Source organism: Antechinus flavipes, chromosome 1, assembly GCF_016432865.1.
Source record: "Antechinus flavipes isolate AdamAnt ecotype Samford, QLD, Australia chromosome 1, AdamAnt_v2, whole genome shotgun sequence".
Lineage (NCBI taxonomy): Eukaryota > Metazoa > Chordata > Mammalia > Dasyuromorphia > Dasyuridae > Antechinus > Antechinus flavipes.
Window position 1 is genome coordinate 39325608 of NC_067398.1, and position 288358 is coordinate 39613965.

Sequence of the window (288358 nt, forward strand, 5' to 3'; positions counted from 1 at the left end):
TTAATGTCAGTTTTTCCACATCTTCTCCAACATTTGTCATTTTCCTTTTTTGTCACATTGGACAATATAAGAAGTATAGTGCAATAATTAAAAATTGTCTTGATGTGTATTTCTCTAACCAATAGTGATTTAGAACATTTTATATGACTATTGATAGCTTTAATTACTTTATCTGAAAACTGCCTATTCATAGCATAGCCTTTGACCATTTATCATCTAAGAAATTACACTTATTTCTAACAATTTGAAAAAGTTCTTATACTTGAGGAATGAGATATTTTTCAGCGAAACTTTCTATATTTTTTTTAAATTGTAATTCCTATGTATTTCCCTCCATCCTATTTTCTACCTGTTTATTCTATTCTCTTCTTTCACCCTCTCCATTCTCAAAATTTTGCTTCTTACTTTTTATTCTCCACCTCCCAATCAGCCATTCTTTGTATCAGCGAGCCCTTCCTCCCTTGGCATTTATGCCCTTCCCTGCCTAATTTTCTGTATAATAAGATAAATTTCTATACCCAATTGAACATGCATGTAAATTCCTTTTTGAGCCAATTCCTCAAGTAAGGTTCACATATCTCCACTATGTCCATCTTCCTTCAATTGTAATTAGCTAACTAGAAATGTGAGATGTACAAAATTGAAGAAACCATCCCAGATGTTTATAGGGACTATTTGTGTTCAACCAATGACAGAACAGTTCAAACTTGTACCGGTCTGATCACACTGTAATTCATCTTTAATATAGTGATGGTTCTCTATGAGAATGAAGGACAACAACCGTATCTTTAGTATTAATCTTGCTTCATTCTCTATGTTACCTTTTAGTTAAATATATTTTCCCTTCTTAGTTCTTTTAATTGGGTCTATTCTGGCTTTTGCTTCCTTTGAGATTATAGCTGATACCCTATCCTCATTTTTAACATCTCAGTTGAAGAATAGAAGATTGTGCTCCAGTTCCATATGGTGTGTATGTGTTGTGTTTCAAGAATGTATGTTGTGAACAATATATTATTGAATTCTGTTAGTGCTCTTTTCTGCCTTGAAAATAAGACAAGAATCTTTTCATCAGGAATGCTTAAAAGGTTTCTATTTCAGTGAATGTCCATTGTCCTCCTTCCTGTCCCAACATTCAATGTTGCTGAACTGTGATCTGAGGTTATTATTCTAATTTCTTTGTCCTCTGGAATGTTTTATTTCAAGCTCTCCACTCCTTTATGATAGAAATTTTTAAAAATTATATTATTCTGACCATAGTTTCATGATATTTGAATTATTTCTTTTTGACTATTTGCAATATTTTCTCCATGACTTGGGAGATCTAGAATTTGGTTGTAATATTTCATTTTCATTTTGGGATATGCATGTGGAAATTATACTTGTAGTATTTAAATACTTTATCATTATTAGGCAGTTAAAAGGAAAATAGGCATAAATAGAGGGCATGGGTCTGAGTTAAATATGATGTAATGATTATCTTTAAAAAAAGATTAAGAAAGTGCAATGCACTGTGAGAAAGGGAAAGGGAGTTGAAATTGGTTAAATTATCTGACATAAAAGAGATGTGATCATATATTAAAACATAAATTTAGTCAAAATCAGAAATGTAGAAACATTAAATGCATAAATTTCAGACAATAATGCAATAAAAATTATATTCAATAAAAGGCTGTAAAATACAGGTTAAAAATTACTTGGAAACTACATAAGGTAATCTTAAAGAACAAATCATGGAAGCAATCTATGATTTCATTAAAGAGAATGACAATAATGATATAATATATCAAAATTTGCACTTAGGGAAAGATTTATATCTCTAAATGTTGATGTCAATTTAATAGAGGAAGAACATATCAATGACTGTGGGGACCAAATTAACACCCTGGATATTTTAGAATCAGCCAGAGTCAGGATAAGCAAAAATCCTTGGTCTTTATTCTTGATTAAAATGAGAGGAATGGATAGAGGAATCTCATTTTCTTCTCCTGGATGAGTCATCCTGGCTTGTTTTACTCCACCCTCTAATCCCTCCTCCAAATCTCTCTATATACCAACAGATTGAGCCAGCAGAGAAGAGTGGAGTGGGCCATTTTCCAAGCATATGCTAATAGACTATTGTCCAATAAGTAATTAGTCTTAAGTGCATGAACACAAGAGTTTCAGTCCTTTACAAATGACTTGGGCATGTAATAAAAAAAAAAAAAAAAACTATAAAAGTCAAATTTTAAATTCCCAATGAAAAACTAAATTAGAAATCCCCAAAATCAAAGGAGAAATCAATAAAAATGAAATTTTTAAAAAGAACAAATAAAAAAAAAAGGATTTAGTTTTGTGTGTGTGTGTGTGTGCATGTACATGCACACAAATGTTTGTGTAATTCTTGTGACTTTATTTCTGTGGCAAATGAAGTAGGCAAAGTGCTTCTCAATATCACTACTATCAAAATTGACTCTATGAAATCTCTGAAGTGAGGCAATGAAAATGAAAATATTTAGAATCTCATTCCTTTAGGAATTGCAGTGTTATTGACTTTTGTTGAAATAAACAAAAATATTTCTTCCAAGCATTTAAATAAATTCATTAAATTGTTCTGTGGAATTAAAAAAAAAAATGTTGTGACTTTCCTGTGACTTCTGTTTTCACTTCATCTTAATGCTTACCACTGTTTATATCCTTTTAACATAAACATCAATGTTAAAAGTAAATAAATTTTAGACTGAAGTAAAAGAAAAATGATGGTTGCCAGCCCTGGTGAAAGTTGAAGAAATTAACATTAGAATCAACTTTGTGGAATGATAATCCTGTACTTGTCTCAGAATGCATCAGAAATGAAGGAAAATACTTTTTTCTCCATTCTCATTTCTTAAGGAGTCTTATCATAATCATCCTTCCAATATGAGACAGTGTAATGATGGAGAAATTGAGGCAAGATAGAGATTAGAGAGTTTTTAATAATTTATTTCAAAGGAGAGATTGTGCTGGGAACATGCTGCTCCCAGGACTGATGTCCAAAGCATACAGCAACCAATATGAGTTCTCAATGACATATATATGCAGATGGCTCAGCAACAGGGGTAGACTGAAGCAAGGGTGGAGTCAGAGTGCTGAGAGTGGGAATCAAGCGGACTATCAATCCAGTTCTGACAGGATGGGGGGAGGCACAGGGCATTTTGACAAATTGGGATTACAAAATAGGGAGAGGCACCCAACATTCTTATGATATCTAAGATCAAACATCTTTCTCCTTAATTGGATCATCATGATTAGGAGGCAGGGATATGTTGCAGGATTAAGTAGAACAATTAAGAAGGGAAGCAAAACAATGTAGGGAAACTGAGTCAGGACAATAAAAGGGAACTATGGTACAACAACAGTACTCCCAGATTCCTTCCTTTCTTCTTTCTTTCCTTCCTTTATTCTGTCAAAATTCCCTTTTTAATGTCGTGACCCAGTTTCTCCAATTGTCCTATTTAGTTATTCTGCCTCAGGTTATAGCCTTTCCCTCTTAATGTTTGATGAGATAAAGGTTTTATATCTTTAGGTTATAGACATTCCTTCTTAATGTTTGACAAGATAAAGGTTTATCCATTTTAGATGCCATTAGAATATCAGTAACCTCCCCCACCATTAGATTATCCCCATCTAGGTGCCCCCCCCCACTATGTCATTGTTCTTGTTATCCTATAAAAAAGCTTGCTGTCCCAATACTAGGGGCTAAACTCTTTGAGATGATAGTCTCCTCTAGCCCTGGGATCAACCATGAATCCATTGGTCCCAGTATTTCTCTCCATTTAATAAATTATTGAATTGGTCTGTAATCTCATCTTGCTCAGTTTCTTCGGCATTACACCTTCCTTCCTTCCTTCTTTCTTTCCTCCCTTTTTTCCTTTCTTCTTTCTAAACTTTTTCTTCCTTTCTTCCTTCTTTCTAAACTTCTTTTCTTTCTTTTTTTCCTTTCCTTCTTCTTTCCCTTCTTTTTTCTTCCTTCCTTCCTATCTTCCCTTCCTTCTTTCCTTACCTATGGGTGCCCTGCCCAAAGGAATGTAAAATTTTGATCGCTGATAAGATATCTTGGGGTTTGCAGCCCAGATTCCTTTCTTAAGGACCACACTTTAAACACAAATCACTCAGGCTGTCATTAACTGACCAACAATAGTACCAGCCTAAGACTCATTGGATCATTGTTTGGGCCCAGGTGGCTCAGAATGAGTGCAAATATCAATGGTTTTTGTTTTGACCAGAAACCCTGAAGGTCTTCCCCTCTCAGACTGATTATTATTATTATTTTTTTTGACAAGGTAAAAAAGGCCATTCTTTGTCTCTTTACTTATGTACCTTTAATCACTGAATGGGCATTACCTCAATCAAACTGAGACCTGGCAAAGACTACTTTAAAAATGTCAAAGTCTCCCACTTCAATCAGGGTCATTGTGATGTATGTGTTGCCACTCAACCCTAATGGTTCCAGAGGAGAAAAAGGGAAGCTGGTGACTTTGCACAGCCCTCCCTCACTTAAATCCAATTCACTTTAAATTATGGCATTCCCTTCTGATGTCATGTCTTTTTTGAGAATGAAGGACAAATAACAGCAGAACCAGTGAGTGGCAGAGATAGAATTTTAAAAGTAGGAAAAATTTTTAAATATCATGACCTCTGAGCATAGAATCGAGCTAATTATGAATTTAAGAACAGACTTGGCCAGGCAATTGATAGTTAATTTACAGAACAATCTCTGGCTTCCCAAAGGAACCACATTTCTGGAAGATAAGTTGTATCTAACAAGAATAGTATTTTTAAAAGCCCAAGGGAAAAAAAGCTCTAATATTCTAGACACATGAATTGCTTTGACGGTGAATGGGATAAACTGAGTGATGACCTCTCGTAAGAATGTGGCCTTGACCTATACCCTAATTATAACTTGACCCACATTATGCTATAGCAGAAGTTACAGGTGTTTCCTTATCTTAGATAAGCATACATTTGCCTCCTGTTCCCCCTATCCTTTTTGTCATAATAGCATGAAGTTCCTGATATAGTAAAGATCATGTCATTTGGCTATTATTCTTTGTCTCTGGGTAGATTTTTAATTAGTCTCTGTAAACCTGGACTTCCAGTCAATGGGAGAAAATGTCAGAAAGGAATGGAGGGTTTCCTGTGTTTTATATACATACACACACACACACAATTGTGCTTTGCATTCCTATATCACTGTCATTAGGAGCTGCCTTTCTCATAATATTGTAATAAATGTTTTTTGCATTTTACCTTGGGAAAAAAAAAAAAAAAAAAAAAAACAACTTTCTTCCTCACTGTCAGTTTGCTGTTAGTGCCCATTCTTCTGATTGATATTGGGTATAGCTTTGAGATAGAATGTCACAGGTTTATGAAGAGAATATTTAACCATTAAAAGGTAAGTGTACTTATATGGACTCACAAGGTAAAGTATCGGTACTGTATATTCACTGATCGTATTTTTAAAATGAGGTAGTGGTCAATCCTCTGGGGAATGTCAGTGTGAGACTGAGTGGCAGGCTCCCATAGATTACATTAATATAATTTATTGAGAAATACATATGCAAGTGTTTCTATACATAAGTATGTAGATTTACACTTGTATCATATATTAGGTATATATATTCTTGAATTAATATAAATGTGTTCATACATGCAAGTGCATGCTCTTATCGATATATAGTTTGTTTTTTTTCTTATGGAGAATACATTCTGGTGATATTAAAATAAATAATAAAAAATAAGAGTCATTTTCTGGGATATGGAAGAAGCATAGTTGATTGGAACTCTCTTGGTCTCACTTGATTTCAAGATGTTCTAAACTCATTCTTAACTTTTTTGATAAAATCACAAACAAAAATAGTATCCAAATCCATAAATCTCAAGGAAAGAGAGCATTGAATAAACCTGATGAGGTCCTGAATGATATGTTGGGCAGAGAGAAACTAAAAAAAAAAAAAAAAAAAAAGATCCCTGAGGTAAACAGGGAGAAGGCACTGATAGAGATCAGTTTAATTCCATGGTCCCAACCTCTTGGGAATCCAGTCTGAAATCCAAGTTATGTTAAATCCTTGAAACCCACTTCTGTAGGGATCTTGAGCAGTTTCATTTTGCCATGTCCTATCAAAAATCCCAGTCATGTCCCTAAATTTTCTCTATAAAATATACTTGCTTCCTTTCTTTGAGTCAGTCCACTATGGTACTCCACCTCCTGCTGTCTTTTCCCAAATCACATGGTATCTTCTCTAACTCCACTACATTTCCAAAATGCACTTTTCCTCCTTATACCTAACTTTTTTTTACAGTACTAAGTCCCTTTCAGGATTTAGCCTGCCAGCTAAGGGCATGTCCCAGCCTCATGGGGTACTCCCTTTCTATTGGGTATTTGTGTACCACTGAGGAACATGCTCTCCTAGCTCTATTTCATATTTACCATTTCTATATCCTCCCAGCTCTATTTCATATTCACCATTTCTAGTGTCTATTGTATCTTTTCATTTTATCTGTCCTATTCCCCTAAATAAATCTACCTTTTGCAAAGAAAATGGCCATTCTGAATTCTTCACATGATCAAACCCCAACTTTTGATGTCTATCATCATCTGGTATCTACATCATCCACATCATTTTGGTGTTGAACCCACATTATTTTGGTTCCGAAACCCACATATATCATACATACTCTACTTTTCTAATAACTGTGTTTGTCTTCAGACTATGTCAGTCAGTTATAAATGAGTCAACTATATAAAGAAATACACTAACAGACTATCCAGGATGAAATCAATGGAATGCACACCTAGAGATTGGTTTTGTTTTGGGTGGTTTCCTTTAAATATCATGTTGGATGAAAATTGGGCAGTTAGTGAGGGTAGTATAAGGCCAGAATCCTGGAAATCTCTAAATGGGAAGAGAAAATAGATATACACACATACTTATGGTATAATAAACACATCTGTTATAAATCAGAAAGAATCTATTGAAACAATGATAGAAGCTACCTTTTGATCTAATGTTTCTAGCTTATGTTTCTAGCTGAATGATTTATTTTAATGGTAAAATATAGATATTTTATTCATTTCTAAAGACCTCCATGAAATGTATAAATTTTATATATCTTATATGCATTATACTTTGCTGAAAGGTTAACATTAAAATCACTCTGATAAAAGCCTCAACTTCCGCTGTTAGGAAAATCGTGTTGGCAAGTCACTTTGGCAAGTCTGTTCATTCTATCTTTCAATAAAGTACTAAGCTGTTAAAAACCTTTTTCCTCTTATTTATATTACACACCAGAAAGTGCCAATTCTTTTACTGTCAAGAGACTTAAGGAATATTTAAGATCATATAAATTAGTAAATAACTTGGGCTTTTGCAATTTTTTTTTTTTTTACTGAGGAGGTAGGGATGAGTGAGGAAAATCATTGGAACACCTACTTCCCTAGCAGTTTTTAGTCAACAGTGGCTGACAAAATAAATAAATAACCCACCAGAATATACCTTCAGCAGGCATAGGTGGTAAATTGGCACCAGTTACATTATATGGAAAAGACTCTGCCTTTGAGGAGCTTATAATTACACACATAAGACTAGAGTCATTAACATTTTGAAAACTAAACTTACTGAAGATCCTTTAAATGCCATATCTCTCCCCACACAGTGCAACAAATAATTAAGACAATTACTTGGATAATAAAAGAAAACAAAAGGGGAAAAGTGAAAATGTTTCATTTCAATTATTTATTTCAGAAACAAAAAAATACTATCAAATTCTCTCAGAAACAAACTAACAAACTCCAAAAGTTAACCAGATATTCTTTTAATGTCTCTACTTTAAATTGTGAGAATGTGGCCTTAGATTACAAATGAACAATTTCTTTGATAAAGAAAACTGTCTCACTTCCTAGGAAGAATTTTACACTCTTCTATCAGAATATAAGCTTGAACTGCTTGCCAACATACATTTAAAGAACAAAGGCAATGTGTAGTTTCTAGATGTTTGAAAGCAGCTGTTGGATTCTGCTGAAATTCTTCACGCATGGCAAGGAGTTGTTTTCCAAACTCCATCAGCCTATTCCTTAATTCCTTTCCAAGGATGTCAGTATAAAACAATACATAACAACTGCAGTTTGTCATATGACCACCTCTTATTTCCATATAAAGTTCAGAGAGCCTCTTAAAGATTATCACATCCAATCTCTTCTTTTTATACATAGGAGAACTGAGACAGAGAGAAGTTAAGTCATGTGTCCAATCACACAACTTGTAAATATGTGACTTAGGATGTGAAACCAGGGTTACCTGACACAAGATTCACTCTCCTCTCTACTACATCACATAGTTTCTCAGATTTATATTTAGAAGACATGGAGATCTCTCCCCTTAAGCAAATTGGTACCCATAAAAAAGAAAAAGACTTAATTTGGACACCTTTCTATTGAGCCTTTCTGGGCTTATTGAGGTTGATTCTTGGGAAAGAGTTATATGACTAGGATCATACAATCCAGTTTGTTTGAACGAGTTAGAGCTTTTGCTTTGACTGATAAGGCCTAGAAACTTTTCACAGTAATGAAGTATAGGGAAGACTGCCTTGGACATAATGTATTCAAATCAATTCAATATGAAGTGTCAATTGTGTTCAAAGTCTCTCTCGGGAGAGAGAGCTTTCTATAAGAAGTTTCTTGTGCCACAGAAATAGCATTTAGCTCTATCTCAGTCTCGTTTCCATATCAAAGAAGAAGTTACAGAGAGAAAGGGAATGAGATGGGGGGAGACAGACAGACAGAGACAGAGAAAGAGGAAGAGAGGGGGGTTGGTAGCTAGATGGCACAGTGTATGGAAAGCATCAACTGGAGTCCTGAGGATCTGAGTTCAAATTTAGCCTCAGATACTTGACTTGCTAGCTGTATAACTTTGGCAAGTCATTTAATCCTGATTGCCTCAGAAGAAAAAGGGGGAGGGCGGAGGAGGAGAAGGGAGGATAGAGAAAAAGGAAGACAAAAATAACAAAGACCCTTTCTTCCTTGAAAACCAATATTCTAAGAGAGAATAAAATAAATAAACAGGAAAATGGAAAGTCTGTATAATATATTTATAAATGGAGTTCATATGGGAAAAAGAACTAACCAACTATGGAATCAGGAAAGGATAATAATAGGAAATGACATCTAAATTGTGCTTTAAAGAATCTAGGGGTTCTAAGGATGTGAACATTCCAGGTCTAGTTAGCTTGCAAAAAAACAAAAAAACAAACAAACAAACAAACAAAAAATGACCAATCAACCAAATGAGCAAAAAAAACTCTGAAGAGACATGAGGTTGGATAGGGAATATTTACAGGTCCATTTTCCAAGAGCTCTCTCAGACTTCTTGGCTACCCTAAATGGGGGGATGGGGGATTGAGGATTGAGTTGTTTCTTCTCTAACATTATTAGCTTAAGACCCTAGAAGTTGTCTCATCCCCAACATTAGAAACATGGGTCAAGGTGGAAGGCTTAGTGCTTTTGATTTTAGCAGATCTTCAGGAACCATTTACACTATTACTTATGAGGTAGAGGGTGGAAGGGTTGGGGTTTACCTGTCAATTCCCTATTCTCTCCATGTAGCCTTTATGCCAAATGTGAGTGTCCCAAATCTGGATGTATTTTAGAAACCTAATTATGACTGCTTCCTGAAGGATGAATTAAACTGGAGAAGTCGTTGCAGCAATTTAGATGAGTTGTGATCAAGGTTTCCATTAAAGGATAAGCTGAAGGGAGAAGAAGTAGGAGGATACAAGAAGACAGAGATAAAAGAGAAAGAAGGATAACTATGAGGGACTCTGCAATTTCAAAACATAATGGCTGCAAAAATTATTCTATTATCTATCATGAATCCATCTTCCCTCTGTTCTTTTATATTACTATAATGCCAGAGAAACTGAGGCAAGATAAAGATTAGAAAGTTTTTAATATTTTATTTGAGAGGGAGAGATTGTCCTGGGAGCATGTTGCCCTCAGGGCTGATATCTCAAAGCATCCAGCAAGGAATGTGAGTTTCCCATGAAATATATAGTAGACTGAGGCAGGGGTGGAATCTGAGCACTGAGAGTGGAAACAGACCATCAATCTGCTTCTGACAGGGTGGGGGGTAAGACCATAAATTCTGATAAATTGGAATTAAGAAGAACAATGACAGATTAGGAGGAGGCATCAGACATTCTGATAAATTAGGAAGGTCTAGAGTCATGATGTTTTAGATAGAAGATCTTTCTCCTTATCTGGATTAAATTTTTATAATTTATAATCTTGGAGTAGCCAGCACTAAATTACATCAATCCTAAAGATTTGGAGGGAGGGATGGTGCTGCAACCAAGGGCAGAACAATTTAAGGAACTGAGGCAGAACAATTAACAGAAACTAAGGCAGAACAATTAAGGAAACTGAGACAGGACAATAAAAGGGAACTGTGGCACAACATTATTTGTACAAAAACATGACATCACATGTAATTTGCTTTCCAAATTCTGTGTGAAAATTGGCTGCTCTTTGCAACAAAGTTAAAGAATCTTATAAACTTCACTATCATTAAATGTTCAATTGACAAATTTGAAAAGGAAATTTGTAATAAAGAGGACACAGCATAAGCATGGTCAGTTTGCTTTCATATGAGGAAACTTGTTTATGCTATTGATAAATTGAAGCAGATTCCAAACATTTTCTATCTTTTATCGTTTATGTTGTTTTCTTTTATGAGGCAAAGCTCCAGAGAAATCTTTTGAAATATTTCTGGAAATCCTTTATTCAAACTCTGACTTAGTTAGCTAAAAATTTTGAAAACTATTATGTTCTTTGAAATGTTCATAAACCATGGGATCATGGAAGTGAAATTAGAAGGGACTTCTTTTCATCCTTGTATTTTACAGGAGGGAAACTGAAGCCTTAGAAAGTTATTGAACTGCCTAAAACCATCAACATTCTTTTAATAAAGTACCTTTGATTAAAAAGAGTGTTGAAGATATTATTTATGATATATATTTAATGTAATTACAAATATTGTGCTATTTGACAAGTGAAGTAGATAGCAGATAAGCCTTGGAGTCCAGAAAAAAAATTTCTTTCAAACCCTGCTGCAGCCACAGACTGATTGTATGACTCTGAGCAAATGATGAACATCTCAATGCCCCAGGCAACTCTCTTAAGATTCTGTGTTAGAAAAACTTGTTGACCTATTATATAGTTATATTTGGTGAGTGTGTATGTGTGTGTGTGTGTGTGTGTGAGAGAGAGAGAGACACATATAACTCAACTTATTTATCTATGTACCATTATTCTCAGAGAATATATAACCTCTTTTAAAATCAGGAATTTTCTTTTGAATAGTCTTTGTATTATCAACAAACAACACATAATAGGCCTTGAATAAATGCATGTTTGTTGAATTGAATTGATCTGTATTTTTAGAGGAGTTTCCACATTATGATTTCCCCACATACCACTGTAATTGAAGCTCTACATATATATTTTTAAAGATATTCTATTGTAGTATGACACATGGATGCTTCTTATATAATCAAATGAAGATGAACTGCCCATGTGCTAAATGGCAAGATGATTCAATGTACTTACAAGTCATCACATATTAGCTTTGGATGAAGGAAAAAATGTCATCCAATGAATCTGACATGTAGGATCTTTCACTGTGTAACTGTTTGACAGAGAACAAGAGCTGTGAAATTGCTGATCATATCCAGGAGATTCCTATGCTTGGGGTTGTATGCAAGAAATGCATTCTTATTACAACATTTCAGTATTGAAGAAAGCAAAAGCCAGTTTTTTAATATTACTCTGAACTTTAATGGCCTTAATGAATATTACTGCTAAAGCAACCATGTAAATTAACATTAACCTACATTTCTTTAGCCCTAAAAGGAGCGGTTCTAAATGAATTAAGGCTGCAGGCCCAAGAGACAAGAAAATCAGCTCCATTCTTTTACCTTTTAGTTGAAATTTTGGGAGGATTTATGTCCATATATAGGGTATCCTTAATAAAAATAGGAGGGACACAACAGGCTTTTACAAATGGTAGTCTGCTGCTAAGTATCTTCATAATAAAATAATGCAGAAAATGCAAAATCCTAAGTATGCTTATTTATTTTTTATTTTAGTTATTATTTTGTAAAAAGCCCTACAATCATTGAAGAGTTTTCTAAGCAATCCAAGAAGGGGGAAAGAAATAGAAAAATAATTTATATTTCCCAAGACTATATTATGCATGGTGTATATGGACAAACAGTAGTTGGAAGAAGTTAAGAGATAATACCTGTTCTAGGAGAGTGATGAATTGTCAGTGTAAGGCCTTCTTTTCAAAATGATATTACTATAGATCAAAGGCTTAAAAACCAACAAATTATAGACATAACAAGTTGGAGTAAAAGGAAATATTTGTTAAATATATATTTTTTTAATCTACAAAATTGCTATGGTCTTTCCAAGGGAAATCTTGTCTGAATCCCTTTTTCATTCCTAGATATGTGAGAAAAGATGAATCATTAGCTATTATTAATTTATATTTTTATAACTTTCAGCAAATTTTCAGACATTGTCATTTATATATAAGAATTAGTGGCGCTAACACATATCATCAATTTGTTACGATGTTGAAGGTAAGTGTTTTGTTGTACATTGGTTATAGGTCTATGATGAGAGACAAAATGATAGAGATAAATGACCAATTTTCTAAATGGAGAGTTAATCATATAGAGAACTTTCAGAGTTCAGAGCTGAGATTAGTCTTGTTTCAAATTTTTAATGCATTGTATGAGAAATGTATGAGAAATTAATATTTTCTTTTTATATTAATAACTAATTTTTGATTTGTGATCCAATTTGTGATTCCTCTTATTTTTATTAATTCCCTACATCTGATAAGGTAAATCTGTAATGGAAATGATAAACATGATAAGGACTAGTGGCCAAGGCACATGCTGTTTTACTAGTTTATTAAAACTCCACCCAATTGAAAAAAGTGGTTTCTCTTTACATTATAAACAGAATCCAATATGGATAGCCCTTTCCCTGGGGGAAGGAGCTTCTGGTTCCTCTCCTTTAAAGTTTAGAGTAATGCTAAACTCTTGATGGAGAAAACTTGTAGCAAGAGGTCTGATTTCCCTGTCCGAATACCTCTAGGATGTTGAATCTCACAATAAAGCCACTTTCTCAGTAAGAGAACTGAAGACTTTTAACCCATTTCTTCATTAAATGTCTCTCAATCAGGGTAGAATTTCACTTGTCTAGAGACTTCCCTCTCAGAAGGAACACACCTGAGATAAGGTTTTTCAGTCTCCCTTAATACTTGGTTACCAAGAGAAACCATTGATCATCACTTTATCAATTATTGTATTGTTAATTGATAAATTGATTATTAGTACTTGGAAACCTTGCCTCTCAGATTTTTATTCAATACAATGCAAATGGAAAGTAAAATTGAGGATGGCATTGAACACTTTGAAATAGTGACACAATCATATGGCTAACTTTGCAGGACGGTCTCACAAGGCTAATATTCAAGTGAAATTAAAGAAAATAAACGATTATAAAATATATTAAAAGATTTTCATCTATGTGCATGCTATTGTTTGTTTCTTTTTGGTCTGTGGGAGAGAAGATGTGGGGAGTATGTGACCATTATAGTGAAGTATTATTATAATGTGAAAGCAGGATTTGATTCCAATGGACTAGTAAGTTAACATTTAACTGGAGCCAAATCCAGCTCATTAGAAGGAAAACAAAATTTTCTAATAAAACTTTCTAATATTTAAAAATATTCATAAATGGAATGTACTCCCTTTGAGAGATTCTATATTATTAGATGCCATCAAATGAAAACTAGGTGCACATGGATAGGGGATGTTATAGAGCAAATTCATGGATCAGGTATGCTTTAGACTTGATAACCTCTGAGGACATTTAAAACTCAATTATTCTATGATTCTATTAGAATACATCAAAACAAGTTTCTTCAAACTTGGAAAAAGGGATTTGATGAGGATAAAGAGATATGACTGTTAACTTTTTTTGTCCAAATTCCAGAGTGCTAGAAGCAACCTATAAACTTGGATAAAGGTCTTTTGTGACAAATCAACCCTGCTTTATCCTATGCTTAGTGCATTAGAAGAGAAATAGAAAATGCAAATGATCAGATATCATCAAAATTGATAGATTTGTTCAGAGATGTGTTGGAGCTAACTCCAACCAGCTCACAAGAGCCAGTTGTGGAATTACAAGTTTGAGCATCCCCACCTTGGAAATCAGCAAAGGCTACAAATCACAGCTAGGTTTGTTGTTTTTATTGATAGTCTATACTTAAGAAAGTAATGAAGAAAACATTCACAGTGCAGATTAAAATTTAAAGTATGTTTTGCATACCCTGCTTTTTCTGAGAGTTGATTATTAAACATTTAGCAGCACACCCCTGCCTTGATGAATTATGACAGAAAGCTAACATAATCTGTAAACTTTTGGACTTAATAAAACAAAAATTGATTAATCCCTCTATCAGAGAGAGAACAGTGATGGAAATGTTACTGAAATTCCAGCTAATCCAAGGGGTTTTGGCATGATCTTGTATATGTAGAGCAATAAATGAGTCCTGTTTGGCAAACAATAGCCTGAGAATGAGGCATATATTGGAGTAAGGGATTTACTGAGTTGGCAATACAACTTCTTCTGAGGAAAATGTTTGATTCTGAATAATCTCTTCTGGAGAGATATATGTGGAGATGGAAGCTGCAGGCACATAATCTCAGAATCAGGAAGGCCTTTATTCAAGTTCTAACTCTGACATAAATAGATTGTGAGACTTTGGGCAAGTCAAGTAACCTCTAATAATATAAGCAACTCTCTACAGATTATATATTTCACAACACATGTCCATTTGTGCCAGTGGAAAGGGGGTTCTTAATTGGAATTTCCTAATCAATGAATCAATCATTAACATTTTTTAAAGTACCTAATGGCTTCCAGGAACAGTTCTCAGTACTGGAGATACCAAAAGAGGCAAAAGATAGCACCTGACTTCAAGGAGAGAAAGGAAGGAGGGAGGGAAGTGTGTGGTTCAGAAATGGTGAGGGGTCACCATTTAATAAAAAAAAGCTGGAGAGATCTCTAGAAGCAAAGCAAAGTTTATTATACATTCTTGCAAGAAGGACGTCCCACTCTTGGAGCAGACAATTGAAGGGAGGAAGCACAGTTGGGGACAGGGTCAACACTTTTAATCCCTAATGCAAATACCCCTTCCCACCACTGACCCTCTTCCTTATTGGCTGAGGATCTTACATTCTAAATGGGGGAACTACCCAAGAAATTGAACTTGAATTCATAGTTCATAGTTGCCCAAATTTGACTGAAATAGGGAGAGGCTGATGTCACGGGAGGATAGCAGGAAGGGGATTTAGGTATGCCCTTGACTCAATCTTCAAAGTCCTTCAGGCCTACTCAAACCCTGAAGCAGATGAAGCCTTACTTGATTTTCACAACTATCTTGAAAGATCTCACCTCATTTTGTTCAGAAGGAGGGAGGAAAAGAGAGGAATATTAAAGCTTTTATATGAATAAAATCAATGTTTAAAATAAAAGAAAGTAGCCAACTGGAGGGGGGAAAAAACTTTGCCTCATGTATTCCTGACATAAAAATGTACCTAAGGAAAGCAAGAAAAACATTTTCAAAACTTCAACTGCACATTATCAAGAAAAGGTTGGAAAAATTTTCCATATTAAAAAGGAAAGGATTACTTATTGAAGCATTTTTCCTCATAGTTCTCACAATGATAAAGAAGATAAAAGGTAGAAATTGTAAAAAAAGAAGTTTCAAGAAGTCAATCACACTGCCATCTTAGTGATAGGGTTATGTATGATTTAGCTCAATCATTTTGGGAAAAATTGATCAAGAAATGTCAATAAACTTTATTCTAACACAGGGCTTCTGTAGAGAAGGCTTAAGGAGAAATGGTTATGAAGAAATGGTTATGAGCCTCCCCACTCCACCCCCCCCCAAAAAAAAAAAAGCTGGGTCTTTTAAAAATAAGTATGGAAAGATTCCATAGTAAAATGTCTGCCATGGTGAGCTCAATTACATTTAAAGCATCAGATTCAATCAGTTAACAATTAAATAACCTGTTCATAGGAAGGAGTTGAAGGGAGTCTCCAGGAAAATTTCATAGTAATATCTATGAGGTTCAGAGAGATAAAGAAACTTGCATATGGCCAGTGATCTATTAAATACAAAGCATTGGAACTGAAGTCTTCTTCACATGGACACTTTATGCTAGTTTGGATAACTAAGAAACATCAAACCTGTCAGTGAGTTAAGGAAGTATCTTGCCCAAGCATGTGAAGATGTCCCCCAGAATGGGAAGAAAACAATTTGTTCCAGACCTAGAAAGTAACAGAAGCATTTAGAGCTTCCTATGACACTGAAGATGCTAAGTTCCTCCACTGCATCCTGGGCCATCAGCAGTCATCCTGACTTTGGTCTTGCTTCTCTACTTGCCTGACTGAAGAGAAAGAAAAGCTGACGACTTTGTGCAATTCTGCCTCACTTAAGTCCAATTCACACACAAGTCAAGACATCACCTCATAATGTCATTGATCCTCTCACCAAAGACTAGCAGTGGCACTTTCACTACTGAACTATGCTGACTCTCAGTTACAAAATGTAGTGTTTATCTTTTTTATATGACCAGAAATAAGAGCTAATTACTATTCTAGAGACAGAGTTTTGCAATTCGAGTTGTCTTGCATTCTAAATCTCAAATCAGAGAAGTGGGATGGTGTCGCAGAAAGAATGAAATCTCAGAGAAGTGGGATGGTGTCGCAGAAAGAATGAAATCTCAAGAATGGAAAAATTCACATTTAAACTCTGTGACTTTCTATTTGTAGTCTCTTTGCTGAGTCAGTTAATCCCTAAGCCTCAGTTTTCCTATCTCTAAAATGAAAAGATTGAACTACATGACCTCCAAGATATCATCCAAATTAGAATCTATGATTCTCTCTATGACATGAGTTATTTTAGCTTTCAAATGGTCCATTAATCTTCTAGTTCTTAATTGTAGAATATTTCAGAAGCAAAATCAATCTGTCTTATATAGATTTGTATTTCTTCCATTAAAAAAAAAAAATCAAGATCTAGACTTAGGTGCACTGCATGATTTTTTTTTTTAAGAAAATCTAAACAAGCACATGCAGTGCTAGTATATAAGAGCATTAAATTTTAGTACCATTAAAAATGACCAGAAAAATAATTTATTTTTGAAGTTCAAAAACTGAGTCTTATACAAAAATCAAAACTGCTTCACTGCTTTTCTTTTCAATATTCACTCCATGTTTTACTCTGAAGTTTGACTGGGCCATACTCTAAAATGTACTCTAGTTTTATCTTTAGTATTTCTATATCCAGAGGAACAAAGACTGTTTCTTATCAGTCCCTTCCTCCTGGACTTTCTAATACATTTGATTCCCAGCTATTAACCCAGGAGACCTATGTTCACAATCACTTTGTGGTTCTTAAGACCCCACAGGTTTAGATGTGTGTAGACATCCTTATAAAGATTATTACTTTATTTTGTGCTGAACAATGTTTGCCAATATCCCCCTTGGCTTGTGACTAAAAGATGACTGGGAGATCAACCAACCAAACCACTGGGGAGTACAACTATTCTTCAACATTACTATTGGCTGGGGATTTAGAGAAAGACAGGGGGGAGGAAAACCATTCAGAAATGTGAAATTTTACAAGCATTTTGTAGCATTTTGCTTGAGGATTGGGGAGATATTAAGGACTACAGTATTATCAATTGCCAAGCCCCTATGTGTTTCAATGAGTGTTTTAGAGGTTCTTAGAAAATGATAAATGCAGAATAGTAATAGAAATAATTGCAATGTTAATATAAATTTTAAATACCTCCGAGTCATTCAGAGCAACTTGTAAGTTCATGATGCTAGAAATATTTATTGAGAGGGGATAATATAAGATGCTAATTGCTGAGGAGATAAGAGAGAATGAAATCAGTTTACCACTGGCACAATGGTGGATTTAGGTTAGATGATCTCTAAGACCAGCTTTAAAATTCTATGATTACATAATATTCTAAAAAAAGAGAATATGACTATTGCCTTTTTAAGAATGTAAGGTACACTAATGCAAGAAACAGATTTATTATTTATTATCTAATTGTGAATTTCATTGGATCATGGCTGTAGAAGTGGAATAGACCAGACATGATCATATCCAATACATTCATTTTATATATGGGAAACTAAGGACTAAATCGAGTAAGAGACTGCTGAAAATCACAAAGATGGAAGTCATTGTCAGAATTGTCATCAGAATTGCCAGATTTGAATACAGACAAGGGTATTCTTAGATGACTCCATAAAAACTCATTTTTAAATTGTCAGCATGAGCATTTGTATCTCAGAAATGAACAAATGCTATAAATCAAACTTTGATTTATCGCCTTGTTTTTTGACTATATTTAAGATATCAATAGAGAAATTATTAAATACTTAGATTAAATTTAAAAGTATGTTGCAAGAAACAGGACCAAGATGGAGAAGAAGAAAGATAAAATGGAGATGAGTCCATTGACCAAACAGATTTATTAAATGCATATTCCAAATCCATATAGAAAAACCCAGAAAATTTTCATGAGTTATTTTCTCCAGGCCAGATATAAGGAGCAAAGAGCTAGTCAGATAGTGGGGACAGGATATGGGTAGGAGTACACATGCCCACAGAACACAACAGAGCACTGGGAAAGGCTAATGTTCCAAACCCATATCATAGTACTCCAATTAAAATGGAGATCAACTATGAACTTTGCTGCCAAATGTCCAATTCTAGATTGCAGATTTAGAGTATATTGGAAAGGTTACTTGTCATGAGACAGCAAGTCAGTGGTGTTATCTGTCCCTAGAAAGAAAATCAGGGGTAGGTATAGGGAAAAAAAAAAGAAAAAGTGCAAAGGACTGCAGCAACAGTGATGTGCATCCCATCACAATCCCAGAACAGGATCTCACTTCAAACATCTCAGAATATAGAAGAATAATTGCTGTGGGCCAGATGAACTTGAAACAAGGATGCTTACAAGGTTCTAACTAAGTGAAATTGATGATACAGTAGTTATCTAGTTTATCATCATTCAGTATGATTGATTTAATCTTATAACAAATATGGTTTCCTAGTGATATAATGATTGGTTTATACTCAGTATGCAGCATATAAACAGGGACCGAGAGCCATAGAGGACAAGCGCACTAGAAGTTCTCAGAGCCAAGGAGACAGAAATTCATTTCACCTTCAGTCAGGCTCCTGGTGGCTGGCCTAGCCTCCTGCACTTCCACCACTGAGATCAAGGCCAGTCTGAAAGGCTCTCCAGAAAGCTGCCCAGCCCTGGGAAAGAGATAATAAAAGATTTGGACTTTAACACCTGGGTGTTCTCTTGGTGATTACTGAACAGAAATGAAGGCTGCTCCCAGGGACCACAAGCATATGAACATGGGACCAAGAACTTTCATCTGTGACCCAGAAATTAGAGTGAGTACAAGAAGGAAACTTTGTAAAGGATTAAACTAATGCTTCGGCTAAAATGGAACAGCTATTTGGAAAGAAGCCTTCTTTTCCAATTCAAGGAAAATGTGTAGAGAGCATTGTCAGACTTATGAAAAACCAAGGTTTTATTGTAACTTGGGAGCAGATCATTGAACTTTTAGAAACATTACAATACACATCTCCTTGGTTCTCTAAGGAAAAAGAATTAGAGCCAGATGAGTGGAAATTAGTAGGAGAGCAACTATGTGAATACTACAATGACAATGGACCTGCCGCAAATTCTAAAGAAGCACTTTATGCATATAACTTAATACAATTGGCTTTAAGAAAGTATATAAGTTATAGAATAAGGAAAAAGAAGAAAGTGCAGAAGGTGGGGGATACTAACAAAGTGAAAATAATGAAGAATTAGACAAGAATAGAATTAAGTAAAAAGCTGATGAAATTAATGAGTGTGGTGCTTCACAGCAGGAGTTATTAGGGCATTCCCCATCCCCTAACCTATCTCCTTCAATTAACTCTTCATGGGTGGAGGGAGAAGGAGGAGGGGGAGAGGCAGTGACCCAATCAGCACCATCTATGAAGCAGCCTATGACAAGATTACAAAAGGCACTGGTTAAGGCTAAAAAAGGACATGATATATCTAATTTAAAAATAAATGAATATCCTGTTATTGAAGAGCTTGATTCTTGAGGTCAACAAAGGAGAAAATACACTCCTTTTGATTTGGGAAAAATTAAGAATTTGAAAAAGGATTGTACTCTTTATGGGGCTACATCATCTTATGTAAAGATGTTACTAGAGAATTTGGTTTATGAAATCTTAACCCCTAGTGATTGGAAATCCATAGCAAGGACATATTTAGAACCTGGACAAAACTTGTGGCTTTTAGAGTATAGTGAATTATGCAGGATACAAGCCCAATGCAATAAGCAAACTGGAATTAATATACAAATCACTTTTGACCAACTATAAGATAAAGGTCAGTATGCAGACACTTCAGCACAGATTAATTACCCTTTGACAGCATATGAACAAATTGCTGCTGCTGCAATCAAAGCATGGGACTTTCTCCCAGGAAAAGATGGAGGGGAAGCCTTCACAAAAATAGAGCAAGGTCCCAATGAACTCTTTGTGGATTTTGTAAGACATCGGCAGACAGCTGTCACATGAACAATTGGAGAAAATGCAGTTACAAGAATTATGATAAGACAACTGGCTCAGGAAAATCTTAGTGAGATTTGTAGAAGAATTATATGGGGACTACACAGAGATGCTCCCTTAGAGGAGATCATAAGACACTGTACCACAGTGGGCACAAGTGCTTATTATACCCAGACCATGAAAAACATGGGAAGACAGGGTCCCTCTTGGAAAGGGACTTCCAGAGAAACTCATTAATGTTTTCAATCGATGGATTGAATGTGGAATCCATTTCACAATGTGGAAAAATAGGGCATCTGAAAGTTCATTGTAGGTGTAGAGATAGAGTAGACAGGGTGAGAGAAAACCTAAAACCCTGGGTGTAAAATGCCACAAGGGTTTCCACTGAGCTTCAGAATGTAGATTGATCCAGGTAAATGAGAGGAAGGGCCCAGCTCCAAAACCTTAAACAAACAAACAAACAAACAAAAAACAGGTGGGGTATGATGGCAGCCAACTTTATACCCAAAGAGTCTTTAGAAATTCAGGACTTTTATATGATCAATCAGCCTAAAAGCAATCAGATGGCATAAAGGGATTACAATTGGGGACAATATAGGCTTTTTAACCCAGCAGAAGGACAGTGTCCAGTGCAAACAGCTCCAATATAATGAGCAGCTCCAATGTAATTGCCAGATGATGAGGAGAGAGCTAAAAATAGAAGGGACTAGATAGGTCAACTGCTTGGGAGAAAGGGTTTGCTTGTATTTCTACAGATGGAGTAGGAATCAGATGTGTGCCAAGGAGCACCTGGAAAGAGACAGAAAAAAAGAGAAAAACCTTGAAACAAAGGAGAAGACCTAAGAAACATCTGACACTGAAAGAACATGGCTGATAATAAGACTGTTTATAGTACTTCAAAACCCTCAGGAATCATTGTATTTCCTGAGATTAAAAAAAAAAAATTGTTGATAAAACTGTTGCAGAACTTCAAAACCAGCAGGAATCATTGTATTTCCTGACATGAAAAATTGTTGATAAGACTGATGCAGGACTTCAAAATCTGCAGGAATCATTGGATTCCCTAACACATGAAGAGATGGACAATAGATTTCTTTTGGACTATTTCTAGGACTTAGGGACATGTATAATTCCTCACATAGATTCATATTTGTTACATCATTACTAGCCTGTGTTGCTATGTGCTTATGTAATTATGTGTAATATCTCCCTTGGTGATGGATTTTTATATGCCTGTTTCAAGTGAGACCCTTCAGAAACCCACTAATCTGATTTGATTCCCCATTTCCTTTGGTGTTTTCAACTCCCTTCCTGAGATGTCAAGAAGGGCATGATCACCTTCTTCTATGGTGTTTTCACTCCTTTTTGAGGAGTCATGGAAGGTGTGATCACCTCCTTTTTGGGGGTTCTCACTTCCTTGAGAAGTCACGGTGGGGTGTGACCACCTTATGTTCTAAAACAAAAGAAAGTGGGAGATGTTGTGGGCCAGAACTCTGAATTTGAAACAAGGATGCTTGCAAGGTACTAACTAAATGGAATTGATGAGACAATGGTTATCTAGTTTAGCATCATTCAATATGATTGATTTAATGTAACAAATAATGCTTTCCTAATGATATAATAATTGGTTTATACTCAGTATGCAGCTTATAAGCAGGGACTGAGAGCCACAGAGGACAAGCACACTAGAAGTTCTTGGAGCCAAGGAGACAGAAATTCATTTCACCTTCAGTCAAGCTCCTGGTGGCTAACTTGGCCTCCTGCACTTCTCCCACTGAGACCAAGGCCAGTCTAAAAGGCTCTCCAGAAAGCTGCCCAGCCCCAGGAAGGAGAGAAAGGATTTGGACTTTAACACCTGGCTGTTCTCATGGTGATTACTTTGACTAAAATGAAGGCTGCTCCCAGGGACCCCAGAAAACTGACCAGAGAACATTACAAATAACAAAGACATACTAAAAGGAAACCTATAATTCTGCAACTTTGAACCAAGAGAGCTTCCCAGCTGTCTGATCATGAATATCTAATAGAACACTATTTTGACATACATCCAAACATAAATAAACAAACATAGGAAATGAACGTTTTGAGGCAACTATTTGGGGAAAATGACAGTTAAGTAAGAAAGAATTCAATAGGAAATTAACATCTAGATACAAAAGACCAAAAGCTTATCCAGTAAATACTATTGAAAATTTGAATGGGGAAATAGAAGCCAATGAATTCATGAAGAAAAAGAAATATTAAAAGTAAGGTGAAACACTTTAAAAAAAAGGAAGAAATTATAAAATAACCAATAATAATAATGACTGCCCTGGAAAAGAAATCAAACACAAACAAAAATCATATAGTCATGAACTATATGACCATTATGACCAAAAATAGAACCTAGACTTAACATTTCAAAAAATCTTAAAAGAAAACTGCCAAACACTTTAGAAACCAAAGGGAAAATAGAAAAAAAATCCACTGATCACTTCATAAAAGAAACCCCATAATAAAAAGTCCCAAGGATGTTTTAGTTAAAACTCGACATTTCCATGTCAAAGTACAATTACTTCCAGCAGTTAGAAGATGAGAGAGGATGAGTTTAAGTATACAGGAGTCACAATCAGTATCAAATAATATTCAACAGCCACTATTATAAAGGAATGAAAATGTGGGATTTTTTTTTTTCTGAAAGGTCAAGGACAAGGGCTTAAAGCTAAAAATAATTCAGCAAAATTGAGAGTGATTCTTATAGGTGAAAGGTGGCTCTTTCATGAAATCAAGGACTTCTTAGTATTTCAGATTTTTTAAAAAATAGTTGTAAGGGAACTTTGAAATTCAAGCATAAAAGTGTATAAAACACTAATAAAGGTAAACAAATAATCAGTGACAAATAAGGATAAATTGCCTACATGCAAATGTAAAGAAATGGTATATATCTATCTTCTTTGAACTCTACATTATTATCAAGATTCATAAAGGGAATCCTAGACATGGTTTGGAAATGATTTTATAATGTGTTGATGGTATTTAGAATGAAAGGATAAAAGAGATATACAGAATGGGAAGATAAAGGAAGTTAAAGAAAAACATATCATATAATCAGGGTGATAAATAGATGTGTAACAAGGAGGAAATGATTGGAAAAGCAGCTAAATTTTGAACCTCACTCTTATATGAATGGCCAAAATACTAAGAACACCCACAAAGTTGAGTATAAAAATTAATTTCACTCAACAGGAAGATAGGAGAGAAAGGGGAGGAGAGAGGAAAGAGAATTATCAGGTGGGTTAATTGAGGGATCCTAAGCAATGTTTAAATATTATTCCTAGGAAAAACCTTAAAAATTTATTTCTCTCTATTATATTAGTATAAATAATATGTATATTTATTTACACAATATGTATATTGAGATGTTTATTCATCTATTCCAGGGAAGGAAGGCAGGGAGGGAAGAAGTAAGGAAAGAAGGAAAGGAGAGAGGAAAGAAGGAAGGAAGGAAAGGAAGAAGAAAGAAAGATAGGAAGGGAGGAAGGGAGGGAGGAATGGGAAATGGAAAGGAGGGAAGTAGGAGGAAGGGAAGAGGAAGTAAAAAAGGAGAAAAAAAGAAGGAAGGAAGGAAAAAGTAAAAGAGACTATCAGCGGGAGAAAATATGGGAAAGCATATATTATCATTTAAGGAAATTATAGATCATTTTCTATCTTAAATATGTGACATTAATTTATCTATATTGAATTCAAGATGTAATTAATCAATCTACTTATTCTCTTTACAAGAAAACATCAAGAATTAAATGCTAATGTCCACTGAAATCTAATCTGTTTACTACTAAGAAAGGCTTTGTCCAGATAATAGAATGAATATGCCTCTATCAGCTGGAGATGAGTATTAGGAATTCACACTTTCAGAATTTGTGTTTGGAACTTATTTTTTATAATACATGTGTTTTGGGTTGGATATCATTTAGCACAATTATGAAGATATAAAAAAGTGTCTTTTTAAATGAAGATGTTGAATAGGAGCTGAAATTTGATTTATATATGTCTTTATATCAATATAATCTATGCATACTTGTGGTGTCCATCACCATGGTAACTAAGTGTTCAGGTAAAAAAGGCATCAAAATCATCAATGTGGGTGGGAAGTAGTGGTCCACTTTTCTAGATTTAGACTGCCTCTCCATGTTGCCAAACATCCTGTAAGAGAAAAATGCAAATTAGATTCCATATTTAGTGTTGTGTAGAAAATATATCTGAAAATGGGACTACATTTTTCTGTATTACTTTAAATTATTTTCTCTAGAGATTTAGTAAATGTCCACACAATAAAAGTGAAGAATGAGGCAAACACTCCCAGAAGACTTGGGCCAAGAGGTATGTCTTTTCTTTCTTTCTTTTTTTTTTTTTTTTTGCTTTGTCTTTTGTTGTGCAAGGTAATTGAGGTTAAGTGACTTGCCCGGGGTCACACAGCTAATAAGTATTAAGTGTCTGAGACCAGATTTGAAATCAGGCCCTCCTGACTTCAGGCCTGGTGCTCTATCCACTGCAGCACCTAGCAGCCCCCTACAGCTTTCTCAGTAAGGGAAACATTATTTTAGCTAGTTTCCCGAAATTAGCTTTCTGTTACTATTACACCAAAGTAAAAGGTAGTCACTCAATAATTTCCCCTACCATCCACTTAAACTATATAGAATATTATTTGAGATTATAATTTCCCTGTGATCTATCTATCTATCTACCTTTCTATCTATTGATCTGCCTATCCTTGTATATTTTCAGCCCTAGCAAAGTATTTGGCATAGAGAAGGCATTTAATAAATATATGTAGACTGATTGAGAAGCAACATATTTTAGTGGATAGATGGCTGACATTGGAGTTGAAAAGGTCCAATTTCAAGTCAGACTTCTGATATAATTCAATAGAAAGTCTACAGACAAACTAATTAATCTCTCAATCCCCTCCACACCAAGAAACAACTAAGATTGTATATAGTAACAGAGTTCTGGATTTATATCAGTGGAGTTTTTTTTCCATCAGTGAAATCACAGATATGGTCTTTAATATTTATGCTTTATTTCTACCTTAGTTTTGTAGCTATTGAGAAATGACATCCATTTACAAATTAAGAGTAAATATGAAAAACATATGTTGTGAAACAATAGAATAATGAGATGGTAGAAACTTTAGAAAACATTTAGCCTAATTTCTTTGTTTTACAGATATAAGTATTAGGACCTAAATAGAAGTACTTACTAATGATTACATACCTAACATATCTTAGAGTTGTATTAAGGCAAGGTTCTTCTGACTCTTATTAGTTTTCTTTAAAGTTAGCACATTTGAAAGCAAAGGAGAAATAGAAAAATCTAATCTTATTCTGTCTCAAGACAACTAATTTATACTTGACCAAACTGCAAATAATTTAATATTTCCCTTCCTCAATACCATTTTTGCACATCTGGAGAGCAAAAAGTATTGGTTGATTAATTGATTGGCAACTTCAGAATGAGTGGAGAAGACCAATGTATCCAACCATATTTACTATGTTTACAAACTCTTACACTAGGCAGGTACTAAATTAGATCTGTGGGACTTTGCGTTACCATAAAGTTGGTTGCATTTCTGGAGATTTGAAAAAATATTCCAATAGTAAAACAAAGAATATATAATACAACCTTGTTGACAGAAATCATAGAGGATTATTGTTAATTCAAAATGAAATAACATTAAACAAAAACATTTTTCCTTTTTTTTCCCATCAGACTTTCCATTATTTTTTAAAGATAAAGTTGTTTTTCTTTGTCAATAAATTAGTTCCTAAATATATCATATTCATGAATTTTGAGTAGAAATTGTTTGAAAATGTCATCCTGTATAACTGAGTACATGTTTCCTTGAAATTTTTGCAGTAAAAGAGAAAAAAAAAAACTTTGACCAATATTAACAATTCACAAAACTCTAACAATCTCCTTTAATTTTGTAATGCCAGAGAAACTGAGGCAGGAGAGAGATTAGAGAGTTTTTAATATTTTATTAATGGAAGAGTAAGATTGACTGGACAGGACTCTCGTCTCAAATTGTCCAGTCAGACAGAGATAAAGATATACTGGGACCAAGGAATTCATGTTGGTCCCAGGTCTGGAGGAGACTATCATCTCAAAGAATCCAGCGTCCAGCATCCACCGCCAGCCGCCATTCTCCAGCAATGAATGGAGAATCTCTAACCTTTATATACCTTTTGTGAGACAAAGAAGAGGGAAAGAATAGGAAAGAGCGGGAAGCCCAGTGGGAAAAGGCTATGAATCAAAAAGGAACCCAGAGACAGGATGTCTGAATACCCAGAGATAAAGATGTTAGTGAAATATCTTGGAATATTTTAGAGGGTTGTTGTAAATTCTCAAGGACAGAAGATAATCAGGAGGTCTACTCTCTTGTTTATCTTGCTTGGGCTAACAATTTATAACCTTAGACTAATTGGTCCTCAGCCTTCATGGACCAGAGGGAGATTTACAGCTTAGGGGAGTAATTAGGGAGACTGGGACAAGGGAAACTTGTACAAGGAAACTGAGTCAGGACAGTTAAAGAGAACTGTGGCATAACAATTTTTAGTTTAGTTTAATTTCTAGAATAAGCATTATAGAATCACATTTCTCTAGAATGATTTAGGAAATGAAATGCTGCATTTGATGTCATAGGAACTGAAATCCTATGCTACATATTCAATTTTCTGTGTGACCCAAGATACTCTGATGCTATAATAATAAGCACAGTGCTATCTTCATATCTTCAAAGAATTTCCATGAATCAAATACTGACTTGTGTTGGAACGTTTCCCTCCTAATTCCCCCCCCCATTTTTAAATTAATTTTTAAGTACTTAACAGGTAAATAGTTTGTTATTTACAGGTATTCTTTGTTTCTGGGATAGATTTCCAGTTTAGGATGTAAGCCTGGATTCCCCTATATAATGGGAGAAAAGGTGAAGGGGTGAGGGCTTCTGCAGTTTGTGCTTTGCACTCCTTTAACAATACTTTGTTGGGAATTGCCCTTTCTCACAAGATCCTAACAAAAGCTTTTTTCTGCTTTTTACCTTGTGGCTCTGATTTTAATTTGGGTAAGGGTCACTGTCCCACACATTACCCTTCCCAGTGTGAAGAAAAACAAGGAAATTTCATTCCTTTCCTTCTTTTTCTACATCTTTTGGGAAGCAATCATAATCATTTGTGTACACTTGCCCACTTTTCAGAAGTAAATTCATGGATAGGAGGGACAATTAGGAAAAAATAAAGGTAGTATTCCTAATCTAACCATAAGTACAGATTCAAGAAGGACACCTTTTGTCAGAGTTATGAGAGGAAAGAGAATCCAAATGACAATGCATTACTATGAGCAAAAAATGGAATAAAGAACAGAAACTTCTAAGGAGCAAGCAGAGATGATTTCAATAGCTTCTGAGAGATTTTGTTAAGATGTAAAACTTTAGGTTTAAGAGCTCAAAAGAAAGCTTAATAAGAATAGTGAATAGTCTGTTCAGCAAGTTTGTTTTTGAACTATAAAGATCCCTTATCCCATCCCCAGGGTATTCTTCCCCAGTAATCCAGCTAAAGAGAGCTAGTCTCCAGGGAAAGGAACAAATGCCACCAACTATAGACCTATAACAATACCAAATGCTGGGTTCTGAATTGAGCTGCTGAGGACAGCAAATAGGAACAGCAAGAGGGAGTAGTGACTTACTGAGAACAGCAAGAGGCAAGATTTGTTTAAAATTAGCACATTGCATTTATAGAAAGAAGGATCTTTGGAAAGAAGCAGAGGAAAATGCTAATGTGTAGAGCAGATCCTGATTGCTCCTTGCTGGAGACCTCTATAGGTCAGTGTTATGAGCTACTGGGACTTTAGGGGGAGGTTCTGTCCTGGTGGGCAAGATTGCCCGTTTTTATTGGTTCAGATGTTAACTATTTTTTAAAGTCTTCTGAGATTTATGAGTCTGTGTAAAAATATAGAGATAAAATATTTATGGAAGCTTGATCATAGAAACATGATTTAATGTTTATCACTAGACTTCATTGAAAGAAGGAAGGAAGGGAGAGAAAGGAAGAAGGAAAGAAAAAAGGAAGAAGGGAAAGAAAGAAGGAAGGAAGGAAGGGAGGGAGGTAGAAAATAAAATTAATTATGTATATTATATTGATCCAATTTGCAATTGATTTTGTTTTGTAACTACCTAAGACATAATTCTTTGTCAAATCTGAACTTAGTGAAAAAATTTGGCTGGTCTGTATTGAGTGAAGTTTAGAGATCCAGTTCTCTTGCTAATTACTATTTTGTTCTAGCATCAAGGATTTATGCTGTTGTAAGGACATACAGGTGAACACTAGGGAGTCTGGTCCAGTTTCTTGACACCAGCAAGCTGTCTATCAAGGATATTTGGTTTGCTATCAAAAGAAGTCTGACCCACTAGAAGTCTGAACCTTGTGAGTCGACTCTTAACAATGTACATTTTTTTTGTCACAGAAGGGAAGGAAAGAAGGAGAGGGGAAAGTTGTTAACAACTACAATTCCCAACTTCTAATGAATCATATCCTTTCCCTTTCCTCAGCTATGTGATCAATCATGTTGTCCTCAACTCCATGATGTTTCCTATCCTGCTCTGTTATTTGTTCTAATCCATAAAAAATGAGTTACGTCTTCAGCTTTGGATATTTGGCTTGGAATCCAAGGCAAAAACTCATTTTGTTGGTCAGTTTGCATTCTAAAAATAAAATGTTATCTTGCTCAAAGGAACTTGCCTTTGTTTAATTTTACTTTTGACAAGGGGAAGGAAGAGAGGGAGGGAAAGAGGAAGGGAGCAAGGGAATGAGAAATGGAGCAAGGGAAGAAGAAAGAAAGAAAGGAAAAATAGAGAAAGGAAGGAAGGAAGGAAAAAAGAAAGAGAAGGAAGGAAGGAAAAAAGAAAGAGAAGGAAAGAAAGAAAGAAAGAGAAAGAAAGAAAGAGAGAGAGAGAAAGAAAAAGAAAGGAGAGAAAAAGTAAAGGAGGATGGGAGAAAAGAAGGATGGTAAGGAGAGGGGAAGCAAGGAAAAGAAAAAAATGAAAAGGAGAAAGTGAGGAGGGGAAAAGGAATGAAGGAAATGCAGAGTTAAAGACAACATTAAGAAGGCATTGAGAAAGGGAAAAGGGAAGAATAGAGGAAGAAAGGGAAAAAAAGGAAAGAAAAAAAGTTGGAAGAAAGGAGGGAGGCAATTAAGGAAAAGAAGGAAAGGTAAAATAACTTTTGCTAATAAAAATATTCAAAATATTAAAATATTTTATTTAATATAAGTCAAAGCAGCATGTATTTTTCTCTGTTGTAGATAAGTTTTTGATCATTTTAATTGAAAAAAAGGAGAAAAAAATGACTCCTAGAATTTGACAAGATGAAGAAAGCTGGCTTGCTGCCATCAACCAGCCACTTTTTGACATTCATGCAGGAGCCTCCCATGGTCCTTGTACTAAATCATTCTGTTTGAGTGCTAGATGTTCACGTGCATACCTTCTGTGTTTTCCTTCTCTGTGTGTTGTCATGTAGAAATAAAGTTAGCATAAATATGAAAACATGGGGAACATCTGGGAACAAGTGCACTTTCATAAAGCAATACCTATATTCTCTTACTTGAAGTGGTGGAGAAAGCAATTTTCCTCCCTCAAAATGAACACTGTGCAATTATATGATTTTATAAAATAAAAGGCATTTTCTAAACTATAGCAACACTATAGGTAGTCTGTAATTATAATGTTCTTCTTTACTGTAATTACCCTATATCAAAAAGAGTAATTCTAGGTTTATTGCATCGTGCTATGCACACTGCCACTAAATATAGAATTGCATATTGGTCTACAATGAATGTACAACTGTTGAAACTTGGAAAATGGAGAGCAATTCACTGGCCAGGTTTCAGCAAAGAATTCTTGCTGTTCTGTTTTATTGGGGCTCTTTTCTTCCATTGGATTATAGCACACCTGCATTATTCAGCAGGGATGCATAGAAACAGTAAACTCTAGTGAGGGTAATACTGGACTGAAATCCAGAGACCAGCTGCAGCATGGACTTAACATGGCCAACTTTTCTGTATTTTCAGTCTCTCATCCGCACAATGAGGGGAACATGGGTGTGTGATATATGATGTGTGATGTGTGTGTGTGTGTGTAAATTCTAGTTACACACCTGAGTTCACATAGGAATAAATTTGTTTCCTCTAACATTGTGCATTCTGTTCATATCTAGCATGAATCTTTTATGCATGAATACTTATAGTAAAGTACACATAGGTCAGATGCAGGCAACGTGACTGACCTTGCTTTCTATTCAACAGACATATATTATGCATTGTCAACTGGACCAGAACCAGTTTCTAACCTAAGGGTGACAAACAAAACCGACTAGAAACAAGAGAATCAGGAATTAAACAGAAGTTTAAATTCTAAGGGAGGAAAACAGGGTTGCAAAGATCTTCCTGAGGAGGAGTTAAACAGCTTATGGCAGGATTAGGGTTTTAAACCATAAAAACTACAACCCAACTGTGTTGGGACCCAACACAGTCATTTTTAGGGCTTTACCAGTGGCAGGTTTATGCAGACCTTTTAGAAACAATACATGCCTTCTTGGGGGAATAGTTCCTTAGTTGATTGTCTCACATCTTAAGGATCATTGAGCCTTGTAATCCTTCAGTGGAGTACAGTACCAGAGTTACTGTGGCAGGAACAGGAGTGTAGAACTTTGTTCATTTCACTCAATAGTTACCAGCAAGCATAGCGAATAATTGTGCAGACTGTTAGGAGATGTGATTGATTGTTTTCTGCTGAAGTGAATCAGCTGAAGCTCCAGCTCTCAAATCAGAATCGCCTGAGAAATAAGGGAGCTACAATAAATCTAAATAGTTATTGATTAATATGAAATCATAAGTTCCTCAGTGAACACCTGATGCTGGCCAAAACAATCTATTTTGCCAGAGTGAGATCATCCAGGGGGTGAGCACAAAGGTATTCCAAACCTAGATCAGCTTCCTTGCTAGGGCTTAGCTTTGGAAAACAGGGTGCCCCCTATACTTTGACAGCACCTACTATGTATAAGGTATTCTACTAGGTACTTGAATCCTTTAACATTTCACATGAAATCTCACCTTATTTAGATCAAATCAAACTAGCAAAATTATTTTGACTTGTAAGTTTTGTGAAGTACACAAGAGAGTCATTTTCATATTCATTTTAAATACCAAAACAATAATAATTTTATATAATTATAATTATATAATATTTATATCTTATTTATAATAATTACTATTTGTACTATTTATAATAATAAAATATTAATAATAACAAACACTATTTATGAAGTGCTTTGAGGTTTAAAAAATGCTATCCATATATTATCTCATCTGCAACCACAAAAGGTTGTAATAAGTGTTCTGGACTCTAAAGTCAGAGATTGGTTCTAATGCAAACATCTTGTAACTTTGTACAAATGATTTCAGCTCTTGTGGTCCATTTGTGGGTTACCCTGTTTTGAATGTCTTCAAACAAAGCCCTCAAACAGCAGTTTATTCAACTATCCCTGACAACTTGACAATTCAATCAACTCTGGGAATTAAGTAATATTATTATTCACATTTATGGATAGGGTACAAGGGCCCTAGTGATGGTTCTAGGGCAATGCACTCCTGCATGTGATTACTCACAAGCTTGTTCTCTAATCAAAAAGGAAAAAGAAAAAGAAAAATACCTGACAGGAATGACATTCTCTCTTTGAGAAAAGGGTAGGAGTGGGGAATGAGACTAGAGATTTCTAATCTACCTTGTTTTCAGCCAATTATACACAATTACAACCCCTTCTCATATGTGGTACCTTTTTCCATTTGTGGAGCTTTATCTTTACATATGTATACTCATCTATAGAAACACAATTTTTGATTGCTTATATTTTGTAAAATATTTTGGAGTTTTCTGGTTAGCATTTTTTTATGAGCTGGAATGATTTATTTTCTGTGCCATACAGTTTTCACTTATTATTTCCTGAAATATAGCTCTGGGGGGCAAAAACAAAACAAAACAAAACAAAACAAACAACAACAACAAAAAACATGCTTTAAAAGATAATGGTTTTAAAGACATCCACTAATTCTCTGAACCACCTTATTGTGTTTCCTTAAAAACAACATCAACAACAATATTTTATTTATTTATACTCTCCCATTGCCTTCAGAACAAAACTTTTGTTTTACATTTTTTTAATTTTTGAGTTTTACGTTCTCTCCCTTATCTCTGCCCATAATTAAGAAAATAGAGATCTCCCATCCTAATGAAAATAAAAACCGTCAAAAATTAAGTTAAAAGAGAGAGAGAGAGAGAGAGAGAGAGAGAGAGAGAGAGAGAGAGAAAGAGAGAGAGAGAGAATGAAAGAATGCTTCCATCTGTATTCAGACACAATTAGTTCCTTCTCTTGGTATGGATAGGATTTTTCATTCTAAATACTTCAGAGCAGTCATGCATAATTGTACTATTGAGAATAGCAAAGTCATTTGCAGCTGGTCATCTTAGAACATAGCTATTGCTTTGTATAAAGTACATTTCACTATCTTGAGTTCATGAAGGATTGTTCAAGTTGTTGTTTTTCTGAGAATATTCTGCTCATCATTTCTCATAGAACAATAATATTCCATCACAAATAAATGGTACAGTTTATTGAACCATTCCCCAATTGATAAGTATTGCCTCAATTTCCATTTTTTACCCTGAAAATAGAGTTTCTGTGAATATATTTTATCATATAAGTCATTTTCCTTTTTTTTTTACTTTTTGTATATCTCTTTTGGTATTTATGCCTAGTAGTGGTATTATTAGGTCAAAGCATATACATGATTTTATAGTCCCCTGGGCACAGATCATATCTTTTAATTATTTATCACTGGGAGATGGCATATATATATAAATTTGACTAAGTTCATTCTATATTTGAGAAATGAGGCCTTATCAGAGAAACTAGCTTAGAAATTCTTTTTACAGTTACTATTGCTAACTATATCCTCCCAATAATTTCCTCTGCCCTATCACCCTGTCCCTCCTCAAAAGTGTTTTGATACTGATCACTCCTTTCCCCAATATGTCCTCTCTTTTATCATCCTCCCCTCTTCCCATATCACATTTACTTCCTCCTTTTTAGCAATTTAAGATAGATTTTATACCTATATTGACATATATATACTTTCTCTTTGAGCCAATTCTGAGACCAGTAAGATTCAATCATTCTCTCCTCCCCTCTTCCCTTCCATTGTAAAAGGTCTTTCTTGCCTCTTTTCATAACAATTTACACCATTTCACTTTTTCCTTTCCCTTTCTTCCAGTACATTCCTTTCTCATCCCTTAATTTCATTTTTAAAAAGATATTATATCTTTAGTTTCAACAAAAGCAAAAACAAAAATAATTTGTCCATGTTTAAACAGTTTGTCCATCAGAAGCAGCTACATCCAAAGAAAGAACACTGGAAAATGAATGTGAACTATTTGCATTTTTGTTTTTCTTCCCGGGTTATTTTTACCTTCTGAATCCAATTCTCCCTGTGCAACAAGAGAACTGTTTGGTTCTGCAAACATATATTATATCTAGGATATACTGCAACATATCTAACATATATAGGACTGCTTGCCATCTAGAGGAGGGGGTGGAGGGAGAGAGGGGGAAAATCAAAACAGAAGCGAGTGCAAGGGATAATGTTATAAAAAAATTACCCTGACATGGATTCTGTCAATATAATGTTATTATAAAATAAAATAAAATATATATTAAAAAAAAAGAGTTTGTCCATGTTGAGTTCCTTAAAATTGTTCTTTGATATTGGCTCTTATATGTTAAATTTTCTGTTAATTTTGGGGTGGTTGTTAAAAAGTCCTGAAAATGTACAATTCTATTAAATGTCCATTTTTTTTTCTCATTGATAATTATGGATAATTTTGCTGATATGATTTTTTTGGCCACAGACCTAGTTCTTTTGCTTGTCTATAGATATGATTCCAATATCTGTGGTCTTTTATGGTAGCTGTTAATAAATATTGTACAATTCTAATTGTACCTCCAGTGTATTTGAATTTTTTTTCCTTTTTAACGCAAAATTTTCTCTTTGATCTGGAGCCTCATAATTTGGCAATGATATTCCTATGTGTTTTACACAAAGGATCTCTTTGAAGTGGTGATCAATTTTACTTTTCCCTCATTTTCTATCACTCCAGAATAATTTTCTGGGATTATTTCCTGCATTATTGCATCAAGATTCTCTTTTTAGTTACAACATTCCGACAGCCCAATTATTCTTATATTTTCTCTTCTTGAACCGTTTTCCAGATCTGTTGCTTTTCTTATGAGTTGTTTCGCATTCTGTTCTATTTTCTCAGTCCTCATAATCTATTTTGTTATTTCTTAGTCTCTCATAGCTTCACTGGTTTCCCCTTGCCCAATTATAATTTTTAAAGAGATTTTCATCATTGAGATTCTGTACTTCCTTTTCTAATTGGTCAATTTTTTCCCATAATTTCTAGTTTTTCTTGGATGTTTTTAATTTTTTCTTTATTTTTTTCTCAATGTCTCTGATTTGATTTTTGAAATCTTTTTTGAGTTCTTCTATACATTCTCTCTGGGCAGGAAACCATTTTATGTTAATTTTTAGACTTGTAGAAGCTTGTTTTACTAAAATTCCCTCCTCTGAAGATGAATCCCAGTCTTCCCTGATCCCATAATATGTTTCAGTGGTGTGACTCTTTCTTCTTTGCTGGTTCATTTTTTTTTTTTTTTTTTAATGAGAGGTATTAGTGTAAGCACCTCTAATTATGGTGTGGGGAGGGGGGAGGGAGAAATAATGCCTCAAGCTTCTCTTCAGCTCTCCATTCTGACCAGAAATCACAAACTAAGAGTTCCACCATCCTGCCAGTGACCACAGCCACCAGCCTCTCCTGCCCCATTGCTTCTGCACTCACTAGGTGCTAGTTTCTTCTCGCCCAGATCTGTGTCACAGCAAAACAGCTTGGTCTGGTACTCCCAATCAGCTAAGAGTCCCTCTGTCCTCTCTGACTCAAAACCGCTCTGGAAAAAACAGTCCAGGAGGTAAAAGTGTCTATAGTTCCTCCTGAGGCTTCAGCCACACTCAACTAGCCTGAGGGGTCCCCACTTGATATTTCTGCAAAGCTGGCCCTAAGGTGTTTGCACTTCAGACAGGTTAATTCTGGTCTATGGTCTTTCTTCAGATCTTTGCAAGTTTTATCAGGAAGATTTCTGTTCTGTCCCAAGTCTTCTTGTTTTATTGTTGTTGTTGTTTTTTACTTCTCTATTTTTGCCCTGAAGTGAAAATTTGTTTTATTTTTGGGGGAAATTGGGAGAGCTTGAAATTTACTAACTTATTCCTCCATCTTCCAAGAATCCTCCCTTCTTGCTTGATTTTCAAAATCCCTTTTGAACTCTTCAGTTACCTGAGACCAAAATTGTTTTTCATGGAGGTTTTTGATGTAGGAGTTTTAACTTTGTTATTTTCTTCTGAGTATGTGTTTTGATCTTCTTTGTCACCATAATAACTGTATATGGTCAAAACCTTTTTCTGCTGACCTTCCAAGTCCTCGTGGGCTGAGATTTTTATAAACTATCATTGCTGCTGCTGATTCAGAGGTCTTGCTTTGCTGGTGCTGGGGCCAGTGCTGAGGTAGGGCCTGTGTGGACACAGCCTGTATTGAGATTATGTGCTGGGCTCCCACCCTGATTTCATAAACATTTTCTGCTGATTTTCCAAGTTTTATTTGGTGTTTCTGGGCTGAGAGGGCTGGAAGCCACCAGTACTGTGCTGATTCAGAGGTCGTTAGACCTGTTCCTGTCTGCTGGCATGGAGCCATGGCTGGGGCTGTGCCCCAGCCTGAGCTGGCACATCTGTGTAGAGAGCCACAGATAGTGGGGGAACTCTGGGTGAGGTATAAAACCCTTCAGCCCAAGAGAACGTGACTACAATGTCTGATTCTTCTCTCATCTCCTTTTAGGGTGTTCTCACCTTTCCTAAGAAGTCAAGGGAGTTCTACTTGAAGAAGGGATACTTACAGTAAAGAGGCATTTACATATCAATAGCAGGGTCCTTATAATTAGCACCTGTGCAGTGTGCTATGGTGATATAATTGTACTAAGGTATTTAGGGGCTAAGAGGACTTGAAATAAACTTCTTCTCTAGGCCTCAGTTACTTATTTGTAAAATTAAGGGATTAGATTCCTTTAAACTTTAAATTCTTATCCTTTGAGTGGCAGAGTCATACTCTAAACTTAGGTCACTGAATTCCAAATTCAACACAATTTCCATTTTTCCTTATTATCTTCTCATGGCTACTAAGAGACCAAAGGGCAGACCAGAAACAAAAAAACCATGATATCGATTTTCCAGCCTGGAGAACGTCTATACCAGAAAATGTTCACTCTATCCTTTCTCCTTTCTCATTTTTTGACCTTTCTCTCTGCATTGCACTTTCCTCCTTTGTTTCTGAGCTGAACCTCAAATGCAGAATATGCCTTCATACACTTTGTTTCTGGCAATGGAGATGCTTCAGTAGCAGCATTCAGAATAGCACCAATTTTATGGAAGCAGCCATTGTTTTTTACCCATCTTTTAATAGCATAGACAACTTTGATAAAGATGGTTATAGCCTATAGAGTCATATAAGTGTATATGTATACATACTCCATATATGAGAAGGAGAAAAGGTCAATGGATTTGGCAATTAAAAGATCATTTGAAAGTTCAAAGAGTTTTAGCTCAATGATAAGACTATAAGCCATATCAAAAAAAAAAATAATAATTAAAAGAGAATGATAAGAACAGAAGTTAAAACTCCAAGCACAGATACCTTTTTCAAGAAGTTTAACTAAGAAAGAAATGAGAGGTATAAGATATTATGAAGATGTGTGGAGCCATTCAGGAGTTTTAAGAATGTGGGTGAGTGGGTTGAGTATGTTTTGCTTTAGTTTGCTTTTCATTGGGAGTTAACAAGCATTACATAGAGAGAAAGTAATAACATTTAACATGATCAGAGTGTCCATGGGGATAATTTGCTGACGAACAGGAAAGCATGATGTCTAGGAAGAGAGAAGAAATTTTGATGAAGTGCTATCATGTGAAACAACTTGATGTAAAAGAGGAGATAATGGATTGTGATGTCAAAGAGTAATGGGTTGAAGGATGTGGTGAGACAAACAGGAGGGGAAAAGACGCAGATAATTGTAAATGGCCTCCCATCTGCTATGTATCTAAGATCATGAAAAAATATTCATGAAGATTTGGAACAATGCCCAAAAGGCTATCTAACAGTGCATACCTTTTGATCCAGCAGTGTTTCTACTGGGCTTATATTGTAAAGAGATCTTAAAGAAGGGAAAGGGACCCATATGTGCAAAATTTTTGTAGCAGCCCTTTTTGTAGTGGCAGAAAACTGGAAACTGAGTGGATGCCCATTAATTGGAGAATGGTTGAATAAGTTATGGGATATGAATATTATGGAATACTGTTGTTCTATAAGAAACAATCAGCAGGATGATTTCAGAGAGGCCTGGACGGACTTATGAACTGAAGCTAAGTGAAATGAGCAAACCAGGAGATCATTGTACACAGAAACAGCAATATTATATGACAACCAATTCTGATGAACATTACTCTTTCCAATCATAAGACGATTGATGCCAGTTCCAATGATCTTGTGATGAAGAGACATCTACACCCAGAGAGAGGATTCTGGGAACTGAATGTGGATCACAACATAACATTCTCACTCTTTTTGATGTTGTTCACTTGCATTTTGTTTTCTTACTCATTTTCTTTCCTTTTTCATCTAATTTTTCTTGTACAACATTGTATGTCTACACATATTGGATTTAACATATATTTTAACATATATAACTTATATTTGATTGCTTGCCATCTAGGGGAGGGGGAAAGGGAAAGGAGGGGAAAATCTGAAACACAAGGCTATGCAAGGGTCAATATTGAAAAATTATCCATGCATAAGTTTTGAAAATAAAAAATTTAAAAAATATTCATGAAGTTTGGTGTTTGACTCATGTGATTCAATATATACTACAAATAATAATATAATTATCTTTCAATTCAATACAACTCAACAATTATTTTGTATTTATGACTATAAAAATTAGAGTAGCACTTAGCACCCAGTGTTATTGTGAGAATTGTGAGTCAAATAGCAGTGTAAACCTCAAAATAGCCATTAGCTATTAATATTGTTCCTTCTTATAAAGCAGCAAAGTGCTGTGGCAGGTATAAAGGAAAACAAAACAAAAGAGAAATTAAATTAAAGCCTGTCCATGGTTAAAAGAGCTTTCTATTGGACAATAGAAGGAAGCAATTAATATAGTTTATACATAGGGAAGTCAATGCAATAGGTAGATAATAGAAAGATAGATAGATAGATAGATAGATAGATAGATAGATAGATAGATATAGATAGATAGACAGACAGATAGGTAGATAGGCAGATAAAATAATTTAAAGGAAAAATTATCAGTGTAGTAACAATAGGGAGTTCAGCCTGATCTTCATGTAAGAGCTTTAAGCTGGACTTTGGATGAATGCATGAGATTCTAAGAAGTAGAGGCCAGGAGAGATTTCATTCTTTTTTTTTTTTTTTTTTTAATAACTTTTTATTGATAGAACCCATGCCAGGGTAATTTTTTACAGCATTATCCCTTGCATTCACTTCTGTTCCTATTTTTCCCCTCCCTCCCTCCACCCCCTCCCCCAGATGGCAAGCAGTCCTTTACATGTTGAATAGGTCACAGTATATCCTAGATACAATATATGTGTGCAGAACCGAACAGTTTTCTTGTTGCACAGGGAGAATTGAATTCAGAAGGTAGAAATAACCCGGGAAGAAAAACAAAAATGCAAGCAGATTATATTCATTTCCCAGTGTTCTTTCTTTGGGTGTAGCTGCTTCTGTCCATCTTTGATCAATTAAAGCTCTCTTTATCGAAGAGATCCACTTCCATCAGAATACATCCTCAAACAGTATCGTTGTTGAGGTATATAATGATCTCCTGGTTCTGCTCATTTCACTTAGCATCAGTTCATGTAAGTCTCACCAGTCTTCTCTGTATTCATCCTGCTGGTCATTCCTTACAGAACAATAATATTCCATAACATTCATATACCACAATTTACTCAACCATTCTCCAATTGATGGGCATCCTTTCATTTTCCAGCTTCTAGCCACTACAAACAGGGCTGCCACAAACATTTTGGCACATACAGGTTCCTTTCCTTTCTTTAGTATCTCTTTGGGGTATAAGCCCAGTAGAAACACTGCTGGATCAAAGGGTATGCACAGTTTGATAACTTTTTGAGCATAGTTCCAAATTGCTCTCCAGAATGGCTGGATGTGTTCACAATTCCACCAACAATGTATCAGTGTCCCTATTTTCCCACATCCCCTCCAACATTCCACATTATCTTTCTCTGTCACTCTAGCCAATCTGACAGGTGTGTAGTGGTATCTCAGAGTTGTCTTAATTTGCATTTCTCTGATTAATAATGATTTGGAGCATATTTTCATATGTCTATAAATAGTTTCAATTTCTTCATCTGAGAATTGTCTGTTCATATCCTTTGACCATTTATCAATTGGAGAATGGTTTGATTTCTTATAGATTAGAGTCAATTCTCTATATATTTTGGAAATGAGGCCTTTATCAGAACCTTTGATTGTAAAAATGTTTTCCCAGTTTATTGTTCCCCTTCTGATCTTGTCTGCATTTGTTTTATTTGTACAAAAACTTTTCAATTTGATATAATCAAAATTTTCTATTTTGTGGTCAATAGTGATCTCTAATTCTTCTTTGGTCATAAATGCCTCCCTCTTCCACAGGTCTGCAAGGTAAACTATCCTATGCTCTTCCAATTTATTTATAATCTCATTCTTTATGCCTAGGTCATGAACCCATTTTGACTTTATCTTGGTGTACAGTGTTAAGTGTGGGTCAATGCCTAGTTTCTGCCATACTGATTTCCAATTTTCCCAACAATTTTTGTCAAATAATGCATTTTTATCCCAGAAACTGGTGTCTTTGGGTTTGTCAAACACTATATTATTAAAGTTATTGGCTGTTTTGTCCTTTGAACCTAATCTATTCCATTGATCAACTAGTCTATTTCTTAGCCAATACCAGATGGTTTTAGTAACTGCTGCTTTATAATATAATTTTAGATCTGGTACAGCTAGGCCACCTTTATTTGATTTTTTTCCTTAATTCCCTTGAAATTCTTGACCTTTTGTTTTTCCATATGAACTTTGTTGTTATTTTTTCTAGTTCATCAAAGTAGTTTTTTGGGAGTCTGATTGGTATAGTGCTAAATAAATAGATTAATTTCGGTAGTATTGTCATCTTTATTATATTTGCTCTCCCAATCCAAGAGCATTTAATATTTTTCCAGTTGGTTAAATCAGACTTTTGTAGTTTTGCTCATACAGTTTCTGATTTTCCCTTGGCAGATAGATTCCTAAAAATTTTATACAATCAGTAGTTACTTTAAATGGAATTTGTTTTTGTAACTCTAACTATTGGGTTTTGTTAGTGATATATAAGAATGCTGATGAGAGAGATTTCATTCTTGACAATGAGAACTACATTTGCCACATGAAAGAGATGGGAAACAGAAGGCAAATTTAGAGAAAAGCTAGTAGGCTAATTTGACCTTAATGGAGTATTTTAAATGGGGAATAATACAAGATTAGAAAAGCAGGTAAAAGACAATTTGTGGAGAACTTGTAATGGTAATTGTATGCAGTATGTTTTATATTTTTCCTAGGGGCAATGGAAAGCCACTGAAGATTTTAGAGTAGAGGAATATTATGATCAAATGAAGATTTAAACAATATTAATTTGACATCTATGTGGAGAATGGGTAATAGATGAGACAGGAAACATAAAAGATTAATGAGGAAACAATGGCAATGGTCTGGGGGAAAGATGATATTCTGAACTAGGGCATGAGATTATGGATATAGGTGAATGAGAGAAAGAAAACTTTCTGGTGTCATCTTTCACTATTTTGTCTTTTAATTCATACACTGATGAAGAGATTTGCTACCCTTCTCATTATCTAGGTCATCCCCTCTACAAATACCTTGATTCTATCCCTCCATGTTATCTTTAGCTTATTGTTCTTCAGTTTTCTCATTTTTTCAGGCTTCCTCATCTTGGGTGCACTTCCTTGCTGCCTACAAACTGCCTTGATGACCCTACCCATCCAGCCTCATGTACAGTTTGGGTAACTAGAAGGATAGTCCAATATAAATCAATAATGAAACAAATACTTACCCTGCAAGCAGTTATTATGTTTAGTATATTCCAGGCATTTTGGTACATGAGGGAATTTGGAGATGAATGATTTTAGATATGCTGAGTGTGAGATCCCCATGGAATATATAAGTTAAAATGTTCAGAAGCACATTGGTAATGCAGACTGTCCTTCAAAGCTTTTAGTGTGTGTGTGATTTATTTATTGATGCACTTCTATTTTCCTCTGATGAAATTCAAGCTTCTTGAGGACAAAAACTGTACTGATTTTGTCTTTGTGTCTCTGATCCCTAGCAGAAAAATAGGTAGATCATGAACATTTAATTCATGTTTTTATTTGTTATAGGCTTAGTATTCACCTGCTGAGGTGATAATTGAACCCAGAAGAGAGTCAAAGATAGACATTCTAGTATTCATGCAGGTCTTTTCTATTTCCCTTTACATCCTGGTTTGCCTTTGGCTTTATGTCAGAATTTCACCAGCGCCCATTATATCCAGTGTTCATTTCTCCATATCTTGAGGAAAAATACATTCTCTCTTGAATGTAGAGCTTATTGCTACTAAATTTAGTAATCCCAGATAAGTTTGAGAGTTCATTACAGCAGGTCCACCTTGCATTGAGTTGGGTTAACTTAATTGTGGATAGCTCTCCTCATGTTAACGGCAATACTGAAAATAATTTAATACAGTCTGGGGCACTTTACCCATTCTGTGAACTCTAGATAAGTCCCAGATGAGCTACAGAAAGGAAGCAATATATGATCAGGCAGGAGGTCTCAACTTATTAGCACTATGCACTGGGGCTGCTACTACATACAAAACCAAAGCTTCCTAAATATACTTCTCTATATATTTAGGTCTTCCTGTGTCTCATCCCTGTCTTTCTTCCTATGTCTCTGTCTCTGTTTCTCCTTTCAAGTACTCATTTATAATGTGTGTTTATTGGGTCTATGAAGCTTTTTAACTTTGAATTATTCCTGATTGAGGCTGATGACCTTTAGACTTTTAATCTCACTCTAATGGACAGAGATACAAATTGAGATCTGATAGCTAATAAGCCGACATGCATTTATTAAGTGCTTACTATGTGACAAGTATAGAAATCCTTTCTCAGTGCTTTTTTCTCCTAAATCTATAATGTTTCTTCTGAGAGTCACAACACTACAGTAAGGAAGATTTTCCCAGTATTACTATTTTCATTTTTGTGGAAGAAGATTTTTTTAAGGGGGATAAAATGTTAGTCAATGACTTTTTGGGGTTTATTTTAGTTATGTCTGACTTTGAGATTCCATTTGAAGTTTTCTTGGCAAAGACACTGAAGTCGTTTGCCATTGCATTCTCCAACTCATTTTACAGAAGAGGAACCTAAGACAGTGAGTGTTAAATGACTTGAATAGGGTCACACAACTAGGAAGCATCTGAAGCTAGATTAGATTTTCCTACCTCTAGTTTTAGTACTTTATTTCCTGTGGCACCTAGCTCTTTTGGAAGATTCAAAACCAGGTTTTGCTGACTCCATGATCTTATTTCCTGTGGCACCTAGCTCTTTTGGAAGATTCAAAACCAGGTTTTGCTGACTCCATGATCTATTTGTTGTGACATTTTTAATTGTTTTTTTTTTTTTCTGCTTATGTATGTGTCTTAGCTTTTTGAATACACATTTCTTTATGAATCATGTTGGAAAAGAAAAATCAGAACAAAAGGAAAAAGTAGAGAGAGAGAAAAACCAGGAAAAAGAAGTTAACATAGCATGTATTGATTTGCATTCAATTTCCATAATTATTTTTCAGGATGCAGATGGCATTTTCTACACAAAATTTATTGTTATTGCCTTGGATCACTGAAGTACTAAGTCTTCCACAGTTGATCATCATACAATTTTGCTATTACTATGAACAATGTATTCCTCGTTCTGCTTATTCCACTCAGCATCAGTTCATATAAATCTTTCAAGTTCTTTCTAAAATCAGCTTATTCATCATTTTATAAAACAATAAGATTCCATTACCTTCATATACTACAACTTGTTCATTCCCCAATTGATGGGCACCCACTCCTTTTCCAATGCTTTGCTACCACAAACACATTTTGCACACGTGGGTCCTTTCCCCTCCTTTATAATTTCCTTGGGATACAGACCCAGAAATAGTAATGCAGGATCAAACGGTACACACAGTTTTATAGCCCTTTGGGTGTAATTCCAAATTTTCTCCAGAATGGATTTTGCTATGACATTAACACTGGATGAATCACTCACCATTTGAATATTCATTTTCCTCATAAAATAAAATAGTTTAAAAATAATATGTGAAAAATTCTTTTCAGTTCTAAATAGGAATGAAGTATAGTAAAGTGATACAGATCAAAAGACTTAAGGTAGAATCCTGATACTACCATTTATTAGCTGTGTGAATATGGTCATTGCAATCTTCTTTCATTCATCATCTGTTAGAATCCTTACAAAGTGATGTCAGTTGCCTAATTTAGCATGGTACTTAGCAAATCCTCTAGCTCACTAATGTATTTAGTTGGAGTTCACACTTTTGGGAGATTGAGAGTCAGAAGCCCTCTCTCGAAGGCAAGACAGATTCATTCCAACTTTCATTTTGGTGCTGTCTGGAGATATTTGGAAGAAGGGAAGCTGAAGCTGACAGAGCACTCTGGGACTTCCTTAAAGAAGAGAATACCACAATCATCTGTAAAATGGGGATAATACATCTCTTCTGAATACTTAAGAGATTCTTGCAGAAATCTCATGCATCCCAATGATCTTGTATTCTGATCATAATTTTTACATTGATTTATGCAGACTACCATCTACAGTTCTGTGGGGATTGTGTTTATGCATTCCCATACTTTTGCCACAGGGTATCCTTAACTTAAGTTCTTTTGAGGCCAATAAGCTACTAGTAGGATGAGTATAATATTGCTGTACTTAACTTATGAATCTTATTATGTGATCATTCTGAATTTTTCAATTATGTGAAAAAGCTTTCTATGTTAAGTATAAAGTAAATGTCATTTATTATTTTGATTTGGAAACTTGGTCTTTAATAATACATTTATAGCAAAGTATTGAGTAAGTACTTTTGACTAATAGAGGGCTTTTAATTCACTTAATGTAATTATAGAATGCAAGGAAAAGTTAACAGAGACAATAAGATATAAGGGCTAATCCTTTTAAACCTTCCCAAACTGGATCATATGTATCTCATAAATTGTGCCTCTTTTAAAATTTCATTGTCACATTGCATATTTAAAACAAACAAACAAATAAGCAAACAAACAAAAAAACTAGTTCACTTTGTTGAGGAGCACCAGAGGATCATCAGGCACAATGAACTTATCCCTTTTGTGGGATAATCTTTTTAGGAGTATAAAATTTAAAAAGCAGGGGATTTAGATCTGTGAAATAAGTTGAGAAGAAAGACCACTACTATAAAGAAACTAGCTTTAGAGGACATTTTTAACTTTTTAACTCTTGGAGGAAGATTCCTTTTCTTTTTCCCCACTCCTCTAAATAGTGGCAATGGAATTTTGACATGGAAGCTTTTGTCAGAATCGATATTACCAAATGGACTTTAGAGCAATATGTGGAATGGAGATCCTTCTCAGGAAGTGAGGATTCAAAAGCAAGCCTTCCACTGGTCCTAGAATATGATATATAGCCCTTAAAGTTCTTAGCAGAATTCTAGGCTAGTCTGATAATTGGAGTCGGAGCTGATGGCAGTAATGGTATATCAAAACATTTAAGGAACATTCATTGAAGTAACAATTCAGGAAAGAGTTATCCAGTAAGGTCCAATAAAGTCTAGTTGAGATTGAGGGACCAAAATTTGTGGGAACTCTGCAGATAAAGCATTTGGTTATGTAGAACTGAAGAATCAAAGTGGAAACTCTACCTAATTATGAGGAATAGGCACATATGTACCTCTGTACTCATAAAATATATGTATATCCACTCTTTCCATGGATGTCAAGTATGTTCCTGGGAGAATGATCTCCAGGTTATGTTATTACAATTCTATTTCAGTAAAACCCTTGGCCTTAAGAAAAGTATATTCTTTGGACTCAAAAGAAACATATTGATAGGAACATGGGGCCTATAATTTTTGGATTATGGACCCATACAATATTTAACATTCCCTTTGGTAGTTCCCTTGGGGACATGTGATGACCATGCTAGCACCCAGGACACCCCAGAATCAGCTGGAGTCAGGATAAGCAAAAGTCCTTAGGCCTTATTCTTGATCTTTAGACATAGGATTGAACAAGAAGGAAGCAGAATCTCCCCAACCACCTTCTCCTTTGTCTACTGCCGAAGTGTGATTCTGGCCAGTCTTACTGTAGTCCCTCCTACAATCCTCTGTATACACCAATCATTGAACCAGCACAGGATAGTGGAAAGGACCATTTTCCAAGCATATGCCCATAGAGTATTGTCCAATCAGTAGTTAGCCTCAAGTGTTCGGCAGTCCTGACTTCAGTGCATTGACTCAATAGTGTCAGCCCTCTATAGAAACACATTCTTCAAACTGAAGTTGGGGAAGTGGTAACCTACAGGGGAAAAAAAAAATCTTCTGAAAGAATATCTTTTCCCCCACCTCCTCAGTTGTTTCTATTCTAGCTAAACCTCAGTTAACACCTCCTTTCCTGAGCTTTTTTTCTCAAAACAATCAATGCTCTGAAACTTTTAAAATTGGAACATCATTTGGCTTTTAAATGTCTTACAGATAAACTTGTTTGTGCACAGTAGCCTTCTCCCCTGTGATTCATTTCCAGTCCTATTGAATATGGCTCCCTTAAGGAGAAAGTTAAATCCTAAATTAGTTGCAAATATCACATCTGTAGCCCATTTAAAGAGCCAGATTATCTTTACCTAAATAATGAAACTAAGTCATTAGATATATTAGTTTCCATACACTGAGAGAAGTAGAGAAAGTGAGGAAGAAGGAAAAAAGAATGAGAAGTGACAGAAAGAAGAAATATAAATATAAAGAGATAAATATGCATATATATGTGTGTATAGACATCCATTTATATATATATATATATATGTAAAGATAGATACATATGTTGCTTATGTTTGTAGAAATCTCATGTATACACTGCTTGCATATAATAAAAGCAAAAGAAGAGATGTGTGAGAGGAGAGATACAGAGAGTAATAGAGAGACAGAGAGAGAAAAGGGGTGGGAAACGAGGAATAAAAAGCTACTGAAAAAGAAAGCTCCTTCGTACAAAGCTTGTGCATAGGAATGGCAAATGTGCACTTTTGATTTGATTAGTTTCTGAAACATAAGCCTTAAAAGAAGTGTGAATCACTGCAAATTTTGCAGCTGTTTCTAGTATTGTGGGCTCCAAATCACCCTGAAGATTAGGGCTCTTTACACCATCAAAGCACTCAAGCATGCACAATTCCCCAAACTTACAACTGTTTGCCTCTTGAGCAGACAAACACTCTGTCAGCGCCATGAAGGTACTTCTTGCCCATGAGATACAGGGAAAGAAATCCCCAAATCTCTCAACTGATTTAGGACAGATTTCAAACTGCTCAAAATTCAAAGGCTAATCCAGCTAATAAAACAGAAACTTGTTGATTTAATAGGGCAGTTGAAACCAGATTTCATTTTTTGGAGATTCACAGTTGTTTCAGGTGTTTAATTTCTTTTCTGTCTAATAAACTTTATGAGTCTACTCTCTGTTATCCTCAGAGAGGCCTAAGGCTGCTGACAGAAGTGTCATCGTTTTCTTCCTCCTTATAGTAGAATAAGAGGTTAGAAAACTTTTTTCCCCTTCAGTGTTTTAAGCTGTGAGAAATCACCTAAAGAAAATTAAATAGCTACTAAAAGAACAAAAGAAGGGTATCAAATTTCAAGGAATGAAGTCCCAGTACTCTGAGAAACCCAGAATGCATCAATAGTTCTTACCATAGGAGCAGAAGAAAAAAAAAATAGATGTATTCATATAAATATAGATATATAAATTTCTCACTGCATATATAGATAAATATCTGTGTCTTGTACATATACATGCATGTATGCATGTTTATAGTTTTTTCTCAATGTACATATATATTATATATGTATGTATAATATTAATAAATATGTAATAAGAGAGAAAAAAGAGAGGGGATAGGAAGAGGATGCATGCATAATATGTAATGGACATGTATATGCGTGCACATATAAAACATATATATACAAATAAAACATATATCTATAATCCTCCTAAGTTTGTATTTTATAAATTCAACTTTCTGTAAAGAATCCTGAAAGGAATTTGCATTTTTAATAAATCACCTATATTATCTTTCCTGTATTCTAAACTGTGCTGTCTCTGCTCTTGATCTCCTTAGCCTCCCCCAGCAAACATTAAAAACAAATAAAACTTAAAAAAAAATAAATACAAAATTGAAAAAAATATCTTCCAAGTGAAAGCAGAAGACTGGACAGATGGAGAGACCTCTACCTCCATAGGCAGAGTAAAAACTTAGCTTGAGACCATTTTGGTCAAGCCAGGAGACCTTCACCTATTATGTCCAACAGTCTGTTGTTTGCCTCCACATTGTCTGTCCCCTCCCCATTGTGTTCTTTCTCTAAGTTCAGATGAGGATTCCACTTGGTTGGCCCTAACTTTCTCCATGTGTTCCTACTTCTGCTCTCATTTCTCTTTCCCAATCCCCATGTGTCCTTGAACTATATGCAGACCTTGAGTATATTGTCTTCTTCCTGCCTCCCTCCTTGCATCCATATCCATGTACAAGTTAACATTAAATAAAAGCTACTTTATGTAGAAGTCTCTGGAGAGGTCCATTTATATATAGGAAGCAGTATATATATGTATATATGTAATTCATACATATATATAATGAAAGTACAGGCTTACTAAAAGGGTAAAGACATAGGCCTGAATTAAAGCTACGGCCAATTCTAGGATTGTGAGAAGGAAGAGGATGATGAGTGTGATGGAGGATAGTAGGATGTTAATGTATATGAGAAAAATATTAATATATATAATAAATATATTATATAATTCTATGCAATGAGATCGATATTTATATCTGTAGATAGAAGAGAGATAATAGACAAATAGATACATAGATAGATAAACACTAGCAACATTCCATTAAAAAATTATGTTTAAAGTTAAATAAGTAAATAGCATCATAGAATGAGCCTTTCTGAACTACCTCCAAAGGAGGAGCTAAATTCTACAGTACAGTGAAAACTAAATTTTGTTACCAAAAAAAAAAAAATAAGGCAAATTTGTTGAGAAGAAATGTGCCAGTCATACACCAAAAGAGATTCTCAGGACATTATCCGAAAAGGTCTCCCTACAAATCACAAACTTAAACTGGAAAGCAATCTAAGTTCAGTATACAAGGCTGTGACTTAAGCTTTAAAAGTGAGGGAGCCTAAGAGGTTTTCAGTAGAATCTTTTCCCCCGTTCAGCACTTAACTATTAGTTATAAAAACCTTATGATTAAGTCACCCTCCAAAGATTTTTAGAACCTTTGATTCCTTTATATAATGACAATACTCCCCTTTCAACATAGTATAATGACTTTTCACCAATGTGAATCCAAAAAACCAATATAATTAGTGACTTTTCTTCTTCATGGTCTGAATATATAATATGGTGGATGATGGGGGAAAGGTTAAACAAAATAATAATAATTTTAAAAAAAAAAAAAAACCTCACAAAGGAAAAGCATGATGGGCTTTCTTTTTGCATGAGGGCAAGATCAAGACAAATTAGCATCTCAGTTATGTTAAAGTAATACAACATGAATTTTAGAAAGTATTTGTCAATCTTTGACTTTGACATTAACAACAACATCTTGAATATGGACAAGAATTATATTGAGACTTTTTTGTTTTGTTTCACCTAGAGGTTCAAAATTTTTATCGGACTTCTCAGGATTACTTTGTTTGTTTAAAGCACCATCCAAAAGTTTTACAAGACCAGCACCACATTAAGTTATTCAGGGAGAAAATATAATTTTCTTATCAATAGGTTACATTGGTCAGTCATCTTGCAAGAACATACCACAGCACCTGCCCACAGAGATGAATGACCCAAGAATGTGTAACTACAACTAAGGGGGAAAATACAAGCATACATACATACAGATATGTGTGTGTGTGTGTGTGTGTATTTATATGTATATATACACACACACACATACCACACACACACAAATCTGACCAACTATGAATCAGAAGTATCAACTTATTGTACAATGGATAGAATATGACATAACAATATTCTTGCGTGACAAAACACTAAGTTGAATGAAATAAATGTATTTTCTTCACTGAAAATATTTGTTCATGATTAAGCTCAAAAGACTACTTCCTTTATCAGTATACCTTCTTGTTTCTTGCTACTAAAGAAATCTTTGTGTATACATTCATGCATTTATCATCTATCATTTACTCACAAAGAACACAATCTGCAAACAGCCTATTCATTGGGCTTGTAGAAAAACATTCTTTGAAATGAGAAGCATATAGCCATTGATTTGGGGGTAGGAAATAAACACATTGCATATACCTGTAGAGTAAATTGATGTTTTTCTTAATAATACCTTTCCCCCCCTTTCTTAGTTGAACTTGTCTTTAATTCAATGGTGCTAACCAAGACCTCTAAGGAAATAACAAATGCAGAAAGTATTTGTAGGTGGTATAAGTAGAATCATAGTATTTATAGCAAAAAGGGGTTATAGAGATCAGTTAAACTCTGTTACTTTACAGATGCAGATACTGAGTCTAGGGAAGTGAAGTAATTTGCCCAGTTATATATATCCAGGTGATAAATGGCAATAGAAGCAAGGTCAAAGGTCAGAGATTTGGAAATGGAGAGGAATTAGAGGCAATCTAATTTAATCACCTCATTTTATAAATGAAGCAAGTGACCACCAGGATTTTCCCCAAATCACAGGCAGTAGATGGCAGAGTAAGAACTGGAATTCTGGTCCTCTGACTGAATCGTGTGATATTTCCCCTGAGCCATGCTTCCTGCTGATGATTTTGTTTTATAATAAGAAAGCAGCAATTCTGCCTTCAACCTCTAATCATGTCACAGTGGAATATATCAATGATGCATTTGAGAAAGTAAAATATTTCCATAATGCATATTGTCTGGGAGATACACACATCCATATCACTCAAAGCAATTAAATTCTTGGGAAACTGACTGAAAATATTTTATTATCATTTGAAGATGAAATGATTTCATTTGATGATGAAAATAAAGATGATGATATCTCCATCATATTGATGAAGATAGATAGATAGTCACATAGATTAAAGAGAGGAAGTAACAAAAATACATTTTTTTTTTATTCTAGCAAAATCAATGATTTATGATCTAGGAGAAAACCAGCTTTACCTGGAAACACATTTGGTATTGAATAATGTGTTGAAATAACATTTCAGAGTTTCCTGGATTTAATGAATTTCAACTGTTAGCAAAGTATAGACCATTATTCTAAAACTCAATGAATAGTGGTAGTTTAGAGAAAGAAAATTGTGACTCGCTCCCCTCAACTTCTCATTTGTGACCTCTTCTCTACTCTCGGTGTTTTAAAGGATATGAAGTCTTGCTTTGAAAAGGGAGAGAAAAGATTTTGACATTTTATTTAGGGATAAAAGAGAATAAAACTGAAAGAGAATTTCACCAACATACAAGAACTTACTTTTGGTAATTTTTTGAGTTTTGGAAATTATTTTATAGGCAATATATCATTTGATCTTTGAAACAACCACCCTGAGAGATAGAAATGAAAATATAGAGTGTCATCATCTTCATCTTCATCATCATAGAAAAGGCACTGAACCTGCAATTTCATAGATATCAGGAACATCTAAATGAGGAAACCTCTATCTTGGAGGTAGACAAATTCTCTTAAGTCTTTGAATCCTGGAGCACTGAGAAGTTAAAGAACTCAGGTTCACATAGCTAGTCTGTATCAGAAATAGGATCTGAACTCATCTCTTCCTGCCTTCAAGGCTAGCTTTCTATCAGATATGGTATATTGCCTCTTCACTATGATTATCATTATTCAAAATTTTACTGAAGAACAAACTAAAAATCAGATAGATTTAATGATTTATCTTTGGTCTCAAAGATAGTATCATAGTGCTTATTTGAACCCAAGGAACTCCTGATTTTTACTATCTATCTATCTATCTATCATGTTTTTCTATCTATATACCACCCTTCTGTTCCCTGATGGTGTTTTTATATATAAATCTTATCAGTGAGCAATGCTAGCCCTAGGAAAAATGAATTAAGCAATATTTGTCTTCATTGGCTTCACTCATCATCCCCATTTCACTATTATTTACCTTTTCCCTTCTTTTTTACTATTCCTTTCCCCTTCCAACAGCTATTAGCATCATCATGCTTTTTCACTATCCTATAAGTCAAAACAACTTCTAAAGAAACAAACTGAAATTCACTTTCAGTAAAATGTATATGATTAATATGTCAGTATTTTAAGAGCCTATGATTTTGTTGGCATGGGGACTCCCTTTCTACTTAAAAAATCACAACTACTCTATGAAATCATAGATAGTCTTTGAGAGTTTCTGTAGCTAAAAATTTTAACATATATCAATGCATTTAGTGATTTAGTTTAGTAAATTTAGCTAAATTGCTGTTGGGTCAACAAACTTATTGATTGTCATTAGGCCCATGCACAAAGGTGTTCTAGTTTAGTAGCATCCATTAGGGTATCTACAGTAATGTTTTTAAGAATTCAGTGTTACCTGCAGACCAGAGTAGGGCAACTGTGGAGAGATCCAGTGGACTTCAGTGGCCAAAAAATGTTTATATTTTTACTCTTTTCCTAAAGACATTTGCATTGAAAGGATTACACTCTCCTTCTCCTTCCCCAACAACCTTAAATCTTTTTTTTTTTTTTTAATTACAGGATACCATATACAACAGAAATCACCTCTATAACACTCCCAAGAAATTTTAAATGGAACTGTTTAGCACTGGGAATTCTCATGAATAAATAATGGTCTCTTCTAATCTGGGTAAATGTCTTAGCCTCTAACCCTGTACATTTCTATAATTCCCACTGCATTCTGGTTTTCTTCTCAAGATGGAGATACCTCTACTTCTCTGGCCTCTGGCTCTATTAGTTGAGTTCCTTGGTTAAATGTGATCTATATTAGTAATGCTTGCTTCTAACTGCTTCTCAGATCTTGACTTTACACTTTTAGAACTCCCTGCTACCCCTTTCTTCCTAGCCAGTTATCTCAACAGTGGAGAGATAAAGAGACTGACATTAACTCTTTAGTGAGTCATTTCAGTGGCATAATGAAGTGGGAAGCCAAACTGTAGACTGTTAAAAAGAGATTGAGAGAGGAGGGAAAATGTGGAAACATCTCTTGTAGATGACCATCTCAAAGAATTTAGTCATATAGGGTAAGGGAGATATCAAATGATAGCAGGGATGGACAAATCAAACAAGATTTTTTTTAAGGATAAGATGATATAGGTAGAGCAGCAGCCAGGAGACAGAAAGAGATTGAAGATAAGTGAAAGCACTGAGATTGATAAAGGGGGTAATCTGCAGGATATATAATGGATAGAATGGGAGTAATCTGAGGTAAAAGGGTTTGCCTTAGTCTGGAAAGGGTCCTGTATTCATGAGAGACAGGAATGATGAAAGTGATATTAGCAGAAGGTATATGAGAGATAGAAAATGAGAAGGGGAGAAGAAGCAACTCTCAGATTATGATTTCATTTTTTTTTTTCAGTTAAAAAGTGGTTACATTTATCAGTTAAGGGCTGGGGAAGGTGAGCTAAGGATTTGATAAAGACAGATCAAAAAGTTTATATGATTTACTGCATTGAATTGGACAAAAGGCTAATTAAGCCTTGTGTTCTCCACCATTTTGTGTTCAGGAAGGAGATCTCCACATTTCCTAGAGGGACTTCTCTGCCTTTCTCTCATCTGCCCACTATCCCAGACATATTCAGGGACTATATAAAATATAATATATACTATATATATAGTACACTAAATCAGCTTGATCTGCTGATGTATATAATAACTGTGCCATTGATACAAGTTAGCTATGTCTGTTCAAGATAATTTGATCATAAGAAATTTACAGTGTTAGTTTGTTCACATAGCAAGAAAAGATAGAAGGAGATAGCATTCATCACTGGGGCCCATTTAGATACTCAGTTACAGCCAGGGAAATAGTATATTGCTGGGTTTTATTCACCTCATAATTATTAGGCCAAATAATATACCTAGAAAGTGTAAGACTCTTGGATACTTTTAATTTGTGGGAAATATAATTAGAGTCAAGTTTTCTTCCCACAAATGAAGCAACAGCTCCTGAAATAATAGTAATTATTGGATTTTTATTTATATTATACTCTCTATCTATAGTGTGCTGACTATTTTTGTTTTTATTAATAGTTCTATTTATGACATTTATCCTGTCTTTGATATTTTTAAACACTGGAAAAATTAGTCATTTCACCCCTTCTTTACCCCAAGACCAAATTCTAAAGAATGACTCATCTTGACCCTTTTTCCAAATTAAAGATTGTTTAAAGTGAGGGTGGGAGAGAGTTCATTAAGATGTAAAAGGCTTTTTATAAATTTGTAATGGACTCAGTCAGCATGATTTTATGATTTGCTTCAGTTTGGTTTGAAAGCATATGGGTTTGAGGGATGGAGATTTCCAGTGGGATTCTATCTTTTCCATTCTTATACTCATTAAAAAAAATAATAAATGACTTTACATAGAAAATCAAACTATTTCACACATTAAATCAGAAAAATGGGATCCAGAAAGAACTCAGAATCTTAGAATAATAGGCAAAACTTACTAAGATACATTTAAGGCTGGAATTAAAGGGAGAGGGAAAAAAAAACACAATTTGTTGCAGGTACAAGCAGATAGGTAGAAAACTTTTCGAATAAAAAAGACAATTTTGAGACTGAAAACTCAATGTGAGCCAACAGTGCAATATGGTGATCAAAGAATTTAATAGTATCTTAGACTGCCTTTAGAGAGGCATAGCATTAGCCAATTAATATGCCTCGTCTGACTTTCTATTCTCTATTTAAAATTCAAAGCATTTTATAACACAGCCCCATCCTACTTTTCTAATCTTCTTACACCTTGTTTCTTGCCACATACTTGAAAGAGCCACTGGACTTCTTGCTATTCCATAAGTAAGACACTCATTTTTTAGTTCCAGAAATTTTCTCAGGCTGTCCCACATTCCTGGAATTCTCTTATTTATCATCTCCACCTGGTGTCTCTGGCTTCCTTTAGGTACCAATTAAAATCCTACATTCTACAGAAAGTAATCCCAATCCCTTTTAATTCTGATGTCTGTACTCTTCAGCTGTTTCCTTTTATCATATCACACAGCTGTTAGGAACACACTTATTTCCTTGTTGTCTACCCGATAAAATAGTTACCTTCTTGAAGGCAATGACTGTCTTCAGCCTCTGTATTGTCAACACTTAGCACACTATCTGGTACAAAATAGGTATTTAATAAATGTTTATTGACTGGCAACTTTCTGTGAATAGAAAAAATAGGAGAGGAAATCAATTAGTAGACCAAATGAATGTTTTCTCTAAGCATTCAGCATCCACATGGATTTTCCCATAAACCTGCTCATGTCATATCTTTTAAGACAGTTTTGATAGAAGTTAAATCCATCATCCAGTGAACCAGTCTTCAAACCCTTGAATAAAAATAACACATTCTGTTTTTTAAATTGTGGCTGTACTAGTGTAAGTCAGACATTAGAAATAACTTTCTATAAGAGTTCCAGACATTATTATCAAAGGAAACTGTGGGATATGATAAAAAAAAAATCTTCATCTTTGACCTTTATCTCAAATATGATCATTGAATCACAGAATTTCAAAGTTGGAAAGAACTTTAATAGTCAACCTGAACCCCTAAAGGATACCTTAGTGCATCATATCAAAAAAAAACTTTTTTAGATTCTGAATGCTAACCAGTAAGGAAGAACATCTTTCCAAGGGAACCCATTTTACTTATAGAGAGCCCTAATTTTTTTAAAGAAGTGTTTTTGCTTTTATTATTCCCCCAGACCTCTTGAAGCCTAAGTATTCCTCTTTGTAGCTTTTATTCATTATTCCACATTATACTCGTTACTCTCAAAAGAATGAGTTTAATCCAACTATTTCAATTACTTGAATAAATCTGTCATATTCCACAGAACTGTCTCATTTCAAATCGAAAAGGCTTCAACTCTTTGAGCTGTTCTTCATATGGCATGAACTGAAGGACCATCACCATTCTGGTTGCCTTTCTTTAATTATTACCCAGTTTAGTGATGTCCTTTCTAAATGTGATTCCTCCAATGAAAAGTACAATAAAACAATAATTCAATGAAGCTTTTGTTTCATTCAACATACCAATTTATTTTCCTATATGAAAAACACTGTGGTAGGCACTAGAGAAGGGAAAAAAAAATGAGGGAGAAAGGAAAAGGTAAGGAAAATGAGAAGGTAGAGTGAAAGGAGGGAGAAAAAAGGAGGGAAGAAAAGGGAAAAGGGAGTAGAGGGGAAGGGAAAGGAAAAGAATCAGTCTTTGAACTCAAGAAAATTGTAACCCAATACTGACTTCCTGCCACATTATATCACTGATGCATAAATTAAAAAATATATCCTTTTATAGCAAGCAACAATACATTAAAAAAAAAAACTGGGGGTTGGGAAATCTGCCTAGTCAGTCAATAAAAATTTTATTATGTGTCTGCAGTATGTTAGGAACTGTGTGAAGTGTTAGGGATACAAAAAAAGGAGTCCTCAAGGAGCTAAAGATTTAATAAAAGGAAAACAGCAAAAAAAACAGAAAAAAAAAGGTGGTGTTGGAGGGTAAGATCAGAGAAAATGAAACTGGGTGGAAAACAAAGAAATGGCTTCCCTGGGTTCTCTTCTTAAGTGGAAAAGCTGGGCAGAATGCTCCACTGCCTACTCCACATTCTCCAGTTAGAGGGACGGAGAGGCCCAGGGACAGCATGTATTGAAGGGGTGTGAGTTTTGGGGTTGATGTGATTTTGCAGAGTGATGAGATTTCTTTTTTTTTTTTTTTAATTCTATACACACACACACACACACACACACACACACACACACACACATATATAATAACTTTTTATTGACAGAACCCATGCCAGGGTAATTTTTTACAGCATTATCCCTTGCACTCACTTCTGTTCTGATTTTTCCCCTCCCTCCTTCCACCCCCTCCCCCAGATGCCAGATGGCAAGCAGTCCTTTACATGTTGAATAGGTTACAGTATATCCTAGATACAATATATGTGTGCAGAACCAAACAGTTTTCTTGTTGCATAGGGAGAATTGGATTCAGAAGGTATAAATAACCCGGGAAGAAAAACAAAAATGCAAGCAGTTTATATTCATTTCCCAATATTGTTTCTTTGGGTGTAGCTGCTTCTGTCCATCCTTGATCAATTGAAACTGAATTAGCTCTCTTTATCGAAGAGATCCACTTCCATCAGAATACATGCTCAAACCATTTCGTTGTTGAGGTATATGATGATCTCCTGGTTCTGCTCATTTCACTTAGCATCAGTTCATGTAAGTCTCACCAGTCCTCTCTATATTCATCCTGCTGGTCATTCCTTACAGAACAATAATATTCCATAACGTTCATATACCACAATTTACTCAACCATTCTCCAATTGATGGGCATCCATTCATTTTCCAGCTTCTAGCCACTACAAACAGGGCTGCCACAAACATTTTGGCACATACAGGTCCCTTTCCCTTCTTTAGTATCTCTTTGGGATATAAGCCCAGTTGTAGGACTGTTGAATCAAAGGTTTTGCACAGTTTGATAACTTTTTGAGCACAGTTCCAAATTGCTCTCCAGAATGGCTGGATGTGTTCACAATTCCACCAACAATGTATCAGTGTCCCTGTTTTCCCACATCCCCTCCAACATTCCGCATTATCTTTCCCTGTCATTCTAGCCAATCTGACAGGTGTATAGTGGTATCTCAGAGTTGTCTTAATTTGCATTTCTCTGATTAATAATGATTTGGAGCATATTTTCACATGGCTATAAATAGTTTCAATTTCTTCATCTGAGAATTGTCTGTTCATATCCATTGAAGAGTGATGAGATTTCAAAGTGCATGATGAAATCCAGAGGAGTTAAGAGTATGAGTATACTCACTTTCTCAGTGGTTAGGACCCTCATTATCTTTCCATTTAAGATCTAAAAATATTGTCAATTTCAGGAAAATTTATTAGATAATATAAATGTGTCACTGTTTGAAAAACTCCCGCCCAATTAATTTTTTAAATGTTTAAAAGAAATTTTCATTTTTATTCTCATGTCAAATTTTTAAGTATAGCTTTAGTTAACTTTGTGTGACTAATCCCACATGTATAACATCAGTTGCCTTGACTTTACTAAGGTCTTAGGTTCTAACAAAATAAGACTAAAGATAAAATGCCTTCTAGGAGGAAAAAATGACATGATTTTTAAACATGATCTTGATAAGTAATCTTCTTGCTATTTAGTGGATCGAGGTGAGGGAAGATATTGAAATTCTGCCAGATTATTCTGCATATTTCTAATTCATTTGGTTAGTTTTTCAGAAATGCTAGCAGATATTGACTAGACTTTCATAATATGTCAATGTCTCCAAATGAGGGAAATGAAGGGAAATGGGACTCACCATGTTTCTTACCAAGGGATGGCTCAAGGATATTTATTGACCGGATATTCCATTAATGATTCTTTATTTCAAGTGAATAAGTACTCTTTATAGTTTTTGATATAAAAGATAATTTTTCTAAAGAAAAATCTTAGAGGCAAAATATTCAAAGGGGCCCTATTGAAATGCTCCACAATTGAAGTGGTTTTCATATAAAAAGTCAAGTCTATTGTTCTTCAGATTTCCAAGAAAAGGTAGAGATATATGGCTTAATAACATACTGTAGTTCCAGGATCTTGAGTATGTGACAACAATGTGTTTGCAGCACTTGGGCAGAAATTTTTCTCTAATCACATACCTATTTTTAGATGAACAATGGAAAACATGGTGATGGTGTGAAGATTGTAAAAATCACTAAATTTCAACAAAGGAGTTATGAAGGTGAGAGACACATACCCTACTTTCTTTACACTTTACACTTTATACTTCATTTTGTCTCAACCAGTACATAGTAAACATACCTGTTACCTTTTGCTCCTTTTGCTATGGCAAATGGAATAGTTTGGTCGCGCAATAGAGAGTAATAGATTTACATTCAGGAAGACCTGAGCTCAGGCACTTAGTAAATGTGTGAGTGTGGGCAAATCACTTAACCTCAATTTGCTTCAATTTCCTCATCTGTAAAATGGGAATAAAAGTGGTACCTATCTTCCAGGGTTGTTGATAGAATCAACTGGTATGATTTTAAAGCACTTAATGGCTGGCACAGAGTAAACATTATATAAATTTTAGTTATCATTATTGTTATCATCTTTGTTGTTATTCCCAACTCCTCAAATGAGATGTGTTAAGGGAGATTAATCTATGTATGGAGAAGATCTATAAAAACACCCTAACGATAGGGATTGTTTCTAAATAAAGGTGTTATATTAGAAAACCTCTCACACCACTATAATTCTATGATTTTCTTATTCAAATCCATCTTTGCATGTCCCATAAAGCTCAGTGCTGAATGTTGCCTATGATTAATTCATTGTTTTGCATCTCAATCTGATTATTGAACAGATTGATTAATTAGTATTTCTTCAAAAGGATGTTTCAGATGTTATGTTCTGCCAGAATTAAGCAAACTATTCATAGCTATTTTTCTTGTGTTTGACTACTACTGGCTATGATAAACAAGTTGTTGTTCAGAGATTTCAGTCACATCCAACTCTGTGACCCTATTTGGGATTTTATTGGCAAAGGTACTAGAGTAGTTTGGCATTGTTTTCTCCAGCTCCATTGGAGCTCCAGCTCAAGAAACTGAGTTAAACAGGGTTTAAGTGATTTGTCTAGGGTCATAGAGCTAAAAAGTATCTGATGTAGGATTTTAACCCTGATCTTTCTGACTCCAAACTAGAGGCTCTATCCATTTCTCCACTTAGCTGCCCCTGTGATAAACAAAAGTGACAAACAAAATCACTGAACTAGGTCCCTTTTGCTAAAAAGGTATCTTCAAATAGGATATAAGATGCCAGAGGCAATCATTCAATAGCATTTATGAAGAAGAATGATTCCTGACACAAATCTGGGTAGAAAATTGGTAATACTATGCTTTTGTGATTCCTGCACAGATCTGGCTGCAGAATTGGCAATGCCATACCACCTGTGAAAGTTAAACATTTGTCTTATTTATAAATTCCTCTAACTGCCCTTCATCTAAATAAAAGGCAGTCTTTTAACCACATACATAGTTGTAAAATATTATTCTATGTCATACTAACTCATTCACATACTTAACTTCATGAACATTAAACTTTCAATAATTAAACTAATCTAATAATTAACCCTGTAGAAGAATGTAAGTTACTGGAAAACAAGTTGGCTTTTCTTTTCATCTTCATTGGTTAGAATAAAGCTTCTTAAACCGAGAGTCATAATCCCATATGAGGCCACATTATTGAATGTGGGGGTTGTGAGATTATAATTTACTTTCAATAAATGTTTTATTTGTTTTCCTATTTTATATATCTATGTAACCAAGGTCACATAAAAATTTCTTGGACTAAAGGGGTTGCTAGTGAAAAAAAGATTTAAGCCCTGGTTTAATGCCTTATATGTAGAAAGATTTAGTTAAAACCTGTAGAATGGGATGGGATGGGATGGAATGGAATCAAATAGAATAAATCAAAAGAAAATTACAAAAAAAACATAAAACAAAATGTGTTCAATATGCTTAGTAACACTTACATAGACATGTCCAAAGTGAAAAGTACATATTTTTACTGCATTCCCTCCCTCTCCCCCTTTTTCTGGAAAGGAGGGAAAGCCTGTGTATGCAAGGAAACCTAATTTAAGTTCTTCTCCTTTTTGAATAAGCTCCTTTGAAATTTTCAGTTATATGTGTTATGCTGGGACATTTCAACTACAGCATTATTTGGACTTTGGATTGTTGACTTTTCCCTCTTCAACCTAGCAACAAACAGTTTTGAGTTCAGAATTTCACTCAGATGGTTCATAAGAGAATTATTCTGTCTGCTTATATTCTATAACAAAAATGGGTCACTCCATAGGAACTGGGAGTTGGGTCCTTTTAGAAAGCTTTTCATATGAGCAATTGACTATTCTTTGCTCCTAGATAACTGTGATCATTATATTCTCATATTACAAATTGGTTCATTTGTATTTCACACACAGGCCCCCACACATAAAGGTTAGCAATTAGCTTGCTGAATGGAGGTTGGATAAGATAGAATACCTTAGGAACTTTTAAAGGGTGTCTCAGGCTTTGACTAAAGTCAGAGGACTTTCTGAACTGGATGTCACTATAGGATATTTGAACCCTTTCGGTGGCATTTTTTTTTTTTAATCATCGTTCAAAAGAAGTGGGGATTCAAGCAGGTTGGTTGTATTAACAGTCTTGTCTGGATTTCCAATGAGTGTCCTGCTTTCATTTCTTTTCAAGGCTAAATTGATACATTTTTGTACAGTTTTTGGTGGTGAGTACTGGTTAAGGCCTTTGAAGCACAATAGCTCACCACTGAACTGAGGCCAGCAAAAGTATCCAGAGCTCCTTGATTCTTCTCAACTTTGAAAGGCTGGTTATTCCCAAGAAAGATCAGTTGAGAGAGACTTTTATCCCTACAGGAACAGCTGACTTCATGGCTCAAATGCAGAATTGTTCAGAATGTGAAATGATGAGGTTGATTTGTGTCCCTTACCCCTTTTCAAACTACTGGTACCTACTAAAGATGAAAAGGAGAATCAATCAAATTATAGACAAATAAAACATCCCCTTGAGACCTAGGTATGTTTCCTACCTAGCTGTGTGTTTCAAAATGACTTCTAGTTAGGTGTAGAATAAAATTTTACTTTGTCCAGCTTTTGCTACATTTCAGGTTTGCAAACTAAAAGCACAGTCAGAATGTAAACTGATTATTTTTGTTAGAAGACAGTTTCAGTCTCTTTTTAACCTTGCTTCAACCTCCTTCTATGGAAAGTATAATGGAAAATCCTAAATTTTGAGGCACAGGACCTAGAATTAATTCCCAATTATGAAAAAAAAAAGATTTTCTTTATGATTTTGAAGGTACTTCAACTTCATGTGACTCATTCAAAAAAAAAAAATGAGAAGTTTAGACCAAATGCTTTTAAAATTCCTTTCAACTTAAATCTTTAATTCTGTGATCTAAATGAATTTGTATGGAAGAGTTAGGCAAAATCTCTCCAGAAGGACTGAAAATGATGAAGGACAAAAGGACTTTAATTATGCCTTTTAACAAAGACTTCCTTATAAAACACGTATGTGAAGGTTATAACCCAGGCAAAGATTTATGTTTACTCTGGCTTAATCTGACACTCAAATCCAGTAAAATAATGTCTCCCAGGGCAGCTAGTCGGTGCAGTGGATCGAGCACTAGCCATGGAGTCAAGAGAACCTGGTTTCACACAATGAACACAGGCAAGTCACTTAACCCCATTTACCACACACACACACACACACACACACACACACACACACAGATAATGTCTTTCTTTGATAAGGCTGAGTATCAATAAATCTCTGCTACTTACATGTGAAAAAACCTATTTACAGGTTACTAGATGTTTATCTGACATAATGGTCTGTTTTACAGCCATTCAGAACAGTTCTATTTATTTTTTCTTACCCTGGTGGCTACAGGATACAAACCATATATCATAAATTCACTATCACTACCAAGTACTATAATTAGCAGATGCCAAAAAAATGATTAGCAAATGACCAATGAGCTCATAGGCAATAATGATGTCACAATGATGGGAAACAGGAAGAGCTATGAGTTCCCTCTACTCCTTGTAGCATAGTCCCACTCATGATAAACTTGTCTGTTCCAACTATACTCAATTATATTGTACTTTATAGATTATGAAATTCTTACAGCAATAAAATTATCACATTGCTCCTTTGGTTCAAATTGGAATTTGTTTAAATTTAGCAGATCAAAAATTGAATTCTACAGATTATAAATATATCTCAGATCAGGAATCATAGGAAATTGAGCTTAAGTATATTAGATTGTTTCTATCAAAAACAGAAAATTGCAAATGGTTTGACAACACAAGCAAGAAAGATACAGCTCTTATTCCCAGGTACCAATCTTATTATTTTGAAAAGTAGATTTTCATGTGTTTTCTAATCATGTAAAATTCAAGAGCTTAAGAGACAAAAAGTTCTTAAGAGGAAAAGAAGGATTTATAGAAAGTATGATTCATGGAATTCAATCTGTGATATCAGCAATATAGAGAACTTTCAATTCAGTTAGGCTTTTTACTTTTGACTTAATTGAATTAAAGTGACACCTAGAGATAGCTAGATACCTAGATGCTGAGAAGTTATATGATTGTCTCAAACAGGTAGTATGTGTGAGACATAGAATTTGAACCTGAACCCTCCAAGTGTTGAACCCCGATCTCTATCCATTACTCCACTTTTAAAGTCATTCTTAGATAAAAGCATGATGTAAACCAGTCTTCTTGGAAAAAAAAAAAAAAAAGTAAATATCATGTAAATGTTTTCCCACAGGTAATAATATGTATAAAATGATTGCATTAAATAAATGTAATTTATTGTAAAAGTCTCTTTCATCATCTGAAAGTAGTGCTGCTACTATTTTATTTTGACAATCTTCCCATTCCCCACAATATTCCCTTTTTGTACTTGCTTGAAGGAATTTAAAATTAGCAATCCAGATTCCTGTAGTATCATCAAGATGGGAATTAATTGCATATAAAACATAAAATTAGCCACTTTTTCAGCAACAACAAATTGTTTATGTTCTATGTTGAAAATATTCCTCCAAGATCATCATATACCTCAACAATGATACTGTATGAGGATGTATTCTGATGGAAGTGGATTTCTTCGACAAAGAGATCTAACTCCGTTTCAATTGATCAAGGATGGACAAAAGCAGCTACACCCAAAGAAAGGGCACTGGGAAATGAATATAAACTATTTGCATTTTTGTTTTTCTTTCCGGGTTATTTTTACCTTCTGAATCCAATTCTCCCTGTGCAACAAGAGAACTGTTCGGTTCTGCACATATATATTGTACCTAGGATATACCGTAACCTATTTAACATGTATAGGACCACTTGCCATCTGGGGGAGGGGGTGGGAGGGGAAAAATCAGAACAAAAGAGAGTGCAAGGGATAATGTTGTAAAAAATTACCCTGGCATGGGTTCTGTCAATAAAAAGTTATTTAAAAAAAGAAAGAAAGAAAGAAAATATTCCTCCAAGAAAGTTCTGTTCTTCTGGTTTATTGTGGCATGGAGGTGACCTTGTTTCTCAGTGGTAATGTTTACTGGTGAAGTATGAATACTAGTTCATGCTAGAGAGGTTTGGAAGACAGGTCAAGAGGCATACTATGTCTGCCATCAAAAAACCAAGATAATTAAGTGTGGTGTTTTCTTCTTTTGTATAATATATGATGGTTCTCTCTGTGAGAGCAGGTTTCTTGGGGAGGTTTTCTGGAGGCAGCCTTAGTTTCAGTTCAGATCAATAATCACCTCAAATGCAGTCAGCTGATAAAATCCAAACATTTATTTTCTCCTTCCTTGATTCCAAGAGCTCTTGCAGTTTGTCCTTTGCTTCTGCCTCTAGCTCAACTCCAACTCCTGGCAATCTTCTGAATTGACTGACTGACTGATTGACTGAAGCTCTTTTTATGCTCTTTTAGAGGTGTAAACTCAAAGATTGACTTCTCCTCTGAGAGTGGGATTATGGGAGGTGTGAATTTGGATATCTTATACTGAACCCTGAAATCTCACAAATGTGTGAACTAATGTGTGAGCTAATGTGTGAACTTTCAAAGGTGTTAGCTTAAGCATTGTTCCTATCAATACTAGTGACTTAATGCCTTGTAAGGATTTGCTCTAATGTGTGAACCAATAAGCATTGTATCAATTCCATAGAGTTAACACTAGGATTCTAACAACTAAGTATAGAGCAGCTCATGGCCGAAAGTTTTACTGCCAAGTAATGATTTTTTTTTTTTTTTGGCTATGATCTTCATATGGAGAAAACATACAAAGCAGCCTTAAATTGTTTAGTCCTCTTTCTGACTTCTCTGTGATGGCAGAGAGAAAGTCAAAAAAAAAAAAAATTTTCAGAGATATAATAAAAAGCACAAAACTCGTAGCTCATCTACAAATTCTAGTTAAATTATGTGCGTTCTTAATGAACAATCTTGGTCAATCACACAATCCATGTATATTTTTTATATACTTCCAATGTACCCAGATTTATGTTAGTCTCTAGAAACATTGACAAAATAATGAAATAGTCCATATATTCAAGTAGTTTATAGTCTATCAAGAGAGATAACATGAACATATATAAGCCTGTCTAAATTATATGCAAAATAAATACATTATAATTGTATATACATATATATTACATATATCCATATATACACATCTATCAATGTATAATGTGTATATATGTGTGTGTGTGTGTGTGTGTGTGTGTGTATATTCATCTATATCTATATATCTATCTACACATGGATATGCACATAAACATATATATATATATATATTTAGAGACAGTGGGAGGGAGGGAATAGCAGTTCAACTTTTGAAGAAATTTGTACATATTTCATATCTACATTGATACTCTCAGTATAAATATACTATTAATAATAATTATTTTTTAAAAATGCAGCAATGTGAGCAAGCATCTTGGGGAGTGACTCCTCCCAACAAATAAATATGTGGAGGAATTGATTTTTCCATATTTCCAAACCACCAGCAACAGCAACAACAAAGTATGATTATGTTAGTTACCTTGTCTTGCAGTACTCACAAGAGTAAGCAAACAAACTATAATGAAGATAATTGTAGCTTCTGGGACAACATCTGTTGCAGAGGTTGCAGCAATGAAATCCCTTGAAGAACTTGACAAGGCCTGACAAAATAATTCAACATGTGGTTTAATTCACAGTGTTTTTAATACAATGATGGGCTCAAGGGAAAAAAACAAAACATTGAACAGCATGTTTGGGGATCAAGAAATGAAAGAAACCAAAGTCTCATGGATAGCTCAGAAATCTCCTTCCCCTTATATCATGAATGTTGTTCAATCACATCTAACTTTTCATGACCCCATTTGTTATTTTGTGTCCTCTCTCCTCCCCCCCACCTTTTTTTTTCTGGCAAAGATATTGACCTGGTTTGCCATTTTATTTTCCAGCTCATTTTACAGATGAGGGAACTGAGGCAAACAAGATTAAGTGATTTGGCTAGAATCACATAGCTAATGGGTCTCTGAGGCTGGATTTGAATTCAGTAAGATTATTCTTTATTCTTTCAAGCCTAATTCTCTGTGCACTATGGCGCTACCTAGCTGCTCACAACATGAATATTTTCTTTAAGAAATGCCTTGGTAAACACTGAAACAGGTAGGAACTAAAGAATCTTATTTTAAACACTGAAACAGGACAGAAAATGACTATCTCAATTGGGAGTCATGGTCATTTCTGAAATAATCATTTTTATTCAGTAAAATACTCAGTGAATAAAAGCAGACAAAAATCAATGTCAAATTGTGGAGGAAGGATAAAGTTAAGAAAATGTGGGATGCAAATACATTATCTTCAAACTAATATCTTTTTTGGGTTTTTGGATTTGGTTTTATTGAGGCTATTGAGATAAGTGATTTGCCCAACAAGTTGGGCAAATCACATACACTTATATGTGTCAAAGAGGGAAGGCCAGATTTGAACTCAGGTTCCCCTGACTCCAGGATCACAATCTGACATGTTAAAAACAGTTTATTGATACCTCCAAAAGGGAAGTAGACAAAAATAAAGACACTGAAGTAATATACCCCCTGGCAGTTGTGCTTAGATAGAAGCTTTCCAGTTTGAAAATCAACTAGGGATTTGCAGATTCATAGGAAAACAAAACTGGAAGGCTAAGAACTGGCTAACATCCCTAAGAAAGGTACTTAAGTTTAACAGTCCTTAAAAATAATAACAACTTCCTAAATCTTAAATTTAATTGAATTGGCTCCATACTGTTCTCTTCAACATCTCAGTTTTTTGTTCTTATATTCAGAACTATATTATTGTTCTTTCTCTGATTTCCCAATAATAAAATCCTATGATCCACATGTTTAAGTGCTATTTTGGTAAACTGATGGAAAGACTTGTGGCTGAAAGGTCTTAGGAGAGATAGACTTTTTAATTGTAAAAACATACTGGTAAATCTTAAAACCTTTAAAGATAAAGTTTAAAAGTACTTTTAATTATTTATAGTGTTTATACTAAAATATTCATTTTTTTGTTATTGTTTACACTAAAATATTCATGTTTTGATATGGTGGGTAGAACTTGAATATTTTTTTATTACATATATTAATATTTCACTAATCTTTTTTGATCCTGAGAGTGATCTTTCTAAAACAATTAACCTGAATTTTCAAAAAAAAGGGGGGAAATCATTCTATGTACATAAGCTTTTTCATCCTCATTCATTGAAGTCACTATTTTAATCCTTCAATAACAGTGATCTGTTGGGCTGTGTCAATGGCTGGGTTGAATGACTCATTCCAAATGGGTGAACTAGTATACTTGTGTTTGCAGCATTTGAGATTTTATTTACCTAAGTTAACAGATGTAGAGGGAATAATAGCCTTCCTATCCTGTGCCCTGCAATAGAACCATGCCATCCCACAGAAAAAGGATGGGGTGTGAAAAACAGAAGATAATATATTGTGATTTTAAGTGTCAAGTCCAAATTTGTATTCAGTTTTCCTCTTGCAGATCTTTCCCAGTAATATTCATCTTTCCCTGTGGGATCATAGAGAACAATGTTTTGACATTTTAGTCCTTTCCATAACAATAGACTAGAGAAAAGGAAGCATAAAAAGAGTAGTCAAAAAGAAATAATACAAGAAAATTTTGGGGTCTTTAAAAAAAAGTTATTTTTACACAAAAAAATGAAAATGAAGTGTTCTTGTATGAGTTTGATAGTTTTACTACTATTATTACTACTCCTATAGTAAAGGGCTGAGAAATGGAAATTCTGAATATAATCTTATGTTCATAATTTTATTATTAGGCATTAAATTGTGAATGAGGCTGGCTATGCAATCTCTAATTATATTATTCTAGGCCACTCATAGTATAGTCAAAATGGAGGAGTAAGAAGAAAAAGTCTAGTCATCCTCTTCGCCAAAGCTCCTCGACAAAAATCTAGAAAATATACTAGCCTGAATTCTTAGTGTGATGACTTAGAAAAGTAAGTCATTTATTTTCCATCCTGAGGGAACTCAGACAGACAAGCAAAGGTGTTACTATATATACTGGAAACAGAATCTGACCAGAAACAGCTATACACTAGGACTGAAAAAGAACAAAGATTAAGCACTATTCCAGATTAAGCATCTGGTCAGGAGGGATCCCTGAACTAACATAGGGTGTAGGAATGGCTGCCACTTAACATCGAGGTCTCCTACCATCCAATTCCTAGTAGAACTGGGATGAATGAGAATCAGCAGAGAGGGTAGGAGATAAAAGACATGGTTGATGGGATCTACTTGAATACTGATTATGAGTAATTGAGTACAAACAACAGATTTGGAAGTCAACAATAGTTGTGAGGCTCTGTTCCCAGCAGCAGAACAGAGATTTCCTTCTAGCATCCAGCCTAGGGTAGATTCCCAAAGTGGAATGACCAAGGCAAGAGTTCCAGATCAAAAAGAAGTCTGTAGTTCATCCTTTCTGAATTTAGAGTCTTGTAGCAGGCTTATAGTGGTTGAATCTAAAAGCATTCTTGAAACTCTTAATTAGGGACAGGAAGAAAAATTGAAACCTGTGTCAGAAACATGTAGCACTCATTATTACAGACAGCAGCAAACAGGCTTTGCCTCGATCACATTATTTTGGGAGTAGTGAAAGTTTATAGACCTCTCCCAAGCTAAGCTGTGAAAAAAAAAAAAAAAAAAAAAAAAGAAGAAGATAAAAGCGTAGGTTGGACATTTCCCTCTAAAGTGTCTCAGTTCTTAGTTAGTCCTTAGTCATTGAATGGACATGGTCTCAGACAAACTGAGACCTGAGACATTAATTTAAAAAGGCCAAGTTTACCCACTGGATCCAATCACCTTGATTTTTATATTGCCACCGGACCCCAGTGACCATAGAGAAGAGAGGGCAAGACTGATGACTTTGCACAACTCTCTCTCACTCAAATACAACTCACCTGCAAGTCAAGACATCATACTCATGATGTCATTGATACACTGTGAGAAGGAAGAATGAACAACAACTTCCCTAAAATGCATAGAGATCAATAATGACGATAGGTCCACAGACAAGAAGAAAGCTGGAAGAATAAACAAATAAAATAATCCATATAATTAAAAAGCTGTTACATGACAGAAATGCTGAAGACACCCCCCCCCAAAAAATAAAGAAAGAAAAATTCAAAAACATCTACCAGCAAATCCTAAAAATGTAGATATATAAATTGAACTCTTGTTTTTTTTTGTTGTTGTTGTTGTTTGTTTGTTTTGTTATTGTTCCAAAGTGGATCCACTCTAGTCATTTAGGTATATTGTTTATTTTAAATACATAAATACATGTCTATTAATGTCCAAAGCTGAAACCTGTTCTGCCTTTGTGATTGAGGCACAGATTTTTGCAATTTTTCTAACTTTAACTAGTCAATACTCCATTAATCCAGGCAATCTCTACATCTATCTTTATCATTTTTGTCTGTCTGTGTTTCTCTTCCTTTCAGTCTTTATTTGTCTCCCTCTCTCTTCCTTTGTCTGTCTCTCTGTGTCTCTGTTTCTCTCTGAGTATGCTTGTATAATAAGATTCAAGTACAGGTTGTTATAAACCTCAAATGAGATAATGTATATAAGATTAAACTTTAAAATATTATATAATTTATCATCATTATAATCATTCTCATGATTATCATCATCTTGATTAGCTCCCAATTTTTATCACTTCTTTCGTGAATATACCTAATTACAAATTAAGTTAAGGGAAATGATCAGTAGAATCCTTTCTGGTCAGTTTGATGAGCATACTTCTCCCCTTGTAATGGAATGTCCATTTGCATTTCATTAAAAGGCAAATGACAAATCCTGATTGGCTTCTCATGACTGGTGCTGCTCTTAACATAATTGGTTGACTTGGCTGCTTCATGGGGAGGGTGGAGAGATTCCTTTTATAGGAGCTATCCACTCAGCTACATTGAAAATTCATCTGTAAGTAAAGACATGTAGCACTTTTCTTTTCCTCTAAAGCAGCCATTTCTGGAGGAAGAGGATGGATAAAGATATAATGTCTTTACCCATCATGATTTTACTCTCATAAATTCTTATTTGTTCTTTAAATGAGGGGAAATAGAGGTAGCTTCATCAACAAAAAATATATATTTCTAAGTTCCAATCAACAAGTTGTCCCGAGGTCACTAACAAAATCAAGCCAGGTCCCAGTACCAGAATCTAAAAGGATTTGTCTTTATTTATTTATTTTTTTTTTGACAGAGAGTCAATAATTACATTCACATTCCATAGTAATTGAGCTTTTTTTTTTTTTTTTTTTTATTTTTAAGGGGAGAGACACGCCTGTCCTTTTGATGCTAAATATCACATGCTTCACTTATCTAAAGAGCATTATTATATCAAAGAATACACATTTATGAGCAGCTACATGGCACAATAGAGATAGTGCTTATCCTGGAATTAAGAAACTCTTAAATTCAAATCTGGCCTAGTCACTGTGTGATCCTGTATGACTCTAGGCAAATCACTTAACCCATTTGTCTCAGTTTTCTCATCTGTAAAATGAGTTAGAGAAAGAAATGTCAAATCATCACATTACCTTTGCCAAGAAAACCTCAAATGGTATCATAAAGATTTTTCTTTTAAATTATTAGCTTTTGTTTGCTGCATCCCTTACAGTTCTAGGAGATTTTGAGCTTAGAGTGATATAGTTGGAAAATTTTAAATGTCTACATACCGCTATCTCCAATATCACAACCCTGTGTTTCCAAGCTAGGATTCAAAGAGGTGGAATGTTGATAAAAAGGCTCTCAACATGATGAATAGCATGACTGGAATGTGATTTAGACAATTCCACCCCATTCCTATTTGCTGAAATTTCATATCTAACCAGATTTACAACAAAGAGATTGCCTGATTCAAGATTATACACAGGAAAACTTGACCCAGGGACTTAGCATTGAAAAAAAAATAGACTATCAAATATAACTTTAGATTATTATTATTATTATTTTGCCTTGTATATGGTGGTTTGTTCTATTGTACTTCTAGAGATATAGTACAATTTACGCATCCTCAAAGTCTTATTATGTGTAGCAAATAATGCTGATTGAACTATTTATCAAAAAATCATGGTTTATAGCATCTTAGAATCCTGGCAACTTGTTTTGAATGCAGAATGAAATGTTTTAAATCATAGATAACACATTCTGCAATAGAATATGCAAGGTCTAATTCTGTTGGTGAGGATCTAGGCCTGTTTGCTTGTTTGATTTTTCTGAAGCTATAATCTTTGTTTTGTAGCTGATCAGGCTCTTTCATGAGCAACCCAACACCAGATGCATAATAATGATTTATTTTAGTCCTTTCTAATTCTCTACTACTTATCTGAGAAGTCCTGTAAATCTTGGATTTCCTTGTTTAGAAATATTAAGTGAGCCTCAGATTTCAGCTGTGGAAAAATAGGAACCACCTCATCTATTATTAAAATCCATAAAGTGTTATGAATGAGATTAAGGGAGATAATACTAGTAAACTGGTTTACTATTATTTTGAGTTTTGGATGAATTTTAATTTCAAAAAAGGTTTAAAAAGTTATATAAATGTTGATATTGGAGAAAATTATTCTATTCCTCTGTGCACCAAATATATTTTGTTTATGTTCTTGTAGTGAGAAGTGAAATGTCATTAATGAATTGCCCATATGTTTTAACAATATCTATACCACATCAAGAGACCAAGTAGATCCCTATATCCCTGGATAGATTTCCTAGTGGAAATCCTAGAGTGGATTAACAGGAGCATATAGATGAGAGTTCTACAAGCTAGCTAAGCATGGCTAGGAGATGTTGGTATTAATGGAGGGAATATACACATAATTGATATATATATATATATATATAGCCCCTTTGATGGGAGGGAATTCTAAGTCCTTTTTAGGCTGCTCATCCATATCTGGTGCCCATCTTACCTGTGACTCCAAGAAACTGTAGCATGCACAAGCTACACCTTGGTAATTGGTCTTAGCAGATGAGCTAAATCAGATTGAGGGAAATCCATAGACCTCAAATATGTTGGTGATTTAAGGGGTTATCTATTTCAAGCATGTAAAAACTTCTCCCAGCATTATTGGTGGATGGCAAACATTTGTTCCAATGGACATGAAGGTGGCTATAGCAACTGCTGTGGAGTGCATAGAGTTTGATCAGAAAGCAAAGACATCAAGGTTATCCTTTGCTTCCTGAGATCACCAGTCATTCTGACTTATGTCTTGCCACTGAATTTGAATGACTGTAAGAAAGAGTGAAGCTGACAATTTTGTGCAACCTTGACTCAAATCCAATTCATGCACAAGGCAAGACATCACCCCATGATGTTATCAATCCTCTTAAAAAAAACAAAGGATAAACAAGAACAATGTTCACCATTAAAATCACACACCCATGAAAATACTGAAATATGTCTAATTATTTAAAACTTAAAGGGATGCATATTATTTGTATATACCCTCTAGTAATAATGTTTAAAGAAATAATGAATAACCAATTTCATATGCATCCCATGATTTTATAATCATGGTAATGCTAAATGCTCTTTAAGTAGATAATACAAGAATTATCCCTGTAACACACCATTTCTTATTCTTCCAGCTACCAGTATGTCCTCCATTCAATAGTCTTGTTTACTTGGTATATATTTCATATTTGCTCTTATGTCTATATATTGTTTCTTGAAATGGACTTTCAGTTACTGAGAGTAGGAACTATAATATTTCTATTTGTATACTCTAGAAGAAGGTCTGGCTCTTAAACGGGAGTAAATAATACATTTGAATTGCTTGAATGTTGAGCATTCATTCATGATCTGTGGTGGGAGAATTTACACACAGTTTTACAGATTCAAATGTCAAGCTCTCTTGCCTTATAAATCATGCCAATAAAAATCCAGATATAATTTTTATATCATTTAAATATGTTTTATAGATAATCAAAATTATTCTATTATTACTCTGTGCTACAACATAGTGATAATTGACTTAAATTATTTTATTTTGGTGTATTTTAATGTAAAAATCTGTACATATAAATGTTGACAGTGGTGTAAGTAAATGTTTTCTCTTCATCAATCAATAAGCAATTATTGAGTACCTAGGATGTTCCAGAACGTGCATTCTCAACAATGGCTTTCCATACATTAATCAAGTACTATCTGGTTTGTCAGACATCTTTGGTGACAATAAGCAGTCAGTAAGTCAATAAGCAATTATTAAATATCTATAGCTCAGGAGCCTTAGCAGTCATTTTCAAGAATTGATATATATATATATAGATATCTCTCCCCCAAAAAATATCTATCACCTTGTGACCTATCTTCTGATGATCCTTGCCAAATGGAAATGTGCTGTTCCTCAGTTGGCCAACATATGCCTATATGCCACTTCAGGCATTTGTAGTTTAGCTAATTTAGGAAAGATCTATTGGATTTCTGCCATACCAACATCTTTTCTGAAAAAAAAAATAAAATGTCATTTTTTTAAAAAATTGTATTTATTTTATTATTTGGAAAAAAATAAACCTGGGAAATGGAGAATATATTATTATATTCCCTTTACAGATGAGCAAAGTTTACATATTAAATGTATGTGGCCAAGTTTGAACCATGGGTTGTGCATTCATTTTGGGGACTTCCATTGACTTCAAGAGGTAGCATCCAAATAGGACTTTATGGATGATTGTTTTATTATATTGCATTGTGTATCATTTTTAAAATTTCATATTCAGTAGTGTTCTCTAGTTCATATCTACTCTTGAATCTTTTAATTTGTTGATATAAGCAAATCAAGTGAAATTTATGGTGCCCTCATGAAAATGGATGATTTTTGAAGATAGACTTTTACTTTTTCTTTTTGTGTTTGTGTTTATACAACCAGCATTTATTATAATTTATATTTGTGGTCCTTGGACACAGATGTTTAATGGATGCTTATTGAATTTAATTAAACATAATTTTCAAAATACTTTGTGTATCTTAATTAATATTAATAACAGAATAATTTACATGTTCATGTAATAATTTCCATTGTTCTTTAAGGGTTGTAAAATGTTCCTTACTCTTCCTCTCCAAGATAGGTAAATGTTTGAAGAAAATGTATTTGTAGTTAAGGTAAGTTATATATACATTATCTCCTTCAAATTGGAAGACTCACATAAAAATCACAAGAAAGGAGACAATTGGAAATGAAGACTGATCAATGATACCTCATCTAATAATTTCATCTAGTTAACAAAGGCAATATTCCTAGATTGTAAAATCCACTTTGAAACATTAATTCTCTTATACTAGAATGACTTATTAACAGATTGAAACATTCCTTTGCTCTTTTTGGAGGTATGATGAAGTTATTCTATTTTATCAAGTCAGATGGGATTATAGACCAGTTAGCCATTAGGTGGCTGAAGAACCAACTAAATCCATAATGTTCTTTCAAAAATTTAATTCAGAGAGTTAAATATGTTAGGAGAAAAGATAATTAGCTTTGAAGGAAGAATTTAACTCTTGAGAGAAATCACTGTCTTTCTACTTGTATCTATTCTAGGAAACAAGAGTGTCTCTAGGATTTTTGTATGTTGGAACTGGGTCTGGTGGTGATGATTTCTCCCTTCCCTTTTCCATTAATAATTAATCTCTTGTAATAGACAATTTCACTGAGAAGACGCAAGTGAAATGGAGAGTACCCAGGAAATCTTGCTCCAATTTCTTTTTTTTTCTCAACATTATTTTATTTTTTCTAAATATATATATATATAAATGTTTTTCAACCTGGATTTTTGTAAGATTTAATATTTCAAATTTTTCTCCCTCTGTCCTTTACCTTTCCCCTCTCCAAGACAGCAATCTGTTTAACATTAAGGTTAAACATGGTTTTGCTCCAATTTCACAGTGAATTTCAGAGAAGGCAAAAGCAGGCTCAGAGAGCTCAGCAGTGACACCATATTCAGAAGGAGCAATTTGAATATACAGATGAAGAGAAATGATTTTAGAGTGTATTCCTATCTATTTATTAACTCTAAGTATTCATGTCAACTAACATTGTGTCAGGCCCCCAGAGAAAATGTTTTTCTTTCGTTTTGTTTTTTAATCTCTTGCCACTATGTGCTCCCAGCAAATGCTTTTGCTTTGAGCTAGTTGTGCCCTCTGGTTGACCAATGAAGATGAACACATCAGTGGGAGTTAATATACTCTGGTTTTAAGAATGCAAAATATTGATTATCTTGTTCCATGCAGTGATAGTTTGTGAATGTGGATTGTGTGATGGGTGACCAAGAGAATGAGCTACTAATGAATGATATGAGTCTATTAAGCTTTCCTCAAGGTTTCCTTCTATTGGACCTGATTTTAGCCATAATGGTAATACACTTTAAGGTTTGGAATATGAATTCTTCTTGTTATTGCTTATTAGGGAACAAATTCACATAGGATTATTTCCATTTCACAGACGTAGAAATCATGTCAGCAAAGTAACTTTCTCAGGATCACACAAATAATTAAGTTATAAGATAAGGACTCAATTCAAGTTTAGGTTCTGTCATAAAGCCTTTATCCTTGCAGCCATCCTGTTTTTTTTTTTTTTTTTTTTTTTTTTCATTTGTTTTAGCTACAGATATTTAATTCAATGCTTATTTTCAAGGCTGATCTCAAAAATCAAATTTAAGTCAAATAAGATGTGGTAAGAATAAATGGAGAGGCTTTCATTTTCCTGCTTGCCCTAGGTAAGTTTACAAAGTTATTTCCTTTCCAAGTTTTATTAGAGCCGATTCTTCAATATGTGGGTCAAGTGAATTAGACTCATTTTCAATAGTATGTCTGAAAAGGGGGCTCGGGTTCTTGCTTTACTTGAGTGAAAGGCTTGTCTCCTTGCCCTGTGGGAAGTAATGAGGTTCTCTGTCTCCAATTATCAGAATTCACCATATGTGAAACAGTCCTTTACCTCCTTTGCCTGGGGCCTACATTTTTGGTAGGATATCCAACAGTGACAAACAGCAAGGCATAATTCTATTACTCCTGAAACTATTCTTACATATATAGCCCTGCTGATATTTGTGATTTAGAGGAGATAGGATGAATACAGATAAGAATGTGAGATGCCTAAAACAGATAAAGAAAATTAAAATTAAAATTTACAACAAGTCCTAAATTCAACACAGATATACCAAGACAAAGTTTCTTACCACATCCAACATCTGCTGACATGGCAGGTCAAATCAAATTGAATGAGAATGTAATGAGCAATGGCCACTTGTTTTAAAACAAAAAGAAATGAGAGAGATGGTGATTATTCCAAACAACAATTATCATAATATTCTATCATTCTTTAAAAAACCATTAGCTTATACATTGATCAAATTAACATTATATACTATTTTTACTTTTTATGTTTTGGATAATGTCCAACATTGTCTAATTTACAAATTTCTAGTGATGAATTCAGGATGAGGAGGCTGGCTTCCATTCCTCATTCTGTCAAAAGCTTTTTATAAATCTGGTGCATCTCTTTTCTTCTTTGTAAAATAAGAGATATGGCCTAGATAATCTCTAAATCCAATTCACTCCCACAATCCAGTGTTTTATAATTCTAATGAAAGATTTCTGTTTAGCCTGTTCATAAGCCTAAATAATTATTTTTTTGTTGATCAAATATGATGATAGACTTCTTTCCTATTAGCAAACTGAAAATTAAAAAAAAACCCTCAAATCCTAGTTTAGCAATAGACATAAATATGATTTCCATTTGCATCAATAAATTTTTGTTCTCTACTAAAAAAGTGACTCTGGTTCTTCTTTGTAAAATATGGATGATTCTGGATTTTTGAAGGCTAAAGTGGGGAAAGATTGATGTTGAGGCCCTTCTAAATTTAAAAAGCTTTAGTTTTAGGTTCAACAATAAATTTTATATCAGTGATCTGAGAACCAAGCTAAATTTCACAAGAGAATCTTCCAAATGATGGCCAAAAGTCATGAAATTTTTAACCATAGTAATTTTTTAAGACTCCCTCCCAATTCAAGTAAAGTTAACAGTCTGTAGCTCTCTCTCTTTTTCTCTTTTTTGGTGGGTGGGAGCTATTTCTCAAAAATAGTTCATCTATGTCTATCAGCTCTGTATAAATTTGGTACTATAAGTCTCCTTTACCGGGATACATCTTGAATATTAAGAACTTTCCTTAATTTTTCTTAATATTAAAGTTGAGCTTTTGAGTCATCCCTTCCTCTTGATATTTGACCAGACCACTGATTTTTTTGAGTGTGTGAGTACAAATATGTATGCTTATTTGCTTGTGAATGCACACGCATATGTAATGAAAACATCCTTGACACCATTTGGCTTGTATAAATTCTTGGTGATAGTTTATAAAGAAATGCATATACAGACTATGTGTGTCTCAACTTTGTAAAGGAGATAATTCTCATCTCCATTTCTTCAGAGGCTATGATATTCACTTTGACAGAGTGTAGGCTCCTTGGGAGCAAGATCTATTTCATTTTTGTTTTGTATCTTCATTAGGGCAGCCAGGTGGCACAGGGGATAGAGTACTGAGACTGGAGTGAAGAAAACTTGTCTTCCTGAATTTAAATCTGCTCTCAGACTGTCTATGTGACCCTGAACAAGTGATTTCACTGTGTTTATCTCAGTTCTTCATCTGTAAAATGATCTGGGGAAGAAAATGATCAAAAAATCCAATATCTTTGCCCAAAATAACCACAATAAGGTCACAGAGTCAGACATGAGTGAAAAAAACAAATAAATTTCTATCATCACTATAGTACCTAAAAACTAACTAATTAATTGAAAATTAATAAATGATTTTTGCTTGACTGATTCCATGATGTATTGTCATAAAATATTGATGAAAGAACACATGTTCAAAAAAATGAAAGAAAAGTTACCTTCCTTTCATGGAGAAATTTGTAATTTTTAAAAGGGATATGACTATTTCTCAAAAAACAATCTAGTTTATTCTCTTTCTCTTGATATGATCTAAGCTCAGGTCATTTGCAGTGACTTTCCAACATTCACATATGCTTGTTCTTCCTATATTCTACACATCAGCTTCCCTAACAGACTCTCTGTTCTCCCATTTCTGCCCTATTATTTCCTGTCATTTTGGTGTAAGTACTTTGGAAAAGACAAAGAGAAATAATGATGAATGAATTATAGTTATTTATTGAGATATTTTCAAGGGAGTTACTCAACTTGAGAATGACTTTTGTTCATTCCATTCCCATGCAGAAAATTATCTCCATTTTTCCTCATCTCTACATGCTGCCCCATCTTCATCGATGAAATTATTTTCTTTTCATGAAAATAAACTCAGTCCTCATCTTCTCTGAATCTAGATACAGCATTCTCATCTTTTACTAGTTTACTTTTTTTTTCCCTGAAGCTACTTAGGTCTTTTCTTTGCCCTCTCCTTTGTGTGAACTGAAAAGTAATTCACATAATAATACAAACACTGAGAAAAACTTTAAAAAACTTAAGAATTCTGCTGAACACAAGGGCAATCCATGATTCTGAAGGACTAATGAAACCAAATTCTGAGCAGAGAAGTAATGAATTCAAAATGCTGAATTAGAATTTATTTTGCTTGACTAGGTATACTTGTTACAAGGTTGTTTTTGTTGTTGTTGTTTTATCTTTTTTTTTTCATTTATTTTGATTTCATAGTGGAAATTGATGGAAGAGAAGGTGGAATATGGAGAAAATATTAGTTTTTTAATTTGGTGGGCAGCTAAATGGCACACTGAATAGAATGCTGGGCCTGTTGAATATATGTATCCTCATGAATTCAAATCTGGCCTCAGGTACTTACAAGTATTGTACAAGTGTACAAGTCACTTAATTGTGGTTATCTCAATTCCTCATCTGCAAAATGATCTGAAGATGGAAATGGCAAACTACTCTAGTACATTTACCAATAAAAATACAAATGGGCCATAAAAAGTCAGACATGAATAGCTGATCAATAACAATAAAAAGTGACACAAATAAAATTTCATTTGAAAAAAAAAAAACATGGTATGCTATATATTTTACTCCACCATTATATTCATTAAATTATAAATTTAATAAGAAGAATGTTTCAAAATGGTTAATGATTTTCAAGTATAAAGAGGATGTAAGTTGAAATCAAAGAATCTACACTTGAGTCATGGGCAAGTTTCTTTGCCATTCTAGGAATTCATTTCTCTCATCAAGGGTGTTAGACTCTGTGACCTTTAAGGTCTTCACAGCTATCAGTTTATTATCTTAACTTTTATTATTTTGTTTTAAATTTCGCAGTACTTAGGCAACAACTTCAATACTGTAAACTCTTAATAAATATTTCTCAAATTTAATTGAATTGTGTTTTAAAGATCCAGAGACATAAAGCCAGTTTTCTAAAGGTACCTAGCTTGTGAGTGGTGAAACACAGATCTCCTGGCTCTTATTCTCATATCCATTCATTCAGATTATCTATCTTTTCTCCTCTGTTTTCCCTATTTTTCCACTTTTTCAAGCATCATAACCAGTTTACACTGTGTCCCACTGGCCAGATATCAGAATTTATGAGCTTATCTTTAAACAATTATAATGGACAAATTGTCTCTATTTACAATGGTATTCTCAAAAGGTACTATCTATTTAAGTTTGTAATTACAGGTATTCTTCTGCTTGAAGCTTCTTATGATACTTCATGTTTTCTTGGAGCATTCTTCAAAGGTTTTCCTTCCTATCACCATTTTATTAGAACTTCAGTCGTCAAGGAACAGCCATATTTTCAATTGTCTACTCACTAGTAGTTCCCTTAGTGTTAATAGCACATCAGAAGCTCAATTTAATCTTGTTATTTTTAATCCTGTTAAAGGGATGTACTATTTTTTAAGACAGCAAATTTCCCTTTCTGTTGTGTCCCTGTTGTGGTTATTACCTTAGATCAACTGACAGCATATTCCACATTCTAGTACCATATCTACCTTCTTAGACTTACTTTGAAAACAGTTTCTTTCACTTTTGATAATGGCAATGACAATAACTTGTTGCTTTTTAAAATTAAATCTCGGACATTTATATTTTTCATGAAATATGTAACTACTAAAATTCAACAAATATTTATTAAGCATATTTTAACACATTTTCAATGTAAACAATATTTAAATTGAAATCAAAGGTCTTGTGTTTGAATCACATCATACTATTATCAGATATTTATGTGTATTGCCATCAAGTATCTTACATTATGAGGGAATAAGAACCTAGTAATTAAAAATGAAATTTGAATGTTATCATCATCTTAGTACAACAAGGAGTGTAGGCATTCATAGGACTTATATTTGAAAGATATCTATATCCTCTCTGAATGAAGACTGTTCTTATATTGCTAAAAGAGGCAAGTATAAGTGCATATCAGTGGCTACCATGGCCCTATTCCATTCTGAACAAGAGTTTATTAGATTTTAGGACCCATTTTTCTCTCTTTAAAATGAAGAAGGCAGACCCAATAACCTCTATGTTTCATGTTATCTCTAACTCTAAGATCACCTTATTATTTAATATTTTCCCCATCACTAACTTTAAGAATTATTTTGTTTTCTGTCCTCCATATTAAATTTTTTCTTTCCTCCCTCCCTTTCTCCCTCCCTCCCCCCCTTTCTCTTTCTCTCTCTCTCTCTCTCTCTCTCACACACACACACACACACACATACACACACACACAATAATTGCCTATCTATCTGTCTCCTTGCTCTGAGTGAGATAGGGCCATGGTAACCTCTGATGTGTACTTATACTTGCCTCTTTAAAATTTATGTGTGTGTGTGTGTGTGTGTGTGTGTGTGTGTGTGTGATTTATTTATTTATTTTTAGGATGTATTTAGAAATGTTAAATTATTGAGCAAGGCCATATAATTTGTCAGTTAAAACTCTATTTCAGGTCTCTTTACTGTCAAATTCATTGTTTCTTTTTCATTGCTTTCTTTCATTTCCTCTACAATAGGAAAACATACAAAATAAGACTTAAAATGAAAAAAACATTTTGAGACATTTTCTAACAAATCCAGATGCACAAAACCTGCCTCTGATGGCCATCATGTAATGGAAAAGAACTTTGCTTTTCAAGGACGAAGTTCGCAGAACATAATCTCAAACCAATTCTACTAGTCAAAAAAAGTGTAAGAAGTAGTCTAATGATGATCTCTGCCTTCATAATACAATACACTAAATTCTTATTAAATTGTTAAATGCAAGGCACTGTGCTGAGAACTTGGAATAGAAATACCCCCAAAAAATAAATAAATAAACAGCTTTTGGGCCTGAGGAGGTTCCAGTATAATGGCAGAAGATGATCATAAAAGGAAGCATGAAAAGAAGAGGGAGGGAGAACTAGGGTCATCACAATGGAGGTGTCAAATCAAACAAAGCAGCTGGTGGCAAATGAAGAGAAGGTCTGGGGATTTGATCCTTCTATAAAGTGAATTTTGGGGAGATTGTTGTTTGTTTATTTGTTTATTTTTGCTTTTGCTTTTTTTGTGTTGTTGTTGTTTCTTGTTTGTTTTACATTTCCTTCTAATCCTCTAATCAGAAGGGCAGAAGCACATTATCCATAGGATAATGTTTTAGGATTTAGCCTAATCTAATTTGTTGAGACCTATAAGTTGATGACTTTTTGGGCCACAGAAACTCTAAAATGGTCTATTAAGTTTTAAAGGGAGCACCTAGACTAATGAAATTTGCATTATTGGAGCAGTAACACACAGAACCTACTATAAAGAGTGAATTCACCTCATTTTGATCATTTCCAAATATTTATCTAGGGCTATGAAAACTGATGGCATGTGTAGAAAAGGCAGAAAGCTCCTCACCATCACCAGGGCAACAACAACAAGAATGTATAAGAGGAAAAAGTAAAATAACTGGTAACTTTCTGGATATAAGAAATGACATAGAGGAATGAGTCAGATTAATCAAAGGTTTTCAATATAGGTAAGTGGGAGAAAATTTTGAATCCTTGATAAAAGCAGAAAAATTAGGAAAAGGAGCTGGCTTGGAAGAAATAAAGTGGCCTTAAAAGCCATTAGCTGTTCTCTCAAGTTAGTAGAACTAAATTCTTTTTTCCATATTCCCTTATTTTATATTAGGTATATTTACATATAAGAAACATCTGAATCCAACTGAGATTAAATAAATAACAGAAATCAAATAAAACTGATTTTTCGGTCTTTATTGCAAGACACCAGTGATGTTGACATATTCAACAGTTCAATTCAGTTCAACAAATATTTCTAAGCATCTTATTAGGTGCTAGAGACACAAAAACAAAATAAAAATCCCTCTGTTCAAAGACCATATTTTACCTGGGTATTACAACAGAGGCACAGATAAGAATGTGGAATTTATGCATAAAATTTGAGAGTGGAAAGAAGTTTTGTCAGACTGAATTAACAAGGCATGGAATTTGCAACTCATATATGGAAAATTATTTTCAATCTTTTACTAATGGATTCCATTATAAAATACTAAATGGAGAGCCTTTTGAACAATTTTAAAAATAAAATGCCCTTAAGTGTGGTAAACAACAAATGTCCTTGGGCTGATTTTTATTTAACTACCATTGTCATAAAAATGGCATATGCAGTTATGTAAAAATTACATAAATTCTTAATACCCAAAATGTTAAAAAATCTAAAAAGCCTTTCAGACATGAGAGAGATAGACAATCAGAGAGCCAGAGAGAGCCAGAGACATAGAGAGACAGAGTGAGACTGAGAGACACAATGATAGAGAGACAGACAAAAAGAAAGAGAGGGAGAGAATAAGTAATCAGAAAGATAAATTGTTTTATATAATTCACCTATGATCTATATTCAGTGATATGCTGAAAACATTTTGCCCTGGCTTAAGAGAGCTGACTATTGAATTCTCTGGCTTAGCATTTATTCCTTGAATATTGGCAAATGAGGATTTGATTTATGGTTTTGTTGATTGTTGAGACTTAAGAAAATGGTGGACAATATTAATAAACTGATTCAAACTTGAATAATATATCCTGTGTACATTACCAGTACATCACTGTTTATATTTATACAGGGATCATACCACAGAAAAATGATCAATATTAGTTATTCTGGTTCATCTCCTTAATCTATAAGCACCATGAAATGCCAGTTTCAATACTGCTCCAAAATCTATTACAACTGAAATGTTTACTCATTCCAATATTTATTACATTATTCTTTGACACTACTGAAGAGGGATAAGATCTTAATAATTTTTATAGGATAAACTGAGGTAGATTATTTCAAATATCACAATCTATATCACTTTCCATGTACATCATAGTCTTTATGAAAATTGTATGAAGCTGAAAGAGTAAATAACTGCAAATAGATTCCCTTTTCCTCTTTACATAAAATATAGGAGGTAATGAATTTCACAAAAGTGTGTCAAAAATTATAATCAAAGGGGTGAAAAAACTACTCTCTGATAATTTAGCACTGATAGCATGTATTCAATCACTGGAACAAAAGTTATCAGCTTCTTATTCTGTGTAAATCCCCATGTCCATAGTGATTAGGATGACATTGCTTTGTCATTTTTTTTTTCAAATAAATCCTCAATAAAAAATGAACAGTTATTGAATGTTTTAAGTTTTACAAAGATTTTCTTTAAAAGGTCTCACAGGAACTCTATGAGGTAAGTACTAGTGTAATTCTAGATTGAGAGTCAGAATTGTTAAGTAACTACGTGGGATTCACATTGTTTAAGTGTCAATAACAGGGTGTAAATCTTTTCAACTTCAGATTTAACATTTATCTACTATGTCACATTATCTCTATATTTTAATTGGGTTGTCTGACTTATTTTCTTATAGGTAATGGATATCTCTTTTTAAATTTATTTTTTTATCATTAAAGCTTTTTATTTACAAAATATATGCATGAGTAATTTTTGAACATTGACCCTTGCAAAACTTTTTGTTCCAAATTTTCCCCTCCTTCCTCTTCCCCACTCCCTCCCCTAGCTGTCAGGTAGTCCAATACATTAAATATGTTAAAAAATATATGTTAAATCCAATCTATGTATACATATTTATACAGTTATCATGCTGCACAAGAAAAATTGTATCAAGAAGGAAAAAAAAAACTGAGAAAGAAAGCAAAATACAAGCAAACAACAACAGAAAGAGTGAGAATGCTATGTTGTGTCCACATACAGTTCCCACAATTCTCTCTCTTATTTAGATGACTCTCTTCATCACTGAATAAGTGGCACTGGTATGAATCATCTCATTGTTGAAGAGAGCCACTTCCATCCGAATTGAGCATTGTATAGTCTTGTTGCTGAATGGCTATCTCTTGATCCCAGTATTCTAATACTGAAATTATATCTCAATAAGTTTAGGTTATTAACAGACTCATTTGTCCAAAAATGCTGACAGTAGAATTATTTTCGACCACAACAACAAGACCCAAACAAAATAGACACTTAACCAAGTTAATCAACCAATGACCATTTTTAAGTGCTCTCATTTTTCTAATTATAGCTGTGTGCTGAGGATATAAGTCATGAAAATAGTCCTTGACTTCTTGGTAGTTTTATTCTATCACAAAAACAAATCATGTACAGATAAGTAACTTGAAAATAAATGCAATAAATAGCTATGGAGATAGAGATATATTCACATATATATTTATGTATATATGTATACACATACACATACAGGTTATGTACGTATAGATAGTTCTAGCAATCTATCAATATCTATTAGTGCATAAGAACTGGCTGAAATATTTTTCTTATGAATCAATAAAAATCTCTTAAGCAGCTACTGTACTAAATGCTGAGGGTACAAAAAAGAGTTAAAAGTCTATCTCTTTCCTCAAGAAGTTCACTTATAATTTGAAGGAATTGCATTGATGAAATCTCTTAAATCTTTGCTTTTATAGTAATGCTTAATTTACTATAGAAAAAGAATCAACCTCAAACAGAATCCGAATATAGTCTAAGATCGTTGCCCTCATGGATATGATAGTTTTTTTTCTGAGAATAAAAGATATGAAACATCAATAAAAGACAATATAAGAGTGGATACTTAACATACTCTTAACTAATTCTTATTGACTTTTTTGAGTGAGTAACTGAGTTTACCTCATAGCATTAGCTATTCAAAGATATCCATATGGTCAATTAACTCATATAGAATATGGTGTTAATGAGATAAGTCTGAATTTCTTTTTTAAAATTACAACTCTTATTACAATGAAAGACCTGGGAGAGAATGTTGATGACAAAATCAATTCATCATTTTTTTGTGAGAGGATGAGGAAATAACACATTTATCCTATTGGTCAAAGCTTCTTCGAATGTGGGTTGCAACCTTATGGGATTATGTAACTGAAGGAAGGGGAGGCAAAAAATTTGCCAGAAGTAGAGTTGTCAAATATTCCCCTAAGATTTATTCTTTACATAAAAATAAAGAAGCACATCCATCTCATAATTATGCAAATGTGCTTAAATCTTTAATAAATATTTTTATATGTATACCAAAGAATTGTTTTAAAATATATTTATGATTTATTATCAGTAAATGTTTGATTTGTACACCTACTTTGTATACCTTTATATTCAGGACCATCTAATATTTCTCAGACAAAGAAACATCAGGAGTGGAAAATCTTTAAGAAATCCTGCTATAGAACAACAATATCAAATTCAAATTTCATGTTTGTGTATTTTCATCATTATCATCTAAATTCATCTTTCTTCACAAAGACTTTTTATAAAGGATATTATACCTGACACTGTGCAACATTAAAGTATTGAAGGAAAAATTGCATAAAAATGTTGGGCACCTTTATACTACATATACATCCATATACATACACACATTCTCACAAATTATAAACATATTTATGTATATGTGTGCATATATGCATATATATGAATATATGTATACATTTGCATATGTATGTATATATTATGTACATGCATGCATTTAGAAAATTCTATTTACTATATGTATATACATATATGTGAAATGTGTACATGTATGTATGCATATTATATATAATGTGTGACATGTATAATATATAATATAATATATGTTATATATATATATAATATCAGTATTTATATAGAGGCACATGCACACATGTGTGTATATGGATAATTTCTTCCCCCCCCCCAAGATAATTGTTAACTGACTTACACAGAGTCACACAGCTAGGAAGTGTTAAGGGTCTGAGAACCAGATTTGAACTCAGGACCTCCTGACTTTAGGGCTGATGCTCTATCCACTGCGCCATCTAGCTGTTCCTATATGGATAATGATTCAGGGCTTACATGTATGTATACATGTATGCATATAGACATATATGTTGATATATATGTGTGTATAAGTATACACCAAGGATAATGAATAGAAAAACCAGGAAACCATTTGACAAATACTACTTTCAGAGTCCAGGGGAGAATTGATTTGATTATGTAATTAAAATTAGAATTAGAATTAGAAAGCATAAAGTGAAAGGAGTGGATAAGAGGTACATCTTTCTGAGGTGCCCCAAAGGAAAAGAATACCTAGGCTGAAGTTGCATGACTAAGGAGAACTCTATTCTTGACATAGTTTGCAGGGTAAAACTGTATCAGTGAGAGAGGAAAATGACTAGAGTGGTAAAGGTGCTTTTGCTACACTGTACATAGTGTTAGGTTTTGCAAAGAAACCTATTCAAGTAGGCATTTTAAGTACTATTGTCTTTATTTCACTGATGAAGAAATTGAGACTCATAAAGCTTACATATTTTTCTCAACGACTTATTAAAATGTTACAATTGTGCTGCAGTCTCATGTCTCTCTTCACAGTGATTGTGGTAACCAAGGGGACAAATATCTATATACTACACCTTGGGTCAAGTACTGGAGTGAGAGACAAGAAGTCCTCCAGAGTGAGATTTTTATGCACAATGAGTCAGTGATGGTTGTCTTTGAAGAATAACTTCCTAAATAGCAACAGGAAGGTCAACCAGACATGAGGTAATCATCTTTGTTGTCTGATAATCTTTCTCCATAGGAAATTAATTATTGCTATAAAGTTTGTATTAAATTTTAAAGTCTAAAGAGGAGAACTATTATAACTATTATAACTATATTAGAGCTATTATAAATCTTTTCATTCATCTTGTGGTGGTATTTTTAAGGATTTTTCATGTGTTTTGTTTTTAAAGGGAAAAAGTCTATATAGCAAAGTCAATCTTAATATCTGAAATTCTACTCAGATTGAGTGTTCTCTTGTCCTGTTGGAATCAAACACAGCTAGGGTAGTACACATGCCTAGAACATTTAGGACTTGATTACAGATATCTACTCTACACTCTATATGCTGATTGGCTGACAATATTATTATTGCTGCATTTCATAAATAAGTAAAATTCTTATTTTGAGCAAACTAAAGCCTGTTATGGGCCAGAACTCTGAACTTGAAACAAGGATTCTTACAAGGTGTTAAGTCAGTGGAATTGATAAATACAATGGTTATCTAGTTTAGCATGGTACTTAATAGTTCTCTAGTTCAGTACATGTACTTAGTACTTAATATAGTTCTACAAGATTCACACCTATAAGAGAGCATATAAACTCAGACAAATTCTGTTGGAATCCTTACAAAGTGTTAACTCATTAGAGTAGATGGAGATGATAATTATCTAATTTAGCATGGTTTGGTATGATTGATCTGATCTTATGAGGAGATGTTATGGGCCAGAACTTGAAACCAGGTATTAAGTGGAATTGAGGAGACAATGGTTAAATCTAGTTTAGCATTGATTTAATCATACAACAAATAATGGTTTCCCAGTGATATAATGATTGGTGTGTACTCAGTGAACAGCATATAAGCAAGAAGCTCTCAGGGCCAAAGAGCACTCTGGGAGATACAGAAGCCCACAATCCCACTCTCAGAGGCGAAGTCAGATTCATTCCATTTTCCACCTTTGTGCTGGCTGGAGACTGAAGGACAAATCTTTGGATTTGAAGACATTCAGAAGGACAAGCTGCAAGAATTCTTGGATCAAGGAAGGAGAAAATAAACATTTGGATTGTATCAGCTGGCTGCATTTGGAGTGATTATTACTCTGAACCGAAACTAAGGCTGCCTCCAGAAAACCTACCCAATAAACTGCTCCCAGAGAGAACCATTATATTTTAAAGAAGAGAATACCACAAAATTCAGTCAGATTCAGAGGCAGAGAAGACAAGAGAACTGGAGGCAGGAGATTCTCAGAACCAAGGAGAGAGATTCATTTGATCTTAAGTCAAGCTCCTGGTGGCAGGCTCTTCTCCTGCACTTCTCCCCTGAAACGAAGACTCCAGAAGGTCTCTAAGAAAGCTAGCTGAAGCCCCAGGCAAGGAGACCAGACTTTGAAGGAGATAATAAAGAATTTGGACTTTAACCCCTGGCTACTCTGTGTGACTATTACTGAACTAAAACCAAGGCTGCTTCCCAGAGACCCCAGGAAAATTGAAGAGAGAACATTACAAAAGCCAAAGTTTCAGGAAATATTTTAGTTTACTGTTTTTAATCAATATAATTTTCATCATCACTCTTAATAGTGCATCCAGGATTTTAAAAGAAAAAAAAAACCCTTCCATTATAGTTTACAGTCATTATAGAAATAATAAATTTCAAGTCAATTATCCATATTCACTATTTTATGTAATAATAATATTTGTATAAAATTGTAATGTTTGCAAAATTATTTACAATAATTATTTCATTATATTCTAATCATAATATTAAAAAGAAAAATGTTATTATTATTTCTATGGAAACTGAGACAGACAGTGGTTAAGTGATTTGCGCAGGATCACAAACCTTGAAAATGTCTTAGGTTACATTTATACTTTGGTTGTCTTGACTCCAGGCCTGACACGCTGTCTACTGTACCACCTAGAAGACTGGACTTGTGGTCAAGAATGTCTGAACTCAAACTTTTCATTATTTATTACAATGTGATCCTGGCTAGACTCTTAAGCTCTTTCTGTCTTGGTTTTCTCATAATAACATCTATATCAGCATTTGTGATTATCAAAAAAATATATATTTAAATGCTTTTAAACATAAATTTTATTTATTATAAATTTAGTATAAATTGAAAGATGAGGATGAAATCTATAACAACAATCTCAATATGCTTTAATATTATTCCTAAGATTTCTCTACTAATTCACAGATTATTATAAATTGCCTCAGTGGATGGAATTTTCACCCAATGAGTTCCTCTTGCTGAAGTAATCCTTAACACCTCACCTATTTGAAAAAAAAAAAGGTAACAAAAACAAGAACAAAAAGAAACAAAAAGCAAAACACAACAATTCAAAGTTGGAAAGATTGCTCAGCAAAGATATATCCAACCATATTTGCTTTCACATTCCCATTTCTCTTCAGAGTTAAAGTTAAGTGATAAAGGAAACAATTTATGTTTTCCTAATGACTTGGAAAAAGTGATAAACCCCTTGACATATCAAAAAGAAAAGAGTTAATGTTCAAGGAAAAAAAAATCCATTCAGAATAAAGACTCAAATAGGGAATCTATTCCTCCCCACCAATAATTGACTCCATGATAAAAAGTTGATATGAATAAAGACCTTAATACTTTCAAATTGATGACAATAGCGATACATAGCTTGTTTTGTTGAGCAATGACACAAAAGCAAACCAAAAAAAAAAAAAAATTAATCAACTTTACTCATAAAACTTCTCAATTATATTGTTAGTGTTAGACTTTGATCAATTAAGATCAATTCAATTTAAAAAATGTTATTGAACAAACAGTATGATTCCTTTGAATTTTAAGGTTATTTGACTGACTTCAAATTTATAGTGCTACTAATGACTTTTTGTGTCTGTCCAAACTTAATAAATAAGATTGATGGGCTTCTCCTTCCTTCCTCCTTTCCTCTTTTGCTCCCTCTCTCTTTCCCTCTCTTCCTTCTTCTCTTCCCTCCCTCCCTCCCTCTTTTCCATCCTCCTTTCCCTTCCTCCCTCCCTCCCTTTCTTCCATCCTCCCTTCCCACCCTCCCTCCTCTTTCATCCTTCTTTCCCTCCCTCCCTCTTTTCGTTCTTCCTTCCTTCCTTTGTTTCTTTCTTTCCTTTCTTTCTTTCTTTTCTTCTTTCTTCTTTCTTTCTTTCTTTCTTTTCTTTCTTTCTTTCTTTTCTTCCTTTCTTTCTTTCTTTCTTTCTTTCTTTTTCCTTCTTTGCTTGCTTCCTCCCTCCCTCCCTCTCTCTCTTTCTTTTTGTCTTCTTTCTTTCTTTCTTTTCTTCACCAATGTAACCTTGATCTTAAGCTTCTAGAACCAATCTAACTTGGATGTCAGTGTCAGAGAAGAAAAAAGGGCGTATAGAACAACATTACAAAAATTAAAGCAACACAATAACACCACAAAAAGTAGTACAATGACACCACTGGACATTAATTAATTAATGATTACTTAAAATTATTTAATTGATAAAATAATTAACTAGTAATCCTTTATTATGTATCTACTGTATGTCAGTCTACTAATCATTGGCTATACAGAAAGAGGCAAAAGATAGTTCCTGCCCTCAAGAAGCTTATATTTCTGCCAATTTGGAGGTATGGCAGGGATGAAGTCTAGCCCAATGGAATTTTGAAATATGAACTTTTCACATCTGTGTTGGTGCTGCACAGCTTCTTGGTATTTACATGTTCTCTATATTTATGCCTGGTGATATAATAATTTGAAGATACCTGATGGCACATTGAATGTGCACTTTCATTTTCACTTTATTTGCTATATTTTTTGACAAGATATTTGTGTTTATTTGACCCAATGTATTCTTTGGCTCGATAAAAATTATAAACTTACCAACAGAATTCTGTGAGATATAACTTTCAGTAAGTGTTGATCCTCCATAGACCTCTTTGTAGTTTTTTAAAAATAATTTATGACATATTTTAATATGCATTTAAAATATTATACCTATTAAAATATTAAATAAAATATTATCTCCCCTACTCAGTAATGTTTCCTTTATAGCAATCAAGTTAATGACTCTTATAATATATATTTAAAAGAAAAATCTTTCCCTGAACTAAGCAACATATTGTCAGTATCTTATATACCAAGCTACATTCCACATCCACAGTCTTGTTTTGTTTTGTTTTTGTTTTTCTCACTGAAAAAGAAAGGTGAATTTTTTGTCTATTCTCTGGAGTCAAGTTGGTTGTGTGTAATTAAATATAATTCAGCTTTTGTTTATTTTCTCCATGTACATTATAGCAGTCACTGAGACTAGCTTTCCTAATTCTATTTATTCTACACTGAATCTATTCATATGTCTTTCTATGAGTGCATGAATCCTTAATATGTATCATGCATCATGGTTCAACTCAATTGCATGAGGCTAGGATTACACAACTTTCATTGTCATTTTGCCTAGATCATTGAGCAAGTATCTGGGAAGACTTATGAAAACTGCCTGAAATACAGATGACAACTCATGTTGGGGCTTTTCTTGCTAATTTGCTGCTGTTACTGATATTTTTGGTACTGATGGAGGGGTATATTTTCTCTTTTGTATAAAATTAATAGGTGGGGAAATAACTGCCTTTGTTGTTAAAGGATTCTTTCCTCAGCCTACAACTGAGGCTTCAGACTTGGAGGAGGGCAAAGCTAGTCCTCAATCCAGCTATAGCCCCCATAAGGGCAGGAGTGGGGATTACCACTCCAGGAAATGGAAAAGGAGGACCAGAAAGTCTTGGATATAATGACCACAAGAAGGGAATATGAGGTAAACAAATGGTAAAGAGCTGAGGGGGAGACTCACTGGATCCCAGGGGAATAGCTGGCTGTTTGCCAGCAAAACTAAAGTCCATCCCCTAGGGACTCAGGCCCCCACATTACTGGTATGAACCTACCAAAGCATTCCTAAATCATAGATCTAGCCCAACCAATCTGCTCTCCACTTAAGACTCCCAAATAGGTATCCAGTATTCTTAGGAAATAGAAAACTTTTGATCTAGAACTATTTTGGCTCTCAAGATGCCAAGAGGATAAAGACTACCAAATGGTACTAATCTATGGCCCTTTTGCAGATGCCATCAAAGTAGATTGTGTCTAGCTAGAGGAAGAAGCTATTGTAAACAAGAGAATGATCACCTCCAAACTGGGAGCATGCAGGAAGAGGGAAACCCCCACTGAGTCAGTTTGGAATAGCTGACTGATTGTGCCAGCACACCAAATGAAACAGGTATTCAGGTTCACAGCCCAGGTGACAGGTTCTGCCCATTCCTTCTGGTCATCAAGGATATCAAGAGGATCAATCCATTCAATATGATTAGCATTAGATTTAGATTGCTCTTTGCAACTAGAGGAGTGGGCTCCTCCTAGGCCTCCCAAAAGTGCTATTGCTTGTGGTATATGGGGGTATTCAGGGAGCACCAGTACCTCAAGTGTGAGAGCTTGCTGAATCTTTTTCAGGGCTGCTTATCAATTTTTGATATCTGTCCTGCAATTATTACCTTTGGCTCTAAGAAACTATAGTATACAGTGATTATACCCTGGTAACATGTCTTGGAAGATAGATTAAACTAGGTTGAGGGTAACTAGGCCTGTTGCGAGTTAGGGGGATGTTTACTCCAATAGACCAGGAATGAAGCATGCACTGGGAGTGCTTAGAGCTCCATCTAAGGTACCAAAGTCAGTCATCTACTGCCTCCTGAGCCATCATTGGTCATTTTGACTTTTGTTTTACAACTGGAATTTGATGATTTTGGAAAAGAGAGTAAGGCTAAGGACATCATGCAGTTCTGCCTCTTTTATATCCATGTACAAGTCTGGACAGAGATGAATGGGCAGCTAAGTGGCTCAGAGATAGAATGTCTGGCCTGGAATCAAGAAACACCTGAGTTCAAATCTGGTCTCAAATACTTACAAGCTGTGTGATCCTGGGCAAGTCAGTTTGCCCTATTTTTTCTTTTTAGTTTCTTCTAAATGTGTAGTTTCTAAAATGAGGTAGAGAAGGAAATGGCAAATTACTCCAAGAAAAGCCCTAATGAGGTCATGGAGAGTTGGATGTGACTGAAACAGTTAAAGATAAAGAACCTGAGCAGTAGATTAGTATTCTAAAAAGCTTCATTAATTTTCAGCATTTCCGTGTTTGTGAATTCATGTAACAGAATGAATCCCTTAACCTCTCTGTTCAGGCTTTCCTTGTGTGCAGACTAATGGCAATGTTTGATATGTACATCAGTGGCATGCTATAAAATTTAATGAAGAAAGACCAATCCAAACTCAAGAGCTTAGAACCGGAAAATCATCGAATCAGTGAGGCATAAATACAGTTTCAAGTTAGTGGAATTGAGAGATTTCTTCTTTTGCATATAAGAATCATTTTAAAACTGTTTGTGATATTTGCACTGTGCTTTATAAAATAGCCACAGGCATTCTTCTCATCCCTGCGAGTTTATAATCTTGGTTGGATATTAAACATCTCCTTTATGGATCTTATTGTTTATTTCCTATTTTCTAACCTTGTTTCTCACATACATGCAGTACAATCTAATTTTAGATTGTACACAAAACAGAGGAAATTGTTTTTTTTTTTGTCTCAACCCTCCTCATCTTTTAAGTCATTAGCATTAATTACTGTTTATCCTATTGTCAGTTAATATTATGCCTCTGTACTTTATTGTTTCAATTGTGTGACCATACCTTAGCCTTATGGCATTTTACATAGGGCTATGAGGGAGAGGGAGAAAAAAAAATCTCTACAGGATTTTTTGTGAATATAGATAGAAAAAGATGAATGAGTGTTACTGGACCATCTTATTCAGTATATTACCAAATGTTGAACATTCTTTGCAAGTCATAAAATAATTTTACCATAAAACAAAAATATATAAAACACTTCAGGTTGAGATTTTATAGGCTCTTTTGTTATATTAACTATGAAAGCACTTTGACCTCTTTCTAAGGTGATGTAATATGGTGGGGTGAAGGGGTGAGGAAAGCAATATGGTCAAAAGTATAGTATGTACTAAATTTGTTTCAGAAATAGAAAAACAAAGCCCCAGCACATACTGAAAACTCAGTTGTTATTGTATTTCTGCCAATCCTATGGCAAGTAGCCTGGATTATGGCAGCCATATATCTTCCTCACATTCCCTCTGCATTTCAGAATCATAAAATCAGAAAAGATATTTGCAACCTTCCATTCAAACCTGTACCTCTAACAGAATCTCCTTTCCCTTTCACTCAAGAAGTTGCCATCCATTTATTTGCTTAAATAGAATGGGGGTTCAGGCTTAGAAGGCTTTCAGCACAATTAATAGATTGTAAGTAGAGAAATCTGAATACTGTAAGTAGAGAAGAAGGACATGAAAAAGAGTTGCACAGATTGTATATGCATCATTTTTCAACATTTTGATCAACTGATCCCTATACCATATTGTAGCATTAGTAGAAATGCTCCAACTGCAATCAAAAGGAGAAATAAATATTACAAATAATGTAAGGACACAGTAAAGCAGACAGTTCTATTCCTATTGTAATAGTTACTTTGTGTCTGCAGAATGGAATTTGAGGTTCTGTCTAAAATGACTTCTTTAATTGCAAAAAAATAATTGGTTATTTCCTTTTACCTCCTGCTGTTAACATGGGTGTATTCTTATTCTGGTAAAAAATCCTGCCAGTAGAATTCCAAATACTTCCTTTTATTCCCTAGATTTATCTTCCTCTTTATCCTCCTCTCTTCAGTGAAATGTTGATGCAAATTTCTGCTAATTGGCTGTATATTCTAATCATACCCAATAGGTTGTAAAAAAAACAAATCTGTACCCTAGTAACATGAAACTGGAATTGAGAGAACTGTGTTCCTTAGCATGCTGATATATTACTTTTAGTATGACCTGCTATCTTTGACCTACAGATATCAGATCCCCATTGACAGATGTACCTCTCCCAAGAGAGCTAATTTTTCTCAGTTGAGAGAATTCCCAGAAATTTGCAAATCTGCATCATTGTAGGAAATAGCCACATTGATGAATTACTCATTCATCAAAATATTGAGAGGAAAATATCACTAGCATCTGTGTTCCCTCATGTAATAGTCACAGAAATACCTGATTAAAGAATATGAGAGTTGGAAGAAAAAGAATCCCACAAGCATATCACCCATTCATATCAAAAGGAAAACCAGGCTACTACAGAATAGTTTAGTCCATGTGATTAATTTAGCTACAAACATATAGAATTTTGAACTAATCTAAATCAATAACAATTAGAGAAATGCCAATGAAAAGAATTTCAAAGTACCCATCCATATCTATGAAATTGGTTAATGTGGGGAAGGAAAATGATGAATTCTAAAGGGTATGTGAGGAAAAATGGGACATTAACGCCCTGCTAGTGAACTGACAAAACCATTCTGGGGAACTGTTTGGAACAATATCCAAAGGAATATGAAACTGCATATTCTTTGAACCAACAATAGCACTACTAAGGTTTGTATCTCAAAGAGTTTGAAGAAAAGGGAATAGAACCTATATGTACAAAAATATGTAGCAGATTATTTTGTAGTGCAACAACTGGAAATTAAGGAGATGACCGTTAATTGAGGAATGATTGGACAAGTTGTGGCATATACTTGTGATGCAATATTATTATGCTGTAATAAATGATGAAGACGATGCTTTCAGAAAAATCTGAGAAGATTTATTTGAACTGATACAAAATGAAATGAATAAAACCAGAAAATGTACAGAATAACAGCAATATTGTAACAATGATCATTATGGATGCATTAGCTATTTCATCAACACAGTTATCCAAGATAATTTCAAACCACTCATAATGACAAATTTTATTTACTCCAGAGAGCAAACTGAGGAATCTAAGTACAGATTGAAGCACTTTTCCCCCTCACTTTATCTTTTGAACTTTTTTTTTTCCAACATGACTAGTAGTGAAAATATTTTATAGGGTTTCACATATTTACATGTATAATATTAATTGTCTTCTTAATAAGCAGGGGAGGTTGTTGATGGAGATAATTTAGAAATTAAAATTTAAAAAAGAGTATTTAAAAATATTTTGACCTAGAAATAGTTTTAGAGATTATCCATAGTAAGCCATTTACAAAACAAATGTGGAGACTATGGTCTAGAGAGATTAAGTGATTTGTTGAAGTGCTACAGCAATAAAAGGCAGGGTTGATGAGCTCATGGCCTCTAATTCTAGATTCAGTCTTTATATTATAGGAGTATTGCTCATGACATCATTTATTTTGTTATCTTGAGCTAGTGGTTCAAGAATAATTTCTACAAGAGGTACATGCAGTATTTACATGCAGTGTCCCCCTAAGGAAAAAAAAAAGTCACCAAGGATATCAAATTGCATTTCTGGATAATATCTCCTAATGTCAAATATAAATTTGCTTCTTTGAAACTTCCAATAATTGTTCCTAGTTCTGCCTCCTGGAGTCAAGCAGAATAAACTTCTCTCAACTTAGAACTCTTAAAATTATTGAAGTCAGTGATCTTCTCCCTTCCTCCCAATTCTTTTCTTCTCCATTTTAAATCAATAAAATTCTACTAATTGTACTATATAGCCTAAGTCATCCTAGTTGCTGTCCTGACAATAATTTTAATATGAAAATATCATTCCTAAAATGAGTCTCCTATAACTGAATACAGAACTCTAGGTGCGTCAGAGTAGTTCAGAGTGAAAGAGAACTATAACTTCCATAGATCTGAGTACTATGTTTCTCATACAGCAACTCAAAATCACATTAAATTCTTTAGATGTCATATACTACTGAATTAAATTTAGCTGGCAGATATATTGTCATGATAAATCACACACTGATTAATATAAAAATTGATTTTTGAATCAAAGGATGTTTTTACATGTATTGCTATTAAATTTGATTTTATTACAGTGAATTAAATGTTATAAGCTGTTAAGATCTTTCTGAATCCTTATTTGTTATCCAGTGTCTTAATATCTCTCCCAGGTTTTGTCATTATTTCTCAGCCTAAGGAAGTCCATTGGAGGTAGGAGCCAGGAGAATCATAAAAACATAGAGTTCATCTATTAATAAACACAAATAATCATAGATGTGATATTTATTTTATGAGAAGAAAAATAATTTGTTTCCTTTCAGCAAAATTTTAACGACCCCAAAAATGACTCTTCAGTTCTGAATTGTAGAAATTATCCTATTTCTTACAATATGGCATTGTTCTAGAAATGTTGGGAAGAATTTCTGTTATCACCTTAGAAACATAAACATTGACACATTGGTCTTGAAATCTAGTCCTTTATATTCCCTTCAAATCATTCTTATACTATTATGAAATAAGAGATTTATAAGATTAATCTCAGTCTCAGTTGGATTATAGTCATAGGATTATAAAATCACAGATTCGGAGCTAGAGAAGATCTGCTTCAGAGGACATCTATAATATTATTAAATAGAAACAATCACATCATTTTAACAGTAAAGAAAGTGAGATTCAGAGAAGTGAAATTTAAGCAGAAGTAATCTAGTAAATTTTTTTGGGGTGGCTAACATATATATTTTAATTATGCTATATATCATCACTTTTTTTTGCCTTGATCCTGTGTTTAAATGATAGTGTCATCCTGAACACAATTTTTTCCACAGAAATTATACATATGTATGTATGTGTATATACATACATATATATGTATAGAAAGCTATTAAGTGGTTTTCCCAAAGTTACAATTACTAAGGGATAGAGCTATAATATGAACTCTGGTAATCTGACTCCATATTCATTTTTCTTTTCTCTATATCATGCTATCTCTCCCAGTTAACATATTTAGAAAAGACAATATTAAATCTAGATGTCATGTGCTCAATCCTGTTCTTCCCATTAAGCTATTATTAAAAATAATCACCACAGTGCTAAATTTACAAAGTCAGTCAATTCAAGTGGGGATTAGCTTTTTAATGTCTGCTCCAATAATCTGACTTAAATATTTTAGTAACCATTGAGATCATCTAACATCTACAAACATTTATATTTTTATTTAAGAGCCTATACCTTTGGTTAATTTGGCTTTTGCTATCTTGACCATAGTAGTTGTGGTACACTCTTACTGGGTTATATTCTGGGAATACATCCAAAAGCTGTGTCAATTCAGGCGACTACCACACAATTTAGAAAATTACTCCCTTTAAACATGAAATAGTTCCCTGGTGAACTGAAAGAGTTCTGAAAGTCTCTCATGTACTTTCAGCCAGTAGAACATGTACTTACAAGAACTTGTTCAATATCTGCTTGTGGAACAATGATTAGAGTGCTGGATCTGGAGTTAGAAAGATCTGATTTCAAATCTAGTCAATAAAATTTATTAGTTGTGTAACTCTGGATAATTTATTTGACCTCTGTTCACCTCAGGGCTCTCCATTGTAAAATAGGGACCATAATCATAGCTGAATCCTGGGGGAGAGGGGGTTGGGCTGTGTTAAGTACTTTATAATTTATTTTATAATTTTTATATCATTTGGGGGTTGATAAAATTTTGCTGAAAAAAACCAAACTATTTTTTCTCATAAAATATAAATTTTATAATTATTATAATTACGAGCTCATTGAAATATCTGTGAAGCTCTTAGCATATATAAGGCACTTAATAAATGCTTGTTTCCTCCCTTTGTTCTTCATTCTATTTAGTTGATCAGGTGAAAAGAAGTTACCTTTGAAAAAGAAAAAATTATGGACTCCAGGCATACAATAGGTATCATGTGTTTGTTGCTGTCCTTCCTTCATTCTTGAAGAAGACTAATGATATCTTTAAGGTGATGTTTTGATGTATGGAAGTGAGTTGAATTCAAGAGAGACAGGGTGTGCAAAGTCAAGAGAGAATAAAGTACATCTTTCCTTGGTCACAATATTCATGTTGACCAGTTACAGATCAATATCTAAATTCCCCAAATTTTCAAGCTAACTTGCCATGTAGTAATATTTACTCTGTTTGTGTGTGTGTGTGTGTGTGTGTGTGTGTGTGTGTGTCTGTATGTGTGTGTGTGTCTGTGTGTGTATGTGTGTATTTGTTAAGGCATTAGGTATCTTTTTAGTGACAGAGAATGCACACCCAAAGAAAGATCACTGTCATTATTGGATGATTGAGTTTTTTAACCATCTATTGATTGAGTGCAAAGCAAAAGTTCTTTGGGAGGCAGTGTTAATGCAGAGTTGATGGTTTAGTTATTTGTTAGCTACCTATACTTGTGGAGTAAGTGACAAGATAAGCACACAGCGCTAATAAGTAGTCCCCAGGGAGGGTTGTCAAGATGATAAGGCCATAGCAATGTCAAATAAATTCTGGCTCATTCTAATCTAAAAGACAGGAGGGGAAAATGTGATTCAGATTCTCTGTCTGTCTGTCTGACTCTTTTAATTTTAATTAAGAAGCAATAGCAATGATCTGTTACTGATTTTTTGGTCAAATATATTCTAGTAAATTCCTAAGTGGGGGTGCTGAGGAACAGATCTTTTTCTTTATGATTGCTGAATGCATCTCTCTAAACCGTATCATTAATCAGGGAAAAATTTCCAAACTCCCAAACACTTAAACATGCTTCAAACAATCATTCTTTCCTCCTCATGAATTGAGAATTCAGAGGAATCATGATAAAGATGAAAGGAATTTTAGACATAATATAGTCCAAATATTTTCCTTTATAGCTGAGTAAAAAGGCTGGCACATTGACTTGTCCTATATACAATGAACTTGATACATAAAAATAAAGAATACATATATGTGTGTATACATATGTATATCTATATCTATATCTATATGTGTGTGTGTTCATATATTTATACTGTGTGACTGTATGTAATCCCTTGTAGCAATGGGCCCAGGTCCATTTTGGAGATCCACTATTTTTCTTGGCTTCTATGTTCTTCAGGTAAACTTATAAAATTCAGATTAAAAGGAATGTGTAGTTATATAGCACTTAATATATGCCGAGCTGTGTTAACACTTTTAAAGTGTAGTTGTTATAGTCATCCTAATATTATAGTTAAGGAAATTGAGACAAACAGAAATAAAAGGATCCTTATGATAAAGAAAATCGAGATGAAGCAAAAGTGTTCTCCAGCCTCTCAAGAAGCAAAAATACATCTGGATGCTGGAAGAATTTGGTAGAAGCTTTTCACCAGGAAAGCTAGTGTGAGTCTTGATAAATAAAAGAGAGAGAGAGAGAGAGAGAGAGAGAGAGAGGGAGGGAGGGAGAGAAAGGGAAAGGGGAGGGAGGGAGAGAAGGGGGAAGGGGAGGGAGAGAGAGGGAAAGAGGGAGGGAAGGAAAAGGAGAAAGGGAGAGGGAGAGGGAGAAGGAAAGAGGGAGAGGAAGAGGGAGAGGGGAAGAGATAACATCAGAAAAACCACTTCTAACTCAGGAAAGCTATTTAGGAGCTGCAACAGCAAGAGAAATGAAGTATACTTCCTTTCTATAATAAGTCTTATAAATGAATATGAAGTCAAATAACAAAATAATCTGAATCAGAGGATCTTTCCAATTGTTAATTAGACAATCCAAACACCTCTTGTCAGCAATAAAATTCCTTATCTTTTCCTAAAAACTTTTTATCTTCCAAATTTTCCTGTTGAGGTCAATATCATATATCATATTTCCAGTCATTTGGTGGCTCAAAAATAAGATTTCATTTCAACTCTTCAACCTCTTTCACATCCCCATGATAACTAATCTGTTGACAAATTTTGTAGATTTTATCTTCTCAGTATCTCTCAGGTACACTTCTTTTACCATCTGATGTTGCAAACTGGTAAAGGTACTAATCAATTCTTGCCTTAACTCTTACAATAACCTTCTGACAGGTTACCCTGATTTATACCCTTCTTAAATCATTCAATTTCCAATCAAATATCTGACTGACTCTTTTTAAATATCAAATAATGACCAAACTACCTTACCCCTTATTCAATAAATTCCTATACCTCCCCTTCACTTCTATTAACAAAAAAAAATGAATTTTTTTCATCATTCAAAGCCCTTCATAACTTGGTCTTTATGTCTTTTTACCTTTCCATTATATTTTTTGGTCTTATTACATTTCAGTCACCCTCATATACATTGTCATTCAGTGACACTAACTTTATTGCTTTCCTTATGGAAATCACTTATATATACCTTCCTGGATGTGCTCTCTGAACTTTGTATTATGTCCCTGAGTGCATATGTTTTCCTCCTCCACTCCACCCCGGTTTCATTTTCAGCTTTTTAATTATTTTAATGCATTATCTTCTCTGAGTAAAGTTAAGCTCTTTCAGGGATAGAAGTATCTCGTGTTTCTATTTTTGTTTCTACCACTTAGCACAGTATTTGAAATTAAGTTCTTAATAAATGTTTGTTGTCTTTTGCCTATATCACCATATAAGTAAATAAATAGGTAGGTATATAAATGGAGGCGGGAGAAACATAGACATGGAAGAATAGTTATCATCATTTGGTATTCACCACTTTTATTTTCAAATATATCATTCCATCTCAACAAATTTATGCAAGATATCAACTGAATCTAATATTAAATATAATATTTTATTTCCCTCTGAATTCTTTTCTATTCTGTTCCTCAGGGACACATTTGACCAGAATAATTGCATAGTAGTTAAATTTCATTTTATTTTTCTTCCTATTCGCATTGTAATTGTTGTGTATATTATTTTCCTAACTCTGCTTGAATCATTTTCCTCCATTCAGATAAATTTTGAATATTTCTCTTAATTGTTTGTTATTTCCATTACATTCATACACCACAATTGGTTTAGTTGTTTTACTATCTGCAATCATCTCTGTAGCTATAGTAACTTTGCTCTGAGCTCATTTACTCATCTCTAAACCAATAAAAATAGTTTATTATACTTACCACATAGTGTTGTCATGCTGATCAGAATAAGTCACACATGGGGAGTAGTATAGAAATGTCAAATATTGAGGTACAGACCCACCAAAAGCAGATGATAAAGGGTTAGAATGACTTTCTCCTGAATGAATTATTTTTATTAACTTTTTGATATAAACCTATGTCAATTACCTGGATTACCATATCATAAGATCATATCAGATCTTAAGAGACACAAGCAATCAGGACCCTACCTTTTTCCTATGTCAACTGAAAGGGAAGGGAGAGAAAAAAGAAAAATGCAGTTCTGCCAACAAAACACCATAATCTTTCCTGTGTAGCAGATTTCTAATTCTTTCATCTCTTTTTCCTTTTTGAGAGGTATCTTAGACATGATCTAAACACTTCATGTTCTTAGTTCCCATTTTTCCATTTATGAGGCCCATTTTTTGACTTTGAGTTAAGATTAGCAATTACCTATAATACTACTTGGTGGGCACTTATAAATCCTGATATAAACAATGATTCAGTTCCCTGGAATGAAGCATGCATATTAATACTTCTTATTCAAAGAATCATACAGTCTTTCCCATTAATTTCTGTGCTCATATAGAAATAAAGACTGATGAGGAAAGACAAAATGACTATGATGTACTGAAGTAGATGTCACAGCCAGATTGAGGCATAGAATGATAGAAAGAGCCATCACCAGTTATGTAGAAGAAAAGATGGAACAATAAAGATGAGAATCATGATGAAGAGAATCAACTAAGCCAAATTAATTCACTGATGTTTGTGAGTCATATGGACTGTGTAGGTTTCAAAGAAGATGAAACATACCATATATTTATACATATTTTTTCTCAGAAATGGCAGAAAATATTTGGAATGTCATTATAATTCTAATAGACTATATAAAGCCCTGGGAAGACAAAAGACCCAATGAAAAAGGAAAAGTATTTTATAACTATTCTGAGGTTCACTCATGAGCACTTTTTAATTTTCTGTCAGATAAAAAAAAGATATCCTAAATTCATTTTTATTTCCCAATCTTTATGGAATATAGGATATAGTAGACAGAAAACAAATTTTTCTATTCTCAGCAGTAGATATTTAAGTCTGTAGAGAATATTTAAAAGAATTGCCCAAAATTAAACCTGGTCTATGTGAGTTAAATATGTGTTTTTGTGGCAATTTGGGGCAGGAGTTAAATATATGTTTCATGATGCTCTCCTTTTAAAAGCTGTAACTACACATTCTTTAGCATGATTGGGCCACTTAATTGATATTTTAAAGTCAAATGTTGATTACCTTCTGACTTTTCTGGTTAATGTGTTATCTGGACATTTTGTTTCTCCCTTTTCCCTTCCTACTCTGTCTTTCTGGTAAAAATCTCTCCTATTTTGAGTTGATGAGCAAAATAAAGGGAGAAGTAACCCAAGTAACTTAGCCCACTGTTCTACTTGTCAGCAATACTTGTTTAAAAAAAAAAAAAGCTTTGGCTAATGAGGAAAGCAGATATTAATGCTACTGTCTTAGATTAGTGTCAGGGCTTGTCTATGAATTTTAGTTTTAAATGATGCCATGTTCCTTTACCACAAATAATCAGAGTGTTTTCACTCATTTACCTAGTTATATTTGAAAGTTAAGCCTTAATGTCATTTCTTTTTGGACCATATTTGAAACAAACTATGTTAATGAAATCCTCTAATCAGCCACCCCTCACTTATTCCTTAAAAAATGGCATCAAGGAGAAATGTCAAACCCTTTCCAGAATACTTCCAAACATCAAAGAAGAACTTTGCTGTAAGTTCAATTCTAAAAAAAAATAGTTTTTTTTTAGGTCCACAAAGAAGTAAAAATGAAGTTGCAATATCAAAGGAAAATATAGCATCCTATTACAGCTCAAAAGTGAAGAATCTTTGCAGAGTGACTGAAGAGTAGTCAACTTATTGTCTTAAAACATAGTCTCATTTTGAGATCACAGCAGCTTATAAAAGACCAGTGCAGAAGCTACAATCAAGCAAAATAGCACATATTTTAAAGTGACAGCATAATCTTCCTTTGACCTCTCTTATTTCAGCAGCATTCTCCCAACTGCTTTAAAGGATGATCTATTTCAAAGGCTCCAATAATCCTAATATTGAATCTTTCTATCTTTTCTTCATTCATTTGAGATTCATACTTATATTTCCATTAATATTAAGAGTACTGGCTATATACTTAATAGATTTTAATAAATAGCAATTGGATGGAATTTCCATAAAACTAACAGAAAAAAAAACCTATATTGATTTAGTAACAGTTGGAAAGGAGGAAGAGATGGATTAACCTGCCAGATGACTCAAATTGGGAGGTGTTACAAATTCTCACAAGGACAAGAAGTAATCTATGGAACCAGGTAGCTTAGAGTTGCTTCAGAGAAATAAATTGAGATTCAGGTTAAGAGAGTAAATGGTGAGGAGTTTGGAGAAAAAGTATTTTGAGAAGCAGCTATTTGTGGAAGGGAGATCCCTGAAAAGAGTTCATTTAAAAACAAAACAAAACCTTTCAGAGAAAACAGATATGATAGAATCTATCGCTTCTACTGCTTCCATTCATTTTAGGAAATGTGCTTTTTACTTGACTCCAATTTTCCATTATTTCCAAAGTCTGCCAATTTCTTTCTTCTTAATGAAGCCATAGATTTATAGTTAGAATGTTCCTTAAGATATTATGCATTATATTAAATCATTTTATTATATCACATTATATATCACATATCATGACACATCATATCCTCTTCTTTACCCTATATTACTATGTCATGTTTTTTCATTTCATATCATATTTTTCTTTTTATTTCACAAGACAGCATTTCATTGAAATTGGGAACTCTAAGAAGGAAACTCCCTTTATGAATATAGATCAGTGCCTGATATGAAATTTAGAACACTAGAGAGTTTTCTCAGGACACTGAGAAATTAATCAACTATTCCAGTCACAATCAACATATGTCAGGGTCAATATTTAAACTCAGATCTTTTTAGCTTTGAAATAGGCTCTTGAGTCACTATGGAAAACTCTTTTATTATTTTGATCTTCTCATTTTTATTTTGTTAATATGATTCAAAAATATATGTTTCTAAGATAAGCCACTAAAACTCTCTTTATATAATGTGCTGTGATCCACTATATGGGGGGAAATCACTTCTTTGTATAACTGAATAAACATAGACATATTTATGCACTTATACTAATGGTTTACTGATAGGCAAAACTTTATTACCACACAGGACCCCAGGGATTAGATGTACCTTAAACTATTCCTACATGATTTTGGACTCCTCTTTTAAGTCTCTATATTTTAGAAGTTTTTTATTTCATGCTGCTTGAAGATTATGATTTTTGGCATAGTGTCATACATTAAAATGACTATTCTTAAATAATTATGGATCACAGGTATCAGGAGACAACTGTGGAAAATAGTTTAGTCTATTATCATGGGCATGTTTCAATATCGTTTTCTGGGGGTGGCTTTTTCAAGATATGTTGGGGTACAATTTTGTTATATGGGGATGTGTGATCTGTCAGTGCACAACATATAGCAAGATTCTGATAGATAATTCTAACCTCCAAGTCATGCTTTATTAAGTACTCAGTAGATGCTTTTTTGTAGCCTACAGCTCATAGTTTTTAAATTACATGATCTACATGACTCAACCATTTGTTCTATGCATTCTGTATCAATGTGTTGGGAAATTTCAGATCACTTAAAATGAAGGCACACAAGTTAAAAATAATAATTTAGAATTGACTAGTTATGGCATGCATTTGGATGATTAGTCCATCAAACTGTTCCTTCAATGTTAGGAATGTCACTGTAGTATAATAATGGCTTGAGGTCAGGATTAAATGAAAGTAAGTGAGTAGAGTGGATTACTTTGGGGAAATTATATAATGTTTTCAATGATCCCATTTTGTTCCTGTCTTCAAAGCTTGAGTTTTCAAAATCAATATTGGCTTGACTCTGTCATAAAACACCATATTTTCCAAAGAATCAATATTTCAGGTGATGCAACAGACAATTAAAAAACAGATAGACAGCAAGCTTCAATATATTACTAACTTGGAGGAACACAAAGCATCACCCAAATGATATCAATAATATGTATGATCTGAAAAGAAAAAGTTAGATTGGCTATGCTACAGCATAGAGATATGACAAATATAGAATCTGGGAACTACATTAGAAACAACAAAATACTTTATAATCCAAAAGAATGACTGTAGGATATAGGGTAGTAGATCTTCTGCCGGATATGTATCACAGGAATGAATGGGTCTCAATTTTTCTCATGAATGGAATACTCACAGTAATAGGAAAACAAATAGATTCACATAGTGATAAATTTTTAAATGGGGTGCTTTGAGAATTTTAAATGGATATCACCAAGCGTTAGCATGACTTCCTCAGAAACAGGTCATATCATACTTCTTTAGTTCCTTTATTGTGTTATGATTTGTAATTATTAAACTGATAGGTCTGGAAAACTCTTTAGATATAATTTACTCAAACCTTAGAAAATCATTTGATAAAACTTTTCATAATATTCAAAAGGAATGTTGGGGATAAATGAACTAGATGGCAGAACAATTATATCATTTGCATGAGCGAATGCAAAAAATGGTCTTTAATAGCTGCAGGTCAGTTAGGAAGGATACCCTTACTGAAATATGCCTGAGACATGTTTTTGGTCATTTTATGTCTAACAATTTTATCTATGGTTTGAGCTAAATAAACGAAAACTATGCTTATTAAAATTGCTGATAGATCTATTACAAAATGGCATATGTGTTTACAAAATGGCACGTGTGTGTGTGTGTGTGTGTGTGTGTGTGTGTGTGTAAAAGACTTTATCTGGACAAAGACCTGACATTGACTTGTGGAAATGGATGTCAAAAGGGTTACAATTTTTAAGTAATTGTGAAGTGGTATAATTTGCTGAATCCTACCTGTTTCTCCTTTTAGAATTGATGCATAAGCCAATTCAAAATTTCCACTGTTGCTTAAAAAACAAAAACAACAAAAACAAAAAACATTGCTAATATAAAGCTAGAGGCAACTAGATTACACATTGGATAAAGTGCTAAGACAAGTCATGAGGGCTTAGTTCAAAACTGTACTCATACTTATTAACTGTGTGAGCCTGAACAAGTCATCTTATCTTGTTTGCCTCAGATTCCTGATTTGTAAAATGAGCTGGAGGGAAAAAAAGCAAATCATTTCAGTATCTTTGTCAAGAAAACTCCAAATAAAATAATGAAGAGTTATCTTAACCAAACAGCAGCACCAGCAGCCCTGAAGTCAGGAGGACCTAAGTTCAAATCTGGCCTCAGACACTTAACACTTCCTGGCTGTATGACCCTAAGCAAGTCACTTAACCCCAAATGCCTTAGGAAAAGAACCAACAACAACAACCAAACAACAAAATATGAATCACATTGGAACAAATTGAAATTTCCAAATCAAGTATTATTGCAAAATTTATTATACCATGTATTCAACATGGATAACTAACACATTGGATGATAGAGTCAACACCAAAAAAGGCTACAACAATGGGAGGAATCTAATAAGTTGAAAATTAATAGAAATATGCAAAATCTCTTATGGTTAGATTAAAACACAAAAACAAATATGGCATAAACATACCTAGATTTATTGTACCACTTACAACCTTGATGAACTTGATCAAGTCATTTCAACTTTGTGGGATTAATTTTCCTCTTCTGAAAATAAATATTTGGCCTAGTTGACTTCAGAGATCCTTCCATTTAGAAAGCTAGATCTGGTGACAATTGTTCAAATAAAAGAAATGCGGAATTTTAAAATGATAGTAGTACTTCATTTTTCAAAATACATGCAAAGATAGTTTTAAGCATTTATCCTTGCAAAACGTTGTGTTTCAAGTTTTTCCCACCCTTTCTCCTTCCTGAACAGCAAGCAATCCAATATGTAAAACATTTTAAATTCTTCTAAATATATTTCCACATTTATCATGCTATGGAAGAAAAATCAGATTAAAAGGAAAAAAAATGAGAAAGAAAAAATAAGCAAACAACAATAAAAAGAAGAAACTACTATCTTATGATCCATATTCAGTCTTCAAATTCTTCTCTCTAGATAGAGATGGCTCAAGAAATGTGGAATTTTTAAGAACTTTCAAGGTCCACATGATCTGATGTGGAATACAGAAATACAATAATCAGATTAATCAATGATAGCTTACATTCAGTTCTTGGTGATACCTATTAGAGAAGATCATATTATGGTGGCAAGAGCATTGGTTTTGAAGTCAGAAACTTGGATTTTAATTTTAGTTCTGTCACTTTTAAGTGACAAAATCTATGTGATCTTGGATAACTTAATCCCTTGAATTTCTTCTTTAAAATCGAGTTGCATCAAACTAAAACTCTCTTATAAGTCTCAAAGATTTTTTTGACACAGACATTGTTAAAAAATTAGGTGATTCCCATAAAAAGATAATAGGATTGTGAGAGACTTGTAAGTAAAAACATTCTTTATAAAATTAAAAAAAAATTAAAAAGCAACGGAAGGAAATTGAGATATTTAGTTTGGGGAAGAAAATGCTTATAGGAGATATGACATCTCTCTTCAAGTTTTCAAATGGCTTTAAAGTGGAAAGGGGATTTGGCTGTGTTGCACATTCCAGGGGGGCAGAACAATAACTAAAAAAAAATAAAGGCAACAAACATATTTTTAGTGATTCAATGTAAAAAAAAAAAAACCCTCAACAATTAGAGCTGCTAAAATGAATATATGCGGCCTTGGGAGTTAGTGAGTTTACAATCATTAGAAGTCTATTTAAAAAAGCTAGATGATAACTTCACTTGGTCTAACAGTTTGGGTTCTTTAGGATCAAACTCTCCTGATTGATGATGAAGTTGCCCATTAATATATAGCCAAGTATAGAATGCAGACCATGCTTCACAACCTATCAAGCTCTTTGCCTTCACTATGTTCTAGTATCTTTACCCCTTCTAACAAGTAATACCCTATCTCAAACTTTCCACCTTTTATTCACAGAAGTTTAATCAAATCAATACTAGTATCTCTTTTGGAAAGGCTGTATAACTTGTCACCCTTATCGCTACACTCTGCATGCTTGACTCATTCCACACAAAAAGAAAAACTGAATTTATTTTGACAACATTCTATCTTACATGAATATATCAACCACCATGTGAATGGGAAGACATAAACCTTCAGAAAGATTTATGCTATGTGCAAGAAACTATGAAGTACTTCATAAATGTGTTTTCATTTAATCGTCATGAAAATTCTGAGAAATAGATATTATTATCTCAATTTTACAGCTGGGGAAACTGAGGTAGAGTTAAATTATATGTCCAGGATCACAAAGCTAGGAAGTATTTAAACTGAATTTGGACACAAGTCTTTCTGACTTCAAGCTCAGAACTATGTTATATAGACACCTATTAGAATATAAATCTCTTGAAGATAGGATATATCTCACTCTTTATTTTTATATCCAGTTTATAGCACACTTCCTGTTATAGAGTATGTGCTTAGTTCATTCATTAACTTTTTCATTCACTCACTTCTCAAAGATATTGGAGGAGGGGATTCCTGTTCACCACATTAAGTACTTGTTGGACTAGATATTATCTATCATGATTATATTATCATTCTGTGATTTGGGAGTCTCTATTTGTTCCAAGTTATCTTTATTGTCTTTCTTAAATTATTGTAAAATAACTTTTGTCTGTCTATTCTCTGTTGCTAATTTGGATTTAGGTAATATATTTTGAATTGTTTTCTTTGAGACCCTAAAGCCCCTATCCCAGGAGATATCTCCCTGACCTGATCATAGTCTCTGTTAGCAGTATAAATAGATGTATGTTTTCACACTCACATGCACACACATATACAGATATACATATGTGCAGATGTGTACATACACATATATGAATATATGTTTTCTATATTATATGTCTATACACATCCATTTATATGCACACATGTTAATATGTATATATGTGTATAGCTGTATTTATGTTTAATATTAAATAAAAAACACTTCCATTTTCCAGAGAGTGACGAAAATTTTTTCATAAGATGTAATAGGTCTCAGTGGGGGAAAAAATGTCTATAAGATCAGAAGAGCCTGATTCAGATCCCAGGGCTGTTACATCCTAAGTGCATAACCTTAAGAAAATCATTTAATCTGTCCAGTCTTCAAATTCTTCACTGGCCAAATGAGAAATCTGAACATGGCAATTTCTAATGTACTTTCCAGCTTTACATCTGTGATCTTCAGACAGTTGCATTGTTACTACTAATTATTGAACAGTATGTTACTTGTTACTAGCCAATCTATCCAATCAAAGGCAGACATTGTTAAGGGAAATCACCTCTGGCAGAAAGGCTCTATGTCTTTATTACTGGAGAGAATTTGTCTGACCCATCAAAGAGATCCGCCAGCCTCCCACTGAAGTCTCGGCATGGGAAGACTCGGGGAAATGTTCACTGCTCGGAAATGAAATTGTAGAGATGATGAACATCTTCAGGTTGATTAAATGAAATGGAAATCCATTTTCTCTTTCATACTGCAAGAGACTTAACATTAAAAAACTAATCTTTTCTAAGATAAAGTTCATTAACACAATGATTATTCATTTGGCTCCTATAACGATATTGCTGCTTAATCACCAGAACATTGCTTCCTGTGCTCGCTGGGAGCCAGCAGGAAACATTTGAAGAGTGAGTCCTGGCGCTAATGTGACGGGAGAGGGAATGGAATTCTCACCGCTCCTCATTTCCGATGTGCAGCACATTCTTGCTCAGGAGTCGAACACTACCCATCAAACAGCAGGAGCTTTAAACCCCACATTAAACGCAGAATAAAGTTATACAACCCTGAAGGGGAAATCTCTGCCTCAGGTTTCCTGCCTCTCCCTGACTTTGGGATAATGTTTCTCGAGGGGGCATTTCCATTAGAAACTCAGATTTGGGTGGATTTAATCTTGACAATTGTAGATAATATTGGACCAGATTTGAGATCTACTTTGGCAACCTGGGTGTTTAGTTTAATGTAGAAGGACGTGGATTAAACAATTAGATCCAATTGCCAATATAAAAACCCACATCCTTAACAATTCAGTGTTCAGAAAAAATTTTCTGTGTTGGGTTGTATATTATGAAGTATCTTTAGCTTTTGGAGAAACGTACAGGCATAATTACAATCTATTTATTAAATGTTGATAATGAAATGAACTTAGATGACTGAGTCATAAGGTCAGATTTAAAGGGATATGAAACATATGATCATAAAAACATAAATCTGTGATAATAGAAAAAAATCAATTTGATCAGCAGGTTGGTCACAAAAATTCACATATACCTACACAAATACATGTATGGATACATATATAAAATGGGTAGTTGGCCATAGAATGTTATGAATCTATACATAAATATGGCAAAATTATAAACCACATAACAGAGGAAATATGTCAAAGACTATTGTCTTTGCAAACAGAAAATTACAGAAATGCCTTGGTTCAGTAGAAAAACAAAAACAAAAAAGTACCAATTTAGGAGCAGTAAAGCTCGTGTTCAAAACTTGTTTCTCATGCTTGCTAATTCTGGGACATTCGAAACTACATTAATCTTCCCTGTATCCTAGATTCTTCATCCATAAAATGAGATCTTAAACTAGCTTGATTTCATGGTTATTTCTGTCTTTCCTAAAGAAAGATATGTCTTTAAAAATAAAATAATTTATTTATTTAGCTTAATAATAAAACCAGGATTCATGAACACAACCATTTTGATGGAGGGTGGCTGAGGGAATTCTGTATTCCTACGATTAGGTAACATGGGAGTCTATATTTTTTCTTCACAGAATTGAACAAAACTGAGTTTTTCACTTATTGTACTTTGAACAGAAAATGAAATCCTAACTGGCAAGTATTAGCCTGTAGCTAATATGTTCAAACAAAATCAAGTTGACATTATTTTCCTAATTCTGCATCCTGATCTCAGCACTTCACTTTATGAACACTGGCTTGTTTAATATGTCACTCTTGTCCTAGCCCCACTGTTTACCTCTCAAATCATGACTTAAATTTTTATTGGTCCTCAAAATAAGGTGACTTGAACTGTTCACCCCTCTTATTAGGATTGTGGCTTTATGTGCTGTAATTTTGCTCATTTTCTTTCATTATTCTCATATAGAAATCCCTTCCTTTCCAAAAAAGGTATCATAATCCAAGAGAAAGGGTACTGAATTTGGAGTAACTACATCTGTGTCCAAATCCTAGATATGCCACATACTACCTTTGTGACTTTAAACAAGTAATTTAACCTGTCTATGCTTCAGATTTCTCATCTATAAAATTAAACTAGAGTTAAACTAGGTGACCCCTAAAAATCTTTCCTAGCTCTAAATCTATGATCCAGGGATCTTATGAATAACTGTTCTGTTAAAGGAGTATTTCCCAACCACTGGAAATGGAGCAGCTAATCATTATCAGTAGATTTGAGAAATACACATAAAAATGGATAATCCACCTGCAAATAAGTGAGAGTTAACCATATCAGCATAGCCTTTCTTGAACTGACCAGCGGGGTTAAAGAGTGTGTCATGCAATCATTTGGCTCTATTCATTCAATAACAGCCATCGACACAGTTAACATTTTCTAAATAAAAAAAATGAGTAGCATTAAAAGAGTTTTTGTACTGGGAGCGTAAGGTTAGCCATAAAGAAGTAATGTTCCCTAGATTGAAGGAAAATCACAGTGACTAGAAAAGCTTAAAGACATAAAGCTATTATATAAGCACCATCACCCACAAGTGGAAAAGAAAGAGAAGAAAGAATCCAATGTGGAAACATGAGCTATTGGCCTGAGGCCAGATTCAGTGGCCAGCTACTGTGAAAAGGACCACAGCTCTGACTACTTATTTCACTGCCATATGGATAGCAGATGTTCAATAAACAGGAAAGATGATGATGATGCTAAACAATAATTTACCAGTCATAATTAGATATCCAAAGAATGAGACAATAGTATCATCTTCAAATTTAAAGGGTAGAAGTGGAACCAAGATGATGGAGTAAAGATAGGAACTCACCCAGCCTTTCTCCCAATCTGTTCCAAATTCCTTTAAATAATGACTCTAAACAAATTTTAGAGCATTAGAATACCCCAAAACATAGAGTAGAATATTTTCTGGCTGAAGACAACTTAGAAGGTCAGCAGGAAGAATCTGTGAAACCAAAGAGTGAGTCCAGTATGCAATCCCAGTGCAGGTCTTGCCAGCACAACCCTGACCCGGTCCCAACCTAATTGATTTAGGGACCTTTGAATCAATGGCAATATTGATAGCTTCCAGACCTTTCAGCCCAAAAACACCAAAGAGGACTTGGAATATCAACAGAAAAGGTCTGTGGAACAAGGGTGGGAGTCTAGCATCCCGGAGAAAGCCGCAGCACAGTCCAAGCTTAATCCCAGCAACAGCAAGATAGGATTATGGAATTCATAGTGGTTCTGGTAATTTCTGGATTTCTTGGCCAGGGAACACATGGGTAAACTTTGGAAGGTCAGTGGAGAGTGGGACTCCAGCATGTGGTCCTAGCACAGACCACACTAGCACAACCTGGGCTCCAGCCCCAGTCCTGGTATCAGCAGCAGCACAGGCCGTTTCTAGATCTCACAGCCCAGAAGCAGCAACAATGACTTTGAAGACTGGGAGAAAAGATTTGTCAGTAGAATGAGAGGCTTTTGGGAAACCAGCAAACTAAAAGTTGGAGTGAGGCAATGATGGAAGTAACAACTTCCTCAGGGCTGCAGTTCAAAAGGAGGTCTCTTTATTAGCACTGAGAAGGACTCTATTGCTTTAGCACGTTAGATATTACAGCTACAGTGATGGGAGAGACATTCCTAACAATTCAAGGGCAGAAAAGAAAAATCTCTGAAAATAGCTGCACAAAACTATCAAAGCTTGGCACAGTGCACACTCCATCCTGGAAACAAACTTTTAAAAAGAGTTAAAAACCAAGTAATAGGCTGGGAAAATGAGCAGATAACAGAAAAAGTTTCTGACCATTGAACCATCAAAACACACTATCAAAAATGATAATAAAATCAAAGTTCCTCCATCCACTATCTCCAAGAAAAATACGCATTGGTTTCAGGAGATGGAAGAGCTCAAAAGGGATTTTGAAAATCAAGTAAGAGAGGAAAAATGAGGAAGAGAATTGAGAGTAGTGCTAAAGGAAATACAAAAAGTTAATGAGGGCAAGAATGCCTTAAGCAAAATTGATCAAATAGAAAAGGAAGTACAAAAGCTCAATAAGGGAAATGATTCCTTGAACATAGAATTTTTATAGAGCACCAACCCTGAAGTCAGGAGAACCTGAGTTTTAGGTTCTGGTCTCAGACAATTAACAATTGTATCCCTGAACAAATCATTTAATTCTAATTGCCTCAGAGAAAGAGAAAGAAAGAAAGAAAGAAAAAAGAAAGAAAGAAAGAAAGAAAGAAAGAAAGAAAGAAAGAAAGAAAAAAGAAAGAAAGAAAAAAGAAAGAAAGAAAAAAGAAAAAAAGGATGGAAAGAAAAAAGGAAGGAGGAAAAAGAGAAAGGAAGGAAGGTAGGAAGGAGAAAAAAGAGAAAGAAGGAAGGTAGGAAGGAGAAAAAAGAGAAAGAAAGGAAGGAAGGAAGGAGGAAAAAGAAAGAAAGAAAGGAAGGAAGGAGGAAAAAGAGAAAGAAAGAAGGACAGAAAGAAAAAAGAAAAAAGGAAGGAGGAAAAAGAGAAAGAAAGGAAGGAAGGAAGGAGGAAAAAGAGAAAGAAAGGAAGGAAGGAAGGAAAGAAGGAAGGAAGGAAGAAAGGAAGAAAGAAGAAAAGAAAATTAGAATTTTGAGCAAATAGAGGTGAATGACAATGAGAAATTAAGAAACAATAAAGCAAAACCAAAAGACATGAAAAATAGGGGAAAACATGAAATTTATCTTTGGAAAAACAACTGACCTTGAAAATAGATCCAGGAGAGACAATTTAAAAAAAAAATATTGCTTTACTGCAAATTGTGATAAAAAGGAACCTGAAAATCATTTTCAAGAAATTATCAAGGAAAACTCTCCTAATATTTTAACCAGAGGGTAAAATAAAATTTGAAAGGATCTACCAATTATTTCCTAAAAGAAATCTCTAAATGAAAATATCCAGGTGTATTACAGCCAAATTCTGGAAATCCCAGATCAAAGAGAAAATAGTGCAAGCACCTAGAAAAAAAAAACAAAAAAACAATTAAAGTAGAGTGGAACCATAGTCAGGATAACACAAAATTTAGCACCTTCGAATTTAAAAGACTGGATGTTTTGAAATAGGATATTCTGGAGAGCAATGGATCTAGGATTACAACCAAGAATCACCTATCCAGCAAAACTGATTATAATCCTTCAGGAGAAAAAGTGGAAATTCAATGAAATAGAGGAATTTCAGGCCTTTGTGATGAAAAGACCAGAGCTAAATACAAAATCTGATTTTCTAAAACTCAGAAAAGTATAAGAAGGTAAGTGATATCATTAGGTTAATGTTTACATTCTTACATGGGAGAATGCTACTTGTAAATTATTATAATTTTCTCATCATAATGGCAGTTGGAAGGAGTATATAGGGCACAGGTATAAGTTGAATATGAAAGAATAAAAACTTTAAAAATTATATTCCGGGGTTAGAAAGAAATGCACTTGGAGAAAGGAAAAGGGAAAAGAGGAATGGCACAAATTATTTGTCATATAAAGAGGCATGGGAAAGCTTTTACAGTGGAGAGGAACTGAGAGAAGAGAGGGTGAGTGAGTGCATCTTACTGTCATCAAAATTGGTTCAAAGAGGAGAAAATATCTTATCCTGTAGGAAAATATGAGGAAAATGAGAAATGGGAATGAGGGAGGGTGAAAAAAGAGAGGGCATATTGGATGAGGGAATGGTCAGTAGCAAAACACTTTTGAGGATGGACAAATTAGGAAGAGAGAGAGAATAGAACAAATGAGGGTAAATATAATTAGTGTTAGTAATTGTAAAAATAAGTTTAAATTAAGTTTATCTGATAAGTGCTCATTTCTCAAACATAAAGGAAATTGAGTCAAATTTATAAAAAATAAGAGTCATATCCCAATTGATAAAGGATCAAAAGATATAATTTATTCCCAAAGGTCATGCATATCCTTTGATATAAAAATACCACTACTAGACATGAATACCAAAAGAAGTTTAAAAGAAAGGAAAATGACCTATATGTACAAAACTTTTTATAGCAGCTCTCTTCTCAGAGCAATAATATGGAAATTGAAGGGATGCCCATCAATTAGGGAATAGCTGAATGAATTAGGATGTGTGATTATGACGTGATATTATTGTGGTATGGGAAATGATAAGCAGGATGGTCTCAGCAAAAATTACTCCACGAACTCAAGTAAAGTAGAATGTACTATGTACAAAATAAAAGCAATGTTCTGAGATGATCAGCCGTAAATGACTTTGCTAGTACAATGATCCAGGACTGCTCTGAAGGACTTATGATAAAAGATTTTATCCATTCTCAGAGAAAACATTTATTGTGTCTGAATACAGATGAAAGTGTCTCTGTCTCTGTCTCTCTCTTTCTCTCACTTATACATTCAGTTCTTAAATTCATTTTTCTTTATGTTTTTTTAAGCATGGGGGATCTCTTTTCATTCACAACATGACTTTTATAGAAATGTTTTATATAACTTCATATGTGGTTTCTTAATGAGGACTGAGAGTGGTGATAAGGGAAAGAATCTTAAACTCAAAAGTTTAAAACAATATAAAAAATGTTCTAAATATAACTGGGGGGAATATTCTCTCTCTCTCTCTCTCTCTCTCTCTCTCTCTCTCTCTCTCTCTCTCTCTCTCTCTCTCTCTTGCTCTCTGTATATATATATATATATATATATATATAATATATATATATATATATACATACATACATATATTTAAGAGACAAGTAAAACTTGTTCATGGAATAAGAGAATAATAAGAGAGAATAAGAGAATGTTCATGGAATATATTTTCCTTAGTTTATTATTGTAGAGAAATATATTTCTTTTTGTTGTTATTTGTGGTTTATTTCATTTTTTGGCTAGAACTATGGCTTTATGAGTATAGGAAGATGTTGACAAAAAGAAGTTATGTGGAATCAACAGAGGACTATCCTTGGTACCATGGTAATTTGAGTTTAAATTCTTCTCCTGACATATATTGACCTTAATCAAATCATTTAATATCTCTGCACCCTTCTTTTCCTGGCTATAACTAGTGATAGAATAGTTGCTGATTCATTTAGAGGTTTGCTAATAATGACCTATAAAAAATTCAGACTGGCCTGGTTTTAATTTTAATTAAATTTAATTTTAAAATTGTTGACTCTAGGGATCATCTTCAATCCTAGTGTCTTAGAGATGGAAAGGAACTTAGAAATTATCTAAATTAATCCTCTTATTTTAAAACTCAGGAAATTGAGAATGAGATAGCTTTCATTCTTTGGATTCTTACATTTTGAGCTGGATGCTACCTAGGCAATATAGTAGATTGAGTGCTTAACATACTATCAGGAAGATTTGAGTTTAAATCCAGCCTTAGACATTTAATAATTGCATTAATATGATCAAGCAACCTATTGTCTGCTTATACCTATAAATATGGGTTAAAATAATTCTCAAGATTATTTTTAGTATAAAATGTGAAAATGTTTGTAAAGAATGTCGCAAATCTTAAACACTGTACAAATCCTAATTATTATTATTATTAAAATTAATCTTGTCCAGTTGTAGATCAGTGAAAATAAATTATTTTTCCATGGCCAATCCAAACCAAAATATGACTCACAGTCACCAAAGATAATAACATTTCCATTATATGACCTCTCCCACTTTTGCCCCCAAGCTTATAAAGCTATTTATATATCAGAATGGAATTAGATTTTAGAGAAAGGATTTTTCCACTCAACTGCTCTAAATCTGTCATAGGCTAATGTGAATGCTTCACTTTTTACTTGCATTATTGCAGGAAATAGGTTAGGTATAAAGAAGAAATTCACCATTTTTAGTTATTGAATATAATATAAAAAAAAGATCAGGCTCCCAATATGTCAAATAATCATTATCACTAATAACATATTAGAACAAAATTCAGAAACAACTCTCGAGTCAAAGTGGCTATAGGAATAAATGAACTCTTGTGCCCCAGGGAGTGGTTATGCTATTCATTATTCTCTATGCATAGTTTGGTTTAACTTCTGGACACTGAACAGTTTATCTTCTTTAATTTCTACATTTGGCTAATATCCCACCAATACCATTATGAGATGGTAGAAATTTTTGGTTTTCCTTTTGAATTATACATGTGGAGTAATTCAATGAAAGATATTGACATTGTAGCAAGGTTGATCTCAAATGCAGACCAAGGTATGTATTTGATTAATTGGTTGCTCAGTGGAATTTTTTTTTTTTAAATGCCAGTCTGATCAGAAAGAAAGCTTGAATCTGTCCTGTCACCTATGTTGATTTCACTATGTATCAGCATTAAGAGCTTGATCAGACATTCTAAGAGAATTAAAACTAGGCAGAGCACTGAATTTGGAGTTAGTGTAAAAGAGTTCAAATCACAGCTCTGTTGCCTATTGCCTGAAGAATCTTGGACATCAGACCTCATGATGGTCATCTATATGAATTCTAAGGGAAATTTTACTTCCCTGAATTTGTCTAACAGATCCTACCTCAATCCTCTGCTCCTATTTTAGGTGAGGTTGAAACAAAAAAGAAATAATATTGGAGAGAGTCTAAGAAGTGTTGACCCTAAAACAATAATATCCTAAGGTAGTACTTATCTGTCTGTAACAAAGAGAACAGGAACAAAGGAGTAATGACTATGTTTTGAGAGATTTATCAGTGTTGGAACTTGGGTCCATAAAGGAGTAAGTCAAGCAGTAAGCTTCAACTAATGACCATGTGGACAAAAAAAACAAAAAACAAACAAACAAACCAACCCCCCCCCAAAAAAAAAACACCCCAATCATTTTCAATCCAGCAGGTCTTGAATGACTACGAAGTGCCTTGATTCTCATAAAGATGTGGCTAATAACTGGAAAAATCCTAAGTGTTTTCCTTCTTTTTTTTCAATTTATATAGGAATAAAAGTTCTTCCTCTTCTCTAATTTTCATGAACCTCACATTTACAGGGAAAGGAGTTATTGTTATCCCCACCCCTCCTCCATCCACAAAGATCATAGAGGCAAGGAAAAGAAAAGGGAAAAAAAATAGGTACAGATACTTATCTCCATTAAAGGATAGATAAGTTCATTTGTTTTTCCATTGAAGTTATTCAGTGGTGAGTGTGTGAAGAGAGACAGAAACAGAGAGAAGAATGGAGATAAGAGAAGAGGGAGGAGAAAGAAAGGAAAATGGAAAGAGAAACTTATGAGATTTTTTTTTTTTTAATTGGCCATCTAGAGACTTATTTTTAAGCACACAATCAGAAAGTATGTGGCTGGTATTTACAATAAGAAAAAAAAGTTTATTAAAGGAGTAGAATTGATGTGCCTTGAATAAAATCTTCCATTGTTACAGGTGAAGTAAAATACTTTGTGTGACAAAATTAAAGTGAGTAAATAAAAGTCAAGTGGGAGAGGGTGAAGGACAAAAGGAATAAGTACTGTATCCTTATCAATTGCTTTGGTGAATAGCATGGAGATAACATCTGTAAGAGAAGAGAAGGTACAGAAGAATGGGATTTATGTAGGAGGGAGGGATTTAAAATAGACAATCTACCTGGTAGGCCATTTAAGTCATTACCTTATTAATTCTCTATAATTTCTGCCATCAATATAATTCTTTTAGATAGGTAGTGAAAGATTTAGGAATTCCCCTCTGAGAGTTTTCATCATAACAGTTAAACTCACTTTTCTCTAAAGATCTCTTTAGACTCTCTCAAATTTGACAGCAAACTCATTGAGTCCCTCGTAGACATTTTCTTCATGACAGTTAATTCTCCAAGTCTTCTCTGAGAAGAAGTTCTCTTAATTCTCTCTCAGGGTTTCACCCAGACTTCTATCACATTTGACAGTTAATTGTCAGTTCTAAAGATGTTTTTCTCCTTCTTAATTGTATAATAACAATATCCAAAGCTCCTATGAAAAAAAGTATTTTAAATTAGATGATCCACATATTGTTTTTAAATTAATGAGGTGCATGAAAAGAATAATTGAGACTACCTCCAAAGAATAAAAGCCAGTGTTCAATAAATTGGAAGAATCACAATTTTAAATATTGTTAAGATTCTTAAATAGTGCTATTTGAAAAAAAAAAAAAAAGATGAAAGTGCCTTTGAATTCATGATGGCTGCTTACAGAAAGGGAAAGATTAATGCCACAAAGAACCATTTTGGCAAGGAAAATAGGTCACCTTTTACCTGGTTTTGATCAGCCTGCTAAAAAATTGGAATATTTCACAAGTACAGCAATTTTGGACCAACTGGTTCAAGTAGACTGCCATCTGGTGTTTATAATAAATACTTCACTCTGAGTTAATTCAAGCCCCTTTAGCCTTGGTAGCACAGAAAGAAACCCAATTCAAACACTGTTGCCTCATGGAATGTTTTGTATAAAGTGTGTAGGCTGACTACGTGACTTCTACAATTCCTTCCTAGGATATCCACCAGTAACAGATCTCATACTTTATTACAAAGCAGTCATTTAAAAAATGCTACTGAATAAGAAATGGAGTAGTTGATCAATGGAATATATTAACTATATAATACAGAGAGGCAAATCAGTACAGTAACAATATTTGATTAATTCAAAGATCTCAACTTTGATTCAGAGATCCCCACTTTACCTCTATGACTTGGATAAGTTATAGCTTTCTATCTTATTGTCTTTTACTCATCTATAAAATGGGTTAGAAAAAAATCTATTTTTTTTTAAATAAAACTTTGTTAATATTTGATAAAAACTGTTCAGGAAGCTGGAAAGTAGTCTAGCAATCTCTTGGCACATAGCATCTTATCCCACAAACTAACATGAATTCAAAATGGGTATATAAATGGGTGATTCACAAACAAACTGCGGAAACATGAAAAAAAAATATTCCCAGATCTGTGGCTCAGATAAAAGTTCATGACCAATTAAGAGATAAAAAGTCTCAAAAAAAGGAAAAATACATAATTTTGATTACATAAATTTGAAAAGTTTTTGCACAAATTTAAAATTTCCAAGATTAGAAGAAAATCAAGAAAGCGGGGAATCTTTTTGTAGTAAGTTTTTCTATTTTTCTGCCCATCAATCACTCTATCTAGTCATTTTATAGGAGAGCCAATAATCGAGGCATTAAAGGACTCATGGCGGTAAATGATTTGAGTTTAAATGAAAGAATTTGGAGTAAAGAAACGGAGGATTCCAAGTATTATTTATATGGCAATGCAAGTTTGAGAGACATTTTGCATTTTTCTTTATTGTATCACCAAGAATCAATCACCAAAGAACTAGTCTACTATTGATGGATTAAGAAATGATTATTGAGTTAAAGGCAATTTCTTACATTACACCCTATTTTTGCTTTCTTCTCAATAAAAATTCAGAATGGTCCATATCAAATAATAATAACATAATAACACAAAATAAAAATATTAATGATAATATGAATAAAAGATAAAATGAATAAAAGGATAAGATTAATGTATAATACAGCAAATAATTTTAAAATGTCCTATGTAGGATTTAGGATGTGGGGTATGTATATAAGAGTACACTGAAACTTCTCAAAGAAATTTGCTGAAGCAAAAATCATGACTTGAGACAAATGAATAATAGTGTGTACAGAATATGTCAGGAAAAATGAGAATTTTTTTATTCTACACATCAACAGATGAAAAAAACTATGTTCAGTGAGGTCTATCACAACTAGGATGAGGCAATATCTTTGACAGAAGTTATTTAGAAACAGAAATGTGTGCATGAACAGAACAGAAGATTGATGCTTGTATTTTTGTCTCCCAGAAAGATCATGGTGATTATGCATGTGATAATATTTTATTTCAAACAGAACTGGGATATTAGTTAATTATGCAATTACCATGTTTTCACCACTTAAATCTCCAAAGAACTGACAGCTTACAGCTTGAATTGTGCATGTCCTCAAACTAAAACAAAATATGGTTTGAAAAAATTACATCTTTTTCCGACGTCCTAAATATGAGTGCTTTTGATGAGCTGATCCATTCCTTGCAGAGTTTTAAACGTGCTTATATATCTTGTTGATTCACATACCTAAACAATTTAAATGTTCTCATGACTAAAATATTTTTGGGTTTTGAAATATCAATTCTTATTAGGTCTTAGAGAGAGAAAAACAAATAAGGATCACATTTTAGTAACTAATAAGAAAAGGTGTATTATCAATGTCTTGTTAAAATTCTACATGCCTGATTTTAAAACTTATCATTATCTTGTGTAATTGTTAGAAAGAAGCTAATGCCAGGAGATTATAAGGATGGAACTGAAACAGCCAAATGTGAAAACAACTGATCTCATACTGTGCCATGCAAAACTACTAAGTAAATAACTGGGACTTTATAGAGGACACTAATTTATATAAGATGGTTTTGTATCTTATAGTGAAAAGTTAGAAATGCATGAGTCCACCTTTTAAATTAGTAGTAAGTCTCTCATCAAAGAGCTGAGAAAGAGTAGCTCAGATCAGTAAATAACACAATAAATATTTATTTAAAATTTACCTATATTAATTTTGAAAACAGGCTACAGATCTATCACCTTTCCACATCTTTCCTATCATTCTGCCTCACTCTTGTTGTTGTCTTGTTGCCATTTTATGAGTCAAATAATTAATTAATATTTATTAAACTATCCTTCTATGTATCAGCTACTGTTCTAGGCCATGGTGATAGAAATAAAATGATTTCTTCCCTTGGACTTTAAAATCTGAGTATATACACCCACACATGCATACATATTTACATGTGTATGCTTGCATGTATTGAATAAAGGCAAGGTCATTTAGGGAAAAAAAAAAAAACATTCATAGTTGAGGGGATTTGGTAAGATTTTTGTAAGAGAGTGCTCAGATTGTATTTTGAAGGAAGGCATTCTATGCAGTAGATATGAGAAAACATAGCAGACAATCATTGTAAAGGGAAGAAGATGAGATCATGGATAACATCATGGATATCAAATTGCATGAAGATCAGTTTGGCTTGTTTGCACAGGGTAGGATTAGAGTAATGTACAATACAGCTAGAAACAGATTATGAAAGCCTATAAAGTAAACAAAAGATTTTTTTACTTGGTTCTGGAGTCAATAGTCTGGAGCTATTATAACTTATTATGACATATTGTATGATGTATAGATTTATACAGTATATATTAGAATTTATTATAATTAGGGGAGTGATGGTTATTTAAATAATATTTCATCTCTTTATACCTAGGATGCTTTATTTCCTCAACTGCAAATATTCATTGAAGCTCAGATCATTTACCACCATGAGTCATTTCCTTAATGTCTTAAATTATTAGCTCTCCAAATTATTAGACAGATAGACAGATGGATAAATAAATAGATAGATAGACAAATAGAGAGGATATATAAACTAGATAATGTAGATAAATAAAATTTTTGGGATTTGTGTATGTTTCCTCCTACTAAAATATATGTTTCTTGATGAAAAAGGCATATGTGGTTATGCTGTGATAGGTTTGTAATCCTACTGTCTAGCAAAATGCCTGGAAATAAATTAATTTCTCTTTGAATTGAATTATATTGTGGAATTGAGGGAGGACCATGGTAGACATGCAAAGAGAGAAATATTGAAAAGGAAAGAGCCAAACTAATTTCTTTGGAGGGAGGGAGGACATGACAAAAAAATCGCACAACAACAACAACAAAAATAACAATAGCAACAAGACAACTTCTATGTGAACCTGTCCATTCTTAACTTGAGTAATTTTAACTTTTAGAAAGTTGTTTTCCCCTGAGATCAAACCCAAACTTAGACCTTTGCAACTTCTACTCAAGGATTCTGTTTCTGCCATCTGTAATCATGGATTACTAATCTATTGTTTCATCCAAATGGCAACCCTTTAAATATATGAAAATATCAATTAACTCCATCATCTCAATTTCCCTTGGCAATTTTATTGAAGTCATTTTGCCATAATAATAGAAGACTTCAATACAAACATATGCTAAGAAATAGAATTAATAGTATCTGGCTATTTATTATAAGCAATTTCAATCAACAATGTTTGAAAGTCAATATTACTCCTCAAAGATGGTACCCTTGGAGTTCATTCAAACCTATTTGCAAAACTATCTTTTCTTAATAATATTTTCATAACTAAGTAGTTATGTTTGTTAGAGATCCATGATTTAGGAACTGTAGATTAAATTCTGTGTATAGGTTTGTGTTTGTGACTCATTTAGGGTCATAGATCAATCATCATCTCAAATAATAGTGACATAATACATAAACACATATATACTTATTTATATGTATATTTATAAAGTTATAATATATAAATCAAGATGATATTGATATAGGTTATATGTGATATAGGTTATAGTTATTAGAAACAGAGATTTCAGGGAACTGAATATCCCCATGAGTATAAGGATGATATTCTACATAGGATATCTTTATATAGACTTCAGAGCCTGTTACAATATTGATTTTGATCTATTTATCATAAGATAATAATATGCCTTTTCATTGATTGTTGATGTAGGACTGAAAATGGATTAGATTCCAAAAAGTGCTAATCAGTCAAAACATTTTATCATTCCTTCAAGATTATATCAGTGACGAGGCAAAGAGCTATAAAAGTCTTTGGGTGGAGGAAGATCCTCAGGCTCTTTTCCATTTGTAGTCAGTATAAAGTTCTGAGATCATTCAGTGAGAATTACTATCAGGGTAGCAGTGTGGTCCTGATTCCAGCTTAATTGTCTTCTGCCCCCCTTTATAGTCATTATTTTGAGCCATGATTATAATTGTGATCACATGGCTTTGATGATATTTCTTACTCTATTGCATACATCTAATATGTTCTGCTCTTAAAGGAAGCAATATTAAACTAGATTGTGATCTTGTGAGATTCAATAGAGAAGAAAAATTTCCTGAGTGAACTGCTTGCCCACCAAGCATAGAAAGCAGTCAAGAGAAATTTACAGAAATTTTGAATGTAAAATGTATAAAGAAAGGTAGAGCCAGGGTAGACAATTAAAATGTTTCTGAAGTCTCACCCAAACTCTTTTAAAATAATTCCTTAAACAATTTTCTGGAGTGGTAGAAACAACCAAAAAATCTAAGTAAAATAATTTTCCAAGTCAGCTAAGAGTTTGGCAGAAAGTTCTTTCTTCCGAGAGTGGTTGTGGGCCCTGGAAGTACAGCATAGGTTGTGTAGATAAGGGATTAGGGGCAGCTGCAATCACTTGGGGCAGGAATTTTGGTAACTCTCAAAACATAGATGGTAGAGGCGCAAAACAATTGTTCAGAAGGAGAATACAAAGAGTATTTTGCTGGAACTAGCTTCAGAACCTATTGCATCATCCATATATAATTCTCAGTTATGGTCCCAGGGTGAGAATGAGTAGCCACAGGATTCAAATATGAGAAATGAAACAGAATGCTTTCTTCAGAGTCATCAAAAAGATCTTTGTAATCTCCTTACCATTTGTCTGGCTCTCTTATCATCTGTGGGCTGAGAACTCCAGAAACAGATGCACCAGTGTTGATTCACTCACTCCCAAAGCTTGTTCATGGTTTTCCAGGGTCTTGTTTGGAAAAGAGTATGGGAGAGAATTTGGAACTCAAAATATATTTTTTAAAAATGTTATATTGTTTAATATAATGAGCAGATAAACATAAATCTTCAAAATGTGAGTGGGCCAAAGAAAAATACATAGAAAAGTAATTTCACTAAAGGCAATAATGAAATTTGAGGATGAAGTTAAAATAATACAAAGGGGTAAATTTTTATTTTTCGATGCTTGCATCAATAAAATAAAGAAAAGCATAACAAACTAAGCATGGAAACAAATGTTTTAAAAAACTAGAAAAATAACGTATTAAAAATCAACAATTAAATACAAGTTGGAATATTGAAAATAAAAGGAAAGGTTAATAAAATTGAAAGTAAACAAAAATCATTGAACTAATAATACTTTTACAAAAAAAAAAAAACCCACAAAACAACAAAATAGATGTCATTGGTTAATTTATTATTTTAAATATGAAAATCAAATTACCTGTATCAAAAAATGAAAAACAAAAAGGTGGAATCTGCACCAATAAATATTAAATAAAAGCAATCTTCAGGGGTTATTTTGCCCAATTAAATGTCAATAAATCTAACTACTAAGTAAAATGGATGAAAACTTAGAAACTTATTAATTTCCCAGTGTAATGTTTGGGCTAGCTTTCTGGAGGTCCTCTGGAAGGGCCTTGGACTCAGCCGGATAAACACCATGAGAATGGTCAAGTATAGTCTAGATTCTTTATTCTGGCCCAGTCTTGATCTTAGTGCAGGAGGCATGAGAGCCACCACTAGGCTGGTCAAAGATACAATATCTATCTTCCAGTCCTTCTTAGCCCTTATAATACCTTATTGTAATTACATCATTGCAGTATACTGATTATGTGTGAACTTAGAGAACTATTACATCACCATACTAAATACTAAGTATATATGTGAACCAGAGAACCATTATCTCATTAATTCCACTGAGTTAACACTTTGTTTCAAGTATACTTCTCCAGAGTTCCAGCCCTCGGCATCCCAGAATAAGAGAAGAGGGAAAAAAAAAATAATGTCATAGAAAAATAAGTTGAAAAATCAATAAATGAAGTCTTTAAAAACAATAGACCAGATGGGTTCACAAATGAATTTTATCACACATTTAAAAAACAATACATTCCATACTCTCTGAACTTTTGGAAATAATAGGTCAAGAAATAGACCTACCAAGTTCCTCAAGTTCCTTCTATAACACAGATATGGCTTTAATACCTAAATCTGGAGTAGAAAATACAGAAATGAAATTATCAACCAATTTATCTAAAGAATATTGATGCACTAATTTTAAATAAAATACTCATAAGAAAATTACTTCAATATATCATAAAAATCAGACACTACAACCATGTAGAATTTATGACAAGAATAGAGGCTCATTCAATAATAGGAAATCAATATATTATACATATATATATCTGTATATGTTATAATATATACACTATGTGTTTATAATATCAGTATAATTAACCATATCAACAATAAAAATAATATTATTATATAAATAGAATCAGAAAAAGGTTTTGATAAAATATAACATTAGTTCCTATTAAACATTTTGAAAAGCAGTGGAATAAATGGAATTTTCCTTGAAATAATAGGTAAAATCTAATTAAAACCATCAGCAAGCATTATGTGTAACAGGGATAAACTAGAATTTATCTCAATAACATCTGGGGTATATAGGATACCCATTATCATCACTATTATTCAGTGTTGTATTAGAAACTAGAAGAGAAGAAAAATTAGCTAAAGGTATTAGAAGAAACAATGAAGAAACAAAACTATCACTATGCTGATATCATAGCATACTTAGAGATTCAATTCTAGTATTCTAGCTTAACCCCATTACATATAAGTAACTAGTTGAAATACTAAACAACTTCAGCAAAAGTATAACAAATAAATGAATCTTACATAAATAAGCAGCATTTCTATACATTACTAACAAAGTTCAGCAAAAAAGAGAGAAAAAGAAATTTCACATAAAATAATTGCTGACATTATAAAATGCTTTGAACTCTACCTGTCAAGACAAACTCAGGAACGATATGAACAAAATTACAAAGGGTTTTTCATACAATTAAAGTCAAATCTAAACAATTGGAGGAATTTGAATTACTAATGGTAAGTCAGGCAATAAAATTAAATGGCAATATTATCTCAATTAATTTGTTCAATGCTATACCATTCAAACTACCAAAAAATACATATAATTAAAAAAATTATAAAATTTAAGTGGAAGAACAGACCAAGAATATAAAGGAAATTAGTGGGGGGGAAATGTGAAGGAAAGTAGTCTAATAGTACTATTTTCCAAACTGTATTTCAACATGGTAATTGTAACAATCTGAGACTGGCTGAGAAATTGAATGGTGCATCAGTGGAATAGATTAGGTACAGAATACACAGTAGTAAATGACCAAGGTAATCTCCTGTTTGATAAATGCAAAGGTCCAAACTTTTAGAAAAAGCATTCACCATGGACAAAAATTGCTGGGAAAACTGGAATACCATTTGAGAGAAATTAGGTGTGGGCCAATATTTCACCCTGTGAACCAGGTAAGTTCAAAATGGTTTCAAGATTTAAAAAATAAAGCATAATATCATAAGGACATTAAGAGAGCATCAGATACTTTGTCTGATCTATGGACAAGGCAAATATGCATGACCAAACAAAAGACAGAATATGATAGGAAATAAAATAAATATGTTATTATGTTAAATTTAAAAGATTTAACACAAAGCCAATGCATTCTAGATTAAAGGCAATACATGAAACTTGGAATGTTTGTGCAGAATTATAGCACTTTTTTTTTCTGAAAAAAGACTTTATTTCACAAATAAATAGAGGATTGAGAAATTTACAAAAATAAAAGTTGATAAATGGTTAAAGGATATTAACTGACAGTTTTTAGAAGAAATGAAAATCATTTATAATCATATGAAAGAATGTTCTAAATAACTATTGATTAGAGAACTTCACATTAAAACAATTGTTTGAAGAGTGATATAGAACAATAATATTCCATTACCCTTATGTACCATAACTTATTCAGCCATTCCCCAGTTGATGGGCATTTACTCCTTTTCCAATTCTTTGCTAGCAGAAAAAGAGCTGCTACAAAATTTTTTTGCAGATATGGGTCCTTTTCTCTTCTTTATGTATTCCTTCGGAAACAGACCTCATAATGTTCTCTTTTTCTTCTTTGGTCATAAATTCCTCCCTTCTTCAAAGGACTAATAGGTAATTCATCCCTTGTTCTCTTAAGTTGTTAATGGTACCATTCTTTATACCTAAGTCATGTATCCATTTTGACCTTATTTTGATATGTGGTGTGAGATGTAGTTTTATGATTTGTGTCTGACATTCTGACATATTATTTTCCATTTTCCCAGCAATTTTTGTCAAATAATTTGAGTTTGTATTCCAGAAGCTAGAGTTTCAGGTTTATAAAATACCAGATTGCTATAGACCTTGATTATTCTGTTCTGTATATCTCATCCATTCCATTGCTCTACCACTCTATTTTTTAGCCAGTAATATATGGTTCTGATTACTGCTGCTTTATAATATAGTTTTAGGTCTGGTACTGCTGAACCACCATCTTTTCTATTTATTTTTCATTAATTCCCTTGATATTTTGACGTTTCTTCTTCCAGATGAACTTTTTCTAGTTCTATAAAATAATGTTTTGGTGGCTTGATTAGTATGATACTGAACAAGTAGACCAATTTGGGCAGAATTTTCATTTTTCTTATGTTAGTTTGGCCTACTTATGAATAATTGAAAATTTTCCAGTTGTTTAGATCTGATTTTATTTGTGTGAGAAAATATTTGTAATTGTGTTTATGTAATTCTTGGGTTTGTATACTATAATTTCAAAAGGAATTTCTCTTTTTATATGTCTTTCTGATGGGCTTTGTCAATAATATATAAAAATCCTGATGATTTGAATAAGTTTATTGTGTATTCTGAAACATTACTAAAGCTGTGAATTTTTTCCAATAATTTTTGGGGGGATTTTATAGTTCTTTCTTTATAGGATATCATAGTATTTTCTTTAATAGGATTTTCTAAGTATATCATCATACCATCTGCAAAGAGTGATAGTTTTATTTCCTCACCGCCTATTCTAATTACTTTAATTTTTTTTTCTTTTTTTATTGTTAACGCTACTACAATGTACAATGTAAAGTAATAGTGGTGATAATGGACATCCCTGTTTCACTCCTGATTTTATTGGGAATGCATCCAGCTTTTCTCCATTACAAATAATCCTTGGTGTAGGTTTTAGATAGACACTGCTTATTATTTTAAGGGAAAACCCCCTTTATCCCTATGCTTTCTAGTGTTTCTAAAAGGAATGGGTATTGTATTTCATCAAAAGCTTTTTCTGCATCTAGTGAGATTATCATATGATTTATGTTAGTTTTGTTATTGATATCATCAATGATCATAATAATTTTCCTAATATACAACCAGCCCTGCATTCCTGGCATAAATCTTACTTGGTCATAGTAAATTATCCTGCTGATAAATTGCTACTACCTCTTTGCCAATATTTTATTCAACATTTTTGCATCAATATTCATTATTTTTTGGTCTGTAATTTTCTTTCTCTGTTTTTGCCCTTCCTAGTTTAGGTATCAGTGTCATAGTTTGTGTTATAGAAAGGATTTGACAGTATTTTTTATTTACCTATTTTTCCAAATAGTTTACATGGTATTAGAATTAATTTTCTTTAAATGTTTGGTAGAATTCAGTTGTGAATTCATCTAGCCCTGGAGATTTTTTCTTAGGGAGTTAATTAATGACATCATTTTTTTCCTAAAATGGGACTATTTAACTATTTCACTTTCTATTCTGTTAAACTGTGCAATTTACGTTTTTCTAAACATCCATCCCTTTCAATTAGATTGTCAGATTGGTTCGCATAGAGTTCAGAAAAAACAGCTCCTAATTATTGCTTTTCTTTTTCATTGGTGATTAGTCCACCCTATTCATGTTTTATGTTGGTGATTTTTTTTTCTTTTCTTTCCTTTTTCTGATCAAATTAACCAAAAGTTTATCTATTTTTGTTATTTTTTTTCATAAAACCAACTCTTAGTTTTGTTTATTTACTCAATAGTTTTCTGAGTCTCTATTTTATGAATCTCTCCTTTGAGTGTTAAAATTTATTTGTTACTTAATTGCAAGGGGGTTAATTTGTTCTTTTCCTAATTTTTTTAGTTGTATGCCTAATTCATTGATCTTCTCTTTTTTCCATTTTATTTATGTCACTATTTATCAATATAAAATTTCCCCGAAGAAATGCTTTGTCTGCATCCCATAGATTTTGGTATGTTTTCTCATTATTTCATTTTCTTAGATGAAATTATGGATTGTTTCTCTGATTTGTTGGTTGACCTACTCATCCTTTTAGAATTCCATTATTCTATTTTCAGTTTTTAGTCTATCTTTCCCTGTCACTTTATTGAATATACTTTTTATTGCACTGTGATTTGAAAAGAAACCATTTACTATTTTTGTTTTCCTGCATTTTATTGTGAAAATTTTATGCCCTAATACATGATCTATTTCTGTTAGAAAAAAAAGGTATATTACTTTTTGCCCCTATTCAATTTCCTCCAGAGATCTATAATATCTAAGTTTTCTAGGATCCTATTAGCCTCCCTATTTTCTTTCTTGTTTATTTTGTGGTTAGATTTGTTTGATTCTGAAGGGATAAGGTTGACATCCCCCACATAACCTCTTCTTCTTTTTTTTTTTTCTACTTCAGCTGAATAATAACCAATTCTGTTCCAACCTTTTACCTTTTCTCTGTATGTGTCTCTCTTCGTCAAATGTGTTTAAAGTAAACAATACGTTGTAGGATTCTATTTTTAATTCACTCTGCTAGTTGCTTCCATTTTATGGGAGAGTTCATGCCATTCACTTTCATAGTCATGATTATGTGTTCTGTATTTCCCTCTATACTAATTTCTCCCTTGTATATACCTTTGTTCTCTATTTCCACCATCTTTAGTCCTTTTTTTTTTTTTTACCCATCTCACCTGCTACTTTATTTCCTATCACCCTTTCCCCTTTCTTAGTCTTGTTTTTTTTTTTTTAATAATTTTTATTGACAGATAATTTTTTACAACATACCAGGGTAATTTTTTACAACATTTTCCCTTGCACTCATTTCTGTTCCAATTTTTCCCCTTCCTCCCTCCACCCCTTCCCCAAATGGCAAGCAGTCCTATACATGTTAAATAAGTTACAGTATATCCTAGATACAATATATGTGTGCAGAACCAAATAGTTCTCTTGTTGCACAGGGAGAATTGGATTCAGAAGCTATAAATAACCCGGGAAAAAAAAAAAACAAAAATGCAAGCAGTTTACATTCATTTCCCAGTGTTCTTTCTTTGGGTGTAGCTGCTTCTGTCCATCATTGATCAATTGAAACTGAGGTAAATCTCTTTGTCGAAAAAATCTACTTCCATCAGAATACATCCTCATATAGTATCATTGTTGAGGTATATAATGATCTCCTGGTTCTGCTCATTTCACTTAGCATCAGTTCATGTAAGTCTCGCCAATCCTCTGTATTCATCGGGCTGGTCATTTATTACAGAACAATAATATTCCATAACATTCATATACCACAATTTACTCAAACATTCTCCAACTGATGGGCATCCATTCATTTTCCAGCTTCTAGCCACTACAAACAGGACTGCCACAAACATTTTGGCACATACAGGTCCCTTTCTCTTCTTTAGTATCTCTTTGGGGTATAAGCCCAGGAGAAACACTGCTGGATCAAAGGGTATGCATAGTTTGATGACTTTTTGAGCATAGTTCCAAATTGCTCTCCAGAACGACTCGATGTGTTCACAATTCCACGAACAATGTATCAGTGTCCCTGTTTTCCCACATTCCCTCCAACATTCCATATTATCTTTCCCTGTCATTCTAGCCAATCTGACAGGTATGTAGTGGTATCTCAGAGTTGTCTTAAATTGCATTTCTCTGATTAATAATGATTTAGAGCATATTTTCATATGGCTAGAAATAGTTTTAATTTCTTCGTCTAAGAATTGTCTGTTCATATCCTTTGACCATTTATCAATTGGGAAATGGCTTGATTTCTTATAAATTAGAGTCAGTTCTCTATGTATTTTGGAAATGAGGTCTTTATCAGAACCTTTGACTGTAAAAATGTTATCCCAGTTTATTGTTTCCCTTCTAATCTTGTCTGCATTAGTTTTGTTTGTACAAAACCTTTTCAATTTGATATAATCAAAATTTTCTATTTTGTAGTTAATAGTGATCTCTAATTCTTCTTTGGTCATAAATTCCTTCCTCTTCCACAGGTCTGAGAGGTAAACTATCCTATGCTCTTCCAATTTATTTATAATCTCATTCTTTATGCCTAGGTCATGAACCCATTTTGACCTTATCTTGGTGTACAGTGTTAAGTGTGGGTCAATGTCTAGTTTCTGCCATACTAATTTCCAATTTTCCCAGCATTTTTTGTCAAATAATCCATTCTTATCCCCAAAACTAATGTCTTTGAGTTTGTCAAATATTAGATTATTAAAGTTATTGGCTGTTTTGTCCTTCGAACCTAATCTATTCCATTGATCAATTAGTCTATTTCTTAGCCAATACCAGATGGCTTTAGTAACTGCTACTTTATAATATAATTTTAGATCTTGTACAGCTAGGCCACCTTCATTTGACTTTTTTTTTCTTTTCATTAATTCCCTTGAAATTCTGGACCTTTTGTTTTTCCATATGGACTATGTTGTTATTTTTTCTAGGTCATCAAAATAGTTTTTTGGGAGTCTGGTTGGTATAGCGCTAAAAAATGGATTAGTTTAGGTAGTATTGTCATCTTTATTATATTTGCTCACCCAGTCCAAGAGCATTTAATATTTTTCCAGTTGGTTAGATCAGATTTAATTTGTGTGGAAAGTGTTTTGTAGTTTTGCTCATAAAGTTTCTGATTTTCCCTTGGCAGATAGATTCCTAAATATTTTATACAATCAGTAGTTACTTTAAATGGAATTTCTCTTTGTAGTTCTAATTGTTGGGTTTTGTTAGTGATATATAAGAATGCTGATGACTTACTTGGGTTTATTTTGTATCCTGCAACTTTGCTAAAGGTGTGGATTGTTTCTAATAACTTTTTAGTAGAATCTCTGGGGTTTTCTAAGTAAAACATCATATCAGGACAAAGAGTGATAATTTGGTTTCCTCATTGCCTATTCTTATTCCTTTAATCTTTTTCTCAACTCTTATTGCCAGAGCTAGCAATTCTAATACAATACTAAATAGTAACGATGATAGTGGGCAACCTTGTTTCACTCCTGATCTTAATGGGAATGGTTGCTGTTTGTCCCTACTACATATGATGCTTACTGTTGATTTTAAATAGAAGTTACTGATTATTTTAAGGAAAAGTCCATTTATTCCTATACTCTCAAGTGTTTTTAATAGAAATGGATGTTGGATTTTATCAAATGTTTTTTCTGCATCTATTGAGATGATGGTTTTTGTTAATTTGGTAATTAATATGGCCAATTATCCTGATAGTTTTCCTAGTATTGAACGAGACCCGCAATCCTGGTATAAATCCTACTTGATCATGGTGTATTATCCTGGGGATGATTTTCTGTAGTCTTTTTGCTAATATCTTATTTAAGATTTTAGCATCAATATTCATTAGGAAGATTGGTCTATAATTTTCTTTCTCTGTTTTCAACCTACCTGGTTTAGGTATCAGTACCATGTCTGTGTCATAAAAGGAATTTGGTAGGACTCCTTCATTCCCTATTTTTTCAAATAGTTTATAAGGCATTGGGGCTAATTGTTCTTTGAATGTTTGGTAGAATTCACATGTAAATCCATCTGGTCCTGGGGATTTTTTTTTTTAGGGAGTTGATTAATAGCTTGTTCTATTTCTTTTTCTGAAATGGGACTATTTAAGCAATTTACTTCCTCCTTTGATAATCTGGGATATTTTTGGAGGTAGTCATCCATTTCACTTAGGTTATCAAATTTATTGGCATAAAGTTGGGCAAAGTAACCCCTTATTATTTCTTTAATTTCCTCATCATTGGTGGAAAGTTCTCCCTTTTCATTTTTAAGACTACTAATTTGATTTTCCAGCTCCTTTTTCTAATCAGATTTAGCAAAGGTTTATCATTTTATTGTTTTTTTCATAAAACCAACTCTTAGTTTTATTTATTAGTTCAATAGTTTTTTTTTACTTTCTTTATTATTAATTTCTCCTTTTAATTTTAGAATTTCAAGTTTAGTAATTGATTGGAGGTTTTTAATTTGGTCTTTTTTTTAGCTTTTTAAGTTGCAAGCTCAATTCATTGATCTTCTCTTTCTCTCTTTTATTTAAGTAAGCCTCTAAGGATATAAAATTTCCCCTTATTACTTCTTTGGCTGGATCCCACAAATTTTAGTATGATGTCTCACCGTTGTCATTATCTTGTATGAAATTATTAATTGTGTCTATAATTTGCTGCTTCACCCCATCATTCTTTAAGATGAGATTATTTAGTTTCCAATTGCTTTTTGGTCTATTTACACCTAACTTTTTGTTGAATGTAGTTTTTATTGCATTATGATCTGAAAAGAAAGCATTTACTATTTCTGCCTTCCTGCATTTAATTCTGAGATCTTTATGTTCTAATATATGGTCAGTTTTTGTGTAGGTTCCATGAACTGTTGAGAACAAAGTATACTCCTTTCTGTCACCATTCACTTTTCTCCAGAGATCTATCATACCTAATTTTTCTAATATTCTATTTACCCCTTTAACTTCTTTCTTATTTGTTTTGTGGTTAGATCTATCTAAATCTGAGAGTGCAAGATTGAGATCTCCCGCTATTATAGTTTTGCTGTCTATTTCTTCTTGCAAATCTCTTAACTTCTCCTTTAGGAAGTTAGATGCTATACCACTTGGTGCATATATGTTTAATACTGATACTGTTTCATTGTCTATGTTACCCTTTAACAAGCTATAGTGCCCTTCCTTATCTCTTTTAATTAGATCAATTTTTGTTTTTGCTTGATCTGAGATAAGGATGGCTACCCCTGCTTTTTTGACTTCACCTGAAGCATAATAGATTCTGCTCCAGCTTTTTACCTTTACTCTGTATATAGCTCCCTGTTTAAATGTGTTTCCTGTAAACAACATATTGTAGGGTTCTGGCTTTTGATCCAGTCTGCTATCTGCGTCCTCTTTATGGGAGAGTTCATTCCATTCACATTTACAGTTAAAATTACTAATTCTGTATTTCCTGCCATCCTAATATCCGCAGATTATGCTTTTCTTTTTCTTGCCCTCCTTCCCCCCTTCCTTAATATTAAACTTATTGGTCCCACTTGCGTCGCGCAGCTCTCCTTCTTTAGTATCTCTCCCTCCTCCCTTTGAATCCCTTCCCTTTTCTTCTACTCTTCCCTTATTACTCTTTCTCCTTTTCCTTTTTCCTCTCCCACTTTTTAATGAGGTGAGAGAAAATTCTCTGTAAAACAAATATGTCAATTATTTCCTCTTTGAGTCAACTCTGATGAGAGTAGGATTCACACAATGTTCCTCCCCCTCTCTAAGTTCCCTCAGATATGATAGGTTTTCTTTGCCTCATCGTCACATGTAGTTTCCCTCTTTTTATTGCCCCTTTTCCCTTTTTCTGACACTATCCCCTTTCCATTTCTACTTCACTTTTTTGTTTTATCAGTAAAATCAAATTATGCATGTGGTTTTTATGTATATCCACTACAGAAATACAGTTCTCAAGAGTTCTTTTTACCTTTTTCTACTTCTCTTGAGTCCTGTTGTTGGAGATCACGTTTTTTGTTTAAGTCTGGTTTTTTCCTTAGAAACAAATGGAATTCCTCTGTTTCATTAAATGTCCATCTTCTTCCATGGAAAAAAATACTCAGTTTAGCTGGGTAGTTTATTCTTGGCTGCATTCCAAGTTCTTTTGCCTTTTGGAATATCTGACTCCAGGCCTTTCAATCCTTTAGTGTTGAGGCAGCCAGATCTTATATGACCCTTATTGTGGCATCTCGATATTTGAACTGTTTTTTCCTGACTACTTTTAAAATTTTTTCTTTAGTCTGAAAATTTTGAAGTTTGGCCACAATATTCCTCGGAGTCTTTATTTTAGGGTCTTTTTCAGAAGGTGTTTGATGAATTCTTTCAACACCTATTTTACCTTCTGGTTCTATTACTTCTGGACAGTTCTCTTTGATGATTTCCTGTAAAATAGTATCTAGGCTCTTTTTTTCATCATAATTTTTGGGTAGTCCAATGATCCTCAGGTTATCTCTCCTAGATCTATTTTCCAGGTCTGTTGTTTTTCCAAGTAAATATTTGACATTTTTCCCAATCTTTCATTTTTTTGGTTTTGCTTGACTGATTCTTGATGTCTCAATGAATCAGTCATTTCTATTTGTTCAGTTCTGAATTTTAGTGAGTTATTTTCTTCATTAGCTTTTTTAACTTCTTTTTGTATATGTCCAATTGAGGTGTTTTGCTCTATGGAATTTTTTTCCATTTCACTTTTTTTTTTTTTTTTTTTTTTTTTTTTAGTGAGTTATTTTCTTTTTCCAGTTCATAAATTCTGTTTCCCTGTACTTCTTGGGAGTTTTTTTTACCTTTTCCAATTCACATTTCAGGAAGTTGTTTTCTTTTTCCACTTTATCAAATTTTTCTTTTAGTGAGTTATGTGCCTTTTCTGTACTCTCTTGCATAGCTTCTCTTTCCTTTCCCCATTTCTCTTCTAATTCTCTTTTAAGGTTTTTAATAGTCTCCTCTAGGAGAGCCTTTTGTATTGGGGACCAATAATTGTCTGGAGACTGTGTGCTATTAGTTTCTTCAGGGTTGAAAAGTTGTTCTCTTTCTGTATAGAAACTATCAATCGTTCTTTTGATTTTTTTACTCATTTTGTTAAAGCCTGTAGGATCTGCCTTCAGAGTCAGGAGGTTATCAGCTTCCTCTGCAGAGCAGTGAAAGGCATATGGTAGCTGTCCTGCCAGCCAGCTACAAAAAGCAGCGAGGTACTGGAGTGCTCTGGGAAAGAGTTCCCCACCCGGGAGTAACTCAGGCCTGCAGGGCACAGCTGGGAAAGTGCCCTGCAAAAAACCCCCTTGTGTGAGATAAGGACTGCCTGGGGCTAGATGCTGAGCAGTGAGAGTTTCACTTCCCAAGCCAAATCCCGCCCTGGGGCTGTGGGTATTAGCAGTTGAGCAGTGAATGGATTTGCAGGGACAGGAAGTGTCTGCCCAGGAAGCACAGTCTGCTAGGGAAGTTCTATTGCCCCAGGCCGAGCTCCATACCGTGCAGATTAGAGGCTGCCCAGGCTGTGCCCCACTGCTGTGCAGATTTGTAACTGCCCTCATAAAAGCCTCCAATTGCAGGATGTGGCTGCAGGGCTGTGTTACAGTCTGCCTGAGTCACTTCCAGCCAGATCTGGTTAGATCCTGGCGTTTTTTAGAGTACCCTCTGTTTTAGGCTTTAATTTCTCTGCCAGTTTATTGCTTTGTAGTGAAGGCAGAGCAGTTAGCCCATAGCAGAGTCATCTCTATAACTTCTCTAGCCACAGACTTCACCCCCGCCCCTGGTCTGCTCAGGACACTAATCTCTTGCTTCCTGTGCTAGTCTGTTCCTGGCCCCTCAGGACAAACCTTTCATGGAGATCTTCCAGATTGACTTCAGCTGGTAAGTTGTAGTGCTTCTAATCTTCATGAATTTAAGCAGTCAAGAGTTATTTTTGAAGCTGAATTGAATAGTTGGTTATGAGGGGAATGAGAGGAGCTTAGAAAGTCAAGCGTGCCTTCTCTGCCATTTTGGTTCCCTAGTCTTTCTTTTTTTTAAGGCACCCATTCACTGCCTTATTTTTTTTATCACCCCTTCTAGCATTCTCTTACCTTTCTCCCTAGTGTTTCTCTCCTCATTTCTATCCTGTCCCTCCCTTTTCTTTTCCTCTTTCTCCTATTTCTTAATAGGGTTAGATAAATTTCTATACCCACCTGAATAATTAAATTATTTCCTTTTAGAGCCAAAACTGATGTGATGAAGCTTCAGATAATGCTCATCCTTTATACTTTCCCCCTCAATTGTAATAAATTTTTTGAGCCTCTTGGCATGAACTAATTATTCAGTTGTACTTTCCCTTTTCTCTTTTTCTTGTATAGACCTTTTTTTTAAATGTCTTTTCTTCAATGTCATGAATTCAGAATCTAGTCACAACCACACCTTCAGTCCAGGTGATGTCTGCTTTGTCTGTGGGCCTCATCTGACAGATATAGTTCTAAAGAGTTACGGATATTGTTTTCCCATCTAGGAATGTCAATAGTTTAACCTTTAAATATATATTTTCCCCTCTTTATCTTTCTATGGTTCTCTTGAGTACTCTTCACTTAGCATCAGTTCATGTAAGTCTCTCCAGGCTTTTCTAAAATCATTCCCCTGATCGTTTCTTATGAAATAATAATATTCCATAACATCCATACACCATGACTTATTCAGCCAATCTCCAATTGATGGGCATTCATTTAGTTTCCAGTTTCTTGATACTAAGAAAAGGGCTGCCACAAACATTTTTGCACATGTGGGGCCCTTTCCTTCCTTTAAAATTTATTTGGGATATAGGCCCAATGGAAACACTGCAGAGTCAAAGGGTATGCATAGTTTTATAACTTTTTTTTAGTTTGATAACTTTTTTTAAACACAGTTCCAAGTTGCTCTCCAGAATACCTGGATCCACCAACAATGTATTAGTGTCCCAGTTTTCCCACATCCCCTCCAAATTTGTCCTTGTCTTTTCCTGTCATCACAGCCAAATTGAGAGTGGTATCTCAGAATTGCCTTAATTTGCATTTCCCTGATCAATGGTGATTTAGAGCACCTTCTCACATAATTAAAAATAGTTTTAATATATTTGTCTGACTATTGTCTGTTGATATCCTTTGACCATTTATCATTTGGATAATAGCTTGAATTCTTATAAATTTGAATTAATTGTCTACATATTTTATAAATGAGGCCTTAGAACTCTTAAATGTAAAAATGATTTCCTAATTTATTGCTTCCCTTATGATCATTTTTTCATTGGTTTTGTTTGTACAAAAACTTTTTAACTTAATATCAAAATTGTCTATCTGGTATTCAATTGTGAGTTCAAGTTCTTCTTTAAAAAAAAAATTTCTTCCTTCTCCACAGAGCTGAAAGGTAAACTATCCTATGCTCCTCTAATTTGCTTATAATATCACTCTTTATGTCTAAATCATGAATCCATTTAGATCTTATCTTGGTATGTGGTGTTAGATGTGGGTTGAGCCCTAATTTCTTTCATACTAGTTTAGTTTTTGTCAAAAAGTGAGTTCTTATCCCAAAATCTGGAGTCTTTGGGTTTGTCAAAGACTAGATTACTATAGTTATTTCCTAGTTTGTCCTGTGATCTTAATCTATTCCACTGATCAACTACTCTATTTTTTAGTCAGTCCCAAATGGTTTTGATGACCACTACCTTATAATATAGTTTTAAATCTGGCACAGCTAGGCCACTTTCATTAGCAGTTATTTTCATTAATTCCCTTAAAATTCTTGACCTTTTGTTCTTCCAGATGAACTTTGTTACTATTTTTTTCTAGCTCTGTAAAATAATTTCTTGGGAGTATGGGTGGTATGGCACTAAATAAGTAGATTAATTTAGGTAGTATTGTCATTTTTATTATATTTGCTTGGCCTATTCATGAGGACTTGATATTTTTTCAACTGATTAGGTCTGACTTTATTTGTGCCAAAAGTATTTTGTAGTTGTGTTTGTATAGCTCCTGATTTTCCCTTGGCAGATAGATTCCCAAATATTTTATATGATTGACAGTTATTTTGTATGGAATTTCTTTTTGTATCTTTTGCTGCTCGATTTTGTTGATAATATATAAAAATGCTGATGATTTGTGTAGATTTATTTTGTATGCTGCAATTTTGCTGAAGTTGTGAATTGTTTCTAGTAGTTTGTTAGCTAGTTCTCTAAGTATAGCATCATATCTTTAAAAAGTGATATTTTGGTTTCCTCATAACCTACTCTAATTCTTAATCTCTTTTCTTCTCTTATTTCCAAAATTAACATTTCTGATACAATATTTAATAGTAATGATGAGCAGCCTTGTTTTACTCCTTATCTTATTGGAATGGTTCATTTGTCCCCATTACATATGATGCTTACTGATGATTTTAAATAGATGTTACTGATTATTTTAAGAAGTCCATTTATTCCTATACTCTCTAGTGTTTTTACTAGAAAGGGTGTTGGATTTTATCAAATAGGTTTTCTGCATCTTTTGAAATAATTATATGACTTTTGTTAATTTGGTTATTGATATAGTTGGTTATACTGGTAGCTTTTCTAATATGGAAGCAACTCTGCATTCTTATTATAAATCCTAGTTGATGACTTCTGTAATCTTGTTGCTAATATTTTATTTAAGATTTTCACATCAACATTCATTAGGGAAATTTGTCTATAATTTTGTTTCTTTGTTTTTACCCTGCCTGGTTTAGCTATCAACACCTTATCTGTGTCTTAAAAGGAATTTTGTAGGAATCCTTTCCCTACTTTTAAAAATAGTTCATATAGTATTGAAATTAATTGTTCTTTGAATGCTTGATAGAATTCACATGTGAATCCATCTGCCTTGGGAGATTTTTTTTTTTTTTTAAGGAACCTGATTAATAGCTTGTTTTATTGTTTTTTGCCAGAGACCACTCTTGAGATATGCCAAGAGACCATGTCCTTGAACATTGCCATGTCCTTGGACGCAGGAGACAAAGAGCTAAGATTAGCATACACCCTAAATTCCTGAAGATAATGTGTGTCCCAAGAAATCGGTCATCTCCGCCCAAAATCTAGATAACAGTATACTCTAGGATTTCCGCCACACCTATGGTCCGACATTCTTCTCATTGTAACCCCCCACTCTGAAATCCTATTTAATTAAACTCTCTTCATTCATTAAACAGAGACATTCACCATCTTAAAGCTTGAGTTGCCTCTCTGTCTCTCCGATTCCGTTCCCAAGCCGTAGGCTTTACAGACCACTGTCTTACAGAGCTTTTGCTCCTCCTCGGCCCTGGTTCCCTTCGATGACCCACTGTTGATGTCCTGCCGGACAGGACAATTGGCGCCCAACGTGGGCCTCTAAGTGGACCTCGGCCCGACATCGCTCCCGAGCATTCCGCGAGAGAATTCACGGTCTCTACGGAACCCCGTAAGGGTAGAGGTAAGTTTTCGCGATTGTCGGTACTATGGAATCGTATTTATCCAAAGAACAAATATTCCTTAAAGATCTTAAAGGAAATCTTAAGGAAAGAGGCATAAAAGTAAAAAAGGACCTTATAAAATTCTTTATATACATAGATAAGGTCCGTCCTTGGTTTATTGTAAATGGCCCTGAAATACACCCCGGGAAATGGCAGAAGGTTGGCCGAGACCTAAAACGAGAAGGGCCAAACGTTGTAAATGTTTTCCCCCTCTGGGCAGTAATTAATGAAGTCATTGAAGGAGCCTCTAACAACGGCAAGGTTCGGCAATTACCCCCGGGTCCTCAGATAACTTGGGAAGACGCTGAGGGAAATACGGGCACTGTCCGCCCTTACATAGTTCCTAATCTACCTATTAACCTATGGGGAAGAGATATTCTCTCACAAATGGGTATTATTATGTACAGCCCCAATTCTGTAGTCACAAGACAAATGCTAAGCCAGGGTTTTCTCCCTCAACAAGGATTAGGGAAAAATAACCAAGGTATCAATCAGCCTTTACAAGTACAGCCGTACCCTGGCCGTGCTGGCCTTGGTTTTCAGAACCATTTTTTATAAGGGCCACTGGTCCGCCCAGCCTGCAGGCGGATAAGATCAAAAAACTCCAGTCTGGTTTGACCAGTGGCCCCTTTCCAAAGAAAATATGTTGCGCCGTCCATAGATCCTTTTCGCTTGAAATACCCCAAACCTGCCACTAGACCTTAACCCTAATTTCATTTAGGTACCCCAAAGCTAGACCTCAACAAACACCGGAAGCTAGATAATTTGGCGATCAAACTGGACCCTGACCTTTTCGGGGCACACTCAGAACCAATCTGGGTTTTGAGCTGTTCAAGCAGTATTCTTCCGGGAAGAATCTGCGTTCTTTCTTTGGTCTCACTCTATCTCTAAAGGTAGTGGGGAGAATATCTGTGTTTCGTCTCACTCTACTTCCATTTCAGGTGAAAAGGCTTCTTTGATCTAGACACTCCCCTGCCTCTAAAGTCTTTTCCTGGAGCAGATGCTTTGCTTGAAGAAACTCCCACTGACCAAATCCTTTAGAGAGAGAAAGGCCCTTCCTTTGCATCTCAATGCATTTCTAATCTTTTTTTCCTGTCACCAGATAGTCCTGCTCTCCAGCAGGAACTGTTGAGACACGAGAGGAAGTGTCTCTTTAACACCACCCCAGACCAAAGAGTGGTCATGTGTTCGTTCTGGGGACCCCACCCTTCTCGGGGGTCCCAGGCCAGCGCTCTCTTTGCTCTGTTCTGGGGAGATGGCCGGAGAAACGTAAGAGGAGCTGTGTTTGAGCCCTTCTCCCACTCCACTGTTAAATGCAATGGAGTCTCTAATGGTCAGGCTGTAGCCACGAGGAGAAAGGTCACTAAATTGGGGTGAGTTTAGAGAATGTCTCTGCCCATGGCAGCTACTCCCTGGACAGGGGTAAGCAGTCTTCCCTTCAGGTTTTGCTCTCCCAGTAAGATTTGGGGACTTAGATGAGCTGCCCCGCCTTCAAGTTCCAGCGTGGAATCGCCAGAGGAGCCCTCGCCATTCAAGACGCACTGCGCTGGGTAAGATGGCATCTCTTCCTCCCCCACCCTCGTTCTGACCTTTTCTCCCCCTTCTTACATGGAGTGGGGAGTGTAGAACTCGAGGCCTGGTTCGGACCTCTCCCATGTGGCTTGGCAACCTGCCGTTTAAATGCTCCTATCCTGTCCCCTTCTTGGGGTTACTGTACAGTGGGGAGATTGGGGACTCAATCTTAATCTTCTCAAATCTCCGGAAAGGTTGTCACCAACTTTTAAAATAGAAATTTGCTAGCAATTTGGACAAGTGAGCCGTGCCCCTTCCAGACCTTTACCTGGCTCTTAAAGCCGCAGCTTCCAGCCCTCAGGAAGTGTCCTCGTCCCATATATTTTAAACGGGACTCAGTTTCCCTGATTTGGTCATCCTGCGTCTGTAGAAGCCTCAGAATTACGCTTTTGCATGCTCACAAGGCTGTCTACAAAGATGGGATTTTAAACTGCTCTCGGTTTTTTTCTTAGCTTCAGGGCACTACTTAAAACTTTCTTAGCTGCTTATGGAGAGATAATCTAGGTAAGCCAGGCTAGGTCTGTCTGTCTCACACTTTCCTACCTAACCCTACAGGTGGGAACTCTTTTTTGCTCCTAATTTTCTTAGTCCTAAAACCTTTTGCTCTTAGCACACTTGGTTTCTATTCTTTTCTGGATTGGCGTTCTATGTCCCTGCCAACAAAGGATTTTTTCCTGGGCTCCAACCCTGGCCAGGTTGCAGCTTCAAGAAAGACCTTTGGAATGATGGCTGGGGAATAAAATTTTAGGTCAAGGCAAATTAAATTCTTTAGAAGATAGCTTTTTATTTCCTTTCTCTCCTCATTCCTTGACTGCAGCAAGAAATGAGTAAATGAGAGAAACTGAAGCCATTTAAGAATTCGGTGAATACCCTTAGAAAGAAGTCTGCCTTTCCTGTGTGCTTTTCTATGTTCTCTAGACTTGTTCCCTGTTTTCCCTCCTCCATTCTTTGAGACGCTGAGGGACTAAGATGGGATAGTTTACCTTCCTACTTAGATGGTGTGTTTTCTAGAGGTATTGGGTAATTTGTAACTGAGTTATGCCTTAAAATTTGTCATCTCTGTTGGGCAATAAGTTATATGAAGTTTGGTTCAGTTACTTGTGAACTTTAAGATCTGTGTAATGTTAAATTTAAAACTGTCTACTTAGATAAGAAAGATAGCTGTATAAACTGTAAACCCTTTACTGTGATTCTTGAACTAGATTTTATCTGAAGTCCTAGATTAATGATAACTGATGTAGAAGATAAAATCCTTTGGGACTGCAGCTAATATTTGCTGGGAGTTTTGAGTTCAGGTGTGATTGCATAGACCAGAAGTAGAACTGCCTTAAATAACTATTTTAATTTGTGGCCACACTATGATTGTTGCTAAGCTTTTTTCCTGGGGCTAGAGTTTCTTTATCTAAAGGTTTACTTCGCCCAAGTACTTGGGGCCGCTCCCACCTTGCCTTTTGAGAAAGATGACCGGCCTTTTACAATGTATGTTGATGGAAGGCAGGGCTAGGCCCCTGACTTGCGGCTCAAATGCCGGGCTAATTTGACCTCGCTGGGAAATCCTTGCAGTCTTGGGGGGATTTGTCGCTCATAGGACTCTGTGAGGCCTGAGTCTTAAACTCTAGGTCTCTGGACAGGTAGGCTTGGCTAGGCCTTCTAGGTGACTGGAGTCAATTGGCGACAATTGGCGTGTTTGGGTGTTTTTAGAATTTAGATTCCGTCCAAATTCAATGGGTGTGGCCCAGTCCCAGCCAGCCCTCGCGAAGAGAAATGAGAAAAATGATCAGAGAATACCGGTAGATAGTCCCTTGGGAAACAAATTAAGTAATTGGAACAAACTGCCAAAATATAAAGGAAAAAGCAAGAAAAAGATGATAAGGTATTGCTGCTTTGTCTGGGGTGACAAGACATTGGTGGAGGCACTATTTGGCCTAAATTTGGCTCCTTGAAGATTGGGTGTGCCAAATACTGAATTTGTGGGTTAATAACAAAGAACCTGTTAATCCAGAGGAGGTTCTATATGCAGGACTATGGCTTTCCGGGGCTTCTATAATGTTGAGTAAGAGTCCAAGTGTAAAGGACACGAAGGAGGAAACTTTAAAGACCCAGCAATGGGACCCATTGTTATCTCTCAGTCCTCCATACTTATCCCCACCCCCAGAAGAAGCCATGGTTTTAGGAAAGGGAAGGTGAGGACTTAATCCCATCAGCTCCTCCGGGGCCCCTCAGGGCATGGGAGGATTTAATTCGATTGACCCCACCTGGACTCCAAAAAAAGAGTCATTCTCCTCTTTAAGGAAGGAATTAGATCAAATTCAAAGAGATATCCGAAATTATCCTTTGCCGGGAACTAAAACCCCAAGTCCTAAATTATATCCCTTAAGAGAGGTTCCTTCGGCCCAAGGAGGTATAGGATTTGTGAATGCTCCTCTGAGCACCACAGAAGTCAGGGCCTTTAAGAAGGAAATGAGGTCCTTGATAGAAGACCCCACTGGGCTAACAGAACAGTTTGATCAATTCATTGGAATTTGTCTCCTAGGACCTAACATGCTTCCTCCCAAACAGCTTGAAGGCGTTTGCAACCACACCATACCTGTCAACCTGACGTGGCAATAAGTGGCCGCTCCTGACGGCTCTTATTTTGCCTGCTCTGCTGGCCTTACTACATTTCTGGATGCCCGATCTTTTATCAAAAAACGCGATTACTGCGTTTCTGTCTTTCTCTTCCCTCATATTAATATATACCAGGCCGATGATTTCCTTGATATCTGGGAAAGAAAAAGTACTGGCAATTTCAGGACCAGGAGGGAACCCCTTACTGCATTAACCCTGACCGTCCTCCTTGGCCTAGGAGTGGTAGGAACGGGGACGGGTATAGCCTCCCTCATACAAAATGACAAACAATATTCCCAATTGAGCGCTGCTATAGATAAGGATTTACAGGAATTGCAAGCAGGACTTAAACACCTTAAAGACTCAGTAGCATCCTTAGCTGAAGTCGTCCTGCAAAACAGAAGAGGCTTAGACCTTCTCTTCTTACAACAAGGAGGTCTTTGTGCAGCCCTCAAGGAGGAATGCTGCTTTTATTCAGATAAACTTGGCCTTGTTGAAAACAGCCTACAAAAAGTTAGGGACAGTCTGGAAAAAAGAAAACAGGAAAGAGAAAAAAATGAATCCTGGCATAAGAACTGGTTCTCCACTTCCCCCTTGCTATCCACTTTTCTCCCTAGTATTCTCGGCCCTCTTGTGGGACTCCTTCTCCTCCTTTTGGCCCTTGGGCCTTTAATAAACTAACCACTTTCGTTAAATATCAAGTAGATTCTGCGATCACAAAAAGACACATCTTTTATCATCAGTTACGAGACCAAGACACCTTGGAACCTGAAGAGAAGATCGAACCACTCAAATTCACTGAACAGCTCCTGAAACAGACAGGGTGTCAACGATTGAGAAAATTGTTGTTCTCATGTTTAAAAAAAAAAAAAAAAAAAAAAAAAAAATCTTGAATGTCATGGAATCTGTATAACTGTAGTCTGTCATATATGTTCCATGTTCTGTGTGGTTTGTCTGTTATGTTGTTGTTTGGAAAACAACGTTGCAACTGTACATAGTAAATTGGAGCTCCATGTTTGTTTGTGTGTGTTTGTGTTAAAAGTTAAAATCTTGTAAGAGATAAGGATTCAGCCTCTGTGTTGCAGACTTAGAAAATATCAAGAAGTTTGAAAAATCTTTCTCTCTCTCTGTCTCTGGCTGACTGCAGCAGCCTGTGAGAAAAAGGGAGAGAAAAGAAAAAAAAAATATATATATATATAGATTGAAAGGGATTTGAAAGTTTGGAAAGTTAATATACAGCAGTATGCTAACATTTAAAGGAAAGACGTTTGAATAGAATATCTAGGCATTCTCTGTGAAGGCAGAGTAAAACACTAAATGGGCTTCCTTGGAAATTCACCGAAGCCGCTTTGGATTTTGGAATGGGAAAAGGGAATTCAAGGTGAAACATTTCTCTCTGAGGGTGGGGAGTCCTGGAAAAAGCCCCTAATCTGTTTTTGCTGATTTAAAAGCTTTGTTAAGTTTTAAGAACAATGATTAAGGATAATTTGCATGTCTTTAAGGAAAAGCCTGCTAGAGTAAAGAACTATAAAATTCAAGCTTAGCCTGGCCTAGGCAATAAATAGCTCTAGAGATAAGATGCTAATCGCTGTTAAAGAAAGGTGGTAGAAGAAACTTTTAAAAAAAAACAGCTGTATTGCTTTGATTCAGTTTGTTACCTTCTGAAGTTTGTTAACACGAGTTAATACTTTAAATCCAGCTCTGCTGGACATGTGTGGATTTTTGGAGGTTTATTATTCACTATAGGGTTGAATCTTACAGGTTTTTGATGGGAAAAGGAAAGAGGAATGCAGGTGAGTTAGGAAGGACTGATTTGCAAGGGAAATTAAAGGTTCGATTGGTATCAGAAGGGTGAAAGAAAGACTTTTGGGAGTAGGTGAAGAGGTGGGGGAAGGAGTCACCCACCCCCACTGCCTTCTGCTACTTCACCAAAGGAGTATCTGGGAAGGAAAGTTCTTTAAGGAGATTGTTTAAGTAAGTAGTCAGAGGGAAAGAGAAAGTTGGAAATGGGTGGATTTGGGAAGAAACCTGATATTGGGAAACTGATGGGCTAAATCTTGAAAAGGATCCCCATGTAGAAAATTGAGTGGGGAACCTGAGGGAAGTTTTTTCTAGGGGATCAGGAGTGGGGGAAGGATGGCCATATGGAATCCTCTCCTCCCCTCACCCCTCTAAAGTGTGTTCCTGCCACTTTTTTTCTTATCTGATTGCGGCAGTGCAGCAAAGTGTGATTTTTAAGGACATACTTTTAGGTTAAATTGATTGAATACTTGTTTTTTTTTGATAGATAAAGGTTTTCTTGGTTAAGAGATATGGTCATAAATGTGATCCATACTTTGGTCTGAGTATTTCTAAAAGTTTAATTGCTATGTTAAAAAAACCTTCTTGAATTCTTTTATGTGGAATTGGGTGTTTTGTATAAGTTTAAATTGATTGTATTGGGTCATCCTGAGGTTATTTAAAGTGCCTCTGAACATAATAGTTTTTTCTTTGTCCTTTTGAAAATGTTTGTTATGGACAATATGCAATTTGGGATGTTTTTCTATGTATTGGGTATGACTTATAAGGATATGATAAATAATTGTTTTAAGATTTATCCGAAATTTGATGACATCTGTTGTTGGAGTCTTTGGGCTTAGAGTTAATTCGCTAATGCTATTTGGGAGTTTTAAAGCTCCACCCTGTGACAGTTAATGGGACAATTGATTGATAAGCTGTTAAAACTCAATTGCTTATGTTATGTTATAGTTATGTTCTTGAATTTTTCCTTCTGTAACTGATCTCTCTGATCAGAGCAATGGTCAATAGAATTGTTAATGCAATTCAATTATGTCATGCTTTGCTATTTTCAGTCTGGTTATATGTAATCATTGTATCCTAAATGCTTGGGCAACTATTTCGCCTAGTCAACTGTCTGTTACTGGATATTTGTGTTTTGTTCCTTTAAGGTTTCTACATGATAAATGGACAATTAACAAGGGTCTGTAAGACTGCAGCCGTTTGCTTGGCCTGTAAAGCAAACTCGTCTCGTCACATAGGAAACTGCTGGCCAATCCATTTTGGCCTCCTCATGTTTTGCAACAGTCTGGTGAACTGAGTCTTTCTATCTGAGACTGATCCAATCTTTATGTGTTAGATTTGTGTTTTTGTTTTAGATTTTGGTCAAATTACAGATATTGACTTGCTTCTGGAACCTGGATCAGCTTTGATTGCCAGCATGACACACCCACTCTACAAGGAATGAGAGCCTCCTATCACTTCACAGCCTGAAGCAGCAGTTTTAAAATGAGACCATGGACTTGACCCTGCATCGACTGTACTTTGGACTGATATGAGGGACTTTGGGAATGGTTGACTGACTGTTAAACCTTGCCTGGATCATCTATTACTGTGTGTTTTAAGATTTGATATGGATTTGTTAAAACTATGTAATTATTGCTGTTATGTTTGAGGGCTTTTTAGGAAATGCTACTGTATTAGTCTGTTATGTATAGGGATTTTGATTTGCTCTTGGGATTTATATGGGGAATGGTCATTTGAAAAGGGGAGGTAGAGATAGAACATTGGGGAAACTGGTATATTTTTTCAATATACCTGAAAGAATGGGAACTCTTAGCTCCTATTCACTTTGCCTTAAGCACTTTTGCCCCACCTCCTCCTCATATCCATACAAGGTCTGGTCTCAGGTATTGCCCCCTCGCATTCGGTAGTTAAGCTGTGGGTGAGCCAATGACGGGATTATTGTGGCCCCATATTTCAGGGTCATCATACCCTCTGGCTGCAGGAACACCCAATGACGGGATTATTGTGGGCCCGTTTTCCAGAAGCACACCCTGGAAGTTTGATGCTGGGGTGCTGGGACGGATGCCGCCCACATAGCCTAAGACAGGGGTCCTGCCCTTTTCTGGCCTTTTAAGGTCGGATTACTTGGGTACTGAATATGGATGCCAGCCACATAGCCTAAGACAGGCCTCCCCCTATATATTAATAAAGAAAGGGGGATATGCCAGAGACCATGCTCTTGAAGATATGCCAGAGACCACTCTTGAGATATGCCAAGAGACCATGTCCTTGAACATTGCCATGTCCTTGGACGCAGGAGACAAAGAGCTAAGATTAGCATACACCCTAAATTCCTGAAGATAATGTGTGTCCCAAGAAATCGGTCATCTCCGCCCAAAATCTAGATAACAGTATACTCTAGGATTTCCGCCACACCTATGGTCTGACATTCTTCTCATTGTAACCCCCCACTCTGAAATCCTATTTAATTAAACTCTCTTCATTCATTAAACAGAGACATTCACCATCTTAAAGCTTGAGTTGCCTCTCTGTCTCTCCGATTCCGTTCCCAAGCCGTAGGCTTTACAGACCACTGTCTTACAGAGCTTTTGCTCCTCCTCGGCCCTGGTTCCCTTCGATGACCCACTGTTGATGTCCTGCCGGACAGGACAGTTTTTTTTCTAAAATGGTGTTATTTAAATAATTTATTTCCTCTCCTATTAACTTGGACAATCTATAATTTTGTAGATACTCCTCCATTTCAATTAGATTATCAAATTTATTGGTATAGAGTTGGACAAAACAATTCTTAATTATTGTTCTAATTCCTCTTCATTGGTGGAAAGTTCTCCCATTTGATTTTTTAGACTAACAATTTGATTTTCTTCTTTTTCTTTTTCTCATCAAATTAATTAAAGGTTTATCTATTTTGTTAGTTTTTTCATAAAACCAAATCTTAATTTTATTTATTTATTTGATAGTTTTATTATTTTCAATTTTATTAATCTCCCCTTTTATTTTCAGAATTTAAAATTTGGCATTTAATTGAGGCTTTTTAATTTGTTCTTTTTCTAGTTTGTTTTTTTTTAGTTATAAGCCCAATTTGTTGATCTTCTCTTTTTCTATTTTATGCAAGTAAGCATCTAGAGATATTAAATTTCCCCTTATAAGCACTTTCACTGTATACCACAAATTTTGGGATATTGTCTCATTATTGTCATTCTCTTGGATGAAATTATTGATTGTGTCTATGATTTGTTGTTTCATCCATTCATTCTTTGGGATTAGATTATGTAATTTCCAATGAACTTTTGGTCTATTTTCTCCTGGCTTTAGATTGCATGCGATTTTTATTGCATCAAGATCTGAAAAAAAAAATGCATTAACTATTTTTGCTTTTCTGCATTTGATTTTGAGGTTTTTTGTATAAGTTCCATTACCTGCTGAGAAAAAAGTGCACTCCTTTTTTGTCTCAATTCAATTTTCTCCAAAGATTTATCACACCTAACTTTTTTTTAAACATTTTTTTACCCCCTTAATTTATTCTTTTTTAATTTTGTGATTCAATTTTTCTAGTTCTGAGTGAGCAAGGTTGAAATCTTCCACTAGTATAGTTTTGTTGTCTATTTCTTCTTGCAGTTCTCTTAACTTCTCCTCTAGGAATTTCGATGCTATATCATTTGGTGCATATATGTTTAGTTTTGATATTGCTTCATTATCTATGGTGCTCTTTAATAAAAAAAAAAAAAAGTTTCCTTCCGTATCTCTTTAAATTAGATCTATTTATATTAGATCTGAGATCAGGAATGCTACCCCTGATTTTTTTTTTTTTTTTACTTCACCTGAAGCATAATAGTTTCTGCTCTAGCCCTTTACCTTCACTCTGCTTTAAATATGTTTCTTGTAAACAACATAATGTAGGATTCTGGCTTTTAATCCTGTCTGCTATCTGCTTCTGTTTTATGGGAGCGTTCATCCTATTCACGTTCACAGTTAAAACAATAAATTCTGTGTTTCCTATCATCTTATTTACTCTAAGTTATGCTTTTCTCTTTCCTTTCCCTCTCCCTCCTGCCCAATATTTTGATTTTGATGACCACCTCCCTCAAACAGTCCTCTCCTTTTAGAGACCCTCCCCCTCTTTTACACTTTTCCCCTAGTACTTCTGTTTTCCCTTTTATTAGTCTTTCCCTTTTTTTTTCTCCGTTTCCCTCCCACTTCCCTATAAGGCGAGAAAAGTTTCTCTTGAAACCAAATGTGTGTGATATTCTCTCTTAGAGCCAAATTCATGCATGTTTATTCCTCCCCCTTCTTAGGTTTTCTTTGTCTCTTTGTGAGATGTAATTTCCCTTATTTTACTTCCTTATTCCTCTTTTTCCCGTATGATCCTTTTTCCATCTCTAGTTTCTTTTTCATATTATCATAATAAAATCAAACTATGCCCTCATTCTCTAAGTATACCCATAACAAAAATAGAGTTCTCAAGAGTTCTTCCTTTTTACCTTTCTATGCTTTTCTTGAATTCTGTGTTTGGAGATCAATTTTTTTGTTGTTCAGTTCTTATCTTTTCATTAGAAACAGGTGAAATTCATCTACATCATTGAATGTCCATCTCCTTCCCTGAAAGATAGTGCTCATTTTAGCTGGATAGATTATATTTCATTGTAATCCAAGTTCCTTTGCCTTTCAGAATATCACATTCCAGGTCCTTTGATACTCCTTGTGAATTTAATTTTGGGGTCTCTTTCAGGAGGTGATCGGTAAATTCTTTCAATGGCTATTTTACCTTCTGATTCTTAAATATCAGGGCAGTTTTCTTTTATGATTTCCTGTAAGATAATTTCTAGGTTCTTTTTTTTTTTTTTTTTTTTTTATCATAGCTTTCAGTAAGTCCCACAATCCTTCAATTGTCTCTTTATAGCTATTTTCCAGGTCAGTTGTTTTTCCTAGGAGATATTTCATATTATCTTTTATTTTTTTCTTTCTTTCTTTCTTTTTTTTTTTTTTTTTTTTGACTGATTCTTCAAGGCTTATTGAGTCATTCACTTGCATCCATTCTATTATAATTTTTAGTGTATTATTTCCTTCAGTTACCTTTTTTAGCTCCTTTTGTAATGAGCCAATTGAATTTTTTTGTTCAGTGCATTCTTTTTCCATTTCACAAATGTTGTTTTTCAGTGAATTGGTGTCTTTTTCATATCTCCTTTGCAGGGCATTATACACTTTTTCTATTCCTTCTTGCAATGATCTTATTTCATTTTCCCATTTTTCTTCTAACTCCCTTTTTAAAGATCCTTTATGCAATCTTGCAAGAAAGTGTCTTGTGAAGTGTCTCCCTTTGGGGCTTCATCTGCAGTTGCTTTGCTTTTAGGAAACTCAGGATTTGAGGTCTGTTCTTCTCTCTCTCCATAAAACCTGTCTATGGTGAGTTCATTTGGGTATTTTATTCATTTTTTTTTTTTTTTAAGGTTTGAAATCTATTCATTGTAAAGGAGTGACAGCTACTTTAATTTGCCCTGTGGCTGTTCTGCTGATTGATTTCTATTGCTGGATAATGGCAGTGGCCTTCTTCTAGGGCTCAATGGTTTATAATTTGCCAAATTTGGCAAATCTGGCAAACCATTTGTTTGCAACTGAGACAGAGTGGCTTAAAAGCTTACAGAAGATTTCCAGGTATGTGGAAGCTTCAATGCTCTGATCCCCACCCACGCTCCTTGCCCCAGTCTCCCTGTGCTAAGGTCTGGGCTTGGCAGACTGTCTCCCTGCCTGTTTGAGACAGACCTGTTCTGACATTTTTCCAAAGTATCTTCTTCTGGGAATGTGTTGTTCTCCTAATATTTGTGCATTCTTTGACTCCAAGACCAGTTTAGAGCCTTAATCTGCTGTTGGTTTGAGAGAAAGTCAGAAGTCACAGAAAGTTGTGTGTGCTCTCTGCCATCTTGAATCCTCCCCTATTCTATTGTTTAAATAATTGTTTTCTGCAATTTTTTCTGCAATTGTTTTTTCCTTCCTTTTCCAAACTGTTGACTTTCTAATGCATACCTGTCATTTCTTTTTTTTTTTTTTTTTCACTTTCTCTTCTACCTCTCTTATTTGCCTTTTGAAGTCTTTTATGAAGAAGCCTCTTTGGATTTGAAACCAATCTATCTCACTTTTTTGATATTTATTTTGTAACATTCTGTACTTGTCTGAGTTTGTGGTTTGGTCTGCTCTGTCACCATAGTTGCTTTCCATGGTCAAGGTTATTATCTATTTCTCACTCATTTGTTTTGGTGTTTCCTCTTTTTCTTATTTTTTAAGGTGGAGCTCTGCTCCTGGGGTAAAAGGGGCACTGTCCCAACCTTCCATATTACTTTGAGCCTTGGATTTGAATGCAGGGCCCCTTGTATTTGCAGGTGGTAGCTTTGCCTGATTGGTTCAGGAAACAGCCTGAACAGAGTTTTGCCTTCTGATCTGGGACTGGCAGCTGCCCCATTGATCTGCTCTTCTACTGAGCCAGGATTAAAGGTCTTAGTTCCCGGTTTGCAATGATTAAGAAGCTCTCACCCTCTTTCCCAGATTCTATCTGAGCTGGGCTTTCCTTTTTATCCAAGTGAGATTAACCTTTCTTTAAGCTTTTTTCACTTTATCTTGAGATTGAGAGTGGTTTCATTCCATTAGACTCTGTCTCAATATGTCTGAATGAAGGTCAAATCATACTTTTTATTTTCTTTTTGTTTTGTGTTTCCTCCCTTCCTCCCTTTCTCTCTTTTTTCCTTTCTTTCTCTCTTTCTTTCTTTCTTTCTTTCTTTCTTTCTTTCTTTCTTTCTTTCTTTCTTTCTTTCTTTCTTTCTTTCTTTCTTTCTTTCTTTCTTTCTTTCTTCTTTCTTTCTTTCTTTCTTTCTTTCTTTCTTTCTTTCTTTCTTTCTTTTTTTCTTTCTTTCTTTTTCTTTCTTTCTTTCTTTCTTTCTTTCTTTCTTTCTTTCTTTCTTTCTTTCTTTCTTTCTTTCTCTATTCCTTTCTCTTTCTTTCTCTCTTGACTTCTTTTTCTTCCTTCCTTCCTTCCTTCCTTTCTTTCTCTATTCCTTTATTTCTTTCTCTATTCCTTTCTCTTTCTTTCTCTTTTCAATTCTCTCTCTTTCTCTTCATTTTTTCTTTCTTTCTATTTTTTGTTCTCTGTTTCATTTTGCAATATGGCTAATATTGAAATATATTTTGAATGGCTGAGCAAGAGCTTAATTCCAATATTTTTTTCAAACACTCATTTTGTGATCATAGCTATTATTTTCCCCTAATGCTATGAATATGTCTAAGGCAGCCATTGTGGAGTGTTTGGAGCTTGGTCAGACATTCAAGATGTCAAGGTCATCTAATAAATTCCAAATAAATCATATTGACCTTTGTCCTGTGATTTGGCTTCGATAACTCAAGAAGAGAGAGAGAGTGAGGCTGATGACTTCACACAACTCTACCTCTCTTTGATCCAATTCAACAAATGAAGACATTGACATGATGTTATTGGTCTTCTTCAAAACTGAAGGAAAAAAAATACCAGCAACATTATCATGACAAATAATTGAAACCAATCCAATTCAGTTTAATTCAATTCCATGAACAATAATTAAGCATCAGGTATAAGTATTGTGCCACTCTAGGATTTGGAGAACAAAGATAAAACAATAAGCCACCCTTGCTTTCTAAGAGCAAATACAATTGTTGACTGAAATACAATTATCGGACACACAAACGAATACGAATACTTAAATCACTTATGAAACCAGGAAAAGTCATCCACAGTTGATGTGTATAGCTGAGATTATAAAATAATCTAAGAATTCTAAGATAGAAATACTTTATACGTATGGGGGCAATCTTGGGAAAAAGCAAAAAAAAAAAAAAAAGGTGAAATTCCAATGATGGAAAAAGTAAAGTACATATGTTTGGAAGAAATAGTCACAGTATCAAGGGAAGAAATGTAAAATATATGCTAAGGAAGGATGGAGCCATTCAGCAAAGGAATTTAAGTGGCAAGTTAAGTTTGGATTTTATACTAAAGGAAATAGGAAGCTTTTGAAGATTCCTAATTTGAGGTCACAATGCCACCATCATCTTAGGCAAGAATCTTTAGCTCTACTTTTATACAGATGAGGAGTTTATAGTGAGTATATGTTGTTTTGTTATTGCTGCAATTTTGCTTCAGTTGTGAAGTTTGGTTTTCAGGGAGTTATGGCCCCTTTCTGCCAATGATCATGCACCTCCAATAATTAAAGCCACGTAGAAAACACTATCTTGATCAATCAAATTAGTATTTTTAATCTAATTTGACTTCTTTTCCAGTTCAAAGTTGATCCTATCATGTAGCCTCAGCCTGGAACATTTGGAGGAAAAATGAATTTCATCAAATAGAAAATATCTGTTGGAATCCTTACTAACTGCTAAGTAATTAGAGTTGATCTAATCTTACAAGAAGATGTTTTGGGCAGAACCTGAAACAAGGTACTAAGTAGAACTACCCATAATCCCTCTCTCTGGAAGGAGCATAAATAGGCCAATGGGCCAGTCGGAGAGTTCTGGAGAGGAAGACGCTACAAGTTGAGATTTTCACCGGAATGGCATGAAGACTGGAGCTGGCTGGAGGCTGAAGAAAGTAGATGCAGAGGCTGAAGGACCAGACCTTTGGATTTAAAGACATTTGGAGAGAGCTCTTGGAACCAAGCAGAGAGATAGGCCTCTAAGCTAACCGGGCTATATTGGAAATAATAAAAGATCTGAACTTTTATCACCTGGCTGCATTTTGAGAAGAAAAAGCTCACCACATTTTGGCGCCCGAACAGGGACCGATTCAGATCCATCTGAACTAGATCACAACAAATATCAATATTAATATAAATACAAACAAAACATGCAATCTTATTGCTACTTTTTTGTGATTGGTTTTACTTAAAATCCTGTACTGGATATATTTTTTAAATGTGAATGTTTACTTTGCAGCCTCTGATATGCCATACCAGATAAGGGAAAAACCAGGCATGTCTTGAGTGGGGGGCTTTTAGTGCCTTCTCCAGTTGCTAGGCGCAAGCAAGAATTCTGTGGACGTTATTCTTCAAAGATTTTTCAAACTGGAATTATCTTAACTTTCTGAAATGAAAGGGGCCTTTTCCCCCTCTCTAGTGAAGGAGAAGACCTAAACCAATCTTCTCACATCTAGATTGTAGCCTATGGCATTTGTCATTCTTAATGGCTTCTCTCACCTAGTGGGAAAGCTAGAATAACAGTAAAAAACACACAAATACTCATAAATGATACCATTAACTTGAACTTTATAGTAACTGCCAAAGAAAAGTGTGTTCAAATGGTGCCCTATGATAAGAAAGGCAACTCATTCACCTCCTTTCTTAATCTCAGAAATAAGAAAAAAAAAAAAGAAATTGCCACATAGACCTCAGTTCCATAAACATTTTTGTCACCAAAGACATAATTAATAATTTTGTGGTTCAAGGAACAAGAATTATTCATCGAACCAATCTACATGTAGAGAAAGTCCACTGTGGAGAATCCCATGTTTCTAGTTTACAAAAAAAAAAAAAAAAAAAAAAAAAAAGATGGTATTGATAAAGAGAAGGATTCACACATTCATTTTCTAATAGAAAAAAAATTCCTCAATTTGAAGCTCCCAGCACCCTCAAAACTTCACATACTGGAGCAAAGTTTTAATGTCCTACACACTTATGGTTCTATTTATTAAACAACTAAAAGATATAACAAGATATAATTGTCTCTGTTTCTACCCACCCCAACCAGCAGCACATTTGTTAAAGATTTACTTACTATTTTTTTACATGTACAACAAATACGTGGACATATGGGAAAAGAAGTGAATCGGTGACTTTTAATTCTTCAAAATTTAATACTTTAAAATCTTGATAATGTAAGAATTGTTAGCACATAATAAACAAACCACTAGTACAACAACAACAATACTTATCATAGAAAATATTTTTATTGGGGCAACTACATTGCATCTTGGTAGAGCACTGAACTTGGAATAAGGAAGACTAATCCTCATGAGTTCAAATCTGACATCAGACACTAGCTTTGTGACCCTGGGCAAATCACTTTACTCTGTCTCGATTTTCTCATTTGTGAAATGAGCTGGAGAGGGAAATGGCAAACTATTCTAATATTCTAAGAAAATCCCAAGTGGGGTCACAAAGAACAAGACATAACCAAAAAAAAAAAAAAAAAAACTCCACATTTTTATAGCATTTAGTGTGTCCCAAGCACTATACTTTATAATTACTATCTTATTTGATTCTCATGACAATCTTGGGAAGCAGGGCCTAATATTCCCATTCTACAGATAACTGAGGCAAATAGATGTTAAATGACTTTGCCAGAGTTAAAGAGCTAGCAAATGTCTGAAATGAATTTAAATTTAATCCACTTTATCCCCTAGTTTCCCTTTAGTGTGTATAAAGTGTTATCTATCTGTTAATTCATTTGACCAACCAATAAATAAACACAATAGTTATGAAGTGCTTAGTGCAGTGTTAAATTCTAGAGTTAAAAAACAAAGCAGAAAATCCTTTGCCTAAAGAAGTTTACATCTTAATAAGTGTGACAACATACAAATATATGCATATATAAAAATGTGCGTGTATCACACATTCACATGTGTGTGTGAATACATATAGAATATATACAGAAAAAATGGAAACTTCAAAAAAAAATACCAAAGCAAGATATGTACAACTAATATTGTTAGCCCTCATTTTTATCCATGAGAGGTAATAGTGAATTAGTAAATCAAGAGCTGGCCTCAGAGTCTGAGGAAAGAAGGTTCATATTCTACTTCTGATATACTGTACGTGTGACTCTGGACGAATCATTTAATATCTTACCACTCCAGACAGCTGTATAAATCTATAAGTTGCAGAGCAGAGCCAATGTTTATTTGTAGAGAATTTCCTCCAAAAGCATGAAATCACAAATTTATTTTTTTTTAAATAAAGAAAAGAAAAGACATTAGGCTTATCAAGCTGAAGTGGCTTGCCTCTGGTCACATAACTTGTAGGTGACACAGATGGGCTCAATGCCAATGTATTCCTTATTTCAGGTTCAGTATTCTAGGCACCATCCTCTGTTTTGAGAGGATGTGTCCTTCTCAAACCACTGTTCTTTCTAGACACCTTCCTGACTCATTAACACTCTGAGCTAAGGCAATAAATAATTGAAGATCCCTATTTGAAGGGGTGAGCTGAATTCCTACAAGGTGATGTGATCAGCATCCTTGCTCTCAGATTCAGAGCCTGTTCTATCCAGAGGCTGTTGAGGCTGCCACTACTACAGATGCTACTTCCCTTCCTACAGGTTTTTAGCTCATAGAATCTATGACTGATGTGCAAAATGCTGCTTCAAACCAACCAACTTGAAAGCTATTTGAAAATTCTCTGAAGACAAATCCCTCCCATTCATTAAACATTAAAAAGCTATGGCATTTCTGACACAAGGGAGACTGGAAGAGGGGCCAAGTAGGTCCTATTTCATTTTTTTAAGAAAAGCTCAATAGCTTTGGGTTGCCCACCCACAAATGCTTCAGGCTAAAAAAATTTTTTTTGTTGTTTTTTTTTGCTTTTTTTGTTTTGTTTTGTTTTGGTTTTTTTGCTAAGAAATTTTAAGGAGCAAAAAAAAAAATGAGATTGTGAGCTGTATTGAAGATAACTACAGCAGGGTTTTTTCCCCTTTCTTTTTATTTAATCTTTTTTTAATAGTCTCAGAAAACCTGGGTACAAGTCTAATTTATTATTTTCTACAGCTATGAGATCCTGAGCAAATCACGTATCTTGTATTTGCCTCAGTTTACTTATCTGTAAACTTTATGCAATAATAACACTTACTTTTCAGTGTTTTAATGAAGGTTAAATAAGAGAGACAATGACTGTACAAAATAAACAAATAAACATTGAACACAGTATTTGCCATATAGTAACCTCTATATAAATGCTAGTTTGTTGTTGTTGTTGTTGTTATCAGAAGGTGAAGGAAAAGAAAGGTGGCTGAAATTCCACTTCTTTTTTAGTTATCTATAAAATATTCATTATGTATCACTATTTTTCAGCAGCAATAAAATTCTATTATTATTACTATATGGAATATAAGTAGGACTAAAATCACTATGAAATGACACTGACATGAAAACATTGATCAATCAACAACCATTCATTTAACACTTACTATGTGCCAGGCTAAGTGAAGATACAATAACACATGACAAAAGTGAAACAACGAAATAATGATAGTGTTATAGCATAATAAAATGGTATGGCAGGGGCAGCTAGATGAAACAGTGGATAGAGTACAGGTCCTGGAATCAAGAGGACATGAGTTCAAATCTGGCCTGAGACACTTAATACTTACTAGTTATGTGAGTCTGAACAAGTCACTTACCCCCAAGTTTTTCTAAAATCTGGCTGCTTATCATTTCTTGGGATGCAATAGTATTCCATTACATTCAATACCACAACTTGTTCAGTCATTCTCCAATTGATAGAAATTTCCTCAATTTTAGATTCTTTGCCACCACAAAAAAAAAAAAAAAAAAAAAAAGCTTTTGGGAACATTTTTGTACATGTAGGTTCCCTTTCTTTTTTAAAATCATCTCTTTGGGATACAGACCTAGTAGTGATATAGCTGTATCAAAGGGTACATACAATTTGATTGCCTTTTGGGCATAGTTTCAAATTCTTTTCCAAAATGGTTGGATGACTTCACAACATTTTCCTTTTATTAATTAAATTCTTCCAAAAGTATGTATTTGACCATGTCATTTCCCAACTCAAATTCTAATGAGTATTTTTTAACTTTCAGATCAAATTAAATTCCCCTCTTTATATGCCTATAGTATTTGACTCCTAGATATCTGTGCATACTCATTATATATCATTCTCCTTCATACACAGACTTCATATGAAACTAATATATTTGCTAATTCTCACATACAGTATTGTCTATCTCTTTTTTCTGTGTTAAGAGGAATTATTTTCAAATACCAGGAAGAGGATTCCCCCTCATATCTGACTCTTGGTATTAGTTTTCTTTGAAGTGTAGGACATGATATTTCACATCTGTTCCCTTTCACAGAATTATAGTATTGGAAATTGAGAAAGATCTTATTAACCATTTTATTTAACTCATTGACAAAAAGAATCCCCACTGTAAAATATTCAAAAAGTGATCATCGTGACTTTATTTGATGTTCTGAAAGGAGAGGAAACCTACTTATTCTCTAAAGAGACCATTGCACTTTGGGAAAATTCTCATTGTTAAGAAGTGACATTGTTAAATGGATTCAGACCTGATTGAATGTCTAACAGTAGTTGTTAGGAAATTCAGTCTCATTGGGGTAGAAGGTCTGCAAGGAAGAACCTCTATGTTACTATATTTGGATCTCTGTCCAAGATTTTTGTCAATGATTTGGATAATAGTCCCTAATATCAAGCCAAAATTAATTTTTTTTGTGACTTCTATCCTCTTGGTATAAACAGAAGTATAATTTTTCATGCCAATGGTAGTGTTCCAAATGCATGAAATCAACCATCATACCATTTCTGAATTTTCTCTTCAATGAATCCTCATAAAACATGAATTCAAGACTATGTGTCATCTTGGTTGCATTCATCTAACTTATCACCATTGTTGTGCAACCACAGCATGTATATTGTACATTAGTTTGATGAAATAAGAGTATACTATCCTATTATCTTCTGTTTTAAGGAAGTTATTCTTTTCAAACAATTTAAAATGTTGTCTTTTCTGTCTCATACTGCTGACTCAAGTTTATCATTCTGTATAGGAAAAAATCACATATCTTTTTAAAAAAATTTCTGCTGTCTAACAAAGTCTCTCCCATTCCATACTTGTGAAATTGATTTTTTAATCTCAAAGTGAAAGAATACATTTGTCATCACTTAATTTTATCTCATTTCAACCCACAGTTCCAGGTCATCAGGATCCTCTTGGGTACTAAATTTGTCAAACACTGTGTTAACTTTTCTTTCCAACTCTGAATTATCTGCATATTTGAGGAGTAGATCACATATACTATTATCCAAATCATTGACAAAAATCTTGGACAGAGATTCAAATATAGAAACATAGAGGTTCTTCCTTGCAGACCTTCTACTCCAATGAGACTGAATTTCCTACCAACTACTGTTAGACATTCAATCAGGTCTGAATCCATTTAACAATGTCACTTAATTCAGTGGTGTCAAATTCAAAAAGAAACAGATATAAATAAATTGTATGTTGACTTTGAAAACTACAAATTAACACTATGTGTATTGAATTGCATTTTTAATTACATTGTGAAACATTTCGCAATTATATTTAATCTGATTCAGGTTACATTCAGAGTTTCTGGCATCTAAACTACAAGTCTGATACCACTGAATTTCAATTAATCTTTCCCAAAAAAACTAGTAGAATTAGCATAAAAATTGTATTAAAACATAAATTTGCATCTACATCATAATCCTCTTCCATTAATTTTAGAAATTTGCAAAAATATCTTTACCTGATTCTTTTTGCTATCAATGCTTTACTGTCCCCAGTTAACTCATATGTATTATATATATATATATATTCTCTGTTATAGTGGATAAGATGCTGAGAGACATTGGGTCCAAGTCACATCTCTAAGATAATTGTTTGGAAGAAAGATGCCAAACTGTATTGAAAGAGAAAATTGCCTCTTTTAGAATATCTATGCATCATTAAAATCACAGGTTCAGTCCTTCTCTCCAAATTCTGTATTTAATTAATTATATACATGTTGTTTTTCCTGAGAGAATTTAAGCTTTTTAAGGGCAAAGTTTGTTGCTTTTTTTTTTTTTTTTTTTTTTTTTTTTTACTTTTAATTCTTATTGCCTGACATAGTAACTGATATATAATGTAACCAATATTGGTCAAAATTTTCTTGGAAATGGAAAAAAAAACGGACTAATGTCTCATTATTTATCTAATTAACCATTTATGAAAGTCGCTGGTATCCTAAGGTTAGAGATGTTGTAATTTCAATCGGTGTCTTCTCAATTTTATTAAATTCATTCGGCATTGACTTGGCCATTATTGTTTCAAAGTGAGGTCTTGACATAGAAATGTCAAAGGTAATTACAGACACAGGAAACATAAGTGAACTCTAATTAAGGAGTTATCAGTTTCATTCATTCTCTTGCCATTTGCCTTGAAGATGGGAGTGGTGAATGGTTAGGACTTCAATGCTTTCTTTAGAGCAGTTGAATTGTAGCCATGGTGGCAAAAGTGTTTCACGATTCAGTCTGTTTTTTTTTTTTTTTTAAATCATTTTATTATTCAAGTCACTTCACAGACACTAATTAATAATTTTTAAAAAGCCTCAGTTTGGTATTCTTTTATAAGCAGGGATTGTTTTTTGTTTTTAAAAGTAAGAAACAAGTGGTTATCATTTAAAGTAAACCAGACGGCACCCAGGTTGAATTGTCTCTGGAGAGATGAGAAACAAAATTCTTCAAGAAAATGAAAATATTTCATGTCTCCCTTTCATGTTCTGAAAGGTTACTTTTAAAAGTTAACTCCTGAAGAGAAACAGATGTGGCCTGAAATTAAGCATTCAAAGCAACTCTATGAGAAAGCATCTGTACATTCAATAGAAAATGAAGAGGTCTCTGTACTAAGGGAACCATGCTCTGAGAAATCTATTTGATTTTGCTATGTTTAATATGTCAGGTCAGAGTGACCTTGTCAGGCTGGGGTATGTTAGGCAAAATATTAACTTTCTCTTATTAATATTCTCATCAGCATCCATCCTAATACATTTTTTAAAATGTGACTTATTTCTCATTTTGCCAAATATATTAGGTCTATTGCATATGTCTTATTTTTCTCAACAATCATTCTTCCTTTATAGATCCTCCTGAATCTCCCTGAAAATATATATATATTTTTCACTTTAAACATTGAATTGCTTTTAAATGAGTAGTCTTAAAATCTATGTTAAATATATATGTGAATCAAAAGATTATACGTGTGAGCCAAAAGAAATACAACACATGAGAATCAAGAATATTTACATTTATTTTTCTCAATATAATTAATGTATATGAAAGAAAACAACTTTTAATCATGCATGATCTGCAATATAAAAGAACACTGATTTAAATTGTATCCTTTAAACAGATTAAATTGTTCATATATTGCACAAAAGATACTTTCACATCTTTCCCAATATTTAATTTTTATTTGCAGTAGTAATAGGTAATTGAAAAGTGAGATTTTCAAAGAAAATAATATGTGCCTAACCAACATTCTAATTATCCTTTGAAAATTTTGAAGATTCCATTCACCAATGACTCTTCCATCTTCCTCCTACTTAAGAGTCAACTTTGTAAAATATACTCCACTCTGAATCATGACATTTGATTATTTAGAAAGTAGAAGACCTTTGTCACAAAGAATATAATGAACACTGATTATTTATTAAGCACTTCTATCTGTAATATAAAAACAAAAGTGAGTTTCAGCCCTTAAAAAGTTGCCTTCAACTGTAAATAAGGGGAAAACACATCTACAGATACATCTAATATGTCAATGTGATTTAGAGCAAAAGAATGTTAGTAATTGAGGAAATGAGGAAAAGTTTCAGATAACTCAATCTGAGTATGAAAGAAAATTGGAGATTCTATGGAGGTAGAAGAAAAGTGGGACAGAATACATTTCAGTAATGAAATGCTGAGTTCAGTGGTTAGGATTCAAAGACAGGCTATGAGAAACATGATTAGAGAGTACATGAAGAGGGGTTATATAAGGCTGAAAACCAAAGTTTGGAGTCAGTTTGTGAAGTGACCTAATATAGTTGATCCTAGTGTCAATGCAATGTACCTGGAGTTTATTGAGTAAAGAAGTGATAGGGACATATCTGCATTTTAGAAAATACATTTCAATGACTTTATGAGAGAGGATTGTTGTTAGGAGAAACTTGAGACAGTAATGTCAGTTAGGATGCTACTACAATTATACAAGGTGATAAGAAACTTCCTTTCCTTTTTTAAAAAAATAGGGTCTATAAAACAGATTACAGCATACATTGTGGTTATAATACTTGCTTTACCTGTTTTAACTAATATATAGTGTGTGTGTGTATGTGTATGTATATGTGTGTGTATATACATATATATGTATGTATATATGTTCATCGTGTGGATTTCACACTTGGATCAGTTATATCAAGAAATTACTAATATAAAAACAGAAGATATGAGCAAAACTGTTACTTCAATTGAAGATTTGCCTAATGAAGTTGTCTAAGGCTTGTCCTGAAAAGAGAAAAATAGCACAAAAAACATGGGTTACAGATGCTCTTCTTCCCTCTAATTTGTTTAGTTTTTAGATTGGTGTTTTAAATTTATCCTCCCCAGTGGCAAGGTGAGGTAAAGATATGCACAACAAGACATATTAAGGTCGTTACCAGTGGTTCTGAAGTTTGAAAATAGAAGCTTTTGGAGCCCTATAATTAATAAGTGCTGAGTTAATTAGGGCAATTCAATCTTAGTGGCTTTTCTCTGATATGGGAATATGTGAGGTTGTGAAAACAGGGGAATTCTTCATGGTTTTATTTTCTGTTGTTAATTTCACATAGGTGAGATCTTTGTTCACTATTGAATAACTCACTTCATCATTCCAATCTTTCTCCTTTTATTTAAAAAAAAGGAAACCTTCCCTTTCCCCTATTTATTTAAAAATGAATCTATGAAAATTGGGTCACAGAAATACTCTAGATAATTTCTGTGAAACCCAAATTTAAAGCAAATGTGTTTTTTGGTAATTGTTTAATTTTTTATCTTCAATGAAATCCATGCCATTAAAAGACACAGTAAAAAAAAAAAAATTTAATGGCCTTGGAGTCAGGGGACCTTTTTGGATGAATAGCCTGTATCTATTATTTGGCTTGTATAATATCCAGTTCTCATTTTTTGAGGGACATTATTTAAATTTTATTAAATCTAATTCTATATACGATAATCTTGAGATCACAAGGTCTAATATTCATGGGGGCATTTTTTTCTGCTTTGTCGATACATTCTGAATTTACTTCACCAACATTTGTGTTTGAGAAAGTAGGGCTTTTACACAATTGAACCTCCTGGTAACAGAGCAAAGCAATTAAGTAAAAACAGCTCAGAGAGTGACCAAATCTGATAATGAAAGCAACATTCTGCTCAACTGTGAACAAGAAAGCATATTTCATTATCTGTTTTCTCATATTCTAATTGTTTTTTCAATGACTAAACTTTAGCTTCCTTTTACTGATCTTTTCATTTACATTGCTATGATTATGCTGGATATTGTTTAGGTGCTCCTACCTCATTTTGCACAATCACTCTATCCATCTATGTATCAATCTAACTGTCAGTTTGTCTATCTATATTTATGCATGTACACACACACACATACATCTTTACACATAGACATATATATATAAACACCATTTCTCCAAATTTCTCATATTCATCATTTCTTATGGAACACTGGTATTACATAGTTTTTCCATTCAGTCATCTCCTTCCTAGTATATTTTGGTCATTTTCTGAAATGTTCTGCAACTCAGCATGCATTCATCATTTCTTTTTGTCTTCTCCCATTGTAACTGAGGGTTAACCCTGTTTCTTTTAGAAATTTTATTTCTTCCTTTGATATTCAGCTTACCTGTTCAGATATAAAATGACTTTTAAAGTTCTATAATTTTTTAAAAAGCGTATTCAAGAAGCAGCAGAATCTTGCAATGACCTTCAGTGATTTGGATGTTTTTATGTCTTGTCAGATAATATTCCCAGTAACATCAATAGAAGCCATGTCACCATCAACCAGAGTTGTGAAACCGAGGCAGCTGGCTTAAAATCACTCTCCAAAATTCAATTCATATTCTGTTCAGGGTCCAACAAAGCAATTGCTTTTAGATCAAATAAGATAACATTTGTAAAGCACTTGGCATGGTACTTGACACATAATAGGCACTGTATAAATGCTTGATTCTTTTCCCTCAAAGAGAAATATCTGTATCCTTTCCAATACAAAAACCATGACCAATTTCACTTAGAGTCTAAGTATGATAGTACTTCTTTATTATGGCTATTTTTTGTCTTTCTTAGAACTATGTTCTTTCTAAGCCCCTGAAGGACTTTATGTGTATGTCATTACTGTCTGAAGTTAAGAGCCCTAAATGCAGCATCAGTTTTACAAGTCAAGTTATAGCTTTTGCTAACTAATAGCTGTTACATTATTTTACAAAGAAAAAAAAATGGAAATCAATAGGCACAGAAAACTTAAAAAAAAAACATACAATAGTCATTTTTACTAAAATATCCATCCCCAAATAAGTAAGCATGAAAGGATCATTTTAATAAATATACATATATGCATATATTTTCATATTAAAATAATATATTTGTACAATGCATATATATGTTTATCAGATTGTATATTTTGTAATGAGAAAACATTGGAAGCTTTCTCAATAAATGCAGGAGTAAAACAAGGATATTCCTTTTCACCACTATATTTAGTAGTAGTAACACAACAAGAAATAAATTACATGCTAATAAATCAGCCAAGAGAGAATAGCATTATTCATATTTGCTGATGACATGAAGATTTACTTTAAAAATATCTTAAAATTGGCAAACAAAATAATTGAAACTCTTAATAGCATTAAAGTAGTAATAGTAAAGTAAAAAAATAGTAAAAATAAAGTAAAAATATTAAACACACACACACACACAAAAAAAAAAAAAACATACATAATCAGAAACTATTCTAAATGGCAATTATAAAATCCAGTAGGGAAGAAAAATAGAAAAGGAACATGTTTAAATCAATATATCAAAGCCTACTCAAGACTTAATGAAGACTATTAGAAAACATTTTTAAAGACATAATTTCAAGTCCAGAATTTCTCACTGCAATTTGAATACCTTGAAATGAATTACCAAAAGGGAACACAAACTCAACATATTTCTAAACTCATTATATTTTCCCTAAATCCTCTCTCTGAAACTTCGTTTTTTTTTTTTTTTGAGACAGCACCACAATTTTTCTAATCATCCAAGTTCATAACCTCAGCACTATTGTCAACTCTTGACTCATATTTATCTTATGTATTCACTCTGTTGCCACATCTCTGCTTATGATTTCACAACATCTCTTTTAACCATGTCCTCTTCTCCAGCAGTATAGGTTTAGATTCTTCTGCTGATGTTTAAATTATCACAATAATCTTGTAATAGATCTCAAGACTTCAGTCTTTCTCCCACTTCAATTCATTCTATACTAATGAGGCAAAGTGATACATACAATTAGGAAGTATTGAGTATCTGAGGCCAGATTTGAACTCAGCCCTTTTAGGGTTGGTGCTCTATCCACTGTGCAACCTAACTGACCCAGGATTACAGGATTACTTTATGATAACATTCTATATTATCAATTTTTTCAAATCTTTCCTCTGGCATTGCCATTTCCCTACTTCAGGCTTTTATCACCTCAGATCTATACTTTTGTAATAACTTTTTTTTCTGGTTTTTCTGCTTCAAAGTTGCTCCCCACTCCAATCATTTTTCACTCAGCTGTCAAATTGTTTTGTTGAAGCATACATGAAAACATTTAATCTCTCTATTCAAAAAAAATTTATAGGATTCTATTACTTCCAAGATAAATTATCAAATACTTTGCCTATTTTTATTTTTTTAATAACATTTTGTTTTTGCCAATCACATAAACAAATTAGCATTTACTTTTTTTTTATTTTAAGTTATACATTCTCTCTATCCCTCCATCTCCTCACCATTCCCTGAGATGGCAAACAATTCAATATAGATTATACATTTGTAATCATACCAAACTATTGCCATAGGAGTCATGTTGTGGAAAAAAAAATCTATCCCATGCAAAATTAAATGGAAAAAAAATTATCTGAATTCAGAGTCCATTAGTTCTGTCCCTTGAGGTGGGTAACATTTTGTATCTTGGTCCTTTGGAATCAATCTAGAAGATTGCATTGTTGAGAGTATGTAAGTTATTTAGTTGCTTACTGTACAATATCAGAGTTACTATATACAATATCTTTCTGTGTCTGTTTACTTCATTGTGAATTAGTTAATGGATATTTTCCTAGATTTTTTTTCTCAAACTGTTCAATGTAATTTCATATTGGTATAATTTCATTATATTAGTATAGCAACCTTTATTTAATGTTATCCAATGTATTAGTAATTACTTTTTTTTTTGTTCTTTGTTGTCAGAAAAAAAAAAGTGCTTCTACAAAAACATTTAGTGCGTATGGTGATACCCTTATTGTCAATGAGTTTTTGGGCAAATACTGGACCATCCTATAGAACTATAAGATGTAAGTCAGATGTTGATCCATATTGGTAAAAGAAAGTTTGTGTTGAAATTTCTCTTGTATAAATGAAGTCATTGATCAGTTTTAAACATCCATGCACACATATGTGCATGTATCCATGTCCATATTTACATATATACATATATACAAATACATACATATTTATGAGGATGAGATCTCTTTGAGAGTTTGTTTTATTAATTGCTATTTCTGGATGAATTGGTATCTATATAATTTAAGTATTTTTTTCTAGATTGTATTTTCTGGATGTCTGGCTCTGCAGAACATGACAAGTGACAAAACTGTACCATTTGTGGTCCTATCCTATATGCATTCCATTTTAAACAAGCAGAGAATTCTTTTTTATCATTTGCAACTTGTCATAATACTTCTAAGAACTAACATATCCCTAAACATATTTTGAAAAAAAGAAGTCTTCAAACATGTTATTTTTTAAATATTTGCATATACACACAGATCATGTATTTCTTTTCAGTAAGCTCATATCATATGCATTTCTTTTTCAAGACATGTGTGTACATGTGCCTTTGTATGTAATAGCTTGTTTGTGTGTATGTGCATGCAAGTCTGCATGTCTGTATATATATTTATATTATTTAATTTTAAAGCCATTTTATAAGCCACTGTGCCAGAAGCATCATATATATCCTAAATATAATTCTATTTCCAGGAGAGGAAATGTACAACAGCTTATGCTATTTCATTCCAGAAACAATATTTAGTTAGTTTAATATAGAATTATGTGACCAAACACCAGAATAGCACATTTTGGTGGCAATTAACACTGATAACACTATGCATGATTTATTTATGTGTCTTGATGACTTATATAGATCTCAAGGCCTTTTTCTTGTTTATATTGATGCCTTGTCAATTCAGAATCTGACACCTGATAGAATTGCAGATATGCCATGTAACTCTGGAAGACAAATTTAAATGATTTTTTTTTTTTTTGCTTATCCTTACTCTTTTGTTTTATATGTGTTGATCTATTTATTCAATAACAATTGCTTTTTTTTTTATCATCTTAATGTTTTATGATGCTAGTAATCTGGAATTTATTTTTTTAATTTAACTTTAGGATTACTAGGTTAGGAACTGGGCTTTGTGTTTTCATGAGTATGTGGAACTTTGCAATGGAGCCCTTTTTAGTAAACTAATTCAGGTCAGACCCTTTTCTGAAACTTAAAAAGTATCAGAGAGCTTCCTAGAGAATTTAGATACTAGGTGTCTTACCCAGGGTCACAGAGAACATTGGGTGTCTGAGGTGGGATTTGAGACTAATTGTAAGGAATGAATTTGATGAGCAGACCAAATATGATAATCAGGGAGTTTTAGGAGAGGTATTATTTAATTGAGTATACACTTGCTAACACTATAGTAGATATTACCACCCAGTCCTGACTTTTCCCCTTGCTTTCTATAATTAATTAAGAAGTAGGAGATAAATTATGGTCCCTTGGTAGTATAATCTTCAAATCAGCAAATCTCTAGCTATTTCAGAAGATATTCAGTGGGCATGCACTGTTTTTACCCAAAGACTGTATTATTATCTTTAATCACAAAAGAACATCTGCCTATCAAGGACTTCTTAAATGCCTACTATGTGTCAGCCAATGTGTCGGGTCTCATAGCACATGCAAAACAAAATCAAATACCCTCAAACTCAAAGGTATTTGATTCTAAGGAATGAGAAAAGGAAATGTTTTATTTAAACATATGCAGGATTAATATAAAAAGACTAAATAAGAATAAAGTAGTTTATAAAAATGGAATTGTTTGAGAGAGAGGACATTAGAAGTTACAACAATCAGAAAACTTATTTGCCAACTATTAGATTACTCTGCCTCTGGTCATGAAACACTAACATGCTACTGATAAGCCTGATGATAAAATATGACATTCTGGATAGTAATAATAACGACAACATCAACTTAGATTTATAGAACCTTACATTTTGAAAAGAGTTACATAAGTATTATCACTCATCCTTAATACCACTTGGCTGTTTCTCTTTTTTAACTGAAAAGGAAATAGAGAAAAACAGATATTTAATTACTTGTCCAGGGTCTCACAACTGAGAAGTGAATCATAATTCTAACTTAAGTCTTCCTGACTCCACGTGGAACATTCTGTCTACTGTACCACCTACCTTTTTTCTTACATAATTAAGATTAGGTAATACATATGCTTAATTTAATCATATATCTTGACCAAGAGATCCTATTGTGACAAATATCCTCCAGAGAAGTAGTTTTTTTTTTTTTAAGATTGCAACTTATACAATATTTATCAATGCAGCTTTTGTTATAATAAGAATTAAAAATAGAGCAGACATTCATTCATTCATTCATTGATAAATAAAATGGAGAAGCAACTAGGTGACTAAGTGAATAGATCCCTAACCCTAGAGGCTGGAGGACTAGAGGACCTCAGTTCAAATTTGACCTCAGACATTTAACACTTTGTAATTGTGTAACACAAGACAAATCAGTTCATTCTGATTACCTTGCAAAACAATAACAATAACAACAATAATAAAATGGATGAACATAATGAAATAATATATTAATAGAGTGACAAAGAATAAATTGTAATCCACACAAACAAGTATGAAATGATTTATATAAATTGATAAAATGAAGGCAACAAAAAAGAACAAAGAAATTCACGATAATTACAGAGAATAACAATAATAAGAGCAACAATAGTTAAAATTGAATGCTTTAAAATTATAATGAACAAGTTTGTCTCTAAAGAATAATAAGAATATATCTCATTGAAAAAATACAACTTTGTATGTGGAATATTGTGTATAATGACAGACATTGAGTATTTGTTGATTTTTTTTTAGTACTCTTTGTGTCCTATTAATTTTTTTGTTATTTTTTAAATAAGGGATTTTTTTTCCTATATGGAGAAAGCAGGGGAATGAATTGAGAAATGTTAGTAAAAATGTAATGAGGAAATTAGGGGATTGAACTTGATCAACTAATTCCCTTCAGCTAATGATTTTATGTCTTTGGCATATAACAGAAACAATAAGATCTCAATATGTTAAACTAAACATGTGTCCCTCTTTGAAAACTATGATAGTGTAATTTTTAAATAAGATAGAGATAGATAGAAGTGGATAATAATTATAGATGATAGGTAGTTTCCCAATGGAACTACTTTATTGAAAATATATCAGTATATTTTAGCACAAATCAAGTTCAAATTTTATCAAATTACTAATTAACATGTTAAAACTTAATGTTATCACTATCAAATATCCTTTCACAGATTCTATGCCATACTTTATTATTTTTGAAGAAACATAAATTATGCCAATATCTTAAGCAAAGTTAATGTGAAGGAAATAAGTGCCAACTTTGTTAGCATCATCACCAACTGTCTTATTAATTAATGAATGATACTGTGAGCAATAAAAGGGTGATGTTGTTAAACTGGTAGCAAAGCAGTGGGTGGTGGTAGTAGCAGCAGCAGCTCATCTGGCCTCCCAGAATTTCTGGCAAAGAGCTGTTTGGAAAAGGTCACCACTCTTCACTGACTTGGCAGTGGTACAAAGTAAGTGGGGAAATCAAAGGGAGAGAATCTACCTTGACTGGCTTCTTTGGAGGCACAGTGCTTCTCCGTGGAATGATAATAACTTGTATGCAATGGAAGGCTCTGTCTATCAGTTACAAATACCTAGGCAGAGGAAGCACTAGACCTTTAGTTTTTATTGTCAAGCACATTTCAAGTTTCTGGAATAAATGTAATGCATTGGACAGGTAACACAACAAAGAGCCTCCTGTTTGCCATAGTGGGTGATGTGCAACACACAATGCAAGATAAAACAATGAGACTGAATATTTAGGCTGAAGAGAGTGAATAATATACCAGCAGAGTCATCCTGTTTTTTTTTTTTTTTTAATTTAATATTGTTTTTTAGGGGAAAACAAAATAAAACTATCCCCATTTCTACTGAGAGGAACAGAGTTTGGGAAGATAATCATACTTCCAAATGATCGATGCTATTTCTTGGGAATTGTCACATTTCTGCAGGTCTGATTTGGAGTTCTCTGTTTTTACTGCCATTGACTACAGCAGTCTTGCTGCCTGGAACCAAGTGAAATGAGCAGTGCATGGATCACAGGATCCATCAGTAGCTTGATGGAGTCCTGTACTCAGGCCTCTTTCCCTCCCCAACAATCAATCTCAATTGGCCTGACAAGAAAGCAGTGCTGACTACAGTCTCCTCTATATCTAAGCTGTACCACAGTGCTTAGGAAAGCAATTTACTTGATGGAAGTTTTTAGGAGGAGATAGAAGGCAACATGAAAAGAATGTTCTATTTGGAGCTGGAAGATGTGGGTTTGAATTCTGACAATGCCCCCCGGACATGTTTTGAAAACTTATTGGATATTCCTGAATCTCAATTTCTTGATTGATAAAATGAGGTGATTAGATTATATAGCTTTGCATTAGTGAGTTTGTTAAATTCTCTGTGGTTATGCAAAGGAGAGGTAAAGGAAAGCTTGCATTAATCAAGGGAGATCATGTATTAGGCAGTCCTTTAGAGGAAGGATGTATATGCATGTGTGATAAGTCTAGCACTATCTGATTTGCAAAACATGACTATATTATCTCATTTAATCCTTTCATCAATCTTTTAAGGAAAATAATTCAGATACCTTTATTTTAAAGATAAGCATACTGAAGTTCCAAGAAATGAGGTATATGATCTAGGCTCATAGAGCTAGTAATAGAAATGCATTTATTGACATCATGGTCTAAAACTACTTAAGTTCACAGAATCTAGATGCACAACTGGAAAAACACCTTAGAATCCATCAAGTTATTTTGTAATTGGGGAAAAAAAAAATAGAATGATCCTACCTAGCATCACACAGGTAAAAAGTATCTGAGCCATAATTTGAATTCAAATCTTCCTGATTCCAAGTCCAGCAGTCCTCTACAAACTACACTGTTGTAGGATTCAGTTTCTTCATAGTAGGTAGTTAACAAATGCTTGTTGCTTAATGGAAATTAATTAAAGAAATTAATACATTCACTGTTTTCTTCCTGGAGTTATTGTGTGTAATGAACTTTCTAAATCACAACGCAGTGGGATGAAGTGGAAAGAGCGCTTGTTATGTTGTTACAGGAACTGACTTTGAAACCTGGTTTGCCTATTTAGGAACTTCAGATAAATCTCTCAACTTGAGAAAGTGAATCTTTCCTATTCTACAAAATGAATAATTTGAACTATACAACATATGACACATCTTACAACTCTAAATTTAGGTTTCTATGTGAGTTTTCCCAGTGTTCTCTTTAAACATGCATTTGAATTTCTGTGGGATTTTTAACTGGAATAGGTATTCAACTTATTTGTCATAGAATCCTATCTGTAATTTCAGTGAGACAGTTTGTTGTTCAACAGCTGGGCAGAAGAGTTGAGCTAATGCTGTAAGTAAGCCACTTAAATTAAAATTTCAAATATCTCCTCAACTTATAATTAAATGCACCATATGGTTCTACTTTACTGAAAGTTGGGGCCCAATTTCATGTTGTTTTCCTTTTTCAGCAACAAATTTTATTGGCTTGTGCTCAATCATTTTTATGACAAGAAAACAATTACAACTGAGGCAATCTTCTAAAATTATTAGTCTAAAATGATCACTTCCCTGGAACTGAGAGCATGTATGCATGGAGGGGGCACAGGGAGAACAACAGCAGGGGAATACATTGGGGCATATCTTTATACTCTGAGACACAGATATAGATGGTATAAAGTGGTCTAGGTGTCAGAAGCTGGTCAATTCATCCAAATTCTAAGAATTCAGGTTATAGAGTCAGTATTGATCTGCATGGTAAGAGAGGTGTCTTCACAATGAACCTCTTTACAACAATGAAATCTTGGGTCCAACCAAAATATGTTTATCTTTACCTGGATTTGTCAGTGAAAACAGCCAATAGTTTATTAAAATCAACAACTGGCATGACATTTCTAAGAACTTTGGCACTTTCTTCCAGTTTGATCTCCCTATAGTTTGCTTAATTTGTATGCCAATAACTACCTCTATTATTGACAAGTATTTCTCCCCTCTGAGCCTCAGTTTCTTCAGGCATGAAATGAGGGTTTGGGATCAATGCTTTCCAAGGCCCCTTTCAGCTTTAAAATTCTATGATTTTATACCTTCTGATACATGAGACTGAAGTTATTTACATATTTTTAAATACTAATACATAGCACCTCTGTTATCTGGAAAAGTTCACTGTGAGTTTATAGAGACCTTTTGAATCATCTGAAGAGAGACCATCTTCTCATTACCTTGCCTAGATTATAGAAGATTTAAAAATTGTTGCCATTTCTAATATATAGCCAACACTTCCAGATATTGCTTTAAAGTCTATCTATGTGAAAGGCATCAATATTCTCTGGGTCTGGGGAGCTATGTATTCATTATAAGCCTATCAATCATCAAAGTCTCTCTGTAATCATGTTTGCCTCTTTGTACTTCCTTCCACTAGCATGACAAACTGTCCAAGTACACTGTAAAGTTTCCCACTGGCTTAAATGTGTGGGGAAATATGAAAAAAAAAAACTTCATCTCTTTTTAAATTATTGAGAACATTAAAAAAAATTTCTGATGCTGCATAGAATCATCAACTCATTTATCAGTTAAGACTAATGTAAAGTAATAAGAACAGTGTTCAAATCACAATTTGGCCTTATTCTCTGTGTGACTTTGTATAAATCATCCATGGGGGGGGGGGGGAGGGACGGGGAGGATGTGTCAGATGATAGTGTATTTAGAGTCCTTTCTAAATCTTGTGAGTCTGTAGTTCTATATGAAGGGCACTGTGATAGGGCCTAAAACATAACAGAATAACAGAGAATCAGTAAGGGCAATCACCATTCTTCTGAATTTTACCTTTTAGATCTGGAATAAATGACAATGATTCAGGAAAAGAACAGTAAATTGGAACTTGCAAGTGTATTAGAGAGCATCTATTTCTATTCACCCATTTTGTAGATGAGTAAACTGAATGCCAGAATAGTGGTCAGTCCCCAGGTAATACTCATTTCATATAGCACCAAATTATGTAACTCTGCAAGATTTTAGTCATGAGTCAAAGGGACAAGGAGTAAAAAAAAAAAAAAATGGAGCACATGAGTTTGATCCTTATTCATGTATAGGAATTGATAGAGGAGATAAGAAAGAAACCTGCTAGGCAAAGTGACAACATAAAAGAAGGGGGGGCATTGAAAATAATTGTAATAATGTAAAATTATAATGAACTCAATGTATAGAGATTAAAAGACATGCTCTTTGCCTTTTCTTTCCTCAAAATTTGTGGTTCCATGGGTTAGAAAACTGCATATAAAAACAAAGTATTTGTATATATTGAATAGTTTTCTTAAAAAAAAAAAAAGACTTTTTTTTTTCTTTCTATGTCTTTATCCTCTACAAAGGGTAGCTCTTGGGAAGGATATATAGATACAAATATGATGCAGTTGATATAAAAAAGAAAAGAAAAAATTGATATTTTCTAGTAAGCATAATAGGACAGAAAAACAATCCTGTTACCAAGCTTCAGAAAGAGGAGGGACTTTCTGAGTTGAGATCAATTAGGATGCAACTTTCAGGAATGAAAGTCATATGCTATTTCTATTCTGAGTCTCCATAATGTCAGAAAAGCTATGTGAAAAGTGATCATTTCAGCCATTCATCTAAGTAATCTGTGTTTAATATGGTACATTTTAAAAGATCCTAATTTCATGATTATAGGGGGAGAAAAAAGGCAGAGATAGGGAAAGAAGTAAAAGGAGATAAATAGGAAGAAGGATAAAGAGAGGGAGGGAAGATATCTGGGGATTTACTCACCATTTCCCATTTTGCCACCTTAGGGCATTATTCTAAAGGTAGAACAAATCAAATGTTAATTAATTGAATTAATTAAGTTAATAAAGTGCATTGAAATAATTAAGGGCAGAAAGTATTTCCATTTTCTCTTTATATCCTCAAAAGCAATCATGGTGGCTAGTACATTTTTGTTTTGGTTTAAATATATGGTTTCATCATTAAAAGGTACTCAATATGGAAACTCCCTTCCCTGACAGACATCAGTAATTGTCTTTTATGTCATACATAGGAATCAAAAACAATTATTTATTGACTTGAATTATGAATTAGTACTATTGCTCAACTGATTAATGTATCATTTTCCCCATCATATTATGAACATGTTAATGGGAAGTTGACATAGCCCAATTTATCAGAGAGAGGAATTTTGCATAAGGCAACTTTCTCTTGGCCATCATCCCAAAATGAATTATTTTCAAAAATATTAAATAGTCTTCATGTTGAGGGATCATATCACTTATATTCCCCAGAATTGACTCTGAGTAAGGTGTTATAAGTCATAGCTATTCATAGAATGTAGACATAAGTTTGCAGGTCATCTGGTCCATGTATATAGATGTGTATAATTAAAATGGGATTTCAGTGATTGCTGTGTAAGTGTATGTTTATTCATTCTCATCAATGTGTATTCTTTGTAAAAATCTTGTCCTTATCTATCTAATGACTAGGAAGAACTCCTTAAGTTTTAGATAGGCTCAGGACCAAGGACCGGTCAAGTTATTAATGGATGATTAGATTGCTTGTCACTCAGAGAAAGGAACACTTTAGAACGATGAACCTGAGAAAATCTAAGTTGCTATTAACTTAGCACAGTCAGAAAAACTGCCAGTCTCACAAGTGAGAAGAAGTAGCTGGGAGATACCCAAAGCAAGGCAGAAAAAAGTAAAGAGACAGTGAAAACCCAGAAAAACAACAACAAATAATATGGCATCAAATATTTATATAAAGCTTTAAGGTTTGAAAGTGTTTAACATAACTCATTTAATTCTATCCTCTTAATAATTCTGTGAAGTACATGATATTATATCCATTTTACAGATTAGAAAATTGAAGTTGTGTGATTTTGACTGATCCAAGCTTACATTTATTATATATGTGAGACAGGATCTGAATTATATTATTACTGAACCCATCCAGCAAATGTTTTTGTTCTTATTTATCCTTCATTTTTTAAGTCAATACATCACTTGTATTGACTTGTGCAGGAATTAGATTTAAATGAGGCCAAATTGTACAGTCCTCAGCATCATTCTCTTTCAAACCTTTGCTGTCCCCTGACAAAACAAATGTCAAGGTGACTAGTAATAGTCCTGGATACAGTGGATGATCTTAATGTCCTCAGGACTTCCACCCTTAATTATTTACAAGTTTGAGGCCTCTCCATTACTCACAACCTTTCTGAGCCCATATGTCAACATTTGGCCACTGTGCTTTTATAGTTTCTTAAAGTCATGGGTGAGAGGTATGTGATAGGTGGACTCCAAAGGTGGATGAGCAGTCCTGAAAAAAGTTCAACAAGCCTTTACATCCAAAGTCTTAGTCTTTCTGAACACTCTAAACAAAGACACACCTATAAATTACAGAAAGAGTTTTATAATATATTTTATATATCAATGTTAAGACCTAACATTTATTTATATAATTCTTTAACTATCAACAAAACATTCTTTACTTATTTCCTCAATCCTTATAAAACTCCTGTGAACTAAGTGCTACACATATTATTTTCATTTTTCTTTATTTGTTCATTCATTCATTTATTTATTCATCCATTTGTTATGTGTCTGTTTGTTTTTATCAATAAGTAGAATAAAAAAGAAGCAAAGTAACTGCTCATTCCATACTCTAAGAATGCATTTTTTTCCTAATTTCAACTTATGAAGTTATTCCTTCCCCGAAGATGCAACTTAGATGTCTTGTAAATTATACTTTTCCAGATCCATCCAGATAACTGATACAGTTGATATAAGGATGGACTTAAAGTCTGAAAGATTCTATTTTTCTATGGCTCTCTGTGTGATCATGAACACATAACAATGTCTATTTGCCTTAGTCATCTGAATTATAAAATGGGCATAAGAATAGCACCATCCTTCAGGATTGTAATGAGGATCAAATGAGATATTTATACAGTACTTAAGACAATATCTGGAACATATTTAGCTTTATATAAATGCTTATCCCTTCATTCTCAAACTACTTTGTATCCAATTCAAATATATTTGTACTTATTAATTTTATTTTGATTCTAAATATACTTATTCCCTCCCCTGTTGATATGTAAGTTCTTTAAGAATAGGGATAGTAGCATTCCTTGTTTCCATGACTCCTAATAGAAAGTCTGGCATATGTTCTTGTTTAGTCACTTCAGTTTCTTCATGACCCCATTGAGGTTTACCTAGTGAAGATACTGGAGTGGTTTGCTATTTCCTTCTCCAGCTCATTTTACAGATGAAGCAAATAAGGTTATATGATTTGCCCAGCCCCAAAAATCCACAGCATTATGGGGGAAACAACCAGTTTGTAACTATGTCCAAACTACCTATGTATTTTGATCTTGGAAGTTAATTTCCCAGAGATGATTCTAATGGTTATAGGGATCGGAATAAAAACTTTTTAATTTTTTTGCAGAAGATGAGAATTTAGCTGACACTTGAAAGAAAACAGGAGGTCACCAAACATGAAGACAGAATGCATGGCACTCTGTCCACTACACCATCTAGTTGCTTGACTGGTACATTGTAGACATTTAGACATTTAATATGTGTTGATAGATTGATTGTCCCAGGCCAGAAAGAGTTCTAGGTAGGACCTAATCTTCATTTTTGTGATTCCAAATTCAACAATCTATCCACCCAACTTCTTCAAATCCAATACAAAAACAAAGTGCTAGAGAATTGGGTCAGGGTCAATGGCTCAGATCTGCCAGATAAATGGCAGTTTGCTGTGGACAACTATCCCTCCAGACCAGTTTAAGAGTGAATGACCTTTAATAAAGAGATTTATGCATTCATGCTCAGAACTAGGTGAATATGTCCCATTCTTCCCCATCTTAGCTAAAAGCTTCTAAAATGTATTTTGAATTTGTCATCTCTGTGCACAGCAGAATATTGTTTTAAAAGTTAAAGAATCATGTCTTTTTTCCCATACAGCTTTATTAAAGTAACTTTAAAATGAAAGTTACCTAAAGTATACATAGTACTATGGGTACTATGTGTCAATGACATGATTTAAATCCAACTCTTTTTTATTTTAATTTCTGTATGATTCAAATATAAAATAGTAACTTTCCTATGACATGGTCCTTCCAAATATTGTCTATTCAGCTGGCAAGCTAAGCACTTATGGATTATTTATTTATAAAAATAAGCATGAAATTGAATATAATAATAACACTATTCTTTTCTTCTTCAATTTGAGCTAATTTGTGGCACTTTGACATCTGGAACACTAACTTATCCATCCCAAACTGTTGCCTTCCTGTATTTTTAAAAGTTTTTTCATTACAAATGACTGACAAGGACAAGCACTTTTCTCATTAGTCCCTGTTCCTCATGTTCTAAGCATTTGCTCTCTTTTTGCATGCTTAACATCATCTCCTACTGTCACAACTTCTTCTCCTTTTTCTTTGTTTCTTTTGACCAAGCTTTCCTTTGTAGAACTTAACAAGTTAAGGAAAAACCCTCACACTTTAGTTTTGTCTAGACAGAACTGGACCAGTATCTGAGAGATCTTCCAAATCTCTTGCTTTTTGCATGTTGTCATCAGAACAGAAATTGTTTGAATACTGATCATTTCCTTTTGCCTCAAATGACATGTCTTCCCAGGTCTACTCTTTACCATTTCTTAGGTCAAGTTAACTAGTATTTTGAAAGAGTAGGAGCACTGTGCTAACTTATAAAAGAAGGAAAATCCAATCCCTTTCCTCAAGTAATCTACCTACAGCCTTATGGAGGAAACAACCAGTTAATAGCTATGTCCAAACAAGCTATATATTTTGATAGTGAGAGGTAATTTCCTAGAGAAGGTTCTAATGGTTATATGGATCAGGAAAAAAAAAACAACTTTTTTTAAGAAGGTATGAATTTAGCTGACACTTAAAGGAAACAGGAGGCCAAGATAAAGAGGAGGGCCATTCCAAAAATCAGAGACTTAATTAGAAATGCTTTGACTCAGGTGATGGGATGTCTTCATCAAATATCAGCCAAGAAGGCAGTGTCAATGTATCAGAGTGGACAAACAGAGTAAGGGAAAAGAAAACTAAAAAGATGACTTAGGGTATTTATATGGAACCTACTATGTGGCAGTCATTTTATAAATAACATCTAATTTGAAGTTGCAAGAATTATCAGGGGGTTTGCTAGGAATAGCCCAAATAAGGCAGCAGAGAATATAGCCAGACTAATGTATTATAGTTAACATATCTACTCAAAAGGTGACATAGCATCAGGAGGGGATACAGACAAACATGCACACTTTTCCAACAAATATCATATATAGTAATCCTTTCTGTATTATACAGGTTTTGAACATGGTGTCCCCATAATGTATAAAATCCATGTAAAAATGTGTTGGCCCTCCCTTTGTACCAGAAAAGAGCTGGCTTTTGAACTCTTTTCACAAATTTTTTTTCTTTTTACTTTTTTTAAAATAATATTTTTATTTTTAAAATACATGCAAATGAACTCTTTTCACAAATTTTTTTCTTTTTACTTTTTTTAAAATAATATTTTTATTTTTAAAATACATGCAAAGATAGTTTTCAACATTCACCCTTGCAAACTATTGTGTTCAAAAATTTTCTCCCTCCTTTTCCACCCACCCTCTCCCTTAGACAGCAAGTAATCAATATAGTTTAAACATATGCAGTTCTTCTAAATATATTCTCCAAATTTATCATGCTGCACAAGAAAAATTAAATCAAAAAGGAAAAAAAAATAATAAAAGTAAGCCAGCAACAGCAGAAAGAAGAAAATACTATGTTGTGATCCACACTTATTCCCCACAACCCTCTCTCTAGATGTAGATGGCTCACTCAATTATGTCTATTAGAATTGGTCTGAATCACCTCATTGTTGAAAAGAGTCAAGTCCATCATATTTGATCATCATATAATCTTGTTGTTGCTATGTATACTGTTCTCTTGGTTCCACTTACTTCACTTAGCATCAGTTCATGTAAGTCTCTTCAGGCCTCTTTAAAATCATCCTGCTGATCATTGCTTATAGAGAAATAATATTTCATAACATTCATATACCATAGACTTATTCAGCTATTCCCCAACTGATGGCCATCCACTCTGTTTCCAAGTTTTTTACCCCTATAAAAGGGCTAGCACAAACATTTTTGCACATGTGGGCCCTTTTCCCTTTTTTTGTAATCTCTTTGGGATATAGACCTAGTAGAGAGACTGCTGGATGAAAGGGTATGAACAGTTTGATAGGTCTTTGGGCATATTTATAAATTGCTGTCCAGAATGGTTAAATCAATTGACAACTCCATCAAACATATATTAGTGTTCCAGTTTTCTCACATCCCCTCAACATTCATCATTATCTTTTCCTGTAATCTTAACGAATCTGAGAGGTATTTAGTGGTACCTCAGAGTTGTCTTAATTTACATTACTCTGATCAATAATGATTTAGGGCAATTTTTCTTATAACTAGAAATGACTTTAATTTATTCATCTTAAAACTGTCTGTTCATATCCTTTGACCATTTATCAATTGAAGAATGGCTTGAATTTTTTATAAATTTTAGTTAATTCTCTATATATCTTAGAACTTAGATTTTACCAAATTAATATATTTGTAATTTTATATTATCAATTTATCAAATTTATCAATTTAGCCATTGAATGTAATTTTTCCCATTTCTTTTTACTTTTTACTTATTCTTCAAAATTAAGTTATAACTTTGAAAAAGAAATTACATGTATTTATGGTATTAAAAAATAAATTATGATGATATCATAGAATGATATGTTTATATTTTATATATTTCTGAATTTCTATATTTTTCTGTATTGTCTGTTGGCCTTTACCTGCAGTTTCTGAAAAAAAGAATACTTGTTTAAGTTCTTATGCTGACTGTGATATATCAGGACTGTGAGGGGAAAGTTACAATGTGGAAGGTATGACTACATAGTCTCTCCTTCAGCATTACCTAGCCAAGATAGAGTGGAAATATTTCATGATAAGATCAGCTTGGGCCATGAGGCAAAAATAGGTATAGAAAAGCTGATTTTTTTTTTCAAAATTGAATTCTTAAGATGTTAAAGGGCTCTATTTGTATTGAGCTAAAGAAAATAGTATCTTCTCAATCTGTTAATTAATTTATTGTAGTATTTTATTTGTTTCTGAACCAGGATCCATGCTTCCCAGGCTGTTGATGGGCTTTTGCCCTGCTTATAATAGGATTAGGTCTGACAAATTGGTCAGAGTGCAATTTCTTCCTGAAGACCAACTGCTATGGCAGAAGGAGGTGGTGGTAGACTATACTAGTCCACAGCCTGGAACTCCTACTGCCCTGGAAGATATACAATAAATATGGTACTTTTCTGTGACCAAGATCTGCTTGTGAAAGCGTTTCAGCTTCGGAGATATTGTGCTTTGGAACAATCCTCTCCATTCTTGTCATTTTGGACAAAATTCTGAAGAAGTCAATTTGACATTCTTATGTTTATCATATTCCCTAATATCAATTATGTACTGTTAGAACAAATTGGCATTTTTGAAATGAGCCTTATATTAGAAATGATTAGACTTGTGAAGCATTGTGAGAGCTTATATCATTATTTTAACATCATTTTTGTGAGTAGAAAATACATGTATCTTTAGTAGAGCACATATATGCCTGTAGTTTTTCTAAACATGGTATGTAACAAAGTTAACATTTTCTTGCATAATTTTTTTAAAATATTGAAACATGTGTTCATTTGACAAAGTCCCAATAAAGAAACTTCAATTGAAAAAATTAATTCCAACCTTTTGATAGTTTATCTTTGTGTTGAAAATACTTCACCTCTACTTTCTGGAAGTGTTTTTTTTTTTTTTTAAATTTTATTTTATTTAATAATAACTTCGCATTGACAGAATCCATGCCAGGATAATTTCTACACGACATTATCCCTTGCAATCACTTATGTTTCATTTTTTCCCTCCCTCCCTCCTCCCCCCCCCCCCCAGGATGGCAAGCAGTCCTATATATGCTAAACATGTTGCAGTATATCCTAGATACAATACATATTTGCAGAACCAAACAGTTCTCTTGTTGCACAGGGAGAATTGGATTCAGAAGGTAAAAATAACTCGGGAAGAAAATCAAAAATGCAAATAGTTCACATTCATTTCCCAGTATTCCTTCTTTGGGTGTAGCTGTTTCTGCCCATCATTTCTCCAATGAAACTCAGTTAAGTCTCTTTGTCAGAGAAATCCACTTCCATCAGAATACATCCTCATACAATATCGTTGTCAAAGTGTATAATGATCTCCTGGTTCTGCTCATCTCACTTAGCATCAGTCCATGTAGGTCTCTCCAAGCCTCTCTGTATTCATCCTGCTGGTCATTCCTTACAGAGCAATAATATTCCATAACATTCATATACCACAATTTACCCAGCCATTCTCCAATTGATGGGCATCCATTCACTTTCCAGTTTCTAGCCACTACAAACAGGGCTGCTACAAACATTTTGGCACATACAGGTCCCCTTCCCTTTTTTAGTATCTCTTTGGGGTATAAGCCCAATAGAAACACTGCTGGATCAAAGGGTATGCACAGTTTGATAACTTTTTGGGCATAATTCCAGATCGCTCTCCAGAATGGCTGGATTCGTTCACAACTCTACCAACAATGCATCAGTGTCCCCGTTTTCCCGCATCCCCTCCAACATTCATCATTATTTTTTCCTGTCATCTTAGCCAATCTGACAGGTGTGTAGTGATATCTCAGAGTTGTCTTAATTTGCATTTCTCTGATCAATAGTGATTTGGAACACTCTTTCATGTGAGTGGTAATAGTTTCAATTTCTTCATCTGAAAATTGTCTGTTCATATCCTTTGACCATTTATCAATTGGAGAATGGCTTGATTTTTTATAAATTTGAGTCAGTTCTCTATATATTTTGGAAATGAGGCCTTTATCAGAACCTTTAATTGTAAAGATGTTTTCCCAGTTTGTTACTTCCCTACTAATCTTGTTTGCATTCGTTCTGTTTGTACAAAGGCTTTTTAATTTGATATAATCAAAATTTTCTATTTTGTGATTGGTAATGGTCTCTAGTTCATCTTTGGTCACAAATTTCTTTCTCCTCCACAAGTCTGAGAGATAAACTATCCTATGTTCCTCTAATTTATTTATAATCTCGTTCTTTATGCCTAGGTCATGGACCCATTTTGATCTTATCTTGGTATGTGGTGTTAAGTGTGGGTCCTTGCCTAATTTCTGCCATACTAATTTCCAGTTATCCCAGCAGTTTTTATCAAATAATGAAATCTTATCCCAAAATTTAGAATCTTTGGGTTTGTCAAACACTAGATTGCTATAGTTGACTATTCTGTCTTGTGAACCTAACCTTTTCCACTGATCAACTAATCTATTTCTAAGCCAATACCAGATGGTTTTGGTGACTGCTGCTTTATAATATAATTTTAGATCAGGTACAGCTAGACCACCTTCATTTGATTTTTTTTTTCATTAATTCCCTTGAGATTCTCGACTTTTTATTGTTCCATATGAATTTTGTTGTTATTTTTTCTAAATCATTAAAATATTTTCTTGGAAGTCTGATTGGTATAGCACTAAATAAATAGATTAGTTTAGGGAGTATTGTCATCTTTATTATATTTGCTCGGCCTATCCAAGAGCACTTAATATTTTTCCAATTATTTAAGTCTGACTTTATTTGTGTGAAAACTTTTTTGTAATTTTGCTCATATAATTCCTGACTTTCCTTTGGTAGGTAGATTCCCAAATATTTTATGCTATCAACAGTTATTTTGAATGGAATTTCTCTTTGTATCTCTTGCTCTTGGATTTTGTTGGTGGTGTATAAGAATGCTGAGGATTTATGGGGATTTATTTTGTATCCTGCTACTTTGCTAAAATTATGAATTATTTCTAATAGCTTTTTAGTAGAATCTTTGGGGTTTTCTAGGTATACCATCATATCATCTGCAAAGAGTGATAGTTTGGTTTCCTCATTGCCTACTCTAATTCCTTTAATCTCTTTCTCGACTCTTATTGCAGAGGCCAGTGTTTCTAATACAATATTGAATAATAATGGTGATAGTGGGCAACCTTGCTTCACTCCAGATCTTACCGGGAAAGGTTCCAGTTTTTCCCCATTGCATATGATGCTTACTGAAGGTTTAAAATATATGCTCCTAACTATTTTAAGGAAAAGTCCTTTTATTCCTATGCTCTCAAGTGTTTTTATTAGGAATGGCTGTTGGATTTTATCAAATGCTTCTTCTGCATCTATTGAGATGATCATATGGTTTTTGTTTGGTTGCTTGTTGATATAGTCAATTATGTTAATAGTTTTCCTAATATTGAACCAGCCCTGCATTCCTGGTATAAATCCTACTTGGTCATAGTGTATTATCCTGGGGATGATTTTCTGTAATCTTTTTGCTAATATTTTATTTAAGATTTTAGCATCAATATTCATTAGGGAGATTGGTCTATAATTTTCTTTCTCTGTTTTCAGCCTACCTGGTTTAGGTATCAGTACCATATCTGTGTCATAAAAGGAGTTTGGTAGGACTCCTTCAATCCCTACTTCTTCAAATAGTTTATTTAGCATTGGAGTTAATTGATCTTTAAATGTTTGATAGAATTCAGATGTAAATCCATCTGGTCCTGGGGTTTTTTTCTTAGGGAGTTGATTGATAGTTTGTTCTATTTCTTTTTCTGAGATAGGAGTGTTTAGGATATTTACTTCTTCCTCTGTTAGTTTAGGTAAGCTATATTTTTGGAGGTATTCTTCTATTTCATTTAAGTTGTCGAATTTATTGGCGTAAAGTTGGGCAAAGTAACTCCTAATTATTGCTCTAATTTCCTCTTCGTTAGTGGTGAGTTCTCCCTTTTCATTTTTAAGACTAACAATTTGATTTTCCTCTTTCCTTTTTTTAATCAGATTTACTAAGGGTTTGTCTATTTTGTTGGTTTTTTCATAGAACCAACTCTTAGTTTTATTAATCAATTCAATAGTTTTTTTACTTTCAATTTTATTGATCTCTCCTTTTATTTTTTGAATTTCAAGTTTAGTGTTTGATTGGGGGTTTTTAATTTGTTCCTTTTCTAGCATTTTTAGTTGCAAGCCCAATTCATTGACCTTCTCTTTCTCTATTTTATTCAAATAGGCCTCTAGAGATATGAGATTTCCCCTTATTACCGCTTTGGCTGCATCCCATACATTTTGGTATGATGTCTCATTATTATCGTTTTCTTGGATGAAGTTATTAATTATGTCTATAATTTGCTGTTTCACCCAATCATTCTTTAGTATGAGATTATTTAGTTTCCAATTATTTTTTGGTCTACTTTCCTGTGGCTTTTTATTGAATGTAATTTTCAATGCATCATGGTCTGAAAAGGATGCATTCACTAATTCTGCCTTACTGCATTTGAGTTTGAGGTTTTTATGTCCTAATATATGATCAATTTTTGTATAAGTTCCATGAACTGCTGAAAAGAAGGTGTACTCCTTTCTGTCCCCATTACATTTTCTCCAGAGATCTATCATATCTAATTTTTCTAGTATTCTATTTATCTCTTTGACTTCTTTCTTATTTATTTTGTGGTTTGATTTATCTAATTCTGAGAGTGCAAGGTTGAGATCTCCCACTATTATAGTTTTACTGTCTAATTCTTCTTGCAGCTCTCTTAATTTCTCTTTTAAGAATTTAGATGCTACACTACTTGGTGCATATATATTTAATATAGATACTTCTTCATTATTCATTCTCCCTTTAGCAAGATATAGTGCCCTTCCTTATCTCTTTTGATTAGATCAATTTTTGCTTTAGCTTGATCTGAGATCAGGATGGCTACCCCTGCTTTTTTGGCTTCACCTGAAGCATAGTAGGTTTTGCTCCAACCTTTTACCTTTAACCTGCATGTATCTCCCCGCTTCAGGTGTGTTTCCTGTATACAACATATTGTAGGATTCTGGCTTTTAATCCATTCTGCTAACCGCTTCCTCTTTATAGAGGAGTTTACCCTGTTCACATTTATGGTTAAAATGACCAATTCTGTATTACTTGCCATCTTGTTAACCCCGGTTTATGCTTTTCTCCCTTCTTACTCCCTTACCCCCCTTCCCAGTATTAAGCTTGTGAGCACCACTTGCTTCTCACAACCCTCCCTTTTTAGTATCCCTCCCTCCCCTTAGAGTTCCCCCCCCAACTTGCCCCTTTCCCTCCCAGTTACCGTATTCCCTTCCACTTAGCTTATTCCTTCCTTTTTCACTTTTCCCTTCTCACTTTTCAATGAGGTGGGAGAAGTTTCACCATAGATTGAATATGTCTAAAATTCTTCTCTTAATGCCAATTCTGAAAGCAGTAAAATACTCACTATTTTCATCCCTCTCCATTCTTTCTCTCAGATATACTAGGTTTTCTTTGCCTCTTCATGAAATGTAGTACCCCCACTTTCCCTTTTTTCTAGTACAATGTCCTTTCCACATCTAGTTTCTAGAACAAGGTATACATGTATTCTTTATACATCTTTACAGCCGAAATATAGTTTCCAAGATTAATCTTTACCTTTTTAGATTTCTCTTGAGTTCTGTGCTTGTAGATCAAATTTTTTGTTAAGTTCTGGCTTTTTCATCAGAAATAGATGAAATTCGCTTATTTCGTTGAATGTCCATCTTCTTCCCTGGAAAATGATGCTCAATCTCGCTGGGTAAGTTATTTTTGGTTGCATACCAAGTTCCTTAGCCTTTCGGAATATCATATTCCAGGCCCTTCGATCCTTTAATGTGGATGCTGCCAGATCCTGGGTGATCCTTATTGTGGCTCCTTGATACTTGAATTGGGTTTTTCTAGCCGCTTGCAGTATTTTTTCCTTCATCTGAGGGTTCTGGCATTTGGCCACTATATTCCTTGGTGTTTTGATTTTAGGATCCCTTTCAGTAGGGGATCGATGAATTCTTTCAATGTCTATTTTACCTTCTGTTTCTATGACTTCTGGGCAGTTCTCTTTGATAATTTCCTGGAAGATAGTGTCCAGGCTCTTTTTTTCATCATGTTTTTCTGGGAGTCCAATGATTCTCAGATTGTCTCTCCTGGATCTGTTTTCCAGGTCTGTTGTCTTCCCCAGAAGGTATTTCACATCCTTTTCCATTGTTTGATTTTTTTGGATTTGCTTGACTGATTCTTCTTGTCTCCTCGAGTCATTCAATTCCAATTGTTCGACCCTGATTTTCAGTGAGGTATTTTCTTCACTCACTTTTTTAAGATCTTTTTCTAATTGTCCAATTGAGTTTTTTTGTTCTGTGGAATTTTTTTCCATTCCGCCAATTTTGTTTTCCAGTTCACCAATCCTATTTTTCAAGGATTTGGTTTCTTTATCCACTCTCTCTTTAACTGACTTCTCCAGGCTCTTTTGCCAAGCCTCCCTCTCCTTTTGCAGAGCCTCCCTCTCCTTTTCCCATTTTTCTTCTAGCTCCCTTGTGAGAGCCTTTTTAATTTCCTCCATGAGATTCATCTGTGCTGAGGGACATAAGGTCTCCTCCTTCGGGGATTCACCTGGGGACTGTTTGTTTTTAGTCTCCTCAGGGTTTGGAGTCTGCTCTTTATCTGTATAAAAGCTGTCCAGGGTTAAATTCTTTTTCAGTTTCTTGCTCATTCTGTCTATTTATCAAAGACAAACTATCAAAGAAACAGAAGGAAAAAAACCCCTTGAATGGAGGCTGCTTTCTTTGGGGGAGGGGCAGGGTATTGGTGAGGCAATCCTACTGTGCTGGTGCCTGCGCTCTGAGATCCGAGAGAGTACTGAGGCACTGTGGGGGAGGGGTGGCCAGGTTCCGAGAGACTCCAGCTGTTTGGGGTTGTATTCTTCACCCCCGGTGTTTTTAGCTTCTCTGCTGGGCTGCTGACTTGCTGCTGTAGCAAAGCTCTCCCCGCAGAGACGGCTGCGATCGCGCCCCACCCCCTCTCCGCTCTACCCGGTTCTGAGCTGCTATCTGTGCTCTGGTTGCAGCTGCTGCCCGCAGACTGCTTCCAAATACCGTCCCCGCCCTCGCGCAAAAACAGACCTTTCTTGACGAGTCTCAAGGATGGTTTCTCTTGGTAAGTAATTGTATGGTTTTTTTTCAGTCGAGCATTAATTCAGAGGCATGAAATGAAATGAATAGTGAGAGAAAAACACGGAGGTTACACAGAAGTGTATTTCCTCTCCGCCATCTTGGCCGGAACTACTTTCTGGAAGTGTTGAACTAAATTTTAAAAAATGAAGTGATTTTAAGTTGTACGGTATATACTTATTAGCATTTAGAATCGATTGTAAATTTAAACTTTGATGTTATAATAAGTTTAATTTACAAAATCTTTCTTAGATGCTTACTTTGCATTTCTGGGCAACCGTAGTATAAGTAGAGATATTCCCTAAAATTAAACTTTTAGTTTAAAAAAATAGCAAGAGGATGGGGTGCATTTGAGTATGAACATTTTTATTCCCCTCAACTTGAGATTAGTTCATTGGTTTGGGTTATTTGAGTCCTCATTAATCATTATATTATAATTTGGCTTTTTAATGCTGTGGTTTATATTCACAGTATGAGGCAGGGTGGCATAATATAGAGATGGTCTTGAACCTAGGAGAATTTAAACCAAACTTGCAATTTCACAGGAATTGTTAAATCTCGTGTGCTAATGCAGTCTCAAGTCTTTGCCTTTCCCTGTTATTGGAAATGTTGTTTACATCATTATCAAACTAAAAAAATGACTATTGGACATAGTAATAATGTATCTTACCAAATGAACAGCTTTGAATGTGCTAAATTTAATATTAATATCAATACATTTAATATTAAAATGTTAATATCCCACGGGAAAACTGGGACACTGATGCATTGTTGATGGAGTTGTGAACAAATTCAACCATTCTGGAAAGCAATCTGGAATTATGCCCAAAAAGTTATCAAAATGTGCATACCCTTTGATCCAGCAGTGTTACTACTGGGCTTATACGCCAAAGAGATACTAAAGAAGGGAAAGGGACCCGTATGTGCCAAAATGTTTGTAGCAGCCCTGTTTGTAGTGGCTAGAAACTGGAAAATGAATGGATGCCCATCAATTGGAGAATGGCTGGGTAAATTGTGGTATATGAATGTTATGGAATATTATTGTTCTGTAAGAAATGACCAGCAGGATGCATACAGAGAGGCTTGGAGAGACTTACATGAACTGATACTAAGTGAAATGAACCAGGAGATCATTCTATACTTCAACAGTGATACTGTATGAGGATATATTCAGATGGAAGTGGATTTCTTCGACAAAGAGAAGATTTAACTCAGTTCCAATTGATCAATGATGGACAGAAGCAGCTACACCCAAAGAAGGAACATTGGGAAATGAATGTAAACTGTTTGCATTTTTGTTTTTCTTCCCGGGTTATTTTTACATTCTGAATCCAATTCTCCCTATGTAACAAGAGAACTGTTCAGTTCTGCACACATATATTGTATCTAGGATATACTGCAACATATTTAACATATATTGGACTGCTTGCCATCTGGGGAAGACGGGGAGGGAGGGAGGGGAAAAATCGGAACAGAAGTGAGTGCAAGGGATAATGTAAACAATTACCCTGGCATGGATTCTGTCAATAAAAAGTTACTATTTTTTTTAAATGTTAATATCCCTTAAAGAATCAAAATTTTAGAAGTTAGAAAAGATTTCTGAGGCTTTTACAAAGGCCTCTAAAAAGTCAAAGATGTGCTTAACAAGGACTTGTGCATTACTAGGCACAGAACAGATCCTTTCACCTTTGCCTGAAGACTTCCATTTGAAGGAAGGAAGTGATTTATTAGATTAAGAGTAAACCCAATCTAGTTTTAGATTGGCTTTCACTTTTTAGGAAGTTTTTCCTTATGCCAAGCCCAAATTTGTTTCTTAGCAATTTCTACCTTGCTTTGTCCTTTGGGGCCAAGCAAAACAAATCTATTCTTTCTCTTTTATGGCATCCTTCAGATATTTTTAAGACAGCTATTTACTCCCTGTGATAGATATATAACTGGAAAGTGATTTTTAAAAAGAATGTAATTTATGTTTTTTAAAACTTTTATTTATTTTGATAGGAAGGTGCCATTATCAAAGCAGGGCTTTGGGTGACTTGAGTGAATAAAATTAAATTTTTTAGAGCACATTTAATACAGCACATTAAGTGAGGGAATATGCAAAGTATACACATTTGTAGTCCCTATTTAACTTATTTTCACATGTCTCCAAAGAAGCTGTTTTATATCTCCCCTCAATTCTATTAGAGACCATGTACATGTTATTGAGAACACAAAAGTCATTTGACCTGGAACTTCCTTTTTTCTCTTACTCTGCTTCTTAAAGTATTTTAATGTCTTATCTATCCCATCTCTACTTTTTTACTAAGACCCAGTGTCTGAGCAAGAGCCCCTAATGTCTCCATTTGTGTCCTTGATCCTATTCCTTCCAGTGCAATCGGGCAAATTGTTCCCATAATCATGCATGTTTAACCTCTTCCCTTAATCTCTTCTCTTCTCCCCAAATATTTTAAGTGTCCCCCATTTTTTAACCTCCTCCAAGCACTCTTTTCACTCTCATAGACTCTTAGAGAAAAAACCTGGTGCAACATTTGTCTTATATTTCTTTACAAACTTCTCAACCATTTGCAGTCTGATTTCTGATATTGTACTTCAATTTAAAATACTCTTCAGAAAATTACCAATGACCTTTTGTTGGAATCCTTACTAACTGCTAACTAACTAGAGTTGATCTAATCTTACAAGAAGATGTTTTGGGCAGAACCTGAAACAAGGTACTAAGTAGAACTAATTAATACAAGGCTTGTGTTCACACCTTTACTCATTGGAGTTCAATGAGTTCACACCTCCCATAGTGCTCTCTGGCCCAAAGAGCTTTAAGGTGTGGACTCTCTTGAAGTTAGAAAGTGTACTTTGTGAAGCTAGCATACTTGTGGACTCCAATGAGTAAAGGTGGGAACACAAGCCTTGTCTTGATTAGTTCTACTTAGTACCTTGTTTCAGGTTCTGGCCAAAACAACTTCTTGTAAGATTAGATCAACTCTAATTACTTAGCAGTTCACATATAAGGCGAGACAGCCATTCCAGAATACATTTTTTCCTCTTGGCTGGCTGATCGCGCTAGACTCGAGAGGAATGACTCTGCTGCAGAGAACACTTTTGACGGATTTCAGTGGAGCTACGCCAGAAGCCCTCTCTCCGCGACAAGTTGGTGGCTGGGCTCCCCAGAAGGAGATAAGAGAGACCTTCCATCTCTGTCTTGGTTGGAGGCAGAAGGAAGCAGAGTCAGAGGCTGAAGGACAGAACCTTTGGATTTGGAGACATCCGAAGGGCTCCAAGCCTCTAAACCGGCTGTGCTTTGAGAAGAACAAACTCCAACATTTGAACTCTAACAACCTTTTAATAGTTAAAATGAATGAACTCTTTTCTAAGTCCTCCTTTATTATACTCATCCCTAAATAATAATAGTATCTATACAGCATTTTGTGGAACACTTCATATATGGTATATCATCTGATCCTTACAACAATTCTGTTTTACAGATGATGAGATTGAGGTTAAAGGGAATTTTGACTAGTTCAAGGTCACCCAGCTAGAGTCTTGAGGAAGAAATTTGCATATACAAGGTATCCGATGCTTGCCTCATTAAGTAAGTTAAAGAGAATAGGACAAGTTCTTGAAAGTATTCAATCTTACTAGTTTTCCTTCCTAATTGAGGAAAGAGAGATATTGCTGGAAATATTCAGTATTTGTCAAAAAGGCATCTGGCAGAAAAACAAAAAAATATTATAACAAACAGAATCAAGTAAGTTATGTTTTCTCCAAAATCTGTTTTCAACAATCTTCACCGCAATTCTATAAGGTATATGTTATAATTATCTTTATTTCACCATTGAGGAAACAGAGGCAAATAGTGTTTTAAATGACTTTTCGGGGATCATACAGCTAGTCAGTGTCTAATGCCAAATTTGAACTCAGATCTGTCTTACCTCATGTCAAAGATTCTATTCAGTGAATAAGTAAACAATTCCTTCTAACAGGAGAGAGTTACACCAAATGCTACCCTCCCCCACACCCCAAAATATAATAATTGAACTCTTTCTTAAAGCCCTGAAGGAAATATAAGGTCTTTGGGAAAGATACTGAGGGAAGTTAAAAGAATTTTGAAAAGTGTGTGGAGCAGTAGCAACCATGAAAACAACCAGAAATGCTCAGAGTAAGAAAAAGAAAAAAAGTCAATCTTGATACCATCTGACAAAATATTTGCCAGTAAAAGGAATGCAAAGCATAAACTGCAAAACACAAGATTAAATAGAACAGTAGCCCCTCCCCACTTTGACATTTTTTCCATTGTTTGAGGAAGTCCAGGCTTATACTTTACACACAAAAATCTATTCCAGAAACAAAAGAATAAGTTGCCTTTAAATAAATAAACTTAAATGCTAAGAGTTGGTGGGAAACCAGATGGGGATATTTATTCAAGATAATCAAGTACCTGCAGCTTTTTAGCTATAGCTCAACTTGTTATTGCAAAAGTCTCAAATCATAATTAGGGAACAGTTTAAGACCATATTCCCATGAGAAGGTCTTCATTCAGTTCATCCCCACAAAAGTGATGCAGTTTGAATGATCTCAATTCCTGGTGACCAAGAGGTTAGTGGCAATAAGAGAACAGTTAAGATATCCCCTTTAGATTGGTCAGAGGTTTAGGAGTGAAAGAATTCACTCATTCCCAAATTATTAGTTGCAAAATGAAAGTTTATTGTTGGATAGAAATCAGTTTGTCCAGAGACTGACTTCTATAGTGGCAAAAACCTATTTGGAAATGGAGTTTTGGCACTGAGAATGCTTCCTCAGGGGACAGAAGGGTCCTGGAAGCTGAGCAAGCTACCTGGGGCCCTTTGCCAAGTCCTTAGTTGAGGGAACTTGTTATATGGGTATCTTGGTGGTGGTTGGGACAGCCGAGTTGATCAGACCAGGATTTCTCATTTGAATGAGAATTTAGAATTTCTATTGTAGTTGATTTGCCCTTGAATATTATCACTTCTCTTATCCTGGAAGGATGGGTCTTTTCTAGACTCTGATCTCTGAGATCAGAAAAGGGGACACAATCTCAGAGTGATAATCTTAAAGGGAACAATTCCCCTCCCCTTTGAAAAGGACATATCATATGCTTTTAAAATGTCAACTGAACACAATAACATTCAAAGTTGTACCTGTAATCAATCCTGTTTCATTTCTACTTTGTTCATGGAATTCTTTTCCTGTTTTGGAGTGGTCAATAAATTCAGAATAAATTTAAAAACAAAGAATCTTTACCTACCTTTAAGATAGTTTAAAAGGCAGAAGCTATTCTGATCCCCACATAGAAAGTATCTTCTTCTGTAAGACTTATTATGTTCAGTTTATTTCTTGTAAGTAGTTTGGTGAGCCAATGAAGAGAAAGTTGGGTTTGGAGTCCAGAAGGGTTGAATTCAAATGCTTACACACAAACTCATCTCTCCATTTGGGGCACCAAATTATTGCATGTGTGTGTGCTGACCACAGAAATGAAAATTTTGCTTATTATATTTCATAAAATATTTGGATGTTTGGGGGAATTGATTTTTTATTTAAATTTAGAAAAATTATTATTATTATTATGTGCTTTTTAAATAGCTAAGACAAATAATTCTTTGTCCTAGAGAGTTTTTATTTATGACTTTCTGACATGCAGCTCTGAAAAAAAAAACAGGCTTTAAAAAAGCTCATTGTATTTGAAGTGGAGCTACTTGATGTCCCTTTATATCCAAATAACTGGGGATTTCTTTAAATGGCTAATAATAGCACCCAACTCACACTTTTGTTGTTCATTGTTGTTTTGATGGCTTAGAATGAATATAAATAATAATTGTTTTCTGTTCTGGCCAGAAACTTTGAAGTTATTCCCCTTTCAGATGATATTTTTGTGAGAGTAAATTAAATCAATTTTGCTTCCATTTTCACCTCCTCCTTGGTCATTGAATGACCCATTGCCTATAACAAACTAAGACAGGGAAAGCCCTTAATTCAGAAAGAACAAGCTCACCCATTGCATCCTGGGCCATCACTTTGACTTTTGTCTTGCCATGGAATTTCAGTGACTCTGGAGAAGTGAGTGATAGTGAAGACTTTGTACAGCTCTGACTCTCTTAAATCCAGTTGACCTCCCCAAGATGCTATTGGTCCTCTTCAATAATGAAGGATGAATAGCAATATGAAATGGTCATTAAACACATGTCATATTGCATGCAAAAGTTGATGCTTTGAACCTTTAAAAGTCATTCAACTTAGATTAATAAACATTCCTTAAATGTCTATTCAATGTAAGTTGTTGGGAGGAAGTGAAATGTTAAAATAAGTAGTTTAAAATAGTGTAGTTGTCACCTTAAAAAAGCTCCCAGAAAGAAGGAAAAGACACACAAGTGATGAGAATTACAGGTAGAATTTAATTATGAAAGTACAAAAAGTTCAATAGAAGTTTAAAGAATAGGGAATTTCTTATACTTGAGCATACTAAAATATGTGTGAATCTTAAACATTGAAGGAAAAAAGGATTTCAATAATTAGAAATGAGAGAGTAAGGAAGAAGAGAGTTTGAGGCACATCACATAATTACTTTAAAAGGAAACTTAGAAGCTATATGGCCCATTCCTTTTAATTTTACCAATGATGACAGTAATTTTTTGAGAGAAAAATTATACAAGAAGTAGTAACTGGCAGAGGTGGAATTTGAACTTTAGTCCCGTGACACCAAATATGTGGTTCTTACAAAGGATAGTATAAATGTACAGTGTTAGGCAAAAGAAAGATGACAATGGAAGATGGTTATGAATCAAATTTGACTAGATTGCAGCGTATATTGAATTAAAGTAGGAAAGTAATGGAGAACAAACAAGGGAAAGTCCTTGAATAACAGAATAAACCATTTTAACAACTGTTTGTATTCATTAAAACATAAAAATAGCTTTGTAATTTGCTTAGAAGAAAAAAGGAAAAAATTTCGGTAGTGATTTTATCTTTGGAAACATTATAAAGAGCATTCATTAAATATAGTTAATTAATATTTTCTCAAAATTGGCATGTGCTTTATGGAAGGGAAATATTAAAATTTTAAACCATTTTTAATTTTCTTAGACATTATGCTATTCCTCATTGCACACTCCATTTCAGGTACTCTGTCTCAATGAAACACAAAACTGTCCTTTCTCAAAAATGTCTTGACAGACATACTGCTAAAAGCTCTAAGCTTTCTCTGTCTCTCTGTCTCTCTCTCTCTCTCTCTCTCTCTCTCTCTCTCTCTCTCTCCCCTTCTTTCTCTCTCTCTTTCTCCCCCATCATATGTGAGGGCAGGGTGACAGGAGGATTCCAAAACAAACATGGGTGAAAAACTCTGAAAAGAGTTTCTTATCTTTCTCTATGTCTCTGTCTCTGTGTGTTTCTCTGTCACTGACTGTCTCTCTGTCTACCTGTTCTGTCTTTCCTAAATTTATATTAATAGCACCAGAAAGATGATCTGTTGCAAGATATACATAACCTGATGAAGAAAAAGGGAACATGCTGCTCTGTGATGGATTTTATTACTATGTAAAATGCAAGTATAGACTTTGATATGCACAATTGTATAGTTCTATGATTAAAATACCTCAGGAGTCACCTTGGCCTTATAATATTTTTAAATGTCTCTGATCTTTTATTCAAATGTCTATCATGGTCTTTTCTATTTATTTAGCTTCCCCCTTGCAGGTTGCTTTTCTAGTCATTTAACCAAATCCCAGGCACAAACAGCTTCTATATTGCAGACTACACTGAATCCACATGAAATGTTTCTCTCCTTATAAATTTCCTTCTAACTAATACTTTTCCCTAAAATCATCTCCACTGTAATTTCTCAAATGGCCTCAATTCTCTGCTGTCTTACTAAAGCAAAAGCTTTGTAGTGTGTGAAAAATAACAAGCGAACAGAATGATTAAAAGGGCCTTGGAATCTCACAGAGTACACCAAGAATAAACGCCTGAGAAGGGAAAACTCTTTAGTATTATAATGCAAACTATCAAACCATTAATGACTTGGGGAAAAGTGACCGTCAATCTCCCCAAGAATTTCTTCTTAGACCTTTAAAGAATATTAATAGGACATTCCATTTTATGTTTTTAATTTTCTTTTGTTAAAAACCAGGCCAGTGTTCCAATGAGTGTTTATTTAACCTGTGGGGAAATGTCACATCAATCAAAAAAATACTCTGTTTTTGTCTTCAACAGAAAAGTCATATTTTAAGTTAACTTAGGACTCTCAGTCTTTCTTGGGATACAAGATAACATGACTACTAATGAAGAAACTCTAGAAAGTACAGATCTTTATTTTTTTCCTGATTTGATAAGTTTCTTTAGAGCACCAATAAATGTATAGTGCATATCAGTAAAGGCAGATTTGAGCTGGTAAAAGAAAATTCTTTCTGAATAGGATAAAACTATGTCAGCCTACCTTGAAAGACTTATAGATTAGAGACAAGTGTTCAGCTAAAAGGGGTGTCATAGAAATTTTGCAAAAGTATTGATGAAATTCCCCAAAGCTCATTTGTGTTTGGGTCTTGTAGACTTAAGCAACTTAACTGTCTTTTCTTTGTTTCGTGTGTATTTCATAGGATTTGATCAGTTAGGAGTACAAGTTCATAAAGCAACAATTTTAAAGCAAGAAACAAACAGAAGTCATTGACTTTAGCCATCTCACTTTAAAGATGTGGAAATCAGAACTGTCAGAGAAGGAAAGTGTCTTTCTCAGAATCACATAGTCTCAGCCCTAGGGTCAGACTTGTGTTGAATCTGGCCTTAGACACTAGACATATACTTACTATGTGAGCCTGGGGAAAATCACTTAATCCCAATTGCCTTCCCCCAAAAAAGAAAACAAAAGTAATTTTTGGAGGGTAAAACATTTGACTCTTATTCAATTGAATTTGAATTGAATTTCAAAAGGTGCTAATAAGAATCTAAGGTTACAAAAATAAAAGTCAGATAAATTCTTTTTTCAAAGAGTTTCTTTGAAACTCTAAACATATAAGAGTTTATCATTACACTTTGCTTAAGTTTCACAATTGTTCTTGAAAACAATTGTGACATAATGGAAAGATCTTGAAAATGTGGAAGCAGAGGCCCTGGGTTCAACTCCTATTTAGTATAATTTCTCTGTGACTATTAGCAAATAAGTTATTCTTCCTCAGCCTCAGTTTTCTCAGAGGTAAAGTGAAAGAGATGGCTTAGATGGCTTATGAGGAACTTTCTAGTTTATGATCTACCTTTAGTAATAAAAAAGTTAAGTAACAAAAATTATTTTTATAAATGTCAAAGTAATGTGATAAAAATGGCAGCCATGATTTGCAGGGACACTGGGGAAACTGATGGATGATCAGCATATTTTTGAATAGTGCATTTTGAAGAACAGGAATCAAGAGGCTGCATACTCAATTATTCTAGTTAGAACTAAACTGAAATGTAAATTTCCCTTCCTTTATATTGTAAGCTGAACAATTTGAGGAGTCCCCTGCTAGTTCTATGGATGATTAGCTGACTACTCTAAAATCAAGATTAAAAAAGGAGAAAGATAGAAAATATGGAAAGAAGATTATCCATGCAATCTTTTAGACTTGGCACAATTTCAGCTGTAGACTAAAAGTACTACATAAAGTTGATGGTCATTAGTTTGCAGTTAAAAACATCTGCTGTCCCAAAAGTCTGGGTATATTTCTTGTTTCACATTGCCAGGGAAAAACCCTGAGCTCGGGACATTAAAATTGGTTACTGGGGTACAGTTGCTCAGATGAACCAGAATTCTTGAATAGCAGTACAGATTTTTTTTTCCTTAGGCCTTAGTGTTTGTAGTCAGATCAACAAAAAAAGCATTCATTAAGTGTTTGCTAAGAGCCAGGCACTTGATGAGGTAGACATTTTTGAAGGGATGTGGAAATATTTCATTGTCGAAGGTCAAGAAACATCATTCTTCAGAGAAGCTCCTTGTCAATAATTTAGTGCCAGAAGAAATCATCATTCATTATTACTTGAAATAGTTTATGCTTTTCTCCCATATTTTCCATGTAACAATTGGTTCATCTGAGAGGATGGATGTTACAGTGAAAAGAACACTGGATTTTACACCCAGAGGAACTGATTCATTTTTTATTCCTTGTGTGACCTTGGAGAGCATAGTTTACTTCTTTGGAAATGCATTTCTCATGTATAAAATGATGATATTAGACTACTGATCTCTTAGCAGCTCTAAGACTGTGTTCCTTTGTTTCTTTTCAGGGTTGCTCATTTACATTTGGTATCTACATGACACCTGTTGTTCCAAGAAGCTGTAGCATAAGCAGTAGCCATAATCCAGAAAATCTATCGGGACAGACAAGCTAAACAAGGTTAAGGGTAACTTAAAACTTGTTGGTAAGTTAGTTGCGCGTCCATCTCAAGCAAGTGAAGACTCCCCATGACAGAAAGGACAGGTGAGGACAATTTCTTCCAATGACCATAAAGAGGCTAAGTAGGATACTTGTAATGCTCAGAGTTGAGTCAGATATCAAAGAGTCTAAAATCATCCACTACAGCCTGGACTATGACCACTTGAATTTGCTTTGAAACTGAACTTTTATGACGTTGGAAGAGAGATTAAGCCTGATGATTTTTTGCAATTCTGCCTTGTGTAAAATCATTTCATTCAGGGGTCAATACTTCACCCCATGATGTCATTAGTCCTCTTCAAAATGAAGGATAAGTAACTTTAATTCTATTTTGTGACCTTATATATGTAATATATGTTCTAATAGCTTCAGTTTACTTTTTCATATTTTTGAATCACAAAGTAAATTGGAAATAATGAACTTTAGCAGTCAAAAGATCACAGGCATTGAGCTCAAAGAAACTTTACAACATTCTCATTTTCCATGTAAATAGGATGAAACATGTATTATATATGGGCCTTTCTCATGATCACACTATAAGTGAATAGAATGGTGACTTGACTCCTATCTATATGAACTTAAATCCACCACTTTTCCCATGCCAAAATATATCCTCCCTAGTGCAAATGCTACTTAGATAAGATCATTGTATCATATATTCAAGCTGATAGGGACCAGAGATGCCCCTTAGTCCCTTTAATTTTGTAAATTAATAAATGGAGTTCCAGAGACTTTAAATGATTTTCCAAAAACTTTCCCAAATCCTAAGAAGCTTAGATAGGATTAGAACTCAGATATTTTGACTTAAACATCAGTGGAAAAATTTAGTAATCTTTTGACTATTCCAGATTTCTCTGTCAAGTGGTCAGTGTGATTCCACTTGGAGACACTGTTGGAATTCTTACTAACTGCTAAGTAATTAGAGTTGATCTAATCTTACAAGAAGATGTTTTAGGCAGAACCTGAAACAAGGTACTAAGTAGAACTACCCATAATCCCTCTCTCTGGAAGGAGCATAAATAGGCCAATGGGCCAGTTGGAGAGTTCTTCAGAGGAAGACGCTACAAGTCGAGATTTCACCGGAATGACATGAAGACTGGAGCTGGCTGGAGGCTGAAGAAAGCAGAGGCAGAGGCTGAAGGACCAGACCTTTGGATTTAAAGACATTTGGAGAGAGATCTTGGAACCAAGCAGAGAGATAGGCCTCTAAGCTAACCGGGCTATATTGGAGATAATAAAAGATCTGAACTTTTATCACCTGGCTGCGTTTTGAGAAGAAAAAGCTCACCAACATTTTGGCGCCCAACGTGGGGCTAACAGACCCCCCCCTCAGTGGATTTCAGTGGAAAAGCTCCGATCCTGATCCAGTGGAAAAGCCTCTGATCCTGATCCAGTGGAAAAGACTCTTCAACCCAGAAATTAGAGTGAGTACAACAAAGAAATTTTGTTAAAAGAGTTAAAGTAGAATTTCAGCTAAGATGGGACAGATATTTAGAAAACAGCCTGTTTCTGTTCAAGGAAAATGTTTAGAGAGCATTGTCAAAGTTATGGAAAGCCAAGGTTTAATTATAAGTTTACAGCAAATCACTGAACTTTTACAAACTGTAAAGGACATATGTCCTTGTTTCTCTCTTGATAAGGAATTAGATCTAAATGAATGGAAATTGGTTGGAGAGGATCTTTGTCAATTCTATGATAAAAATGGGCCTAACTCAATAATTAATACATATAATGTAATACAATTGGCTATAAGAAGTTATTTAAGTGATAGAATGATGAAAAGGAAAGTACAGGAGGAAGAATTGCCAACTTTACTAGGTGAAAAGGAGGACGAATCAGATGAGAATGGAGTTAATTACAATTCTGAGTATGATACTTCACAGCAGGAGGAATTAGGTGATTCCACATCTCATGACCCTCCCCCCGCAATTAACCCTTCATGGGTGGAACAAGGGGGAGGGAGAGAGACAGAAACACAGTCAGCTTCTCCTATAAAGCAGAATTTAACAAGATTAGAAAAAGCATTAATTAAGGCAAAAAATGAAGGAGAAGATATATCTGATTTTATAAATGCATATCCTGTGATTGAAGAGCTCAACTCCTCAGGTCAGAAAGGGAGAAGATACACTCCTTTTAATTTGGTAAAAATTAAAGATTTGAAAAAGGGTTGTACTCTTTATGGGGCTACATCATCTTATGTGAAGATGTTACTGGATAATTTATCTTATGAAATCCTAACCCCGAATGACTGGAAATCCATAACAAAAACTTGTCTAGAACCGGGACAAAATTTATTGTGGCTTTCGGAGTTTCATGAATTATGTAGGATTCAAGCCCAACGCAATAGGCAAACAGGAGCTATTGTACAAGTTGCTTTTGACCAACTAGCTGGTGAAGGTCAGTATGCAGAGAGTTCAGAACAGATTTATTATCCCATAACAGTGTATGAGCAAATTTCTAAGGCTGCAATAAAAGCTTGGAATTCTCTTCCTGGACAGAAAGATGGAAATAATGTTTTCACAAAAATAGAGCAAGGTCCCAATGAACCTTTTGCAGATTTTGTGGGACGTTTACAAACAGCTGTAATAAGAACCATTGGAAATAATACAGCCACAGAAATAATGACTAGACATTTGGCTAAGGAAAATGCCAATGAGGTTTGCAAGAGAATTATATGGGGGCTAGACAAAAATGCTTCTTTAGAGGAGATCATTAGACGCTGTGCCACAGTGGGCACAAATGCTTATTATACCCAGACTATGATGAACATGGAAAGACAAGGTCCTTCTTGGCAAAGGAATTATAGAGAAACTCGTCGATGTTTCCAGTGCGGAAAAATTGGACATCTAAGAGCCCAATGTAGAAATGGAGATAAAGTGAGAAGACAGGGTGAGAGAAAACCCAAAACCCCATGTCCAAAATGTAACCAAGGCTTTCACTGGGCCTCTAAATGTATATTGACCCAGAGGAATGAGAGGCAGGGCCCAGCTCTAAAGTATCAATCAAAGGACAGGTGGGGCATGATAGCAGCTGAGGTTACACCCAGAGAGACTTTAGAAATTCAGAACTCTGATGTCATCAACCAACAGAAAAGCAATCAGGATTACAGTTGGGAAGAATACAGGCCTTTTAAGACAACAAGACAATATCCAATGCAAACAGCTCCAATGTAATTACCAGATGATGAGGAGAAATCCCAAAAGTGGTAAATAGAAGAGAATTAGATAGGTTAACTGCTTGGGGAAGAGGATCTGCTTATATTTCCACAGGTGGAAAAGGAATCAGATGGCTAACAATGAGACTGTCAAAAGAACTTTAAAATCTTCAGCTTTCAGTTCCTGAAAAACCAGCAAGAATCACTGGATTCCCTGAGATAAAAAATTGTTGATGAGACTTTTTGCAGTACTTCAGAGCTTACAGGAATTATTAGATTCCTGGCGCATGAACTAATGGACAATGGAATCCTATTGGACTGTTTCTAGGACTTATGGACATGTGTAAATTTTCAGATTGATTCTTGTTATTTGTTACATTACTACTAGCCTGTGTTATATTGCTATGTGCTCATGTAAATTATGTATAATGCCTCCCATATTGATGGATTTATGTGTACCCCCTCAGAAACCCCCTATGTTTTAAAACAAAAGAAAGGGGGAGATGTTGGAATCCTTACTAACTGCTAAGTAATTAGAGTTGATCTAATCTTACAAGAAGATGTTTTAGGCAGAACCTGAAACAAGGTACTAAGTAGAACTACCCATAATCCCTCTCTCTGGAAGGAGCATAAATAGGCCAATGGGCCAGTTGGAGAGTTCTTCAGAGGAAGACGCTACAAGTCGAGATTTCACCGGAATGACATGAAGACTGGAGCTGGCTGGAGGCTGAAGAAAGCAGAGGCAGAGGCTGAAGGACCAGACCTTTGGATTTAAAGACATTTGGAGAGAGCTCTTGGAACCAAGCAGAGAGATAGGCCTCTAAGCTAACCGGGCTATATTGGAGATAATAAAAGATCTGAACTTTTATCACCTGGCTACGTTTTGAGAAGAAAAAGCTCACCAACAAGACACCACATTTAATTTAAGTACATGGAGCCTCATTTTCTTTTCTAAAATTGTCCTGGTCAAACTGAGAAGATGCCCATCAATTGGAGAATGGCTGAATAAATTGTGGTATATGAATATTATGGAATATTATTGTTCAGTAAGAAATGACCAACAGGAGGAATTCAGAAAGGCCTGGAGAGACTTACACTAACTGATGCTGAGTGAAACGAGCAGGGCCAGGAGATCATTATATACTTCAAAAACAATACTATATGATGACCAATTTTGATGGACCTGGCCATACTCAGCCATGAGATGAACCAAATCAGTTCCAATGGAGCAGTAACGAACTGAACCAGCTATGCCCAGTGAAAGAACTCTGGGAGATGACTAAGAACCATCACATTGAATTCCCAATCCCTATATTTTTGCACACTTGCATTTGTGAGTTCCTTCACAGGCTAATTGTACACTATTTCAGAGTCCAATGCTTTTTCTACTGCAAAATAACGGTTTGGTCATGTATACTTATTGTGTATCTAATTTATATTTTAATATATTTAACATCTACTGGTCATCCTGCCATTTGGAGGAGGGGGTGGGGGGAAGGAGGGGAAAATTTGGAACAAGAGGTTTGGCAATTGTCAATGCTGTAAAGTTACCAATACATATAACCTGTAAATAAAAGACTATTAAAATAAAATAATAAATATATATATATATGTTTATGATTTTTAGCCACTATATTATTTTGCCCATGTGAACATCAACTAAGGATCAATTTTATTACTCCCTCCTCCCAAATTTTAACAACTTGATTAGGTCATCATGAAGTATGCTGTTTTCCAGTGAGCATTAGATCAATTTCTTCAGCCTTTCCTCTATGTCCTAAATCTCAGAAATATTAGTTTGCCTCTCTGTTCTAAGTGGTATCTACAGAAAAATCTATTTTTTTTTCCTCAGGGTCTTACTTGATGACCAATCTGATGCTGCCTCTAGGTGAGGTCAGATTAAGAACAATGCTGGACCATTTGAATTATAGTCTATTCCTCTAGCAATACACTCAAGCAGACAACTTGCCTTTAGACTTCATAGTTTGAAGGTTTCCTTAGTAGTTACCTTTTTATTTGTCATTTGGTCTACTTAAAGTTGACTGCTTTGTTTTAAATCAGTCTTGTTTACACTTGGATTCCACATTTGTTTGTTTCTTATAATATCAGAAGTCAACAAACATGAGTTCTTATTTAGCATAGAGCATTTTACCCTTTTTAAGAACATTTAAAATGGAGAAAATAATGTAGTCCAGTTGAAAGTTTTCTAAAATCAGAAATAATGATAGGATTCTTAGACCCCATTTTATTCCCATATTTAAGTAAAACATTTCTTTCAGTCAATTAAGATATATTTTGTAGTGGAATTTTTCAAGGACCTAAGAGGTTCATCACTCACCAATTTGTGTACTTGAGGTAGGATCAAATAATAACAGGAAGACATCAATTAAGAACAAAGCAAATTGATTTTTCTTCCTGTTAGTGGAGAAATATTGCAAAATGGATATCAATCTACCTGAGCAAGATGAGACATCTCTGTCTCTGTCTCTGTCTCTGTCTCTCTTTGTCTCTCTGTCTCTTTCTCTATACAGAAAAACACACACACACACACACACACACACACACACACATACACGCACATATATAAGTATAGATGTGTATATATGTTGGAATCCTTACTAACTGCTAACTAATTAGAGTTGATCTAATCTTACAAGAAGATTTTGGCCAGAACCTGAAACAAGGTACTAAGTAGAACTAATCAATACAAGGCTTGTGTTCACACCTTTACTCATTGGAGTCCACAAGTATGCTAGCTTCACAAAGTACACTTTCTAACTTCAAGGGAGTCCACATCTCCCTTAAAGCTCGTTGGGCCAGAGAGCACTATGGGAGAAAATCCATAATCCCATTCTCTCAGAAGAGTCAGATAAAAGGCCAGCGATGAGGGATCTATGGCAGAATACATCTTGTCCTCTTGGCTGGCTGGTCGCAGAAGAGAGCTCAGCTGGACTCGAGAGGAGCGACTCTGGTGGCAGACGAAGGGTTTTCAGAAGATACAGCTACGAGTGGAGAGTTCAGTGGACAACCAGATTCATCTTCATCTCATACCACTGTAGTTGGTGGCTGGACTCCCCAGAAGGAGTCAAGAGAGACATTCCATCTCTGCGTTGGTTGGAGGCAGAAGAAAGCAGAGGCAGAGGCTGAAGGACAGAACCTTTGGATTTGGAGACATCCGAAGGGCTCTAAGCCTCTAAATCGGCTGTGCTTTGAGAAGAACAAGAACTCCAACATTTGAACTCTAACATATATAGGTTTCCAGAGCAGCATCCATAAGCTAAATAAACATCATTCAAAGTAGCAGTGTGGAAAACAAAGATAAAAAGATAGCTATTCATAAAACACAGGTGGTTACACAAAAACAACAGAAAGCTTGTTAGGAAAAAAGGTATTGTTAGCTATACGAAATAGATAAGTGACAATAATCTGACTATAGAAGGTCTCACCTAAATCAAAGATATCTGCTCATTAGAGCAGCAGACAGGGAGGAGGAGAACTTTCTCAGAATTTTTGAGCCCTCCCCCCTTCAATAGCTAAGTATTTCAGTTTTGAGAAGAGGTAAGAATAAGATCTCAGCAGCTATCCCTTAAGTTTACTTACAACAACAACAACAAACAAACAAACAAACAAAAACTGAAGACCCACTTAGGGGAGGAGGGATTTATCTACTTTTCCCACAGTATACATAATTTCTAACACTTTCTGAATCAGTCACATTAGAGGAAAAAAATCAAACACATGGATAATGTTGTAATGCTATTTTTATTTTCAGCTTTTGTTTTTAGTAGCATTTAGACATAGTCTTTGTCCCTCTATCCTGTCAAAGTTTTTAACAAAACTGTTAATGTAATTTTTAAATCCTATATTGAACTTTTTAGAATAAAATCCACTCCTTACATTTATTAAATTCTTGAAATGAAATTAAAATCCTTTTAAAACTTGCTTAATAAGTAGCTGTTTTCTTAGTATTTTTCCTTAGCGTCATAAACATAAAAATGTAAATATATTATAAAATTGTCTCAAATCAGTAATATGTTGCTTGAAAAACAGATTCTCACTCCATATAACTAGACTGTCAATCAAAGTCTTACCATTAATTACACTGTGCTCATCAATTTTTCTAAGCTGTATCTTTTGTAGACCTGTTTTTTAAGCTGACTTAGCAAATTCATTTAAGGAATTTCTTCATAACAATGTTTTCCCCCCACCTTCTCTGTGATTTTTACACTCTTAGAAAATTGCCTAGGGTACTAAGAGTTTAAATCATTTGCTGCAAAGAGTCACATGGCATGCATATATATATATATATATATGTATATATATATATATATATATATGTATATATATGTGTGTGTGTGTGTGTGTATGTGTGTGTGTGTGTATCAGAGAATTGATTTGAACCTAGATTTTTCCTTCTCCAAGTCCAGCTATCTAGGGATTCTACATTACTTCCTCTCTTTTATATTAGTTCTTTGGTTGGTTGTTATCCTTCATTCTTGAAGAATATCAAAATTACATCACTTTTTAATATGCTAAAATGTGTGTCAAATCCAATATTTGCATTGGATTTAACAAACATTTTAAGATATTTAACATGTATTGGACTACCTGCCATCTAGGGGAGGGGTTGAAGAAAGGAGTGAAAAAATTGGAACAGAAAGTTTTGCAAGGGTCAGTGTTGAAAAGTGCATATGTTTTGCAAATAAAAAGCTTTAATGAAAAAATAAATCCAATATATGCATACATATTTATATAATTATCTTATTGTACAAGAAAAATCGAATCAAAGAGAAAAAAAATGAATAAGAAAACAAAATGCAAGCAAACAACTATAAAAAGTGAAATGCTTTGTTGTGATCGACCCTCAGTTCCCATAGTCATCTCTCTGGGTGGAGATGGCTCTCTTCATCAAAAGATCATTAGAATTGGCCTCAATTATCCCATTGTTGAAAAAACACATGCATCAAAATTGATTGTCATATAATATTGCTATTGCCTTGTATAATGATCTCTTGGTTCTGCTCATTTCACTTGGCATCAGTTCATGTAAGTCACTCAAGACCTCTCTAAAATCATTTTCCTGATCATTTCTTATAGAAAAATAATATTCCACAAAATTCACATATCACAATTTATTTAGTCATTCTCAAACTGAAGGCGATCCACTCTGTTTCCAGTTTCTAGACACTTCAAAAAGGCTGCCACAAACATGTTTGCATATGTGGGTCCCTTTCCCTCCTTTAGCATCTTTTTTAGGATATAGACCCAGTAGAAACACTCCTGGATCAAAGGGTATGCAAGGTTTGATAAATTTTTGAGGATAGTTCCAAATTACTCTCCAGAATGGTTGAATACATCCTCAATTCCACCAAGAATGCATTAGTTTCCGAGTTTTTCTACAACCACTCCAACATTCCTCATTATCTTTTCCTGTTATCTCATCCAATCTGAGAGATGTGTAATGGTATCTTAGAGTTGTCTTAATTTGAAATTCTCTGTTCAATAGTGAATTAGGGTACCTTTTTATATAACTAGAAATGGTTTTATTTTCTTCATCTGAAAATTGTCTATTCATATCCTTTGATCATTTATCGATTGGAGAATGGATTAAATTCTCATAAATCTGAGTAAGTTCTCTATATATTTTAGAAATGAGGCCTTTATCGCAACTGCTAAATTTAAAAATATTTTCCCAGTTTATTGGTTCTCTTCTAATCTTGTTTGCATTAGTTTTGTTTGTAAAAAACCTTTTTAACTTAATATAATCAAAATTATCTATTTGGTGTTCTTTGGACACAAATTCCTTTCTTCTCCACAGATCTAAGACTATCCTAGGTTTTTTTTTTTTTTAATTTGCTTATAATATTATTCTTTATGTCTAAATAATGAACCCATTTTGATCTGATCTTGGTATATGGTGTTAAGTATGGATCAATGCTTAGTTTCTGCCATACTAGGTTCCAATTTTCCCAGCAATTTTTGTAAAATAGTGGGTTCTTATCCCAAAATCTGGAATCTTTTGGTTTGTCAAACACTAGATTAGTATAGTTTTTTACTATTTTGACTGTGAACCTAACCTATTCTACTGATCAACTATTCTATTTTTTAGCCAGTATCAAATGGTTTTGATGACAGCTGTTTTACAATATAATTTTAAATTTGACATCTTCATTGTCATTTTTTTCGTCAATTCCCTTGAAATTCTTGACATTTTGTTCTTCCAGATGAACTTTGCTATTATTTTTTTCTAGATTTGTAAAATAATTTCTTGGGAGTTTATTTGATATGGCAATAAATAAGTAGAATAATTAAGGTAGTATTATCATTTTTATTATATTCATTTGGCCTAACCATGAGCACTTGATACTCTGATCACTTTTCCAACTGATTATATCTGACTTTTATTTGTGTGGAAAGTGTTTTGTAGTTGTATTCACATAGTTCCTGACTTTATCTTGGCAGATAGATTCCCAAATATTTTATACTATCAACCATTATTTTGAATGGAATTTCTCTTTGTATCTTTTGCTGCTGGACTTTGTGGGTAATGTATAAAAATTCTGATGATTTTTTTGTATCCTGTAACTTTGCTAAAATTGTGAATTATGTCTAGTAGTTTTTTAGTTGATTCTCTAGGATTCCTGAAGAATAATATTCTATCGTATCATCTTCCAAGAGTGACAATTTGGTTTTCTCATTACTTACTCTAATTCCTTCCATCTCTTTTTCTTCTCTTTTTGCCAAAGTTAATATTTCTAATACAATATTTAATAGTAATGGTGATAGTAGGCAACTTTGTTTCACACCTGACCTTATTGGGACTAGTTTTAGTTTGGCCCTATTACATTTGATGATTACTGATGACATCACTGTTTTAGAATCAAGTTACAGTGCACCCAACTATGGTTGATCAAACCAAAGGAAACAACATGCTCCACCACAATCCAAGAACAATTAGGCGATGTGAATAGTTGTGATGGATTCTCTAAATTTCCACATCTCACATTTTTTTTCACCTATCTCAATTCTCCTTTGCTAATATAATACAGCCTTCTATGCTGGACATCTTGCGCTAGTGTCCCCATGCAACATAATAAATTTCAAAGTTCTTAAGAGATCTGGAGAGTGTCCTTGTATTGATTTTACTGAGCACCATGTGTGCAATTGCACTGTGTGAGTTCTCCATGAAATAGTCTTTTAGGCAAACATATGCCTGGCATTTGAACAACATGGCCAGTCCATTGGTGTTGTACTCTCTGCAATAGATTTTGAATTCTTGGAAATTTACTTTAAGAAAAATCTCAGTGTCCATTACTTTCTTCTACCAGGTGCTTTTCACAATCTTCCTAAGACAATTCAAATGGAAGCAATTCAGTTTCCTGGCAAGGCTCTCAAATGCTGTCCAAGTCTCATGCATACAACAATAATGTCAAAACATCTCTGTAGAACTTAAGCTTTTTAGCTAGACCAATTCCCTCTTCTCTCCCACACTTTCCTTCAGAACTTCAGGAAATACTGAGCTAGGTCTGTCAAATGTGTGTATCCACTTTATCATCAATGTATAAATCCCGGGAAAGTAATACTGCCAAGCTCTTATACTTTCCAGTCATCAGTGGAGTGAAAGAAAGCTGTGTGTTTGCTCCCATGTTTTGTAACATGATGTGAAATACAATAGTTTTGTCAGATATCTCCAAAAAGGATAAACATGGAATCAATCAGCTCCCATATTGATGGTACATTATTAATTATTTAAGTTTAAAAGGCTATAAGCCAAGATTAAAATGGAAGTAGAATTAGTGCATATATTTTTTTTTTTTGCAGATGAGTGTCCACTCAATGCAGCCTCTGAAACTGAGATGTAACAAATAATGTATTAATTCACCAGTATTTGTGCTAATTTTGGCCTATTGATTAACACCAACAAAACACAGGGTTTACTTGTGTTTTGTTTCACCTGCCAGCATAACACCATCCATATGTGGAATCACCAGTTACATAAAATAGAGAAGTTTTTAATACTGTGTATAAGTTCAGTTACCATTATATAAATATAGACAACAGAAAATACATCAATTCAGAAATGAAAGCTTATTCCACTTTAATTGTGATATGATAAAAGCATAGGTACAATCAGCATGTGAAATTATTTAGAAAAAACAAGTGCTTGATTTCACTAAAATAACATAAATTATCTTGTTTAACATCCATTTGAATTTTGTCCACAAAAGTATTTATCAAATAAAATTGTCTGATTAAGCCTTAAATTTTTTTTTTCTTCTCAGAGTAGATTTTGTATTCAGATATATACCGGAAAAAAACACAGGCAACTTTCCCTCCAACCCTGAACAATCTTGGGATTTTTATTCCCCCCAATAACCTTTCCCTCTCTCCACCATCACCACCCTTCCCCTTTATGCTTAACATCTTTGCTAAATATAAAACCTACATCACACCTCCTGCTGTATGATATGGAATGGAGTTTGCTGATTTTAATGAAGAGTGTGTCATCAGAGACAGCTTCTTATTATGAGATGCAGTGTGAATATGTTTACTTCATAAGAAGAGAGAGAAAGACTGATTTGAGAGAGAGAAAGAAAAAGAGATAGATAGATGCAGATACAGAGAAACACATACACAGAAAGAGAGACAGACAGACAGACAGACAGAGATACAGAGACAGAGACAGAGAGAGACAGAAACAGAAGACAAGGACAAAAAAGACAGACAGAGAAATAGAGACAGAGAAAGAAGGATATAAAAGAGAGAGAGAGAGAGAGAGAAGAGAGAGAGAGAGAGAGAGAGAGAGAGAGAAAATTTGGATCATCAAACAGGAAGACTAGCTGGAATGGCACACTGACCAAAATAATGAGAAATTTTCTTAGATTTATTTATCAGACATATTTCATATTTAAAAATAATATTCAGGTCGTTATTATTCAAAACAGAATAAAAACCATGAATCAAAGGTAAGAGTCTCCATAGGCAGAGAGCCAAAGATCCAATGAGTGTTAAAATAATTGGAGGGAGAAGGGTAAGAATGAAATCCAATAAATGGATTAAAGAAAAATTAATTCTCCTTTGTAGAATGCTTTAATATGCCACGTAATTTTTTAGAATTGTAAATCTGGTACATTCCATTTTTCAATTAAAAGCATGACATAAAAAAGTTATTCCATAGAATATACATGCTGAGAAAATGGAGTGAAAGGAGGCATAGGGAAAGGGGAAATCAGGCAAGTTTTATGATTTTGGCAATATCTTCAGAGGATTAAGTCTTGCCAACAACAGAAGATGAAAATGTTTAATTTTAGACAGTAAAAGTGAGGAGATGCAGGTAAGGCAGAGAGGCAGTAACTAAAATGAGAACTAGGCAGAAATAAAGACATTGTCACCAATGGTGCTCAAAATGAATAGAGGTTGGAAAGAATATATAAACCACATGCATCATTAAGAGGTTACCTAAGGAGGAAAGGTGTTACCCATCCAACCAACTACCCCCACCTCTTTTTACATAACAGAAGCATCTGCTGTTTTTTTAGGAAAAAAACATTGAAATAGAAAATAACTGCAGTCTTCTAGGAATAATATGGTTAAACATGCAGCTTCAAAATGAAAACTAAAAAAAGGAGTTGGTTATATGGTCAACAGACAATAGTTACACAATTGGATAAGGAAGGGAATTTGGGTTTGGATAGATGAGATATAGGCTGTCAATTGTGGGGTCTTAAATAAAGGGAAGACTAGCATGGATACAGGGAAAAACAAGGTGTTGATTATGTGAATGCTGTAGAAGGCATTATACTATGAAGATTACTTGAAATAAAAAAAAAAAGGAACTTGAAATGAGAAAAGCGTAATGGAACAAAGCATTTTTTGAATATGATTATCTCTAAATAATCAAAAGTTATCACAAACTGGACTCATGAAAAATAGTTTCTCTGACACTCTCTGAAGAGGGTTAAGATGACCTCCATTGCTTCAGTTTAATTCCATTCATCTAAAGCTTTTATTTTAAAAAAATGAACATTTCTCTTATATTGCGATAATTTCTAGGTAAATGTAATCCCCTTACACTATCAATCTCAGTGAACAGACTTGTAATAGGAGAAATTAAGCAAAACTACTCAAAAAAATTCTGAATGGGTATGTTGCACTCCAAACCCATAGTTACCCACCTCTCTGAGTGAAGGTAATAGTACATTTCCTTTTCTCACTATCCAGAGACCCAAACTAGTCGTTATAATTAGGTATTGTTGAGATTAATTTCACTGTTCTTTACATTTACTTTGTATTTATGTAAGTTGGACTCATCTAATTCATTCTGAATGTATTCATAAATCTTTCCAGTTTTTCTTTTTTTTGAAAATAATAATTCAAGACACAATATTATAATATATTCCAAAACAGTGATTCATTTAGTCATTGGCTAGTAGGCATTCATTATTTTTTCCTCATTTCTTTGATACAAGAAAAAGTAATATAAATATTTTTATTTTTACGGGACCTTCCTTTTTGTCACAGGATTATAGATAGAGTAAGAGCAAAACTCAAATAATAATTGTGAACAATTATATCCACCTTTATGGTTTGAAAAGAAATTTACAAATGTCTAATTTTATCCTCACAATAACTAGGATTTAAATGCCAACATTACCTCCGTTTTATAGATGAAGAAGCTGAGGCAAACTGAGGCTAAATTATTTACCCAGGATCACTCATCTGGTAAATATATGATATAAAGTTTAAATTCAGATCTTCTTCTCCAAAGATATAGCACCCCATTCAGTGTGTCTGCTAACTTAAAAAGCATTTACTCCAGTTCTCTCTTTTTAGAGATGAGAAAACTAAATCCCCCAAAGATTATTGCTTCCTGGGAGTCATACTAGTAATCAAGATCTGAATTGGTGTTTTCTGATGACAAAGGCAGCACTCTTTTCCATGTGTTGTGCTATTTTTTGACTTTGAATCCTATGGGATATATGAATATTGACCAAGTGCTGATTTCTGAATGGCATCCTGGGTTTCTGGACAGAAAAAATAATCAGAAGCACTATTTTTCAATAAGGACCTGCCAGATCTTTAATAACAATAATAACAGAAAATTCAATAGTGTGGCAACCAATGTTGTTATTATTTACTTGAATTATTCCATTTGAGCCACAGAACTTTGTGAAGTAAGTTATTTTGGGAAGGAGATAGGGCAAGGTTTAGATCTAGATTTTTGGCATCTTTGTTCTAAAGATTCTAGGCAAGGAAGCTTCCCTTACAAGGTAGATTTCATGGGTGCTTCAATTTAGAGTCTTTAAAGAACATCCCAGAGCTCTGAAAGTTTAACTGCCTACTCACCATCACCTCTGTAGTTGCGACATATTGTTGTATGCATTTTGCTTAAAGAATGTCCTCATCTTTAAAGTGTAGAAAATATTGTAGACAAATTATCTCACAATGTTTCTGTATGGATCAATTTTTTTTGTTTGTTTTTGTTCATTCATTAAATCATTTCAATTCTTTGTGATTCCATGGACTATAAGACACCAAACCCTTTTATCTTTTACTAACTCCTGTAGTCTCCAAGATCAGGTTTGTTTTCATCTCATTCTTTACTCGCCCCTTCTCTTTTTGCCTTCAATCTTTTCATAAAAGAAGGATCTTTTCTAATGAGTCTTATCTTCTCATTATGTGATCAAATTATTTAAGTTTCACCTTTAGTAATTGCTCTTCCAGTGAATAGTCTGAATTAATTTTCTTAAGTTTGGGTGATGATCTCCTTGCTATCCAAGGAACTCTAAAAAAGCTTATATCATACCAAACTTTGAAAGTGTCAATTCTGTAGTGCTCAGCTTCCCACAGTTAAACATTACTGGTGAAAATACCATATTAACTATATGGATTTTTTTCTGTTTGTAAAAATCAAATAAAATAGTATATGCAATTAAATAATTATACAAATTTTATAAGTATTATTACCAAAACATAAATTTACTTTTCCTGGGGCAAAGCTCTTACTAGTCTATCTTAGTTATGGTTCTACTCAGATTCTATTGTCTTAAATGTTCCTTCTGGGGATATTTAGTAAATGAGTCATTTATTCCAATGGCAGAAAATGAGTATGTATGTATTAGGACAGTGAGGGAGATAGACTTTTAGCTCTAAAACTTTGTAGCAGAAATTACATCTTCTAAAAGGAGAAAATCCCCTCTTCTATCACAGCAGATAGAAATTCCCTATTCAGAGCAGCCTTGTTGCTGGCACCACACAGAGTTGCTAGTGGAATATGTAGCAAAAAATAATGTTTATTGCTGCTGGCTAACTTCTCTTTGTCTCTATCTATGAATCTTGTCTACAGCATCTCTCTCTCTAAAGTAGTTATTCAGCCTCTCTATTGGAAGTCTTCTGTGACTGTCAGCTTTCTTCCACATCTCATTCCCCTTCTCATAGATAGGTCATTCTCTCAAAGGCTAAATGAGCGCTTTGGGGCATATATGTTCCCCATCTAAGACTAAAACTATCAACCAGAAGATTAAGAAATCACATTGATCCAATTCAGGTGTCTAACAATTTTCATCTTGCAAGATTCTAAGAGGATCAAATAAAGGTTCCCAAATACCATTCAATAGAGGAAGGACAAAGGTGAATGAGTTAAAGGAGCTTTTCATAAGCTTATACAGATTGTACAATGATCTAGAATTTGAAGAGGCCTCAGAAACAACCTAATATAGCCCCTCATTTAAAAAAAAAAAAAAAAAAAAACAGAAGCTGGGTAACCCTGGGGTCACCTCAGAGTCTAACCTGAAGGAGGAGGAGGAGAAGCTGCTGTAACTGAGATGATGTCTGGAGCCTTGGATGGAGCAGCCTGGAGCTGCTGCCCAAGGGATGGTGACTTAGGCACGGCTGTGGATTCTGAGAGCCAGCAATGAATTTGAAGACTGAGAATCAAATCCCCCAACTACAAGTCCACATGAACAGCCTGCTGAAGCACAAAACATGGCAAAACCTCATCATAATGTGTTTTTGGTCTATTTAACTCATAAATAGATAAAGCTCATCAAATGTACTCCTATTGGGGCTGTTGATTTATTTTTTTTTTTATTAAAGCTTGTTACATTTCAAAACATATCCACAGATAATTCTGCAACATTAGCCCTTGCAAAACCTTGTATTCTGGTCGCCCCTTTTTTTCCCATCTCACTCCACTAGATGGCAAATAGTCAGATATAACATATAGTCAATATTAACATGATAGAAATATATATTAAATTTATATGTGTATATATATATTTATATGTTAAATCCAACATATGCATATATATTTATATAATGATCTTGCTGAATAAGAAAAATCAAATCAAACCAGAAGAGTAAATGATAAAGAAAACAAAATGCCACCAAATAATAACAAAAAGAGTGAAAATGCTATGTTGTGAACCACATTCAGTTCCCACAGTCCTCTCTTTGGGTGAAAATGGTTCTTTTGTTCACAAGACCATTGAAACTGGTCTGAATCATCTCATTGTTGAAGAGAGCTACATACATCAGACTTGATCATCATATAATATTGTTGTTGCCATGTAAAATAATCTCCTGGTTCTGCTCATTTCACTTAGCATTAGTTCATATAAGTCACTCCAGGCCTCTCTAAAATCATGTTCCTGATCATTTCTTATAGAACAACAATATTCCATAACTTATTCAACCATTCTCCAACTGGTGGTCATCCATTCAGTTTCTAGTTTCTTGCCAGTAGAAAAAGGCCTGACATAAACATTTTTGCACATGTGGGTCCCTTTCCCTCCTTTAAGATTTCTTTGGGATATAAGCATATTAAAAACATTGCTGGGTAAAAAGGTATGCACAGTTTGATAACTCTTTGGGCATAATTCCAAATTGCTCTCCAAAATGGTTGGATCCATTCACAATTCTACCAACAATGTATTAGTATCCCAGTTTTCCCACATCTCCTCCAACATTCTTCATTATATTTTCCTGTCATCTTAGTCAATCTGAGAGATATGTAGTGGTTTCTCAAAATTGTCTTGCATTTCTCAGGTCAATAATGATTTAGAGAATCTTTCCATTTGACTAGAGATGGTTTCAGTTTCTTCATCTGAAAATTGTCTGTTCATATCCTTTGACTGTTTATCAATTGGATAATGGCTTGAATTCTTAGAAATTTGAATCAGTCCTCTACATATTTTATAAATGAGGCCTTTATCAGACCCTTGAATGTAAAAAATGTTTTCCCAGTTTATTGCTTCCCTTCTAATCTTATCTCCATTAGTTTTGTTTATACATAAACTTTTCAATTTAATATAATAACTATAACATAATATAATTTTGTGATCAATGATGATCTCCAGTTCTTCTTCAGTCTCAAATTTCTTCTTCCTCCACAGATCTGAGAGGCAGACTATCCTATGTTCTTCCAATTTCTTTATATCATTCTTTATGTCTAGATCATGAACCCATTTCAATCTTTTCTTAGTATTCTTTGTTAAATGTGGTATATTGTCTACTTTCTGCCATACTAATTTCCAATTTTCTCAGCAGTTTTTGTCAAAAAGTGGATTTTTATCTAAGAATCTGGTATCTTTGGGTTTGTCAAACACTAGATTATTATAGTCATTGACTATTTTGTCTTGTGAACCTAACCTATTCCACTGAGCGATTACTCTTTTTCTTAGCCAGTACCAAATGTTTTTAATAATCGCTGCTTTATAATATAATCTGTTACAGCTAAGCCATCTTCATTTGTATTTTTCATTAATTCCTTTAAAATTCTTGAGCTTATGTTTGTCCACATGAATTTTGTTATTATTTTTTCTAAGTCTGTAAAATAGTTTCTTGGGAGTTTGATTGGTATAGCATTAAATAAATTGATTAATTTTAGCAGTATTGTAATTTTTATTGTATTTTCTTGACGTATCCAAGAGCATTTGATCTTTTCCCAATTGTTTAGATCTGACTTTATTTGTGTGGAAAGTGTTTTGTAGTTGTGTTTATATAGTTCCTAACTTTTCCTTGGGAGATAGATTCCCAAATATTTTATGCTATCAACAGTTATTTTAAATGGGATTTCTCTGTGTATCTCTTGCTGTTGGACTTTCTTGGCGATGTATAAAAATGCTGATGATTCATGTGGACTTATTTTGTATCCTGCAACTTTACTAAAGTTGTGGACTGTTTCTAGTAATTTTTTAGATGACTCCCTAGGGTTCTCTATGTATACCTTCATATCATCTGCAAAAAGTGATAATTTGGTTTCTTCATTAACTACTCTAATTCTTAAAATCTCTTTTTCTTTTCTTATTGCCAAAGCTAACCTTTCTAATACAATATTGAATAGTAATGGTGATAGTGGGCAACCTTGTTTCATCTCTAATCTTATTGGGAATGGCTCTAATTTATTCCCATTACATATGATGCTTGCTGATGTTTTTAATTAGATGCTACTGATTATTTTAAGGGAAAGCCCCTTTATTCCTATACTCTCTAGTGTTTTTAATAGGATTGGGTGTTGGATTTTATTAAATGCTTTTTCTGCATCTATTGAGATAATCATATGGTTTTTGTTAGTTTGATTATTGATATAGTCAATTAAGCTAAGAGATTTCCTAATATTGAACCAGCCCTGCATTCCTGATATAAACGCTACTTAATCATGGTATACTTAATCATGGTAACTTTCTGCAATCTTTTTGCTAATATTTTATTTAAGATTGTTGCATTTTTATTCGTTAGGGAAATTGGTCTATAATTTTCTTTTTTTGTTGTTGTTTTTATTCTACCTAGTTTAGCTATCAGTAAGTACTATATCTGTATCATAAAAGGGATGTGATGGGACTCTTTCTTTCCCTATTTTTTTCAAATAGTCTGTATAGTATTGATGAGGGGAGCCCTGAAATTCTCTCTCCCTCTCAATCTTGGACTCTCTTGGAGGAAAGCCAGGGAAATTCACTCAGAGAAACTCTCCCCTGAGAGATCCACCCCAGGGAATCAAGATAAAGTGGATTCATTCTGTTATCTGGGTGAGACTAGTTGAGTCCAGGACCATTCCTACTTATCCTGTGCTGGAGATTGAGATTTCTGTCCAACTCTATTGAGTTGGAGATTAATTCAGGAATACTCATTAAATTAGAAGATTCTCTATTCTGATTCCAACTCAAACTGCTCCCAGCTCCCACCAAGAGCTACACATATAACAAACTTCCTTCAGCTCATTTCCTTGAAAAGGGTCAAAGGCAGGAATCATGCCAAGGGACCTCTCTCTCTCTTTGGCATAGCTGCAATCCTCTGCTCACTGAAAAGACATTTCCTTTTCAGCGTTACTTCCTCTTTATCTCTCACACCTATTTCCCCAACAGGAGTCTACCCCTATTTAACTCTCTTTCAGGATTTCTCTGATAGATTTTTACATCTCTGTCAGTACCTTGATACCAAGAAAGTCGGCTTGCAAAAGCTGACTTCTGAGTTCTAATAATAAGCTTCTTTTGACAGTTTAACTTTTCAGGTTCATAAATTCATTTACAAAGGACCTGCACTGACCAAAAGGGGGTTCCCACAACTCCCTGCCCTGCACCAAACCTCATCATTTTTGGCTCTCTGACCAAGAATCAAGGGGATTTGAACCTCATTAGTATTGGAGTTATTTGTTCTTTAAACTTTTGGTAGAATTCACATGTAAATCTATCTGGCCCTTGTGATTTTTTCTTAGGAAATTGATTAATAGCTTCTATTTCTTTTTCTTAAATGGGAGTATTTAAGTAATTTATTTCCTCTTCTGTTTATCTGGGCAATCTATATTTTTGTAGGTATTCCTAAATTTCACTCAGGTTATCAAATTTATTGGCATAAAGTTTGGTAAAATGACTCCTAATTATGGTTCTAATTTCCTCTTCATTGGTGGAAAGTTCTCCCTTTTCATTTTTGAGACTAACAATTTGATTTTCCTCTTTCCTTTTTCTAATCAAATTAAATAAAAGTTTATGTTTATGTAAAGACTCCTTGCCTCAAGGAGCTCTAGGGGTTCTTGATTTAAATGAAGTTGAAACAATATTGGATGTATGGAAATGAAGAGTATATTCCTTTGAATTAGATGGACACAATCTCAATCAAAAAAATTCTAAGAACTACTTTAGGTGGATTGGATTTGATCTTTGGGTATTGAATCAAAAGTATCCTAGCAAAAGAAGATAAGGGATAAACTTAATGATTTGACAGCAATGGAACAATTTTTAGATAAGATAATTAAGCTTAACAGCTGTTTGACAAAGAAAATGAAAACTTAGCATATGTGACTTATCAAGATATCTGTAGTATTCAAGATTTTCATAAGCAGATTGTTATTGCAGTTAAAGCTCCAAAAGAAATCAAGTTCAAAGTAGCAATTCCTAAAGAAGACTGTATAATGTATATATAAAGAAATCAAAGGGAACTATTGATGTTTATTTGTGTGAAGTAGAACAAGATAACATAAGTAACAAGACATATGAGGAAATGAGCAATACTTTACCTGAAAATAAATCTACAATTCACATTGATCAAAAAGGAAATCTATAGCTGAGTGAACAAAAAGTAATCATTAAAAAAAAAAAACCTGCATTGTCTTAAAATTTTGTAATAAGTGCTTTTTGCCAAGTTGTCTTAATTTCCTATGTGGTGAGATTTGCTTTTTCAGTTTGGATTTTGAAAAAGTCAGTTTTGAAGATTCCTTTGCCCAGTTTGATTTTAACATTTAGGTTCACAATTTTTAATAGTTCTCTTGCATACAGTTATGTCAATTTATGGTTTTAAAAAATCACTCATTTTATAAACAATTTTATGAAATGTAATTTCACATTTACCTAAGGAAAACAAGAATTTTTGTATACAAAAAAAATCATGAAAATATTCTTTTAGACTTTAAGTTTATTATTGCTAAAACATTTGGACTACTCTAAAATTGAAGAACACATTATATCATCAACTTATTTTAGTAAATGCAGAATATCCGATGTAATGGGCTGAGGCTTGAGTTGATGCACTGCGGTCCCAAGCACATGAGGCTAAATAGTAATTGGACCATACTCTATTAATATATAAGCTTGGAGAAAGAATCACCCCCGCCCACTCTTTGTGCAAGTCCTGATGTGTTGTATAGGAAATGACGATTTTGGTGGGTAGAGGCAGGGGAGTAGAAAAGGAAGGGGAAGGAGAGACTGACGCCCATTACAATCCACCAAGTAAAATTATGCTTTATACCATGTGAGTGCTATTTCCATTATGTACAGTCAATAATTTAAATAGTAAAGATCTAGACAATAAAATTAAATGTGAATTCCTGAATATATTTACATAATATTTAGATAAATACGAAAAATGTGAGGCAGAAGTAAAATTTTCACATTGTACAGCAAAAAATAAAAAAGTGAATATCAAAAATTTTAAAAAGAAGAAAAACTGACTATATCTTTGCCCGCAGAAGATGCTAGCACCAATACAAGTGAGGAAGGAGGCCTTCTCTTCAGTGCAAGCCAGCAGCTAGATACTGAGATTCAGTAGCAAGTCTCAGGATAAGAAGTTTGGAATATCAAGTGCAATGACTATTCCTTAAATAAAACCACAAAGCCAAAAATGGGCAGATAAATGAGCAAAAGATAAACAAAGAATTGGCCATCAAAAGTTAATATTATCTCAGAAGAAATTTAAAAGAGGGGAAATTTATCAAGATATATATAAGCAAAGCTCCAAAGAGAAAGCTAAATTGCTCTCAGGTCCCCCCAAAAAACACTTAGAAGACTTCAAAAAAGATTTTAAGAATTAAATAAGTTGAAAAAATGGGAAAGAGTGATGCAAGAGCATCATGGAATAAAAAGAGTCAAATAAATAGTTTGGTAAAAGAAAATAAAAGAAATGCAAAAATGCAAAATTAACCAAAGGAAACATTTCCTTAAAAAAGTAAAACTGGACAAATGCAAAAGGAGGTACAACAGTTCACTAATGAAAATAATTCCTTAAAAATTAGAATTGGACAAATGAAAGTTAATGAGCCTATAAAATATCAAGAATCAATCAAATAAAAACAATATATTGGAAAATAGATGGAAATGTAAAATACATCATTGAAAAACAACTGATATGGAAACTAGAACCATCAGAGATAATTAAAAATTTATTGAACTATGTGAAAGCCATGGCTAAAAAAGGAGCTTGCACATCATGCTTCAAAAAAAATCAAAGAAAACTTCTGCAATAGTCTAGAATGAGAGGGCAAAATAGAAATAAAAAAAAATCCACTAATTCCATAGTTGTAGTAAAAATCTGTTGCAAAATGCAATACCTATTCCTATTTATAAACACAAGAGAGCACAGGATTAAATGGAACTTTTCTTAAAGTGATGCACATTATCTACCTAAAACTATCAGTAAGCATTATCTTCAATGGCATTATCATCACTATTTTTCAGTATTATATTAGAAATGCTAATGATAGCAATGAGAAAGAAACTAAATTAACAGAAATTGAATAGAGAAGGAGAAGACCAAATTATTAATTACTCTTTGCAGATGACATGATGATTCACTTAGAGAACCAACTAAAAATTATTTGAAATGATTAAAATCATTGTATGAAATGATTAAAAACTGTAATAAAGTTAGAGGATATAAAATTACACTCCATAAATAATCAGAACTTTTGAATATTACTTAAAAAGTCCAAAAGCAAAAAAAAAAAAAATAGAAAAATAAATTGAAGAGGAGGGTATAGTTTACCAGTCAGATCTTTGAATAAGGGGAAAGTTTATGACCAAACAAACGCTAGCAAGCATAAGGAGAAAGAAAATGGATATTTTGAATTACATTAAATTAAGAAGGTTTTACAGAAACAAATTCAGTGGAGCCCAGCTTAGAAGAAAAGAGGGATTTTTTTAAATAGCAAGTTTCTTTGATAAAGGCTCTATTCCCCAACTATAAAGAATTGATTCCAATTTATAAGAATACCAGTCATTTCCTAATTGATTAATGGGCAGATGATATGAGCAGGAAGCTTTCAAACAAAGAAAACATTTGCCATTCATCAAATTCGATAATATTTTCATGGGCCCAAACTCTATACTTGAAACAAGGATTCTTACAAGATGTTCAATCAGTGAAATTGATAAGACAATGGTTATCTAGTTTAGCATGGTGATTAATGGTTCTCTAGTTTAGTACATAAACTTAGTACTTAATATAGTTCTGCAAGATTCACATCTACGATGATGCAATTATAATAGAGTATATAAGCTGGGACAAACTCATCCAGATTCATGCATTCCATCTCACACCACTGTGGTGGCAGACCTGTCCTCCTTCATTTCTCCACTGAGACCAAGGCCCATTTGAGCCTGTCTTCAAGCACTTCTGAGTCTGAACTATTCTCAGCCACCAGGAGCCTGACCAAAGATGGAATGTCTGTCTGTCTGTCTCTCTCTCTCTTTCTCTGTCCTTGTTGGCTTCTTATATACTCTATTATACCCAGGAAACATTATTCCACAGTAATACTAATATATGATGGACATCTGTGAATGACTTAGCTCTTCTGAGCAGCACAATTATACAAAACAATTCCAAAGGACTCATAATGAAAAATGCTATTAATCTCCAGAGAAAGAACAGATGTCATCTGCATAAAGCCTGAACTTCTTCCCTTCCTTCTTCCCTTCCTTCCTTCCTTCTCTTAGTGTTGGAAAACATGCTTTTCCTTTTTACCCCTGTGATATTTGACTCTTCATTCAAGTTGCTACCAACTATACAATCATCTATTAACAAGGTAACATATCCACTTATTTCTTGATATTTCCAAAACTAGAAATTTCAAATAATGACATTTAGTTCTCAAACATATCTGAAAATATGCAATAATATTAGAGATCTTTATGCACCAATTTGTAAATCCCAAAGTTAATCAAAATTTATAAATAAATCCAGATCCCACACTCCAACAAGTCATTTAATATATAGGATGAAATGTGGGCAAACATTTATAGGAACCTCATAGCGCAGCATGTGTAGGAAATCTCATGTGATTAGAATAACTCACAAACTTCACTATTATTGTTTTATTTAGAAATATCCACTGCACAAAACTGCTGTCAGTTCACTAGTTGAATGTTTACCTTTTCTATTGTTAAGCTAGAGAAATCATTTTCACTTTCATTCCTGAACATGGCATATACAAGATCTTTCAATTAATTACTACTCTTCCAAGAATGTTAGAAAATGTTAATCTTTAATGTGAATGGAAGATCTTTTTAAACTAGAGAATCAAAATATGAATGAAATTGACATGCATATATATGGGTGTATATGTGTTTGTATATGTATACACATATGTGTAGTTTATGTATATATATAAACCATAACATACTATATTATTATTATAATTATAAATTAGGAATTTTTTCATGTATGCACCTTTGAGAAGCTTATGAAATTATAAAATTATGTAATTCTGAATTCTATTCCTATTCTATTCACTTTCTGAAACAGTGTTTCTCAAGCTAATTTAACCATAAATTACATCAAGATTCTAACTGCAGCTTACTTTCTTATAAAGTAAAAGTAGAAGAAATTATCCCTCTATCTAACCAAAATAATAGAATGTAATAAGTAATTCTAAAACAAATATTTGTATGTATAGGGTTTTAATTCATGAAATTTCACTTGAATCTTTTAATGGGAGCCCTATTTCCATCATATGAAAAAGGTTTTAGAAACAAAATTGGGAAATTATTGTGAAACTATTTTGATTATAAATATAATGAGATTTATAAATGGAAGGAATTTTAGGTCATTTAGTCCAACTTCTTTCATTTACAAATGAGAAAACTGAGGCCCAGATATTAAATGCCTGACTGAAAATCAAACAGTTAAAAAAAGAGCATTCTTTCCATTGTAATGTTACCTTCAATCTTCTCTCTCTTTCTCTCTCTCTCCATTTTCCTCCCACTATCTCCACATATTTATACATACATCTATATATATTTAGATATGTAGAATATTTTAAAATCTCCAAATATACCAATATGCATACATATATTCAAATATGCAGAGATATAGACATGTAGATAGTTATAGCAATATATGTTTTTATATTTACACATATATTCATGTGTGTTACATATAGTATAGATATGTAAATGCATATGGATATGTACACACATACATACATATATATGTACCCACATATGAGAGTATTTCTTATACTTTTTGCACATAGTAAAAGTTCCATAAATTTTGTTGTTTCTTACTTTGATCCAAGGTCTAAGATATTATGCTGCCAGGTCAAGTTCTAAAATAGTTTGCACTGACTATTTGGAAATCCTACACAATCTTTTAGAAATTGTTATATTGCTAAATGGACTAATTCTTATAATTAATCCTTATCTACTATTGCTGCAAAGATATTAATTTGGTGAGATGTAAGATGAGTTTTGCTATATAGAAAAGTAAGTTGTAAGTAATCAGATTATCCATATTTGCCTTCTGCAGATAATTAAACTTTGCACGCAAAAATAGGATAAAAATCCCATTGTCATGTGCAGTGATTTTGCTCATGTCCAAAACTCATACTTTGTTGAGAGCTGCAATAAAAAGTAAACTATGCATAAATTATTTCATTTGTGTGTTTTTTTTCCATGTCTTTAATTAATTCATTCATCCAACATTTTGCATGGGGTAACCAGAAGTACAGTAATCCTTGGGAAGGGATTTATAGGTTCTTTTTCTGACTCTGGCAAAGCAGCTACATGACTTAGATCAAGTCTTTTCTTTACTCATTATAGGGTTCATCTTCTGCAAAATGAGAAGATTTTCTTTTTTATAATAGTATTTTTTGAATTACATTTAAAGATAATTGGTAAAATTGATTTTTAAAATTTTGAGGTCCAAATTATTTCCATCCCCCATCATCTAAGACAATAAGAAAGTGATAGGAGTCATATATATATATATATATATATATATATATATATATATATATATATATTATGTATATGTCTGTGTGTATGTGTGTAAAAATATTTCCATATTAGTCATATTGTGAAAAAAGAAATGATCAAAAGAAAAATAGCTACAAAAATGAAGTGAAAACTGTATGTTTCAATCTGCATTCCAATTTCATCAGTTTTGTTCTCTAGCTATGCATAGACTTTTTTATTATGAATATTTTGGAGCTATTTTGTATAATTTTATTGCTAAGCATTGTTGAGGATCACACAATATTGCTTATATTGTTTACATTATTTTCCTAATTATTTCACTTTGTATCAGTTCATGTAAGCTTTTGCAGGTTTTTACTGAAATTTGCCTGATTTTCATTTATTATACTGCAATATCATTCCATTACAATACTATGTAATAATTTGCTAAATTATTCCCAAATTGATTAGCAAAATAAAGATACTTTTCTTTTTCAACATTCACATTTTTTATATATGTTAAAATACATGGTAGATCCAATTTGTGTAAACACATACTTAGACAAAATATCTCCTAATTTTAGCTCTAACTTCCTTTTCATTGGTGGAAAATTCTCCCTTTTCATTTCATTTCAAATTTTCAAATTTAACAATTTGAATTTCTTCTTTCTTGTAAGATTCTGGCTTTCAATCCAGTCTGCTATATGTTTCTGTTTTATGGGAGAGTTTATCCCATTCACATTCACAGTTAAAATGAGTAATTCTCTATTTCCCGCCATTTTATTTACTCAATATTTGTTAATGAGTTATACTTTTATCTTTCCTTTTCCCCTTAATATTTTGCTTCTAATCACCATCTCCTTCAACCAGCCTCCCCCTTTTCTAATATCTTTCTCCTCCTATTTCTGTTTTCTATTAAATGTTTTTTGTAATTTTGATTGACATGTTACTGAACAAATAATTGGAAAATAATTCTCATTTTTATTATATTAGATTCCATGTATAGTCAATTTTTTTTTTCAAATTCTGTTGATCTGTTTTATTTCTGTGAAAATTGTTTTGTAATTGTGATCATAAAGCTCCTGTTTTGGTCTTGATAGATATATTCCTACTTATTTTCTATAGTCTTAAAATCTGTTAAATAGCATCTCCCTTTCTACATCTTCCTGTTGAACTTTGTTAGTTAAATGAAAAAGGTTAATAATTTATATGATTTATTTTATATCCTGTAACTTTGTTAACTATTGTTAAAATTTCTTCAAGTAGTTTTTTAGTTGAACTTCTGTGATTCTCTAAATATGCCATCATATCTACTATAATGAATGATTTTTTGCAAATATGATTCTTCTATTTTGTTATTCTTTTATTTTTTCATTCTTTGATTTTGTGGATTTTTTATAATAGCTTTTTATTTTTCCAAATATATAAAAATATAATTTTTAACATTCACCCTTGTAAAGCCTTGTGTTCCAATTTTTTTTTTTATCTCTCTCTCCCTTCTCTCCCCCACTCCTAGAGAGCAAGCAATACAATATACATCAAATATGTGCAATTCTTCTAAACTTGTTTCTATACTCATCATTCTGTGGAAGAAAAATCAGATCAAAATAAAAAAAAAAAACACAAGAAAAAGATGGGGTATCAAACAAACAACAAGTGAAGGTGAAAATACTATGTTCTGATCCACATTCAATCTTCATAGTTCTTTATCTGGATGAGAGTGATTCTTTCTCTCACAAATTCTTTGGAATTGCCTGGAATCATCACATTGTTGAAAAGAGTCAAGTCCATCATAGTTAAGCATCACAAAGTCTAGTTGTTTCTGGGTACAATGTTCTCTTGGTTTACTTAGCATCAGTTCATATAAGCTTTTCCATGCTTTTCTGAAGTCAGCCTGCTCATCATTTTTATAGAACAATAATATCCCATGATATTCATATACTATCTTGTATTCAGTAATTCCCTAATTGATGAATATCCACTCAATTTCCTGTTTCTTTCCATTACAAAAAGGGCTGCTACAATTTTTTTTCCACATGTTTTTTCCTTTTGTATGATCTCTTTGGAATATTCTCCCAGTAGAGACACTGCTGAATCAAAGGGTATGCACAATTTTATAGTCCTTTGGGCATAGTTCCAAATTGTTCTCCAGAAGGGTCAGATCAGTTCACATCTGCACCAACAATGTATTACTGTCCCATTTTTCTCATATTCCTCCCAACATTTATCCTTATCTTTTCTTGTCATCTTAATCAATTTGAGAGATATAAAGTGGTATCTCTGAGTTTTCTTAATTTTAATTACTGTTATCAATAGTGATTTAGAGCACTTTCTTTTCACTTTACTAGAAATGGCTTGACTGTCAATTTGGAAATAGGTTGTATTTTTATAAATTTTAGTCAGATATATTTTAGAAATGAGAAACACTTTATCAGAAACACTGGATGCAATTCTCCCTTCCTTCAAGCTGTCTGCTTCCCTTCTAATCTTTACTATACTGGTTTTGTTTGTACAAAAATATTTTAAATTTAATATAATAATAATTATACATTTTGCATTTCCTAATATTCTCCAGTTCTTTGGCTATAAATTCAGCCATTTTCCACAGATCTGAGAGAGAGACTACTTTGTTCTCCTAATTTTCTCATAGTATCATCCTTTATGTCTCAATCATGAATTCAATTTTACTTTATCTTGATATAGGATTTTTGACATTCATCAATGCCTAATTTCCACCACACTATTTCCCAGTTAAATTTGGTACAGCTAGAACTACTTTTTTCAATTTTTCACCAGTTCCCTTGAAATTCTTGAACTTCCGTTGCTCTAGATGTGTTTTATTATTTTTTCTAGCTTTATAAAGTAATTTCTTCACAGTTTGACATGCCACTGAATAAGTAGATTAATTAACAAAGAATTATCATTTAAAAAAAAATTATATTAGCTCAGGCTAACCATGGGCATTTGATATTTTTCCAAATTTATTTGTGTGAAAAGTGTTTTCTAATTGTGTTCATATAGTTCCTGGCTTTGTCTTGGCAGGTAGATTCCCAAATAGTTTATATTACTTACAATTATTTTAAGTGGAATTTCTCTTTTTATATCTTGCTGCAGAATTTTGTAACATAGAAATGCCAATGATTCATGTGGATTTATTTTATATCCTGCAACTTTGCTAAAGTAGTTAATTGTTTCTTGTAGTTTTTACTTTATTCTCTAGGATTCTCTAAGTATACCATCACAATATCTGGAAAGAGTGATAATTTTGTTTCCTTGTTACTTTAATTCTTTCAATTTATTTTTCTTCTCTCATTGCTTAATTTAACATTTTAATACAATATTAAATAGCAATTATAATCATGGACAACCTTGTTTCATTCCTAATCTTATTAAAAATGCTTCTAGTTTCTCCCCATTACATATTATTCTTGCTGATTTTTTACATGTTTTTAATATTTTATGTTTTACGTAGATGCTACTTATTATTTTAAGGATTTTTTTTTTTTTACTATGCTCCTAGTGTTTTTAATAGGAATTGTTGTTGTATTCTGTCAAATGCTTTTTTCGGTATCTATGGATATAATCGTAGGGTTTCTATTTGGTTACTGATTTGGTTAATTAGGTCAAGAGTCTTCAAGATATTGAATCAGCCCTGCATCTCTGGTACAAATCCAACATGATTATAGTGTATTATCCTGATGATAAGTTGCTATAATCCCTTTTCTAAAATTTAATTTAAAATGTTTGCATCAATATTCATTAGGAGAATTGGGCTACAATTTTCTTTCTCAATTTTGACTCTTTCTGATTTAGGAATCAGTACCATATCTATATCATTAAAGGAATTTTTAGTACTCATTTCCCTCATATTTTTCTAAATGGTTTATATAATATGGTAATTAATTAATTGAAAATAACATTATGGTCCAGGGGTGGATCTAAAATGGTGGAGAGGACACACATTTCTTTCTGGCCTTCTCTCATAGCCCTCAAACAAATTCACAAATCCAGCTTCTGAATTAGTTCTGGCTGGCAGAATCCATGAATATTGGAAGTACAACAAATTATCAGCAGAAGATAAAGTTGTTGTACCACAGTATTCTCTAAAAGTCCTGCCTCAGTGTCCCTAAATTGTTCTGTCTCGGTTTACCTGAATTATTCTGCCTTAATCCCCATGGGTTGCGGCCCTATTCCTGATCATTGGGACTACTATAAGTTAGGGCTAGTCACTTTAAGATTATAAATTATAAATGTATAAACTCAAGATAAGGGGGAGTTCAAACTTCCTGGCTCCTAACTCCTCCTAAGTCATCAAGAATTTATGGCCCTACCCCACCCAGCCTGTCAGAACCAGTTTGCTGGTCTCTGCCTGGAGATTTCTGCTCGCTAGAGTTTGGACTCCACCCCTCCCTTTGCCTTTGTTTAGCTACCTGAGTAAGATTACAGAGGAAGCCACCTCTTGCAGATGAAGCTTAGAAAACCTCCCCTGCACTAAAAGAAGACCTTAACTTTTCTTTTTCTTTTCTTTATTCAAATGAGTAAAAAAGCAAGGAGAACTCTGATCATGGACAGTTTTTATGGTGAAAGAGAAGAACAGATTTCAAACCCTGAGAAGACTAAAAGCATATCATCTCCAGATGAAGCTCCAAAGGATGATATAAATAGGTCCCCACACAAGGTTCTCCTAGAAGAAATTTAAAAGGATCTTAAAAGGGAGCTGGAAGAAAAATGGGGAAAGGAAATGAAACTTTTGAAAGAGGGTTTGGAAAAGGCATACAACTCATTAAAAGATAGATTTGATAAAAAGGAAAAAGAAAACAACTCCCAGAAAAACAGAATTGGTGAAATGGAAAAAGAAAATAATGCCTTAAAAAAACAGAATTTTTGAAATGGAAAAAAAAAATTCCATAGAATAAAACAGCTCATCTAAAAATTCAATCAGATAAATACAAAAAGTTAAAAAAGGGTAAATGAAGAAAATAATTCACTAAAATTCACAACTGAACAAATGAAAATGAATGACTCAGTGAGAGAACAAGAATCAGTCAAGCAAAGCCCCCAAAAAAAAAAAAAAAAAAAGAAAAAATATATAATACCTAATTGGGAAAACAACTAACCTGGAAAATAGATCTAGAAAAGATGATCTAAAAATTATTATTAGATTCCCTGAAATCTATGATGAAAAAAAAAAAGAGCCTAGACACTATTTTTTAGGAAATCATCAAAGAAAACTGCCCAAAAGTCATCGAATCAGTAGTTAAAATGACCATTGAAAGAATTTGCCAAACACCTCCTGAAAGAGACCCCAAAATTAAAATTCCAAGGAATAACATGTCTAAATTTCAGAACTATCAGACCAAAGAAAAAATACTACAAATAGCCAGAAAGAAACAATTCAAATACCAAGGAGCCACAATAAGGATTAATCAGGACCAAACAGTTTCCACTTTTAAAGACTGAAAGGCCTGGAATCTAATATTTAGAAAAGAGAAGGATCTTGGAATACAGCCAAGAATAAATTATCCTGCTAAACTGAGCATTTTATTTCACAGAAGAAGATGGATATTCAATGAAACAATAAATTCGATTTATTTTTGATGTCAGAGCTAAACAAAAAATTTGACCTCCAAATATAGAACTCAAGAGAAGCATAAAATGTAAAAATAATTTAAAAAAATGCTCTTGAGATCTATATTTCTGTTATGGGTATACATAGAGGGTACATATATAATCTGATTTTACTGTAATAATATAAACTAAGAAACTAGAGATGAAAAGGGAATTGTAACCAAAAAAGGGGGGAAAGTGGAGGTAATATGAGGGAAATTTCATCTCAGGAAGAGGATATATAGGGAGTAGAATGTGGAACAGGGCACAGGGATGATATGTGAGAGCTGAGAGGTGCAGGTGCAGATAATGCTATGTGGAGGTAGGGCTAGCCCAAAGAGGCAGCACTCATCATTGCAAGTACCACACCTCTCTCCTTCCTACTCAGGAAGCCTTGCATGCCTTCCTCCTTCTCCATGGACCAATCCTTAGATGGTCCAACCCCTTTGGCTCCTAGAAGCTCTCCCTACTAACAGGGGATATAAGTGAGTCTGTGCTAAAAATAAACTCTATGACTTTACTTCTACCTCCTGGCTGGCCTATCTCTGTGTGATCTGGATAGGAGCCCAAAGACAGGTAAGTGGGCTTAGTCACAACCACTGTTGGGTGGGTATATAGATCAGGCTGTGGGCTAGGACAGAGGCAAATAAAACCTATTATAATTGAGGAAAAAAGAGAGAGTGATGAATATTGTGTGAATCTTATTCTCATCAGATTTGGCTCAAAGAAAGAATATTAGATATATTTGGTTTCACAGAGAAACTTCTCTCACCTTATCAAAAAGTGGGAAGGGAAAGTGGGAAAAGTAAAGGGTAGGCTAAATAGAAGGGAAAAGAGAAATAGTAGGGGAAAGGTAGAAGAAAGGGGGAGGTTCTCTAAAGGATGAGGACTGCGTGAGGCAAGTGGTGCTCATAAGTAAAATACTGGGGAAGAGGGAAAGGGAGAAAGGAAAGACAAAAGTATAATTTGAAGTCAATAAGATGGCAGGAAATGCAGAATTAGTAGTTTTAACTGTAAATGTGAATGAGTTGAACTTTCCCATAAAGTGTAAGCAGATAGCAGACTGGATTAAAAGCCAGAATCCACAATATGTTGTTTACAAGAAACATATTTAAAGCAGAGTGATACATACAGAGTAAAGGTAAAAAGCTGAAGCAGAATCTACTATGCTTCAAGTGAAGTTAAAAAAAAAAAAAGTAGGGATAGCCATCCTGATCTCAGATCAAGCAAAAGCCAAAATCGATCTAATTAAAAAGATAAGCAAGGAAACAATATCTTGCTAAAAGGTACATAAATAATGAAGCAATATCAATATTAAACATATATGCACCAAGTGATGTAGCATCTAAATTCCTAAAGGAGAAGTTAAGAGAGTTGCAGGATGAAATAAACAGCAAAACTATAATAGTGGAGGAATCTCACATTTGCTCTCTCAGAACTAGATAAATTGAATCACAAAATAAATAAGAAATAAGTTAAAGAGGTAAATCGAATATTAGAAAAGTTAGGTATGATAGATCTTTGGAAAAATTGAATGGAAATAGAAAGAAGTATACTTTCTTTTCAGCAGTTCATGGAACCTATACAAAAATTGTCCATATATTAGGACATAAAGACCTCAAAATCAAATGCAGAAAGACAGAAATATTAAATGCATTTTTTTCAGATCATGATGCGATAAAATTACATTCAATAAAAAGCCAGGGGAAAATAGACCAAAAAGTAACTGGAAAATAAGTAATCTCATCCTAAAGACATAATTAATAATTTCATCCAAGAGAATGAAAATAATGAGACACCATACCAAAAGTTGTAGAATATAATCAAAGCTGTAATAAGAGGAAATTTTATATCTTTAGATGATTACTTGCATAAAATAAAGAAAAAGAAATTCAATGAATTGGGCTTGCAGCTAAAAAAACTAGAAAAAGAATAAATTAAAAATCCCCAATAAAATACCAAACTTGAAATTTTAGAAATAAAAGGAGAGATCAATAAAATTGAAAATAAAAAAAAAAAACTATTGAATTAAAAAATAAAACAAAGAGTTGGTTTTATGAAAACACCAACAAAATAGATAAACCTTTAGTAAACTTGATTAGAAAAAGGAAAGAGGAAAATCAAATTGTCAGTCTCAAAAAATGAAAAGGGAGAACTCTCCACCTATAAAGAGGAAATTAAAGCAATAATTAGGAATTATTTTGCCCAAGTTTATGCCAACAAATTTGACAATCTAAATGCAATGGAGGAATACCTACAAAAATAGATTGCCCAGATTAACAGGAGAGGAAATAAATTATAAATAGTCCCATTAAAAAAAAAAAAAAAAAAAAGAAAAACAGGAAGCTATTAACCAACTCCCTAAGAAAACATCCCCAGGACCAGATGGATTTACATATGAGTTCTACCAAAGATTTAAAGAATAATTAACTCCAATACTATATAAATATTTGAAAAAACAGGGAATGAAGGACAGCTACCAAATTCCTTTTATGATACAGACATAGTACTTATAGCTAAATCAGGTAGGATGAAAACAAAGAAAGAATATTATAAATCAATCTCCCCAATGAATATAGATACAACAATCTTAAATAAAATATTAGCAAAAAAGATTACAGAAAGTCAACCCAGGTTAATACCAAGTAGGATTTTTACCAGGCATGCAAGGCTGATTCAATATTAAGAAAACTATTAGCATAATTGACTATATCAATAACCAAATTAACAACAACAACAACAACAAAAAAAAAAAACATGTGATTACATCAATAGATGCAGAAAAAGCATTTAATAAAATCCAACATCCATTCTATTAAAAACAATAGAGAGTATAGGAATAAATGGACTTTTCCTTAAAATAGTCAGTAGCATCTATTTAAAAGATCAGCAAGCATCATATGTAATGGGGATAAACTGTAACCATTCCCAATAAGATCAGCAGTGAAACAAGTTGTAGAGGGCTGAAATTCTTGAGTCCATGCACTGAGGTCAGTTTGAGCACTTAAGGCTAATTACTGATTGGACAGTACTCTATAAGCATATGCTTGGAAAATGGCCCTTCCCACTATCCTGTGCTGGCTCGAATTGATGTATACAGAGAATTGTAGGAGGGACTGGGGGGTGGAGTAAAACTAGTCAAGGTCACTTCTGGGCAGGAGATGAAGAAGGAAGATCATGGAGATTCTGCTTCCATCCAATTCAATCCTACCTCTAAAGACCAAGAATAAAGACTAAGGACTTTTGCTTATCCTGACTCTGGCTGATTCTTTTTTTTTTTTTAATAGCTTTTTTTAAAACAAATATATGCATAGGTAATTTTTTAGCATTGACAGTTGCAAATCCTTTTGTTCCAATTTTTTCCCTCCTCCCCTCCACCCCTTCCCCCAGATGGCAGGTTAATCAATATATGTTGAATATGTTAAAGTGTAAGTTAAATATAATATATGTATACATGTCCAAACAGTTATTATACTGTATAAAAAGAGTCGGACTTTGAAATAGTGTACAATTAGCCTGTGAAGGAAATCAAAAATGCAGGTGGACAAAAATAGAGGGACTGGAATTCTATGTAGTGGTTCATAGTCATGTCCCAGAGTTCTTTCCCTGGGTGTAGCTGGTTCAGTTTGTTACTGCTCTATTGGAACTGATTTGGTTCATCTCATTGTTGAAATGGGCCACATCTATCAGAATTGATCATCATATAGTATTGTTGTTGAAGTAAATAATGATCATTTCACTCAGCATCAGTACCTGTAACTCTGTCCAGGCCTTTCTGAAATCATTCTGTTGATCATTTCTTACAGAAATATAATATTCCATAATATTCATATACCACAATTTATTCAACCATTCTCCAATTGATGGGCATCCACTCAGTTTCCAGTTTCTGGCCACTACAAAGAGGGCTCCCACAAATATTCTTGCACATACAGGTCCCTTTCCCTTCTTTAAAATGTCTCTGGGATATAAGTCCAGTAGTAACACTGCTAGGTCAGCGGGTGTGCACAGTTTGATAGCTTTTTGAGCATAGTTCCAAATTGCTCTCCAGAATGGCTGGATGTATTCACAATTCCACCAGCAATGTATCAGTGTCCCAGTTTTCCCACATCCTTTCCAACATTTCACAATATCTTTCCCTGTCATTCTAGCCAGTCTGACAGGTATGTAGTGGTATTTCAGAGTTGTCTTAATTTGCATTTCTCTGATTAATAATGACTTGGAGAATCTTTTCATATGGCTAGAAATAGTTTCAATTTCTTCTTCTGAGAATTGTCTATTCATATCCTTTGACCATTTATCAATTGGAGAATGGCTTGCTCTCTTACAAAATTAGAGTTAATTTTCTATATATTTTGGAAATGAGGCCTTTATTAGAACTTTGAACTGTAAAAATGTTTTCCCAGTTTATTGTTTCCCTTCTAATCTTGTCTACATTAGTTTTGTTTGTACAAAAACTTTTCAATTTGATATAATCAATTTTTTTCTATTTTGTGATCAATAATGATCTCTAGTCCTTCTTTGGTCATAAATTCCTTCCTCTTCCACAGATCTGAGAGTAAACTAGCCTATGCTCTTCCAATTTATTTATAATCTCATACTTTATTCCTAGATCATGAACCCATTTTGACCTTATCTTAGTGTGCGGTGTTAAGTGTGGGTCAATGCCTAATTTCTGCCATGCTAATTTCAAATTTTCCCAGCAGTTTTTGTCAAACAGTGAGTTCTTATCCCAAAAGCTGGGGTCTTTGGTTTTGTCCAACACTAGATTATTAAAGTTATTGGCTGTTTTGTCCTTTGAACCTAACTTATTCTATTGATCAACTAGTCTAGTTCTTAGCCAATACCAAATAGTTTTGGTAACAGCTGCTTTATAACATAATTCTAGATCTGGTACAGCTAGGCCATCTTCATTTGTTTTTTGTTTTTTTTTTCATTAATTCCCTTGAAATTCTTGACCTTTTGTTTTTCCATATGAACTTTGTTGTTATTTTTCTAGGTCAATAAAACAGTTTTTTGGTAGTCTGATTGGAATAGCACTAAATAAATAGGTTAGTTTAAGTAATATTGTTATCTTTATTATATTTGCTCGCCCAATCCAAGAGCATTTAATATTTTCCCAATTGGTTAGATCTGATTTTATTTGTGTAGAAAGAGTTTTGTAGTTTTGCTCATAAAGTTTCTGATTTTCCCTTGGCAGATAGACTCCTAAATATTTTATACTGTCATTAGTTACTTTAAATGAAAGTCCTTCTGGGCAGGAGATGAAGAAGGCCATGGAGATTCTTGTAACTCTTTGTAACTAACTGTTGGATTTTGTTAGTGATATATAAGAATGGATAGCCAGATCTTGTTAGGTTCTGGCATTTTTTAGAGTATCCTCTGTTTTAGGCTTTGATTTCTCTGCCAGTTTACTGTTTTGTAATCAACACAGAACAGTTAGCCTATAGCAGAGTAGTCTCTATAACTTCTCTAGCCACAAAGGTCACCCCCACCTCTGGTCTGCTCTTGAGGCTAGTCTCTCCTATCTCTTACCTGTGCTGGTCTGTCCCTGCCCCTCAGGACAAACCTGCTCTAACGATCTTCCAGATTATCCTCAGCTGGTAAATTGTGTGCTTCTAATCTTCATGAATTTTAGCAGTCACTTGCTATTTTTGAGGCTGAATTTAATAGTTGGTCATGATGACATGAGAGGAGCTTAGAAAGTCCTGTGTGCCTTCTCCACCATCTTGCTCTGCCTCTGCCTCTGACTGATTCTAAGGTATCCAGGGTGCTAATGCAGTCATCACAACAAGGTAGCCCACTTTCACCATTACTATTCAATATTGTATTAGAAATGCTAGCTTTGGCAATAAGAGAAGAAAAAGAGATTAAAGGAATTAGAGTAGGTCATGAGGAAACCAAATTATCACTTTTTGCAGATGATATGATAGTATACTTAGAGAACCCTAGAGAATCAACTAAGAAACTTAGAAGTAATCCACAACTTTCGCAAAGTTGCAGGATACAAAATAAATCCATCAGCATTCTTATACATCAATAACAAAACTTACTAGTAGCAAAAGGTACAAAGAGAAATTTCACTTAAAATAACTGTTGAAAAGATAAAATATTTGGGAATGTATCACCCAAGGTATGGTCAGGAACTATATGAGCAAAACTACAAAACATTTTCCACACAAATAAAGTCAGATCTAAGCAACTGGAAAAATATCAAGTGCTCTTGAATAGGTCAAGCAAATATAATAAAAATGACAATGCTACTTAAACTAATCTATTTATTTAATGCTATTCTGATGGATGTGGCTCTCTTCAACAATGAGATAATTCAAACCAGTTGTAATTGTTCAGTCATAAAGAGAGCCATCTACACTTAGAGAGAGGACTTCAGGAACTGAGTATGTACTACAACATAGCATTCTCACACTCTCTGTTACTGTTTCCTTGCATTTTTGTTTTCCTTCTCAGGTTTATTTTTTTCTAGATCCAATTTTTCTTGTGCAGCAAGACAACTGTATAAATATGTACACACATATTGGATTTAACACATATTTTAACATATTTAACATATGTTGGACTACCTGCCAGCTAGGGGAAGGGGTGGGATGAAGGAGGGGAAAATATGGAACAGAAGGTTTTGCAAGCATCAGTATTGAATAATTGCCCATGCGTATGCTTTGTAAATAAAAAGCTTTAATAAAAAAATTAAAATTAAAAAATAAAATATTATGTAATATTAGAATAAAAATTTTAAAAATAATATTACATAACATTCATATATCATAATTTATTCAGTTAATTGACGAGTATCCATTCAATTTCCAGTTTCTAGTCACTAGAAAAAGGGCTGCCACAAATATTTTTGCTTACATGGGTCCTTTTTTCCTTCTTTAAGATCTTAAAGAGTTATTTTCATCAATAAATGTGTTCACATCTTTTTTTAATTCAGCCATTTCACTTTCAAAGTATAATTTTCTTCATATAACTATCTCTTTTAGGAAGTTGTTAATTATCTTTTTATTGTTTTTTTTTTTCATTTTCTCTCATTCATAGAATTTACCTCTACCACTTATTTCATTTTGAAAATAAATTAGCTCTTCCAGAATTTCTTGTTGTCTTCTAATACAATCCAGTTTGAGGAATTGTTCGTGTCTGCTTTTACTTCATTGTCTTCATCTAAATTTTTCTTTTGAAAATCTGTCAATGTACTATATTTTTATGATTAGGTTATTATTTTTCCTATTTACTCTTTTTTCACTCTGCTTTTTGAGTTTAGACTTAAAGTTGGGCTCTATTTCCAGCATAAGATATAATAATAGAGCAATATCTCAAGATTCAGTCTTTTTGCATTGCTGTCTTTCAAAGCTAGTTACTAAAGGCTGGAAATTTTTTGTTTCTTTTAAGATGCTGTGATCTGGGAAAGAAAGAACTTTGTGTTTTCTTGTTTTGCACACTTGTACTTACTCAGGATTGGTCCTTGATCCCTTTGTAAAACAATTGATAATGCTACTTGTGGTTCTTGCTTCCTTGGTAATGCTAACAATGCTTTTTCTCAAGGCCTCTGTTCTTTTGGTATCTCAAGTAATACTGTTCCTCAGGTGTCTCAACTATTTTAGACAAAATTGATGCTTCTCCTTGGAGGATTTCTTCCTTTTGATTGAAGGTGTTCCTCTCTGCCTTTGAAATATCATCCAGAAATGGGTATAGGTAATGAATTTTACAAACAATATCTGTTGCTATGTTTAGAGCCAAACTAAGGGGCTAAGTACTTTGACCAGTTTCCAAGTCTCTTTACAATTTTTGATTTATGAACACTGCATTTTTCGGTGCTTCTACCCTACCAGCTAGTTCTATCACTGGTGTTTCATCCATGTGTGCTCTGGATTAGCCTCCAACCCCTTGTCATAAATCCTCTTTCTGACCACATCCTCCTAATTTTTGAGTTGAAATAATTTTTCATTCTGAACTTTTGTTGGCTCTGTCACTGCATAATTTAATGTATGGCATAATTTTGTAGTTGTGGAGAAGGGAATGGTGTTGCTTTTTCCCTGAATAAAAGGCAAATATTTCTGACACCTAGAGATATCACACATTTTATTAAGAATTTTGTAGAGAGAGAACTCTGGGAAGATGGTGGAATAGGACCAATTAAGCTCTGGAGAGCTTAAATTTTAAGCTCCCCAGATTTCCCCTATGTATAGAACAAATTTGTGTCTTAGAGTGAACATCTGTCAGTAATAAAACAAGAAGACATGGAGCAGAAATAGTGTTCTCCTAGGAGAACAACTGAAGAAGACACAAATAAAGACCACAGAACATGGAATAACCAGGGTGAAGTGCAAACATTTCCAGGATAACTCCACAGAAACAGCAAGTATGGAGCCATGGAACTAGATGATTTTGGCTACAGCTTCAGCAGGAACTACAGAAACTTTCACATTTCAGACACTGCTGAGTCTGGGTCTCAGTCCCAGAAAACAGAAGAAACTTCTGTTGATTAGAAACACCAGACCTACTGTGCTGCACAGATATGGCTTTAGGCAAAAAGGAGCTAGCACATTCTGTGAATGCATGAGGAGTAGGGCAGTGATGCTACAGACTTCAGGTGCTTGCAAGAAGGTAGAGCTTTTGGTTTGACTCTCCAGATCAGAGGGAAGAGCTGAAATGAAGTTACAGACAGTATATCCCAAGCCCATGATTAGAGGTACTTACACTAAATGTTCACACTAAAAAATGAACACGCAAAGAAGAACCCAACCCATAGCAAATGACTGTGTTAATAGGGGAAACTGGGTTCATCTTTTTTTTTTTTTATAATAACTTTTTATTGACAGAACCTATGCCAGGGTAATATTTTTACAGCATTATCCCTTGCACTCGCGTCTGTTCCGATTTTTCCCCTCTCTCTCTCCACCCCCTCCCCTAGATGGCAAGCAGTCCTATATATGTTAAATATGTTGCAGTATGTCCTAGATACAATATATGTTTGCAGAACCGAACAGTTCTCTTGTTGCACAGGGAGAATTGGATTCAGAAGGTAAAAATATGGGTTCATCTTTAGAAGAGGATAATAAAGTAAAAAAAAAAAATCCTCTTAAAGAATAATTTTAAATGACTCCATGCCAAGAGAGAATTTATAGAACAACTCTAAAAGCAAGACTTTAAAAATCAAGTGAGAGAGATTGAGGAAAAAAGTAAAAAAGAAAAGAAACAAACCAAGAAAACTGAGATGGAATGATAGAATATGAAGGGTAAATAGAAATACAAAAAATCCACCAATCATTACATCGAGGAGGAGCTTTGTGGAATACAATTAGGAATAATATTGACAAGTTTCAGAAACCCCAGATCAAAGAGAAAATTTTGGAAAAAATACAAAAAAAATATTAAATATACTGGAACAATGATGAGAATTGTACATAATTTATCAGCAGCCTCAATAAAAGAACAGATAAAAGAATTAATAACAGTTAAAAGAACATCTCCTAAATAATATATACTAGCATTCAAAAGAACCAGGCCTGTGGCCAAAAATATCATATACAGCAAAATTATCCATGATATTGAATGAAACAATGAATATTCACCAAATCTGCAGATTTTTAGAGCTTTATCTCAACCAAACCCTAACTTAATAGAAAATTAAACATATAAGAACCAATATCAAAGATTAATTTCAAGGAACTTAATGTGGATAAATTGTTTATGTTTTATATTTTAAATGTATATCCCATGTTTAAAACTGACATCAGTAATTGGGTAGCTCAAAAGAAAGACTGGGGCAGAGTTGAGTATGATCTGACTCTAAAAAGCAAAATTATCTGGTAAAAGTAAAAAAAAAATAGTAGTTATGTAAATGAAGTTCAGAGAAAGAATAGAAACAGAGGCATTAGAGAGGGAAGAAAGGTTCATAGTTCTGAAAATTCACATTGGAAATGGGTTGAACAGGCAACACTACATACATACCATGAAGAATACAACATCCTCCAAAATCTATAAAGAAATATAGATTTCTTTATAGTGGATAGATGAGGAAGGCAGACGGAGAGGAGGAAACAAAGGATGTGGGAAGAGGAAAAGGGAGGAATCCATGGGTAAAGGGAGGTTAAATAATAGTAAGGCAAGTTAAGAAGGAGATTTACAGTAAAAAAAAAAAAAAAGTTAGCAGAGATAGGAAAGAAAATATATGCATAGACATTACAACAAGGATCAGGAATAGAATTTATTAGGGGAAAAAAAGTAGAGCTAGTAATCAGTGATCTTAGATAAAGTTAAACTTGAATATTCAATCAAGGGATAAATCTACATTATATGTCAGCCATACTAATATTGTTTTAGATACAGGTTTATATACCATTAAAAACATGTAAATAAATACAGAAAGTTCTTTCTTTTCCAGATCACAGCATCTTAAAAGAAACAAAAAATTTCCAGCCTCTAGTAATTAACTTTGAAAGACAGCAATGCAAAAAGACTGAATCTTGAGATATTGCTCTATTATTATATCCTATGCTGGAAATAGAGCCCAACTTTAAGTCTAAATTCAAAAAACAGATAAATGGATAGATATAAATATCTATATGTGAACTATATATATATATGTGAATTATATATATATGTATATGTGTCTATATATGTATATATAAATATATATGTACTTGTTTGAGGGAGGTGAGGGGAAAAAAAAGGGGGAAAGAATAAAATGAAAATAGTAAATAACCTAGAACAAAAGAACAACCCACAAGGAAGCAAAGAAAAGGTGGACACTCATGTATATAATTTCTTCTGTTGTTATATATGCTTTTTTGAAATGATAATTTATTGTTATATATTTTGAATCCTCCCGGATGTTCTGCTGGGCACATGACAATGTTCTGTTTTGTTTTGTTTTGTTTATTTTCTTTTTCTGACTTTTTCATTCTGTTTTTTTTTTTTCTTATTTTGTATTTAGTGAAAAAAATCAATTAAAAAAAAGTTATACAGTCTCTCTTCTCTGGAGGTATTCAGATAGAAGCTAAAGGAAAAGCACAAGGCTTGGCATAGAAAAGGGATATAATAAATGCTTATTTATGAAGTGATTGTTTGCTAAAATAATGCATAGGGAATTATACTTTGAATAGAAGATTAGCCTCTCTGGTCCTTTCTGAATCCTTAATTTCCCTGAATATCTCTTGATTCTAAAAAGATACTTAAATGAACCCTTGTATCTAAAAGCTATAAGGAATCTCAAAACTTACCTAATATAGTAGTGTGATGACCACACTGTAGTGAAATGAAAAAGAATGCTTTGTTGATATTGAAAAACTTGAGTTCAAATTTTCATTCTATCTCTGCATATATGACTTTGGGCATGTTCTTTAAACTGTCTGTGCCTCAATTATCACATCTATAAGATGAAAGAGTTGTCTAAGTTGACAACTAAGATCCATTCCAACTCTAATCCTAGTCAATATATTTAAATATTTATCAAGGTATTTTAAAATATCTGGATGCGTGTAGGGGAAAATAAAAAGACATTCAAAAATTTATTTTTGGATATATTAAAGGATCATAACTTTGAAAATATTCCATTTCCTATCCAGATTAAAAGCTCTTAAGTAATTTTCTTTATTCCTGGATAAAAAACATACTTTGAGCCAAGATATATCCATAACACCAAAAACTATCCCTAAACTCTCTGACCCTCTCTTTGCTTGAGAGATTCTGAGACTTGAATCATGGTACATGTGAAGGATATAGTAGTTTGATTAGTGGTCATGGCGTTTATATCTTTAGTTGTGGTTTTCTGTTACAGCTTTCTAAATCTTCACTTCAGGATACAAAAAGTCTCTAATTCCTTTAAGACATCATGACATACATAGCTTGGAGGTAGCTGAATGATGCAGTAGAAAAAAAAAGTCTTGGAATTAGGAAGAATTGTGCTAAATGTTCACTTACTAACTTTGTGAACTTCCACAAGTCATGCAAGTATTCTGAATTTCAGTTCCCTCATATTTAAAAGGGAAGCTTTCTTCTTGATGATCATTTTTAAGATCCTCTCAGCTCTAATCTATAAATTTATTAAACTAGAATCACTTTATTAAATATGTGGCCCTCCCTTAGAAATGCTTTAGTAAATGTCTTTCTTAAACTACGTCACAAATTGAACAAATTACCCATATTTGGTCTAATAAGAAGACAGAAAAAAGTTACAGATATGTTTTTTTAAATGTGAATATATTACATTAACATTTTAGATGCCATATCACATTCTTGACTCATATGCATATTCTTTCCTCTCCCCATTTGGCTATTTTTTTTTCTAATCAAGTTGCTGTATACCCATATCTCTCCCACCTTGCATTTGTAAATTTGATTTTTTTTTAAATTGACATCTAAGATACCATTTTTCTCTATTATATTTCTTCTGATTGTGTGTATTTTGCTTCTTAGCAACTGCTCTGCAACCAAGTAATGTAAATTTGCATAGTTGAATAAAAAAGGAAATGGCATACCCATAGCTACATCACCAGGATAAATCTCAGAGAAGACCAGATCCTAGGTCTTCTAAGCTACGAGACTGTTCATTCTAAAACATGGCCTTGATTTTTTCCAAATAAAATGTAAAAGAAATATTATCCTGATTGTTGGCTATAGCTTTTATTTTTAATTTTAATATTTTTGATATTATCCTAATGATACCATGCCAAGTTTTTATATTCCTTTACCCCTTAATTGTTTGGTATGTATGCATAAGGGGTAGGGTTAAATTGATGAAAGACAGAAGTGTACTAGTCTTCATCAATCTTTTTTTTTTTTTTTTGGATTCTTTAAGAATCTCTTTTGAGTCTGCTGAGTTGCTGTGTAAGGCAGGGATTTAATATGATGGTCTCTCAATCATCACAAAATAAAAACTATAAAGGTTTAAACAAATCTCTTCATATGATTTTAATCTATAAGATTAGACTGTGTGACAAAGAAATCTTTGTTGTTGATGAGCTAGCTATCTGCTAATTAAGTGATAATAATGAAAAAAATGTATCATTAATTTAATTGCCCGCTTAGTCATTCACAAAAGTCTGGGTTTTGAAATATTTAAATAGTCATTCAATTAATAAAATAATGAGTCAGGCATTTTTTTAAACATGAAGCACTAATGGGTTTACCTTTTCCTTTCTTTTCTTGCCTTGTCTCTTTTGCCTTGCCTTACTTTGCCTTTTCTTTTTTGTTTGATTTGACAAAATGGTATCTTTTTATATCCACAAATTTTTCTTCACTGGAAAATGTTTAGGCATTAAAATATATTTTCAACATATAAATATTAAGAAGTGATAATAAGTGGGAACCTGGAAAAGATTTGTCTTTGATCTTAGTTATTGTTGTTGTTGATGATGATGATTTATATTTTAATACCTTCTATGCTTCCCACTACTTAATTCCCAACTTTGTTCTTAGAGATTGATACTTTATAACAAAAAGAGAACACATACATCAGTAAAGACTATACAACATAACAATCCAATTGAACATTATATTTAAAACTTAATTAGGAAATTTGTAATGTTCCAGTCTAACACACTTCCCTAGCAAAAAGCTTCACCAACAAGCCACAGATTGATTTCAGAACAAAGGTAGAAAGAAATAATGATTTATTTTGTTGCTATTAATGTTGGTGGTGGTATTAGTATCGGTGGTAATGGTAATGGTAGTGATGGTAGTGCTGGTGATAATGTTTTTAATGAATTTTTTTTTCTTTTAGTTTCAAAAATTGCAGTCTTGCCTTTCTGTGATGACCTATAAATACAAAATCACAATGTAAAAAGGAAATATATGCTGATCTTCTTGGAGAAAGACTTGCATAAAAAGCTTTACTAAATTCAAGAAAGTATGAAGGAACTCGAATGATTCAAGATTGGTGGAAAACTATGTCTTTTGTAATGGTTTTATTCTATGAAATTTGTGAACTTAATGTTTTTCATAACCCTCAGAAATGTTTATGTAGACTAAATGAAGAGAGATTTTCAATAACTTCTTGCTTTTCCTCAAGGTCTCTCCTGGAAAGAACAGTATATGGATATCAGCATTTTTAAAATGAGTCTCTAATGAGGGATCTTGAATCTCTTCAGAGATCTAATTTATGCAGATTTATTTTTCTTTATTGCTTTGTCTTCACAAAAATGCTGCTATTCCCATAGGTTCCAAAATAGATTGTCTTAGCTGATGCTTTAGAAATTGTCTCTCTGACACATAGAATTGAGCACTAGAAAATGTTCTTTGCAGAAAATTATGTATGGTATTACCTTTACAATCGGGTTGTCACTGAATTTTCCATTTGTTCAAAATGGATGTTCTAAACAAAAAATAAAAATAAATGAAGATTAAACTAAATAGTGGCCAAAAAAAGAACAGTTCAAAATTTACTATTAAAAGATCTGATCACAAATATTACATTTGAAAGAGATCTTCATTTGTTTTGTTTAATTTTGGATATATATATTATATATGTGTGTATATATATAGACACAAACATACATATATGTATGTATGTATTCATTCATTCAATTAAAAGCTTGGAAAAACATTTCATTTCTCAGCCATTCACAAGTTGCTAGGTCCCAAAACATGTAAATTCTAATTCTATTTTATCTGTTAGGCATTTTCCATCAAGCGTATCATTGACTTTTCCTTTCCTTGCCTTTCCTTGCCTTGCCTTGAAATACCCAATAAGCAAGTCATTTTGATTGATGGAAAAAAGAATCACTATCTTTTTCAAGATAATTTTAGTGAGCACACTCCAACTTGTACATGTACAGACCAAGACAAGGCTAACATCAGGTTCAAGGTAACAAGTTGGTCCACATCCACTCAAAATACATATCTTCTGATATTGGATTAAACTTTACAATCAGACAGAGAACACAATTAATTCAAAGGACAGTCATTTAATAAACCATAAAAAAGAATAATAAAGCAATTCTTATATACACATGGGAAAAAGATAAGCATATAATTATGTATGGAGAGGCACACAAAAGGAATAAATGTAAACAGAGTACATATTTGTGGTGAACACAAACATAATGATCACATATTACCAGGACACTTTTCGGGAGCATTTAAAATAGGGTATCAGCATACCTTGAAGCATAGCACTGAAGTGACATCTCATGTTAATGCTATAGGTTCTCTGATGACTTTTGATGTTGCCATTATACTTCTTTCAAATATGTCCAATATTTACAAACATATATAACCTATATCAGGCATTTATTTTATATAAAATATTTTATATTGCATTGTCTCTACAGGACTTGAAATATCTATAGGGGGTTGTTAGACTTATTCACTAGTCTTCTGACTAAAGTTAGGTATATTTCATTCTGGATATGTTGGTGGAGTTGCTTTATGTTTTTATCTTTTTCTTCAATCAGACTTCTTAATTGAAGAACACTTTTTCATAGGATAAAGTTTCTACCTTTCCTCTTTTGGTTTAAAATGTTTTGAGGCTCCTCTTGCTATAATTCCTTTGGAAAAAAGAATCCTACAATAGTCAATTGTGAGCTTTTGCCTGGTGATAAAACTCTTCCCACTTTTTTTTTTAATATCTTATGAAAAATTTCTATATTTCTGGTAGCCTGTTAGAACAAGTTTCCCCAAAAACCATTATTTTTGTAGAGGTGTGTGGTTGATAGCAGAGGTACTCTCAGTTTACTATTACCCTCAAGTTTAAGTCTGTTTTTGAGCTTCATTTACTTCTCTTTTTTCTTCATTTACAAAACAGATGCTTCAATGTGGTATAGAAAGTATATGTCTTTTTTGAGGAGTACTCTTTTGTGGGGAGTATAAGGTAGTTGGATTTAAATGACTGAACTCAAGGCCTACTGACTCCAGAACTCGACCTCCTTTTACTATACCATATAGCTGCCCCAGTCTATGTAGGTCTTTATCTGCAGTGAAAACGGCTTCCTTGCCATTCCATGAACAAGACACGACATCTCTTAGCTCTTAGCTTAGACACTTTCCCTGTCTGTCCCTTCTACCTGAAATACTCTCCCTATTCATTTGTACATACTATCTTCTCTGGCTTCCTTTAAGTTTCAATTAAGATCCCATCTTCATTAGGAAGTATTCCACGCTCTCTTAAGGCTAGTGTTTTTCTACTGTTATTTCTTTTTTGTTTGTACTTGTGAATTTTCTTACTATCTCTTTCCTCAGATTGTGAGCTACTTGAGGAGGGAGACTTTTTATTCCTAGGGCTTAGCACAATAAATGAAACATATTAACATTTAATAGAAGTTGATCGATTGTTTGGAATTCATAAGTTCTCATATTTTGGTGACCCAGCAAGTTTTGTTTTTCCATTACAAATACATGTAAAAAGAATACCAAGTTCAAAAGTCTCTAAAACAAAGACTATGTTTCTTATTTCTGTATCATTGGAGGGAATGGGAAATTTAGAAATCTCAATATAAATATGAATCATGAGGAATTTGTGGTATCTGTTTAAACTGTGATAAGAAGAAAGATTATGTAAGAACAAAGAAAAAAGACTAAGACCTATTTCCTCAGTTACCAAGTGGGTGAACTACCCAGATGAAAGAGATTAAAGAAATATACTGAGTTTAATTATTATCTTATATAAAAAAAAACCTTATATGGAGAATTTTTGAGAGAATTCCTTCACTGAGAGCTAAATAATAGAAGGATTTGAGAACAAAGAAAAAGTGAGCAGGATATATGATAAGATATGTCTCTTTATAATCTTTTTTATGGCTGATATATAATTATTTGTCATTATTTTATTGTTTTTACATTGTAAATTAATTTATACTCAGAGACTTTTAAATTAATTTAAATCTAATGAATCTGACAGTTTGATACAGAGACAGATGAATGAAAACATGATAAAAGAGAGGAAGAACTCTCTTTAATACATATGTACTTAATAAAAAATGGTAGGGACCTCAGAGTTAATATATTAATTAATGAAAAAGATATTGCAGATATATTTATAAATTTTTATCAGAATATACCCCATAGAGACCTTTCTATTCAAGTCTTTGGTAGACAAAAAATAGTCATGAGTCTGGTGAAAAATTAATAGAAAAAATAGAAAAAAAATTTTCTTTCCTAGTATTCTCAAATGTTCCAGATATATGATATAAATGTTGTGAAGATTTCCTTCAATTATCCTTATTATAATTATACCATGCCTGTCCATATGATGAAACATTCACTCATTTCATTCCCAATTACAGAGCCTTCTTTACTTTCAATGAATGCCACAAGAAAATGATTGAAGCATGTCTTAAACACTGATTATCCTTTTTTACTTCCATGTGACCAAGCCATCTTATTTATTTTTTCAAATCTTTCTTTTGGTTACGTCTATTCCTTGGCTTCATCTAGGTGACTCAGTGGATTTAAAAAAAATACCGGACCTGAATGCAGTAAAACTTAATTTTGTGAGTTCAAATGTGACCTCAGACACTTACTAATTGTATGAGCAATTGGGCAAGTCAGTTAACCTTGTTTGTGTCAGTTCCTTAAATATAAAGTGATCTGGAAATAGAAAAAGCAAATCATTCCAGGTTCTTTGCCCCAAAAAAAGGAATTCATGAAAAGTTTAAAATGGCTGAACAACAACAATGCCTTGATGTTCTCTAAACTGATTGTCCATGATGCATGTAGTTTAAAGTAACCCTTCCTGGCCTTTTTCTTTGTCTTGTCTTAAGCTTTTGTGTAATTGTGCAACTGGAGAGAAGGGAAGGAAAACATTTCATAGCAAATGCTCAAGTTCTTTTTTCACTCGACAATGATTTCATGAACGTACATTGCTTCCCACAAAAATGTTCCTGATAGGAATGATGTTGGTATCAGCAGAAGTTATTCACTTTACTATTTGATACCAGTCCATAGAAAGAATAAGAGGAATTATTGCTACACATAAACTCTAAGAAAGCTCTAATTTCTAGGAATCTAATAATTCTGCTACAACTCAAGGGCATTAAGATTTGAAGCAAACAAAATAAGAAAAAAACTTTTCTGCTAGAATTAAATGTTTCAGGATGAGATGTGGTCTCTAGAAGCACTTTAAATCTCTCTAATCCAAAATTTTTCATTCTTTTCTTTTAAACAAATATAAAATAAGGAAAGAAAAAATATTGCCATGTGTATAGCCAAACATAGGAAAGAATTCAAAATATAAAGCAATAAAATTCCAATTCAAGCAAGCCTATTTAATCAAGACTACACATTGCATGCAAAACTTTCATTTTTTAAACTTCCTTACAGATTTTCTTTTGTTTTCTGCTTTGTACTTTATGTTCCCCTTTCCTCCCCAAGAAGGCTACAATTAAGCATATATATATATATATATATATATATATGTTGGTGGATGTATATACAGAGAAACACACACACACACGCATATATATGCACAAGTAATTATAATCATACATATATAAGCATATATATATATATATGGATATATACATATGTACAACAATCTATGCTTATTTTCACTTTTCCTGTTTCTTTAAAGGTGGATAATATCTTCCTTCCTAAGTCCAAGTATTTTCATATTTTACTAAATACACCATCTCATTTCCTGTACCATGACAATACCCTGACCTTATATTGTATAGTTATTATAAATAGCCCAAAACAATACTTATTAGTATGGTTGGCATATAATGTAGTTTCTCTATTTTTTTCTCTTTTAATTAAATCTGTTTTCAAAAACTTGAGGTTTTTCTGAGATCATGATTCTTACCCCTATTTTGTTTTACATAATAAATTTTACTCCTGATCATTATTTTATGTTGGCATCTAAACATTTTTATAACATTTTCCGCAATGTACTATTGAGTTGAAATTTTTTACCTACTATCTCTTCATGTTAGGGGTGAATTCATCCAATTCACTTTCTGTGTTTTAATTATTTGTTGCTTATTTTTCTTCTTCCTATTTTCCTTATAATCTTTTTTATTCTGTTTCTATCTGTCTTCATTATTCTGATTTGCTTCTACTCCTTAGATTATTTCTTTTCCTCCTGAATTCTCCACTTTACTTCTACCAGCTGTTTTTTCCTCCTTTTCTCTCCTTTTTCCTTTCCCTCACCCTATATCCCTACTTGCTTGTTTCTTTCTGAATTTAAAAGACTTTTATACACACAATACCCCCCCACACACACACACGTGTGTATATAGAAAGAGAGAGACATAGACAGAGACAGAGAGACAGAGAGAGACAGAGAGATCAGCACTATTCATCTCCTCTATTAGCTTCTTGAATTTTCTGTGTATTTTTTCTTTTTATCTACTTTGAATGAGATACTTGCTCCTTTTTGTCTTTCTTTGTGCTAGACACACACACACACACACACACACACACACACACACACAAATGCTTATGGATGGATAGAGACATAGAATCGTACTTAAAGGTCATTCCATGTCTTTCTTTTCAACCACACAAATAAAAATGAGTCATTAAGTGCTGATTGCATTTTCATATTAAAGAAGTAATTGTTTGATTTTGAGTCTCTTGTAATTGTCCATAATGTTTATATTTCTTTTGCATATTATGTGTTATATAATTCTTCTGTTTTTTGTCATTCATATTTGAAAGTCTTTCAGTTCATTAAATATCTTTTCTTTTTATTCATGATTATACTTTATTTTTCCATGTAAATAACCTTGGTCATTACTCAGGTCTACTGTGCTATCTAAATTAATTTATTTATTCAATTTACCAATCAAACTCACAAGAAATTACTTTTCAGAGCTAGAAAAAATATAATAAAGTTCATCTGGATAAACAAAAGGTCAAGAATTTCAAGGGAATTTTAGCTATACCAGACCTAAAACTATATTATAAAGCAGTGGTCATCAAAACCATTTGATACTGGCTAAGAAATAGAGTAGTTGATCAGCAGAATAGGTTAGGTTTACAAGACATAATTGTCAATGATTATAGTAATCTAGTGTTTGACAAACCCTAATATCCCCATTTTTTTCCTACAAGAACTCACTATTTGACAAAAAAAATTGGGGAAAATTGGAAATTAGTATGGCAGAAACTAAGAATTTATCCACATTTAACATCCTATATTGAGATGGGTTCATGATTTAGTCATAAAGAGTGATATTATAAGCAAATTAAAAGAACAAAAAAGATAGTTTATCTCTGAAATGTGTGGTTAAAAAAAGAAATTTGTAGGCAAAGAAGTACTAAGGTACATTATTGAATACAAAATGGATAATTTTATTATATTATGTTAAAAAGGTTTTGTACAAACAAAATTAATGTAGACAAAATTAGAAGGGAAGGAATAAACTGGGGGAAAATTACATTCAAATATTCTGATAAAGACATCATTTATGAAATATATAAATAATTAACTCAAATTTATGAGTTCAAGCAATTCTCCAAGTAATAAATAGTAAAAGAATATGAACAGACAGTTTTCAGATGAAGAAATTAAAACCATTTCTAGTCAGATGAAAAGGTGTTCTAAATCACAATTGATCAGAGAAATGCAAATGAAGACAATTGGAGGTACCACTACACACTTCTCAAATAGGCTAAGATGACAGGAAAAGATAATGAAAAATGTTGGAAGGGATGTGGGAAAAGTGAAACACTAATACATTGTTGCTGGAGTTGTGAATTGATTCAACCATTCTGGAGAGCAATGGAACTATGCCCAAAGAGTGTCAAACTGTGTATACCCTTTGAACCAGCAGTGTCTCCACTGGGATTTTATCCTAAAGAATCATAAAAGAGGGAAAAGGACACACATGTGCAAACTTGTTTGTGGCAACCCTTTTTGTAATGGCAAGAAACTGGAAACAGAGTGGAGGCCAATCATTTTTAGAATGGCTAAATAAGTTATGGTACATGAATGCTATGGAATATTATTTTTTTCTAAGAAACTATCCGCAGGATGATTTCAGAGAGGCCTGGAGAAATTTACATGAACTGAAGGTAAGTAATGAGCAGAACTAAAAGGTCATTATAAATGTCAACAGCAAGATCATATGATGATCAGTTTTGATGGATGTGGCTCTTTTCAACAAGATGATCCGGGTGAGCTCCAATAGACATGTAATGGAAAGAGCCGTCCACAAATAGAGAGATGACTGTGGGAACTGAGTGTGGATCATAACATAGTATTTTCATTTTTGTTGTGGTTTGATTGTATTTTGTTTTCTTTCTCTTTTTTTTCCTTTTTGATTTAATTTTCCTTGTGTAGCATGGTATTTGTGGAAATATGTATATAAGAAATGCAAATGTTTAATATATATTGAATTACTTCCCATGTAAGGGAGGGAATGGGAAGAAGAGAGGGGAAAAATTGGAACACAAGGTTTTGTAAGGGTGAATGTTGAAAATTATCCAAGTGTACATATATAAATAAAAAGCTTTAAAAATTAATTCATTCATTCATTGATATTCCAACATATATAATCTTTCACTGTAATAGCTGATAGATTTTGTGTATTCATTATTATATCTCCATGGCACTTTTTTCTTTTGGGCTTCAATATTTTCACTTAACCTGGGAGGCTTTTGTATTCCTATAATTTTTTTCCTAGCATCTGTTTCAGGTAGTGCTCTCTGGAGGGTTTTTGTTTTTTTTTTCTATTTCTGCTTTGCTTTTTTGTTCCAGAACTTCAAGGAAGTTTGCTTTCATAATTTTTATATTGTATTAAGATTCTTTTTAATTGTAATTTTCAGGCAGTCTGATTATTTTTAAAATGGTTTCTTCTCAAGCTGATCTCCAGATCAGTTGTTTTGCTAATGAGACATTTCACATTCTCTCTTTTTTAAATTATTTTGATTTTGTTTTATGATTTCTTGATGTCTTAAAATATCATTAGGTATCTTTTGCCCAATTCTCATTTTCAAGGAACTATTTTCCTCCTTAAAATTTTAGTTCTCCACTGGGAAATGAATATAAACTGCTTTCATTTTTGTTTTTTTTCCTGGGTTATTTATACCTTCTGAATCCAATTCTCCCTGTGCAATAAGAGAACTATTTGGTTCTGCATACATATATTGTATCTAGGATATACTGTAACCTATTTAACATGTAAAGGACTGCTTGCCATTTGGGGGAGGGGGTGGAGGGAGGGAAAGGAAAAATCAGAACAGAAGTGAGTGGCATGGGTTCTGTCAATAAAAAGTTATTTAAAAAAATTAGTTCTCTATTTCAAGTTAATTGACTTTAATAATTTTCTTGGATTACTCTTTTTTCTCCAAATCGTTCTTAGATTTTTCCTATTTAATTTCAAAAGTCTTTTTAAAGTTCTTTTAAGAATTTTTTTGCATGTGTTTGGTACCAATTAATGTTTCTCACTGAAAAATGGGTGACTTTCTTGTCTTCTTGTGAATATGAACTCTGACCTTCACTATCCCCACAGCATCTATCTATAAATGGTTTCTTTGTACTTTGCTTGTTCTTTGTTGTTATTGTTGTTGTATTTTATTTTTAGCCATTATTGCTGTGATCAAGTTCTAAACCTGAGATATGGGAAATTATGCCTCAAGGCTTAGGTCTTTCTTATTTTCTGTGGTCTATCCCAATTCTCAGCCTTCGATTCTCCTCATCACTCTTATATTACAGTTAGACCCCCAAGGCCACCATGTCCTCCAAATGATCATACTTCCTGTAGTACCTTCTCTGGCTGTAAATTACAGTTTTCAGAGGATTCTGGGAAGATGGCAAAGTAGGTTGGTAAATTTCAAGCTCTCCTGATTTCCCTCCAAATAAAACAAATTTGCATCTCAAAGTGAACATAGACTGGTGAAAAATTAAGAATATTAGGGGCAGAACAAGTGTTTCCTGACATAACTGGACAATAACTGAAGAAAGACCTGGGGCTAGGATTGATATGTCTGAAGTGCAACACCTCTGGGCTAACTCTGCAAAATATCAGGTGGGGACCTCTCTGGATAGCTGGGTAGCTAGACCCTTTAAAAGACTCATAGAGACTTTCACCTCCCAGGCTTTTTGTCTAATGGAGGTTTGAGTTGGGGAAGAAAGAAGGAACCTTAGAGCTGATTGGGAACACATGCCCAGCTGTGCTGCTGAGATATGGCCTTGTTTGAGAAGGATCCAGCTCTAGGTGAGTGCACAGGCAGTGAGGCAGGGATGCTGCTGGCTAGGAGGGGGAAACTCTTGGTTCAGGGTTCCTGGTCAGAAGAGAGAGCTGAAAAGAAGTTTGAGGCATCATCCATTCACCCCATGATCAGAGATGCTTATACTAATACCTTGAATTAAAAAGCAAAATGAACCGGCAAAGAAGAAATATGTGGTAACAGGGAAGAACAAGATTCATCTTCAAAGGAAGAGACTTTAGTAAATAAATGCTTCTATCCAAAATAATTATGAAATGGCTCTCTGTCCAGAGAGAATTTATACAAGAATTCAAAAAATATTTCAAAAATCAAATGAGAGACATTGAACAAAAACTAAATAAAAAAATTAAATCATTCAAGAAAAACAAGATTATGAAAAAATAACTAATAAAAAAGGAAGTATAGAGTCTCAAAGATGAAAATAACTCTTTGAAAATTATAATCAGGCAAGGGAAAGTCAGTAAAGCTATAAGAAATCAAGAAAGAATAAAATAAATTGTAAAGCATGATAAAATAGAATAGAATGTGAAGCATCTCATAAGGAAAATAATAAATCTAAAGAACAGATTAAGAGAAAATGTCAGGGAACTGCCAGAAAGTTATGAGCAGAAAGAGAACCTTGAAAAAAAATGCAGGAAATAATTCTAGAAGATGAGGGGAAAGTAGAAATAGAAAAAAATCCACCTATCACCACCTCAAAGAGATCCTTTGTGGAAAACGCATAGGAATGTTATTGTCAAATTTCAAATTTGTAGATCAAAGAGAAAATTTTGCAAAAAAAACCTTCAGATATGCTGAAATTAAAATTAGAATTGTATAAGATTTATCAGCAGCTACAATAAAAAAAATAAGTCTTAGAATCATATCTACAGACATACAAAAGAATTAGGCCTGTGGCCAAAAATATCATATCCAGAAAAATTATCTATAATTTTCAATGTGAAAAAAAATGAACATTCAACAGACTTTCAGATTTTCAGGATTTTCTACAAACCAAACCAGAACTTAACAGAAAATTTAACATATGAGAATCAATATCAAAGAGCAATTTTAAGTAATTCAACATGAACAAACTGTTTAAACATGAATGAATAGTTTATTTTTTTACATACTTTGTTTTAGATTTACATGAACAATAAGATAAGCTCCAAAGAAAGATTTGCAAAGTAAAGGTAAAAACAGTAATTATGTTATACAAAGTAGGTGCAGAGGAAGAATGCACAGAAGCATTAGAGGAGAGAGGAGGACTCATAGTTCTCAAAACCTATTCACAACAGGAATGGGTTCAATAAACTGCACTCCATATATACCATGACAGGTATAACACCCTCCAAAATATATAAAGAAATAAGGGGAGTGGAATGGGTAAATGGAGAAATAAAGCGTGAGAGGAAAAGACAAGGGAGGGATCCCTGGGTAGGGGGAAATTAAGTAATAGTAAGCCAAGTTATGGAGAAGAATTTAATGAAAGAGTCAGCAGGGATAAAAACAGACCTGTGTGTATGGGGGATGTGTGTATGTGTATGTATGTATATATCTACATATATATAAATAAATATATCCTTTCTTAACTATAGCCTGCTTGGCAGTAGTGGGAAGAATGAAGGGGGGAAATAATAAATTAAATAAAAAGAGCAACAAAGAACAAAAGAAAAAAAATTATAAGGAAGTAAAGAGGAACCCTTTTGAATATAATTTCTTCTACTAATATATATATGTGTGTATATATATATACACATATATATATATATAGTTTTGTTTCATTTTGATTTGTATTATTTTTTGTTTTTCTTTTTGCTTATTCTGTTTCTTTAAATAAAACAAAATTGAAAAAAAAAAAAGCTACAGGTGTTCTCTCATCCCTGGAACTGAAACCAAAGACTGTGTTCACCTGCAAATACTTAGAGTCAGCAGTGATGGTGCTCTGATACTGATACTGAACTCATCATATGTGTATTAGCTCTTTCTTTTCCACAACGACAGCCCAGCCCAAGGTAAACCTAGTTGCCACAATTGGTCTTGGTATTTCTAAACAGTGGAAGGTCCTTCAAATTTCTCATATGCCAGGGAAAGACTCCCATACCAGCAATGAGATGAAAATTTCTAGCCTGAGGCTAACTTTAACCCGAGCTACCCCCAATTTATATGTGTATATGTACATTTGCCGTTTGTAGATTCCTTAGAGCTGGCCTAGAATTCCTGCACTTCTCTCAAATCCAATCTCTGCCTCTAGAGCTTAGGTCTTTCCTGAATCTTGGGAGAACAAATGTTTTACCTTGACTTTTGTTCATTTCCATTGATCTACATTACCTCTGAGGCGATATTCTATCCTTTTCTTTGGAGGAAATTTGGAGAATAAAGTTTTCTGACCTACTTTGCCATATCCCTAAAATTTTCTCCTCTCTTCCAAATCTTAGTGTAGGTTTATTTCATTTCTCCACCTAAATGTTTAACATAAAATGGAATCAATATAACTTGGGAAGATGAAAGATCCCATAAAAATACCATTGAATCTGCTAACATACTTGAAATCTTCATTCCCAATATTTTCTTCAAAAGGAAAATCTGTCTCTTTTAAAAATAGAGCCATCTACACATGTCTGATGACACTGACCATTTAAATTTGCAATAAATATAGAAGTCCTTTTTATCTTTTTGTTCATGGTATAAATAAGGCATATATGGTCACCAACCCTCTTGGATTCCTGGGCTGCACTTATTATTATCTTGTCTGCTTCTTATACTTAATATCAAATATCACCTTGCTCATTATAATTCATGATAGCATTGACCTTTCTAACCTGCTGGTCCTAAGGCAATGGTATATGTGTTATACAAAGGTTTGAATGCTTGTTGTATACCATCATTTCATAGAATTATGGGCTTTTAAATATTATTTCTCTGTCACCACTTCAAATCCACAATTGTAGACCATTTTGTACTGGTCAATTTATGACTGACAAAGCCATATAAAGACCAAAGGAAAAATGACTTCCAAGGTCAAAGTCTAGTATCCTCTTCAAGTAGAAGAAATAAAAGGGCTGTTGAATATTGATCTGTTATCCACTTTACTGAGCAACAAAATCACTGTCTTCCAACATATTTTCAATATTTTGATACAGAACTTATATTTGTAAAAAATACTAGATGTCCCAGGACACCTTGTTGTATAAATGGTACACAAACATATATGTCTTATACATATACATGTTTGTACATATACACATATATAAACATATATACATGTATATATATGTGTGTGTGTGGATACTAATTTTATGTACTATTTGTGTATACATATCTGTATATAAATGTTATAGTCAGAATAAGAAGCCAATACTATGTCAGGATCATTTTATCTAAATATCCTACTTAATACCTGAATCTTTATAATTTGATTAATACTCATTGCACACAATCTATTTTTCATGACCTTAGAAATATAAAAATAAGGTCATTTCTATTTTGTTTTTTTTCCTGCTCATTCATTGTCAAAAAAATCAGATTTGAAAAATTATGGAAGAAAATTATTTTGAGGCCAGTTCTTTAAGGAATTGGAAAAGCAGACTAGCAAGGTACTTCTCCTACTATGGATCATTGGGAAATATTCTCTGATCAAGACAACTAGTATTGAGAACTGAAGAAACAGAACACAAAAGAAGACTGGCTGCCTTCATTGCCTTTAATTTAAACAGGCCACCACACAGTAAGCACATCTAGAGTCCACATGAGAACTACTCATAAAGTTATAATTTACTGGAGCATGCAACATATTAGCCAACAATTGCTAGTAAAGGATAATGACATCTCATAAAGAGAACAGTTTTCTCCAAATCAGGAAATGAACTGGCAAGAATGGCAGGCAAGAAAATGACCTGAGCTTTTTAGAGAATACAGCCAAATCTGCAGCAATCACTTTGCAATGACGAGCAGTTAAAATGTGACTTGAAAATAAGCCCAGGACTGACTGGAGGAGGAGGAGAGGAAAAAGAAAACTGCAAACTCTTGGGGGGAAAAGACAAACAGATTAAACTAAGTCTCATAGAGACTCACCTGATTTGCTAATTTATTTATAAGCATCTTTGAAGTGTTTTCACTTTCAGATTCCCAGTAGGGATTTTTCCAATCAATATTTATGTTACTTCCATTTTTAAAACAGGTAACTTTCAGGGTTGATGTATGTAGGCAGAGGATCATGTTATCTTATGACAGACGCTATCTATGGAAACATCTATGTTTATATTATTCGATCATTGACTGTGGTGAATTGTAAATAAGAGATAGACTTACACTAGCATAAATTTTAGTTTGGCAGTAAAACTTTTAATGGTTATCCAATTCAGGCTGAACTATAAAAAATTATTAGATTTTTGTCCTGGGTGAGGGCTATCATAGGATATATTCCCAGCTGAAGCCCTTGTGGTTTACTATAGCTGTTTGGGTAAGATGCTATAAATATCAGAGGCAAACTCAAACAATGGAAAAGGGAAATCTCTGGACAGATTAATAAGTCTGAGATAAATGGCACCAGCTATGATACAGTAACAGCCATGTTGACAAGACTATGTGGCCAAACAGGGTTATGGTTGATAGAACAGTATTTAAGGCCCTCTCCAGCCCTTTGGGGGAGTTTTGATCTGGAGCCCTAGTATGTCATCTGTTTCTTTTCTAGGCCAAGTCATCAGAAGAACCTTAGGTTCTTGGCATAAATGTAGCCAATTAAGCTGACTATAGTAATTCTAGTAGAGTGTACCAAAAGTCACTATAGAGTATATAAATAAATCATAATTAAATAACTTACATTCATTCATGCTAAATAAATTAGATTTCCTTCATTATATGATAAGCACTTTTTGCCTTTTTTGAATTTTCTTTTTGCTCTTAAAATAAATTTCAAATTCATGTGCCCCCAAATGAGCATTTGCATATACATAACATAGGGTAACAAAAAATTGATATGAAACAAAAATTAAAAAAAAAAATCATCTATTATCATTTGCATTTTGAACAATATAAAAAAACTCCACATTTCTTTCAAAATTCTGGCTTGTCCTTATTTCTGAAACTTGTCCTGTTCATAATAACAACAACCATTTTCATTGACTTATTTTATTATCTATCTAACACTCATCTCTCAATTCATGTCTCCCATTAAAAACTCAAAGAAAAAGAAAAGAAATCAAATCAACAATCATAGACAACCAAAGATAAATCCATATAATAGCCAGAAAAACAAATGTATGATTCCCTCTGCTGTTTCAGATCATTGCTTTTATATCATGAAGTGAGTTACATGCTTCACCATAGGACATCTGAAGGAATGCTTAGTTATTCTTTAAATCTCTTAAATTTTGGAATTTTTTTTCTTTACAATTGTGTTGTACTTTTATATTCTATTTTGAATTAATTCATGTCATGCTATAGAATTTTACAATACATAATCTCTGAAATGGGATCTATATAAACCATTATTTTCATTTATTAATGGCATTCAGTAATTTCTACTCATTTAAAATACATTTATTAATATATTTATTAAATATTAAATTACATATTCAAATATATATTTTTTAATTTTATCTTATTCTCCTCATCAAAACAAAGAAGATTTTGTTGGGTTTTGTTTTATATTTTTTGTTTTGTTTTTTTTTTTTTTTTGCTTGAAATTACTTCCTACCTTATATTATCCCCAATATGCTTCCTTTTAGTTTAATTTAATTCTATCTCAATTGAGTGTGTGTATTTTCTATACATTTATTTTGTCCAGTTCACATAAAATGATGTTTATCTGAAGTTTGTTACCCTAATTCCTTCCTCTGAAATTGTAAACTATTGTTGTCTTTCCCTTTACTTATCAAAAATAGTAAATTCCTCTCTCCTTGTTCCTTTCTAAACTAAAATATTACTTTTATGCTCCCTTCTCTTTTTCCTTTTCAAACCAGAAGAGGACCTATTCATTCCTAGATCCTCTACTCATAATTAAATTTCCTCAATACTCTTTGGAAATAAGCAAATTCTGAAGTGATATATTTTTAATACCTGTTAAAGTAGCATCATATCCTTACACAGACTCTCTAATTACTCAAAGAAATTTACCCTTCTATGTTTCTCTAAAGGCTTAAGTGCGTATTTCAAAGTTCCTACTCATATTTGGCCTTTTTGTTATAATTGTTTGTTTCCTTGTCCATTTAAGTTGCAATTTATGCTCTTTTGGATCATACAGGGCTCTTCAGGGAAAACTATCCTTGGGGATAAAGTTATATTATTTGAATTTCTTACATGATCCTTACTATAGTTCCTTGGTATTTGCACATCTTCTTTCTGATGCATTCAATATGTTTTTCCTGATATGAAGGCTCTGAATTTTGATTATAACATTCCTGCAACTAGTTTCCAGGGTTTTATTTGTATAATTTGGCTTTGTTTTGTTTTTCAATCAGAAAAAAAATTTGGTGGGTTTTTGCTTTGTTTTGTTTTGCAGCCAAGAAATTGTTTCTATCACTATTTTGCCCTCTGGTGCCAATAGAACTAGATAATTTCCATTTCAAATTTTTTTAGAGTGTTCAGGCTTACAAATAAAGGAATAGTTTTCAGGAAGCACAATTATTTTTAAATAATTCTTTTATATTTGTTTTGCCTGCTTCAAGTGATAATAGATTTGTATATTTTCCACTGTATTTAGCATTTTTTTGGTTCCAGTACTTCTTAGTATCTCATGATCGGTTAGTTCAAAAAGGCTTACAAGTTTTTAGATCTATTTTCCTTCCAATTTTATTTCTTAAAACTTTTATTTACTTATTCACCTATTGTTTAGTTTTATTTAGACATTCATGAAGTCCTATGTAAAATCAGTTTTCTTCATTGAGTATCTTTTTGCAGAATTTACACAGCTACTCCCTCTTTCTAAACTGCATTCTGGATGTTCACCTGATCTATTATATAAGATATACACATACACAAATGTGAATATATAGACACACACACACACACACATATATATATATATATACATATTTACATAAATTTACAATGAAGCACATTAACTTATACTTACGCATAGAAAGACACAGATACAGGCACTTAAGAGTGCATATACATATACACATGGATATATATATATATATATATATACATATGCTACGAACTATTATATATTACTCATACAATTATATACCTATGCTAGTTATTTGCCTACATACATTGATGAACATATATATGTATTATATGTACATAAACTATATACCTATATACATATAAAGATAACTTACACATATAACATTTGTTCATTGATTTGTTTTATAGCAATCAATAGCTTTTAGGCTATTCATTTCTCAACTTTTTAATTGAGACTTTATCATGTTATAATTTTTTTAGGTGGGAGGCCTAGGTTGGTTTTAGCTTGGGTAACTATAGTCCTAACTTGATCTTTACCTGATCATCTGTGAATGACTTTTATATTCACAGCAATACTGTGATCCAAGACTACTCTGAAAGACATAAGGGAAAATGCTAACTATATCCAAAGAAAGAACTGATTGTGCCTGAATAGATAGTGAAGCATTCTTTTTTTTTTAAGCTTTTTTTTTCTTGAGTATTTTTTGTTAGAGGGAGGAAATCTATGTTTTCTTTCATTACATGATTTTATGGAACTGTTTTATATAACTTCACATATGCCTTCTTAAAGAGGGTTGGGGCAGAAGAAGTGAGAGAATCTGAAAATCAAAATTTTAAAGATAAATGTAAAAAATTCTTTTACAAGTAATTGGGAAAAGTAAAAAAAATGTTAACTTAAAATAAAAAAAAATTCAAAGTTGCTGTATCTTCAAAATTCTCTATGACACATCAAATGAGACAGCTTAGTGTCCCTGCCCATCAAGTTTGTTTTTGCCTAGAGATAGAAAGAGAAATTCCATTTAAAATAATCATCGAAAGTATAAAATATTTGGGAATTTATCTGCTAAGGGAAAGTCAGGAACTATTATGAGCAAAACTACAAAACACATTTCACACAAATAAAGTCAGATCTAAGTAATTGGAAAAATATCAAGTGCTCTTAGATAGGTCGAGCAAATATAATAAAAATGACAATGCTACCTAAAGTAATCTATTTATTTAGTGCTATACCAATCAAACTCCCAAGAAACTATTTCACTGACCTAGAAAAATAACAACAAAATTCATCTGGAAGAACAAAAGGTCAAGAATTTCAAGAGAATTAATGAAAAGAAAAGTCAAAAAAAAAAGTGACCTAGTTGTACCAGATCTAAAACCATATTTAAAAGCAGCAGTCATCACAACCATTTGGTACTGGCTAAGAAAAAGAGCAGTTAATCAGTGGGACAAGTTAGGTTTATAGAACAAAGTAGTCAATGATTATAGCAATATAGTGTTTGACAAATCCAAAGACTTCAACTTTGGGATAAGAATTCACTCTTTGACAAAAGCTGCTGGAAAATTTGGAAACTGGTATGGTAGAAACTAGGCATTGACCCACATATAATATTATATACCAAGATAAGGTTAAAATGAGTTCATGATCTAGGCATAAAGAATGATATTATAAACCAATTAGAAGAACATAGGATAGTTTACCTCTCAGATTTGTGGAGAAGGAAGGAATTTGTGAGGAAAGAAGAACTAAAGATAATTATTGACCACAAAATAGATAATTTTGATTATATTAAGTTAAAAATATTTGTAAAATAAAACTAATGCAGACAAGATCAGAAGGGAAGCAATAAACTAGGGAAACATTTTTACATTCAAACGTTCTGATAAAGGCATCATTTTTTAAAATATATGGAGAATTGACTCAAATTAAAATAGAGCAAACCATTCTCCAATTGATAACTAGGGAAACATTTTTACATTCAAACGTTCTGATAAAGGCATCATTTTTTAAAATATATGGAGAATTGACTCAAATTTATAATAGAGCAAACCATTCTCCAATGACAAATGTTGGAGAGGATGTAGGAAAACTGGGACACTGATACATTGTTGATCCAATTATTCTGTTCTTTTCTTTCTTTCTTTTTTTTCTTTTCACTGAGGCAATTGGGGTTAAGTGACTTGCCCAGGGCTACATAGCTAGGAAGTGTTAAGTGTCTGAGACCAGATTTGAATTCAGGTCCTCCTGACTTCAGGGCTGATGCTCTATCCATTACACCAACTAGCTACCCCCCACCCCCCAATTATTCTGGAGAGCAATTTGGAACTATGTTCAAAAAGTTATCAAACTATGAATACCCTTTCACCCAACAGTGTCACTACTGGGCTTCTATCCCAAAGACATCTTAAAGGAGGGAAAGGGACCCACATGTGCAAAAATGTTTGCGGTAGCCCTTGTTGTAGTGTCAAGCCGGAAACTGAATGGATGCCCATCCATTTGAGAATGGCTAAATAAATTATGGTATATGAATGTTAAGAATATTATTGTTCTGTAAGAAATGACCAGCAGGATGATTTCAGAAAGGCTTGGAGAGACTTACATGAATTGATGCTAAGTGAAATAAGCAGAACCAGGAGATCATTATGTATAATAATAAGGCTATATGATGATCAGTTCTGATACACATGGCTCTTTTCAAAATGAAATGATTCAAACAAATTCTACTTGTCCAGTGATGAACTACACTCAGAGAAAGGACTGTGGTAACTGAGTATGGACCATGATGTAGCATTCTCACTCTCTCTGTTCTTGTTTGCTTGCATTTTGTTTTCTTTCTCAGTTTTTTTTTTTCTTCCTTCTTGATCTGATTTTTCTTGTGCAGCAAGAAAATTGTATAAACATGTATACATATATTGGATTTAATATTGGAATCTTTACAAATTGTTAAGTCATTAGAGTTGAGATGTTTTGGGCCAGAACCTGAAATAAGGTACTAAGTAGAACTAATTGATACAATGCTTGTGTTTACACCTTTATTCATTGGAATTCACAAGTATGGGAGATTCACAAAGTTAACTGTGTAACTTTGTGAATTCACACCTCCCTTGAAGCTCTTAGGGCCAGAGAGCACTCTGGGAAGAAACCCATAATCCCTCTCTCTCACATCCTACAATCCCTCTCTCTCGAAGGAGCATAAATAGAGCTTCAATGGGCCAGTCAAAAAAGTTTTTCAGAGTGAAGAAGCTATGACTCAAGAGTTGAGCTAACTTTAGATTGAGAGGGGAGCATCAAGTGAGTTCAGCCAGAAGCCCTCTGTGAGTGAGGAGTTTTACTTTAGAACATTGAATGAGGTTGGAGAGGAGCACTCTGGGAAATTGAGAGCCAGAAGCCCTCTCTCAGAGGCAAGACAGATTCAACTTGGTGCTGGCTCTGGAGGCTGAAGAAAGCAGAGGGAGAAGCAAAGGACAAAGCTGCAAGAGCTCTTGGAACCAAGCAGAGAGATAGGCCTCAACTAACTGGGCTATACTGGAGGCAATAAAAGATCTGAACTTTTATCACCTGGCTGCATTTTGAGGTGATTATTACTTTCAGTAGCAACTAAGGCTGCCTCCAGAAAACCTCCCCCGAAAAACCCCACAGAGAACCACATTATTTTACTTTAAAAGAAGAAAATCACCACAATTTAACATATATTTAACATGTTTTGACCTACCTGCCCTCTATGGTAGGGGGTGGGAGGAAGGAAGGGAAAATTTGGAATTGAAGGTTTTGCAAGGGTCAGTGTTGAAAAATTACCCATGCATATGTTTTGTAAATAAAAAGCTTTAATTTTTAAAAAAAAAGAGATTGTTGTTGCCTTAGTTCTATCACCTATATTAGTTTGTAGATTTCTCAATGACTTAAAATATTACTGCTTTGTTTGTTAAGCTCTTAAGGGATAATTTTTTGAAGATTTCTCCCCTCTTATTTCCTCCTTATATATTTTTGCAGGATAAGTGCCACTGGCCATTTTTTAACCTGACTGGGAGCCTACAATCTGATTTGCCTCTGCTAATACTTTCTTAACAGCACCATTCTCTATTGCCTATGAGCTACTAGTTGATATCTGGTATAGTTCTGGAGTGGGAAGAAATCATTCACCATACAGTCTCATGGGGTTATTTGATCATTTGTCAATGCAGTATAAATTTCATGGTTTGGGGGTATATTGTGTTTTTTTCTGGCATAGATACATGAGAGCTGGACAATCTGTTTCTTTCTAGACAATAATCTTGGCTAGGAATCTCCATTGTTCATTTTAAATGGAAAATATACTATTTTTTACTTAGTTTTAAGATCCAATATTCTACTATGGAAAAAAGGAGCATGTAGATAATCCATATCATCGGAATAATATATTTGCTTATTTATGATTTTTTTTATTATTAAATGCCTAGTTCCATTTCTTTCATATATTCATCATATATGGCCAAAAGGATCAGAGTGATTAATCAGGCAGTGAAAGTAGTATAAGAGATAAACTGCTGAAGTATGGCAATGCTATTCATCAAAAACTAAAAGGCCAAATGAAAAATTTTCAACATTTCAGGTAGATACTCTCCTGAAGTTCATGGAATGACATGGAAATGAAGCACAGAGGATAAGAAAATGAAGAAGTTCAATGATCATTGTTTCCCCAGAAAGATAATGCTTAATTTTGATGGATAGTTGATTCTTGGCTGCAGTCTAAATTCCTTTGCCTTCTGGAATATCATATTAAAGGCTCTATAATGTTTTAAGGTGGACGCTTTTAGATTCTGGCTAGTCCTGATTGTGGCTCCTCAATATTTGAAATTTTGGAGGGAGCTGCATGAAGCATTTTCTCCTTGATCAGATAATTCTGGAATTTAGCTACAATATTCCCTTGAGTTTTCATTTTAGGGTCTCTTTCAAGGGGTGAGCAATGGATTCTTTCAATGACTATTTTACCTTCTAGTTTTAGGACATCAGGACAGTTTTCCTTGATAATTTTTTGGAAGATACTGTTTAAGCTCTTCCACTCATCATGGCTTTCCTGGAGTCCAATACTTATTAGATATTCTTTCCTAGATCTATATTCCAGAGCAATTGTTTTCCAATGAAGTATTTTACAGTTTCTTCTACTTTTTAATTTTTTTTTTTTTGGATTTTATTTGATTCTTGATGTCTCATTGAGTCATGCATTTCTATTTATTCAATTCTAATTTTTAATTAATTTTCTTCAGTTAGATTTTGTATCTATTTTTGCATTTGAACAATTTCACTTTTAAAAGAGTTGTCGTTTTCATTGCATTTTTTCCATTTAAGAAATTCTGTTTTTCACTTATTAGGGGCAGAGCCAAAATGGCGGAAAAGGCACACACAACTCTCTAAGCTCCTCTCATTCCCCTCATAACCAACTATTTAATTCAGCCTCAAAAACAACTCTTCACTGCTTAAATTCATGAAGATTAGAAGCACTACAACTTACCAGCCAAAGTCAATCTGGAAGCTCGCCAGAAAAGGTTTGTCCTGAGGGGCCAGGAACAGACCAGCACAGGCAGCGAGAGGCTAGCGTCCTGAGCAGACCAGGGGTGGGGGTGATCTCTGTGGCTAGAGAAGCTATAGAGACAACTCTGCTATAAGCTAACTGCTCTGCCTTCACTACAAAGCAATAAACTGGCAGAGAAATTAAAACCTAAAACAGAGGGTACTCTTAAAAAATGCCAGGACCTAATGAGATCTGGCTGGAAGTGACTCAGGCAGACTGTAACACAGCCCTGCAGCCACATCCTGCAAATGGGGGCTTTTGTGAGGTCAGTTACAAATCTGCACGGCAGTGGGGCACAGCCTGGGCAGCCTCTAATCTGCACAGTGGGGGGCTTGGCCTGGGGCAATAGAACTTCCCTAGCAGACTGTGCTTCCCGGGCAGACACTTCCTGTCCCTGCAAATCCATTCACTGCTGAACTGCTAATACCCATAGCCCAAGAGTGGGATTTGGCTTGGGAAGTGAAACTCTCACTGCTCAGCATCTAGCCCCAGGCAGTCCTTATCTCACACAGATGGGGTTCTTTGCAGGGCACTTTCCCAGCTGCGCCCTGCAGGCCTGAATTACTCCCAGGTGGGGAACTCTTTCCCAGAGCACTCCAGTATCTCACTGTTTTTTGTAGCCGGCTGGCAGGACAGCTACCATATGCCTTTCACTGCTCTGCAGAGGAAGCTGATAACCTCCTGACTCTGAAGGCAGATCCTACAGGCTTTAACAAAATGAGTAAAAAAATCAAAAGAACGATTGATAGTTTCTATACAGAAAGAGAACAACTTTTCAACCCTGAAGAAACTAATAGCACACAGTCTCCAGACAATTATTGGTCCCCAATACAAAAGGCTCTCCTAGAGGAGACTATTTAAAAACCTTAAAAGAGATCTAGAAGAGAAATGGGGAAAGGAAAGAGAAGCTATGCAACAGAGTACAGAAAAGGCACATAACTCACTAAAAGAAAAATTTAATAAAGTGGAAAAAGAAAACAACTTCCTGAAATGTGAATTGGAAAAGGTAAAAAAACTCCCAAGAAGTACAGGGAAACAGAATTTATGAACTGGAAAAAGAAAATAAGTCACTAAAAAAAAATGGTTAAATGGAAAAAAATTCCATAGAGCAAAACAACTCAATTGGACATATACAAAAAGAAGTTAAAAAAGCTAATGAAGAAAATAACTCACTAAAATTCAGAACTGAACAAATAGAAATGACTGATTCATTGAAACATCAAGAATCAGTCAAGCAAAACCAAAAAAATGAAAGATTGGGAAAAATGTCAAATATTTACTTGGAAAAACAACAGACCTGGAAAAATAGATCTAGGAGAGATAACCTGAGGATCATTGGACTACCCAAAAATTATGATGAAAAAAAGAGCCTAGATACTATTTTACAGGAAATCATCAAAGAGAACTGTCCAGAAGTAATAGAACCGGAAGGTAAAATAGGTGTTGAAAGAATTCATCAAACACCTTCTGAAAAAGACCCTAAAGTAAAGACTCCAAGGAATATTGTGGCCAAACTTCAGAATTTTCAGACTAAAGAAAAAAAATTTACAAGCAGCCAGGAAAAAAACAGTTCAAATACCGAGATGCCACAATAAGGGTCACACAAGATCTGGCTGCCTCAACATTAAAGGATCGAAGGACCTGGAATCAGATATTCCAAAAGGCAAAAGAGCTTGGAATGCAGCCAAGAATAAACTACCCAGCTAAGCTGAGTATTTTTTTCCATGGAAGAAGATGGACATTTAATGAAACAGAGGAATTCCATTTGTTTCTAAGGAAAAAAAAAACAGACTTAAACAAAAAATTTGATCTCCAACAACAGGATTCAAGAGAAGTAAAGGTAAAAGGAACTCTTGAGAACTGTATTTCTGTTGTGGATATGCATAAAAACCATATGTATAATTTGATTTTAGCAATATAATATAAAAAAGGAAGTAGAAATGGAAAGGAGATAGTGTCAGAAAAAGGGAAAAGGGGACAGATAAAAAGAGGGAATCTATATGCGATGATGAGGCAAAGGAAATCTATCATATCTGAGGGAACTTAGAGAGGGGGAGGAACATTGTGTGAATCCCACTCTCATCAGAGTTGGCTCAAAGAGGAAATAATTGACATATTTATTTTAAAGAGATTCTTCTTTCACTTCATCAAAAAGTGGAAGATGAAAAGGGAAAAGGAAAAATAGTAATAAGGAAAAGGTACAAGAAAGGGGAAGGGATTCAAAGGGAGAAGGGAGGGACACTAAAGGGGGAGAGCTGTGTAACACAAGTGGGACCAATAAGTTTAATACTAGGGAAGAAGGGAAGGAGGGCAAGAAAAAGAAAAGTATAATTTGGGGATATTAGGATGGCAAGAAATACAGAATTAGTAATTTTAATCATAAATGTGAATGGGATGAACTCTCCCATAAAGATGAGGCAGATAGCAGACTGGATCAAAAGTCATAACTCTACAATCTGTTGTTTACAGGAAACACATTTAAAACAGGGAGATACATACAGAGTAAAGGTAAAAGGTTGGAGAAGAATCTATTATGCTTCAGGTGAAGTCAAAAAAGCAGGGGTAGCCATCCTTATCTCAGATCAAGCAAAAGCAAAAATTGATCTAATTAAAAGAGATAAGGAAGGAAACTATATCTAGCTAAAGGGTACTATAGACAATGAAGCAATATCAGTATTAAACATATATGCACCAAGTGGTATAGCATCTAACTTCCTAAAGGAGAAGTTAAGAGAGTCGCGAGAAGAAATAGACACCAAAACTATAATAGTGGGAGATCTCAATCTTGCACTCTCAGATTTAGATAAATCAAATCACAAAACAAATAAGAAAGAAATTAAAGAGATAAATCGAATATTAGAAAAAATATATATGATAGGTCTTTGGAGAAAATTGAATGGTGACAGAAAGGAGTATACTTTCTTCTCAGCAGTTCATGGAACTTACACAAAAATTGACCATATATTAGGACATAAAGACCTCAAAATTAAATGCAGGAAGGCAGAAATAGTAAACGCTTTCTTTTCAGATCACAATGCAATAAAAACTACATTCAACAAAAAGTTAGGTGTAAATAGAGCGAAAAGCTATTGGAAACTAAATAATCTCATCTTAAAGAATGATTGGCTGAAACAGCAAATTATAGACACAATTAATAATTTCACTCAAGATAATGACAACAGTGCGACATCATACCAAAATTTATGGGATGCAGCCAAAGCGGTAATAAGGGGAAATTTTATATCCTTAGAGGCTTACTTGAATAAAATTGAGAAAGAGAAGATCAATGAATTGAGCCCGCAACTTAAAAAGTTAGAAAAAGACCAAATTAAAAACCCCCAATCAATTACTAAACTTAAAATTCTAAAATTAAAAGGAGAAATTAATAATATAGAAAGTAAAAAAAACAACTATTGAACTAATAAATAAAACTAAGAGTTGGTTTTATGAAAAAAACAATAAAATGATAAACCTTTGGTAAATCTGATTAGAAAAAGAAGAGAGGGAAATCAAATTAGTAGTCTTAAAAATGAAAAGGGAGAACTTTCCACCAATGAAGAGGAAATTAAAGAAATAATAAGGGGTTACTTTGCCCAACTTTATGCCAATAAATTTGATAACCTAAGTGAAATGGATGACTACCTCCAAAAATGTAGGCTTCCCAGATTATCAGAGAAGGAAGTAAATTGCCTAAATAGTCCTATTTCAGAAAAAGAAATAGAAGAAGCTATTAATCAACTCTCTAAAAAAAAATCCCCAGGACCAGATGGATTTACATGTGAATTCTACCAAACATTCAAAGAACAATTAGCCCCAATGCTATATAAACTATTTGAAAAAATAGGGAATGAAGGTGTCCTACCAAATTCCTTTTATGACACAGATATGGTACTGATACCTAAACCAGGTAGGTTGAAAACAGAGAAAGAAAATTATAGACTAATCTCCCTAATGAATATTGATGCTAAAATCTTAAATAAGATATTAGCAAAAAGACTCCAGAAAATCATCCCCTGGATAAAACCAAAAAAACAAAAACAAAAAAAAAAAACAAAAAAAAAACAAGAAATTCTGTTTTTCAAGGAATTATTTTCTTTTTCCATTCCCCCAAAACTATGCTTCAAGGAGTGATCTTCTTCAGACAATTTTGTTGTTTCCTTTTAAGAGCTCATATTTCCTATCCCTGTTTTTCTTCTGTCTTTTAACATTCTTTTTTTAATTCTTCCAAAAGAGCTTTGTGAGATGTAAAGCAATTTATGTCATTTTTTGAAGCTTCATCTTGAGATGTCTTGTATTTAGTGTCTTCAGATTTTGAAGTTTTGTCTTCTCTGTCTCCATAGAAGCTATCTATGGTCAGAGCTCTTTTTGCTTTTTGCTCATTTCAAAAGATTGAGGTCTGCTCTTAGAACAAAAGAGAGATTGTCCCAAGCTTCTTCTACAGAAGACAGTGGCTTCATGCTGCCTTGGGGCTGGTGATGCTGGCTGCCTTACCATGCTGCAAGTTCCTTATTATGCTGGGGTTCAGTGGCTCACTATTTGCCCTATAAAGTTGTATTCGAGGTCTCACAGCTAAATGGCTAATCCACTGGCTTCTGAATGAGGTCAGAGTATCAAAAACTGCTGTATTTGGGCTATGAACATCCTACTAGCTTCCCACAGCATGGAAGCCTCTCTGCTCTTGGTCTCTGCACTGTACTTTACTGTTCCTGCACTGGCCTACAACACCTCTTAAATCTTTCCATTTGAGACAGACTGTCTCATCCACTGAGACCTAGTTACTCGTTGGGGTTTCTAGGAGGATCCAGCCTGAGGAGAAACGGGCGAGAAAGAGGAGGGAGACGAAGCTGATTGTTGCCAAGGTCTCAGGGAGGGAGACGAAGCTGATTGTTGCCAAGGTCTCAGTTTATTGCTAAGTATAAGGGTACAACTTATATAGGAAAAAGCATGGGAAAGAGAAGTAGAGTGATTTGGGAAAGGAACATGGGCTATAGCTGGTCCAGTGAGCAGGAACATAGTGTGGTGACAACTCAAGATTGATTCTCAAGACCGTTCTGCCCGGTTGCAGTTCTCAGGATTGTTTGACCACCTGCGCGATTCTGTTGCAGCAAGGGGTGGGGAAAAGGCACCTGGGTTAGGGCCATGAGAAAGGCACCCGGGCGGGGCCTTCGGCTTCCAACAACAGACCTTTCTTGAAGTTCTTCCAAAATGCCTTCTTCTGGGATTTTATCACACTCCAAATACTTCTGGGTTTTGTCACAACACAATTCATTTAGAACCTTGATTTAGTATTGAACTGAAGAAAGGAAAAACTCAAACAAAGACTGGTTTACTCTCTGACATTTTGGCTCTGCCTTCTCTCATAAGAGATTTTAAAAAGTAAATAAGAGAGTAGAAAAGAAAGGAGAGTTGTGAATGGCAGAGTCAATATCTTGGAAAAGGAAGGCAATTCCTTAAAAAGTACAATTGGACAAATGCAAAACAAAATTCACTGAAGAAAACATCACACTGTAAAGTAGAACTAAGCAAATGGAAAAAGAAATGCAAAAGCTAACTGAAGAAAACCACCAAAAAAAAAAAAAAAAAAAAAAAAACTAGAACTGGCTAAATGGAAGCTAATGGTTATGAAACATAAATAGTCAGACAAACTAAAACGAATGAAAACAATGGAAGAAAATGTGAAATACCACATTGTAAATACAGTCCAACAGAAACAGATTCATGAGAGATAATTTGAAAATTATTGATCTACCTAAAGGCAATGTCCAAAAAATGAGACTTCATAGCATTCTTCAAAATATCATAAAGAAAAACTACCCTGATACACTAGGAACAGAAGGGAAAATAGTCATTGAAAGAATCTATGATCTCCTCTGGAAAGAGATTTCAGAAGAAAAACCCCAAGGAACATTGTTCCAAAACTGCAGAAATATAATATGAAGGAAAAAATAATACTTCAAGCTGTCAGACCAAAAAAAAAAAAAAATCAAGGCAAATTTAGGCCTTGAAGGCAAGGAAAAGAACCTTGGAGTTACAATCAAAAATTATCTATCAGCTAGATAGATCATCTTTCTGGGGAGGAGATGGATCTTCAATGAAATAAGAGATTTTAATAATTTATATCAGAAAAAAAAAACAGAACAAAATGTAATTTGATTTTCAAACACTGTATTTGAGAATTATAAAATGAAAAAAAAAGATGATGACACCAAAGAAAAAAACATTAATGCATGAGAAAAGGATTGTACTCGGAAAAGAGGAAAGGGGACATATAATGGGAAAATTTTGATCATGTGAAGAGGCACAAAAGGCCAGAAGAGAAAGGGATGAATATTATCTAAAGCTAAATTTCATCAGTTTTGGCTCAGAGGGAACAACTTAATTATTCATTTGGGAATAGAAATTTATCCCAGGAAGTGGAACTAAGATGGTCGAGAGTATACATGACTGTATCTGACTTTCTTTCAAATCAATACTAAACAGTTTTAGAAGTGACTGAACCCACAAATATTTGAAATACAATACATTTCCTGAAGAAGATACTTTGGAAGAATTTCAGAACAGGTCTATTTTAATCAGGTAAGGCAAGAAGCTGTGGTGCCCAGACTGAAGCATAGGGAGCCTAGGGTAAGGACCTGGGGCAAGGAGCCAAAGCATTGTGGCACTCATGCACCAGGGAATCTTTTGTGAGTCCCTTAGGCTACTCTGTCCTGGTTCCAAGCAGGAGTTTGGCAGGTCTGCCACAAAACTATTTAAAAGCAAATACTAAAGGCAAATAGTAAACCACTGAGACCTGGAAGAAGAATAGGGATCTGTTCATGATTACCCAGCATCTGAAATCAGTCAGCAAAACTGCCCTAGAGCAAACTAAAGCTGTTGTTGCCCCTTTGTGTTAAGAACAGACCTCACCCTTAAAAAATGAACAAAAAAGGAAAAAGAACTCTGATCATAGACAGCTTTTATATAGAGAGAGGTCATACCTGAAATCCTGAGTTTCCTAAAAGGCAAATCTACTCCAGATGAAACTTCAAAGGGAGATATGAGCTCTTCCCCATTTCATAAAGCTTTCATGGAAGATTTCAAAAAGGATCTCAAAAAAGAGATACAAGAAAAATGGGGGAAGGAAATGTGATCTTTGCAAGAGGGTATGGAAAATGAAAAAACAAAATTTATCTGAATAAATCTCCTTAAAAATCGATATAATGAAATGGAAAAAAAAACATATAACTCTTCAAAATAAATTTGATGAAAAGGAACACATATATAACTTCTTACAAAATAGATTTGATGAAATTGAAAAAAAGCATATAACTCCTTACAAAGTAGATATAAAAAAAAGAAACCAATTCATTGAAAAACAGAATTTGTGAAATGTAAAAAAATGCAATGAAAAAATAACATTTAAAAATTCAATTGGCCAAATACAAAATGAGCTAAAAAAGGTAACTGAAGAAAATAATACAATAAAACTTAGAATTGAACAAATGGAAGTGAATGACTCAATAAGACTTTAATAATCAGTCAAACAAAACCAAGAAAAATGAAAAACATACAAGAAAATGTGAAATACCTCAATAGAAAAATGACCAACCTGCAAAAGAGATCTAGGAGAGACAATCTAAGGATTATTGGACTTCCTAAAAGCCATGATGAAAAAAAAAAGGCGTCTAGACATCATTGATCAGGAAATCATCAAGGAAAGCTGCCCTCATGTTCTAGAATCAGAAGGTAAAGTAACCTTTGAAAGAATGCACGGATCACATCCTGAAAGAGGCCCCAAAATGAAAATTTCAAGGAATATCATGGATAAATTTCAAAACTATCAAATCAAGGAAAAAATATTTCAGACAACCAGAAAGAAGCAATTGAAATATCCAGAAGGCACAATGAGGATAATCCAAGACTAGCTTCTACCTTAAGGGATCAAAGGACCTGGAATCTGGTATTACAAAAGGCAAAGGAACTTGGAATGAAGCCAAGAATGAACTAGCCAGAAAAATTGAGCATTATCTTTCAGGAAAAAGATGGACATACAAATATCCAGTGAATTTTATCTATTTCTGATCAAAAGACCAGAGCTGAACAACTAAAAAAAAATGAATTCCAAATATAGAACTCAAGAAAAGCATAAAAAGATAGAAAGCAAAGAGCTCTTGAGAACTATATCTGTGTTATGGATATAAAAACAGAGTATGGGTATAATTTGATCTTATTGTGACAATATGAAAAAAATTAGAGGTGGAAAGGGGACTGTAATGGAAAGGAAATGGAGGTAAAATTAAGGAAATTGCATCTCATGAAGAGGCAAAGAAGACATATTACAATTGAGGGAAAAAAGGGAGGGAATGGATCTTGTGTGAATTTTACTGTCATCAGATTTGACTCAGAGAAGCACTATCAGACATGTTTGTTTTCACAGAGAAACTTGTCTCACCTTATAGGAAAGTGGAAGGGGAAAGAAGAAAGGAAAGGGGGAGACTAATAGAAGGGAAAACTGAACTAGTAGGGGGAAAGTACAAGAAAGGGGGAGGAGTTGTAGAGTGGGAGGGCGGTTTAAGGGAGGTGGTTGTCAGAAGCAAAATACTAGGGAGGAGGGAATGGGAAAAGAAAAAAGAAAAAAAATGGGATAAATAAGATGGTAGGATATATAGAATTAGTTAAACTGTGAATGTGAATGGCATGAACTCTTCCATAAAACAGAAGCAGGCATCAGGATGGATTAAAAGCCAGAATGCCACAATAAGTTGTTTACAAGAAACATATTTGAAACAGAGTAATACATACAGAAAAAAGTAAAAGGCTAGAGCAGAATCTATTATGCTTCAAGTGAAGTAAAAAAGCAAGGATAGAGATCCTGATCTCAGATCAAGCAAAACCAAAAAGAGATCTAATTAAAAGCAATAAGGAAGGAAACTATATCTTGCTAAAGGGTACCATAAATAATGAAGCCATATCAATACTAAACATATTTGCACCAAGTGGAATAGCATCCAAATTCCTAGGGGAGAAATTAAGAGAGCTGCAAGAAGAAATAGACAGCAAAACCATGTTAGTGGGGATCTCAAACTTGCTGTTTCAAAACTAGATTAAATTGAACCACAAAATAAATAAGAAAGAAGTTAAGGAAGTGAATAGAATTTTAGAAAAGTTAGGTAGTATAAATCTTGGAAGAAATTGAATGGAGACAGAAAGGATTTTACTTTTTTCTCAGTGTTTCATGGAAGCTAAACAAAAATTGACGATGGCATAAAAATCTCAAAATCAAATGCAGAAAGGCAGAAATAGTAAATGCATTTTTTTCAGATCATGACACAGTAAAAATCACATGCAAAAAAAAAAAAAGCTAAGGGAAAATAGACCAAAAATTAATTGTAAACTAAATAATCTCATGCTTAAAAATGAATGGGTAAAACAACAAATTCATAGTTTGTTGAATTTGTTCAACATAAATTGTTGACACATTTTGTCATCCCAATGACTCAATTAGACACAATTAATAATTTCATCCAAGAGAATGACAATGAGGAGACAACACACCAAAACTTGTGGGATGTAGGAAAAGCACTTATTAGGGGAAATTTTATATCACTAAATACTTATGCGCATAAAATAGAGAAACAGAAGTTTAATGAATTGAGATTGCAACTAAAAAACCTAGAAAAAGAACAAATTAAAACCTTGCAATCAAATGTCAAATTTGAAATTCTAAAAATAAAAGGAGAGATCAATAAAATTGAAAGTTAAAAAAAAAACTATTGAATTAATAAAACTGAGTTGGTTTTATGAAAACACCAACAAAATGCATAAATCTTTAGTTAATTTGGTTAGAAAAAGGAAAGAGGAAAATCAAACTGTTACTCTCAAAAAATTAAAAGGAAGAACTATACACCAATGAAGAGGAAATTTGAGCAATAATTAGGAATTACTTTGCCCAATTTTATGCCAATAAATTTGACAACCTAAGTGAAATGGAGGAATATCTACAAAAATATAGATTGCCCAGATTAATAGAAGAGGAAATAATTACTTAAAGAGTCCCATTTTAGAAAAAGAAATAAAACAATCTATTAATCAACTCCCTAAGAAAAAAATCTCCAGAGCCAGATATATTTACATGTGAATTCTACTAAATATTTAAAGAACAATTAATTCTAATATTATATAAACTATATAAAAACTAGGAAAAGAAGGACTCCTACCAAATTCCTTTTATGACACAAATATGGTGTTGATAGATAAACCAGGCATGGTAAAAACAGAAAAAAGAAAATTATAGAACAATTTCCATAATGAATAGTAATGCAAAAATTTTAATTAAAATATTAGCAAAGAGATTAGAGAAAGTCATCCCCAGGATAATTCAATATGATCTAGTAGGATTTATACCAGGGACTGCAGGGCTGGTTCAATATTAGGAAAACTATTATCATAATTGACTATATCAATAACAAATCTAACAAAAATCATATGATTATCTCTATAGATGCAGAAAAGGCATTTCATAAAACCTAACACCCATTCCTATTAAAAACACTAGAGACTATAGGAATAAATGAACTTTTCCTTAACATGGTCACTAGCATATATTTAAAACCATCAGCAAGCATCATATATAATGGGCATAAACTGGAACCATTCCCAATAAGATCAGTGGTGAAAAAGGTTGTCCACTGTCACCATTACTGCTCAATATTTTATTAAAAATACTACTTTTGGCAATAATAGAAGAAAAAGCAATTAAAGAAATTAGAGTAAGTAATGAGAAACCAAATTATCACTCTTTGCAGATGATATGATGGTATACTTAGAGAACCCTAGAGAATCAAGTAAAAACTATTAGAAATAATCCACAACTTTAGCAAAGTTACAGGATACAAAATCCACATAAATCACCAGCATTTTATATATCACTAACAAAACCCAACAGCAATAGATACAAAGAGAAATTCCATTTAAAATAACTGTCAATAATATAAAATATTTGGGAATCTACCTGCCAAGGGAAAGTTAGGAAATAAATGGACACAACTACAACAAACTTTCCATACACAGAAAAAGTCGGATCTAATCAGTTGAGAAAATATCACGTGCTCATGGGTAGGCTAAATGAATATAATAAGAATGACAATACTACCTAAATTAATCTACTTATTTAGTGCCATACCAATCAAACTCCCAAGAAATTATTTTAAAGATCTAGGAAAAATCATAACAAAGTTCATCTGGAAAAACAAAAGGTCAAGAATTTCAAGGGAATTAATGAATAAAAAATGCCAATGAAGGTGGCCTAGCTCTATCAGACCTAAAACTATATTAGAAAGCAGACATCATCAAAACCATTTGGTACTGGCTAAAAAAAAAAAAAATTGTCAATCATTGGAATAGATTAGGTACAAAAAACAAAATAGTCAATAACTATTGCAATCTCTTCTTTGACAAATCCAAAGACTCTAACTTTTGGAATAAGAAGTCATTATTTGACAAAAATCTGCTAGGAAAACTAGAAACTAGTATGGCAGCAACTAAGCATTGACCTACATCTAACACATTGTACCAAGATAAGGTTGAAATGGGTTCATGACTTAAACATAATTATAAGCAAATTAGAAGAATATAGGATAGTTTACCTCTCAGATCTGTGGAGAAGGAAAGAACTTTTGACCCAAGAAAAATTTGAAGTCATTATTGAACACCAAATAAATAATTTTGATTATATTTAGTTTAAAAAATTATATAAACATTATTAATACAAACAAGATTGGAAGGAAAGCAATAAACTGGGAATTTTTTTAACATTTAAAGGTCTGATAAAAATATCATTTTGAAAAATAGAGAATTGACTTAAATTTATAACAATCCAAGCTATTCTCCAATTGATAAATGATCAAAGGATATAAAAAGACAATTTTCAGATGAAGAAATCAAAATTTTCTACTCATATGAAAAGGTTTCCTAAATCACCATTGTTCAGGGAAATGAAAATTAAGACAATTCTGCAATACCACTATACACCTCTCAGATTGGCTAGAATGACTGGAAAAGCTAATGATGATTATTGGAGGGGATATGGGAAAACTGGGACACTGATACATTTTCAGTGTAATTGTGAAAGGATCCAACCAATCTGGAGAGCAATTTGCAACTAGGCCCAAAGAGTTATCAAACTGAGCATACCCTTTGACCCAGCAATGTTTCTACTGGCTTTATATGCCAAAGATAGCTTAAAGAGGGAAAGGGATCTATATGTGCAAAAATGTTTATGGCCACTCTTTTTGTAGTGTCAAGAAACTGGAAACTGTTTGGCTACCCATCAGTTGAAGAATGGTTGAATAATTTATATTTTATGAATGTTATAAAATATTATTTTTCTATAAGACATGATAAGGAGGATGATTTCCGAGAAGCCTGGAGACATTTACTTGAACTGATGCTAAGTGAAACGAGCAGAACTAAGAGATCATTATACACGGCAACAGTTAGATTATATGGTGATCAATTCTGATGGATGTGTCACTTCTCAACAATGAGATGATTCAGACAGTTCCAATGTACTTGTGATGAAGAGAGCCTAGAGAGAAAACTGTGGTAACTGAGTATAGAACACAACATAGCATTTTCACTCTTTTCACTGTTTGCTTGCATTTTATTTTCTCTCACTTTTTTTTTCTTTTTGACTTTTCTTGGGTAGCAAGATAATTGTATACATATATATGCATATATTGGACTTAACATATTTTACCATGTTTAATGTATATTGGATTACTTGCTATCTAGGGGAGAGAGTGAGGAGGAGGGGGAAAATTGGAACACAGTCTTTTACAAAAGTTAATGTTGAAAAATTATCAGTGCATATCTTTTGAAAATTAAAAAGCTTTGATAAAAAAAGAATTTTGTTATTATTCATTCTAGCTCTATAAAGTGTTTGGCAGTTTTATTGGTATAGCACTGAACAAGTAGACCATTTTGTGCAGAATTGTCATTTTTATTAATTATCTCAGTCTAATTTACTATCTCTGCCTTTCTGCATTGGATTATGAGGACTTTCCCCACCTCTAATGCATGGTCAATTTTTGTGTAGGTGCCATGTATAGCCAAGAAAAAAGGTATATTCCTTTCCATCTGTATTCAATTTTCCCCAGAGGTGAATCATACTAAGATTTTTCTAGGATCCTATCAACCTTGCTAAGTGCTTTCCCCACTCTATTTTCTTGTTTATTTTTTCTTAAACTTGTCTGATTCTGAAAGGGAGAGATTGACATTCTCCACAAATATAGTTTTGCTATGTATTTCTTCCTGTAATTGAATTAATATTTTCTCTAAGGAATTTGTATGTTCCACTTGGTGCATATACATGTAATAAAATTATTACTTTATTGTTTATAGTAACCTTTATCAAGATGTACTTTCATTCCTTATCTCTTTTAATTAGATGTACTTTTGCTTTTTCTTTATCTAAGATCAGAATAGCTACCTCTGTTTTTTTTTTCATCTTCAGCTGAAGCATAATAAATTCTCTTCTAGCCATCTACCTTTACTCTGTATGTGTCTCTTTGTTTCAAATGTGTTTCTTGTAAACAACATATTGCAAGATTCTATTTTTTAAGTCACTCTACTATTATCTTCTATTTTATGGGAGATTTCATCCCTTTCACATTCACAGTTATCATTATCAGCTCTGTGTTTCCCTCCATTCCATTTTTTCCTCTCTATATAATTTTGTTCTGTCTTTCCACCCTGGGTTTAATAGTCATTTTTTTTTACCCACCCCACCACTTACCTTATCTTTTATCAACTCCCCCCTTATCTTATTTTTTTTAATCTAGCTTTTCTGCCATCCTTTTTATCTAGTATATCCATTTTCTTTTCTTTCTTCTCCTACTTCTTTATAGGTTTAGATAAATTTCTAAACTCAACTTAATGATTAAGTCATTTTATCTTTGAGTCAAACCTGATGAGATCAAACTTCAGATAATGCTCATCCCCTTCCCTTCTTTGCCTCAATTGTAATTTGTCTTTTGCTTCTCTTCATGTGTTCTCATTTGTCCTATTACCCCTCCTCTTTCCTCTTCTGTCAGTACGTCATTTTTCACCCCTGAATGTCTTTTTCTTTGATATCATCACATCAAAATCCATTCACAACACACACAACCATTCATGTGATGCCTTCCCTCTGTCTGTGCAAAAATAGATACAGTTTTCAAGAATTAAATATAGCATTTGTCCATTTAGGGATCTAAACAGTTTAACTATTAAACTATATATATATATATCCCCTTTTTTCCTCTGTATGCTTCTTTTTATTTCTTCATTTGAAGACTGAATTTTCTGTTTGGTTCTTGTTTTTTTTTTTTTTTTCATTAAAAATAATTGAGAGTCTCTCATTTCATTAAAGATCCATCTCCTCCCCTGAAAGATGATGGTTAATATTTCTGGGCAGTTAATTCTTGGTTATAATCCCAGATCCTTTGCCTTTCAGAATGTGGTGTTCCAGGTCTTCCAGTCCTTTATTGTAGAAACACCAGGTGTTGCGTGTTAAGGACAATGGCTAAGTGAAGGGGTGGGTAAATTCTCTGAGAGCCTCCACAGCTGTGAATCATAACATTGAAGGAGTTTCAAAGCAGCCTTTACTGAAACAGGTGTTGCTTGTAGACTGGGATTGAAATAAATTGGAAGCAGAGGGAAGAGGAGAGGAGTCAGACAATGCAGTTGCTTCTCAATGGGGAGGTCAGATAATGCAACTACCTCTCAGTCTCCTTGTATCATCATCATCATCATCATCATCATCCATCATCAACCATCATCAACCATCATCATTATCATCTCACATGAAGAGATCCATTCTACAGGTCTGAGCTTTCAGAATATGGCACTGGAAGGTGGCTCCCATATCACAACACTTGGGTAATCCTGATGGTTGTTCCTTGCTAATTAAGTTTTTTTGTTTTTTTGTTTTTTTTTTCCTGGCAGCTTGCAGTATTTTTTTGAGTTTGTAGTTCTGTAGTTTGACAACAAAGTTCCTTGGGATTTTTTCTTGTGGCATCTCTTTTCAAAAGTGATCAACAAATTCTTTGAATGATTATTTCCCCCTCTGTTTCTAAAATATTAAGTCATTTTTTTTTCTTGATGAAATTTTGAAGAATGTTATTCAGGCTCATTTTTTTGTCATGGCTGTCAGGCAGACTAATAATTTTTAAGTTGTCTCTTCTGTATCTATTTTTCAGGTCAGCTGTTATTCCAATGAGTTACTTTACACTTTCTTCCATTTTTTCTTCTTTTCAGTTTAGTTTTTTCACTTATTCTTTATATTTCATAGAGGTAGAAGAAAAAAGTGAGGAAAATATAGAGATATGCAAGAGAGAGTCAGCAACTTGGAAAAGGAAGGCAATTCCTTAAAAAAATAAAATGACAATGAAAGATAAATCCTTCTACCTCTCTTATTTGCCTTTTAAAGTCTTTTACAAGCACTTCCAAGAAGCCTTTTTGGGCTTCAGACCAATTTGTATTATTCTTTGAGATTTCCTCTGTGAACATTTTGTCCTCATATGTTAAATGTTTTGGGTTTCCCTATCATTACAGTAGCTCTCTATGCCAAAGGTTCTTTTCTATATCTAGCTCACTGTTTTTCATTTACTTTTGATATTTTCTCTTTACTTTTATGGTCCAGCTCTACTTCTGATGTAAAGACGACACTACCCCAAGATTCCTGTGCAGCTCTGAACTTTGGCTTTGAGCCCAGAGGCATCTTGTGCTTGCAAGAGATAACTTTATCTATTCTTTCCAGGAAACAATTTGGTTGCCTAGAATTTGCTTTCTGAGGTGGAACTGGGGATTGCCCTACTTTTTTAATCTACTGCTGAGCCAGGACCATGGGTCTCAGTTGCTCATCTATTATGATTGACATTCTCACTGCCTATTACAGTCTCTGTGCTGGGGTGAACATCTCTTTTACCCCAGTGAGACTGATCTTTCCTGAAGTTTCTCCAATATATTTTGACCTAGAGAATGGTTTCATTCCATCAGACTCTTTTCAGAGGCTTGAGTTCATGGTTTTGAGGGAAACTGGAAAAATTCAAGCATCATTTTAGCTTAACTCTGCCATAAGTTTCACTAATACCTTGTTGATGGAGTTGTGAACTGATCCAACCATTCTGAAGAAGAATTTGGAACTATGCCAAAGGGTTATCAAACTGTGCATGCCCTTTGCAGTACCATTAATAGGTATGTATCTAAAGGAAATCATAAAGGAGGGAAAAGGACCCTTGTGTGCAAAAATGTTTGTAGCAAATTTTATTGTGGTAGCAAAGAATTGGAAAATGAGTAAATGCCCATAAATTGGGAAATGACTTAATAAGCTTGGTATATGAAGGTACTGAAATATTATTATTCCATGAAAAATGATGAAGAAACTGATTTTAGAAAGGCTTGGAAATATTTACATGAACTGATTCTGAGAAAAACAAACAGGACCAGGAATACATTGTACACAGTAATAACTAGATAGTGTAATGTTCAACTATGAAATACTTGGCTCTTTTTAGTGGTTCAGTGATCCAAAGCAATCCCAATAGACTTTAGATAGAAAATAGCATCTACATCCAGAAAAAGAATTGGAGATTGAATATAAATCAACACATGCTATGTTCACTTCTTTTTTCTCTCTTTTCCTCTCCCACAGTTTTTCCCTTTAGTTCTGATTTTTCTCTCCAAACATGATTCATAAAGAAATGTGTATTAAGAACTTAATGTACCTGTATAACTAGGAAAAAAAAACAATTAATAAAGAAAAAAATTAATGTAGATTTGAATTCTTGATCCATTCTCTATTTGTATTATATCTTCATCTAATTGTTCTCATTAGTAAAAAGGGAAAATTGTTCTAGGTTATCTCTTAAACTTTCTTCTCACTTTATATCTTGGTATTCTGAATAGACTATTGCAGTGGAAAATGTCTCATCTCTAGTCCTTGACCTTCTCACCTCTAAAATGAGAGAGTTAAACTAGTTGATTTCTTAATGTCCCTAAAACTAAATATTTCAAAAAGAAAAAAAAATACTCTTTATTTGTTTCAGTGGTTAGCTACATAATTGGTTGTTATTATCTGAATTGTAACTGATGAGAAAAAATTGTACACTTCTAATTTTTTTCTTTAATTAACTTGCCACACTTTTTTTCAATGGACAGGTAATATTAACATTCATAATTGAGAGCAACGCAGTTCACTTGATGATATGTGAGACAATTCAAATGTCAGTTAAAGTACTTTAATTTTTCCCTTCTTTATTTTCTCCTGAGTTCAAAGACAGTTCTTAATATCTGCTTTGTTTAAAACCAAATCAATAGATACCTATTAGATTCCCAATAGATAAATGACCAAAAGTTAGAAATAGTTTTCAATAGAAGGAAGGCAACGTATCATATAGTGATTTGAAAAAATCTTCCATCACCAGTTATCATAGAAATACAAATTAAAGCTCTGAAGTTTCATCTCATACCCAGAAAATTGATAAAGTTGACAAAGTTGGGGGAAATGGAAACAATTAATACTGAAATAGCCTTGTGAAAATATACACACAATTCACACTGGCCCAGATCTTTATGGAAAATAACTTGGAATTATAAGATACAAATCACCATATTGTTCTGCAGCCATACAATTCATTTTATACAATGAATTCAATAACATAAAAAATATCTCACTTATACCAAAGTATTTATAACCACTTTTTGTAAAGAAAAAGAGATAGAAATAGATTATTTGAATAATAATCAGGAAGCCAATGGAACAAATATTGTATTGAATTATTATTATATTGTAAAGAAACATGGAGTGATTAAATGAACTGATGCAGTGAAGAAAGCAGACCCAAAGGTGCAGTCTAACCAATAACTATATACTTGAAATGAAGACAGTACTAAATTACATTTCTGGGAAACATGTAGAGAACTGTATGAAATAATGTTAAGTAAGGAAAATGGCATTAAATTATAATCTAGTAAATTACTTTTTAATTTAAATGAAGACAAAATTAAACTAAAGCAGAATTCTCTTAAATATGATGGTCTTTGTTAGCGCAAAATAAGTAAGGTTAATTCACACTTCCGCCCTGTTACTAACTGGTAAATTACTTAAAAAGAAAAATCAATAGATACGATGGGAAATTTTTATATTAATTGTTTTGGCCTATTATTGCTTTTTTGTTTGTTTTTTAATCAAAACTTCCCAATAACACATTGTGTTATTTTTTAAAATAAAAAGTAATTCATGTTTCAAAAGAAAATATGTCAAAGTGTTAAATAAAAATCAGATCTTCCAACACATTGTGCTAAGATTTAAAGAAATATATTTTAAAAGTATCATTTGATTTATAACCACAAGTGACATAAATTTGCATCGCCATTAAATAATGTATTATTATGATTTTATTTTGAATATATAGAATTATATCTCTCAATAAAAATGATAATCATCTTGATGCTTGCTTAAAGATTCAGGGGCAAAAACAATATTCTTATTTTGTTCAAGTCCAAGTACTAAGAAGCATCATTGAATAGAAAATATAGAATACATTTTTGAGTCAAGAAAACTTGAGTTCAAGTCATTCCTACACACATACTCTACCTCTACCTCATTACTTCAAGTCTCAGTTGCCCCAGATGATATTCTAAAACTTCAATTTATGCAACATTTGTCCATTTGATTTGCTAATTGGCTTTTCCACACGTGGAATTCTCTTGAGCAAATGAAAAACTGGTATAGACCAAAATAAACAAACAAACAATAACAACAACAAAACAACAACAACAACAACAAATGTACAGAACAAACAAACATTTTCAATTTCTTTTCATTCTGGCAGAAAATAAAATACAATGATTTTAAAAAATTAATTCAAGTATTTAATTTAATTAAACCAATATTTATTAATACTTGGTACAATACATTAATAGTGTTTTGTTAAGTATTAGTGAAAAAAGAGAGTTGGGATGAGACAAAACTCCTGACAAAAATAAGTTTATATCTATTCGGAATGTGAGGCACAAATATCAACAATCATAGTGCATAGGACTGCATGATGATAAATGATTTATCGATGTGTGCAATAAATGATGTACAGGGCTTCAAGGGGAGGAATGTGTTAAAGATCTTGATTTCAGGAAAAGTTTGGGCAAGAGTTGAAATCTGATGTGAGTATTAAGGGATATTTAAGAATTCTAAAGGCAGAAAAGGGAGAGATAGGTAAATATGACAAATCACAAATGTTGGAGTAAATTCT

The 288358-nt window shown here is 33.8% G+C and overlaps 1 pseudogene; it reads left to right on the forward strand.

Annotated features, from left to right (window-relative positions):
- Positions 1-47570: 47570 nt before the first annotated feature.
- On the forward strand, positions 47571-222532 carry LOC127544010 (transcription factor E2F6-like; annotated as a pseudogene).
- The last annotated feature ends 65826 nt before the right edge of the window (positions 222533-288358 follow it).